This window comes from Haliotis cracherodii, unplaced genomic scaffold (assembly GCF_022045235.1).
Source record: "Haliotis cracherodii isolate W230 unplaced genomic scaffold, xgHalCrac1.p SCAF_36, whole genome shotgun sequence".
Lineage (NCBI taxonomy): Eukaryota > Metazoa > Mollusca > Gastropoda > Lepetellida > Haliotidae > Haliotis > Haliotis cracherodii.
In genome coordinates, this window is record NW_027266293.1 from 11,058 (window position 1) to 299,415 (window position 288,358).

General features: G+C 40.5%; 7 protein-coding genes, 1 long non-coding RNA gene and 1 pseudogene across 8 annotated transcripts; 5 read left to right on the forward strand and 4 right to left on the reverse strand.

Annotated features, from left to right (window-relative positions):
- Positions 1–547: 547 nt before the first annotated feature.
- On the reverse strand, positions 548–1,449 carry LOC139477862 (uncharacterized). Its single transcript, XR_011654158.1, has 3 exons — positions 1,392–1,449; positions 901–1,115; positions 548–692 (listed from the first exon to the last, which is right to left on the reverse strand). It is a non-coding gene; the product is annotated as an uncharacterized lncRNA (long non-coding RNA).
- Positions 1,450–10,121: 8,672 nt separating this feature from the next.
- LOC139477836 (arylsulfatase B-like) lies at positions 10,122–23,882 on the forward strand. The gene is made up of 14 exons (XM_071260254.1): positions 10,122–10,218; positions 11,495–11,606; positions 12,163–12,214; positions 14,287–14,390; positions 14,993–15,099; positions 15,533–15,597; positions 18,208–18,309; positions 18,863–18,926; positions 19,875–19,972; positions 20,739–20,875; positions 21,315–21,373; positions 21,664–21,787; positions 23,336–23,478; positions 23,651–23,882. The coding sequence occupies exons 1-14, from the start codon at positions 10,122–10,124 to the stop codon at positions 23,821–23,823; spliced, it is 1,437 nt and encodes a 478-aa protein (XP_071116355.1). The 3' UTR covers positions 23,824–23,882.
- An 11,884-nt stretch (positions 23,883–35,766) lies between these two features.
- Positions 35,767–54,464, reverse strand: LOC139477852 (ankyrin repeat domain-containing protein 17-like). The gene is made up of 4 exons (XM_071260286.1): positions 54,403–54,464; positions 54,048–54,119; positions 49,704–49,739; positions 35,767–43,840 (listed from the first exon to the last, which is right to left on the reverse strand). The coding sequence occupies exons 1-4, from the start codon at positions 54,431–54,433 to the stop codon at positions 37,503–37,505; spliced, it is 6,477 nt and encodes a 2,158-aa protein (XP_071116387.1). The 5' UTR covers positions 54,434–54,464; the 3' UTR covers positions 35,767–37,502.
- Positions 54,465–56,629: 2,165 nt separating this feature from the next.
- LOC139477803 (NAD kinase-like) lies at positions 56,630–80,492 on the forward strand (annotated as a pseudogene).
- Positions 80,493–100,489: 19,997 nt separating this feature from the next.
- On the reverse strand, positions 100,490–140,559 carry LOC139477804 (ankyrin repeat and KH domain-containing protein mask-like). The gene is given in 7 exon segments (XM_071260219.1): positions 100,490–101,328; positions 101,423–102,337; positions 102,536–102,850; positions 103,145–105,439; positions 105,500–105,502; positions 105,542–110,098; positions 140,214–140,559. Coding segments are annotated over 7 exon segments (9,270 nt in total).
- A 69,123-nt stretch (positions 140,560–209,682) lies between these two features.
- Positions 209,683–213,353, reverse strand: LOC139477856 (centromere protein S-like). Its single transcript, XM_071260291.1, has 4 exons — positions 213,255–213,353; positions 212,353–212,510; positions 210,950–211,016; positions 209,683–210,056 (listed from the first exon to the last, which is right to left on the reverse strand). Exons 1-4 carry the CDS (start codon positions 213,297–213,299, stop codon positions 209,913–209,915), a joined length of 414 nt encoding a protein of 137 aa, XP_071116392.1. The 5' UTR covers positions 213,300–213,353; the 3' UTR covers positions 209,683–209,912.
- A 1,338-nt stretch (positions 213,354–214,691) lies between these two features.
- On the forward strand, positions 214,692–251,105 carry LOC139477863 (mitofusin-2-like). The gene is made up of 18 exons (XM_071260294.1): positions 214,692–214,744; positions 215,633–215,919; positions 216,915–217,044; positions 217,937–218,099; positions 220,093–220,214; positions 221,393–221,501; positions 224,100–224,204; positions 226,268–226,421; positions 228,470–228,537; positions 229,733–229,854; positions 230,857–230,983; positions 232,075–232,179; positions 235,522–235,624; positions 240,151–240,371; positions 241,229–241,357; positions 242,258–242,454; positions 244,244–244,378; positions 245,807–251,105. The coding sequence occupies exons 2-18, from the start codon at positions 215,721–215,723 to the stop codon at positions 245,877–245,879; spliced, it is 2,262 nt and encodes a 753-aa protein (XP_071116395.1). The 5' UTR covers positions 214,692–214,744; positions 215,633–215,720; the 3' UTR covers positions 245,880–251,105.
- An 11,389-nt stretch (positions 251,106–262,494) lies between these two features.
- On the forward strand, positions 262,495–267,337 carry LOC139477805 (major facilitator superfamily domain-containing protein 4A-like). Its single transcript, XM_071260220.1, has 3 exons — positions 262,495–262,551; positions 264,695–264,980; positions 266,202–267,337. The coding sequence occupies exons 1-3, from the start codon at positions 262,495–262,497 to the stop codon at positions 267,335–267,337; spliced, it is 1,479 nt and encodes a 492-aa protein (XP_071116321.1).
- Positions 267,338–275,944: 8,607 nt separating this feature from the next.
- Positions 275,945–285,306, forward strand: LOC139477855 (indolethylamine N-methyltransferase-like). The gene is made up of 4 exons (XM_071260290.1): positions 275,945–276,067; positions 278,102–278,280; positions 282,400–282,604; positions 284,655–285,306. The coding sequence occupies exons 2-4, from the start codon at positions 278,127–278,129 to the stop codon at positions 285,091–285,093; spliced, it is 798 nt and encodes a 265-aa protein (XP_071116391.1). The 5' UTR covers positions 275,945–276,067; positions 278,102–278,126; the 3' UTR covers positions 285,094–285,306.
- Positions 285,307–288,358: the final 3,052 nt, after the last annotated feature.

The following is a 288,358-nucleotide window of genomic DNA, read 5'->3' on the forward strand; positions in this document are numbered from 1 at the left end:
TCCTCCAAAATGCCGTAGTGTTTAACTGCAGCTATAAAGCAACTTAGGATAGAGGTAGTAATCAGTCCAATTCTGCACAACGCCTGCTCTATGGCATGTCCCAACTACTTTCAACTGGTACGTGCGTCGGGTCTCCCAAATGTGCCACTGAGTCATATATATCTTGTATCAACCCACATACTTAGCAAGGATTCGTCGTCATTTGATGGTATTAACCTAATATGCACACCATTGTCGATATGCATTGAATTTATCATATGGACGCGGGAGGCGCTATCAAGATAGCAAATGTGTCAGTAGGCTTGTTTGTCTGTTGGTGTTTGTGAGAGAGAGAGAGAGAGAGAGAGAGAGAGAGAGAGAGAGAGAGAGAGAGAGAGAGAGAGAAGAGAGAGAGAGAGAGAGAGAGAGAGAGAGTCCATGATAAACCAGTGTGCATATGAATCATTCCTCATACCAATTTGGTAAGAGGTAAATGTATTGGCGGCCAGAGCATTCACACTTTAGCCCAGTGATCCCCGTACACAATAAAAGAGAAGATAATGTGTAATCAGATTTAACACTTTGGAGTGTATTTTTATTCAGAGGTCTGGTCAAACAAAATACAAGATCATCATGTTTTACATGAGTTGTTGTTTCCCCGTTGTCCAGCAGCAGTGGAATAAAAAACAAGGGCTTTCTCGTCACACATCTTTCTGAAATGAAGAATAGGCCAAAGTTATCAGGCATGTAATTTCTACTGAAATTTGCAGAGGACATTGCCTCCGAGATATATACTTTATGTTTACAGAAACGAGTATTCCCGAGGAAAGAGTACATCCTGTCAGGCGTTAATTGTTCTTTGGAAAACACAGTTAAGAACGTTTGCAACACAACCATTTTGAGATCTAACCGTCTACTTACCAGCTGCTATGTTTATCCATGGTGCCCCTTTCCTCCATGGCCGCCTCCATGTCCTTTGCCCCCGTGTCCGCCACCATGGCCTCCGTGTCCCTTGCCCCCATGGCCACCACCATGACCTTTGCCGCCATGACCCTTTCCACCTCCATGACCACCTCCATGACCATGACCACCACCATGACCCTTGGCCATGCTGGTTCCGAACACTGCAGCAAGAACTGTCAGAAAGAGAAAACACAATACATTATTTGCAACGCTGATAATGTGTACTGTTCAGGCTAGTTAAAAGCAATTATTAAGACGTAAACACAGTCACATCGCGTTAATAAAATGTTGACAGTTGAAGTAGATGGCATATCATATTTAGGTTTCCTACATAGATTGACAGTGACTGTCAAGTAACTTTTCTCACAAATGATCTGAACTTTCAGCCAGGCGATTATACAGCGTGACTAGTGTAGATTTACATTTAGGTACCAACGAGGTATGCTCACCTGCTACAAGGAGCACTGCGACTTTAAGAAAATGCATATTTGATGGTTCTGATGAATGCAAACCTCAGAAAACGTAAAGTTACCTTCTGCACGTTCTCTTTTATAGAGGTGTAACAGCATGTTCTGTGCATGCATGGGGATGCGGCGCACCTTTCCAAATCAGATTAATTAACCAGATGTTTAATTTCTACATCAACTGCACTTTTTTCAATTTGACTTTTACTCAAGCGTTTGAACTTTTGCATTAATCTCCCGCCACGATCTCCGCATGTCCTAATATAGATATGGCCCAGCTTTAAGGTGTTGTCTGTTAAGGAGAAACTACTTTGTGTCCTTTGTTCTAAGTAAGTTTGTTATTGTTATCGAATACATGCCACAGAGACAATTGAAATAGTTCTTGTACCGACAAAAGGTAAGAGGGTATGGTGAAGGCCAGTCTAATGGTAATTGATAAAGGGGGTTGAACTACATGTATGTGTAAAACGAAAACATTTAGCCGACAGCAAATCACCACATGCATCGCTTGCGGGATAATAATAGGCTTCCTTGGAGCTCTGCGGTGTGCTTGGTGTGTAGCTAAAACCACTGTGACATCACCACAAGCGTTACAAAGCAGTTTATGCAATAATATCATTATGATATAATTTTTCTACCATTTCCGCGATCGCGAGGTATATAAGTTCGTAAAAAACTGGCAGCCGTCAGTTTTTTCCTTTCGCTTACCAAAGAAGGACATTACGATACAATATGCAGTTCTCTAACTTCGCCGCACTTCTTGGCCTTGGTGAGTATTATCATTCTGTTGTCATGCTATGTCAGTTTAAATGGTATTAGCTGTCCGAAATAAAACTCTAGAGAGTAACATGTCCCATGCAATCTTTAAAATGGAGTTGTTTGTGTGTGATATGACAGTATTGTAACTCCAAATCCTATATTCCAACTGCGTAAAAGTGTTAATTTCACAGGAAAGTGTGTTGCTTCAAGTTTCAAGCAACACCCTCCTCAACATCTACTATATAAAGTGTAATGCTTTATAAATGGGCGTGTCTTTGTTTATTTTCCAGCTCTAGCAGCCGTTTTGGGTTTGGCTAGTGCTCACGGTCATGGTGGCCACGGACATGGTGGTCATGGACATGGTGGTCACAGACATGGAGGTCATGGACATGGACATGGTGGTCACGGTCATGGAGGACATGGTCATGGTCACGGAGGTCATGGTCACGGAGGTCATGGCCACGGAGGACACGGTCACCACGGATGAAGCTGCCGAGACGTTGGGGATTGATATCCTAAGTACACAGTCACATGAGAATCTGGATGCTGGGAATCCACTCTGTAGTCGATAACCTATTGTATTGATTGTGATTCGTGTATCATCATTGCCTCAAAGAATTAAAACAACGATCTGATAATTATGCTACTGTTTGTATTATTCATTCTCTTCTATATGGATGCTAGAATGACTACAGAACTAAAGCAATTGTACAAATAAAATAATACTTAGTGCATGTACATGACTGCCCAAGTGACAGACGTAGGTTTAAGTCTGACAGCAAGAGAGTATGGTCTGAGATATGATAAGACGACACATCCTTGTTTCGTGCATGCTATAAAATCCACTCCCCGAAACACCATGGCTCATGTCCTCCAAAATGCCGTAGTGTTTAACTGCAGCTATAAAGCAACTTAGGATAGAGGTAGTAATCAGTCCAATTCTGCACAACGCCTGCTCTATGGCATGTCCCAACTACTTATCAACTGGTACGTGCGTCGGGTCTCCCAAATGTGCCACTGAGTCATATATATCTTGTATCAACCCACATACTTAGCAAGGATTCGTCGTCATTTGATGGTATCAACCTAATATGCACACCATTGTCGATATGCATTGAATTTATCATATGGACGCGGGAGGCGCTATCAAGATAGCAAATGTGTCAGTAGGCTTGTTTGTCTGTTAGTGTTTGTGAGAGAGAGAGAGAGAGAGAGAGAGAGAGAGAGTCCATGATAAACCAGTGTGCATATGAATCATTCCTCATACTAATTTGGTAAGAGGTCAATGTATTGGCGGACAGAGCATTCACACTTTAGCCCAGTGATCCCCCGTACACAATAAAAGAGAAGATAATGTGTAATCAGATTTAACACTTTGGAGTGTATTTTTATTCAGAGGTCTTGTCAAACAAAATACAAGATCATCATGTTTTACATGAGTTGTTGTTTCCCCGTTGTCCAGCAGCAGTGGAATAAAAAACAAGGGCTTTCTCGTCACACATCTTTCTGAAATGAAGAATAGGCCAAAGTTATCAGGCATGTAATTTCTACTGAGAGAGAGAGAGTGTCTGGTCAAACAAAATGTAAGATCATCATGAGTTGTTTTTTTCCCCGATGGACAGCAGAAGAGGAATGTTGTATTTGTATCTGAGAGAGGAGTAAATGTAATTTTTAGTCCCTCAATTCAAAATATGCTGCATCGGCTCTTGATACATATTGAATGTGTGCAAGTCCGGTTCATGTTAACGTTCGCCCTTGATACATATTGTATGGGTGCAAATCTGGTTCGTGTTAACGTCCGCCCTTGATACATATTGTATCGGTGCAAGTCTGGTCCATGTTAACATCCGCCCTTGATACATATTGTATGGGTGCAAGTCTGGTTCGTGTTAACGTCCGCCCTTGATACATATTGTATGGGTGCAAGTCTGGTTCGGGTTAACGTCCACCCTTGATACATATTGTATGTACGCAAGTCTGGTCCATGTTAACATCCGCCCTTGATACATATTGTATGGGTGCAAGTCTGGTTCGTGTTAACGTCCGCCCTTGATACATATTGCATGGGTGCAAGTCTGGTTCGGGTTAACGTCCACCCTTGATACATATTGTATGTACGCAAGTCTGGTTCGTGTTAACGTCCGCCCTTGATACGTATTGTATGGATGCAAGACTGGTTCAGGTTAAAGACCACCCTTGATACCTATTGCTTGGGTGCAAGTGTGGTTCATGTTAACGTCCGCCCTTGATACATATTGTATGGGTGGAAGTCTGGTTAGGGTTAACGTCCACCCTTGATACATATTGTATGGATGCAAGTATGGTTAATGTTAACGTCCACCCTTGATACATATTGTATTGGTGCAAGTCTGGTTCATGTTAACGTCCGCCCTTGATACATACTGTATGGGTGCAAGTCTGGTTCATGTTAACGTCCGCCCTTGATACATATTGTATCGGTGCAAGTCTGGTTCATGTTAACGTCCACCCTTGATACATATTGTATGGGTGCAAGTCTGGTTTATGTTAACGTTCGCCCTTGATACATATTGTATGGGTGGAAGTCTGGTTTATGTTAACGGTCGCCCTTGATACATATTGTATGGGTTGAAGTCTGGTTCATGTTAACATCCGGTCTTGATACACATTGTATCGGTGCAAATCTGGTTCATGTTAACATCCGCCCTTGATACATATTGTATTGGTGCAAGTCTGGTTCATGTTAACATCCACCCTTGATACATATTGTATGGGTGCAAGTCTGGTTCGTGTTAACGTCCGCCCTTGATAGATATTGTATGGGTGGAAGTCTGGTCCATGTTAACGTCCGCCCTTAATACATATTGTATTGGTGCAAGTCTGGTTCGTGTTAACATCCGCCCTTGATACATATTGTATGGGTGCAAGTCTGGTTCATGTTAACGTCCCCATTGAGCTGTGATATTACATCATCCGCGTGCATGTGATATGTCTATTATGTGCTGTCGTCTTCCCTCAAGTGACAGCTTGATATCGAGTACAACAATGCATTAGGCAAATTATGTGATATGTACATGTATGACTAACTCTGTGCTCAAGGTGATACTGTTCTCCTTTAAGACCTCAACGCTGACATGTTAAAGGTTGTTACGGCATCACAAGATAAACATTTATCTAGATTAGTCAACACACGATGTTTATTGAATACAGTGGTAGAGTATACATTTAGAAGTTAAGACAAAATCAGTAAATCGCTAATAGATTATATTATCACACCATCTCATTTACAGGGTATGGAAGAATTATAATGTGTCTTTGGTACTACTAAACTTCTGATCAAATTGCATGTGTGACATTTAAAGAAAATCTAGAAGTGAGGAAACGTGGAGTACATGTAAATAACTCAATAAATCAATTCAGAACAGAAAACTTGGATAGAAATTTTGATTACAATAACTGATTTGCGAATGACCCCAGTGGTACATGATATGTTTGTTTGTTGTTTAACGCAGCACTAAGCAAAATGTTAGCTTTGTGACTGCGGCCTGTCAATAATCGAGTCTGGACCAGATAATCAGTGGCTGACATCATGAGCATCGATCCACTCTATCGGGATATAATGACATGCATCAACCAAGTCAGCGAACCTGACAACCCGATCCCGTTCCTCGCCTCTGATATTTATGTTTGCAAGGAAGAAATCACCTGATCCAGACAGGATTCATTTTGAGCATATTTTGAACGGTGCTGAACTGTTGCCTTATCATTTTAATACAATGATTAAGTGCCAGTAAATGTCATGACGTTTAAAGACAGGGAGCTATCATTTCAGTTTGTGAAGGAAAGACAGAAACATCAAATCCCAACAACAAAAAGAGGCATTACTTTTACATCTTTGTTTGAAAAGGTCATTCTGACTTGACAAATTTACATCCAGCAACATCAGTGCAGTTTCTGACAATCTTCAGTGTTGTTTTAGGAAACAGCACGGTGCTATAATTTCCTTGTATACAATAATAGATTGTGTTCAAACTTATGTCAATATAGGTTCTGAAGTTTATACTATAATTTGACAATGAGAAGACATTGGCCGCATATGGCACTCTGTTCTTTTTGTAAAATTGTATAACCTAGGCATTAAAGGTAAAATGTGGGCATTGTTATATCATTGTTCTACATCCATATTGTTCACAGATCTGATGAGATTGCGGTAATACCAGGTGTTAGTCAGGGAAGCGTTATCTCAGTTTGGCTGCTCTTAGTTCACGTTAATGTTCTTATTACTGACCTATGTCAAATATACACTGGTATATGTATTTATAATATCAAAATACCCTGTGTACTTTTAACTGATAACACCACTTTTATTAGTTACATCCCTACATTTACCATCTTCAAGCTGCATAAGGTACTGTTGGTACTGTTAGTGGGGCGGTCGGGTTGCCTAAAATGGTTAACGCGTTCGCTCGTCACGCCGAAGACCCGGTTCGATTCCCGACATGGGTACAATGTGTGAAGCGCATTTCTGGTGTCCCCCGCCGTGATATTGCTGGAATATTGCTAAAAGCCGCTTTAAACCATACTCACTCACTCATACAGAAATGGACATCGCGTCACTATGTGTACAAGCAATATACCTATGTAATATCAGTGTGTGATAAAGTATACCGGTGTTGACCTGCACAGACTTTGTGATGTTTCTTTGAAGCCTTGTTTTGAAGGATGGTGTGCCAATGCCAGACGAACTGAATTTCTTTAATATCTGTTCGTCTTAACAAAATGACTTACACCAACTGTCAAGTGTAAACACTTGGTCAAGAATGGCATTATCCACAAGTTGTTTATGATTGTGAGTCATCGCCTGTGTTATATGGTAAAGATATTGAACTTGTAGAACGCACTCAACGACATTTTGCAAGATTTTACCAAACGTTCTCCTAACTATTCAACAAGAGCTAACGTGGGTCCCTTAAGTATAAAAAGCTTATAGATAAGTGTAAATTAGAGCTTTTGGCACATCTCTGTAACAATAGTTATTCATCATTAAGTAAAACTATTTTCTGTATTGATATTTCTTTATTTTATCGTAACAAGATGTATCAAAATAGTGTTCGTGGAATGCTGTGATGAACAGCAGCTAAACGGTATGATTTAGGTTTGCCTAATACTGTGAATATGACATGATCAGAGCTTGATGTTTGTACATAGAGAATTTGTTCATAAATATATTATAAAAATGTAATAATGTAATCTCAACTCTTCGGTTCTCTGGAACAAATAAAGAAAGGCATTCGTTCATTCATTCACCTAGTATAGTCTTGTGCAGTCCCACTGGTGCCTTATGGAGACACCAATTCTTCCAAATGAATGCTATCATTTGGCCTTCGTCCTTTCTGGTCACCATGGCTGCCGCGATGTCTTTGGGATGCCGAACAGACTTAATACACTGACGTTGGCAGTTCGTTGGTTGGTAAGACTGCATACGGCTTTCATTTTAGTCATTACACCAAATGGCATTGCTGCACACGACAGTCGAACCCAATGATTCTCTCTGGACATTTATCAACTGCATTTAAGGCTATTGAATGGATAATAATATTTTCTCTTATATCTTAACTTTCATGCAAAGGATGGAGTGATTTTCGGAACTGAAATGTTGGAAACATTTCTGTTGATGGCCGGTCTATGTTGGCTGAACCGCGTCGATAATTTCTGTTGTGTCTCTCCAACGTTAAATCAATCCACAAAGGGTATATTCAGTGTCAGATATGGTGTTTTGAGTTTGACACGATAGGTCTTCAAAACGGTTTTGTGCTGTATGTTTTAGCTGTAAAGTTAGATTTGAATGCAGGATCAGTTATCAAAAGAGCTTAAGATTTGCAATTCTGTGTGCCACATGACTGGTTGGTTTGTTGTTTAACGCCGCACTCAGCAATATTCCACCTATATGACGGCGGTCTGTAAATAATCTAGTCTGGACCAGACAATCCAGTGATTAATATCATGAGCATCGATCCACGCAATTGGGATCAGTGACATGCATCAACCAAGTAAGCGACCGTGACCACCCGATCCCGTTAGTCCCCTTTTCGACAAGCATAGTCGCCTTTTACAGCAAGCATGGGTTGCTGAAGACCCATTCTACCCCGGAATCGTCACGGGTCGTGTGCCACATGAAGAAATACTGTATGGAGATGGGTCGAACGAAAAATGTCCCCCAACTTTACTGAAACGTTTAATGATATTTACTAATCGTGCACAAAACTCGAAAAGGCCTCGAAAGTGGTTTATACAACCTATCCAGTCTCTTGGGACAACCTTGCCTTTTATACATGCCCTTGCACGTGTATCTCAAGCAACAATTCTCCTGCCTGCTGTTGCGTCTTGAGATACAAACCGTTGGTTGCGTTTTTAATATATGACCCAACATGTTAGAAACCATATTGAGGCTGTGACACCATAATGGACATGAAACAAATGGTTGTTAATGACACCCGTGACATACTTAGAAAATATCTTTGTAAACGTACAAAACATAAAAGATATTAACTATACTTTTAGTAGAGATGTTTTGATGATTATGGACATGGCTTTTCTCGTTTCTATTTGCACCACTTGTTTTCGTCCTCTTGTGGCAGACCGCCTCCGTGGTCTAGTGGTAGAGCGTCCGACCGGAGAGCGGAAGGTCTGGGGTTCGATCCCCGGCCGCGTCATACCAAAAGACGATAAAAGATGGTACTTGTTGTTACCCTGTCTGGCGTTCAGCATTAAGGGGCTAAAACAAGGTCTGGTCGGCTCGGAGTCAGTGTACTGTGTCTGAGTGGGGGATTCATGTTAAACTGCGGCATGCTATCTCAGTGCGCTAGCACTATAAATCAGCATCAGTCCGGATTAGTACAATCAGCCACACACATACATACACGTGCATGCACGTCGCTATATAAGTACAATAATCTTGGACGCAACGTTAAACCCAATTTCACCTCACCTCACCTCACCTCTTGTGGCAGCCCCATGGTGAGTTCGTCCTCGGATGTTGAACAACCCTGGGTGTATTCATGACTGACTATTTTCTAAGCAAATTGAACGCTTACAGTCATCACTTTCAAAGCTGCAATCTGATCTTTTGATGTCTGATTTGTTCTTCAAATACACAAATCTATCAATGGGTCCACAATACTTTTAATACGTGATGTTATGTACAAGTACATAATTGGAATGGTACATCAACGGCCAGGTAGCATCTTCGAAGTACTAGTCAGCCATCCTGCTTGGTATTTACTGCCAGGCTGAGACATATCGTGTTGCGTTACCTCAATGGTCATCGTGCAATATCCCGTCCGTAATCCACAATGTTAAGCTTCAGTGGCCAAACGGCCATTCTCTTTCTTTGACTATGTCATTAATAAAAAGTGAAAACAATATCGGCGACAGGCTTTCGCCTTGTCTTACTCCCACAAATGACGAGAAGTAACTATTATCAGGATGTCTTACACGGGACATAACATCTGTATAAATAATGCGAAGAAGATCCAGAAATTGAGAAATTCCCAGAGAATACAGCTAGTGCCATAATGCTTGCCATAATCGGGGCGGTCGGGTAGCCTTGTGGTTAAAGCGTCGGCTCGTCATGCTGAAGACCCGGCTTCGTTTCCCCAGATGGGTACAATGTGTGAAGCCCTTTTCCCGGTGTCCCCTGCCTTGATATTGCTGGAATATTACTAAAGGCGTCGTAAAACCATACTCACTCACTCACTTGTGAATATGGGAAGGCTTTACTTACACCCCAGACATCGCATGTTACCAGACTCACACATGCAGTCCCAGCCTATAGTCTAGTTGCAACGTGAACGTCACATGCCTTAGACTTATCTCGCATATTCGATAAGTGGGTGAAGGCCACCTGATAAACACGATCAGCATATAAAAAGTTTTATCACGTTTTTTGATGTGAGGTCTGTTTCGAAGTGGAAAGTGATGGAGGAGGCGAACATCCTTGTGTTCCTCTTGGTTCTTGTGTCCTGTGCCGCAACACAACGCCCCAACATTGTCTTTATAGTTGCAGATGATTTAGGTGAGTGAGTGAGTGAGCTAGTTTAACGCATCAATCCTTGTCATATTTCATATTTAGGGTTAGTGAGTGAGTTAGTAAGTCAACCTTTTAAGTCGCATCGGCGATATCTCAGCCATACATTGACTCAAGAATACAAAATATGGTTTGCAAATACAACATAAGTTTAAATGATTTTATCTTTTGTTTAAGATAATTTTATCCAGAAACACATGGTTTCCGATATTCCTGTTTCTATTTTGTTTGTAAAGGGCGTGTGGATGTCTTGTCTTATTGATATGCTTATCATTAAGAGATTGATGTCATTGAAAATATAATCTGAACAATGAATAAATTAAAGAGTTGAATATTTATTTCAGTATGTTGACTGCTTTGTGTTGTTTTGGCGTCCAATGGATTGCATAGTCTTGGATATCCTGCATTGCTCTGTCTTAATATTTACTTTATTTACGAATTGGAAAACAAGTTTGTTTGTTTGTTGTTTAACGCCGCACTCGGCAATATTCCAGCTATATGACGGCGGTCTGCAAATAATCGAATCTGGACCAGACAATCCAGTGATTGTAATATGAGCATCGATCAACGCATTTGGGATCGATTACATGTATCAACCAAGTCAGCGAGACTGAGCACCCGATCCCGTTAGTCGCCTTTTACAACAAGCATAGTCGCCTTTTATGGCAAGTATGGGTTGCTGAAGACCTATTCTACCCCGGAATCTTCACGGGTAATTTTGCTACTAACTAACCCAAGTGGAGGTTTGTACAGATTGGAGAGTGTCTAGTGTAAGTATAATGGCTTCAATGGCGCCATTCCAGTTTTATGCCTGAATGAGGTTTTTTTCTCGGCAATGTGCAGATATACTGATACAGTTTAGTCACAGTGTAGGGAAGGTGCTTCTAAAGTGTGTCAAAAAGAACAATAGGAGATTTACCCAGAGGGCGTGAGCTTGCCACCCTGAAAGCAGGGATTCGATTCCCCACATGGGTACATTGTGGGAAGTCCATTTCTGGATTCCTCCGTCGGGATGTTGAGGGCATATTGAAAAGAGTAGCGTAAAACACATTTACTCACCATAGTATACAAACGATAAGGGTTTAAACTTAATAATAGGGGCAAACCAGCAGTTTAAATTATGTGTAGGGATCATGGAAAATCAATTACACCTGGTGTTCTCGAGACACTCATATCAGGTTTAAACGATGCGGTTTTAAAATGTCATATCTCAGTGTCAATACATACATGTATCTAAATGAATCGCAACTTTAATTGCAAAAAGGATGGAACGATGTTGGTTTCCGCAACCCGAACATGAAGACTCCAAACATCGACAAACTGGCTACAGAAGGGATCATCTTCGAGAGCGCCTATGTCCAGCCTTTCTGTAGCCCGTAAATACAATTTGTTTACCAACAATACCCACCACTGTAAACAGTCAAATCCATTCTGCTTCTCTGTACATATCACCATAATGTCACTAGTTGTTATTCGTATTTCAAGGGGGCACGGGTGGCCCAGTCGTCTAAAGCGCCACGATTCGCTGTGCAGAGTTGCGTCCCTTGGGCACGCCAGAAACCTATGATTGTGGGTTCGAATCCCGGTTCGCCCCGATTATGTTTCTAGGTTTGTCAGCACCATACCCGTGCTCGTGGGTTTCACCGAAGTGGTAAACGTCTGAGACCTGCATCACTCCGGGCTTTCCTCCCACATTAAGCTGACACGCCGTGATATAACTAGAAAACTGTTCAAAACGGCGTTAAACCAAACTCATATTTTCATATTTAGTTAATGATCTGCATAGGCTTTACAAGTATCATAATATGCTTATTCAAAGAAGAAATAAAACTGACTGTGGCTAGATCATGTTCCCCAAAGCTTGACAGATGATATCCATATTTGATATTTATTAAGCGTTATTTCCGTCTTCTTTCATCTATTGTGTTGTAGGTCTCGCACTGCCTTCATGAGCGGAATGTTTCCTTTCAAAGTCGGCATGCAAGTAAGTAGCTACCTTTATGGGTGGAATGTTTCCTTTCAAAGTCGGCATGCAAGTAAGTAGCTACCTTTATGGGTGGAATGTTTCCTTTCAAAGTCGGCATGCAAGTAAGTAGCTACCTTTATGGGTGGAATGTTTCCTTTCAAAGTCGGCATGCAAGTAAGTAGCTACCTTTATGGGTGGAATGTTTCCTTTCAAAGTCGGCATGCAAGTAAGCAGCTACCTTTATGGGTGGAATGTTTCCTTTCAAAGTCGGCATGCAAGTAAGTAGCTACCTTTATGGGTGGAATGTTTCCTTTCAAAGTCGGCATGCAAGTAAGTAGCTGCCTTTATGATAAACCATTTAGATGTTGGTACATGATATAAAACCAATAAAAATCCTTTTAAGTCATGTGTGCAATCGTGTGTCCTAAGAAGTTGTTAGTTATTTAATTGTAACGCCACTCTCGGCAATATTCGAGCTCTATGACTTCGGTCTGTGTATAGTCGCGTCTGGACCATACGAACAGTGATACTGTGAGGAACGATGACACGCAATCAACCAAGTAACCGAGCCAGACCCCAGTTGCTGGGAAACAAATTCTTACCAGATATCTTCACGGCGTTCTAATGACACAGAGTCATATCTGAGACACGTACCAAATGTCTTCAGCAACCAATGCTTGCCGTTAGAGGCGACTAACGATTTCGGGTGGTCAGACTCGCTGACTTAGTTGATGCATGTCATCGTATCAAATTGCATGGAACGATGCCCATGATGTCAATCAGTGGATTGTTTGGTCCAGACTCCATTATTTACAGACCGCCGTCATATAGATAGAATATTGCTGAGTGTTGCGTTAAACAACAATCAAACAAGACAAATGTCATTATATTTTACACAAATGTGCTGAGTGGTAGCCAAGTACAGTTGTTTTTAAATATACCGGTCATGTTAAAAATCGGACTCGTGAACAAATTGGTGTGTTAGTGGTGTGAATCAGGTGATGTAGTTCTTTCGTTCTCAAGGGACGATTCGGTGTCTCGGAGTGGTCTTTTGTTTAAATAATTGACCTCCGATGTTAAGGGTAAACTATTTCGTTTTAAGCCTATCCTATTGCATTGTGTAAATTCTGTTGGTCTAATGTAAACATTTAATTGAAGAAGCGAGAAAGATGGGTAAAGTCCGCAATGAAAGATTGTGTACATTTTGTATTTTTCCGAATATTGCTCTTGAATGGAAAGCCCGTTTTGCGATGACCTACGTAACGACCTTCTTCCAAAGTATCATGTTGTAGCTGCCAATAGTGTAAACAAAGTTGAAGCAATTAATGTTACAGTTAATATGTTATCAACCTCTTGGCCAAAATGATGTTTCTAGCCCTGAATATAACCGTGTCAACTCTTTCGTCAATATAGGATATATTGTATGGTCCGCCATTTGAAGATACTGTCACATGCACTGAATAATTGGCTCGTGCCCCCTTAACGGATATAAACACTATCTCATTCATTCTCACGGGATGATAGATACTACTTTTCAACCCAAATAATGTTGTAGAATATCATTGTCTTTTATGGATTTAGTATATGAGTGGGGTTCCACGCCGCTTTTGAACAGTATTCCAGTTATACACGAGTGGGGGCACGGGTGGCCCAGTCGTCTAAGGCGCCGCGATTCGCTGTGCAGAGTTACGTCCCTTGGGCACGCCAGAAACCTATGATTGTCGGTTCAAATCTCGGTTCGCCCCGATTATGTTTCTAGGTTTGTCAGCACCATACCCGTGCTCGTGGGTTTCAGCGAAGTGGTAAACGTCTGAGACCTGCATCACTTGGGGCTTTCCTCCCACATTAAGCTGACACGCCGCGATATAACTGGAATATTGTTAAAAGCGGCGTTAAACCCAACTCACTCACTATACATGAGTGTATCATAATGATGTGGAAGCAAATCCCGAAGTGATGCAAGTCTCGGATGTTGACCACTGCGTACCAGAAACCTATAATACCGGTGCCTTAGGCGACTGGGCCATCTGGGCCTCCATTTACGGATATTTCCAATAGTACTAAAAGAACATATGAATTTCAATTTCTAGCACCTAAATATTGCCGCCAACAGCTCTGCATGTGTGCCTCTCAACTACACCTTACTGCCACAGGAACTGAAGAAACTCGGCTATGCTACCCACATGGTTGGCAAGTACGTCCAGAGAAGCCTCAGCACCTTGAACACGACACAGCCTGCTCAGTGTTCAGGACGACCCGTGAAGATCCGGGGTAGAATAGGTCTTCAGCAACCCATGCTTGCCGTAAAAGGCGACCGTGCTTGTCGTAATGGGGGACTAACGTTAGGCTTGCTGACTTGGTCGATGCATGTCATTGTATCCCAATTGCGTAGATCGATGCTCATGAAAATCTCTGGATTGTCTGGTCCAGACTGGGGTGGTCGGGTAGACTAGGCGTTAAAGCGTCCGCTCGTCACGCCGAAGACCCGGGTTCGATTCCCGACATGGGTACAATATGTGAAGCCTATTTCTGGTGTCCCCAGCCGTGAATATTGCTTGAATATTGCCAAAGGTGGCGTATAACCATACTCATCCACTCACTCTGGTCCAGACGCCATGATTTACAGATCGCCGTACGCGTCTGAAATATTGCTGAGGGCGGCGTTAAACAACAAATAAACAAACAAACAAACAAAGATAAGTCAATAAATAAACCAACACTGATCACGGATGTTACGCGCTTCACCACACAGGGCAACACGTTCCAAACTTTTAAGCACTGTATGTCCTGTTCCAGATGGCATCTTGGTTTTTGCAAGTGGGAGTGCACACCAACGTACAGAGGGTTTGACACGTTCTTTGGCTACTACAACGCACAGGAGGACTACTACAACCACAGCTTAGGCAAGTTTATAACTACGTGCACTACAAAACCCATGTTATAATAGATTCCCCCCCAAAAAACGAAAACAAAACAAAACAAACAAACCCAAAAAAACCGAAACCTCTGCTTGTCCTAAGAGCGACATAATTGATCAAGTTTTGGCTCGATGACTTGGATGAAACCGAACCAGCCAACGCCGACAGCGTGGATTCCTGCTCATAATATCAATCACTGAATTGGCTGTTCGCGACTCGATTATTATTTTCAGGACATCGTCATAAAGCTTGAATATTGCTAACTGGTCGTTACACAGGAAAGATATAAAACGTAAACTATTAGGTTGATGATGAGATAATCATATTTATTTATCATAGGGCTCGATGTGCTGATTAAACATTTGAAAAAAAATATTTTCAGATCTATGATTTGTTATGTTCATTTGTTTGTTTACAGGGGGATATTTAGACTACAGAGACAACAAACTTCCTGCTTGGGACTACAAAGGAGAATATTCAGCTGTAACATATTTTTAATTTGTTGCAAACAATCCCATTACAAGACATAACCGTTTAATGTTAAGAAATGCCTAGCCCTGTACAATGCTCTTCAGTTACAGAAAATACCAAATAGCCTACAAAAACCTGGCTTATCCATGACTGAAAGGGTGGTCGGGTAGCCTAGTAGTTAAAGCGTTTGCTCGTCACGCCGATGACCCGGGTTCGATTCCCGACATGGGTACAATGTGTGAAGCCCATTTCTGGTGTCCCCCGCCGTGATATTGCTGGAATATTGCTAAAAGCAGCGTAAAACCATACTCACTCACTCATAACTGACAAACTGAAACACCAAACAAAGAATCGCGCAAGGGGGGTAACTCTTTACACCATCGACTCGAGTTCTATTATCAATCTACAAACACCAACACAAGTTTTGTCTTTAAATACAGATTGATTTATTTCAATTATTTCTACAGAAGGAACATTAATACCTCCCGGGTCTATCACCCGTGAATACATTGACCGCAATACCGCGCAGGAGTGACGCATGCCAATTTAACATAAGCTAATGCAATCAGGTCGTCCATATCTCATGGAAGGTCAAATCAACCCAACTCCGTGCATGAACTGCCATTACAGCAATGTGTAGGGCACACAGTCACAAGTCTGTGGGCATTCGTGACCAACTCGTGTCATTCCGGGACAAGCCGAATAGCGACTCGTGCCCCTCTCGTAGCCATTTTTGTGACCGGGTTCCGTCTTAGCGCAAACGGGCATACCTAAAACAATTGTCAACTCGTTGTGTAATGGTTCACATATATTTCCCCATATATTATATATATTTCAGATGAAATTTAAATCACATCGTGACATGCGGAATTATACAGCATGATTAAACCCATTTAACTGTGTCTTGGGTATATTTAAAATCAAAAATCATTTCTGAGGGATTCGTTGACGAAGAACTTGAAATCATACGCGCATTCTGATTGGTTTGTCGTATTTTTGGACATAACATTCGTCGATAGGGGAACGAGTCTTCTTGCAGGTTACGGAAAGGGGAGAGTGGTGACGAATGGTCTGTGGGACGTTGCACACATTTTCAATCGCTGAATTGAGCTTTCCTGTCAAGCTGACACGCTGTAACAAAACTGAAATACGTTTCAAAATGGCATTAAACACAATTCTACCGTGAATTTGGAATTTACTCGATTCTGATTGGTCAATCAGAGGCTATTAAATCACAATAAACCCCCTCTGATGGAAACAGCTGGTTTGACGACCGCACTCCACGCAAATCACAAATAATTCCCTGAATGCGCACATATCTCTTGCTTCTTTAACCGCAATATATATACTATGCTCGCACCGTGGGAAGTCTAGGTTAGGATAAATCCCAGTAACATGTGCCTGTTCTAAGAGGCCACTTAAAGGGTCGGATGCTCAGACTTAACTCATCCTCCCTTACAAACAGAACGTATTTTAGGAGAACTAGGTTCGTCGTACAATTTTTTCCCACTAAGGATCACCTGTGGGGAATCCGGGTAAGAATGGTCCCCAGTAACCTGTGCTGGACGTAAATATATTTTGTATTTTGTATTTTGTGGTGTAAGGCCATCAGCAATATTCCAGCCATATAACGACGGTCTGTGAAAAAGCAACCAGACAATCCAGTGATTGACATCATGAGCATCGATCTGCGAGATTTGGTTACGATGACATGATATCACCCAAGTCAGAGAGCCCCCCGTTAGTCGCTTATACAACAAGCATGGGTTACTGAAGACCAATTCGAACACGGACGCGACTTAGTGGATCGGGTAGGACTTGGTTGGTTGCATCTTATCGTGGCCCGGCGGCGTGATCATGGCTCATAATAGCAATAACTGGATAACTCGAGTGACTGATAGTGTACTGTACACGAATCTCCTGGACGTAAGTTTATTTTGTATTTTGTAGTTTGACGCTGAAATCAGCAATATTCCAGCTTTATAACGGCTCTTTAAATAATCGAGTATGACCAGACAATCCAGTGATTGACATCATGAGCATTAATCTACGCATTTGGGATACGATGACATGACATCAACCAAGTCAGCAAGCCTCCCGTTAGTCGTCTTTTACAAGCGTGGGTTGTAGAAGACCAGTTCTAACCCGGATGTCTAACCCGGGGTTGGTTGGTTGGTTTGTTGTTTAACGCTGCACTTAGCAATATTCCAGCTATATGACGGCGGTCTGTAAATAATCGAGTCTGGACCAGACATTCGAGTGATTGATATCATGAGCATCGATCCACGCAATTGGGATCGATGACATGTATCAACCAAGTCAGCGAGCTTGACCACCCGATCACGTTAGTCACCTTTTAGGACAAACATAGTCTCCTTTTACGGCAAGCGGGGTTGCTGAAGACCTATTCTACCCCGGAATCTTCACGGGTCTATCTCCACGGGGTCTGGTCGTAAGATGCGACTTAGTGGATCGGGTGGTGACATGGTTTGTTGCGTTTCATCGTACCCCGGCGGCGTGACCGTGGCTCATGATAACAATCACTTGATAAATCGAGTGACTGATAGTGTAATCTACTATTACAAGAAACAGATATCCGTCATTGCATGCCTGTGTTTTCAGTATACATTCGCACAGAAAGCTGTTGAGATCATCCACCAACACAACGTCTCCCAGCCTTTGTTTATGTACCTGCCCTATCAGAGCGTACACGATCCAATGGAGGTAGGGTCACCTTTGAATCTAAGGAACTGTGTGTGTTTGTTATAGAAAGAGACCGCCTCCGCCGTCTAGTGGTAGAGCGTCCGCCCGGAGAGCGGAAGGTCCGGGGTTCGATCCCCGACCGCGTCATACCAAAAGATGGTACTGTTGTTACCCTGTCTGGCACTCGGCATTAAGGGGCTAAAGCAAGGACTGGTCGGCTCGGAGTCAGTATACTGTGTCTGAGTGGGGTATTCATGTTAAACTGCGGCATGGCATCTCATTGAGCTAGCACTATAAATCGGCATCAGTCCGGACTGGTACAAGCAGCCGCACAATCACACACACGTACATGCACGTCGCTATATAAGTGCAATAATCTTGGACGTGACGTTAAACCCCATTTCACCTCACCTTCTTATAGAAAGAAACGAACATATTTTCATGTATGTAAGACAATTTCATTCAATGGTTCATTTCCGAAGGAAAGAAATGATTGCTATCTCCATCACTGAATATGACAGTTATTTGGATCATTAAGCACTTAGCCTCGTGACAACGTTCTCGTTCTATTTAGGTTCCCGTCGAGTACTTCAACATGTATCCTAGTGTGATGAACCAAGGTCGCAGGACATACTCAGGTATTTTTGTATTCTTTGAATTGTAGTTCCACATTCATACACCAGCATGACATCATGACGTAGGCAAACAGTTGCTGCAAGCTATATGTTCTACATTTCCATTTCTATGTCCTACATTTCGTTATTAGACTGTAATAGCGACCTTTCGGTATACAACCTTATACTGTTGTCAAGCAATACTGAATAATGAGTGAGTGTTATACTGTTATCAAGCAATACTGAATAATGAGTGAGTGAGTGAGTGAGTATGGTTTCACGCCATGGCAATATTCCAGCAATATCACGACAGGGGACACCAGACATGGGCTTCACACATTGTACCCATGGCGGGAATCGAACCCGAGTCTTCGGCGTGACGAGCGAACGCATTGGCCACTGTAGGCTACCAGACCGCCTTAACTGAATAATAAACTTGGTACAGAATAATATGTGGTAGGTGAAGGATCAACAGTAACAACAGTTATCAAATATGATGTGAACTAATAACAGGGGGCACGGATGGCCCAGTCATCTAAGGCGCCGCGATTCGCTGTGCAGAGTTGCGTCCCTTGGGGACGCCAGAAACCTATGATTGTGGGTTCGAACCACGGTTCGCCCCGATTATGTTTCTAGGTTTGTCAGCACCATACCCGTGCTCGTGGGTTTCAGCGAAGTAGTAAACGTCTGAGACCTGCATCACTTCGGTCTTTCCTCCCACATTAAACTGACACGCCGTGATATAACTGGAATACTGTTAAAAGCGGCGTTAAACCCAATTCACTCACTCACTCACTAATAACAACAGCGGGATAATATTGTAACAACATGATGGACAGAGAACACATATTGAGGAAGCCAATTAAACCAGCATGGCGTTCATTAAAAACATTACAATAATAATCTGTTATCAAATGTTATTTAGTACCTGAAGATGACATCATCGTTTGTAATGGTATGACCTCCCTCTAGGAATGGTGACGGCCCTTGACGATGCGGTTGGGAACGTGACAATGGCACTTAAAGAGAAGGGCCTGTTTGAAAACACACTCATTCTGTTTACGGCTGACGTAAGGAATGCCACCTTCCTTTGTGATTCGACCCGTGAGGATTCCGGGGTAGAACAGGTCTTCAGCAACCCATGCTTACCGTAAAAGGTGACTATGCTTGTCGTAAAAGGCGACTAACGGGAACGGGTGGTCAGGCTCGCTGATTTGGTTGATGCATGTCATCGATCCTAATTGGGTGGATCGATGCTCATGATATCGATCACTGGATTGTCTGGTCCAGACTCGATTATTTACAGACCGCCGTCATATAGCTGGAATATTGCTGAGTGCGGCGTTAAACAACAAACCAACTATCCTTTGTGATTCAACATTATAAATAAAGACAAAATAAATGGAAGAGAAAACCATTATAAATCTTAAGATAAGGACATAAACAGAGTTTTACGACGACGTAGGTTGGTCAGTCATTGATAATAATGAAGCCAATTTGAATATCTCAGGCACATTTTTCTCAGTAGCGAAGAGTGGGTTGGGAACAAAACTGACAAGGGAGTAACATATCTTATTCTTTCCCCTCCAAAATTACCAGTAAACACAACTGGGCACACATTGGACTCGGACTCATTGGTCAAACATGAATTACCCAGTCTCGTGGAATTTGGTAATAAAGATGACAGACGCAGGATTTGTAATGCAAGTGATGCGCCGATGCCCGACAAACATTTTTGTAGCCTAACAGGGGTCTTATATGTTATCGATTGGACAGAGGAATCTGATTTAGGAACACTGTTGCATGTTGTTATACCCCAATTATGTGTCACCCCAGAACGGCGGCCCTATAACAAGTTATGCCAACAACTGGCCTCTGAGAGGTGGCAAGCACACAATCTGGGAGGGGGGCACGAGGGGGACATCCTTCATGTATGGCATCGGCTTGAAAAAAACAAAGACAACTTATAATGGGTTTGTACATGTTTTATCTGATCATCATGAGTTCAAATGTTGGAAATTTGTCATTTGTTTTTAAGAGTGATTGAGTGAGTGAGTTGGGTTTAACGCCGCTTTTTACAGTATTCCAGTCATATAGCGGCGTGTCAGCTTAATGTGGGAGGAAAGCCCCAAGTGATGCAGGTCTCAGACGTTTACCACTTCGGTGAAACCCACGAGCACGGGTATGGTGCTGACAAACCTAGAAACATAATTCGGACGAACCGTGATTCGAACCCACAATCATAGGTTTCTGGCGTGCCCAAGGGACGCAACTCTGCACAGCGAATCTGTTTTGTAAGAAGTCTAACGGAGTGATTATGTTGATTTTAATGATTCCCTACTAGTTTTACCAGTTGACACTCAAAGATTTCTATGCCTAAACATATTAAAAAGAGCACCTGTGTAATTACAGAATGATGCATGCTGTAGACTGGAAGCCAACATTGGTGTCAGCAGGTGGAGGATCTCCTGGTAATAAAGATTGCCTGTTTGGAGAGTCTTACCCACCGATACATATCTAAAATTTCATTGACACCGAATAAGTATTAATACCAAATAATGCTCTTTGTGTTGGTTAAATATGTAACGAGAAAAAGTTAAAATATTCAAATCCGTCTTACCAATTGTAATATGACGTCTTATCTAGGTCAGGACGTCATTAAACAACTGAAATATTTTCATGACGATATCAAATGCCATAATACGGTTTCAGAATCAATGTCGAATAGTGAGACAACACATTACAACATTTTGTTTTCCAGAAATGTCAATTGACGGTATGAGTCACTGGGAATCCATCAGGAAAGGGCTTCCTTCGTCAAGGACCGAGTTTATCTACAATCTCGACAATACTGAACCAGCAATTGAGGGACATGCTGGAATCAGGTAACTGAGTTTGATGTTAGGTTACAGAAATAATATTTTCACGACCTGCCATATTTTGAATATACATATACTCTTAAAAAAAAGAAACGCAATACGAATATTTTTCGCCATAAAAGCAAACTTAGGGGACCAAGAGGTGCAAAATAAAAAGGTTTAATGTGTTATAGTGTCAGTGACAAATTTCCCGGATCAAAATGATCACAACAAGGACGTGCAAACGATAAGTCGTAAAACACGTACGATTCGTAAAAACGCACCCAGTGCATAAACAAAAGGGCCATGGAGCTGCACGTACTGTACGTGCAACAGTATGAACGGTACTAAAGTGCAGGGTTTATTGATTGCCTGGCATCTGCGTCAATCTAACAGTGACAGTTGAACAACATGCCAAGATTGACTCAAGTGCAAAGAAACAACGTCATTGGCCGCTTGCAGGCAGGGGGATCCCGATCAGCTATAGCCAGGGTTTTCAATGTAGCGCTCAGCACCACCACAAGACTATGGATCGGTTTCATAAGCATGGGTCAACACGTGATCGGCCAAGGTCTGGAGGACCAAAAGTAACCACCCCGCCCAAGATCACTACATCAAACTACGCCACCTACGTGAAGGACGACCACAGCCACCTCAACCGCATCCCAAATACCCGGACTGCGCAGTATATCCGACCAGAGACCATATAATAGATGGTCTCTGATCCGACCAGACCGTACGAAACCGTTTAAGATACACCAACGAAATTCTCCCACCACACGTCCTCCCAATGGCAGCCAACGGCAACGGTGTATTCCAGCAGGTCAATGCTCGACCGCATACATCACGGATCACAAGAGCCTATCTACACAACAACAACGTTGTTGGATGGACGGCTACGCCGACGTCAACCACAACCCCAGACGTTGCAGTAGTTTGCTTTTGCGTTGCAGGCCGAGTGGGCTACCATTCCCTAGGATGTGATTTGCATACTCGTCTCTTCCATGGACAGGAGATGTCCGCTATCTATTCAAGCGGGGGACATACGCTTTATTGATGGTAGCTGACATTCACCTTGGACGTTTCCTATGTACCGAAAACTGAGATGACTACAATCACCACACCATTTTGGCTCATTGCCTTGTACGGTTCCTCGAATAAATGTATTTTCCTACCTCACACAAATCTGGCTTTGCGTTTCATTTTTTGAAGAGTATAGTTGTTCGCTCTGCAATCAATTGGGTAAGGATTGGGTCTATCGGGAGCCAAAAACTTTCACAAGAAACTATCCAATATTTCTGGATACTGACCATTATTTGGTTACAAATAGTTCTAAACAGTGGTGGGACTTGATAGGAAGTGGTTATGCATGGAACCGACTCTTGTCTATTTTTTTCGACAGAATATGTTTAAAGATAGTGCTTTAAGATATACAGTTGTTTTTGTCAGTGAAAGGACACACAACACTATATTTTTTCAGAACATCCAGCATGTTCAGTGAACAGGTTTTTGTCTTTTTGTACCCCCAAACCAGAATATTTTATGGCCGACCCCTCTGGCGTTGTTTTTTCACAGGGTTGGAGACTACAAGTTGATAATGGGCTACCCAGGTGGACCCGATGGCTGGCCCGAGCCTATGAACAGAACAGAGAGGGATATTTATGTGACCACCATATATGTTGAAGGAGATAGTCCAGTTCATCTGTACAATATACGTGGTGGGTGAAGTACTGTATCTGCATATAATAAACCATACATATTTCTCATAAGACTTGTCAAAATATAGTTCTCATGAAACTTTGCTTAATTGATGTAGCAAATTAAGCATTCGTATGCATCCCATCCTGCACTTTCCGTCATATTTATTGAGCATATACTTCTCCGTCTCAGAGGATCCAACTGAGCATAACGACCTGGCACAGAAGATGCCGGACATTGTTGACAAACTAAAAGCCCGGATGGATGACTACCGGAAGCAGATGGTCCCCGCTGATCACCCTCCACCTGATCCTGCTGCTAACCCAAAGAATTTCGTGAACGCATGGACACCCGGATGGTGCTGAGCTTACATCTGGTCTCATCAGTAATTTTCAGTCATCCATTCCTATAATTTCAACGACTATATTGCCGTTGTTTCTGTTTCTGAGGGGGGCACGGGTGGCCCAGTCGTCTAGGGCGCCACGATTCGCTGTACAGTGTTGGGTCCCTTGGGCACGCAAGAAACCTATGATTGTGGGTTCGAATCCCGGTTCGCCCCAATTATGTTTGGAGGTTTGTCAGCACCTTACTCGTGCTCGTACAGAATAATATGTGGCAGGTGAAGGATCAACAGTAACAACAGTTATCAAATATGATGTGAACTAATAACAGGGGGCACGGATGGCCCAGTTGTCTAAGGCGCCGCGATTCGCTGTGCAGAGTGGCGCCCTTGGGGACGCCAGAAACCTATGATTGTGGGTTCGAATCTCGGTTCGCCCCGATTATGTTTCTAGGTTTGTCAGCACCATATCCATGCGTCACTATTCCTCCAACATTAAGCTGACTCGACGTGGTGTAATTGAAGTAATGTTCAAAGCGTCTTTAACCCACCTCACTCACTCTAGTATGTAATACGTCTACAGAAAGATAATTCAGGAGAGGAACACTTTCAAATAAAAGTCAGTATCAGGCCTCCGCCAAAGACTAAATAAATAATGAAATAGAACGAAAATACATTGTATTTATTTCCAATTCATATTTGCCATCCAACTAAGAATTCATGTCCTCATAAGCATTAGATAAGTACACGGTTAAAGACTTGGCATCGTGAATACAAGAACCCAAGTTGCGGCTTAAATAATAAACGCAGTTAATGTTCAATCACTGTAAACCAAAATGCGTTTAAGTTTCCTTTTATATTTTAGTTATTTAAATAATAAACGCAGTTAACGTTCAATCACTGTAAACCAAAATGCGCTTTAATTTCCTTTTATATTTTAGTTATTTAGACTGGGCCACCCGGGTACCACATAGATATAAAGCTGTCAAGCGTATTACATTAATATCACAGTAGGTAAAAAAAATCCATTTCTCAAGAGCATATATTTCTTACATACAAAAAAGACATGGCATTTATCCCCAACTACATGAAGGTCACATTCTGTGAGTGAGTTTGGTTTTACGCCGCTTTTAGCAATATTCCAGCAATATCACGGCGGGGGACACCAGAAATGGGCTTCACACATTGTACCCATGTCGGGATTCGAACCCGGGTCTTCGGCGAGACGAGCGAACGCTTTAACCGCTAGGCTACCCAACCGCCCTCGCATTCTGTAGATATAGATTGTGTATGAGGTAAATTTAACAATGACCTGTTACGGTTTAGAATGTTGACTCGAAAGTTGTGGAGATATATACGAAATTTCCACACTGCACTCTACCGCCTCCGTGGTCTAGTGGTAGAGCGTCCGACCGGAGAGTGGAAGGTCTCGGGTTCGATCCCCGGGAGCCTCATACCAAAAGACATTAAAATATGGTACTTGTTGTTACCCTGTCTGGTGCTCGGCATTAAGGGGCTAAAACAAGGACTGGTCGGCTCGGAGTCAGAATGCTGTGTCTGAGTGGGGTATTCATGTTAAACTGCGGCATGGTATCTCAGTGGGCTAGCACTATAAATCGGACTGATGCCGATTTATAGTGCTAGCCCACTGAGATACCACTGAGATACTGAGATACCAAACTCACTCACAGCACCAGACAGGTGCTCGGCATTAAGGGGCTTCATGTTAAACTGCGGCATGGTATCTCAGTGGGCTAGCACTATAAATCGGACTGATGCCGATTTATAGTGCTAGCCCACTGAGATACCACTGAGATACTGAGATACCAAACTCACTCACAGCACCAGACAGGTGCTCGGCATTAAGGGGCTAAAACAAGGACTGGTCGGCTCGGAGTCAGAATGCTGTGTCTGAGTGGGGTATTCATGTTAAACTGCGGCATGGTATCTCAGTGGGCTAGCACTATAAATCGGCATCAGTCCGGACTAGTACAAACAGCCACATACACACACGTGCATGCACGTCGCTATATGAGTGCAATAATCTTGGACGCAACGTTAAACCCCATTTCACCTCACCTCACCACATTGCACTAACTGTGGTACCATGTTTGGAAACAGGTATCTCTTAAACGTCTTCTTAATGCAGACAAATGTTCTTATTACCAACATCTTGGAATAACCACATATACGCAAAACCGGTATTAAATAACATTTGTCTCACATACGATGTCCATATTGGCGTTTCCATTCTCATTTATTAAAGCAGGCAATAATTTTGTACGGGGTATCGTTGGTTGGTTGGTTTGTCTTTTAACGCCGCACTCCGCAATATTCAAGCTATATAACGGCGGTCTGTAAATAATCGCGTCTGGACCAGACAATCCAGTGATTCATATCATCAGCATCGATCCACGCAATTAGCATCGACGACATGCGTCAACCATGTCAACGAGCCTGACCACCCGATCCCGTATTCGCAAAAGCCTAATCCGGTACTTAATATAAGTATATTCTGTTGCCAATATTCATAAACACATTGACACTTGCAACTTGATCCTCTTACATACCAATTTTTCCTAAATTAATAAATATCCACCATTATTAAACCCCAATCAATTTCGTGTTTCAGTGTTTCCAGCATAAAATCTGAATTGTCACATGATTGTCGTCAATAATGATAATAAACATGTAATTAATATTCAACACTTCCTCGGATACAAACTGCCATCACCGTAATGTTTTATAAGATCTAATGCTTCTGACTTTATCAAATACGATCTGCCTCCTTGATAAACACAATAAAATCTTTCCAAAACATTTTATCTATGATCATATATCGCACAAATGATAATACTTATTGCTAATACCATATTAAAAATGTACAAGAACATCATTAAAAAACAATGATTTATGAATATCACGATATCAAAAACCGGTTAAATGTACTAAGGAACAACATATGTGTGTTGTATGCTTCACCAGCTGATAAATTTATATGTGTGAAAGTTCAAAGAAATACCGAGACATTAAGCCCAGAGCCGACCGAATCTTTATCAATAATAATATGAACATTGTTACTCGCTGTTTTCCAATGAGTTTTATTTTTATCAGGCCATAGGTTTCCAATCACATAATCAGTCTTCCGTAATTTTGCTTGAAACATTTCTCTATGCCATCCACATGTCCAGCCACATAGGTAGTTTCTGTAACCCACGACTTCTAAATTAACCTGTAAATTATAGAGTAGTCAGCAGACATCTTTAACAAATACTAGTAGTTGTAAGACCAGTAGTAGCAAATGGGCAGATAACTCTTATTTCCCTTACCTAGCCATGTGCTTGGCATCTATATTTCTAGACTTGAGACTAAAGTAAGGCTTTCTAATCAGCAGCTGAGGTTGTTTACATTAAAAAACCTAAACCTTTGTGGCGTCAAAAGTGGAAATCCAAACTCCTTTATCCTAGAATGTCCTACACCATGATTGTCAGAGAATGTGGTGTTTATTGACTTTGAAACTGAATCAGTCCTCCAGAAATATCGATCACTCTAATTTTATTAAATAATATTTATTATATATGTACGCAAAAGATAACTCTATGTAAGTCCATTTCCCCCGCTGATATTTTTGTTATATTGCTATAAGCTTTGTAAAACCCAAATCACTTACTCTCGTAATAAACTCAATATGAATGCAAGACATTAATCATAAAGCAGGTTGCTCTAGTCACTGAATCTCTATGAAATGATGACATATGGTGTCTAATCTCTGTGTGGACCAGATCCACGGTCCATCATAAACTCCTCCTTTAGCATGCAATTAATAGCAACAATTATCATATTGATGTTCTATTTCAAGTGTAGTGACATGTACACAGGTTGTCTAATAGGACCCCTTTGTGGCCATTGGCCTGTCCGCACCATATCCGTGTTCACTGTAAACGTCCTGTGTCGTTTGAATGATTCTTCAACAGTAATCTCTGATAGACTAAGATACCGTTCAAAGCAGTGTTGAACCCGACTCACTCACTCGTTTACCCTTGCTGCCATTGTCATCTATCCAACTGTCAGTGTGAAGCTGAGTACACTGCCAATGTGTCATGTATAGGGAATGGTGTGTTCGTTATTACACAGCCTCATTGGTATGGGGATATTGTAGGGAAATGTATCCGTCAGGGTTACAACAGTACTGCAAGAGTTAACACTTGCGATTATATACCAAGTACCTTTACCTTCCAACATTGTGTCTGACGTTGCTGTCTGCCTGTTGTCCCGTGGATGGCAACATTTCTTCTCCAATTAATTCTTACCTGTCTAACTGTCCTGTAGAAATTATCAGTTATTCATTCATATTCACACTGATGTTTGTAATATATAAATGATGTTTTGAATTTGATTAATATATAATGTCAACACGAGCTTGTATTTTTATGAAATATTTTATTTATCAAGAGAAACAATAAAAGACTACACAATAACACACTCTTAGTTGTGATATTTGTGATCCTGACGTCAGTGAACATTACGTAGAGGCTGCAGAGACACAGCTGATTATGGGAGGGTTGGTTACCTTAGACTAAAAGCAACTAGGGAGGGTTCTGCTTCACAGGTAACAGCAGAAGTAATCCACTTCCCACCATATCCTGAATGTCCACAAATTGGGTGACAGCAAACTCAATTATCCAGTAATTATATGTCCATTCTGTATATACCTGCGTCTTCCTGCAAATCTTCCTTGACACTAAATGTCACATGAGAGGTATTTGGTCGAATGTCTAACTTGATCTGAGTCCCATTCAAATTGGTCTCAGGACGATCTTTTATCAGCAAATGGGTGCAGGGTATTTATCATTATAGAATGGAGATATAATACAGTGGATAAGTGACATTGGGGTAACAAAAGGTCCCCACTGAAACATGGCTGTAGAAATGCTTTGTCTAGTATGTCCAACCAGTACCACTTAGTACTAAGCCTATTAACTGTCCTAATAACATTTGGTAATCACGTCTGGTTTAATGACATCTCTTCTGGATTAAGAACAAAATACATGCTTAAAGCAGTATAACTTGGCAACAGCGTCCTTAATAACAAAGGTGTAAGGACTTCTATTTTAATTACATCTATTCTAGTTGGTTAAGACAACAACAGTAAAGTGCAACTAGGAAAATGACAAATCCATGTCTCCAGCTACCTTAATAAGAAAGTCATAAGTACTGGTTTAATTAAATCGTTTCCCTTTGGGGAATACAACAATCCAGTGCAATTAAAAAATTGAAACATACATGTACATGCCTCTAGCTACATTAATAAGAAAGTTATAAGATCTGGTTTAATTACATAACTTCCCTTTCAGGAAAACAAGAATCCAGTGCAACTAGAACTTTGAAACATACATGCCTCTAGCTACCTTAATAAGAAAGTTATAAGATCTGGTGTAATTATATCATTTCTATTTGGGGAACAAAGAATCAAGTACAACTAAAAAGCTGAAACATACATGCCTCTAGCTACCTTAATAAGAAAGTCATAAGCACTGGTGTAATTATATAATTTCCCCTTATTGGGGTGGTTAAATAGGAACTTAAGCCTGCTTGCTTTGTCACACAGATCTGGGAATGGGGAAAATGTTTAACACTATGGACAACTAACCTGTTGGATGTACAGGATGTATCACGTGGTTGAGCCTAAGAAAACAATTGCCGCTCTCTAGACAACCTGAACGAGTCTTGATTATTTCTAATACTTTATATATTTACATAATTCTGAATTCAAGTACAATCAAGCAAAAGCAAAAAACATAAGTTTCTACACAATGGTCATCTACCCATATATTCATGTATGAACTTCAGTTGTGAGTTGATACTTGTCTGGGTAGAGGGATAAACTTACATATTAAAATACTAATACTGATACTATTATTTTGCCAAGTATTTTACAAATGTAACATAACGAATGACACCCAATCTGATAACATTCAGATATGGTAAAAATGGCATTTTTGACTGCTTCCATGAAAGCCATATCAATAAATCTGATCACAATCCTGTGAGAATTTCCCTGAAACGCCAATTCTATGATCATATACACATTATTGCATTTGTTTTCTGTGTTATTTAATTTGTTTCCAATCGTTGGTCACATGTTACAGTAAAAAAGGAAAATAAACACACACATGAAAACAGACATTTATGAGTACATTCTACCTTCATAAATTTCATGAAATTTTAACAAATGGTTAAACAATCGTTTCCTTATCCTTCAAACATTGTTTCAGTGAAATATATGTTTTGTTTTGCTTTTGAGACTACAGTATTTCAATGAAAATGAATCATGCGGCATACCTTGGTACATTAACATGTGTACAGAACAGATATTGACCCTAATGAGGATGTGCATGTATTAGCTAATTTACTCCACCATTAGTAACGATACACAGCTATATGTCACATAAAGCCCAGAGTGTGATGTCAGTAACCAACACACATCTGTCTGTCAGACAAAGCCAAGTGCGTGACATCGGTAACATACACACACCTGCCTGTCAGACAAAGCCTAATGTGTGACATCAGTAACACACACACACCTGTCTGTCAGACAAAGCCTAGTGTGTGACATCAGTAACACACACACACCTGTCTGTCTGTCAGACAAAGCCTAGTGTGTGACATCAGTAACATACACACACGTCTGTCTGTCAGACAAAGCCTAGTGTGTGACATCAGTAACATACCCAAACCTGTCTGTCACACAAAGCCCAGTGTGTGACATCAGTAACATACATACACCTGTCTGTCAGACAAAGCCTAGTGTGTGACATCAGTAACATACCCAAACATGTCTGTCACACAAAGCCTAGTGTGTGACATCAGTAACAGACACACACCTGTCTGTCAGACAAAGCCCAGTGTGTGACATCAGTACAATACACACACCTGTCTGTCAGACAAAGCCTAATGTGTGACATCAGTAAAATACACACACCTGTCTGTCAGACAAAGCCTAGTGTGTGACATCAGTAACATACACACACCTGTCTGTCAGACAAAGCCTAGTGTGTGACATCAGTAACATACACACACCTGTCTGTCAGACAAAGCCTAATGTGTGACATCAGTAACATACATACACCTGTCTGTCAGACAAAGCCTAGTGTGTGACATCAGTAACATACACACACCTGTCTGTCGGACAAAGCCTAGTGTGTGACATCAGTAACATACACACACCTGTCTGTCAGACAAAGCCAAGTGTGTGACATCAGTAACATACACACACCTGTTTGTCAGACAAAGCCTAGTGTGTGACATCAGTAACATACACACACCTGTTTGTCAGACAAAGCCTAGTGTGTGACATCAGTAACATACACACACGTCTGTCTGTCAGACAAAGCCTAGTGTGTGACATCAGTAACATACCCAAACCTGTCTGTCACACAAAGCCCAGTGTGTGACATCAGTAACATACATACACCTGTCTGTCAGACAAAGCCTAGTGTGTGACATCAGTAACATACCCAAACATGTCTGTCACACAAAGCCTAGTGTGTGACATCAGTAACAGACACACACCTGTCTGTCAGACAAAGCCCAGTGTGTGACATCAGTAAAATACACACACCTGTCTGTCAGACAAAGCCTAATGTGTGACATCAGTAAAATACACACACCTGTCTGTCAGACAAAGCCTAATGTGTGACATCAGTAACGAACAAACACCTGTCTGTCAGACAAAGCCTAGTGTGTGACATCAGTAACATACACACACCTGTCTGTCAGACAAAGCCTAGTGTGTGACATCAGTAAAATACACACACCTGTCGGTCAGACAAAGCCTAGTGTGAGTCATCAGTAAAATACACACACCTGTCCGTCAGACAAAGCCTAGTGTGTGACATCAGTAACATACCCAAACCTGACTGTCACACAAAGCCTAGTGTGTGACATCAGTAACATGCACGCACCTGCCTGTCAGACAAAGCCTAGTGTGTGACATCAGTAACACACACACACCTGTCTGTCTGTCAGACAAAGCCTAGTGTGTGACATCAGTAACATACACACACGTCTGTCTGTCAGACAAAGCCTAGTGTGTGACATCAGTAACATACCCAAACCTGTCTGTCACACAAAGCCCAGTGTGTGACATCAGTAACATACATACACCTGTCTGTCAGACAAAGCCTAGTGTGTGACATCAGTAACATACACACACCTGTCTGTCAGACAAAGCCTAGTGTGTGACATCAGTAACATACACACACCTGTCTGTCAGACAAAGCCTAATGTGTGACATCAGTAACATACATACACCTGTCTGTCAGACAAAGCCTAGTGTGTGACATCAGTAACATACATACACCTGTCTGTCAGACAAAGCCTAGTGTGTGACATCAGTAACATACCCAAACCTGACTGTCACACAAAGCCTAGTGTGTGACATCAGTAACATGCACGCACCTGCCTGTCAGACAAAGCCTAGTGTGTGACATCAGTAACACACACACACCTGTCTGTCTGTCAGACAAAGCCTAGTGTGTGACATCAGTAACATACACACACGTCTGTCTGTCAGACAAAGCCTAGTGTGTGACATCAGTAACATACCCAAACCTGTCTGTCACACAAAGCCCAGTGTGTGACATCAGTAACATACATACACCTGTCTGTCAGACAAAGCCTAGTGTGTGACATCAGTAACATACACACACCTGTCTGTCAGACAAAGCCTAGTGTGTGACATCAGTAACATACACACACCTGTCTGTCAGACAAAGCCTAATGTGTGACATCAGTAACATACATACACCTGTCTGTCAGACAAAGCCTAGTGTGTGACATCAGTAACATACACACACCTGTCTGTCGGACAAAGCCTAGTGTGTGACATCAGTAACATACACACACCTGTCTGTCAGACAAAGCCAAGTGTGTGACATCAGTAACATACACACACCTGTTTGTCAGACAAAGCCTAGTGTGTGACATCAGTAACATACACACACCTGTTTGTCAGACAAAGCCTAGTGTGTGACATCAGTAACATACACACACCTGTCTGTCAGACAAAGCCTAGTGTGTGACATCAGTAAAATACACACACCTGTCTGTCAGACAAAGCCTAGTGTGTGACATCAGTAACATTCACACACCTGTCTGTCAGACAAAGCCTAATGTGTGACATCAGTAACGAACACACACCTGTCTGTCAGACAAAGCCTAGTGTGTGACATCAGTAACATTCACACACCTGTCTGTCAGACAAAGCCTAGTGTGTGACATCAGTAAAATACACACACCTGTCCGTCAGACAAAGCCTAGTGTGTGACATCAGTAACATACCCAAACCTGACTGTCACACAAAGCCTAGTGTGTGACATCAGTAACATGCACGCACCTGCCTGTCAGACAAAGCCTAGTGTGTGACATCAGTAACATACACACACCTGTCTGTCAGACAAAGCCTAGTGTGTGACATCAGTAACATACCCAAACCTGCCTGTCACACAAAGCCTAGTGTGTGACATCAGTAACATACACACACCTGTCTGTCAGACAAAGCCTAGTGTGTGACATCAGTAACATACACACACCTGTTTGTCAGACAAAGCCTAGTGTGTGACATCAGTAACATACACACACCTGTTTGTCAGACAAAGCCTAGTGTGTGACATCAGTAACATACACACACCTGTCTGTCAGACAAAGCCTAGTGTGTGACATCAGTAAAATACACACACCTGTCTGTCACACAAAGCCTAGTGTGTGACATCAGTAACATTCACACACCTGTCTGTCAGACAAAGCCTAATGTGTGACATCAGTAACGAACAAACACCTGTCTGTCAGACAAAGCCTAGTGTGTGACATCAGTAACATACACACACCTGTCTGTCAGACAAAGCCTAGTGTGTGACATCAGTAAAATACACACACCTGTCGGTCAGACAAAGCCTAGTGTGAGTCATCAGTAAAATACACACACCTGTCCGTCAGACAAAGCCTAGTGTGTGACATCAGTAACATACCCAAACCTGACTGTCACACAAAGCCTAGTGTGTGACATCAGTAACATGCACGCACCTGCCTGTCAGACAAAGCCTAGTGTGTGACATCAGTAACATACACACACCTGTCTGTCAGACAAAGCCTAGTGTGTGACATCAGTAACATACCCAAACCTGCCTGTCACACAAAGCCTAGTGTGTGACATCAGTAACATACCCAAACCTGTCTGTCACACAAAGCCTAGTGTGTGACATCAGTAACATACACACACATGCCTGTCACACAAAGCCTAGTGTGTGACATCAGTAACATACCCACAGATTGAATTCATTATTCAGTGCTATACAGGACGCAGGCTCTTTTTACAAAATGTACGACATATTTGTGGCCATCGTCACAATGATAAAATATGTGTTCTTTACTGGGATACAGATACTTAGCGATATTAATGATTATCTTTGTGTTAGTTGTAAATAAAAGAATATTAAACTAAAGGACAATTGGGTGTAGATGATATTTTGAAGGAATATAGAGATTGGCGAAGGTGGGTATATGAAGGGCACAATAGCAAGAAATGAAACCTGTCTTCTGTTAGGCCAAATTAACAAAGTTTGCAAAATCTTTCTTTAGGAGGGATGTTAAGTTTTCAACCAGTTTCTATTTCGCGCCAGTGTGCGCTGCACCAAACCTTGACAACCATGACCGGAATTTACTCACGGTTACACAATACAACTATTCTTCACTCTTCAACGTTAATTTAAAATGAGAATAGAAGGACATTTTTAGAGCTATTACATAAACTTCAGTGCCATATTTGTCTTTCAAACATTACAATAACCTCGCAGTAAATACCTGTACATTACCGGCTGATTGTGATAACCAACGTGACCGAATCCGAGAGAAAAAAACACATTGTTCTAATATTAGTAACCCGACTCTTCTTTCCTTGACTATCGTATAAATACAACATATCATAACTCATTTTAGGTAAGCGGATACCCCGCATACACATTAAACGTACCCAATATTTAAAAGCTCTCATCATTGCATTTATATGTAAAGGGAATCATGCCACATTCACCCAATACAGCGCTACTTGATGTACATTGATTAACATTCAATAACCATTTACACGCATATACATGAACTTTCTCAACTTCCATTTTTATGGAATGCCCATATTCTGACCCATACAGTAACATAAGTGATATCTTGGAGTCAAACAATTTGAAAGGAGATTTTGGAGAATAAAGCTATAAACAATTAATGCTTTTTAATAGGTTGATTAGTACCATTTTATCTTGAACTGCTATGTTGCTTAAGGCTTGTGTCCTGCTGCTAAAAAACAAACCTAAATGAGTATACGCTTGTGTGACTACCACAAGTTGTCCAATCAGATACCATTTTTCCCTCTTATTCAGCCGCCCACCTTTTGGAAAAACTACAACTTTAGTTTTCTCAATACTAACTGACATACTCCAGTCCACACGATAATTATCTAAGATCTTCTGTAATCCCCTATTAGTGCCTGAAATTAAAATCAAATCATCTGCAACGAGCAATAATAAAACGTGCATAATATCAGGATGTAACTGTACTCAAGACAACTGCTCCTGTTCTATTGTGTGTACAATTTCATTTGTAAATAATTGAAATGAGAAGGGGCTTAAAATGCAACTTTGTCTAACACCTAAATTACATTGAAATTGTTTTGACAACAGGTTATTACTTCTGACACATGACTTAACATAACCATAAATTGACTTTAACATTTTGGACATCTTAGAGCAGACACCATGCTTTTTCAAATACTTTCCAGAAATTAAAACGACGAAAAGAGTCCAACATGACTGTCACACAAAGCCCAGTGTGCAACGACATCAGTTACCGACACACACCTGTCTGTCATACAAAGCCCAGTGTGCAACGACATCAATAACCAACACACACCTGTCTGTCATACAAAGCCCAGTATGCAACGACATCAGTAACCAACACACACCTGTCTGTCACGCAAAGCCCAGTGTGCAACGACATCAGTTACCAACACACACCTGTCTGTCACGCAAAGCCCAGTGCGTGACATTAGTACCCAACACACACCTCTCTGTCACACAAAGCCCTGTGTCTACTGTCTGTAAACTTTGCAAAACGTTATACTTTTCAAAACAATGAGTGAATAATTTAAGCAGATAATAAAATGTATATTTATGTGACTGCCAAGTGAGGAATAATGTCTAGGCACTACAAACAGTGTCGAGTGTGTGATTACCACTTCAATTCATGGGGCATGCACAGAATAAATATCATTAATGTTAGCAATTAAAATGTACAAAGGTCATGACACTCAAATGTAGAGGCCAATACATTCTTGTTCCTCATCCTAATGAACGACACATATCTTCTTCATGATTTCATGACGTGTTTTACTGTAGTCCAAGACAAAAATACACGCTGACCCAACATACACGTCAATCATAACTTTGAATTGTTTCGTGTTTAATCCACGGAAACGGGAACTATCAATTTCTATGAAAATCAATAAAAGACAAGCTACATAAAATGCAAACACTCCAAATCTTGAACAGATACATCTCCAACCGTAGATTTGCATATACCGGTATATCCGAATGTCCTGTGGTTTATCATGTTAACACTATTGATAATAAGTTGTCTTTGTTCATTGCTGTATATGTAAAATTGTAATATTATCATAAATAGAAATTGAAAAGATTATATACAAAATTGGCATCTGATAGAAACAATAACCATGGTAAACCCCTTTCCAAAACTATACGAACAATCTGCCATAAACAGCCCATTCTACGATTCCGACTATATACCTTTAGCAGGTGCTTCTGAAACACTATCAAATAGTGGTAAGACCACATGTCGCTGCTATTTATCCTCTCACAGTGTTGCCAATATAGTATATACAGTTATGACAAGTGTTAATATATTTGATAACTCATTGGAGTCATAGACATGATATTATGATCTCACATGTTTTATCAATTTAGTCGTAAATGTTAAATTGTCTGATGCAGATTTCGTCAAGAAGGATTTTCCATATTGTGTTGATTGGTGTCAGTAAATTTCTCACTGTGCTGGTCACTGACAATTGTGATATGCCCGCTCTCATCGTGGGTAAGCCAAGCAATCATTGGAATGTGAGTAACTAGCATGAGTGGAGCTGTTGTCTGGGGAAGGGGAGGTTCAGCAGTTATCTCCCTTGCAGGCAGAGTAAAATGAGTGACTGGTGGACTCTTGACGGTTTCTGGGAAGAGCAACTTGCTCCATGTATTCATGCAGTCAGTGTATCATCAATTGTACTTGTTCTTGTCTTTGGTTAAACAATTTCATTTCCTATCTAGCATTTGCGTTCTGTCTCACTACTTCCACTCTCTACAGCCAAGTGTGAAACCGATTTCTGGTATCCTCGCCGTGATATTGCTGGAATATTGCTAAAAGCGGCGTAAAACAATACTCACTCCCTTAAAGCCAAGTGAACATCGACACCATGGTGAAGGAGCAGTTGCAGTATCTTACTATTTCCCCTTGATACTTTTCCTAGGAGTAGTGAAGTGAGGCCACCGTCGAGTTTTTTAGATATATTGGCAACATTTTCTAGGAGTAGTTTCACTGTCTCACTTCTTCTACCTATCTACTGCCAGGTGAAGAGGAGTAGCACCATCTTTATCTTGTGTAGAAAGCATCAGCCCCATTGTCTAGGAGTAATTTCATTATCTCACTACTTCCACTCCCTGCTGCCAGGTGTAGAGGAGTCCTACTGCCATTGTCTTGTGCAGATACATCAGCCCCCTTGTCTAGGAGTAGCTTCACTGTCTCACTACTTCTACTATTTACTGCCAGGTGTAGAGGAGTAGCACCATCTTTATCTTGTGTAGATACATCAGCCCCCTTGTCTAGGAGTAGCTTCACTGTCTCACTACTTCTACTATTTACTGCCAGGTGTAGAGGAGTAGCATCATCTTTATCTTGTGCAGATACATCAGCACCATTGTCTAGGAGTAGTTTCATTGTCTCACTAATTCCACTCCCTGCTGCCATGTGTAGAGGAGTCATACTGACATTGTCTTGTGCAGATACCACAGCTCCCCTGTCCAGGAGTAGCTTCACTGTCTGACTACTTCCAGTCTGTGCTGCCAGGTTTAGAGGAGTAGCACCATTTCTATCTTTTGTAGATACATCAGCCCCCTTGTCTAGGAGTAGTATCACTGCCTCACTACTTCCACTCTTTGCTGCCAGGTGTAGAGGAGTCCTACTGCCATTTTCTTGTGCAGATACATCAGCTCCCTTGTCTAGGAGTAGCTTCATTATCTCACTACTTCCACTCCCTGCTGCCAAGTGTAGAGGAGTCCAACTGCCATTGTCTCTTGTAGATACATCAGCCCCCTTGTCTAGGAGTAGCTTCACTGTCTCACTACTTCTACTATCTACTGCCAGGTGTAGAGGAGTAGCACCATCTTTATCTTGTGTAGATACATCAGCCCCCTTGTCTAGGAGTAGCTTCACTGTCTCACTACTTCTACTATCTACTGCCAGGTGTAGAGGAGTAGCACCATCTTTATCTTGTGTAGATACATCAGCCCCCTTGTCTAGGAGTAGTTTCACTGTCTCACTACTTCTACTATTTACTGCCAGGTGTAGAGGAGTAGCACCATCTTTATCTTGTGTAGATACATCAGCCCCTTTGTCTAGGAGTAGTTTCACTGTCTCACTACTTCTTCTATTTACTGCTAGGTGTAGAGGAGTAGCACCATCTTTATCTTGTGCAGATACATCAGCCCCCTTGTCTAGGAGTAGCTTCACTGTCTCACTACTTCTACTATTTACTGCCAGGTGTAGAGGAGTAGCACCATCTTTATCTTGTGTAAATACATCAGCCCGATTGTCTAGGAGTAGCTTCACTGTCTCACTACTTCTACTATTTACTGCTAGGTGTAGAGGAGTAGCATCATCTTTATCTTGTGCAGATATATCAGCCCCATTGTCTAGGAGTAGTTTCATTGTCTCACTACTTCCACTCCCTGCTGCCAGGTGTAGAGGAGTTCTACTGCCATTGTCTTGTGCAGATACACCAGCCCCCTTGTCTAGGAGTAGCTTCACTGTCTCACTACTGCTAATATTTACGGCAAGGTGTAGAGGAGTAACAGCATCTTTATCTTGAGTAGATACATCAGCCCCCTTGTCTAGGAGTAGTTTCACTGCCTCACTACTTCCACTCCCAGCTGCCAGGTGTAGAGGAGTCATACTGACATTGTCTTGTGCAGATACAACAGCTCCCCTGTCCAGGAGTAGCTTCACTGTCTCACTACTTCCAATCCGTGCTGCCAGGTGTAGAGGAGTAGCACCATTTCTATCTTTTGTAGATACATCAGCCCCCTTGTCTAAGAGTAGTTTCACTGCCTCAATTCTTCCACTCTTTGCAGCCAGGTGTAGAGGAGTAGCACCATCTTTATCTTGTGTAGATACATCAGCACCCTCGTCTAGGAGTAGTTTCACTGCCTCACTACTTCCAATCTGTGCTGCCAGGTGTAGAGGAGTATAACCATTTCTAGCTTTTGTAGATACATCAGCCCCCTTGTCTAGGAGTAGTTTCACTGTCTCACAACTTCTACTATTTACTGCCAGGTGTAGAGGTGTATCACCATTTCTAGCTTTTGTAGATACATCAGCCCCCTTGTCTAGGAGTAGTTTCACTGCCTCACTTCTTCCACTCTTTGCTGCCAGGTGTAGAGGAGTATCCCCATTTCTAGCTTTTGTAGATACATCTGCCCGCTTGTGTAGGAATAGTTTCACTGTCTTACTTCTTCCACTCTCTGCCGCCAGGTGTAGAGGAGTCCCACCACCATTGCCTTGTGCAGATACATCAGCAACCTTGTCTAGGAGTAGTTTCACTGTCTCACTACTTCCACTCTCTTCTGCAAGGTGTAGAGGACTAATACCATATTTATCTTGTGTAGATACATCAGCCCCCTTGTCTAGGAGTAGTTTCACTGTCTCACTACTTCCACTCTCTACTGCCAGGTGTAGAGGACTCCTACGATATTTATCTTGTGTAGATACATCAGCTCCCTTGTCTAGGAGTAGTTTCACTGTATCACTACTTCCACTCTTTGCTGCCAGGTGTAGAGGAGTCTTACGATATACATCTTGTGTAGATACATCAGCCCCCTTGTCAAGGAGTAGTTTCACTGTCTCACTTCTTCCACTCTCTGCTGCCAGGTGTAGAGGAGTCTTACTATCTCTACCTTTTGAAGATACATCAGCTCCCTTGTCTAGGAGTAGTTTCACTGTGTCACTACTTCCACTCTTTGCTGCCAGGTGTAGAGGAGTCATACTATCTCTACCTTTTGTAGATACATCAGCACCCTTGTCTAGGAGTAGTTTCACTGTCTCACTACTTCCACTCTTTGCTGCCAGGTGTAGAGGAGTCTTACCATATACAAATTGAGTAGATACATCGGCTCCCTTGTCTAGGAGTAGTTTCACTGCCTCACTACTTCCGCTCTTTGCTGCCAGGTGTAGAGGAGTCTTACCATATACAAATTGTGTAGATACATAAGCCCCCTTGTCTAGGAGTAGTTTCACTGTCTCACTTCTTCCACTCTCTGCTGCCAGGTGTAGAGGAGTCTTACTGTCTCTACCTTTTGTAGATACATCAGCACCCTTGTCTAGGAGTAGTTTCACTGTCTCACTACTTCCACTCTTTGCTGCCAGGTGTAGAGGAGTCTTACCATATACAGCTTGTGTAGATACATCAGCCCCCTTGTCAAGGAGTAGTTTCACTGTCTCACTACTTCCACTCTTTGCTGCCAGGTGTAGAGGAGTCATACTATCTCTACCTTTTGTAGATACATGAGCACCCTTGTCTAGGAGTAGTTTCACTGCCTCACTTCTTCCACTCTCTGCTGCCAGATGTAGAGGAGTGTTACTATCTCTACCTTTTGTAGATACATCAGCTCCCTTGTCTAGGAGTAGTTTCACTGTCTCACTACTTCCAAGCTTTGCTGCCAGGTGTAGAGGCGTCATACTATCTCTACATTTTGTAGATACATCAGCACCCTTGTCCAGGAGTAGTTTTACTGTCTCACTACTTCCACTTTCTGCTGCTAGGTGTAGAGGAGTCTTACCATATACAACTTGTGTAGATACATCAGCCCCCTTGTCTAGGAGTAGTTTCACTGTCTCACTACATCCAATTTCTGCTGCTAGGTGTAGAGGACTCTTACCATATTTATCTTGTGTAGATACATCAGCTCCCTTGTCTAGGAGTAGTTTCACTGTCTCTCTACTTCCACTCTTTGCTGCCAGGTGTAGAGGAGTCTTACCATATACAGCTTGTGTAGATACATCAGCCCCCTTGTCTAGGAGTAGTTTCACTGTCTCACTACTTCCACTCTTTGCTGCCAGGTGTAGAGGAGTCCTACGATATACATCTTGTGTAGATACATCAGCCCCCTTGTCTAGGAGTAGTTTCACTGTCTCACTTCTTCCACTCTCTGCTGCCAGGTGTAGAGGAGTCTTACTATCCCTACCTTTTGTAGATACATTAGCTCCCTTGTCTAGGAGTAGTTTCACTGTGTCACTACTTCCACTCTCTGCTGCCAGGTGTAGAGGAGTCTTACTATCTCTACCTTTTGTAGATACATCAGCACCATTGTCTAGGAGTAGTTTCACTGTCTCACTACTTCCACTCTTTGCTGCCAGGTGTAGAGGAGTCTTACCATATACAACTTGTGTAGATACATCAGCCCCCTTGTCTAGGAGTAGTTTCACTGCCTCACTACTTCCACGCTTTGCTGCCAGGTGTAGAGGAGTCCTACGATATACATCTTGTGTAGATACATAAGCCCCCTTGTCTAGGAGTAGTTTCACTGTCTCACTTCTTCCACTCTCTGCTGCCAGGTGTAGAGGAGTCTTACTATCTCTACCTTTTGTAGATACATCAGCCCCCTTGTCTAGGAGTAGTTTTACTGTCTCACTACATCCACTTTCTGCTGCTAGGTGTAAGGGAATACGTCCATATGCATTTACCCATTGTTTGCAAATTGGATCTAATGGAAGATATGGGACATTTTGTTCATCTAAGAACATTTTTGTGTAGTGAATGCTTTCTGTCTGAACTGCCAGATGTAGTAGTGTATTACCATCTACATCTGTGATACCTTGAAGAGGGCGGTTGGCAGGTATCAAAGCAATCAACATGTGTAAGATTTCACACATGGTGATGGGATCTTGACAAGTGTTTGGTAAACTGCATGACCACTTCCTGCTTGAAAACTTTAATATGTCCTGACACAATGACACAATATTCTTATCTCCTTTAATATGGTGTAGTATATATTCCACTAAGTACTTATTTCCCACTAACACAGTGACAAGGAGTACATCATACAGCTGAGGTATCTCTGTAGTATTCTGTGTCAGACGTTCCTTGATATCTTGATCAATTGCGGGTGAAACACACAGTGCTAGGAAACAATCATATGGAAGTGTCTTACACTTTTCTAGCAGCTCTCGCACTAGCTGGTTATCCTGGATATACAGAGCAGGTGCCAGCAGTTCGATTGCATCAACTTTGTGGCACACAGCAGACAGTATGTCATTCAGGAGTAACATCAACCCCTGTAAAATGACACCAGAGATAAGTGAAGTATAGTTGAAAAGGGTAAGTGACTTAAAATGACAATATCCATATGTCACAATAGAGGGAACGGAAACAGTGACATCTTTTGACTCATGTTTTTTCTGTATAACTTCAGTTAACAAGTTTTTTTCCCGCCATCTTTTAGTCAGAAGCTTCACAAATTCCTCATGACGCAGAGAAGGATGATCAAGTATGACACTGTAACTTTCTGACAGAAAATGATCTGTGATGCGGTCAGCTAACACATGGAAACTTTCTGGGGGTAGGATAACAACTGACTCATTCTTGTTCTTCTGCTGTGTGTGCATCAATTCCACCAGCATCTTTGGTGGGCAATGACTGATAGCAATTTCAGGTTCCTGTTTGGAAATACTGATAAATACAACCTCATGTATAGATTGATGCTGGAACTGGTAGCCCTTTCCTGTTTGAATTAAGTACACCCCAAGGAAATCCTCTATCTTTGACTTAATGCCCGCAGCTGTGATATCAAAATACTTGTTACAACATTCTTTTAGGTCTTCAGCCAAGGGCTTCAGTTTTGTTTTATATGTATCGAATTCCAGATGATCTGAGCTGAGGCAACCATCTTTCATCAAAATGAGAAGGAGCACAAGGTAACCCATGCAATCATTTTCACGCATTCTATCAATTTCCTCCAGGACGAATTCCAGGGTTTTTTCAAAAAACTTCAAACCCTTTGCCTGTGCCCCCTTGCTTGATCCAAAGAACGTACAACACTGGGGTAACCCGAGGACAGTCTGCATTCCAGCAATTTCATGACGTTCAAGCTCTGAAAGGCATTTATCTCCACATATCTTTTCTACCATTTCAAGTTTTTCTCCCCGTTTGAGATCATATTCTCCTTCATCTAGAACCATGCACTGAATAGTTTTCATGAGCTGGTACTTCCCTATTTTTTCCTCACACTGTGAACATATTTCAGGTCTGGAGGTAATGACAAGCCATACATGCCCTGATTCCACGTTCGACCAAATTCGGTCAAACAGCTGGACCCAGTTATCAACATGTGAGTCAACCAGATTACTTGATCCAAATATATCATCGATTAACACCACATACTTCTTCTGTCCAGCAACATTGTTCCTATCGTGGTTCTCGTGATTTACCTCAGAAATCAGATTCCAGTCATTCCATGATGAAAGCACGACTGGCTGCCGGCGTGTTTCTCTTGATATTCTTTCTAAAATCTTGCAACCAAGTGTTGATTTCCCAGAGCCTGATTTTCCTTTTATGAAGATAGATCCCTTCTGTTGTATTAGTATGTATGCAGACATCTCTGCTTTTGTAGATACATGCTTTCTTGAATCCTCCTGACTGATGAGATTCCTTGCATCACCTGCAGTAAAATGTCAGTGCCAGTATTCAAATAGTTTTTGTCTAATATTGAGAATGAAAGTAGTGAAACATATATGTAACAACTCTCACATTTCAGCCAAGTTTCTGCAACAAAGAATGACATTGAATAAATTATTTAAAAGTTGCAGCACACAACATTTGTAACTCATTAAGAAATATTTTGAAGCCTAACGCTGTATAATATCATTTTTTTGAGAAACAACAAAGTATCTAATTTGATCAAATTTGACCACATAATGGTGAGAAACATAAATTGTGGTGTAATATGCCTTTTCTGAGAAAAGTGGTACAAAAACAACAACACAATATGTCAACTCTCTCAGATATTAGATTTATCTCACACTAAGTATTTCTTCTTTGATCCTATTTGGAAACATGCTTGAACAATGTTTCCAGGTTCTAAAACAAAACATTCAATCGAACACAACCAAGCATCCGTATGGTTATGACCAACGACTTAGTCAGTTTCATGGTCATGCATGATCTGACCACATGTGACTACAACCAGGAGATACATGAGGAAAGACATCAACTCCTGAGCGGGAAAACACCCAAACAACTATTGCTACGATCGCTAACGAAACGGCATGATATTGGGGATACATGCCAAACGTCTTTAGACGTAAATAATTGTTCATAGATCGATCGCGCAGCTGTAACCTCACAGGCAAAAGAGCCAACGACTTTAAATCCACCCTGGGCCGTTATCGATTCATCAAACAGGTCGCACATCAACCCTACGTCACAAATATTCAAGGCAGATGTTAGCAGAATAAAGGTCTGGGACACCGTTCTCCTTTCAGTAAAGCCCGCACCTTGCGGCAAATTCGAAGTTGAAGTTATTCTTTCCGGGAAAACCTTAACAATACCAAAACACACAACACACAGCACCAAAACTAATATTGAAAGATTTAATATGCATATACATTCGTAAGCAAGAGGTCAGGATCAAGATCATGTGATGTCTCTATCTGCGCTGGTTTGGATGTGACAGTAACTGTTGTTACACCAAAACAGGATTGAACTTGTGGATACCCTCGACGTTAGTGACCGAAATGTTCCAGAGGTAATGTCAGGCAAAAGCTGTATCAGATTTCCAGAACCACCCTTCCATGAGGGTGTAACTGCTGTGTTAAGGCCATGGTGGAAGCAACCGCTCGACTCTCATGTGAGTTGGACATTTCCAGTGAAGGCAACCCGGCTAATGTATAGGCCTGGAGTTTGATGGAATGAAGCCAAAAAGAGATCATGGTACGGGACATTTCCTCAGCGGAATGAAGCGTCGCTTTGGGTCTCTCCATCCGCCTAGCTCTGGAACGTTTAAACTGCATCCTGGTGACATCCAAAGCATGTATCTTGCTAACGCAAGATGCAGTAGCAAAGATCAAGATGAAGACAGTATTCAGTGTGATCTGTTCAAACTCTTTGTCAGCGAGTGACGCATAATCACTCTATGTCAGACTTTCAAAGAGGCATAAATTGCCAGTTTGTAGGAGCCTAAGAGCGATTTGAGTTCCGCAACAGTGGTGATCAGGGAGTTGATAGCCGCAAGGTAGATGGTCAATGTGTAGCCCTTAAGCTTATGTGTAGATTGCAGGTGATGTAGATGATCATCGGTCTGTTGAGGTGAAACCTAGGTAGGAGTGGAAATGTCGCAAGTGTGACAATAGTTCTCAATGGCTGTCCACTTATGATCATAAAGGTGAGCTGCAGTAATTGTCGCTACCCACCTTTAGTAGCCTTTAGCAACAAGAGACTTCTGCTATGCGCTAGACACATGGATCCTTGCAAGGGACAGATGAATACACTGGGAGTGAGGTTGCAAAAGAAGGTCGTCAAGGAGCGGGAGATTATGGAATGGTCTGTTAATGAGCCTTAGAAAGCTGGGGAACCTGTTGCACTTTGTCTAACAGGGAGTGACCAAAGTCAGAGAAAAGTGACTGGTGGCTTCCACCTTCTGCAGCACCTGGTGAAGAACGCCTGTCCGTGGAAAGGCACAGACATTGAGTCCCATTCACGGTAATGACAACACATCGTGATACCAGGCTTGAGGATTGATGATGGGCGACACAAATCAGGAGAGCTGAACACTGAAGCAAGTGGCAAAGGCATCAATTTCCAGGGACAGATACAGTTTGCGATTAACTGGAACAGCACCAGGTGAAGTGACCACTTTGTTGGCGACGGTCTTTCGGTTTGGGACAGGGATTCGTAAATGACATGGGAGACCCCTAGAATTCGATGAGCCAGGACATAGATGTTGAGAGGGACAATGAGCTGCAAGAAGGCAACATAGACTTCATGGACCCCATTCTGTTTATGCAGTGTTGTCGGAATTTATCGTGAGTTGAGAGGAGCTCTGACCAATGTGACACTGCTAGATTGACCTCCTTGAATTCTATGTTGTTTGATGTGGAGGCAATGGTCCCCATCGGACCAACGTCCTGCTACTTGGAGATGGCGAAATGCGCTCCCCAAACCACGATTGAGGCCTCTACAAATAGATGAAAGGACGTGACAAAGAACTTCAGAGAGACATTGCTGCAGACGTTCGATTCAACTAACCACCATTGTAGATGTGGGTGGAGCTGGATCGGTAGTGTAATCTGGGTCTCACAGTCACCGGTCCTGATGAAGTGAGCAAGAAAGCACTGAAGCAAACACTGGTGCAACTGGCCTCGCAAATTGAGACCTTATGCTGACATCAGGAGGTGTAAGAGCTGTTCCAATCGTCAGAGCTGGAATTATTTTTTGAGTGCCAATGGAACAAACCATTGAATCTTTACCCAACAATTGTAAGTCGACCAACCACCCGAGCTGGTACAGAAGGCGATGCAAGAAGTCGAGTTGTTGAAGGAGTATGTGCCTGAATGCAGTTGTCAAGATAAAAGCTAAGATGAAGGAATTTTGTGACGGGCAGGGTGAGGCAGGTAAACAGCCTTCCATGGGAACGTCAACATAGGTATCATGTAGATGGAGGTAGACCAGGAAATCGCCGGGATGAATGAGTGCGAAAATTAGGCGAATCTTCCATATAGTTTGTGTTGAAAACCTCCATATTGAAGATTAACTGGTGCTTCAAGCTGTACTTTTTGGTCACGAGGAAGATGGATGAATAAAACCCTGGAGTCGGGGGAAGTGGGCTGAGACAATCTTTAGAAGTAACATACCTTTAGTGTTGATCAGGGTCGTTAGCTGCCTGACTGTATACACCCTCTGTAGAGGCTGGAATGTAGTTGTTAAGGAGATCAGAGGAGTTGATATCCCGTCTGGAGCAACTGTGTCATAAATGGGTCTGCGAGGATGATCCAGTTGTCCAAGAACAGCCCCAGTCTTCTGCCAACGGGAGTGTCTGAAATGGTTACTGCTGTAGGCTGAAGTAAGTAGTGCTGTATTGAAATAACAGTTGGAGCCTAACAGTTTAGGTCCAGTAAAGGAGATGGCGAATTAGTTCCCTGCTGCCCCCGATGTCCTCTTCCAACGCTGTGAAAGGCAAGCTGACCTGGCATGAACTGCGTGTAGCTGCAATACTCCTTCTCCCGATCCTCCATCAGACCTGTAAGTTGGTGTCTCTTCGGACTTCCTGTATGATACCCTGAAATCCGTAACTAAGAAGCTATGTGAAGACCACAGGAATTGGTACATCTTGGCCTTACACTGGTTATATACTGAGAAGTACCGCACCTCAAACGAAGGCATCCTCTCGTGAATGATGGGAGAGGGAGGTGGAAAGAACTTCTGTTGCAGAAAAAATAGTCGACATGAGTGGCAAAGTACAATGCACCCTTGTATCTAATGCAGAAGGTCATGATACTCCAAAACAAAGTGTGGAGACATCACTGTCAAATTCCGGGAAATTAACAATCGCCGACATGCCATGCGTATCAGCATCCTCAAGGGCGAAGCAAGGAACTTCTAGGCAAGCATGTAGTCAACGAAACGAGGAGAAAACTTTGTCAAGGTTTGCCAAAATGTCCAACAATACCAAACGTAGAGGGAGGGTGATATTGGAGCAATTGTATAAACGCACTGTGAAACCCTTAAGGCGATCAGCAGCCAAAGCAGTCTGACATAACTCCAAGTGTCTGTCTGTTGATCAGGGAGGTGAGCCAGAGCATCGCCATCGAATGCGAACCCTGATCCTGAGAGCGGGAGCTTCGATTCTGAGAGCGAGAGTGCGGATTTTGAGAGTGGGAGCGTCAATACAGCTTGTCGATCCCGCTTGTCCGTCTTAAAGCGATCCTTAGCAGGCTGATCAGCAGCATCCTGGTGTATAGTATTGTGATGATTTGCCGCACTGCCTTCCTGCCCAAGAACATGCAGAGGAGCAGAACGTATCGATTCAGTAAACAAACTAGAAGCAATATCACACTGATTTGAACAAAATTTGAAATACATCTTGAAAAATGATGTCCAACTGACGGCCATTTCATCCCCGTGAACAAATGCAGGTTTGTTATTGGTGGGAACGCGCATGTGAACTTCAATTTCATTGGTCCTGTGGTTTCTGAGAAGACCAATGCCAGACTAGCAGGGTATGAGATAAAGTCACTTGACGTTAAGTCAGGTGAGCTTAAAATTGAAAGAACCCCAAGCTTTAGCAAATATCACAACTTTTATGATAGACAAATTACAATAACAAAACCACCCTTAGTAAATGGAAAATGGCAATCTCTTTTTGATAATGATATTCAATGGAAAGAAGTTTATTCAAATTTCAGAAAATGTACTAAAGATACTAAATTGATTGACTTTCAGTTTAAGTTTATCCACAGAATAATTTACATCAAAAAGGAGTTATTAAGAATTAAACTAGTTGATAACGATATTTGCTCCTTTTGTGACTTAAATGGCGAAATCTTTATACATGTATATTGGGAATGTGAATATGATAAACACTTTTGGAGCAAACTGGAAACCTTTTTAAACCTTGACACAAATACTAGGATCTCACTTACCAAATGCTCAGTTATTTTTGGATTCAACAAAAATAAACTTTTACTCAATCATATTATAATATATTATATATATATATTATATATTATATATATATCAAGTATTAAGGGTGAGAAACCAATTTTTGATAATTTTAGGAAAATACTGAAGGAGACAGCGATGATTGAAAAATTCATTGCCACCAAAAACAATGGCCTATTACAATTTGAACGAAAATGGGGAAAAATCCTACACAAATTAATATAATAATCATGCCTTGTACAATAAGGCTATAGATCAGCTATGCCTCAAATAGCAATACTACCATAATAGTTTTAGTTATATCTGACTATCGATACAACTTTTCACGCTCTTCTTGAGGCATATCATGTGTGTGTGTGTGTGTGTGTGTGTGTGTGTGTGTGTGTGTGTGTGTGTGCGCGCGCGTGAAATGTACATCTATGTAACGTATTGTCACTACAATTGACTAAACCTACTGTGTAACCTCTGAACCTGATGTACAACTCTTCGAAAGGAATAAAAAATGTCAAAAAATTATTTTTTTAAATATCACAAATGCACATAAACAGTTACTTAGTTGGGAGGGAAGTATCTACAGAGACTGGATATATCATGAATCAAACGGATCACAAAATTTTATATCCTTTCTGATCTCATGGCTGTCTGGTCATGTTCAAAGTATCATATCTTTGCCGATTGTGGGTAATCTTTCCAGTTTAACTTTGGAAGCAGTTTCTTTTGTACGCCACAGTATCAATCAGTTTGTTACCACCAAGCATCCATTCAGTAGTGGTGGCTAATTCATTCCTAAAACTGTACCTGTAGTTCTTCCAATCAACTGAACTAACTTGGGTTTGCTTTCACAGATGAAACATTTCAGTACTTACTGACTAGGTTGTCCAGTTCCGAATTACTGCTGTTGTCTGCAACAAAAAGGTTGTACAATTTTATTATAATAAAAGCTCTACATTTTAGATAACCATTTGATGTATTTTGTTTACAGGATCAGTTGACATAACCAGTTTCAAGTGGATAAAGTCGGTCTCTGATGTGTATCTCATTTTAAAAATGTGATTTGTTGGTGGTATGTTCATGTACACCCAATAATCACGATATGGCTGAAATATTGCCGACGTGGCTTTAGATATTAACTCAATCACTCGTGTACAACCAATAGTAACTGAACCCATATTCTTATGGATCCTCAGAAATTGTCATCTAGAAATACATTACACAAAATAATGGTTTTCTTTATGAAAACTTAATGCAAATTTGATGTTTCATCCTGCTATCTAGTTTTAAAAATAAATATCCTGGAATGATAATAGGAGACAAGCCTACTGTGTTTTGTGATAGTCTTAACTGTAGATGGAGTACATCTTATATCAATTTTTAACCTAGTGCTTTAGCACAAGATTTTTTAATTACTGCCATGACAACAAGATCCCTTAAAAATTATACTCTTTATCAACGCCTAATTACATAGCTTAGTGTAATCCAGAAGAGGTCACATGCAGTGAAACACGTGAACAATATACGTTTAAATTCAAGACTAAGTACATAGTTGATTGCATGTCATCTTGTCCAAATCGATGCTCATGATGTTAATGGATTGATGGTCTGGCCTGTACTCTATATTTACAGGGGATACTTATACTTCCAGTTAGAAGATATTGGGAGGCTAGATGTACTGAAAACTCTTGGTATAAGCAGGGTATCTCCCTCTCCAAAACAGTCTTCAACAAGCTCTCAGAGTCAATTGAGAAGGCCAAGCATAATGATGTGGCAAAGAAGAATGTGAATGCGATTTTGTCTCTAACCATTTCCACTGCCGCTCTTCTCTGGAGCCGCCTCCTAAACCTGCGACCCCAAAGACGCCTAAACTGCCTGAAACAGCTCTAGTTTCTCCCTAAGTATGCCTGAACAACTTTTTTTCCAAGCAGAAGTCTTTATGAACGCAGACCTTATGAACATCAAATCATCTACTGAAAAGGGGTCTTCCCGACCACTGCGCGCCCTAAGCATAAGTCATCTACTGTTATGGGACCTTTTCGGCCTCCGCATGGACCCTGCATGGACCCTACTAGCTGTCAGTCAGACTCCAGCTCCACACGAGCTTCATGGAAGCAAACGGTTTCCGCCAAAGTTACCAGCTCTCATCACCAGCAACTCTAGCGGGGTTTATAGAAGACCAGCCTACCAGTTCAGATCCAGTTGGTAACAACATTCTATCACAGACTCCGGAAACTTTGACAATGATCCGCATGGAGATAACGTGGATCCCATGGATCATACAGATTACACCTCTCTCCTGGGGCTTGCCCAAGCCCCTACGGATTCTGAATCGGGTTTCATGTAGGAATGTTATTTACACTCAGACTATTCTCCTCAATGAGATTATGAGCCTGGTCATACCTTATCCGAACTTCTGGAAGAGCTTTATCACCTTATACCTGTTCTCCAATCTGGAAGAAGTTGGAAGAAGGGGAATTACAACAGATGCCTGATAGCAGTTTGCCACACCCGGACTCAGTCACAGTAAGTGCATCATATCCTCCAATGGCAAAGTTACGCACATTAGGTCATCAACCACGCCTCTGGTAACCTACAAAATTTGAGACATGACCATCACCTTCCCTTACTGTCATTGAAGAAGAGATCATATCAGACAGTCTGTACACCTAATACTAAGATAACTTTGACCATGGCATGGATAAAGGACTAAGCGTTATAAAAAAAAATACTCCATGGACATCGGACCATATATAAACTGGTTTGTGGCAGGAATTTGACATGTCATCCCACGACTTCAGGAGTCTTACAGGAAATCACCGGGGGCACGCCACAGACCATCAGGACCTAGTGAGACTCATACATAGTCTTCTGGATACCATAGTCCCCATGCTTAAGGACTTATTCTCCAACAATATTTGGATGTCATTTCGGCTAATACGGGTCAAGCATCAACAGGTACTTTTCTAGATTCGCACCAGTGCTGTCTCAGATCAGGCTAAGAGGATAGTTATGTCACAACCCATCAAGCTCTTTAATGACAAGCTAGGAAGGATCATCAAGGAAGTGCGTCAAGATACAATAGAGCGATTCCAGGTCTTCACTGTCAACCTGGCTGTGAAAGCTCATGCGTCGATATGTAAGTATATGAAGAAGATCAAAATCTGGCAGTTGGTTTGATCACAGATTATGACTCTAGAACCATCTCTACATTCGTTTTTTAATCAGTCTTCCAGTCTTCTAACTCCCAGTCTAACAGTCTAAAAACTCCCAGACATTCAGATGATCATTGATCTGAAGTTCCCCAAAAAATCATTTCTTGTTTCTCCTCACTTGTTCCAGATGGAATCGGTACAGAAGTTACGTTCGACCCTCAGAACGGGAGATAAGCGTCTTGTTATTGTTTTCTGATTAGCCAATCTCTATGTACACATCCTTCAGTCATCGAGAAAATATCTACGCTTCGCAGTAATGGAAGTCTTTTACGAGTTTAAGTCCTTCCCTTTGGGATTTCGATAGCACCTTTCGATTCACCAGAATAACGGCTCCCGTCATCAGCTTTGCCCCCATACAGCTAGTCTTTATTCATGGTTGTTTCCAGGACGATTTTCTGGCGGCGGATTAAGACAGATTTCAACTACATCAGAACCTGATCTTCTTGATTCAGCTAATGACTTCATCATCCATTCAACCAAATGAGAGATAAACACAGTGTATGACAGATTTCAACTTTCAGCGGGACATCTCACATTTCTTCAATATCTTCATCAAGAAAACAAATTTCGCCGTGGCACTATTGAATGGTACACACCTGCTCTACATTCTGTATTACAACATGATGGATTAACTATTGGAAATTATTCTATTCCGAACAGAGTCATGTGATCATTTCTCTTTGGAGGATGTTCGATCCCTCTGGATCCTTCCCAAATGGAACCTGTGAGTTGTATTATCATCCCCCCTTGTGGAACCTTATGAACCTCTCCGTAAAGCCACCTTACTTAAAACATCTCACATTTCTTCTTGTTCTAATGACTGGAGCATGATTATCATACTACTCTACTTTTACTATTTTAATATACCACTCTTTGACCTTTTATGTGTCAATCCAGGCTTCGATATAAGCTTGACCGGAGGTGACGACAGAACCGGACGTGACATCACAACAGGAAGGGTTAAAAGATTGGAAGTGATGTCATAACAGACCGAAATGACATCATAGACTGCAATATTAGGACGTCACGAAATAAATAACAGAAAAATGGCGTCATCAAATAGATAATGATGACACTAAAACCAGAAGTGACGTCACACTGGACGTTTGAATAGAAGGGAAGAGACGACAGAACTAGTAAAGACTGCTTGAACGATGGTCTTAAAACATCTCATGATGTCATAAATTTGAATTTCAACAAAAATAAAGTTATTACCTATTAGGATTTGAAATATCTAATAGATAATGGAATCACAGCAATCAATTAAACAGGGAGTTTACTGGAGGAAGAACCCGACTATGATCCCATTGGTATATTCTGGCAATCATGTAATAGAAACCAGTTATCCAGTGCTGGTACCGAGTCACTTTCTACCCCTTTGGATCCCCCTTCCAGTACCCTAATGATTGCTGCACCATGAGAACTCGCAAGGGAGATTGCCGTGAGAACTAGGCGCCATATCTATTGCCATAAGTGCCTTCTCGTCCACCCTATGCCTCCTAATGTATGCTCCCCATGATGGATGTCTTTGTCTTAAATTGGTGATGACGTTTAAAAAGTTAGCGCATATACCCTGTGGAAATATCATGAGCCATGGATTTAGCTAACCCACACTTCCAGGGAAAGGAGGTTCAAAACATCTGCAATTGATAAAAATCATAACTAACAGACTGGGTGCAACATAGGCCATAGCCTTAGAAAGTAATTTCTGTGGGTGAGTCCTACATGTCCGGCACGCACACAAAGACGCCTTCCAATTCCACAACTTAAACTCATCATCGTGTTCACTATCATCTTGTACCGCAACTGTAGGTGATACCTTGGGAGGCCTCCGAAATACTCCATGGCGTGTTAAAAGCCATTAGAGGCGCAGAAGTCATAGTAGGCACAATATGCGTTGAAGGCAAGACAGTTGTAGAGAGAACACTAGTTGTGCAAAATATATAATATTTTTATGCACTTGGTCTTAGTTAAAATATGAATCAGAAGTAGTGAGATACATACTTTTAGAGATGGTATTTCCCATACCATTATGTACCTCACCAGCGATAAACTGCTGCTTCACATTATCCCCTCCTGAAAGCAAACGAAAGAATCAACTCGTATCACCAATATATAACAGGTTTCTTCACATTATCATAACGTTCACAAACACCTTGAGTGTACATAATAATGGTAATGTAATTTGAAAAGAAAAGGCAGTAATCATTGGTAATTGAAGATATGTGTGAACATATAAATCTTAAGCAGGTAAATAAATACTGATTAAACAGATTCAGGTGAGGCAGCTACCAACAAGGTGGCTCTATCTTGAACAAAAGATACATTTTCACAAGTATGATGCTCAGGGGATGTTTACCTCTAATTTGGATTTCATCTGGTTCCCTCATGTTTTCTTCAGCATCCTTTAACCGAGGCACCAAATACTGAAACAGAAATCATTAAGAGAACTATATGAAACTTGGTTGTTGTTTCACTCATAAAGTTAATTAAATTTTGAACCAGAAAAAAACAGTTCTTGATAATACACCCCTCGCCGTCTGATTGTTCTGTTCTCACCTGGAATTGAACTATTTGAATTATGTAATATAACTTGAATTGTAGAGATCGTATCTGTTAACTTTACACTGGCCAATATTGGACACAACCAAGTGTATTAACCCATTTGACAGTTCCAATAACTGGCATATTTCCGAATAATAACATTGGTTATTTTGGCATTCCTGCCAAGTACAGTAGTTCCTGACTGATAACTGACAACCATGGGACCGTTCGTGGAGGTACATGTGCTTCGTGGTCGGAATTCGTTTCATGAAGATCTGGGGTAGAAGAGGTCTTCAGCAAACCATGCTTGCTTTCATCATATCCCAACTGCATGGATTGATGCTCATGATGTCAATCACTGGATTGTCTGGTCCAGATTTGATTGTTTCCATTGTAAATATTTTATAATTGTTTTAAACATTTTACAAAGTAAATAGATTTAATAATAATAAGCACTAGCTTGCAGCACTTAATAGTTTAAATTAAAATATTGCAATTGGTGTTTTAGTTGTATTAATATAGTTGTAAGAAACATGTCATTTTTATTTTTTTAATGAAAATGATAATTGGGTTTTAATGCAAAGTAGAAAACATGTGATTTAACTGTGTGATAAAAAAATAAAAGAGGGTTTGTTAAAATAATGAAGAGTTTGGATGAAGTGAATATTGTATACCAAAACAACTTCTTTAGCCCTGCAAGTACACAACATAAGGACTAAAAATACTATCACAAATACATAACGGCCATCTTAAAATGCACCAAAAATGTTTGTGAAACTTTTCTTTTTACAGTAAATTGTAAGAATGAAACACTTTTTTTTATCAATATTTTGTTGTTACTTTCTAGCGATGAGCAATGGTAATTTTACACTGTGTATGCACTTGTTGTATTATTGTTTATTTTTGCTCCATGAACCATGTACATTAATAGTGTTTCTAGGCTATGTAGGTTCCACTGTGCAGTATAGACACAAAAGATGAAACAGTACACACTTACTTCAAGACAAAAGGGGCCCAAAGACAGGATCAAATACACTAAATTTTGATGATCAACCGATGACATTGTGAATGACACTGACGAACATGCCTTTAAATGAACTTGATTTTTTTTCTAAGGGAAGAAAGGAACGGTGTTTTACACCACAGTGTCAACTATATAATTATCATAACATCGCATACTGTGAAATTAATCAATTTGGGCCAGGTGACCAGTGGTTGATAACACGAGGTAATATTGTGCTAATTGGTTTTTCTGGTTGTGATGCTTAAAAGGTCCAAGTTAAAATAAATTTGAGTTGAAAACATTAATATGTTCAACTTGATGATCATTCAGTGAACATAGATTAACACGACTATGTACAAAGATATTGAAGCAGAGCTGATGCAAACACAAGAAATGTTGATATTTCAACAAATACTTGATTTCATGCAAAACTTACTACAATTGCTATGACATTTTGTTTCTTTGATAAGCGTATGTTGCAGTCTCATCAAATTCGGATCTTTGGGCTTGCTACAGCTGTACAGAGTTTTTATAGAGATTATAGGGTATATATTTGGAGGTGGGTAGGTGATGAAGAATATTTTGTCTCACATATATTTTCAGTGGATGTAGATATATAAACTAGTGTGCGAGATCTGTTCTGGGGAAATATATAATGACAGAAGCAACCAAACATAATGCGCAACCCCTCTATTGGATGCAGTATTTTGGAAAATTATAAATTTTACAATAAAATGTTTATTTATATACTTATCCTGTCTCGAACTATGCAATTCTCATTCTTTTTTCGATCCTAAGTGAACCTAAGAAAAGGTTTCCAAGCTTCTAAAATACAATTCACACGAACACACCTAGCGTCACCATGTTCACCTCCATCAATCTGGTCATGCACGCTTTTCATGTCGGTCGAACAACATGCTCTGAACACATGATCTCTACAGCCAATTCATTCACTTTCTATAGCTTAATAGGCTAGAGGAATTGTAATGCAATCATTGTTTTTCAGTTAGGGCTTGAGAAAACAAGGAATTGGTCGCAGATGAAGTTGTCCTCTCCAGGTGAGTACCTGTGCTTGTCAGGGGACCGAGAAGTTGCTGCCATTAACGCCAATGGAACAATGAATCTTCATCCAATGATCCTGGGGCACGAACATCTTGCCTGTGTGCGTGTCGAACAGGGCCCCGATCAACTGAAGACGTTGAGTCGGATTTCTTTTGGAATTTTTGGCATTGACGAGCCATGAGAGTTGATGAAGAAGATGGTGCATGAATTTGAGATGTTGGAGAAATGCCTGGATCTTTGGTGACCTGAATGTTGTCGTCAATGTATGATTCGAAGACAATACCTCAAACGTGTCGGAATTTGAAGATGGGCTTGGTGAGACTGTTAAATAGCCTGGGCTGAAGAAATTCCAAATGGGAGCTCATTCCATTGGCAGTGGCAGCTGAGGAAAATGAACTGCAGTAAATGGCGGTGCTCCCAATAAATTGGGACATGTAAATACGCGTCCTGTACATCTTGACTGATCACAAATTTCAAGGACGAAGAATTGTAGGTTGTAACGCAATTCACGTCATCCAGAAGTGTGGAGGTATCTCTAGATACAGATATGGATATAGATATAATTTTCATGTTGTATGTTGTAGGAGGAGAATAAACCCAGGGACCACGGGAAGGTCTGGGGGCTGAAGAGTCAAGTCGTTCCAGAGAGGAGACGAGTCACTGGAGGTTGTATCTGCCAATTTTGGAGATTCGTTGCTACTTTTAGGCACGGAGAATGACACGTTATGACCGCTGGCTTTGCCATCTTGGAGACCATTTCAACAACCGCGAAATGAACTAGATCTGCTACTAATAACCTCCCAGAGGTCAAACTGATATTGAGTGAACGCAGCTTGTTTACAGTGCTCCCATTGTTGCTCTTTCAGCTGGTTATGTTGTAAACAGTCGAGACGTTGACCGAGGTAATTGGTGTAGGTTCTTTTAAAGGGACCGCTCCATGAGCAGTGTTGAAGGACAACGCGCTCTCATAGGGTAGTAATTGATCCTACATGATGAGCGAGAAGATCCACAAATGGCTGTAACCATGTACTTGTAAAAGACTGACAACATCTTGGATGCAAGCTTCCTTGGGAGAAGATGCGTGAGCCAAAAGTGAGGTAAATGCCTACGTCGCCGAGAGAACAGTGGGAGTGAGCGAAACATCAATGTTGCAGAAATGACAACAAAAGATGATAAGGCATCTTTGGTTGAAGTACACTTGGGAAGATGGAGTTAATCTGCAATCCAAATCATAGCCAGATCCACACTGTCAATACTGTGGGGTAGGCATGACGATCAATTAAATTATTGACTGGCACAGGAGAAGCTTCGATCTGTGGGGGTTTGTCGAACAATGTACGAACTTTATGTCACTCATTTGAGATGCGTTGATACATGTACTTAGAGGAGCAGCAATAGGTGGAGGTGTGGAGATCCGTAGGGGGTGCGTTGATCCGTAGGAGGTGCGTTGATCCTTTAGGTGTGTCAAATATTGGAATTTTGTCGATTCTTGGAAGTTTGCTGCTTCACGGAGTGAGATGGTCACCGAATCATGGATATTTGCAATACCTTAGAAGATCTTGGGAGGAGTCACAATCCTTTATCAGGCATGGCGAGTCTGAGAAGATCGCTGATCCTGTGATAGGCTAGCCTTAGATTGGCAATCCCTATTTTAAGTTTGTCAATCTTTTGACAATAGTCGAATTGAGCTGTGGAAGAAAGTTATCCACCGAATGCAGAAACTTCACAAGCTGATCCGTATTGGCGATCGTCGATTGTCATGAGAGCACTCGTGAAAATGAGACCTGTGTTAGTGATCGAGAGAAGAGTTTGCCCTCAGGTGAAAAACCAAAAGCTTGACATTATCAGCGGCAGTACACGCGGTCGACGAAGAAGAGGTAGGTCTACAGTAGGCTTCTTAGAAGCAAGAGCGACCACAGACGAGTGTGAAATGAAAACAGGCTCGGTCAAAACCAAAATCACCGAGATAACTTTCCTTACATCCGAACCTATAGGTTTGTGGGCAGTAGCTGACGAAGATAGACTGAATAGTCAAAACGGAAATGTATTCTATCAGAAAGCTATCAGATACACCGATGGATTCATCGACAGCTAATATGTGGGGTTATGTGATTGCACAATCATCGGAGATGTAGATAGTAGTAGAAGATAGCTAGCAAGCTTGGATGGATTGTGACGTCATGGATGAATTTTAATGATAGCAAATATTCTTCTACTGATAGTCTCGCCGACTTGATTTCTTCAAAGGCGTTTTCTTTGTTATTGTAGATTATTCAGCATATTTAGAGAGTCTGTCCTGCTGTCGACGCTGACATTTGTGACAGTGAATACTGAAGGATTCATTGAGCAAGCCAACGCACCTAGCACAGTGCGCAGATTTGCTGCAGTGCTGCATTGAGAGTATCAGGATGTCTTGGTAGAAAAAAGAAATAGAAAATAGCGTCCGCTAGAGTCCATAAACTGACTTACTGAGCCAACTGCTGGGAGCCTGGCTCTGGACAGGAGGAGCTGTAAGTTGTGACAGGGATTGATGACCTGCTGGGCTACAACCTGAGGGCCAAAACTGTGAACGCCTTCGATGTCTTCCAAGGACACGTCACTCAGGTAATGGCTTGTAAAGACCTTGTCTGATCTTCAAAAAACATCCTTCCATGATGGCTTTAATGGAGCAGTTAATGGATAACCATCATAGAGGCGACCGCCTTGATCTCATGAGGATTGTTTGCTCTCGGAGGATCAAGATGGGCGGTCTCATATGCCTGAAGGATGATGGCGCATAACCATAGGGATATGGCGTTGACCGGCTGACTTCAGTCATGGATGTCTTGGAGATGGGGATTAAAAGACGTGTCTGACCACCAAGCATAGTCTTGGAGCGACGGATGAAAACTAGCAATACGTGTACAGGCACACAATAAAAGTTCCTCCTGATATTTAACGCCAACAATTGAGGACAGAGGTGTGATGGTGAAGGACCAGTCAGACTGCCCAGGGAGTTGATTCTTGGCAATGGAGTCCATCACAGCCCGAGATGAACAGCTCCCTAAGTCCAATGTTCAAATTGGACACTGATAATGTTGAGCACATGAAGCTCGTTAACCATTGCTGCCATGGCCAAAGCCAAGAGCAAGATTGTCTTCTTGTTGAGGTTATAGAAGGAGGTTATAGAGAGGCTTGAATGGAGGGCCAAGCAGAATTCAAAGTACTATGTTCAGATCCTATGCGGACCCGTAGAGAGGCGTCTATGAACAGGTACGACGTTGATGTCAACTCTGTTAAGGCATCACGTTTGACTCTACCATCTACCGAAGAATACGCAGGGATCCTGACGTCTGATATATGGTACAAAGAACTGTTGGACCGCAGGTGTAGGCGCCCTCTGATCGTCAACCACAACCAGGTCGAACTGGTACCTCTAGTGCAGGATGTTTAAGATGACTACGTCCACAAGATGGCCAAATTCTGCCAGAGGAAACCGAGTCTCCCACCTACTGGAGGCCTGACAACTTATACGACTTGGGGTAGAAATGTTCCCAGTCATGCTTGTCTGAGGGTTCACTGTTTACCCTTCTTGTCTGAATTGAAGAACCATACCACAGCTGGATCTCCAAGTCACAGTGGCGGTAATTTCATCGAGGGCAGCTTTTAGGTTAGATTTTCACACGTGGTCAATCTGCCTCTGCTAGTTATCAACCAGTCTGGAGGTGATCCACACGATTAACTTTGGCCTCAGAGAAATTCTGGTCAATGGCCCTAGAAGAGGATGCAAAAGCCAACAATGGTTTCTGAGAACGCCTGATCTCCGTTTAGATGATGGCGTCATCCTCATCCAGGGAGGCGCCACTGATAATGTCAATAAAGGCACTATCACAGGTACCTGGGAGGTTATGCCAGGCATGGGCGTCTGTACAATACACAGTGCATGGGTAGGTGTTAGTGGCAGAGGATTGTCTGACGTCACTGGGATAGATGTAGATGTTTGCGAAGTAGTCAAAGGGTTCTCCTGCAAAAGGGATCTTTGAGTGGCGGACTTCTCCCTGGAATGTGGTAGAGTCAGGAAGCTCTTGCAAGAGACCTGCAGTTACAACGGGCAAGCATAAATCTGCCACTTAAACAGAAGTTGCAATGACCAAATGGTTTTGCATTTATAAAGGATAAAAGTTTTAATCCCAATAACGGGTAAAAAATACATTAAATAAGTGTGTAAAACACATTAGAAGCCAATTAGGGGCAAAAGGTTAGTAAATATATAGTGATTGCCAAGCCAAGGAAGCATACCAAACATTAACCTGACACAGCTTCGGTTTCTGACGAGAGTAAGCAGTAAATGTATTAAGGAATAATGCAGGATAAGTTAAAAAAATAATCTTTGTCATGACATTTGAAGCCTATTTTGCTTTGAATGCCTTTATCGTTCACTGTTTAACCAGGTCAACAGGCTTTACCAGCTCCTGAAACTGAAGCTCTTGAAATATCAGCTCCTGAAATACAAGCTCCTGAAATACAAGCTCCTGAAATAAAGTTCCTGAAATAGAAGCTCCTAAAATACAAGCTCCTGAAATACAAGCTCCTAAAATACAAGCTCCTGAAATACAAGCTCCTAAAACAGAAGCTCCTAAAATACATGCTTCTAAAATACAAGCTCCTAAAATAAAAGCTCCTAAAATACAAGCTCCTGAAATACAAGCTCCTGAAATACAAGCTACTGTCAAATCACCATCTGTAGATGTTCATAACTTCTTTGAGACTCCAGAGATGGATAAATTTCCATCTTCGCATCACAACAATAGTAGTGACTCCTCTTCACGTTCATGTGAAAGATCTCCTGTAGAACCACCATGAACCTTTCAAATCTAATTCAACAGAATTGCAGAGGGCGTAGGCACAAATTTAACGAACTGTAGTTGTTAACAACGGATATAAATTCATCAGCAATTTGTTTACAAGAAACCATAAAAATACAGCACCTTTACCCTTAAAAAGTGGTTAGATAACACCTACTAACATTTTTTTCTGGCAATGTACCATTATCTTGAACCATGTTAAAAGGTTTGATATAAATATGTATAAAGACACAAATGGTGTTTGAAATACAAATGTATACTAATTAATTATATTATCAAGACAAGCAGCTTTGGTATTTTTCAAATTCTGAGTACAGTTTATGATTTCACCTCGTGTGTCGTTCTCTGGGCTTAACATTTCGAATCAGGAAATAACTGTCTACCTTTTCAAATACTTGTTTATATAGTTGAGCTATGTTGACACTTGAGTCACTGAACACTGTTTGTGTGTGTGTGTGTGTGTGTGTGTGTGTGTGTGTGTGTGTGTGTGTGTGTGTGTGTGTGTGTGTGTGTGTGTGTGTGTGTGTGTGTACGATAACATGTTTATGCATAAACAACAGCAAATAATTGTTTTACCACATCTTTTATCATTAAGGGGCGGACTATCAAAAAACGTGTGTGTGTGTGTGTGTGTGTGTGTGTGTGTGTGTGTGTGTGTGTGTGTGTGTGTGAGTGATGGTGTTGTGTACTTCAATTTTTGGGGCTGAGGTGTTTTTTCTTCATTAAAGAGAGCTGAGATCTTTTCCAGTTACATTTTAAAGTATACCTATGTAAGGAATATTAAATGTTCTCACTATTCACGGAAACATCACACCTTGCGTGTATCACATCACACCTCACGGACTTCTGCGAAAACGAATTGGAGTTTTATGGGACCATGACGCCGTCAGCGAGGCGAATTACAGCAAAACCTCTAAGTAAATTTAAAACCCAAATTATTTTTCTTAAAAGAAGTTAAAGACGGTCCGATTCTTTTGTATGACTGTGGTCAATCTGTCTGGGCCGATGGGTATTGCAACATACGGTCTTATAATTGTTGGTTTTCTTTGGTGAGTAGTATATGATGCTACACTGCGAATGTCCGAAAATATTGTTTTAACACTTGATTTATGATCAGCATGTATTGTACCTCCTGTCCTTTACAAATCTCCATGCATATGTACTTGCTTATAGTAGTTTGATAAAAAGCACTGTGACAATTGTGTAATCACAGTTGATATGTGTACTTGGGTAATCCACATATATGTAGAGACACCTTAAACAGTGGTGCTAGCAATATGAAGTGCATTTCTATGATTATCTATACCATATGTTAAACTTGCTGCCATTCCTATATATTATATGTACATTTTAAGTATAAATTTATCAAATGTTTGTATGTGGGTGGACGTTAGTTGGTGCGCTTAGGATCATTTTCATATTACAGTTAAATACATAAATCTTTAGGCTCTGAAAATTGTAACAAGATAAATTAAAGTTGTTATTCTCAGACAGAAAATTAACTTCTGTTTCCACTTTGTTACGACAATAACATGTCCTGTGCTCTAAAGTGATGGGCGCTCTATTGTGCCGACCTGTCTTCACATGTAGGGCGAGGCTTACACAAAGTAATCTGAGAGATCTTTTCTGAGATTTACATACATAGGGCGTAACCTAAACCGGAAGTTGGTAGTTAGCAACTTCCTTTTTTCGCGCTGGAAAGTTAAAAGTTGTGATTTCACCCGAGCACATGGAATTTCATTTCGGCAAGTGTTTAGCACGTTTAATAAATGTTTTGAACTAAATCTAGGTTATATCATGCACCGAAGGCCTTCCGAGGCATAATCGTAAAAATACTTATATACAACACTCAATAATATGTTCAATATGTTTATGATTACTTTGATCTCATTTTGCACGAGAAAGCAAAGTTGCTTTTCAGTGTGAAAACCACATCGTTATTTCATACTAGTGCACTTTTGTGTAAAATGTAGCTTTATTATGCTATTGAAGGATTTGTATCAATGTATCACCTTTCTGTTATGTATATATTCCGAGATATTTAACAAAACAACTGTACGAGCAATTTGTATTGATATTACTGATAACAGTGAAATCTTTTCACATTTAGTGATTGTGAGTGAGTGAGTGAGTGAGTGAGTTGGGTTTAACGGCGCTTTTAACAGTATTCCAGTTATATCGCAGCGTGTCAGCTTCATGTGGGAGGAAAGCCCGAAGTGATGCAGGTCTGAGACGTTTACCACTTCTGTGAAACCCACGAGCACGGGTATGGTGCTGACAAACCTAGAAACATAATCTAGATGAACCGGGATTCGTAACATTTAGTGATAAGCCGTATTTAGACTTGTACGTCTACAGACACGATTCACACATTAAATCATGTATTTATTATCGCGTGTGCTTGAATCTACGGGGCCCCTTGTAAAATGACACACGTGACTTATTAATGGCCTTGATCACCATGGTTCTGAAGAAAAATGTTCCGTGAGTGAGGACCATGTGGTACGTCGGTGTAAGGCGACTTTGTTCACCACAAGGTTACTCTTCAGTAGGGAGTATTAGGCATGTTAGAAATAATCATGACATAGTAAACTACTATTGATGCATTAATGACGTTGCGTATCTAAATGTCTTGCGTATCTTCAGACACGATTCACAAATTAAAACATATATATATTGTACAAATGTGCTTATAGCTAAGGGACCCCTTATAAATTGACACACATAACTTATCAGTTGCCTCGATCAGCATGGTTCTAAGTGAGTGAGTCCGTGAGTGCGCGAGTGGCTTTGTTCACCACAAGGCTACTCATCAATAGTTGTTTGTTTGTTTGTTTGTTGTTTAACGCCGCACTCAGTGGTATTCCAGCTTTATGGCGGCGGTCTGTAAATAATCAAGTCTGGACCAGACAACTCATTATGTCAATCATGGGATACATGTACAAGATACCTCCCTTACTGAAGCACAATTTACACTGAGTGCGCTGCACTAACGAAAATGCAAACGCCGCTATTGTATGATATTACCATTTAAAATATTAATGACATTATTTGTATCTGCAAGAGCCGTTGCATGATGTTACCATCTAAATACTAAAGATATCATCACACATGCCACGTGTAACATCACTACTAGCTACAAGGGCCATTGCATGATGTCACCATCTAAACACTAAAGATATCATCACACATGCCACTTGTAACATCACTACTATCTACAAGGGCTATTGCATGATGTTACCATCTAAATACTAAAGATATCATCACACATGCCACTTGAAACATCACTACTATCTACAAGGGTTACTGCATGATGTTACCATCTAAATACTAAAGATATCATCACACATGCCACTTGAAACATCACTACTATCTACAAGGGCTGTCGCATGATGTTACCATCTAAATACAAAAGATATCATCACACATGCCACTTGTAACATCACTACTATCTACAAGGGCTACTGCATGATGTTACCATCTAAATACAAAAGATATCATCACACATGCCACTTGTAACATCACTACTATCTACAAGGGCTACTGCATGATGTTACCATCTAAATACAAAAGATATCATCACACATGCCACTCGTTACATCACTACTATCTACAAGGGCCATCGCATGATGTTACCATCTAAATACAAAAGATATCATCACACATGCCACTTGAAACATCACTACTATCTACAAGGGCTACTGCATGATGTTACCATCTAAATACTAAAGATATCATCACACATGCCACTCGTTACATCACTACTATCTACAAGGGCTACTGCATGATGTTACCATCTAAATACAAAAGATATCATCACACATGCCACTTGTTACATCACTACTATCTACAAGGGCTACTGCATGATGTTACCATCTAAATACAAAAGATATCATCACACATGCCAGACTCATCACTATTTTATCACGCGATAAGCTTCCCAATATGTCTGCTTTGTCATCCGTTAACTTCTAAGTGATGCCTATCAAACAATTGTGAAATGTACTGTGGAAATATTTGTTCAAAGGAAAATTGCTTTGTTTATGATAGTCATGAAAACCCCGTTATCTCGAACTTAGTGTGACCGTGTTGTAACTTCTAGATATTCGAACATTCGAGATAACGAGCATGAACATCCAAACAGATCAAGAAACAGTATTATATATGAAAAGAATCATACTTACTAATACGGTTGCATACACAATAAATTAGGAACATGAGACGTAAAAGCGATGACAAATTGAAATATATATCGTTGGCTTTGTTTAATAACAATAGTGTACATGTACCTTATCAGGCATATCAGCAATCACTATTTAGTCTATCACATGACAAAATCAATCAAGTGCCTCTCTTGTATCAAGCTTGGTAATTCAATTACTGGGTATAGTGAGAAGCATTCCATCAATCCGACTTTGATTTCCCCTTTATTTTAGCTGCATCATGTCTACTCACGATGGTTTATTTGTCAATAAAGATATCCCTTACAGTTGAATTAAAAATAAATACACTATTGGTTGAACAATTGGTTAAAATTGCATTGTGCTTTTACAGCGATGTTTGATGTGTGGGAAAACTGTTAATGTGGTAAATACCAACTTACAGACAAAGATACAAAATAGTAAAGTCAAGTTGGAACCGAATCAAAGGTTCGAGATAGCACTATGTGTTTTGATCTCGAAATCGAGATAAGCGGGCAAATCTATATGTATTTTATATCATGGGGCGGTCGGGGCCGGAGAATAGGTTGGAGATATCGGTACATTCGAGATATCAAGGTTCGGTTATAGATACGAAACTAGACGCATGGCAGGGATTCATATGGTTGGAGATAAGTATGAGGACGTGGTGTTTAACATATCTTTGAAATGATATGCTTGGTAGTCAGTGTTCGTTTGTTTGTTGTTTAACGCCGACGGTAAAGACACACTGCACAATACCCAAACACTGCGAGCATACCGAGAGACGTGTTTTTATGTGAGTAGTGTATGTCTGTATGCAAGTTTATGTTGGTTGGTTGTTTAACGCCGCATTTAGCAATATTCCATCTATATGACGGCTGTCTGTAAATAATCGAGTCTCGACCAGACAATCCAGTGACTGACATCATGAGCATCGATCAACGCAATTGGGATACGATGACATACATCAACCAAGTCAGCGAGCCTGACCACCCGATCTGGTTAATCGCCTTTTACGACAAGCATTGTCAACTTTTACGGCAAGCATGGGTTGCTGAAGACCTATTCTAACCCGGAGCTTCACAGGTCGCTTTGAACAGTATTTCAGTCATAATATTATGGTGTGTCAGCTTCATCTAAAGAAATCTCGGCAGGAATTCCTTGTACGATTCTGATAATGTCATAAGCATGTTAGGTTGTTTGTCCTGCAACAGTCCAGCTATATGGCGTCCCTCTGTGTACAGTAACTCCTTTTCCAGGAATCCTACCACCTAACACTATAATCTTTGTCGTGATATTTGAAACCTGTGTTGCTTTGAATGCCTGTATTGTTCACACGGGTGTGTAACCAGGTCAACAGGCTTGTCAAGGACGGGTGGATATGCACACGGAAGGATAATCGCAGCCCGATCTAAAGCTGTGTTAACTTCTAATACGAAAATAGGAATATATTCGTGAACGCAAACATGATAATAGAGACCCAGCCTCACTGATCAGCCGCTTTGATAAAACTGGAGCGATAAAACCTTCCGCTGGGAAAGCTTTCTGGGGTAATGGAATCCTGATGAAACATTTCACCATCTGGTATGACATTCAACACAGAATTATCAACTCGGACAGAATTATCAATGAATAAATATGGTGGAACTCCATGATATTTATAACTAAATTTAGGCTGAACATATGAAGTTAAGGTGAGATAAACTTCTACATTTAATGTTACTTTTAAGGAGAAATAATAAATTAAATCAAAGGAATTTGAAAGGAAAAGGTAACATAAAAAAACTCGTGTTTGCAATCTGTCACGGGATGTAAATCAATTTCCTGTGCATGAGAAGACTGATCGTGCATAATTACGCAGTCAACTACACACATTTGACAGAAAAAGAAAGTATGGAAGCCTATGAATATAACATGCTGCACATATTCATAAAAGATGGCTCTTATCCATGGGAGAGCTCAAGATTTGGAGGGAGATGGCATAAAGTTAGGGGAAGCCGCATTATTGATGATTCGAGAATGGAGCTAACTCCGCTTGCCTAATCGAAAGTTCGAGCTGGGCCAACATTCGAAACAAATCGGACTTGTTGCAGAGATTATGTTCTATGTAAACAGACCCGTATAATGAACTACTATTTTGTCTATTTAAAATGAGTATTGTGAGTATTAATTGTATTACAATGTGCAAACGTGAAGAAACTACAGCAGAACCCACTTCTACGAACCTCGCAAAACTAGGTCGTTGGGTCATTAATATTCATTAGTTATTCCTTTTATGGAACAAGTTCCCGGAAAAGTTTGAGGTCATAGGCGTGTATCATGTTCGATTCAAGGGTAGACATTATTTTCAGGTTTATATCATCACCGACATATTTTTCAAACTTCATTGACTTCGTGTACCTATCGTAGAGCTAACGTCACACTAAATAATTCATAAAGACATTGCTCATCAAAATAACACAATGACATTGCTTTTGAATTGGGGCTATGTGGATGGGGGTCGAATGTAGGTCTTGAAAATAAAGCCAAGGAAAAAGTGTATGTGGAAGAAAATATCAGGTATAACTTGCAACCGGAATATTTTTCCAGGACGGGACTATATGCTATTACATCAGAGACCATAAAGGCAATGATCCTCCGACACCACCCACCCTCCCCAACACACGCACACAAACTTGTAACAGTATAACAGAAAGAACAGCCTTACTTACCAGCGGTGACCAAACACACCAGTTGAAGCTCTAAATGCAGTGCATTGCGCCAGTTGCAGCCTGTATACTGTTGTCACCTGACCAGACTGGCTGAGCCCCTCTCATACGGTATATGATGCGTGTAATGTCTGTGCATTCCAACAGACAAAGAGAAAGAGAGAAAACACGTGACGTCCTACAGTCGACAGGCACAGGGAAGATATTCAATTTCCATAACAATGACACAAGACCTTAATCTCATATACGGGTCATAGCTTGGAATCTGTTTTCGAATCATATTGTGTTATTGCTCTGTATAAACTTTTCTATGTTGGCCGATGTAAACAAGCAAGAGAGATGTAGTTTCTTCATTGTATTCTCTATCAATTTTGTGTCTGAGGATTCAGATCACATTTTGATTCAATTAAGGGGGCGCATGCAGACGATATTGGTACCTAATGCGCCTTAATCACAAGTACTACTACAATAACTACTACTACTACCACTACTACTACTACTACTACTACTACTACTACTATTACTACTACTTCTATTTCTACAATGATGACTACAACGGGCAGGGGTTCCTTCGATAGACATTGGAAGACACTTTCAATGGAGAGATTTATGCAAAGTTTCAGCATTGCACAGGGAACTGTTAAGGAGAAACTGGCTGGAAAACCTGTGGACGGACCAAGGACAAACTTTTTGACGTTTGAGCCATATCTCTATGGCCATGGCAATGTCAAGAAATCAAGAGGCAGCTCAGCCCACCAAAGCAGGGATAATTTCGTGTGAGGCACGACATGACCCCATGGACCTCGTGACGTTTCACATTTGACTGGTGCTGGGTTTCTGCGTTTCGTTCTGGGCTCGCCAACAGGTTCGTGGTATCAAAACCAGTGAAATTATTAGGGTTTCAAAGCGATTATCTTTTCCTCTGGAGCTTCTTGTTGAAATAATTCAAGATGTTGAAAGAAAGACGCTAGGAAAGGTTGCAAGGAACCACTTGACGCCGTGTTTGCAGCTTTTTTTTTACTTCTTACTATTTAAAACAAATAGATTAGGACCATACCTAAATACTTTTGTTCACAGAGTAAATGGTAAATAAAAAATATAATATTTGAGGTATAACACATTCAGAACGATTTAACGATTTAACGATTTCAACAAACATGACATTGTGTATTAAATGCAAAGGTTGTCGTGTTTATTGAATCGATGTGTGTAAAATAACATTCCATCTGTGGAGGTTGGCAGGTAAGTATTAAATGTCCCTGATGGCATTAAACTTCTCGAATGTACAATCTATGGTTGTACAGTTTCCTCAAGACAATATAAAATAGCATATCACTTTTGACATATGTTATTCAAATCGTAATACCCTTGTAATACTGTAATGCCCTTGTAATAGTGTAATCTTCCTGTAATAGTGTAATGCTCCTGTAATAGTGTAATGCCACTGTAATAGTGTAATGCCCCTGTAATAGTGTAATGCCACTGTAATAGTGTAATGCTCCTGTAATAGTGTAATGCCACTGTAATAGTGTAATGCTCCTGTAATAGTGTAATGCCCCTCTAATAGTGTAATGTTCCTGTAATAGTGTAATGCCCCTGTAATAGTGTAATGCCCCTGTAATAGTGTAATACACTATAATACCCCTGTGGCATTACACTTTTAAAGGAGCATTACACTATTACAGGAGCATTACACTACTACAGGAGCATTACACTATTACAGGAAGATTACACTATTACAAGGGCATTTCACTATTACAAGGGCATTACACTATCACAAGGGCATTACACTATTACAGTGGCATTACACTATTACAGGAACATTACACTATTAGAGGGTTATTACACTATTACAGGAGCATTACACTATTACAGGGGCATTACACTATTACAGGGGCATTACACTATTACAGGAGCATTACACAACTACAATAAGCGTCTACCTATATGGCCTCAGTCTGTAAATTTGTAAATAGTCTGGACCAGCCTGTACAGCGACAAGGAAGTGACACCTGGTGCATGCTGGCCTTGATTGAGAGAGAGAGAGAGAGAGAGAGAGAGAGAGAGAGAGAGAGAGAGAGAGAGAGAGAGAGAGAGAGAGAGAGAGAGAGAGAGAGAGAGAGAGAGAGAGAGAGCCTGTCGCGCCGGATGCATTGATAAAACATGGATGATATGAGTGTACGGGTTAGTTCCCTTATTGTAACCGGGTTGTCTGAAACTACCACACTGGTGCAGTTTACCCTGCGAATGAGAGTTGGGACGCATGCTGCTTTAATCTGAGATATTGCATGATGTAACCATGTAACATATCAATGATATCATCACAGAGCGAGTTATAACATCAATTCCATTTACAAGAGCTATTGTATAATGTTACCATCTAAAATATTGATAACATCCCATATGCCAGTTGTGACACCACTACCATCTACAAGAGACATTTCATACTGTTATCACATAATATATTAATAATATCATCACAAATGATAACAGAAGAGTTATTGCATAATGTAACAATACAAATATTAATGATATCATCATACTTGTCAGTTGTAACCTTACTTTCTTCAACAAGAGCTATGGCATAATGTAACCATCTAAATATGAATGATATCATCATACTTGTCAGTTGTAACATTACTTTCTTGAACAAGAGCTATTGCATAATGTAACCATCTAAATATGAATGATATCATCATACTTGTCAGTTGTAACATTACTTTCTTCAACAAGAGCTATTGCATAAGGTATCCATCTAAATATTAATGATATCATCACATATGATATTTGTAACATCACTTACATATTGCATAATGTAAGCATCTTAAATATCAATGATATGATCACAAATGTCAGTTTTAACATCACATTTATCTACAAGAGCTATTGCATAATTTAACCATCTAAAATATTAAAGATATATATCCTCACAAATGTCAGTTGTAACATTACTTCCATCTACAAGAGCTCTGGCATAATGTAACCATCTACAATATCAATGATATCATCACACATGACAGTTGTAATATTCACTTTCTTCTACAAGAGCTATTGCAAACTGTAGCAATCTACATATTAATGATATCATAACACACATCAGTTGTAACATCAGTTTCTTCTACTAGATCTATTGCTAAATGTAACCATCGAAAATATCAATGATATCATCAAACGCCATTTGGGACATCACTCCTATCTACAAACGCTATTGATGTTTCCATATACATACTAAATATAGCATCACACATGCCAGATGTAACAGTATCTAGGGCCATCCGCATCACTATTCTATCACGTGACAAATTGCCCAACATGACAATAACAGTGGCCTAGCCGTCCAGATAACACTGTTTACGAAATTGTGAAATGCACTATGGAAATGTTTGTTTAAAGGCGAATTTCTTTTCTAATCATTAAACACCCCCCCACGAAGTATATGGAGTAATGTCAATTTTTGGACAATTCATTATTGGGAGTGAGTGGGAGGGCGAGTGTTTGTTTGTTTGTAAGTTTGTTGTGTAACGCCCCACTCAGCAATATTCCAGCTATATGACGGCGGTCTGTAAAGTAATCGAGTCTGGACCAGACAATCCAGTGATTGACATCATGAGCATCGACCCACGCAACTGGGATCGATGACATGCATCAACCAAGTCAGCAAGCCTGACCACCCGATCCCTTTTGTCGCCTTTTACGACAAGCATAGTCGCCTTTTACGACAAGTATGGGTTGCTGAAGACCGTTTCTATCCCAGATTTTTCACGTGTAGGAGGGCGAGTGAGTGAGTGAGTGAGTAGGTGGGCGGGTGTGCGAGTGAGTGAATGGGTTCGGGAGTGAAGTTTTGCCCAGCTTTGGTAATTTCCAGGAATATCATGTTAGGGACACAGTCAATTGGCTTCACGGATTTGAACATGTGGTGACTCGAACCCTGTTCTTCGGTGTTACAAGTGAGATTGTTACCCACATCGCCACTTCTCGTCAATAGGGGAAACACAGACATCAATACACCGAAACCTCAATATTGCGCTAAAGTAGAAACGTTCTGCAAAACATGTGAGAAGTAAGCAAGCAATCACTGGTGTATTGCGTTGCGTGTTTAAATGTCTTGCGTATAGTGAAGCGACAAGGTAGTAACAGCTGGTGCATGCTGGCCTAGAGCGATATGCGCAGTGTGTGTGAGAGAGGGGCCGTGCTCAAGTCAGATAAGTGACGGCGTGTTGGATGCAGTGATAAAACATAGGTAGTATGCACGTACGAGTTACCTCCCTTATTGAAAACCGTATGTCTTAAACAGCCCCATTGGTGCATAATTTACAGTGAGAAAATGGGTTGGGTCTGACGCTGATTTCATCTGTTAAATGATGTGTCAGCTTGACGCGTGAGGAAAGTCCGAAGTGATGCACGTCTCAAACGTTTACCTCTGTGTTGAAACCACAGGTACAGGATTGGCGCTGACAAAACAAATATGATTATCAGGACTAATCTGGACTTCGCCTGTAATCTTATCCCAGTATTGCCCTGATCAATTGTATGCGAGCACCATTAGGCTTATAAATTTCACGAAAGTGTTGAGGGTTGGGGATTTTTCCTCTTTGGAGCTGCTTACTAGATCGTAGCTGGATTCACGGATGGTTTGAATCGATTCCGAGTAAAGCCCTGATCAGTATCAGTAGTTTGTCTGCACCATATATAACTTAAATAATGCACGAAGATTTACCTTACTTTAGTAGTTGGCAGTGCTGTTTAAAGTATGTCAAGGGAAACAACATATGTATAAATTAACGCAGCAAACATAAAATGTCCAGAGAAGGGGGAGGTGAGGTGAAATGGGGATTATTGACTTATATAGCGATCTGAATTTTAATTATCTGGTTTGACGACATAACCCCAAGTGTTAGAGATTAAGCTCAGTTGAAAAGCTGACATTCACTTCAAGACATGAGGGTTTCCCGCCTTGTTAAGCTACAGAGCTGGATACTGATGTGAAGTTCTTTTGTCTAGACCACCAGTCTTGTGTAGTTGACAGTGAAGAGGACTTCTGCGGAACATTCTGAAGATTAGTTTTGTGTGGTTGCAGCCAAGCGGATTCCTAGGATAGGATTCTAGCATGCCTGTTGTCACAACTACTGTGACCCCTGGTCAATAGAGACACTTCATTGGCATTCAATAGCGCTTTCTCACGCATTGTGCTGCAACTCCCTCGTGCAACTGGAGAAGTGTTCAAAGTGGTGCTGAATATAAGGCACCACACCCCTCTCTATTTACATGGATTTCATTTTAGGGAACTTCAAATGCTTCAAACAGCAGTGGCAACGATCGTGAAGTTTAACATTTAACTCTTTCCCATCTTTTCTATGTTTATGCTGCTGTCTGTTACTGCAGTTCCCTGCTTCTGAAGCATTAGTCATGTATACATGCCATGTAGGACAAGTGATGTTGGTTGTGGGTGAGGATGATCTTACAGACAAGATCGACTTCATCGTGTGCCTCGGTGGTGATGGGACACTGATGTATGCTTCGTCTTTATTTCAGGTAAGTCAATGATGATGCAAGGATCACAGTAAACTATGCATGGGTCTCCTGGCACAAAGTTATGTTAGTGCTTTGATAATCATAAGTTCCATACGTTTGATATAGGCTCCAGGAAGTGTTAGTACTGCGATCGCTTTGTTGAAAGGGACCCTGGAATATTGATTTGTTTTTGGCACTTCTTAGCCCTGCCGACCACCTCCGTGGTCTTGTGGTAGAGCGTCCGCCCGGAGAGCGCAAGGTCCGGGGTTCGATCCCCGGCAGCGTCATACCAAAAAACGTTAAAATATGGTTCTTGTTGTTACCCTGTCTGGCGCTCGGCATTAAGGGGCTAAAACAAGGACTGGTCGGCTCGGAGTCAGTATACTGTGTCTGAGTTGGGTATTCATGTTAAACTGCGGCATGGTATCTCAGTGAGCTAGCACTATAAATCGGTATCAGTCCGGACTAGTACAAGCAGCCACACACACACATGCATGCACGTCGCTATATAAGTGCAATAATCTTGGACGCGACGTTAAACCCAATTTTTTAACTCACCTCTTAGCCCTGCCTGCTTGATTAATTTTTGCACTGTAAATGGTGTCCGAAATAACTGTGGCTGGTAACTTTCCTGTTGGGCTGCAGATAATTTTAAGACTTCTTGCATATTCCGTTCTATTATTACTCCTTGTAGATTCTTATGTAATTGTGTATATTATTTCAACTGAATTAAGATCATCACACACGATTTGTGTCTTATTTTTTTGGGCGATTTTTCATTATTTCTAATGTCTGAATGCAGGGGTTACCTGCCTGACTGTCTTGTTGGGTTTTAACATTATTTCAAACACTGACTGTAAAGAGTGGGGTGATTTCAAAGAGTGGGTTTGGAGCATTGAGAGCTTTGAGGAAGGTTGTATAGAGTGAGCTGTGCCCTCTAGTGAGCAGATGTCAGCATCTGTTTGTTTCGGGAGAAAGAGTTGATCCAAATGTGGAATACAACAGCAGTGCAAGGGAGATAACTCTTCAGTCCTTGTTGTCAAATCATAGGCCGATCTGAAGGGTGAATCCAAGAGATGTGAGGCGCTCTCTCTCCCTCCTCCCTTTTAGCTCACCTGCAGAAATGACTATTAAGCTATGGTTTTTAAAACCGTTCACAGAATTCCAACTGAACTTTAACCGTAGACACTATTGTTACTTCATTTGGAAAGCTATAGAGGTTTGTGGCTTTATTTTTCAAATGTCATATTTAATTCTCAGTTTATTTTTTCTTCCTGAAAATTGCGTACATCAAAGGGAAGACTTTGTAAATTTTCTTCCACATCATCATGATAATTGTCATGTTGAGGAATAATTACATTTGTTGTCTGTAAAGTACATGAAGACTTCATTGAAAGTGGACAGCAGATGTCACTGTAGATAGTTGGGCGGCCTGATTATGTCACGTTCGCTCATCATACCAAACGCCCGAGTTGGAATCCCCACATGGGTATAATGTGCAGACATTTCTTGTGTCCCTCATGATATTACTGGAATATTACTGAAATCGGCGTAAGACCACATCCACTCTCTACTGTGACGGCTTTCTGCTTTGGTTCCTTCAGTAAGATAACAGTCAAACCCATTTGAAACGTTGAGTTAAATTCATTTGAAAAAAGTAGATGTAGTTGTCAAGATTTAGGTGAACGTGGGCTTCAGGTAGGCTTGTCTGTTCCTTATGAGTTCTGTTTGTGGAAATTACCTCCCCTTGATCTAACCAGAAACATGTGTGACACCTGCTGATATGAAGTCGTACATGACGTGATTTAGTTGTCGAGTGCAGTGTGTTGAGTGTGGTTGTCTCCCCAGCAAAGTGTTCCTCCTGTGATGGCCTTCAACATGGGATCCCTCGGCTTCCTCACTCCATTCTACTTTTGTAACTTCCAGGAACAAGTCACCAGTGTTTTACAAGGTACGATAGATAGACATTGTTTCTGAGTGATAGGGAAAGAGGTCACCAGTGTTTTACAAGGTACGATATGTAGACATTGTTTCTGAGTGATAGGGAAAGCAGTCACCAGTGTTTTACAAGGTAATTAAGATATGTAGACATTGTTTCTGAGTGATAGGGAAAGCAGTCACCAGTGTTTTACAAGATAATTAAGATATGTAGACATAGTTTTTGAGTGATATGGAAACATTAACAAAAGTTTCTGAAATCTGACAGTACATATTGTTTTTAAGCATTCTCATATAACAAGGCAAGAAAGAAACTACTTACGTGTGAAGATGCACACAGTTAGCGCCAGTAATAAGCCATGGTGCATTTTCAGCTTACATCTAATTTTTATAAAAATTATGATCACAAGTTACTTTGTGTAGAATCAAAACGCAAAGAGTTTACTTATGATATTATTATTGTATTTATTAAGCAAATTCATATGAATTAGGTTTACATGTTTACAATTGAAAAGAAAATTAGTTTAATATTTGTTTGAACTTCCCTTTCATAACTGTTAACCACGTTAATGAAGAATAGAAAATGGCAGTAAAAACTGTGATATCTGACACATTAAGTTGACACACAGAGAATTTTAATATGGCAGAATGGTGGCCACTTTTGATTTAATTAATTAAACTACTAAGATCTTCTTCTCCAAAAACCTGACACCCTGAATCTTGGAGGTTTAGATGGGCAGGTTGTATTTCAGAGCAACTTGATTGTTTTTATGCTGGCAGCCATATTTGATTTCCATTCTCAGTCCTTCAGGAATCTTAACTCTTTCAACACCAGTCAACCACAAGCGTTTAGTGCTGTGACACCGAGTTTCCAGATACTCTGTGTGATGAAGCCAACATTTATCAAAGAAAATATCTGCTTGTAAAACATCTTCGCCACTACATGTACGTGTCATACACCATTTGAAAGGTCTAATTCTATTGTTTATTAACATGAAAGATATGTTTACCACATTGTTTAAATAATGCATTCACAACTTAATTGAGTGCATTGTAAAAGAAAATCGGTCAGCTAACACATTCATAACGTCCAGATTAAGGACCAAGGAAGCAAAATTTTGACGATTTTCGGCAAATAAAAGATCTCCTAAAATCCACTTACCTATTTCTTTTCAATTTTCATTGTTCACGTAATTGGAAAATTATTTTAAAAAGACTTATTAATAGTATATCTGTCATCACCCATTTCCCGATAACAGCTGCTTTTCGCTTTGTAACATGAAGAAATGCCTCCGTTTTCAAAGCATTGTATGTATACCACGTTCGTCGAAGACTGACATATGACACATCTCTAGAAAGCATGTTTTTTCATCTTCACGCCTGTAACATCGCCTGGAGACTTGCGATTTTATTGGATAAAAATTGGTTTCTAATGATGCTTTCTTTCCGAATTCTGCTACAATTTTCGTGATTGGTCAAATTTAAGCAGGTGACCTAAGGCAGCCAATTCCCGTGTGTGGTGAATTTCAGATTTTGACAAAAGATTTTTGTTAAATCGTGTTGTTCTGAAAGTATTAAGCAAGAAAACGCAATTTATGTTAAAAATATTGAGATTAGTAGATGTATCGTGCTTGGTTTTCATGCATATATTTTGGCAATAAACATCGTGTCCGAGTCGAGAAATTGAGGCGATTAAATCCGACATGTCATTTGACTTACATAATCACATAAAGAGATGGAAATAATAACTTAGCAGTAAGTTTGCCAACTTTTAGATATATTTTTGTTTATTTTATTTATTACTTTGTACACTATATTTAAAGATTTGCTTGAAACAACTTTATTTTTCTCTTTGATAACATTGCGGGAATAGTGAATAATTGGAATACGTATTTCAGACATTGTGAAATGTGATAGATTTAATAAATAAATGATATGACATGTAGATTAAAAAAATTATTTACAATTTTGACGTGACTACGGCTTGGCTGGTCTGGGGACTCGAGGCTTCCTGACAGGTGTACCGGCCTACGGTGTTGAAAGAGTTAATTTCAATATGGCAGCCATGTCACCATCTTTGTTTCAATAAAAATATTCTTCTCAAGTATTCTCCACCAAAACTTAGAGGCCTGACACTTGGAGGGTTAGATGTGATGTTTTTGTTGTTTCAGGGGATGCTTCCCTGCTGTTGCGATACCGCCTCAAATGTGTTGTATGTAATCAGGGTTCCGAGTGCTCCAGAATACCTCATGTAAAAAATATAGACAAGAAATGTGGGACCGCCCATATATAAGTAAGTACATGTACCTATTGCCATCTGACTGATAGTTAGTTCCATATGAGTTTAAATGATTATTTACAGGCCGCCATCATTTGGCTGCAATATTGCTGAGTGCGGTTTTCGACAACAAACAAACAAAAACAAATACAATGATACAGTGTTGATCATGATGTTTCCGTTTCAGGTGCTGAATGAAGTAGTGATAGACCGAGGGCCTTCCCAATACTTGTGCAATATAGACCTGTATAAAGACAGTCGACTTGTCACGTCAGTACGGGGGGACGGTGAGTGAGAATTATGATCATTATGACCATTATGACCACATTGACCATTGTTGACAGTTGGACTCTTTCAGAACCAATGACTTGACTGTTTGAATGTGTCCAAAACCAAACTCTGCACATCCTGTTTCAGGCTTGATCATCTCCACGCCGACGGGCAGCACTGCGTATGCGGTTGCGGCAGGGGCATCCATGAGCCACCCCAACGTCCCCTGCATCCTCATCACACCCATCTGCCCGCACTCACTCTCATGCAGGCCCGTTGTCGTCCCAGCCGGCGTGGAAATCAAAGTGAGTACAGTTATATGACTATAAGAAGGGGGATGGTCATCTGGAGGTATTGTGAAAATAGCCTGAAGTGAAGGTCTGGTTAGGGCTTTGTGAAAAAACCTTCGATATAGTCTGGTGAAGTCTTCTGTTGGTCTTCTGAAGTCTAGTGATGGTCTAGCGAAGGTTTTGTGGAGGTCTGGTGATGGTTTTGTGGAGGTCTGGTGATGGTTTTGTGAAGGTCTGGTAAAATGTAGTGATGGTCTGGGGAAGTCTAGTTATGACCAGTTGAAATCAACTGATTGTTTGGTGAGTCTAGTGATGGTCTTGTGAGGGCTTTGGGAAGGTCTAGGGATGGTCTTGTGAAGTCTAGTGATGGTCTGGTGAGGGTTTTGTGAAAGTCTGGTGAAGTCTAGTTATGGCCAGATGAAGTCTACTGATGGTTTGGTGAGTCTAGTGATGGTCTTGTGAGGGCTTTGTGAAGGTCTAGGGATGGTCTTGTGAAGTCTAGTGATGGTCTTGTGAAGTCAAGTGATGGTCTTGTGAAGTCTAGTGATGGTCTGGTGAGGGTTTTGTGAAAGTCTGAAGAAGTCTAATGATGGTCTTGTGAGGGCTTTGTGAAGGTCTAGTGATTGTCTTGTGATGGTTTGGTGAATGTCATAAGATTGTCCGCAGTTGCAGTCAATTGACCCAGTATTATGTCTGTGGTGAGGTCATACAATGGTCTTTTAAAGGTCCATATGAAGCTCTTGTGATGCTGATTGAGGCAGCATTATGTCTGTGGAGATGGGCACAAGTTCTTGGATCATATGCGTCGCTGCTGTCATAAGAAGAAACACATCACATCAACACCTTCAGATAAAGGGGGATAACTCCAGCCCAGATAGCTATACAGTGATGGGAATCGTAGGAAATTATCTCTCAAGGCTAGAAGTTTCTTATGACAAAATGTCTTCGAGAATGTTTCAATAGCGCACTGACATCGCACAAGGCTAACAGTGATCATTCATGTACATTCTCAACTCCGTAGGGAATATTCCTCTGTGTGGATTTAAGTTACCAACTTGTCCACTGCAACTTGTCGTAATAGGCGACTAAATGTATGGTGTGGTCAGGTTTTCGTGACTTGTTTTTAAGCTTTTTCATCAAACCCTAATGACATAATATCAATCACTGGATAGTCTGGTCCTGCCTTGATTATTACAGACCCCTGTCATAGAGCTGGAATATGGTAAAGAAACAAAACAAGTTGCAAATGTGAAAGTAAAACACAGAAATATCTTTATCTTCTTGTGAGTGTGAATCTCCACATGCCTGTGTAGCGTATGTTTGCTTGTTCAGATCATGGTGTCTCCGGATGTGCGGAACAATGCCTGGGTGTCCTTTGATGGCCGGAACAGACCGGAAATACAGCAAGGAGACACGTGAGTAGATGGTTAGATGTTGTCTATCGTAGGTTTCACTTAATGTTAAAGAATATGACCTGTAACATTTTGGAATGTTTAGTTGAAAGAACATTTATGAGTATTATCGACGAACTGTACCTCACTTCAAGGCTACGTATCACCACGGCGATGTACCCAGTTCCTTCAGTGTGTACACTGTATAACCACATATACTATAACTTACTGCCCCTCACTTCCAGGCTACGTATCACCACGACGATGTACTTGCTTCCCTCGGTGTGTGCCAAGGACCAAATAGACGATTCGTTTGATGGTCTTGCTGACTGCCTCCACTGGAACATACGGCGACAACAGGAGACGTTACCTTCATTACCGAGCACCACAAGTCTGGACTCCGTTATCTTGGACCCTGACAGCATCTGACCAAGGTGTTAGTGTGACAAGCCTACAAGTAAATTCTCGCAGGAAATATACGTCATAAATGTGCTTTTATAGACCCTGACTCACTGACCAGGACACCGTGAGATTGGTGTTGTGTCAACTGTGTTCACTGCTGAAGATCATCTGAACTACTAGTATATAACTGACCACGTCAAGTGCAAGGTCAAGGCTGTGCTTAACAAGACCTCATGATGAGACAACTTCAATGTACCCAGATTGTTAAATAGTTATTTGGATTTGGCAGGAGGTGAAGATGTGTGAGATCAAGACTATCTAGGTGTGCAGGTGTCTGTGTGCACATCTGTCTGAATGTCTGGTATCTAAGTGTCAAGATGTGCTGGTATCTAGGTGTGCAGGTGTCTGTGTGCACATCTGTCTGAATGTCTGGTATCTAAGTGTCAAGATGTGCTGGTATCTAGGTGTGCAGGTGTCTGTGTGCACATCTGTCTGAATGTCTGGTATCTAAGTGTCAACATGTGCTGGTAGCTAGGTGTCAAGATGCCCTGGTATTTGGTGTCTGGATGTTCCGGTACTCAGTGTCCTGTCCTCAAAAACTTGAGCTAGCTCATGTTTCCCTATAAGGAAAACAATCACACCTGTTTTTGATAGAGATAAAACTTTGTAATGGAATCATCTTTTATAATTCTATATGATCACATGACAGGTCTATGAGGAGGCAATATTGAGTTTTTTACACAGAATTGGAGTGCAATAACACTTGACCGGGAAGGTGAGAGGGACAACTGGGTCACATTGACCTTTTCCTTGGGCGCCGTTATCTGGTATATTAAATGTGTATACACAGCCTCATGCAAAGGGGGTGTTTCTGCTGTTGTATTAACACTGTGGTCAATTGGCATTTGTAAATATGTCAGATACGTAGTTTATAATACTTAAATTGTTTTAAATGTCTTAAAGAAGGTGAAGAAGGGAGATATCGTTATTCATTGTGTCTGTCTGGACAGAGTGATTTAGTTTATTTATCCTGTTAATTGTTCATACATCATTAATATATATGACAATAGCTTTGTGTTAGTTGATGTTTCGTAATTCTCTCGGTGAAGCAGTTTTGTTGTCATGGAAACAGATGATGTCATCCATTTCCGTCGACCATTTAACATTCCTGAAAACTGTCATATCTCAAATAGCAAGGCACATTAATAACTTATTTTACTTATAGAAAAAGACAGGATTGACATGGACTACAGCTGCTTTTATACATATACTGCATTGTTGCACCGCAGAAGTGGTTGCAATATAAGTAAGAGAAAAATTACCTGCCCAGTTTGGCAATGCTAACCGCGGTATATCACGATGTGTGTTGTACTGGTTATAAAATTGTATATGTGAATGAAGTTCACATGCTACTAGCATGAGTGAGTGAGTGAGTATGGTGTTACGCCGCTTTTAGCAATATTCCAGCAATATCACGGCGGGGGACACCGGAAATGGGTTTCACACATTGTACCCATGTCGGGAATCGAACCCGGTTTTTCGGCGTGACGAGCGAACGCTTTGACCACTGGGCTACCCGACCGCCCCGCTACTAGCATGATGTCATACAAGCACATCACAAGGTTACTACAAGTTTAGTACGATGTTTAGCAGAGATGTCACTTCAGAATCATACCGATGTTAGCACGATATAGACTAGTTTCGTACGAGTTGAGTAAGAGCTACTTACGAGCTTACCACGACATTAACACGATCTCTACGAGTTTATCACGATGTCAACACGACTAAACCGCAACCAGAATAAGACCGCATTTTGGAGCGCTGCGGTTGCGGCTACCATCTTTTCAAGTCAAGTCCAGTGCAGTGCAAGGACACCTTGCTGCAGGATCTGACACGAGAGACCACGACAGGGTTCTAGAACTTCCCTCTCGTGGACCCGCATAGAGAGTCCTCACCCTTCTCCCCGAGTCCTGAGGGACTGTGTCTGGCCCTGGACCTGTTCCTAGTTCTGTGTGGGTGTGGGTGTGCGTAATCTCCAAACTGGGGTGGGTGATGCAACCCACACACTCATCCCACCGTCACTATACCGTAGCGCACTTAGATAAGCTCGTATTCAACACTTGATTATCATAGTGAGCTCAAGATTCTTCGAGCTAACTCAAATTATGCACGTTTCCCGCTCGTATAAACATCATGTCATACTCGTGACAAGGACACAGTTTGCTCTTCCCCATGAAAATTTAAATGTGTTGTGCTCTCATGAATCGAATTCACTTTGTGTCTATCATGAAGACATTGTACTCACATGTCTATCATGAAAACGTCGTGTTTACGTCGGGTCACTTACAGCACGAGGTCGCTACGAGTGTGGTATGACATACACAAGCTTCCTTCGAACACTACCGAGGACAACACATATATAATACGAACAGGGCACGATGTCACATGATCCAACAATTTCTTATGGTGTATCACGAGCACATAAGGAGTAAAGTTTGAGTATATTACGAGCTAATGTATAATGATTGCTCACGCGAGCTTAACATCGTGAAATGTCAAAGCCTTAATCGCGAAAGTGGGCGGGTAGCAAACATGCAGTTTTAAATAGTTCTTTAAATGACAGGCGAGGAGTTACCTCCCTTCCAATATAAATCTACTGGTAGGTTAGAATTTGCAGGAAGAATAAGAAAATTATTTTTAATTGTTCACTTATGATTGTTTGTTGCAAAAGGACTTTGCAGGAAGAATAAGAAAATTATTTTTGATTGTTCACTTATGATTGTTTATCTATACAGCAAGTAATGAAAACCCTGGAAAACCACAAAGAAAGTATGTTCATGTTGCAGATTGAAAACCAAAACATGAGAGTAATTTATTGAATCACCTCCACATGGTGTCTCAACTGTGCACCTGTTGTTGATCATATATGTGTGTTGTATGCTTCACCAGCTGAGAAATTTATATGTGTTAAAGTTAAAAGAAATGCCGAGACATTAAGCCCAGAGCAGAATCTTCTTGCAATAATAATATGAACTTTGTGATTCGCTGATTTCCAACGAGGTTTCTAATCACATAATCATAGTCTTCCGGCATTCTGCTTGAAACATTTCTCTATGCCATCCATATGTACAGCCATATAGGTAGTTCTGTAACCCACAACTTCTAAATTAATTTGTAAAATATAAAGTATATCAGCAGACATCTTTAACAAATACTAGTAGTTGTAAGACAAGTAGTAGCAAATGGGCAGATAACTCCAATTTCCCATAGCTAGCCATGTGCTTTGCATCTGTATTTCTCGACTTGAGACCCAATCCTCCTGAAATATCAATCCCTATTATTTTGTAAATTAATATTTATGTATGCAAAAGATAACTCATCATGTAAGCCCATTTCCTCTGCCTTGATATTTTTGTTATATTGCTAAAATCTTGTAAAACCCAAATCACTTTCTCTCGTAATAAGCTCAATATGGATGCAAGACATTAATCATAAGGCAGATTTTTCTAGTCACTGGATTTATGTAATATCGTCATTGCATATCATGTTTCTGTGAAATGATGACATATAGTGTCTTCAAAAGTAGTCTCTAATATAACTAAGATATTGTTCAAAGCAGTGTTGAACCCGACTCACTCGTTCACCCTTGCTGCCATTGTCATCTATCCAACTGTCCGTGTGAAGCTGAGTACACTGCCAATGTGTCATGTTGAGGGAATGGTGTGTTCGATATTACACAGCCTCATTGGTATGGGGATATTGTAGGGAAATGCATCCGTCAGCGTTGCAAGAGTTAACACTTGCGATTATATACCCAGTACATTTACCTACCAACATTGTGTCTGACGTTGCTGTCTGCCTGTTGTCCCGTGGATGGCAACACTTCTTCTTCAATTAATTCTTACCTGTCCAACTGTCCTGTAGAAATGATCAGTTATTCATATTCATAATGATGTTTGTAATATATAAATGATGTTTTGACTTAATTAATATACAATGTCAACACGTGTTTGTATTTTTATGAAATATTTTATTTATCAACAGAAACAATAAAAGACTATACTATAACCAACTCTTAGTTGTGATATTTGTGATGCAAATTCAGTGAACATTACGTAGAGGCTACAGAGACACAGCTGATTATGAGAGGGCTGGTTATCTTACACTAAAAGTAACTGTGAAGGGTTCTGCTTTACAGGTAACAACAGAAGCAGGCCATTTCCTGAATGTCCACAAATTGGGGTGACAGCAAACTCGATTATCCAGTAATTATATCTCCATTCTTTATATACCTGCGTCTCCCTGCAAATCATCCTTGACACTAAATGTCACATGAGAGGTATTTGGTCGGATGTCTAACTTGATCTGAGTCCCCTTCAAATTGGTCTCAGGATGATCTTTTATCAGCAAATGGATGCAGGGTATTTATCATTACAGAATGAAGATATAATACAGTGGATAAGTGACAATGGAGTAACATAATGTCCCCATTAATACATAGCTGTAGAATTGCTTTGTCTAGTATGTCTAGTGCAGTACAACTTAGTCCTGAGCCCTTTGCTGACCTAATAACACGTGGTAAACATGTCTTGTTTAATGACATCTCTTCCGGATTGAAATACATGCTCAAAGCAGTACAACTTGGCAACAGCTTCCTTAATAACAGTGGCGGTCGGGTAGCCTAGTGGGTAAAGCATTCGCTTGGGTACAATGTGTGAAGCCCATTTCTGGTGTCCCCCGCTGTGATATTGCTGGAATATTGCTAAAAACGGCGTTAAACCATACTCACTCACTCACTCATTCCTTAATAACAAAGGTGTTAGGAGTTCTGTTTTAAGTACATGACTTTGATTTGAGGAAAACAACAATACAGTGCAACTAGAAAACTGACACGTCCATTCTTCCAGCTACCTTAATAAGAAAGTTATATGCACTGGTTTAAATATATCCTTTTGGGGGAAAAGAACCATTGAGTGTAACAAATTAATCTATGTCTACAGCTACATTAATAAGAAAATCATCAGAACTTGTTTGATTACATCACTTATTGTGGACGAAAAACAACAATACAGTTCGAGATGAAAACTGACACATCCATGTCTCCAGCTACCTTACTGAGACAGTCAAAAGCACTGGGTTAATTACATCCCTTTGATTTGAGGAAAGCAACAATACAGTGTAACTAAATAATTGACACATCCATGTCTTTGGCTACATTAATGAGACAGTCAAAAGCACCGGTTTAATTACATCACTTTGATTTGAGGAAAGCAACAATACAGTGTAACTAAATAATTGACACATCCATGTCTCTGGCTACATTAATGAAACAGTCATAAGCACTGGGTTAATAACATCACTTTGATTGGAGGAAAACAACAATACAGTGTAAATAAATAATTGACACATCCATGTCTCTGGCTACCTTGATAAGAAATGTATAAGCACTGGTTTAATTACATCAATTTGATTTGAGGAAAAACAACAATACAGTGTAACTAAATTATTGACACATCCATGTTTTTGGCTACATTAATGAGACAGTCAAAAGCACCGGTTTAATTACATCACTTTGATTTGAGAAAACATAAATACAGTGTAACTTAATGATTTTCCCACGTCCATGTCTCTGGCTACATTAATGAGACAGTCATAAGCACTGGTTTAATTACATCACTTTGATTTGAGGAAACATAAATACAGTGTAACTAGAAAACTGACACATCCATGTCTCTAGCTACATTAATAAGAAAGTTATATGCACTGGTGTAATTACATCACTTTGATTTGAGAAAACAACAATACAGTGTAACTAGAAAACTGACACATCCATGTCTCTAGCTTCATTGATAAGAAAGTTATATGCACTGGTTTAATTACATCACTTTGATTGGAGGAAAACAACAATACAGTGTAACTAGAAAACTGACACATCCATGTCTCTGGCTACGTTAATGAGACAGTCAAAAGCACTGGGTTAATTACATCACTTTGATTTGAGGAAAGAACAATACAGTGTAATTAAATAATTGACACATCCATGTCTCTGGCTACATTAATGAAACAGTCATAAGCACTGGGTTAATTACATCACTTTGATTTGAGGAAAGCAACAATACAGTGTAACTAAATAATTGACACATCCATGTCTCTGGCTACCTTAATGAAACAGTCATAAGCACTGGGTTAATTACATCACTTTGATTTGAGGAAAGCAACAATACAGTGTAACTAAATAATTGACACATCCATGTCTCTGGCTACCTTGATAAGAAATGTATAAGCACTTGTTTAATTACATCAATTTGATTTGAGGAAACAACAATACAGTGTAACTAAAAAATTGACACATCCATGCCTCTGGCTACATTAATGAAACAGTCATAAGCACCGGGTTAATTACATCACTTTGATTTGAGAAAACAACAATACAGTGTAACTAAATAATTGACACATCCATGTCTCTAGCTACGTTAATGAGACAGTCATAAGCACTGGTTTAATTACATCACTTTGATTTGAGGAAAGCAACAATACAGTGTAACTAAATAATTGACACATCCATGTCTCTGGCTACCTTGATAAGAAATGTATAAGCACTTGTTTAATTACATCAATTTGATTGGAGGAAACAATAATACAGTGTAACTAAATAATTGACACATCCATGTCTCTGGCTACATTAATGAAACAGTCATAAGCACTGGGTTAATTACATCACTTTGATTTGAGAAAACAACAATACAGTGTAAATAAATAATTGACACATCCATGTCTCTAGCTACGTTAATGAGACAGTCATAAGCACTGGTTTAATTACATCACTTTGATTTGAGGAAAGCAACAATACAGTGTAACTAAATAATTGACACATCCAAGTCTCTTGCTACCTTGATAAGAAATGTATAAGCACTTGTTTAATTACATCACTTTGATTTGAGGAAACAACAATACAGTGTAACTAATTAAATAATTGACACATCCATGTCTCTGGCTACCTTGATAAGAAATGTATAAGCACTGGTTTAATTACATCACTTTGATTTGAGGAAAAACAACAATACAGTGTAACTAAATTATTGACACATCCATGTTTTTGGCTACATTAATGAGACAGTCAAAAGCACCGGTTTAATTACATCACTTTGATTTGAGAAAACATAAATACAGTGTAACTTAATGATTTTCCCACGTCCATGTCTCTGGCTACATTAATGAGACAGTCATAAGCACTGGTTTAATTACATCACTTTGATTTGAGGAAACATAAATACAGTGTAACTAGAAAACTGACACATCCATGTCTCTAGCTACATTAATAAGAAAGTTATATGCACTGGTGTAATTACATCACTTTGATTTGAGAAAACAACAATACAGTGTAACTAGAAAACTGACACATCCATGTCTCTAGCTTCATTAATAAGAAAGTTATATGCACTGGTTTAATTACATCACTTTGATTGGAGGAAAACAACAATACAGTGTAACTAGAAAACTGACACATCCATGTCTCTGGCTACATTAATGAGACAGTCAAAAGCACTGGGTTAATTACATCACTTTGATTTGAGGAAAGAACAATACAGTGTAATTAAATAATTGACACATCCATGTCTCTGGCTACATTAATGAAACAGTCATAAGCACTGGGTTAATTACATCACTTTGATTTGAGGAAAGCAACAATACAGTGTAACTAAATAATTGACACATCCATGTCTCTGGCTACCTTAATGAAACAGTCATAAGCACTGGGTTAATTACATCACTTTGATTTGAGGAAAGCAACAATACAGTGTAACTAAATAATTGACACATCCATGTCTCTGGCTACCTTGATAAGAAATGTATAAGCACTTGTTTAATTACATCAATTTGATTGGAGGAAACAACAATACAGTGTTACTAAATAATTGACACATCCATGTCTCTGGCTACCTTGATAAGAAATGTATAAGCACTTGTTTAATTACATCAATTTGATTGGAGGAAACAACAATTCAGTGTAACTAAATAATTGACACATCCATGTCTCTGGCTACCTTGATAAGAAATGTATAAGCACTGGTTTAATTACATCACTTTGATTTGAGAAAACAACAATACAGTGTAAATAAATAATTGACACATCCATGTCTCTAGCTACGTTAATGAGACAGTCATAAGCACTGGTTTAATTACATCACTTTGATTTGAGGAAAGCAACAATACAGTGTAATTAAATAATTGACACATCCAAGTCTCTTGCTACCTTGATAAGAAATGTATAAGCACTTGTTTAATTACATCACTTTGATTTGAGGAAACAACAATACAGTGTAACTAAATAATTGACACGTCCATGTCAACTGGCTACATTAATGAGGCAGTTATAAGCACTGGGTTAATAACATCACTTTGATTGGAGGAAAACAACAATACAGTGTAAATAAATAATTGACACATCCATGTCTCTGGCTACCTTGATAAGAAATGTATAAGCACTGGTTTAATTACATCAATTTGATTTGAGGAAAAACAACAATACAGTGTAACTAAATTATTGACACATCCATGTTTTTGGCTACATTAATGAGACAGTCAAAAGCACCGGTTTAATTACATCACTTTGATTTGAGAAAACATAAATACAGTGTAACTTAATGATTTTCCCACGTCCATGTCTCTGGCTACATTAATGAGACAGTCATAAGCACTGGTTTAATTACATCACTTTGATTTGAGGAAACATAAATACAGTGTAACTAGAAAACTGACACATCCATGTCTCTAGCTACATTAATAAGAAAGTTATATGCACTGGTGTAATTACATCACTTTGATTTGAGAAAACAACAATACAGTGTAACTAGAAAACTGACACATCCATGTCTCTAGCTTCATTGATAAGAAAGTTATATGCACTGGTTTAATTACATCACTTTGATTGGAGGAAAACAACAATACAGTGTAACTAGAAAACTGACACATCCATGTCTCTGGCTACGTTAATGAGACAGTCAAAAGCACTGGGTTAATTACATCACTTTGATTTGAGGAAAGAACAATACAGTGTAATTAAATAATTGACACATCCATGTCTCTGGCTACATTAATGAAACAGTCATAAGCACTGGGTTAATTACATCACTTTGATTTGAGGAAAGCAACAATACAGTGTAACTAAATAATTGACACATCCATGTCTCTGGCTACCTTAATGAAACAGTCATAAGCACTGGGTTAATTACATCACTTTGATTTGAGGAAAGCAACAATACAGTGTAACTAAATAATTGACACATCCATGTCTCTGGCTACCTTGATAAGAAATGTATAAGCACTTGTTTAATTACATCAATTTGATTTGAGGAAACAACAATACAGTGTAACTAAAAAATTGACACATCCATGCCTCTGGCTACATTAATGAAACAGTCATAAGCACCGGGTTAATTACATCACTTTGATTTGAGAAAACAACAATACAGTGTAACTAAATAATTGACACATCCATGTCTCTAGCTACGTTAATGAGACAGTCATAAGCACTGGTTTAATTACATCACTTTGATTTGAGGAAAGCAACAATACAGTGTAACTAAATAATTGACACATCCATGTCTCTGGCTACCTTGATAAGAAATGTATAAGCACTTGTTTAATTACATCAATTTGATTGGAGGAAACAATAATACAGTGTAACTAAATAATTGACACATCCATGTCTCTGGCTACATTAATGAAACAGTCATAAGCACTGGGTTAATTACATCACTTTGATTTGAGAAAACAACAATACAGTGTAAATAAATAATTGACACATCCATGTCTCTAGCTACGTTAATGAGACAGTCATAAGCACTGGTTTAATTACATCACTTTGATTTGAGGAAAGCAACAATACAGTGTAACTAAATAATTGACACATCCAAGTCTCTTGCTACCTTGATAAGAAATGTATAAGCACTTGTTTAATTACATCACTTTGATTTGAGGAAACAACAATACAGTGTAACTAATTAAATAATTGACACATCCATGTCTCTGGCTACCTTGATAAGAAATGTATAAGCACTGGTTTAATTACATCACTTTGATTTGAGGAAAAACAACAATACAGTGTAACTAAATTATTGACACATCCATGTTTTTGGCTACATTAATGAGACAGTCAAAAGCACCGGTTTAATTACATCACTTTGATTTGAGAAAACATAAATACAGTGTAACTTAATGATTTTCCCACGTCCATGTCTCTGGCTACATTAATGAGACAGTCATAAGCACTGGTTTAATTACATCACTTTGATTTGAGGAAACATAAATACAGTGTAACTAGAAAACTGACACATCCATGTCTCTAGCTACATTAATAAGAAAGTTATATGCACTGGTGTAATTACATCACTTTGATTTGAGAAAACAACAATACAGTGTAACTAGAAAACTGACACATCCATGTCTCTAGCTTCATTAATAAGAAAGTTATATGCACTGGTTTAATTACATCACTTTGATTGGAGGAAAACAACAATACAGTGTAACTAGAAAACTGACACATCCATGTCTCTGGCTACATTAATGAGACAGTCAAAAGCACTGGGTTAATTACATCACTTTGATTTGAGGAAAGAACAATACAGTGTAATTAAATAATTGACACATCCATGTCTCTGGCTACATTAATGAAACAGTCATAAGCACTGGGTTAATTACATCACTTTGATTTGAGGAAAGCAACAATACAGTGTAACTAAATAATTGACACATCCATGTCTCTGGCTACCTTAATGAAACAGTCATAAGCACTGGGTTAATTACATCACTTTGATTTGAGGAAAGCAACAATACAGTGTAACTAAATAATTGACACATCCATGTCTCTGGCTACCTTGATAAGAAATGTATAAGCACTTGTTTAATTACATCAATTTGATTGGAGGAAACAACAATACAGTGTTACTAAATAATTGACACATCCATGTCTCTGGCTACCTTGATAAGAAATGTATAAGCACTTGTTTAATTACATCAATTTGATTGGAGGAAACAACAATTCAGTGTAACTAAATAATTGACACATCCATGTCTCTGGCTACCTTGATAAGAAATGTATAAGCACTGGTTTAATTACATCACTTTGATTTGAGAAAACAACAATACAGTGTAAATAAATAATTGACACATCCATGTCTCTAGCTACGTTAATGAGACAGTCATAAGCACTGGTTTAATTACATCACTTTGATTTGAGGTGAGTGAGTGAGTGAGTTAAGATTTTAAGTCACAGCGGCAATATTTCAGCCATATCGTGACTGTCAAAAGTTATATATAATAAATACACGTAAACCATAAAAACCTGTCAACAAGGGACAGTAAAATAACTAGACTTATCACAGATTAGTATTTAAAACTAGCAGGGAACCATAAAAATACATCACTAGACAGGACAATACATTATAAAATGGGCTATAGATCGCCAGCAACTGACGGTAGATCACCATACTGGGGACCATGGGGACTTACAGTACCTTTGCTACCTGCATGGACCCCAGCAGGATTTACATCATCCCTTCAGTTGTTGGCGACGATTAGGGAATTTAGCTGAATTTAAAAGAACATATATGCTACGATTAAAACTATGATAGGAATAACAGACTTCGAATGATATGGACTTACTATGCCCTCTCAGGGGGACAATAATTTTACAGTACTTTAACCCCCGTCAAGGGCACAGCCAATAACAATCTCAGTTCACAATTAGACACTATCAAATTAAGAAACAATTATGTACATCAAAATTTATTTATCAGTTCAATTTCTTTTAAAAATGCAATAATTAAATGAGGACTAATATTGTTAAAAAGATCCTTAAGCGATGATGATTTGAAATATTTATCCCTTGTGATGGAAAAATCAACACAGTCAAGCAGGACATGCTTGACTGTGATTCTCTCATCACAAGGGATGCAGAATGGAGGATCCTCATCTTTAAGTAGATGTTCATGAGTATATCGAGAATGACCAATACGACATCGTCTTAAGACAACCTCTTCAAATCTGGACTGACAACCCAAGTGAGTATAACCGATATTTGGTTTTATTGCATGTAATTTATTTATACCCACTTGGGTGTCCCACCTCCTCTGCATTAGATCTCTGATGTAAGATCTAATGACAGGTTTATAATCACTATAGGGTATAAGAAATGGTGTCACAGATTTGTTGAGTGCTGCCTTAGCAGCAGCATCAGCCATTGTGTTACCAACGATCCCAACATGGCTGGGTAACCAACAAAAGACGATGTCGTATTGGCCAGTTGCAAGATTATTGTGTAATTCAATTATGTCAAGTAAAACTGGATGCTGACACGACATATTTTTTATTGCTTGAAGACAGGACAATGAGTCTGAAAAAATGATAAATTCCTTATGTTTGGACTGACTATTGATATAGTTTAGAGCAGTTAATATGGCAGTTGATTCTGCTGTAAAAATTGAGGAGTCATCTGGTAACCTGGTTGATAAAGTTCTGGATCCAATGATGGTTGCGCTGGCAACAGCACCTCCATCCTTGGATCCATCTGTAAATATTGATTTGTAAGTGTTATATTCGCTTCTTAACTGATTATACTCTTGTTGATATTGTAGTTGGTTCGTGTCAGATTTCTTTAGTGTAGATAATGTAAGATCCACCTGTGGCTTTACCAATTGCCAAGGAGGAGAGGAAAACAGACGGAGAGGAGATATATTTTCAAGGTTAATGGCAGCAGCAGAAATAAAAGGTTTAATTCTTATTCCGAGAGGCGGAATAAGAGATGACTTTTTACTAAACAGGTCCTCATAAAGGGGATTAAATACACAGCTGTATGCGGGGTTTAACTCATTAGAATATAGCTTTGTGAGATACTGTAATGAAAGTTTAATACGGCGCTGTTGAAGAGATGGCTCATCGGCCTCAATGTACAAACTGTCAATAGGGGAGGTTCGGAAAGATCCAAGACAGAGTCTTAGACCTTGATGATGGATTGGATCTAAAAGTTTAAGATTGCTTTTACAGGCTCCACCATAGATGATGGAGCCATAATCGAGCTTAGAACGGACAAGGGATCTATATAAGTGAAGGAGGGTCGTTTGATCACCTCCCCACTTGGAATTTGAAACAACCTTTAATAAATCTAGTGCCTTCAGACATTTAGCTTTCAAATATTTAATATGTGGTAAAAACGTAAGGTGATGATCAAAAATTATTCCTAAAAATTTAGCTTCTTTTACAACTTTAATTGGAGTTCCAGCTAGATGTAATTCTGGGTCCTTATGTGGTTTATATTTTCGACAGAAATGGATACAATTAGTTTTAGATTTAGAAAACTTGAATCCGTTCTGCTCTGCCCAAACATTGATTTTATTTAGACAAAGTTGCAACTGTCTTTCTATCGTATGCATATTTTTACCTCGACATGATAGATTAAAGTCATCAACAAATAACGACCCATCAACAGAGTCATTTAAAACCTTAGCTAAACTATTTATCTTTATACTAAACAACGTTACTGATAAAATGCTACCTTGTGGGACACCTTGATCTTGATAGTAAAAATCAGACAAAGTGGATCCCACACGTACCTGGAAATTTCTATCTGTTAAAAACTGAGATATAAAAGAAGGCAAACGGCCTCTCAACCCCATCTCATGAAGATCTTTTAAAATTCCATGTTTCCAGGTTGTATCGTAGGCTTTTTCTAAGTCAAAAAAGATCGATACCGCATGTTGTTTATTTATTAGAGCATTTTTCACATATGTCTCTAATCTAACCAAATGGTCAATGGTACTTCTGTTTTTCCTAAAACCACATTGAATATTTGTTATAATATTATTTGTTTCTAAGTACCATATAAGTCTGTTGTTGACCATACGTTCCATTGTCTTGCAAACACAGCTAGTAAGAGATATTGGCCTATAATTTGTTGGATCAGTGTGATCACGACCAGGTTTTGGTATAGGAATTATGACAGCATTTCGCCACGATGAAGGGAAATCACCCGTTGTCCAGATATGATCAAATATAGTCAATAATGTCTCTAAACATGAATCAGGTAAATGTTTTAGTAACTGATAATGGATATTATCTGCACCAGTAGCAGTATCATGAGCTTGTCCTAATGCGGTATGCAGCTCATGAATAGAAAAGATTTCATTATAATCCTCACCATTATCACTGTTAAAATGAATTTCCTTTCTTTCTTGTTGATCTTTAAATTTCTGAAATTTGGGGGAATAATTTGATGAGGATGAATGTTTTGCTAAAGTTTCTCCTAATTTATTGGCTATATCACATTTATCAGTTACTAATGTGTCACCTTCTTTAAGATGGTGAACACTACATTTTGAGCCTTTACCTTTAATCCTTTGTATCATATTCCAAACTTTTGACATCGGTGTTCGGGAAGTTATTTTAGATACATAACTGCGCCAAGATTGGCGTTTATTTTGTTTGAAAGTACGACGAGCTTTTGCATTTAAAATTTTGAATTTATTTAGATTGTGGACAGTTGGGTGATGGCGGAAATATTTCTCTGCCTTTTTTCTAGCTTTCCTAGCTTGTTTACAATCGGTGTTAAACCATGGTTTTCGTATATGTGGAATTGTAGAGGACTTTGGTATACATTCTTCAGCAATTGCATTTAAAACGTCAGAAAAAGCCTGCACGGGATCATCAACATCACTAAAACATCCAGGTCTCAGTTTATTTGTGCATAATGTCTGAAATAAAGACCAGTTAGCTTTTGTAAAATTCCATCTCGTTGAAGGTGGAATATCAGATGGAATGATTGCTTTAATGATAGTTGGAAAATGGTCACTTCCACAAAGGTCATTGTGGACTGACCATTCAAATTCGTTGAGAAGGTTAGAATCAGTTATAGACACATCTAGAGAAGAGTAGGTTCCAGTTGCAGGATGTAGATAAGTGCTCGAATCATCATTAAATATGCATAGGTCATTATTGGAGATAAAATCTTCAATTATTTTACCTTTGGTGTTAGTGTGTGTATCACCCCAGAGTGGGTTGTGGCCATTCAGATCACCCATGATTACACAGGGCTTGGGGAGTTGATCATAGAGATCCTGAAGGTCAGACAACTGAAGAGCTGATGAAGGCGGAAGATACAAAGAGCACAGAGTAAAAGCAATGTTCAAGGTAAGTCGTACTGCAACGGCTTGGAGATTGGTGTTAAGAATAAGAGGGCTATGAATAACATCATTCCTAACAACAATTGATGATCCTCCAGTGGCCTTATCCCCAGGAGGAGAAAAAGAATGAAATGCCTGAAACTGACGTAAATCAAAATGATCCGTCCGTTTTAGATAAGTTTCTTGCAGGCAGAATGCTGATGGTTTGAAATCCTGGACTAACAGATGTAGTTCATTGAAGTTAGTCCTCAGTCCTCTACAATTCCACTGTATAATGTTATGGGAATAACCTATCTCTTAGGTGGATTTATGGGGGATCTACCCCGTACTTTCTTGGAGGGCGACAAGCTGTGTGCCCTGGGATGGATGTTTTCAGACACATCCATGTCTTCAAGGGATCCAAACTTATTAAATAGTTGGATCTGGTTAATTGACCCCTTAGAGGCTCTTCCACTTTGACATTGTTTTGAATGATCTGTTCTTTGTTTGATTTTGGTTTTGACAATTGGCATCACATTTGGTACAGATTGAGTTTGTTGAGCGGGCTGAGAAGAGAATTGTTCCTGAGACAGAGAAGATGACTTTGCATGAACTGGAGAGAGAACTGGTGTATTAGAATGGTAATCTGGAGTTTGAGTGGACTGTTCTTGTGAGTATACTTGGGGTGTTTCTGTGTGCACCCACGTCAAGTCTGTCTGGCAGTTTATTGTTGCAGTAGTTAATTTTGGGTTTGTTTGGGATGATGTTCTGGTGACATTTGCATAAGATTCTTGTAATTCTGGAGCCTGGACGAGTTGTTTTGCATCAGCAAAACTTATATTTCTGGTAAATTTGATTTTATTAATTTCCATTTGTTGTTTCCAGATAGGACAGATTTTGGAGAAGGAGGAATGATTCCCGGAACAGTTAGTGCATTTTTTAAAGTCGCTATCACAGTCATCAGTTGTATGTGTTTTCTCACCACAGTGGGCACAAGTGACAGACAACGTGCATGTGTTGACGCCATGACCATACTTTTGACATTTGAAACATCTTAAAGGATTGGGGATGTAGATGTCAACATTTATATTACAGTAACCTGCCTTTATTGATTTTGGAGCATTTGGAGATGAAAAGGAAAAGAGATATGTAGTAGTTGGTACAAGTTGTGAATCTTTACGGGTTGTGAACCGTTTGACATACAGAACACCTTGGTCTCTCATTTCAAATACTATTTCAGATTCAGTCATGTCTGTGAACAAGTGGTCTCTGTCTCTCACAATTCCCTTACTAGTGTTGAGCGTTCTGTGAGCGGTGACAACAACTGGAACGCCGACAAATGAAACAGTTGACAGAAGGTTCGTGGATTGTGATTTCTTACTACATTCTATTAGTATGGATCCTGATCTCAACCGTTTGATGTTTTTAACCTCGCCTGCAATACCATGAACTCCCTTAGAAATTGCAAAGGGGTTCAGCTTGAGAGGAGTCTTGTCAGTTGTCTCAATCACTAGAAATCGTGGCCAATATTCTATAGATTTTGAAGGACGTTGGTCATCATCAGTATCAAGTGGACGTTTTGTTTTTTTGGAGGGGGTTTCATAATCCATGTTGAGTTTTTTGTGTTTCATCATCCGAGCTCCCCACCCACCATGGAGTATCATAACGACAATGCTAAGAACAAGTGGATTTCCGACTTGCAGCACCAGGGATACAAGGATGACATACTCAAGCAGAAAAATCAAAAGATTAATTTTTCCACCAGATTGGCCCATGAGCCACCGCCTTCTGGGCATAGGACTCTAGGCAAATAACATACTTGAAATGCATATATTTGAGATACATATAATTGAGAAACATACATTTGAAATTGAATTGAGTCAACATTTATAACTAACAGGGCCAAACCTCAAGTTGAACATAATTCCAAAAATATCATGTGTGCAAATACAATTATCAATGCACAGGGCTCGGCATGACCAGCCGATTGATAGGACCGGGCCCATCCTACCACCCGTCTAGGCGAAGTAAGGGTCGAAGTAGTGTGTTGGGCAAAGGAACACAGTTCCCGGAACCAGTGCCCTCAACTACCAGACTCCCGTCCTCCGCCGACACAGGGACGCAACCCACGGCAAACAGGTTGCCCATTTTAGTCGCCTCATACGACCAGCAATGGGAGGCTGTGGAATTATTCTGCCCCGGTTCCACACGGGGGAAGAGCGATTAGCGTTACCCAGCACTCACCACGAGGAGGTTGCTCTTCACGAGTGCCTTTGATTTGAGGAAAGCAACAATACAGTGTAATTAAATAATTGACACATCCAAGTCTCTTGCTACCTTGATAAGAAATGTATAAGCACTTGTTTAATTACATCACTTTGATTTGAGGAAACAACAATACAGTGTAACTAAATAATTGACACGTCCATGTCAACTGGCTACATTAATGAGGCAGTTATAAGCACTGGTTTAATTACATCAACCCCCCTTACAGAGATAGTGGACAACTAAGTTGTTTTATTTACATCATTTACTCATTAGATGAACCATCATTACATCATTTCCCCTTATTTGGTAGATAAACAGGAACTTAAGCTTACGTGTTTTTTCACCCAGGTCGGGCATGGAGAAAAAATATAAGACTGTAGACAACTGAGGATGTATCAGATGAACCCACGTGGTTATGCCTAAGAAACCAATTGCCACTCTGAAGTAACGTAAATGTTTCTGGATTATTTCTAATACTGTACATATTTACAAAATTCCGAATTCAAGAATACGCAAGCAAAAAATAAAAAAAAATTAAACATAAGTATCTACACAATGGTCATTGCACCCATGTATGAACTCAATTTTTGCATTTATATTTTTCTGGTTTGAGGGATAAACTTATATTTTAACATCTTAGCAGAGATACAAATACAGCATTTTGCCAAATATATTAGAAATGTAACATTAAGAATTTGACCCAATCTGATGACATTCAGATATGGTAAAAATGGCATTTTCAACTGCTTCCATAAAAGCCATATAAATAAATCTGATCAGAATCCTGTGAGAAATTCCTTGACACGACAATGCAAGGATCATACACACATTACTGCATTTGTTTTCAGTGTCATTTAATTTGTTTACAATCGTTGGTCACATGTTTTAGTTAAAAACGACATAAACACACACATGAAAAATACAATATTGTTTTGTCGCATACAACCGACTACATTCTACCTTCTTAAACCTCTAGTGGTTAAACAAAGGGCAAAAGTGACATTTTCTATATGGTTGCTAAAGTGAAATAAACATTGAGTTTTCTGTCAGCATGTTTTAGGGCACCATTGCTAGGATCAACAAACCATAATCTAAACTATCAGTTGCCTATACTTCAAACATTGTTTCAGTGAAATGTGTTTTGCTTTGCTTGTTAGACTACAGTATTTACAATGGATATGACATGAATCATACGGGATACCTAGATACATTTACGTGTGTGTATACAACAGATATTGGCCCTAATTAGGGTGTGCATGTATTAGCTAATTAGAGAACTCCACCATTAGTAACCAATACACACCGGTCTGTCACATCAAGCCCAGAGTGTGACATCAATAACCAACACACACTTGTCTATCACACAAATCCCTGTATATGATATCAATAAGCAATAAACACCTGTCTTTCACAGGAAGCCCAGTGTGTGACATCAGTAACCATCACACGCCTGTCTGTCACACAAAGCCCAGTGTGCGATGGCATCAAGAACCATCACACACCTGTCTCTCACACAAAGCCCAGTGTGCGATGGCATCAAGAACCATCACACACCTGTCTCTCACACAAAGCCCAGTGTGTGATGGCATTAAGAACCATCACACAGCTGTCTCTCACACAAAGCCGAGAGTGTGACATCGGTAACCCACACACACCTGCCTAACCTCCAAAGCCCAGTGTGTGGTGACATCAGTGATCAACACACATCTGTCACTCACACAAAGCCCAGTGTATGACGACTTCAATAACCAACATACAGTCCAGTGTGTGAGGACGTCAGCAACCGAACAGTGAAGGTCCGGGTAAGAATAGGTCTTCAGCAACCCATGCTTTCCATAAGGCGCGACTAACGAGATGGAGTTGTCATGCACGCTGACATGGTTGATGCATGTCATCATATCTCAATTGCGTGGATCGATGCTCATGATGTCAATTACTAGATTGTTTGGTCCAGACTCGAGTAATTACAGACCGCCATCATATAGCTGGACTGTTGCTGATGTGGCGTTAAGCAACAAACCAACTGCAACTTAATATATTTGGTAAAACATGAGTAAATGTGAGTAAGGGGCAGATCTCATCAGAAATGATTTTCCACCTTGAATTTATACAACACACGATTTGTTTATTGTATGTTGCACGTTGTGGGTGTACCTCTTCCAATGAAAGGAGAGCTTACTAATCAGTATACCTTTCTCCTTGGCATGGTTAATAATCACATCTTCTGATAAACGAAATGATGTTACATTTGACATATGACAGGACAAACCGATGCACGTTCCCATTATCCTGAAACTGAATTGTTAGTAATTTACTTGTTGTGGTTGTCACTGACAACTGTAATATGCCAACTCTCATCGTCGGCGAACCATGTAATGTGAGTAGCAAGCAATTAACATTTGATTCTGCTTTTTTTCTTGTCTTCAAATTCATTTCCTATATAGGAATCGATTCTGTACCACTACTTCCAATCTCTGCTGCAAGGTGTACAGGAGTATCAACCTGAATGTGTTGACACAGTTGCACTATCTCACTATTTCCACTCTTTACTACCAGATGTAGAGGAGTATCACCATAGTTATTTTGTGTAGAAGCATCAGCCTACTTGTCTAGGAGTAGTTTCACTGTCTCACTGCTTCCACGCCATGCTGCCAGGTGTAGAGGAGTCTCACCATATCTATCCCGCATAGATACATCAGCCCCCTTGTCTAGGAAAAGTTTTACTGTCTCAACACTTCCACTTCCTGCTGCCAGGTGCAGAGGAGTCATACCATATCTATCACGCATAGAAACATCAGCCCCCTTGTCTAGGAGTAGTTTCACTGTCTCACCACTTCCACTTCCTGCTGCCAGGTAAAGAGGAGTCCTACCATATCTATCTCGCATAGATACATCAGCCCCCTTGCCTAGGAGTAGTTTCACTGTCTCACTGCTTCCACTCTCTGTTGCCAGGTGTAGAGGAGTCTTACCATCTTTATCTCGCATAGTTACATCAGCCCCCTTGTCTAGGAGTAGTTTCACTGTTTCACTTCTTCCACTCTCTGTTGCCAGGTGTAGAGGAGTCTTACCATCTTTATCTCGCATAGATACATCAGCCCCCTTGTCTAGGAGTAGTTTCACTGTCTCACTACTTCCACTCTCTGTTGCCATATGTAGAAGAGTCTTAATATCTTTATCTTGTGTAGATACATCAGCCCCCTTGTCTAGGAGTAGTTTTACTGTCTCACTACTTCCACTCTCTGCTGCAAGATGTAGAGGAGTCTTAACATCTGTATCTTGTGTAGATACATCAGCCCTCTTGTCTAGGAGTAGTTTCACTGTCGCACTACTTCCACTCCTTGCTGCCAGGTGTAGAGGAGTGTTACCATTTTTAGCTTTTGTAGATACATCAGCCCCCTTGTCTAGGAGTAGTTTCACTGTCTCACTACTTCCTCTTGTTGCTGCGAGGTGTAGAGGGGTTTTTACCATATGTATCGTGTGTAGATACAACAGCCCCCTTGTCTAGGAGTAGTTTTACTGTCTCACTACTTCCACTCGGTGCTGCCAGGTGTAGAGGAGTTGTACCATCTTTATCTTGTGCAGATACATCAGCCCCCTTGTCTAGGAGTAGTTTTACTGTCTCACTACTTCCACTCGGTGCTGCCAGATGTAGAGTAGTTGTACCATCGTTATCTTCTGTAGATACATCAGCCCCCTAGTCTAGGAGTAGTTTTACTGTCTCACGTATTCCACTCGGTGCTGCCAGATGTAGAGGAGTTGTACCATCGTTATCTTCTGTAGATACATCAGCCCCCTTGTCTAGGAGTAGTTTCACCGTCTCACTTATTCCAAATACTGCTGCCAGGTGAAGAGGAGTCTTACCATATCTATCTCGCATAGATACATCAGCCCCCTAGTATAGGAGTAGTTTCACTGTCTCACTTCTTCCACGCTCTGCTGCCAGATGTAGAGGAGTCTTACCATCTTTATCTTGTGCAGATACATTAGCCCCCTTGTCTAGGAGTAGTTGCACTGTCTCACTACTTCCTCTCGGTGCTGCCAGATGTAGAGGAGTCTTACCATCTTTATCTTGTGCAGATACATCAGCATCCTTGTCTAGGAGTAGTTTCACTGTCTCACTACTTCTTCTCGGTGCTGCCAGGTGTAGAGGAGTCATACCATATTTATCTTGTGCAGATACATCAGCATCCTTGTCTAGGAGTAGTTTCACTGTTTCACTACTTCCTCTCGGTGCTGCCAATAGTAGAGGAGTGTTACCATCTTTATCTTGTGTAGATACATCAGCATCCTTGTCTAGGAGTAGTTTCACTGTCTCACTAATTCCATTTCCTGCTGCCAGGTGAATCAGGTGAAGAGGAGTCCTTCCATATCTATCTCGCATAGATACATCAGCCCCCTTGTCTAGGAGTAGTTTCACTGTCTCACTACTTCCACTCTCTGCTGCAAGATGTAGAGGAGTCTTAACATCTGTATCTTGTGTAGATACATCAGCCCCCTTGTCTAGGAGTAGTCTCACTGTCTCACGAAATGCAATTCTTGCTGCCAGGAGACGAGGAGTCTTACTACATCTATATCGCATAGATACATCAGCCCCCTTGTCTTGGAGTAGTTTCACTGTCTCACTCTTTAAACTCTCTGTTGCCAGATGTAGAGGAGTCTTAGCATCTTTATCTTGTGTAGATACATCAGCACCCTTGTCTAGGAGTAGTTTCACTGTCTCACTACTTCCTCTAGGTGCTGCCAGGTGTAAAGGAGTCTTACCATCTTCATCTTGAGTAAAAACATCAGCCCCCTTGTCTAGGAGTAGTTTCATCGTCTCACTACATCCTCTTGGTGCTGCCAGTTGTAGAGGAGTCTTATCATCTTTATCTTGTGTAGATACATCAGCACCCTTGTCAAGGAGTAGTTTCACTGTTTCACTACTTCCTCTTGGTGCTGCCAGGTGTAGAGGAGTCTTACCATCTTCATCTTGTATAAAAACATCAGCCCCCTTGTCTAGGCGTAGTTTCACTGTCTCAAGACTTCCATGCAATGCTGCCAGGTGCAGAGGAGTCATACCATATCTATCTCGCATAGATACATCAGCCCCCTAGTATAGGAGTAGTTTCACTGTCTCAATACTTGCAATTCCTTCTGCCAGGTGTAGAGGAGTCTCACCATTTATATCTCGCATAGATACATCAGCCCCCTTGTCTAGGAGTAGTTTCACTGTCTCACTACTTCCTCTTGGTGCTGCCAGGTGTAGAGGAGTCCTACCCTTTTCATCTTGTGTAGATACATCAGCCCCCCTGTCTAGGAGTAGTTTCACTGTCTCACTACTTCCATTCTCTGCTGCCAGATGTAGAGGAGTCCTAACATCTTTATCTTGTGTAGATACATCAGCCCCCTTGTCTAAGAGTAGTTTCACTGTCTCACTACTTCCACTCCATGCTGCCAGATGTAGAGGAGTCCTTACATATTTATCTTGTGTAGATACATCAGCCCCCTTGTCTAGGAGTAGTTTCACTGTCTCACTACTTCCTCTCGATGCTGCCAGGTGTAGAGGAGTCTGACCATCTTTATCTTGTGTAGATACATCAGCCCCCTTGTCTAGGAGTAGTTTCACTGTCTCACTACTTCCACTCCATGCTGCCAGATGTAGAGGAGTCCTTACATATTTATCTTGTGTAGATACATCAGCCCCCTTGTCTAGGAGTAGTTTCACTGTCTCACTACTTCCTCTCGATGCTGCCAGGTGTAGAGGAGTCTGACCATCTTTATCTTGTGTAGATACATCAGCCCCCTTGTCTAGGAGTAGTTTCACTGTCTCACTACTTCCACTCCATGCTGCCAGATGTAGAGGAATCTTAATATCTTTATGTTGTGTAAATACATTAGCCCCCTTGTCTCGGAATAGTTTCACTGTCGCACTACTTACTCTCGATGCTGCCAGGTGTAGAGGAGTCTCGCCATCTTTATCTTGTGTAGATACATCAGCCCCCTTGTCTAGGAGTAGTTTCACTGTCTCACTACTTCCACTCTCTGCTGCCAGGTGTAGAGGAGTGTTACCATGTTTAGCTTGTGTAGATACATCAGCCCCCTCGTCTAGGAGTAGTTTCACTGTCTCACTACTTCCACTCGGTGCTGCCAGGTGTAGAGGAGTTGTACCATCTTTATCTTGTGCAGATACATCAGCACCCTTGTCTAGGAGTAGTTTCACTGTCTCACTACTTCCACTCGGTGCTGCCAGATGTAGAGGAGTTGTACCATCGTTATCTACTGTAGATACATCAGCCCCCTTGTCTAGGAGTAGTTTCACTGTCTCACGTATTCCAATTCCTGCTGCCAGGTGAAGAGGAGTCTTACCATATCTATCTCGCATAGATACATCAGCCCCCTTGTCTTGGAGTAGTTTCACTGTCTCACTTCTTCCACTCTCTGCTGCCAGATGTAGAGGAGTCTTACCATTTTTATCTTGTGCAGATACATCAGCCCCCTTGTCTAGGAGTAGTTGCACTGTCTCATTACTTCCTCTTTGTGCTGCCAGGTGTAGAGAAGTCTTACCATCTTTATCTTGTGCAGATACAATAGCCCCCTTGTCTAGGAGTAGTTTCACTGTCTCACTACTTCTTCTCGGTGCTGCCAGGTGTAGAGGAGTCATACCATATTTATCTTGTGCAGATACATTAGCCCCTTTGTCTAGGAGTAGTTTCACTGTCTCACTACTTCTTCTCGGTGCTGCCAGGTGTAGAGGAGTCATACCATATCTATTTTGTGCAGATACATCAGCCCCCTTGTCTAGGAGTAGTTTCACTGTCTCACTAATTCCATTTCCTTCTGCCAGGTGAATCAGGTGAAGAGGAGTCATACCATATCTATCTCGCATAGATACCTCAGCCCCCTTGTCTAGGAGTAGTTTCACTGTCTCACTACTTCCACTCTCTGCTGCCAGATGTAGAGGAGTCTTACCATCATTATCTTGAGTAGATACATCAGCATCTTTGTCTAGGAGTAGTTCCAGTGTCTCAGTAAATCCAATTCTTGCTGCCAGGTGTAGAGGAGTCTTACCATCTTTATCTTGTGTAGATACATCAGCACCCTTGTCTAGGAGTAGTCTCATTGTATCTCTACTTCCAAATACTGCTGCCAGGTGTAGGGGAGTCCTACGATCTTTATCTTGTGCAGATATATCAGCATCCTTGTCTAGGAGTAGTCTCACTGTCTCACGAAATGCAATTTTTGCTGCCAGGTGAAGAGGAGTCTTACCATATCTATCTGGCATAGATACAACAGCCCCCTTGTCTAGGAGTAGTTTCACTGTATCACTCATTAAACTCTCTGTTGCCAGATGTAGAGGAGTCTTACCATCTGTATCCTGTGTAGATACATCAGCACCCTTGTCTAGGAGTAGTTTCACTGTCTCACTACATCCTCTTTGTGCTGCCAGTTGTAGAGGAGTCTTACCATCTTTATCTTGTGTAGATACATCAGCACCCTTGTCTAGGAGTAGTTTCACTGTCTCACTACTTGCTCTAGGTGCTGCCAGGTGTAGAGGAGTCTTACCATTTTTATCTTGTGTAAAAACGTCAGCCCCCTTGTCTAGGAGTAGTTTCACTGTCTCAACACTTCCACTTTCTGCTGCCAGGTGCAGATGAGTCCTACCATATCTATCACGCATAGATACATCAGCCCCCTTGTCTAAGAGTAGTTTCATTGTCTCACTACTTCCACTTCCTGCTGCCAGATGTAGAGGAGTCTTACCACATCTATTTTGCATAGATACATCAGCCCCCTTGTCTAGGAGTAGTTTCACTGTCTCACTACTTCCTCTTTGTGCTGCCAGGTGTAGAGGAGTCTTACCATTTTTATCTTGTGCAGATACATTAGCCCCTTTGTCTAGGAGTAGTTTCACTGTCTCACTACTTCTTTTCGGTGCTACCAGGTGTAGAGGAGTCAAACCATCTTTATCTTGTGCAGATACATCAGCATCCTTGTCTAGGAGTAGTTGCACTGTCTCACTACTTATTCTCGGTGCTGCCAGGTGTAGAGGAGTCTTACCATCTTTATCTTGTGCAGATACATTAGCCCCTTTGTCTAGGAGTAGTTGCACTGTCTCACTACTTCCTCTCGGTGCTGCCAATAGTAGAGGAGTGTTACCATCTTTATCTTGTGTAGATACATCAGCCCCCTTGTCTAGGAGTAGTTTCACTGTCTCACTAATTCCATTTCCTGCTGCCAGGTGAATCAGGTGAAGAGGAGTCCTACCATATATATCTCGCATAGATACATCAGCCCCCTTGTCTAGGAGTAGTTTCACTGTCTCACTACTTCCACTCTCTGCTGCAAGATGTAGAGGAGTCTTAACATCTTTATCTTGTGTAGATACATCAGCCTTCTTGTCTAGGAGTAGTTTCACTGTCTCACTACTTCCACTCAATGCTGCCAGATGTAGAGGAGTCCTAACATCTTTATCTTGTGTAGATATATCAGCCCCTTTGTCTAGGAGTAGTTTCACTGTCGCGCTACTTCCACTCCTTGCTGCCAGGTGTAGAGGAGTGTTACCATTTTTAGCTTTTGTAGATACATCAGCCCCCTTGTCTAGGAGTAGTTGCACTGTCTCACTACTTCCTCTTGTTGCTGCCAGGTGTAGAGGGGTCTGACCATATGTATCGTGTGTAGATACAACAGCCCCCTTGTCTAGGAGTAGTTTTACTGTCTCACTACTTCTTCTCGGTGCTGCCAGGTGTAGAGGAGTTGTACCATGTTTATCTTGTGCAGATACATCAGCCCCCTTGTCTAGGAGTAGTTTTACTGTCTGACTACTTCCACTCGGTGCTGCCAGATGTAGAGGAGTTGTACCATCGTTACCTTCTGTAGATACATCAGCCCCCTTGTCTAGGAGTAGTTTTACTATCTCGAGTATTCCACTCTCTGCTGCCAGAAGAAGAGGAGTTGTACCATCGTTATCTTCTGTAGATACATCAGCCCCCTTCTCTAGGAGTAGTTTCACTGTCTCACTTATTCCAAATACTGCTGCCAGGTGAAGAGGAGTCTTACCATATCTATCTCGCATAGATACATCAGCCCCCTTGTCTAGGAGTAGTTTCACTGTCTCACTTCTTCCACGCTCTGCTGCCAGATGTAGAGGAGTCTTACCATTTTTAGCTTGTGTAGATACATCAGCCCCCTTGTCTAGGAGTAGTTTCACTGTCTCACTACTTCCTGTCGGTGCTGCCAATTGTAGAGGAGTCTTACCATCTTTATCTTGTGCAGATACATTAGCCCCCTTGTCTAGGAGTAGTTTCACTGTCTCATTACTTCCTCTTGTTGCTGCCAATTGTAGAGGAGTCTTACCATCTTTATCTTGTGCAGATACATCAGCACCCTTGTCTAGGAGTAGTTTCACTGTCTCACTACTTCCATTCTCTGCTGCCAGGTGTAGAGGAGTCTTACCATATCTATTTTGTGCAGATACATCAGCATCCTTGTCTAGGAGTAGTTTCACTGTCTCACTACTTCCTCTCGGTGCTGCCAATAGTAGAGGAGTCCTACCATCTTCATCTTGTGTAGATACATCAGCCCCCTTGTCTAGGAGTAGTTTCACTGTCTCACTACTTCCTCTCGGTGCTGCCAATAGTAGAGGAGTCCTACCATCTTTATCTCGCATAGATACATCAGCCCCCTTGTCTAGGAGTAGTTTCACTGTCTCACTACTTCCACTCTCTGCTGCAAGATGTAGAGGAGTCTTAACATCTTTATCTTGTGTAGATACATCAGCCCCCTTGTCTAGGAGTAGTTTCACTGTCTCACTAATTCCAATTCCTGCTGCCAGGTGAAGAGGAGTCTTACCATATCTATCTCGCATAGATACATCAGCCCCCTTGTCTAGGAGTAGTTTCACTGTCTCACTACTTCCTCTTGGTGCTGCCAGATGTAGAGGAGTGTCACCATTTGGATCTCGCATAGATACATCAGCCCCCTTGTCTAGGAGAAGTTTCACTGTCTCACTACTTCCACTCTCTGTTGCCAGGTGTAGAGGAGTCTTACCATCTTTATCTTGTGTAGATACATCAGCCCCCTTGTCTAGGAGTAGTTTCACTGTCTCACAACTTCCTCTTGGTGCTGCCAGGTGTAGAGGAGACTGATCATCTTTATCGAGTGTAGATACATCAGCCCCCTTGTCTAGGAGTAGCTTCACTGTCTCACTACTTCCACTCTCTGTCGCCAGGTGTAAGGGAGTACGTCCATTTGTATTCACCAATTGTAAGCAATTTGGATCTAATGGAAGGTGTGGGACATTTCGTTCGTCTAAGAACATTTTTGTCAAGTGAATATTTTCTGCCTGAACTGCCAGATGCAGGACTGTATTACCATCTACATCTGTGATACCTTGAAGAGGGCAGCTTGCAGGTATCAAAGCAATCAACATGTGTAAGATTTCAATCTTGGTTGTGGGATCTTGACAAGTGTTTGGTAAACTGCATGACCAATTCCTGCTTGACAACTTTAATATGTCCTGACACCATGACACAATATTCTTATCTTCTTTAATATGGTGTAGTATATATTCCACTAAGTACTTATTTCCAGCTGACACAGAGAAAAGTAGTGCATTGTACGGCTGTGGTATTTCTGTTATATTCTGTGTCAGACGTTCCTTGATATCTTGATCAATAGCTGGTGAAACACACAGTGCTAGGAAACAATCATATGGAATTGTCTTACACTTATCTAGCAGCTTTCGCACGAGCTGGTTATCCTGGATATAAAGAGCAGGTGCCAGCAATTCGATTGTTTCAACTTGATGGAACACATCAGACAGTATTTCATTCACGAGTAACGTCAACCTCTGTAAAATGACATCAGAGATAAGGGAAGTATAGTGGAAAAGGGTAAGTGACTTAAAATGACAATATCCATATATCACAGTAGAGGGAACGGAAACAGTGACATCTTTCGTCTCATGTTTTTTCTGTATAACTTCAGTTACCCTTTTTATGTCCCGCCATCTTTTAGTCAGAAACTTCACAAATTCCCCATGATGTAGAGAAGGATGATTAAGTATGACATTGTAACTTTCTGACAGAAGATGATCCGTGATGCGGTCAGCTAAAACTTGGAAACATTCTGGGGGTAGGATAACAACTGTCTCATTGTTGTTCATCTGCTGTGTGAGCATCAATTCCACCAACATCTTTGGTGGGCAATGACTCATAGCAATTTCAGGTTCCTGTTTGGAAATACTGATAAATACAACCTCATGTATCGATTGATGCTGGAACTGGTAGCCGTTTCTTGTTTTGACTAAGTAAATCCCAAGGAAATCCTCTATCTTTGACTTTATGCTTGCAGCTGTGATTTCTAAATGCTTGTGACAACATTCTTTTAGGTCTTCAGCCAAGGGCTTCAGTTCTGCTTTATATCTATTGAGTTTCAGATGATCTGAGCTGAGGCAGCCATCTTTCATCAAAATGAGAAGGAGCACAAGGTAACCCAAACTATCATTTTCATGCATTCTATTAATTTCCCTTAGGACGAATTCCCGGGGCTTTCTGAAGAACTCCACACCCTTTGCTTGTGCTTCCTTGCTTGATGCAAAGAACGTGCAACACTGGGGAAACCCGAGGACAGTCTGCATTCCAACAATTGTCCTACGTTGATAATGTGAAAAGCATTTATCTCCACATATCTTTTCTACCATTTGAAGTTTTTCTTCCCGTGTGAGATCATATTTTCCTTCATCTAGAACCATGGACTGAATAGTTTTCATGAGCTGGTACTTCCCTATTTTTTCTTTACACTGTGAGCATATTTCAGGTCTGGAGGTAATGACAACCCATACATGACCTGATTCCACGTTTGAACAAATTTGGTCAAACAACGTTACCCACTCATCCACTTGTGATGCAACCAGATTACTTGATCCAAATATATCATCGATTAACACCACATACCTAGTCTGTGCAACACTTTTGTTCCCTTCGAGGTTCTCGTGATTTACTTTAGTAATCAGATTCCATTCATCCCTTGATGAAAGCACGATTGGCAATCGGCTTGTTTTAGTTGATATTCTTCCTAAAATCTTTCGACCAAGTGTAGTTTTCCCTGAGCCTGACTTTCCTTTTATGAAGACAGATCCATATTGTTTTAGTACATTGTATGCAGACCTCTCAGCGTTTGTAGATACATGCTTGTTTGAATCGGACTGCTTGATAAGTTTCCTTGCATCACCTGCAAGTATATGTCAGTGTCAGTATTCAAATAGTTCTTGTCTAATATTGAGAATAAAAGTATTAAAACATGCATGTAACAACTCTCACATTTCTCCCAAGTTTCTAAATCTGCAACGATGAATATGATATTGAATACCGGTCTAGTACAACAAAGTTGAAAGACATAAAATTTCTAACTCAGCAAGAAAAACTTCCAAGCCTTTCTCTGTGTAATATCATATATTTGAGAAGCAATAAAGTACCTTATTTTAAATGGCGAGAAACATAAATATAAAGTATGTTTTTTGGTAATATATTTTTATCTATCTGAGAAAGGTGGTACATTGCATGCAAAGCATGTCACTTCCCTCAGTTTTGAAAAAGTATTGTTTGCTTTAAGAATTGACTTTCACAAGCTTCGACGTTCAGTTTGGCCCTCACTCTATGAAGGTTCAATTCTTATAATTATTCATATCACTATTTATTACCCCAAAGGGGGTAGACCTAGATCTACACACACTTATATATAGTAGGTGTGAGTTCATGTATACACTGACAGCCATACAACAACCTGCTGTAACGCAGAATAAACAGTTCCTTAAGACAACAGGTGAAATGAGCGTTTGTATGCTCAAATTGCTCTACTTTTGAAGTTTCTTCACAACAAATGTATTCAAATAATATTCTCATTAGATTAGATAGGTATGTAAAGAGCTACGTCATAATGACAGTTCCTCGTAATATATTTACATCAAGTACAAGACGTCAAAATGGCCAACACGATATTTCCGAAGTTATAAATAAACCTTTGGCTATTTCAAGTGTTAGGTATCGCTGATCAATTGGCCGATCATTCAAAAGGTATCAAATAGATACAAAAGTTAATTCATAGATCGTTGTAGACTGTCACTGTTGTAAAGACATGGATCAAGTAGATACACCAATAGCTGGGATGTGCTTTTCTTCGTTTTGTTCTCAAGAATGGGTTGTAGCAAGGATATCCTTGAACGGGCATGCAATCAAACTCTCTTACGTATTCTTCCAATATATGCTAAAATGTAATAGAGGTAGACTTTCGTAAGAATCATGCTTAGTTCAATATAAAAGGGTCCAAATGATGAGAAACAACGCTTCTGTATTTATTTGTGCAATGGAATTTCCCCGGGAATGTGGACGTATTCCATCAGTGTTGACGTCATTTCAAGAATGCAGTCTCGTGAAAAACGTGTGAACGTCAAAATGTGTCGTTCATGGACTTATGAACTTCAGTTTCGGGGTCATGTGACCGACCTCTCGTCCAATTGAAAAGGCGCACATCGTGTAAATTTCACATTAAAAAACATACATGTATAAGCTTTTTTTCTTAAGCTTTTGCAATCTGATCCACTGAAAGTTTTCTTTAATTATATTTGGTGAACTTGACTTTTCACCTTCAAGTGATTGCTTATTGTCTCGTGATTCTTATTGTTTCCATTCTCTTGGTTTAATGCTTTCAATAAAGATGTTGTTTCATATATTTGAAAACCTATTTTTTTTCAAAATAGCAAATTATATTTTTCGGGACTTTTTAACATTCCAGCATTATGATGGTGCAATAATTACTGCCGAGTTTCACAATATTTTGTGCAACCACTATTTGTTTTTGGTATCGTCCATGCACCGAATATAACATCCCAAATATTCAAACAAACTACTTATTTGATCATCATTTAAAGCAAAGTCACACTGATTTGAACACAATTTTATGTCAAACGTTAAATACATCTTGAAAAAGTCTGTTCAACTTAAGGCCATTTCATCCTTGAGAACGCATGCAGCTTAAATTATTGGTGGGAACGAGTATGTGAACTTGGATTTCGTTGGTTCATTGGTTTCTGAGACGACCAATGCCAGACAAGCAGTGCAAGATAAAGTCACTTGATGTTCAGTCAGGTGCTCGTAAAAGTGAAGAAATTACAAGCTTAAGCAAATTTCACACATCGACATAAGCAGTTTTACTTGGTTGGGAGGTAAGTATGTTCAGAGAGACATCGGTATGGTGTTAGTGACTGGATATAGTGAATCAAATTGATCACAAGATTTGACACCCTTTGAAGTTTCTGATCTGGTAATGCTCGAGGTATCACATCCTTACCGAGTGTGGGTAATTTGTCCATTTAAACTTAAGAAGCAGTCTATTTCATGCGCCTCTGTATCAATCAGTATGTAACCAGCAGGCGTCCATTATTCAGGATTAGCTAATTCATTCCTGAAATTGTACCTGTATATCTTCTAATCAACTGAATTACCTTGAGTTTGACATTGCTTTCACAGATGAAATATTTCAGTACTTACTGACTAGATTGTCCTGTTTGGGCTTACTGAAGTGGTCTGAAACAAAAAAGTAGTATTATTATATTCTAATAATTAAACAGATATGATCTACAGATTTGACAACCATTTCATGTAACTTTTACTGGTTCATTCGACATAACCAGTTTCAAATGGATAAAATCAGTCTCTGTGTCATACTTTTAAAAAGATCCTCATCAATTGTCATCTAGAACAGACAAGCAACATACTACAAAAAGCAATGGGATAATATTGGAATTTACTCAATTAAAAATATATGCAATGAAAAAGGATTGATGTCATTTGAAGAACTGACACTAAAAGATCCGATAAAGGTACAATATTAGACTATAGATATGTAATCTTCAATATACCAGAATCATGGGAAAAAAACAATCCAGAAAACAAAAAAATAATTTTACAAAATTTGTTAGAGGCGCTAGAAACGTTTATGATAAATTAATATCAAATGAAAATATTCTTAAAGTTTGTGATAAATGGCAATAAATTTTTCACTGTGATTTTAATTGTAAAACGATATTTACTGTTTATCGATGTAAACTGAAGGTTATAAAACTTTAAGATTTTCAGTACAGATTTCAACATGGAATTATCTACACAAAGAAGGAACTATTAACAATGAATCTTGTGGACAACAGTGTTTGTAGCTTTTGTAATGCTGTCAATGAGGACATCAGCCATTTCTTTTTTAGGAATGTAATGAAACTAAACAATTTTGGAATGATCTTGAACTTTGCCTTAATTATTATCTTTCACAATAAAATAAATTGACAAAATATCTTGTTTGGTTTGGTTCAAACTACTCTAATACTTTAATCAATCAAATAGTTTTATTGGGAAAAAGGCATATTCATCTAAGTGGAATTACAGGAACCCAACCGAAATAAGATAAACTTTTAATACTATTTATGTATATAATATATATTCAATAGAGAAATTTATTGCTATAAAAAGGATGACAAAAATAACTTTAACAAAAAAGGTCACCTTTATTCTCAGCATTTGATTCTTAGCTCTCTGTTGATACATGCCATGTTTGAGTCTGATTGTGTGTTGCAACCGTTTTGGGTTTGAAATAGGACAATGTTTGTTTCCAACCCTTTAATTTTTTAATGAGTGTATTGTGCCATTCTATGCTACCCAAATTATGTTTTTGACGGAATACTGTATTAATCTCCTACTCTCGAAACATTATAAAAAAAATTGTCATCTAGAAGCACATGTATACAATATAATGTTACTGTTTATGAAAACATAAGCCAAATTTAAAGTTTTTAGCAGGTTGGTTGGTGTTCTTAAAATGAGTATGCTGGAATTATAATAGGAGATAAACCTACTGTGTTTTGTGATAGTCTTAACTGTAAATGAAATACATCTTATACAGTGATTCTTCGATATACCGCTGTCATCGGGGTCCACGACCACGACCTTGCGTTCTAGGAAAGAGTGTTGTACAGATATTAATTGCTGATGTTGACATTACGTAATGATGGTAGTTAATACAAGAGTGGTGCAATTATTTCACAGTAGCAAACAAATGTGAGACCAAGGCTGTGATTGGTTAATATATATATGATGAAAGTGTCAAAGTTATGAAAAACCCGGACACAGCCTTGCTCTCTGTATGCACCTTATGTACATGCACATTACGTGTGTAACTATGTGGTTATTTGAGCAATTTATAAAAATCAAACAAACACGAACTTAGATTTGAGAGTTATAGTTTGTTCTGTTATCAGGAATATTATGCACAGAACAACATGTTACGTTGAAACACTTGAAAATGGCACCAGGGACCATTTAATATATCTATTATATGGTCTCTGGTGGCAGTTACGGCCAATCAACTGGTACGTGTACATGTAGTAATGAACTCATTTTATTTTACTGAAAAAGTCACTGGTTTTTGTTTGGTTTTGACTGTCCCGTTCCTCCGTTTGCAGTTATGAGAGTATACAGCGAACTTTCATCCGGAGTAACGGTACATCGAAGAGCGTTATGCCAAGGAATCATTGTATCAATTTGCAGCATTTTGCTTTAGGGCAAGATTTTTCAAATACATTTCAAACTTGCGTTCTGCCATGACAACAATATCACTTTATAATGTAACAATAGTACTCTTTTGTAACACATACGAGGGCTGGCTGAATAGTTCTAAGCCTAAGTGGGATATCCCAATCAGATTGAAACAAACCGTACCACCAACAAGTACAATCATTTAATGAATCATAGACATAAGAACTGCAACTGTGGTGTTATAATTGTCTTTGTACCAGACCATCTTGAGAACCTACCTATTGAAAACACCAGAAATGGACAAAACTGACTATAGGGTAGTCATCAAGTACCTGCAACTGAAAGGGCTAACTCCAACACAGATACATGCTGACATGGTCTCCACTTTAGGGGATGATGCCCCTTCCTTTTCCACTGTAAAGAAGTGGGCTGCGGAATTCAAGCGTGGCAGAGAGAGCCTTGACGATGACCACGTCCAGGAAGGCCTTCAAAAGCAACCATTCTGGAAAACATTACCCGGGTGCATGACATGGTGATGGCTGATCGACGATTGACCACTCGACATATTGCCAGTGTTGTGGGCATCTCCCATGACGGGGTTGAGCACATTATGACCAACGAGTTTGGAAGACAAAAGTTTCTGCAAGATGGGTGCCAAAGCTCTTGACAGCGGATCAGAAACGTGTCAGATTCCTGACGTCCCGAGACAATTTATGCCGTTTTGAAACAGATCCCGATGATTTTTTGGCCCGATTTGTAACCTTGGATGAGACCTGTGTTCGTCACTTTCAACCTGAAAGCAAAATTCAGTCTAAACAATGGAAGCATTCGGAATCACCAGCCCCCCAAAAAGCCAAGTCGGTTCCTTCTGCTGGGAAGGAAATGGCTTCAGTCTTTTGGGATTCCAAGGGTATTCTGCTGATTGACTATCTTCAAAAAGGCCAGACTTTCAATGGAAGATGTTATGCTGACCTACTGAGACAGTTGCGTGAAGCTATCAAACCTAAGCGAAGGGGAATGCTCACTAAAGGAGTCATGTCCCACCAAGACAATGTTCCTGTTCACAAATCGGTCGTTGCCATGTCAGCGATCCATGATTGTGGCTTCGAACTCATTGGCCATCCCCCTTATTCACTCGATTTCGCCACGTCAGACTTCCACCTGTTTCCCAAAATGAAAAAGTAACTAGCTGGTCTCCATTTTCCTAGTAATGATGACGTCATTTCCGCTGTGAATGACTTTTTTAGGGTGGCTGAAGAAAATTTGTTCTTGACCGGCATCCAGGCCTTGCAGCATCGCTGGCAAAAGTGTGTAAACCCGGAAGGGTACTATGTGGAGAAATAAATGAAACCCATCGACTTGGTACGGGTCTAACGGGTCACAGTTAGGCTTAGAACTTTTCAGCCTGCCCTCGTAGTTACCCATGGGTAAATAGGTCTCCTATCTTAAAATATTCCAGAAAGGTGTCATAAATATTACTCAAATTCAAGATTAATTACATAGTTGATGGTATGTCATTTTATCCAAATCGATGCTCATGGTGGTAATCGATGGATTGTCTGGCCATGGACCCCCGTCATATAGCTGGAATATTGCAGCCTTAAACAACACACAAACAAACAAACACACAAACAAACAACTACTTATATTCTTGATTGGTTCCAAATAATGTTTACAAAATAAATAAAATTCTTGGGAGGTATCATTACCTACCTCTACAATAGAGCAGCGGACAACCCTCCAAAAGAGGCTTATTTAAGAAAGTAACCCCTCCCCACAGTAGAACAAAGCACAGCCACATTTCTCTTTATAAGATGTCATTTATGCATCAGAAAGAGTTGGTTGTGATGATTTCCTTTGGTTGTAGCCATGTTTTTTGGTGGTAAAATGCACATTTGTGTGTAAAATAACAGGCTCTTAACAAGGCAGTTTGCATATTGCGATGCTCATTTTACAAACAGAAATCAGGAAACCTACAATAGAACAAATAAATAATTAGAAAAATTGTTTAAATCGAGTAATGGCCCAAAATGTATCAAAAACAGGTTAAAAAAACTCAATTTTCAAATTATTACAAAAATTTAGATAACGTAACATCCATATTGATAATCATGTCATTTGATATCTCAAAATCAGCTTGAATGCTTTCGAAGCTTATACAAAAATCTACAAGTGATGTAGGTATAATAATGTATGAAAATTTAGCAAATGTTATCCGACCCCTCATCCTGTTAAAAAATAAATAAATATATAACTGCATATTTAAAACATTACTATGACAACACTTACATTCCTGTGCACCAAATTGTTTTATTTGAACACATGGATCGTATCTAACATACACACAAAGAAAAAAGTTAATCACACCCCAATATATGTCATTATTGTTTGGTCCCAATATTTGTAACAGTCATGAAAGATATAATTACGGGAAGAATTATGTTTTCTCGAGACGATGTAATCAATCATGGATGTCGAAAGCTCACGTGCCATGCATGGTATGCCTGTGCAGCATGCTACCCTCGAGTATCTCTAAAAGCAGTATGTCCAAACGTTAAAATTGCTTTCTTAAGCTCGGTTTTAAACAGTTATTCCATGACATTGTGAGACCATGGCACGAAGGGGATTATCAAACGCCACATGATGGCAAATACTCGTCATGCATAATGCAGGAATGTCTTGTAATGCCATTGGTGGAAATTTGGGGTATTATCACAATGTCGTAAGCCGTTTAGTCGAGAAACAGGCTCAGACCGGTGATGTACAGGACCATCCCAGATCCGGAAGACTTCTTTGATGACACATCGCAAAGACAGGGTCCTTCTTCGTCTCAAACGCCGAGAACCCTTTTTAACAAGTACTCATCTGAAACAGCTGTGGCTGCCCAATCGTCGTTTCAGCACCAGAACCGTCAGGAACAGGCTGAAAGCAGCAGGACTGAGGGCTAGACGAGTCATAAAGCGTCCCTTATTGAGAGATCACCACAAAGCTGCTCGTTTAGCATGGTGTATTGCGCGACAGAACTGGAATCTGCGAACTTGGAGACGGATCCATTGTTCAGACGAAAGTCGCTTTCTGCTCCACGTAACTGATGGAAGATTTTGGTGGCACCGGAACACGGTCTACACCCCTCAGGAACATTAAACCAACTGCTGCATACGGCGGGGGCAAGGTAATGGTTTGGGGGATGTATCTCTCATAATTGCAGGTTGTATTTAGTCTCCATAAGGGGCAACTTAACAGGGGTTCAGTACATCCGGGACGTTTTGAGGACAGTCGTCAATCCTCATTTTGACAACCACCCTCTTGCTACTTGACCTCAGTACATGGATGACAATGCTAGGCCTCATCATTCGCATGCAGTCGCATGCAGATTACATGAGGGCCAATGCAATGAGCCAAGATTTGAACCCCCTTGAACATGTTTTGGATATTCTGGGGTGGCGCATACAGGCACGAGATCCTCCTGTATAAGAGTTATGCCAATTGGAAGCAGCATTGCATTGGAAGTGGTCATTGTTGACCCATCAACAGATCCAACGTCTGACTGGAGGCATGAGACGTAGGGTGGAATGCGTCATCCAGGCACGTGGCGGTTATACCCGCTACTGATCTGTTTCACATGTCATGTCAAGTAGAGACTTCCAGGAACATTTTCACATGAAACATCAAACGCAACTCGTTTACTCAATCCTGCAGCTCCATACCTGTTTTTAGGTATTGTCTAAGGTCAAAAGCAGTACCTGTGTTACCTGTGTTACCTACCAATATCTTCTTTATTTGTTGTCAAATGTTAATTTTTTTCTTTGTGTAAATATGAGCTTCAGAAATTTGATTTATCCAACAACATGGCCTCCCACGTGACCTCCAATACAGGAGAATGACAATATTTCGTCTTCACTAAGGAATGTATGAGAACTTTAAATGTCAAACTTTTGGTTTTGACCAGGAACATCCATCGTGTTATTGCCATATAAAAGATAAATTTGCCTATGTTATGTACTATAATTGCTGATCATAGTGACCTTCTTTGAAGTGTAAATGATAAGCACTTATATGCAAGTGCTTTAATATTGTCAGTAACTCATTGCAAATGTATTATTTTTCTCCAATACAGTAAGATATATTGAGTCACTGCCACCACTGCCACTGTCACTCAAGCCTTCGGGTTCATCATCATGTGCAAAGTTTTGGCAACCAGAGCAGGTGAAGCGTTCAGTACGTGGCAGTCCAGGCATGAGACAAGGACACTTTCTGGAGAAGACATATGATCTGTCACTGCAGATGAGATGAGTGATATATATGCAGCAATATTGTCATCTGAAACATCGAGTCCACACTGGTCACACAAACCTAAACAGCCATGAGAACGAATTCAAAAGAATCGTACAGGCCGCTGCCTTCACTGGCCTATAGTGGAGGACATTAACCAGGTCATTTTCCAATGTAAACACTACAACATACAACGCAACAAACTCATAGGCACACACATAACCACAATTCAGCAACTCCTCACTGGTAAAATAGATTGCATGAACACGAGAAACAAACTTTATACTCGGAGACTGTTACAAAGGGAATCCCAAATTCCAACAGACCTATCTCCCATCCCATTCAGAGGACAGATTACAGGTCAATTCCCAAGCCTGCCATTCAGGCCTCAATCTCATTAAATTCAGATCTTAGTTCTTGCTATGGCTAAACAAAGATCTGAGGACATCCCATTACAGGTCACGTCAGAACGACCCTTCATCCGACCAACCAAAGCGTCGCTTACCAGATCATGAAAGTGAGTGAGTGAGTTGGGTTTAACACTGCTTTTAACGTTATTCCAGTTATATCACGGCGTGTCAGCTTAATGTGGGAGGAAGCACGAAGTGATGCAGGTCTCAAGACGTTTACCACTTTGGTGAACCCCATGAGCACGGCTATGATGCTGACAAACCTACAAACATAATCGGGGCGAACTGGGAATCGAACCCACAATCACAGGTTTCTGGCGTGGCCAAAGGAAGCATCTCTGCACAGCAGATCCCGGCGCCTTAGACGACTTTGCCACCTGTGCCCCCGGATCATGAAAGTGACAGTCGGAAATTGATTTCTAATCATGCAACCTCGAAAACGTTAAAACAGGGTATTCCGAACAACAGTTACGGCCTGTACGACTGATTCCATCAAAATTATCGTCCATCTCTCGCTTTCCTTGGATAAACATTTGAATGTGGAGGCGTTGCACAGTACGTGGGAAGGACTGCCATACGATCTCAACCATATATTATACATTCCAGTTGTTCATTTTTCAAAAATTTAATCGAGGACTGTGTCAACATATGTTTCAAGCGTAGTCTGAAATGGAAGTCGCCAGTTAGAAACGAGTGACATAAAGCTCGAGAAAGCTGCTTTCTAATTGGCTAATATCGACTTCTTTTTAGTCATTTCAGTGGTCAGTCAAAGTTCGCGAAAGGTCATTCTGACGTGACCCGTCATGGGATGTCCTCAGATCTTTGTTTAGCCTTGGCGAGAACTAAGATTGGATTTTAACAAGATTGATTCAGACCTCGGACTCATGACAATGCAGGCAGTAAAGACCAAAGCTCTAAGGACACTTTCCCCAAGCCGCTCATTGTCACGCATGATGACGTCGACAGACAAAAACAAAGTGAACCTTTAAACAATGTAAAGAAATCAAGAAATGTTAGCTTCCACAATTAGTGGGGACAGTGTTTTGCTGGTGTCTATATACATAGAAACAAAAGCTATGTCAGAGCTAACGAACCATTTGACATTGTTGAAGATGCTATATGTGACTATGCCAAGAATCGTGATGTAACTATCACAAATGTGAGACTCATGAAACACTGTGACGCAATCCTACCTTCACAATTCAAATAACTGTCCCACAGCAATGTGTAGATATCATATTTGATGATGACTGCCTCGGGCCCGAAAATGTTAATTGTTGTGATTAGCTACCCAATAATATGTGGTACAATGACAAGGATGAACAGAAATAATGAAGATGAAAAATTGTTGACTTGCAACATATATGCTTGTTTTAATGTCAATCATTCGTATGACTACGTGGAATGTGCGTTGGGCATTGAATTGCTTTGATGAAATTCGCTCAAAACTTATGAGCTGTGACATTAAGGTTATTACCGAACACTGGCTAGACGACACACGTGAATATTAACTCTATGACTTGGATGATGCCTTTAACGTCTATGTTAAATGTCATCATGACCACTCATCTCAAAGAGGCACAGGGGGTATGGCCATATTCATTTGTAAAAGTACGTGTTCGAGTCCGTCAGCAATCAGTATACCTTCAAGCAAGCATATCATTGGGGCTAAACTCCTCAGTACTAAATGCCCTACGTATATATAATTGGTGATCGTCTTCCCTTATCTAACGTTTTAGATAGTGTGTCCATAGAAGAATTTAATAATGTACTGGAGATCTAGCATAGATGTTCTCATCAACGGGAAACAATTCTACAAGGTGATTTCAATGCAAATCGGCTTCATGGAATTATATTGAAACGCAGAGCGGAATATCTGCAAAGAGTGCTCACTGAACGGAATCTATTCTATGTCGTACCCCTTGACGATAATGCAAATTTTACCTTCACAAGCAAATGTAAAACTATGAGAAGTATGATAGATTATGTGCTCATTAATCTCCAACATGTTGGTAAGGCTGTTGATTATGCTTTAGATACTGGAGTTCAATACTCAATATCTGACCATTGTCCAATATTCCCATGTCTGAGTATTGATTCCCAGCCACGCCACCATGGCGGTGAACATCTTAACTGGCGTAAACCTAATTATGTCGACTGTATGTTATACGGATATGAAACTTAAAACGTTTAAGATGTGCTCAGTTTGACGAGATTCAGTACGCATTTCCTCATGGATACATTAAAAAATTATCACGGCTATATCCTGGAATCGTTACATGCTGCAGATAAACTAAGTATACCATCTTCAAAATTCCAGTCTAGTTTAAAACCATACTGGAAAAAAGATAATTCAAATCAGTTCCATCGTACAATGCGACAACGTCTTAATGAATTGGCCTATAATGGTAAATTCCATGATAAAGAGGATGCAAATTACACTGAGTATAAAAGAGCAAAACATATCTTTAGGAAGCAGCATCGTCATTCCAAACAAACCCAGACGCTTGTGTATAATGAAGAGTCCTGTAATACACAGGAAGGAGGTTGTAATCTGTTTTCCTAATATTTCAAGGATTTGTCAATGCCATATCAATTTTACTCAGATTTTACTGATGTGAATATTCGCATGGAACAGATTGAAAATGATTCGTGTAATGACCAAGGGAACATTGACGTTAGTTTAGTTAATGAACATATCAAATACTCTGGTAGATCTATTATTCATCACCTTGTTACATTCTATAATGAAATTGTCTCTCATGTGTATGTACCAAAAATGTTAAATGTTGGAAAGATTTTACCTATCCATAAAGGCCATGATAAATGTAAAGATGACCCCACTAACTACAGAGGTATTACCCTAACTCCTGCATTAAGTAAACTGTTCGAAAGACTCCTGTTGAATAGAATTGAAGAGTGGGCAAACAAATCTAAAGGCTTCCCCAAACCCTTTCAATTTGGATTTAGGAGAGGGGCTGGGGCAGAAACTGCCCTGTTAACATTAATGGAAAGCATACAGCTTATTATAACGAAACATAGTCTCTAGTTTATTGCGCTTTTCTCAACAATGAAAAAAGTCTGACTTAATGGTATTTTTTTCAAATTGTATAATTGTATAATAAATGGAAAATTATGGCGACTTTTACACCGATACATACCTCATGTGTAACCATTGGAGGATTTACCTTAAATGTGTTTCATGTTAAGCAAGGTGTTGGTCAAGGACGCGTTTTATCAGCATGGCTTTTTACTCTGTATATTAATGACTTGTTGTATTCACTTGATGATTCTGGGCGTGGCTTGTGTCTTCCATACACCCGGCATCCTATTAGCAGATGATACTACGTTGTTGAGCAGCTCCCCTGACAGACTGCAATCTCCACTAAATTATATATACACATATGCTAATAGATGGCATTTGAAATATAACGCAAGTAAAAGTGCATTTCTACTGTTTGGGAATATTTGCAAATGCGTCTGTCAACGTGTCTACATTGGTTCACGAATACTTCCTAAAAAGGAAAATGTAACTTATGCTGGATTGCTTTTAAAAACATCACAGAAAACCTGAGAACGTACCCATTTAATATGTTAAAAACTCAGAATGTCAGTCACTATAAATTATAATCATGGGCTATATTTAGGTGGTTTAAATCCTGTTCGGATGTTCGGATATGGGAAAGAGTGATATTACCATGTGGATTATTTGCTTGTAGTGTATGGGGTAAACTGTCACCAAAGGAATACGAAATCTTTGAAATTATTCAACGTTATTTTTGTAAAAAGATATAAGGGTTGTCTAAACGCACTCCTTCCGTCGTCACCAGAGATTGTCTTGGTTTAATTTCTATCCAGGCGTATATTCATCATTCGAGCACTCTGATTCCTTGGAAGACTATGTAATAGTGACATTAACTTTGCATTTAAAAGACTATTACAGCACAGACTGGTTTAGATAAATGTAAAATGTCCATTTATCACATGCTTTCACCAGTAAACAAGTATAAAGTGAATAATGATATAAACACCTGTACATCCTCTTCTCATTTCCCCAACAAACATACATGGGCGAGTCGAGTTAAAGAACATATAAGTATATGTGACCGTAACGTAATTTATTCAGAGCTTCACTCAAGAGAAAACCTAAAACGATACTCTCTTATATGATCAGCTAAGGTACACAGGCTATATGGTTACTAACAATTGAAAGGCCGGAACACTTCTATGATTTAGCATATTTATTATGTCTTAGCACCTACAGCATACAATCCAATGAAAGTTTATGCGGCACATTTCCTTTTGATATTATCAAACATGTGTTTATGTATTGTAAACAGACACAAGAACAAAGAAATATTCTTGTTTAGTCTATTATTGATTTACTAGATGTGACAACTTTTTCTAGTGTCTGGAACGATGATGACGATACCTTTCTGTCCTTTTTACTTGGCGGTTTGCCAACAGAAAGTACTATGGCAATTGAATCTACTACATTAAACCTACTAAGAAACATTATATGTATTTTCATCACTCGGAGGAAGTAAAGATGATCTATCTATCTATCATTACCACAATTCAGCAACTCCCCACTTGTTCCTCCAACTATTACAGGCAATTAGGCAATTATCTAATCAACACCAAATTAAACAGTATGATCTAAATGCCCTACCCATAAAAACAAACAAGCAAAAGCAACTAAAAAATCACACCACCACACCAATCCCTTCGGCTAATTTTCAGTCCCCTATTCCAAAATAACCCATTACTCTTAAGAATTCACTTATTTCCCTTTCTATCATTCACACCCGTCATGGGCATGTTTTCGGGCATACATTTGCAAATTTACATCGTTTTAAATACTTCCTTCATATGTTTCAAAGTATGCCCCGAGTGCGAAATCGGCAATACCGGAAGCGATCGTTAAATCTCCAACATCATCATCATCATCATCACCCTCCTTATGACTTTGTTAAATCGTTCATGATCGTCTCACTACTGGAGTGCTCATTGTCCAAACTCGGGTTTCGTCAGTAAATGGGTTCGGAGCTTTGTCGATGTGTATTCTGACTAAGTCCGGTTGTACTGAACTAAACGTAGTCACTAGGGTTTGTAATACTCTGTTTTGCTATTAATCCATGGATAGCCAACTTTCCAGTGATTTCTAAACTCTTACTTACTAGTGTTTCTAATGCCCAGTTTTTCTATCAATACGTGGATAACCAACCTTCCCGTGATTAACTAACTATTGAGGAACTTAAGTATCTACTGGTTCAGTCAAAGTGACAGGAACTTTAGTCTAAGTGACTCATTTTAGGGATAAGCTCTCGGGTTAATTGACTCAGGTGTTAATTGGTCGGAGCCGACATAATTGGCAGGCGACATACTGGTTCCATATCTTGTCAAAGTGTTGTGCCAGCTATCTCCCATTTTATAGCTGTAATATGTTTGGCTAAAACTTGTATGTATATTTGCGCTGATAGAAACGATTTGTGATCTGCATTAGCGCCGAGTGGATTTATTTGTAATTGTCAACCATTATATAATTAGTACTTAATAAAGCTGTGAACATGTTAGCACGTTTTCGTTATCACTTTATTCTTATTCTATGACACACCTGATCTTTAAAGCACAGCTCCGACATATCCCAGCAGAGAGGTATTTTATATTTTATTTTCACTATCTCATCACTAACTGATGTGTCCTTTGTAATGAAGAACAACTGAACATTTAGAACTTAAAATATATCCAAATATTGTTATTAACGATGCTCAGTATTCTAAGTTCTAAATCTACGAATGAAACGATTAGGTTTGACTTCTCAATTATGTCCGAAAATATAAAAACATGTTTGTGAAAATTGGCCCTAGTTAACATATGGGAAAGAAGTGCTGAAATACATACTGTGTGTGGTGATATTCCCCATACCACCCTCAACAAAAGCAGCCATAGTCTGATGATGCACATGATCCCCTCCTAAAAGCAAACATCAATTCATATCACCAAAATATAACATGTTTCTTTACATGATAAACACTTGGAATGTACATAATAAAGGTTATGTAATTTGAAAAAAAAACAAAACAGTAAGTGAATAAATATACAGGATCATAAATGTAAAAGCAATTATACAATACCCATGAAACAGATTCACATGAGGTTACGACCAAATGGGTGGTTCTCTGTGGTACAAAACATTTATAGTGCTGAGAGTATGTTTACCTTTTATATTTATGTTGTCTGGTACTGTGGTTCCATCATCCCCTCCTAAAAGCAAACAAAAACATCAATTCATATCACCAAAATACAACATGTTTCTTCACATTATGATGGCCTTCATAAACACTTGGAATGTACATAATAATGGTTATGTAATTTGAAAAGAAAAACAGTAAGTGAATAAATATACAGGATCATAAATGTAAAAGCAATTATACAATACCCATTAAACAGATTCACATGAGGTAACGACCAAATGGGTGGTTCTCTCTGGTACAAAACATTTATAGTGCTGAGAGTATGGTTACCTGTTATATTTATGTTGTGGATTATCATCCCCTCCTAAAAGCAAACAAAAAGGTTACCTGCCACTGTTCTGTTGTAGATTACTGTGGTTCCATCATGTTTTCGTTTTGTTGTCATCCTTCTTTCACCAATGTGTCACAACTAAAATACAAAATACTGAGTGAACTATTTGAAACTAAGGTTGTTTATTTGTTGTCTTACTCAGAACACAGCAATATTGTAAACACACAATAGTGTAAATGCAATCCAAGTTTTTGATATTATGCCCTAGTCCGTCTGACAATCAATCAACCAAGTCACCAGGGATGTCCTGTTGATCCATTTGGTCAGAAGACTTTTGGGAACCTTTTCTAACCTGGAATTGAACTACTCAAAAATATGAAATATTACTCGAATAGTGTAGATAATGAGTCTACCAGGGCTCGTTTTAGCTATATAACACATGCAGCTGTGCAACATTTGAAAAATGCAACCTAATATTAAATTATGTATACATGCACACAGTGCTCGTAAGAAGATAGCATCTTTTTGCGATAAAACCTTGAATTGTCCACACACCAGCGCTCTCAATACCTCTAAGCTATAGTTACCATACTACATCCCTAATCCATGTGTAATATATGTGTAGTTTGTTATGCTTACTTCTTGTGGACATGTGCACATGTTCCAAATACGTTTTACAACCATACGTCATTAATTAATGCAACACGTGCAACATTTCTAACACGTTAGTGGTGTTGCAATATCGCTACCGCAGCAAAATGATCTGGGGCGGTATTAACAAAGCTTCTAAGATACCACACCATTATGATGTTGTCGGTTGAATGTTATATCGCTAAGACGAGCGCCTCCAACTCCAGGTTGTTGATGTGCCATGTGCGCTTCATGTCGCACCACAGTCCTGAGGTCGCTGTTCCTCTACATGCGCACCCCAACCCTGAAGAGAGGCGAATACGAACAGGCGTGACGTTGGTGACACTTCTCGATTCAAAATTTGAAAACTGAACAAAAGAAAATTGTAGAATGTCTAATACTATAGTAATAGATGCCAGTACCTCTCGTGGCTTATGGAAAGTCTCTTCCACTGAAGCAAGAGAAAGACAATGATTTTGACGGAATCAGTCGTACAGCCCCTAACTGTCGTTTGTAATGCCTCGTGTTAAACTTTTCGAGGTTGCATGATCAGAAAAAAACTTTCAGACATTCACTTTCGCGATCTCGTAAGCAACGTTCTGTTTAGTCGGCTACAGGGTCGTTCCGACGTTACCTGTTACTGGCTGTAATAAAATGTCCTTAGACCAAAGTGTAGCTGTAGGGAGCGCTAACATCTGAATTTAATGATGTGTTGGTGTTGTTGCACCACCAACAACAACATTAACAAAATGGCCATGGAGTTGCAGGCACTGCATGTGCAGCAGCACTATGAATGGTATTAAAGTTCAGGGTTTTTGATTGCCTGACATCTGCGTCAATCGAACAGTGACAGTTCAAAAACATGCCAAGATAAACAGAATTGCAAAGAAACAACGTCACAGACCGCTTGCAGGCAGGGGAATTCCGATCAGATGTAGATAGGGTTTTCAATGTAGCGCCCAGCACCATCACTAGGCTATGGGATCGGTTTCGACAGCATGGGTCAACACGTGATCGGCCAAGTTCAGGACGACCAAGAGTAACCACCCCCGCCCATGATTGCTACATCCGACTGCTCCACCTACGTGAAAGGACGCCCATAGCCACCTCAGCCGCATCCAAACTACTGCACAGAATCTCCGACCAGACCGTACCAAACCATTTACAAGCAGCAGGTCTACGAGCAAGACGTCCTGTTCGACACATCATATATGAGTGGACAACATCGCCAACGACTGCATTGGTGTCAACACAGGGTATGGCCTCAACTGCGTTGGAGAGATGTCTAGTCAATAAAAAACCCGTCTCCACAGCTAAACTTATGGATTACCTATCACTTTGGACTTCATCTTAGTCAATAAGTCAGGCTAAAAAAAACCAAATATAAACTGTACAAATTCAAAATTGGTCTTCTGAATGGGGATTCAAAATTATTTTTTTTAAAAACCATTAGATTCTTATTAAGAAACAAATATATGCCAAATTATACACTCAAAATGCACTGACATAACGAAGGCATTACTTTCCAAAAAGGAATAAACTTCCTTGAAGCTACATTTGACCAACAGCTGACACGGACATCCCATATTTTTCAGTTGGTCAATGCATGTTAAAAAGATCTAAACCTCTTGAGGGCCATCGGTGGTACAGACTGGGATGCAGACAAACAAACCCTTTTGAACATATACCAAACACTTAAAAACGCGTCTGTGCCGCGCTCCGGTATTAAACACCATATCAATTACTAATTATAATAAACCAAGCTCCTTACAATATGAAACACTTAACTAGCCAAGGAGACCTGGTCCTACCAACACACACTGCTTCTACTACTATCAGGCTCCACCTCAAAACCACATAGAAGGCAACACATGAGCCTCAACTACTGGGCTAGGACCTAACATGACGATCGCGTGGTCATTATTTCATAAAGTTCATGTTTCATGTCAACTACATAATCTGACAAATAGGCAGGTGGTCATCTGTGCCTTGACGAAAACCGGACTTGGTGTCCGTCTTGCGAGCGTGACCGTGTTTCGGCAATAATGCTGTTTACAGGGCACAGCCCGAACTCTAAAATCCGCTCAATGACCGAGCTATAGCTCGACCTCTGTCTCGCTATACCGTTACTGTGGCTCACACCCCAGTGACTTTGGCCTCACGATCCAACACCCCTTTTCGGTCTTTGGAAAACTTACACGTCTTTACGATTCAACACCTAGGATTCACGCCAGGAATTTTCTGACATGGGCCCTTTAAGTGAAATTTAATATACCGTATATTCCCTTGGTTCACCCACACTTACATATAGCACAACATTAAAATTCCCCTTGTATTTGAAAATGTCGGCCTTTTATCAAATTTAGGGGCTAAAAGCACCCTTTTCGGTCTTAGGGAAACCAACCCGTCTTTACGATCCAACACCCCTTTTCGGTCCTTGGGTTAGCTTTGCTTTGGGCAAGGGTAAGCCATAAATTCTTACCTTTTCAAGCGTTAATCTGGTTAATTCGATTGGTCGGTCATGTTGACAGAAACAATGGCGGGTGTGCACTGTCCGACCCAGAGTTCCATGCGACCTGCTTAGTACCTCTGCCACAGGCCAGCGCCATGTGACATTCGTCACATCTTCCACAGTCCATTCAAGATATTGCATTTGTTTTTCAGCGATATGGTCACTTTTATGTGTAAGTTTGTATTGTCATGAAACTCACTGCTGCAGTTGTCAGGTTGTACTAGCATATTTATATAACTATACAAAACAATATGGATTACTTAAATACCAAATGCAAAAAATTAGTCCGTTAATGCGAGTTTGTTTACAAACAAGAAAAAGTCCCGTCACGTGATATTCAAATTAGCCTGTGGCAGCGGTGTTATTTATGAAGTCACCACTGCGCCGGAGTGTGACGGGTGTGGTTTCAAGAAAAGATGAATGGGAGAGCGGACCGTGACGTCACACGCATGCACAATTCATTGTTTACTTAATTACGCAGGCGCGTCAATGGTGTGCTTATGACCCGTTAAAGGAGCACTGATTGCACGTGAAAGTCCTCGTTTTCCAGTGGTAGCGCGTCGACCAATTAAAGCATTAATTAGCCAAGCGCGTTCGAGCCCCCACAGCACTAATTGGATCTGAAAAAGTGCGCCTGGGAAAGTGCACTACTCCCCGTGTTTCTCCGGGTATATCATTGTCATCGCTGTCAAAGTTCATAAATAGGCAAAGTACTTACAGACCATAAGAAGAAGACGAAGAAGTCCCCGGTTGCCATTCGATACCATTTAATGGCAGTCTATTATTTCATCATCATACAGGCATGGCAGGGCACTTTGTCAACACACGGACAGCACGTGGCTACATAAAAAGTATGAATCGGGTGCATGTAATTGTTGAACCGGCAAAGGAATGGCACAAACGAAATTACACCCCACGACATGTACACAGCATCGGCAATAGGCGAAAAGCCTTACTATTCCTATTATTACTGAACAGCATTCATTCAATTACCAATAACCAATAACAAACCCTATCTACAAAACAATAACAATAAAATATCATAACACAAGCACAACCACCCTTATAAAGTTCAAAACAGATATCACAAAAGTCATCTACCTAACACACCTCCTAAAACTACTCCACATCCATAACCTAAACAATATTCCACCTGCTGCACTATCAAATACATACATACATTACAAATCCCCACATAGATAGACATATCACTACACATCGCAATCCAAATTTACAATCACAGCAAAAAAACTACAATAGTACTCAATCACATAAATCAAAACATGATGATGTGTATATAAGTCAGTATCAAATAGTGATTATACTGGTGTTCGAGAAAATGTGAGCGTATCCTGCCCCACAGATGGTACCCGTCACAAACACATGCAAAGACAAGTCAATTATTCTGCTAAAAAAAAATGGGAGCATATGGTGCAAGTCAAAATAGGGACTGGCATCGGACATAATATTTGTCACTGATGCGTTAAATTTAGAAATGTCCTCTACATGTCTACCATATAATTCTTTGATAGCTTTACTGAGGTCTTGAATGTAAATCAACCTATTTTAATAACTACTTATTGCCATTTTTAAAATTTCACTCATTCTAATTTCGTTGATCGTTTGGCTTGTCAGTTATATTAATCAAATCAGGTCAAAAGTATAAAAAAACTTTCACATGATTTCAGACTTACTGAGCTCTATTAAAGCAAACTCTCTAAAACCCTGACTTAATCAATAATATTATACATCATCATTATAACATCAGATCTAAAACCAATAGGTAACACAATAACCTTACAATGGATTCCTTGAAATACAAACATTGGAATGGAAATGGAATTCTGCAGGCCTGGCAGTAATTCTACAAACATATCCCCAGCAATAAACTTCACTACGGGAAAACCCGACCTAAAAACACTAATGAAAAATAGTATCAAAATTCAAACTTTCCAAATTATTTTTCAAAACACTAGATCCACCTGAAGTAAATCCCTTTTAACAAAATCCTAGTATAAATGCACAAATGTTCAAATTTCACACTTTTAGATACAATAATTTCCAGAATTCTCCGTGGCACAACAAATTTAAGCTATACATTATACAAACAAAAGAGACACACTGATGGCAACTGCCCACAATGCAATTCAGCCAAGGATCTAAACCATGCATACTGGTGTCCCCTATAACATGCTCACCATCCCCGATTTTACCATTCTCTTCCTTTACATTTTAAAATGTTCTGCCCTTCTCTTAAGTCCAATATTCTTCCGCCAGTCTTCACATCAATAACAAATTTCATAAAAAATGTCAGTCTAAGAAATACACCCAAAACAAATTCACTTTCACTGTCAAATAACAACACTATTTCCTAAATATGATCGGATCTATCTATCTATTAATCTATCATTTCATTATTTATTTACCTATATCATTTCTCTAAGTGAATATTTACCTTATTACTACTATTTTCCATACATACTAAAAAGAATACAACTCCTCTACATCCATGTCAAGTACTCATTTAATATATTGTATATAATTAACAACTTCTCTGTAACTTATCATATGACTTACATGGGCACTACCTTAAGTTATAGTTTTTTGGACCAGGTGTGTTATATCTTTATTCACTATAATTATATATTATTCCTTGAAGCCACCTGTCCCCATGTATAAAATTGAAACTTTCTGAAGTGGACGTAAAGCACCCAAATGATGACGCTTGACAACGATGTGAGGACCTATACCGAAACGTTGCTATTACAGCGAAATAAAGATGTTGTTATCCATAAATTCTGTCCATTTTGTCATCCGTCAACTTCTAAGAAATCAAACAAAACATGACAGTCGTAATTCTGTAGGCAGCGGTGGGGCCCCTGTTTGTTCAAATGGCCAATAATGCTGGCGGCCTTGATAATATCGGGCGTTCTGGAATTACACAAAGTGTAGGAAATACTTTAAAAAACGGTGTTAAACTCAACTCACTATCCTTACCAACAACCGTTATGTGTTCAGTTAGTGCATATTGATGACGTTGACGGTGCGTGTCCAAACATTGCTAACACCTCCTCGATACATATTCCCTCGATTTCACTCGATACATAATTGTTTGTGCGTGTGTTTATATGCACGTGCGTTGCCGTTTTCCATTTGGCAGTGGTAAATGTTGACAATATTCCTGAAATCTCGCGATGTTGAGACTCATTAGTTTTGCTGTAATTGTTTATACAGTCCGTTTGACTCCAAATGAGAACGATGAATTGCAAAATAACTCGAAATCCAGAAAAGTGTATGAAACATCAATACGGTACTTGACCATGAATACCCTGTACCCAACAAAATCTGAATTTTGTTTAATTTAAGACCAATGACGGATGAAGTTCATTAAGAAACTATCATGTAATTTTGTATAGAAATGTGTACATGACACGTAGGGGGACAAACCGTGGAAGGAACAGCTCATCAACTTCACCACGGTATTTTTATACCGAGTTGTTTGGGGAACCTGTATGGCACATTTTTCTTCTATCTCCCGCTCACACAATAGCTCTCCAAAGCGAAACGCAAAATCGTCTACATCATCTTTATCAGCATCACGAGCATTACTTTCGGAAATTTCATTGATAAATGTGGACTGTGTAATAAAAAGGTCTTCCCCTTCCTCGGCCATTTTTCCAACACAAGTGAATGAAACCACGTGTACTTGACCGAGATATAACCTGCTCGTGCAGCAAATGCACGTGCGTTGCGTTTGTGCGATTGATTACCGCCGCGTAAACAGCGTTCATGAAAGCGAGACACACCAGTCATATGAGAATCATTGATATTCATTAACACGGTTCTAAGTTAATTTGACGGTTTATATATCAGAACCTTCTCGGTCTTGACGGGAAATGTAAGCCCTGGCAGTCTTCGCCCTCCCTAATTTCCCTTCTCCCAGGGCTTACTTTTCCCGTCAAGACCTCCAAGTCGGTTTTGATCCTTTACGACCAGACCGGTTAGGGCCACACGCGCTGTATACAAATGCGCCACGTCTGTGCAATCCAACACAAAAGGAGAACTAGAACATATCCTACTGGTGACAGGTAGAGATACAAACTCATGTTCTATAACAACAGCACTGGGTTTTACTCACATGAACGGCCCTGTACTGTTTTTTACTATATTTTAATAAATTTGTAAATACATCATACCAAATTTATATGATTATGACTGTTAGATGATCAGATGATACATGGCTGCTCTCCTGCGGTTTTATTGAATCTTTTAGCAGTTGTTACTGACTTGTTCTTTCTCTCTAATGTATTATGTAGTGTAACTAGTCGATTACAGCTTATTCTTGTTGTTTAAATCTATTATCATGAAGTACATTCAATAATAACTTCCTACTTAACCATTTAAACCCGAGTGATATTTGAGGCCAAAAAAATACCACCACTGGCAACCGAGATGCTCGAGATGTCCTAGTTAAATCATGATTACACAAAACGACATTCTAATACACTGTTCTTATCTACAGATCAGCTATGATTCCAGTTGAATTACCATGGAATGATATCAGCCACAACTAGTACTACAACAATAATTATAATTAGGGTGTCGACTTGTCACTTGAGTCAAGGTGGCAGTGCTTGGGAATTATACAATGTGAAACATGTATATAGAGAGTCGACTTGTCACATCAGTACAGGAGGCTGTAATTCGAAATTATACAATGTACACATGTATATAGAGAGTCGACTCTTCACATCAGTACAGGGGGCAGTGATTGGGAATTATACAATGTACTCCTGTAGAGGGTCGACTTGTCACATCAGTACAGGGGTCAGTGACTGGGAATTATACAATGTACACATGTATATAGAGAGTCGACTTGTCACATCAGTACAGGAGGCTGTACTTCGGAATTATACAATGCACTCCTGTAGAGAGTCGACGACTTGTCACATCAGTACAGTGGCAGTGATTGGGAATTATACAATGTACACATGTATATAGAGAGTCGACTTCTCACATCAGTACAGGGGGCAGTGATTGGGAATTATACAATGTACTCCTGTATATAGAGGGTGTTGACTTGTCACATCAGTACAGGGGGCGGTGATTTGGAATTATACAACACGATGGAATGTTTGGATCGTACCAGCAAACATTTCAACTGACTTCAATACTGTCATGCTTTGAACACGATCGCGCTACTTGACGGGGTTGACCTACGAATACAACAGTCGCCGAGGAGATGAATGTTGAAGGAGATGAATGGCAACTGACTGATTAGTTTACTTGGCTTTTCCCGATGAACGAACGAATCAGTGTCTCTTTGGAAAGATAGGTAAACGTTTCGCATTGCATAATTTGCATGCTTATTCCTAAAAGCAAAATTGTTATCAAAATCAAAATTTGTTTGTAGAAATGAAATGCATTAATATATTTTGTACATTTAATGGCAAAGTATCATCAATTAAACTTCTGCATTTGCATGTTCTAATAAGATAGTGTGAATGTCCTTAACTTTCCACCTTAACTTTATATAATATCCTTTACATGATGTTTTCATTTCAGGTTTGAACGTAATCTAAATCCAATGAATCCACCCAGAGGCGTTACACAGAGATTCCTGTCTGCTAGTCTATTTGATCGGACAAAATGTAAAAACGTCAAACCCATTTCAGCTCACTTACACAAAAGGCGAATTTCTTGTTAGCATTCAACACCCCATATGTAATAAATCACTTTGAACATATCACCTGAATAGTTTAAAGAGTCTGCAGATTTATTGTTACCAAAATATGTACTTCGCACTTATATTGGAACATGGATAGTTTCCCCGGTCAGTTGGTATCATAGTTCCGATACACAAACATGGCGTCTCAGATAACACTGACAATAACAGGGGCATTACACTGTAAAGTTTTACAGCAAATTATTCATGTTTATCTGTCTGATTTACTCATTTGCAAACTTTGTCTCCCTGTAAGTTGCGTGTGTTTTCTCTTTGATATTCATAGCAATTCATACGGCGGCCATTTTGTGAACTTTACAATGGCACTTCAGTGTAGGTGACAGGAGGTATAAAACTCACTACATTCCCTGCGTATCACTGTGGATCGACTTGACGAATGAGTCATGCTTTCCTCGGGAATAGCCACTTCTCCTGAAGATGTAATGTACCACAAACCTGTTCCTTTCATGCGGCTCAAAATGCTTAAACATGTCCAACTCTCTGAATACAAATACTTCTCGCAAAGTGTTTCCCATTGACTAAAATCCCATTAAAATAGATTCTTCCACAGGCCATTGCACACACGAACATCCCCTGTGTCGCTGTTTATCTAACACGTGTACACAGCAGTGTACTGATATCAGGGTGTCACACACCTTGGAGAGAGAGTGAGTGAGAGAGAGTGTGTGCGTGTGTGTGTGTGTGTGTGTGAGAGAGAGAGAGAGAGAGAGAGAGAGAGAGAGAGTGCGTGTGTGTGGGAGAGAGAGTGAGAAAGAGAGTTAGAGAGAAAGTGAGAGAGTGAGAGAGAGCGTGCGTGAGAGAGAGTGCGAGAGAGTGTGAGAGAGTGTGTCATAGAGAGAGAGAGTGAGAGAGAGAGAGAGTATGAGAGAGAGTGAGCGAGAGTCTGTGAGAGAGGGTGAGAGAGAGTGAGAGAGAGAGTTAGAGAAAGAGAGTGAGAGAGAGAGTGAGAGAGATAGTGTGAGAGAGAATGCGAGAGAGGGTGAGAGAGAGTGAGAGAGAGAGTTAGAGAAAGAGAGTGAGAGAGAGAGTTAGAGAGTAAAGTGAGAGAGTGAGAGAGAGCGTGCGTGAGAGAGAGTGCGAGAGAGTGTGAGAGAGTGTGTCATAGAGAGAGAGAGTGAGAGAGAGAGAGAGTATGAGAGAGAGTGAGCGAGAGTCTGTGAGAGAGGGTGAGAGAGAGTGAGAGAGAGAGTTAGAGAAAGAGAGTGAGAGAGAGAGTGAGAGAGATAGTGTGAGAGAGAATGCGAGAGAGTGTGAGAGAGTGAGAGAAAGAGAGTGTGTGTTAGAGAGAGTGTGTGAGAGAGAGAGAGTTAACCACGGTACGGTATGGTGCTGACAAAACACTTGCCCATGATCTTAGGATCCTTGAACGCATAAGAGGCGCAACTCTTCAAAGCGAATTGCGACGCCTAAGACCCCAAGCATGCTGTCTTTTTGTCCTGTAATATTATATGGTGTTAATCGATGACACAACGGAAAGAAAACATACATCTTTCCACATCTTATTTCAGTTGATGCCAAGTAAATTCATATTATTTTTGTTATCCAAACGGTTTCTTCTTTCGGGGGCATAGCAAATATAAGAAACTGTAATATCGCACACGGAAACTTGCTTGAGTGCGTGACATGGTGGCATAGGAAAACATTTAGAATTGACGTGTATCTCTCTCGGAGAAGACAAATGACACGTACCAAGAGTTTGTTACAGTTACAAAGAGACGAGCCGTTTTCAGTTATATGAATCCATGGAAATAAACCCGTGCCGTAATCAGAGCCAACATCTTTGTCCACTGCATTGAGGAACACCTGTTTAGGTAATGACTACTTCATTTATGTGGTTAATTGACAATGCTAATCCGACTTGACTGTTGCTTAGTATGTAGTAAAGTTCAAAAGGTGTTTTACATAGCATATGGAGAGCATCATTCTTCCAAAGATACACTTAGAGACCAGTCAACTGAGGATCCCACATTTCTGTTTTATTAACTATCTAACACCTGGAAGACTGTAGACACATTAGTCTTATTACTTATTCTCAATCATTTGTCACCACTCGCATGTTTCCGTTACCTACGCCAAGGCTCGTCCCCTCCTCGAAAGCAGCCATACGTCGAAACGGCACAAGCCTATTAGATGCGTGTCAGGATATGGGTACTTCGATCAATATAATCAATAGTTTTTAATTCATTTTGGCAAAATGCGTTTGTTTAAAAACTGTGGAAAAACTTGTATGTCGATTGTCAGATCAGGTGCGTTCGTTTGTATTCAGGAAACGCCCCACTTGACTACGACATCCGTTCATTGGAGTTATAACTAGACCTGGATTTCCAAAACGACATTCCGTGTAATATCCCTTGGTATACTACACCAAGAGTTGAAAAATGTATTAAAGTAATTAACTAATCACTGATTTCAAAACATATTATTCACGTACCTATTAAACTCTCATTATTTGACATTGTGTTGCGGACATTTTAGTCCCTTTGCGATATTTACGGATTTGATTGTGTAATGCTCCAGTAAAGATATAAAAAAAACTTAAGTAATTTTCAAACAGATTAATTAAATATATGGTGTACTGAATTATTATCATAATTTGTAAAAGACGACATTTAACAATAGAGATGGCTGAATTTTCTCAGGTCATTCAAATTTCTCATGATATTCATGAATCATAACAAAAGCACACAATTAAAGTCTATGTCTGCTTAGCTGAGTTTAGACACCTGTATCAAATGAAAACTTGTATTTAAAAAATATAATCTATAAATATTTCTTTTTCTCAGACATTGCTTTGGGATATAAAGTTAATGTATACCAGCTCGTCATGTTGTTTATGAAGTGATTTTGACTGAACTGTGCATGGAGTTGTTAGTCCAGGCAAAATATAACTCCACAATTCCAGCCTAGTTGGGCAAGGTTTAAATTGGACTTTTATGGGAAGATGCTACTTTGTACTCAGCTACGTGTCTTTACATTAGTTAATAAGACTGTAATTGTTCCTTTTTTCTTAACACAGTAATTTGAACATGCTGGGTACATTAAAGCTTGTTTGTTGTTTAACACCACACTGAGCATAATTCCATCTAAATGACGGCTGCTCGTACATAATCGAGACTTGGCCAGGCAAGTCAGCAGTCTGTGGCAAGACGTTTTCGGTCTAACAGCCCGAAAATGTCTCTTAACATTTTTTTTTTGATTAGCAGTCATTAACAAAAACAGAAAAACACAAGAAAACAAAAATCTTTACGGCCATTTGTCATGCCACGCCTTTCAAATGTGCAACGTGAACGTGCCATCGGCATGTTGCAGACGGGAACTTCCGTAGCTGAAGTCGCAAGGACGATGGGTTGTAGTCGACAGACTGTTTATGATTTTCAGACGCGTCTACAGCAAACGGGTACCACCGCTGATCGCCCTCGGCCAGGTCGACCACTTGTGACGACACATGCAGAGGATCGTCAGATTGTCTTACATAACCTCCGTAACCGATTTTTGACGGCTACATCAACCAGAAATGAACTGTTTATGGGTAGACTGAGTGTTCGAAACCTTCAAGCACGACGGCCATACTGTGGACCGATTCTGATTCAATTAAACAGACGTCAACGTCAATTGTTGGCACAGCAACACTTACGATGGACTCAGAGGAATTGGAATCAAGTCGTCTTCAGTGATGAATCCCGATTTAATCCTCGATTTGCTGATGGTTGGGCGAGGGTGTGGAGGCGCCGTCATGAACGTTACGCCCAGTGTTGTGTACAAGAAGTTGACAGATTTGGAGGCGGAAGTGTCATGGTGTGTGGTGCTTTCTGTGGTAATGCACGTTCCAGGCTTCTTGTCATCCTCAACGCTGCTGCTTACCGCGACCAGGTACTGACACCAGAACTTCTGCCTTTTATGGCAGCACATGGACCCGGTTTGATCTTCCAACATGACAATGCCAGACCCCACACAGCAATTTTTACAAGGAATTTCCTTCAGAATGCGGGAGTTAACGTCATGGAGTGGCCGTCAAGGTCTCCCGACCTCAATCCCATCGAACACGTCTGGGATGCTCTTGGCAGAAGTCTGCGCACTCTCCGGAATCAACCACAGAATTTGTAAGATCTTGGCACCATTTTGCAGCAACAATGGCGTCGTCTTCCCAATCATGTGTTCACAAGCATCACAAGGTCCATGCAGAGGCATTGTGTGGCAGTTGTCAACACACATGGTGGCCATACACGCTACTGAGCTTGTGTGCCATCAGATTCTTGTGCTTGGGACTTATGATTGAAACTGTTGATGTTATTACCGAATACCGTAGGTGCTTGGAACAAATTATGGTTACCACCGTTAATTAAAATCCTTCTTTGGACATTAATGATTGAAAATTACCTTCTCTGATACATTTGTCCGTTGTATATCATATATGGGATTACTTTTAAAAATGTGAAGTTTTTAATTTGACTCAGTATATTTAGAATTATTTCTCTACATCTCTAGACATGGCGGATATGGCATTCCTTCATAATTGTATTGTAATTAATTCATATAAAATATATGTACTATTTGTCAACACTGTCTAGAAAGGATAGATTCAGTCATATGATATAAACTACTTTTATAATTGTTTCAAGCAAGTTTGAAGAAGTTCGTGTGCGTTTCAGTACGCCAATATCGAAGCCGTCGAGCGGGACTTGAGTCTACAGTGGGCTCTTTCCGAAATGGGACGATTTGGTCACGAATGATTCTCAATGAATCGTTGCATTTGTGCTGTATGCTGTACGCATTACATGTGGGATCACATCAATTACATCCAGCTCATATGACGTTTATTCTTTACTAAATTACCCGGCAAAAGAAAGTTTTCACCGACTCCACTTGACCAAACACCAAAAACAACGGCATGTGTGGGATTTATGATGATTAATTTATAAACAGAAATCATTTTCAGTGAATTAGAATGAAAATGCATTGTAATGCCGATATTGCATTCTCCGCAATACACAAAGAAAGAGTCAAGGGGTCCAAATTAAAATTACACAAATCAGAGTTCATTGAAAAAGTGCATGAAGAGTCCATTAATGACACAGTAGTCCGGTAACACGTCATCAATAGCGAGTGTGACCACCCTGGGCATCCATGCAAGCCAACACACGCCTCCTCATTTACGTCGTCAGTCGGCGGATAACGTCAACAGGAAATCTGTTCCATAAGTCCAATAGAGTCTGTTCAAGTTCCTGTCGGTTCGCTGGAGGCGGTACATGTTGTCTCAGCTGACGATCAAGATGATCCCAGAGATGTTCAATGGGGTTCATGTCTGGAGAACAAGGTGCCCAGGGCAACACGTTGACGTTATCGTTGTTCTGGTAGTCCTGAACAATTCGGGCGGTGTGAGGCCTTGCATTGTCTTGTTGCAAAATTAATCCTCTTGGATGATGTTGAATAAATCCCTGTATCGCTGAGCATTCAGGTTTCCTCAGATGATAACCAGCCGTGTTGTAATCTGGCCACAAATGCCACCCCATACCATGACGCCTCCACCTCCAAACGGGTGAACTTCTCTAATGCAGTTTGGCGCCAGTCGCTCTCCCCTTCATCGAAAAACTAGAACTCTGCCATCGTTCCTGAACAGACAGAACCGACTTTCATCTCTCGCCCAGTCACATCGCTGCCACCGACGTACAGTTCGTGCCCATTGCAGTCTGCGTTGACGGTGTAGATGGGTGAAGGCCATTCCACGGAAGGGTCGGTAGGCTCGTATACCAGCCGTATGAAGTCGTCGAAGGACTGTTCGTCTGCTTATGGTATGCCCTAGTACTGTTGCCGCCGTTGACGTCGCCGTCACACATTATGTTTCGGAGGTGAATCTGACGGATGTAGCGGTCTTCGGCCGGTGTTGTCATTCTTGGTCTTCCCGATCTTGGCCGGTCTTGAGTCTGTCCTGTCTGTTGGTAGCGGATTATCAACTTGCTGATGGTGGTCTGGGAGCAGTTAAAGGTTCTGGCTATCCGACGTTGAGTAGTCCCCATATTGGCCATACCGATCGCTCTGTGTAAGTCTGGGCATATTCTTGGTGTTTTTTTGCTCACTGAATGCCTGCTCTGTCTAACGTCGGTATTTATGCCGCAATCATGCACGTGCATTTGGACCAATGTCTCAAAATCAGGTTTTGCACGTTTTCAACAATGCATGATTTGGAAAGCTGCGTTCGAAAATCTGCGTTGTGGTTGTGGTCATGTTGCATTTGGGCGAATGTTTTCTGCGGGGGTTCAAACCTGTACCAGCTTTTTGCTTTTTATACAATTCCTTTAAAGTGAAAACTTTCTTTTGGCCGGTAGTTTAGACACAGATGTATTATATTGCTAGATTTGATTACGTTGCTGTCGTTTTTTAAAATCCCCACCTAGATGTGCACGCATTCTAACAGTTCTGCCACGAGCAACGTTACACTGGATACATTCTATTATTTGATTTGTCTTCCTGAAAAACTGACACGGAGCATATATCGTTTGTCGTGCCTGATGTTTGCATGTCACCGTTTTTCCGTATTATAGTATTACGTAACAAGGACCTTCCATTTTCCATCTTTAACAAACAATTATTTGATATATATTCCTTAGAAAACCATAAAGTAGAGAAATTATTTTTCTCAACGTTATCCTCAGTGATTGCTGACGAATTCTATTATAAACTCAAATGTAAACATTTCTGAATTAAATATCTAAATATATCACATCTTTTTCTTAAATGTTTCTCTTTTACAAAAAAACTGTCCAAATAATTTGCAAATTTATGACTGTTGGAACTAAATGTAGACCGTAACTGCCATTGTGATCATGTTATTAGTTGTGTTGTAATTGTTATAAATATATGCTCTTCCGCCGTAGTAGGTGATTTGAGAATGAAGAATTGATAAGACTGTAATGTACGTCACCTGTGTATATGACTTCATTTGAAGTTGCATGCATAAGTTACATATTACAACAACAACAAAAGATATTGAGACTTTCTCTCCTTTCTTAATTAGTTTTATGATACTTCCCCAAAAGTCGAGAAAACGTCAGAATAATTGCCTTTGACAAGAATGGGTGAGCATGACTCTTGCTTTTCTTGATTAGAGTTTATACCTGGTTACCATTAGTATCGGACATTCTCACAAATGAAGACCTTGATTTTTACGTTTTGCGGAATGTAGAATGTGACAATTCTTCGTCACTTGTAAACAGTCACTTGTAACGATCAATTGATAAATTATCAAAGTTAAAAATAAGTAAAAGATTATCACCAGGCTGCCTACCTTTCAGAAGCTGTGGGCCCTGACTAAACTCTTCAGAACCCATTAAAAAACAGCAGCTTATTGTGATAAACTCATTTACACACAAATTCACGGTGTCACGAAATATATTCGCCCCCAGAATAAAATCTCCCCCCCCCCCCCCCCCCCCCCCCCCCCCCCCCCGGGCGAATTTATACCAGTACAGTTCCGCCCCTCTCGAAATAAACTCTCCTCCACCCTACGAAATAAAATCTCCCCCAAGAATATTTCCTCCCCCGGTCATTTTATTAATACTTGCCATGCAGTTCAATAGTTGCCAAACACTTCTGATAGAGACGATGTTGAGAATGTGGAGTGAAAAGGGCTTTGTTAAGACGTACGTTGTAATATAAAGGTAAATTGTAATACTTGCAGCAAATTGTAATAATTATGACGTAAATTGTAATGACAACGTAAATTGTAATAATCTCAACTTGCGGTAAAATGTAATACTTTTTACGTACATTGTAATAACCTTATAAGTTTAGTGTCAAAGGCGTTAAATGACTAGAACCTATCCTTGTCAGGGTTGGTACAGGGTTTATCGTACAATCGTCATTAAAAGTATGGGTGTGGGGGAGGATTGAGGTCGTTGTCGTACATTGTTGTATAATTACATGTATATATAAACGCATTGGAATTTCATTTCTATGGTTGTCCAGAAGAGGATTAATTACTAGAATGAACTTATTTGTTTTTATTTGACAAATACTCTGTGTATTTTGTACTTAATTGATATATCCTATTGACGATGTTCATCATAATTGTTCATATTTAACCTAATGGAATCATATTTCAATTGGTAAAGTAGGTAAAAATATATACAATGGAATAATTATAACGTAACAAACTTACAGAAATATATTGATGTGTAAATGTGGAAAGTCTTTATTATAATTTGCGTATTTCAATTTACGTCAAATATTATTACAATTTGCGTTGTTATCACAACTTGCTGCAAATATTACAATTTACCTTTTTATTACAATTTACATCGTAACAGGCTTCACTTTGAGCACTGTGTTTTCTTTAACTACCGCAATATGAGACAATAAAGTGGTATATAGGTAGATATAATACTAGTCGTTAGATATAAAGAATGTTTAGTAACTTTAGAAGTTCTAGGACACGTGTCGTGTCAGCCCTATGACATTCGCGATTGTCCACTTGCAGAAAACATCCTGGTTTAACATGAATTAGTAAAGGGTAATTAGGGATACCCAACACCTTAATTAATGAAAGACGAGTAGTCAAAACACTGTCATTTCCTGCCCAGGACATCACACCCCTACACCCTAAGGTCGGTGAGAAACATTCTCATCAAAGAAAACACACAGTCAAGACTGTAGATTCCCGTCGTCTAGCTACAAATCTTGTGATGTATTAAAGGTTGAAGAATTTTGAACTGAACTGTCCGAAAGTTTATATCTGAAATTTTGGAATTGGATACAGTGATTAAGTCTTATATCAATATGTAGACTCATAAATATTGGTTTTATGTTTCAACGGAGATATGATATTTTCTTATGAAATATCGCGTATTAGTGTAATTTGCATGCTTTACCATTCATTGTACCATTCTAAACCATGTGAATGTTGTAATATCAGTCAATCGGGTGGGCAAACAGCCCAATCCTCGCTCTATAAAGGACTATGTCAACCATTTTGCAAGTTGAAATGACCCCTGATACTCTATGAATACTTTATGACAGTTTATGGAGTCAAAATCAATGCTGATTATTCATAAACTTAATGCTTCGTACTATAGGTCTGTGGCCTCTTCAGTGCTGAATACAGATTGAACATACATCAGTCAATCAAAGATGATGGCAACTTTATACATCAGAGTTCTTGAGAATTAGTTCATCGACTGTGTGCACATGTAGACTCAAACTGGTATATTAAGAAAATGTATACAGACAACAACAACTGTATTAGAAACAACAAACTCTGTAGAGACTCTTGTCTCCCATCCTTTGTTTGGTATGATTATGTCTTGGATGGAAGGAACAGTTACAAAATAAAGGTACAGTTACAAAATAAAATATGCTGAAATATCAATTCATTATGACCATATTTCATAATCTATTTTTTAAAGTAACCCTCCTTATATCAAAGATAACTATTTAAAGAATATAGTACTTAAAGGCATTGCAACAAACCGAATAATCAGGGGGGAGACTTTATACTGAGGGGGTCGTGAAATATATCCGCCCGGGGGAGATTTTATTTCAGAACCGATTCCCCGGGGGAGAATCTGTACCGGTATAAAATCTCCGGGGTGAGAATTTGTATGGGGGAGAGCTTATACTGGGACACCAGCTACAAAAACCCATACAAGTTTCTAACAACGGGCACAAAAAAAAATCTACCAGCCTACTGGCAGGCGCTTATTTCAAATACTGTTAATAATACACCCTTTTTATCAATTAAATTCTGCTTTAAGGAACGTCTGTTTGTTATTTAACGCCACACTCGGCAATATTGCATCTATTTGACGGGGGTCTTTAAATAATCGAGTCTGGCAATTATGAACATCGAACTATGACATACAATCACCCACGTAAACGAGCCTGATCACCCAATCCCGATTGGGTTGCTGAAAATAATTTCTTACTCCGATCAAGGGTGGTTTAAGAAACTTTAGCGATCTCTCTCGCAAATATAACATAACTTTGCAAAGGAACCTTTTTAAAGTAAATCACACTCTTTAATAAAATTTGTACATTGAGATATTATTTGTATTATCCATTAGTTGAAAGTTAGACATACTTTGTCTGTAGAACGCACATTATGAAAGTATTCCCTGCATTTGCTAACCAATTATCAGTTACAGGGATCGTGTTTGGTTTTACACCGCTTTTAGCAATATTCCAGCAATATCTCGGCGGGGGACACCAGAAATGGGCTTCACACATTGCACCCATGTCGGGAAGTAAACCAGGTCTTCGGCGTAACTAGCGAAAGCTTTAACCACTAGGCTACCCGACTGCCCCCTAATCAGGTATCCCTATTGTGGTACTGTACATTACCTCATGATAACTATTTACATGGACAAAAATTGTACATTTCAGAAATAGGTAAAACCAATGTCGGGAAGGGGAAACCAGAAATTGGCTTCACACATTGTACCAATCTCGGGAATCTAATCTGGGTCTTCGGCGTAACTAGGGAACGCTTTAACCACAAGACTACCGGACTGTTCCCTTATCTGTTATCAATATTTTTGTAGTAATGTACATTACCTTTATGGGGTATCCTACGTTACAAAGATCAATATTTACATGGACAAAAATTGTACGTTTCAGAAATGGGTAAAACCAATGTAGAGAAGGGGAAAGACAAAACAGAAAGGAAGAAAGAAAGATAATTGGAGTCCTGTCTTGCAAAAGAAAAGAGGAGAATGTCTTTTTATGTCCCGAGCTCTGATTTGAGACAATAGTGAAAATGGGACACAATGGGAGCTTAGAGTTAAAAAGACGGCTGATGTTTAAGAAGAAAGACAGGCCGGCAAGTATATCACGTCCAGTGACACCCGTGGCTGTGACACAGTAGATCAAGCAGAGTCACCAAGAAATGAAGTCATGATTGTAAGAATGTTCTTCCAGTACTCTTGAGCTGTAAACGAGACGACGAATCAGAAGAGCAGTTGCTAAACACAGAACAATTTCACTACTGAAACTGACAAAAATCGTACACAAAATATCATTCATCAATTAAATGATACATAGAGATTACTACACGAGTGTCTGTCAGATACCATTGATCTTACAACGAGTTGTTTCAAAACGTATCTAAGTTGTAAGATCAATGGTATCTGACAGGCACGAGTGCTGTAATCTGTTTCTTACATACCCTAAAATCGCACCATTTAAGCATCGAAACGATGAATTTTGTCTATTCTCATGATTGCAGTAGCGCATTAATACATAAAACCACTGTCATAAGTGACATCCTATGTGCTGCTTACTTCTCATGAATAATGTGACCCTACACAAAAAGGTTTCCGGCATATTTGTGGATTATCAAGGCGATGATGAAAATGCAAACTAGACAAAAACAAAGAACACGCTGGGTGCCAAGGTGAAAGTTTACATCTCGAAGAAATTACCAAATATGTACAACAATGTTTACTTCCGTATGACATCACTACCGGTGACCGACTTTTACAAAATGGCGTGTTCACTGAGAACAGTACGTGGGATTTCCAGAGAAGAATTTTCTTTAATTGAGGGATCGTATACACATAAATGTTTCACGTAAGTTATCAGAAACATTCTGACAATCTGCGTACTGTTATTTGTTTACCATGTTTTCCAACGTAACAAAGAGAATGAGTCAGAAATGCACATAACTACCGTCATCGTTGTGCGTGATTTAGCGTCAGTCATGCGTCACACAGGACGGAAACTTTTACAGCTTCTGTTGAATTTACCACATCATTGTAATGTGTATTTGTGTATTTCCATAATTAGTGCAACGATACTCTTCCCATGAATAATCTTAAACGCGTGATCGAGCCAATGTATGCAACAATTAGACGAAAGTACCTATAAAAATGATACACAGTGTAAAATCTGAATTTTGCTTTGTTTACGTTTCAGCAAGTACAGTTTTCCGAGCACAGTTTTCGTTTCCATGCCTAGACTCTGATTTATTTCGTATGATTTCATCTAGACAATTTGCATGGGTGACAAAGACCATTTATCCATTGTTTCAAAAATGTATGAGGAATTCAGGGATGCATGTATAGCAGCTGAGTTTGAAATATACCTAATCGAATAGGCGTCTCATAACCGGCATTTTGTAAACACAATCCAATCCAATATGGCGGAACGTATTTTCCAAACATTCTAAACGATTCTCGGGTTATCAGCGTCGTTTCAGAATTATCATTAGTGATTTGATACAAGTGATCGCTAATATGCTATTTTTCTTCTTTAATTATTCGAGTAAATATCCGATATTTAGATTTCTAAACTCACAATAAATGTTTATATAACGCCGTGAATTGTGATTTGGCGAGGTTTACAATGTATTTAATATTCAGAAGTCACGTTCAGTAATTTTGAATTGCCTAAAATGACAGTAATTGATAAACAGAAGGGGGAATTCAAACCTGTGCACATGAAGTGTTTTAGTCTGCGTGATGTATTTTGAATTTTATTCTATTTCGAAGTGAGGGTTGAAGAGGAGGGACATATGTGTCGCTGTGGAATCCAGGGGGTTTACACTGTGAAAACCCCCCAATAATGTTGGCATAACAACAGATAATGTATCTGATAATAATACCAAACAAACTCACAGACGAGGACGAGTTTGTTTATTATTATTATTAATTACACGGTCCTGTTGTTCACGACAGACGTAGGTGAACATTCGACTGAAGCACGAGCAACTTATGAATGACTTAAACTCAGGAAAGTAGAGTTACTCTGCTTTGCTTACATTTTCATGACGTAGTATTAAAAAGGAAGTGTCTCTGAGATAAACCTCTTTCAGGCAAAGGTACAGTTACCCTTACCGATAAAGGGTGTAAGGGTCTATTGAAAGCAGCAACTGAACGACATGATAATGAGTTAACTTTCAGTTGACAAGAGATTCACATATGTCGTCGCTCATACCTAGAACGACCCGTGAAGATTCGGGTTAGAATAGGCCTACAGCAATCCATGCTTGCCGTAAAATGCGACTAAGGTTGTGGTAAAAGGCGACTAACGGGATCGGGTGGTCAGGCTCGCTGACTTGGTTGATACATGTCAGAGTATCCCAATTGCGTGGATCGATGCTCATGATGTCGATCCCTGAATTGTATGGTCCAGACTTGTTGTTTACAGACCGCCATCATATAGCGGGAATAATGCTGCGTAAAACAACAAATAAACAAACAAAAATATTCTAACCCGGGTCTCCATGTGTTGAAGATGCGGTTCACGACCATGTGGTGAATCAAACCCTGTTCGTCGGTGTTACGAGCGAATTTGTTAACCACAAGGCTACCCCACCGACACTTCTCATTAACAAAGAACACAGACATCAATACTCAATATTGCGCATTTTAGAATTAATCAAGGCCTACTAAACGACCACTGGTGTATTATGTTGTGTGTTTAGATATCTTGCCTATTGTGAAGCGACAAGGAAGTGAAACCTGGTGCATGCTGGCCTACATAGATACATGCAGTGACTGACAGAGCGAGAGAGAGGCCTTGCTCATACAGTCTGTTGATGAAACATAGCTGGTACACATGAACAAGATACCTTCCTTTTTGAAACTGGGTTGTCCTAAACTACAACACCGGTGCACACGTTACAGTGAATAAGTTGGTTGGGACTAACGCGGCTTTAAACTGAACTATTTCGGGTGTTACCATCTAACATATGTGATTTAAACATAGTATTATTCAATAAATGAACCTGGATTGGTAAATAAGTCACCTGACTTATGTTAATACCGCGCCAGTACAAAGTAACAGGAGGTAAATCATATTTATTAAATCTACATGCATTTTCTATCGTGGGGCGATCGGGACCGGAGAATAGGTTCGAGATATCGATACTTTCAAGGTAACGGGGTTCGAGATATCAAGGTTCGGTTATATATACGAAACTAGACGCATGGCAGGGATTCATATGGTTCTTGAAAACATACATAGTGGAGATAAGTATGATGACGTGGCGTTTAACATATCTTTGAAATTATATGCATTGAAAGTGAGTGAGTGAATTGGGTTTAACGCTGCTTTGAACAGTATTTAAGTCATATAATGAGTGTCAACTTCACCGAAAGAAATTTCTGCAGGAATCAGAGTCCGTAGTACGATTCTGATTACATAATGTCCATGTTAGGTTGTTTGTCCAGCAACAGTCTACCTGTATGACATCCTTCTGTGTACAGTAACTCCTTTCGTGGAATTCTGCCACCTAACAACATAATCTTTGTCGTGATATATGAAACCTGTTTTGCTTTGAATGCCTTTATTGTTCACACAGGTGCTTTAACCAGGTCAACAGGCTTGTCAAGGACCGGTGGTTATGCAAATGGAAATATAATATCAGCCCGATCTGAAGAAGTGTTAACTTCTAATACGAAAATAGGAATAAATTCGTGAACACAAACATGATAATAGGGACCCAGCCTCACTGATCGGCCGTTTTGATAAAACTGGAAATTGAACGCGTAGATGTAAGCGATGAAACCTTCCGCAGGGAAAGCTATCTGGGGTAATGGAATCCTGATGAAACATTCCACCATCTGGTATGATATTCAACACAGAATTATCAACTCGGACAAAATTATCAATGAAAATATGTTGTAATTCCAACAGCGATAAATAAGGACAGCTAAAAATATGTAAATGGTGGAACCCCATAATATTTATAATTAAATTTAGGCTACATAAATGAAGTTAAGATGAGATAAACATTTAGATTTAATGTTACTTTTCAGAAGAAATAGTAAATGAAATTAAATGAATTTGAAAGGAAAAGGTAACATAAAAATCACGTGTTTGCAATCTGTCACGTGATGTAAATCAATTTCCTGTGCATTAGAATCAAAATGAGAAGACTGACGCAGTCAACTACACCCATTTGACAAAAAAAAGAAAGTATGGAAGTCTGTGAACATAACATGCTGCACATATTCAAATATGATGGTGCTTATCCATTGAAGCGCGCAAGATTTGGATGACAATGGCATAAAGTTAGGCGAAACCGCATTATTGATGGTTCGAGAAGGGAGCTAACTCCGCTTGCCTAATTGAAAGCACATTTGCTCATAGTGTCAAAAAATCAAAGTTATTGGTACAGTCATCTTTTAACACAGGATATTCCAGAAATAACGCTGATAAAGTTAAGATAACTGTCAGTAGCTAGTTCGCTACCGTGAAATACGTCCGCACCAAATGCTGAAGTAACCATCAACAGTTGTTGCAGTGATTTTTCCCTTCTCATTTGTCATGCATGAAATAATGAAAGTTAAAAAAAGGGGTGTGTGTGTGTGTGGGGGGGGGGGGAGCAGATTATTTCGGCCACTTTTTTCATTCAAGGATCCAAAGGCTAAGGTCACCCACCCTAACTCAACTGAACACTAAGGATCGAAGAGGCATGGTAAATATGTATTTTCCGATACTAAATAACTATTCTTGAGACATATACAATGTATATATAGTTTTTATGATACTATTTTGTGTTGAACAAATTCTGCAATCGCATTATTCAAGGATTCTATGTGAAGGCTCCATCACTTCAACAGGTAGACAGGAGAGATCCTTATATGGAAAGTCACGTGGCCATACATGACGTCAGTTCTGACGCATCAAAACGACAAAAATGAATGTACCTGTACATGAACACGAGCTCAGTTCCCAAAGTAAGACTCTCGCCCCCTTACCAGAAGGCGGAAGGTTTCACTGTTTTTTAAGCTAAATGTTTTCACGTTTGTTTCATTTTTAATGATATTTTGCCTCTAAAATGCACCCAAACGTATTTAGGCATATATGAAGGAAGCTATGTATTTAGGGAAACCCCTTCAAACGGGGACCCAAGTGATGAAATCTATTTCAGAACACTTACAATGAAGAAATACATGCAATAACCACAGTCACGAAAGTGAGCAGTCTGTCCTGTCGTGCAGGGTCGGCGCGTCTGTAGCCAAAAAATAGCAGAAAGATCTAATTCAACAAAGGCCTACTTCAGACCGAATGTTCAGTGTAGATCCAGTCTGAATGGTAGTGCCAGTAGGCTCACTTCCACTAGCACATCATCAGGTTAATGTTGGAACATAACTACAAATCGGGATTGCCCTCCTGATTCATGCAATTAGTTAATAGCATTGTTCAAGTGTTACCGTGACTCAACTACTTTGTCAAATTACATGTAGAGAGAATCTGATGTCATTCTGAATATGTATTGCTGTTGGGGAGCCATCTTAAACCACCTGCTACACAAGTAAAGATTCACAGTAACAAACATCCTATTATCAATAAGGTTTGTTAAAAAATAAATCAGTTTAATTTATAAGCTGTCACACCTTGAATGAATGGGAGGTGTTATGTTGATTTCCAAGAAACTAAATTGAACCTAACATGCATTGCTTACATGGTTACATACGTTACTCATTGTGGCGAGTATACCGACCCACCACAATGTCAAAGCTAATCAACCACAGGTCAATCTTTGGTCCACCTTTACTATAACGTCAATAACCTCTTACAATACATGGTGTCTCTTTGGTTGACATAAATAATGCTCACATATAACTTTCCTGTACTGTCAATCGATGACAGGTTTTATTAAGTCTAAAGATATATTATTATTAATGTGAAACTTCTCGTCACAATATGACTGAAATGTTGTCGATGTGACATTAAATTTGAACTCGCTCATTCAAATGTTGATAATTATAATCAGTTCTTTATTTTACATGTGCATATGATCAATTCAAGTTGGACATGTCCATTTGATCAATTATTTATTTTACGTATTTATATACATACATTCTATATGACACAATATCAAACGGAGTCGAATGACATTGACATTTGCTTTATTAAGAATAATATCATTTGTATTCAGGACAGGTGCAAAAGGAGGGAAAGTACATCAGCTTACTGCTTTCTGTCCATTTCTCCTCTCTACCGAGATCCCTTCAGGTCAAATCAAATAAAAATTAAATTTTCAAATCAAATAAAAAAATTAATTAACAATCTAATTAAACTCCAATTTTACCTTGAAATTCAATACGCAACTATATTTTTCTTGTCTAAATTAGAACACATTCACGTACATTATGACTGAAAAGTGTTCACTTACATTAAACTGAATATCAAACCATTTTTGATGAGTGGTATCAAGATCTACTATTTTTCAGCTCTAAAACCTTGCAATGTAATTGCTGTCGCAGGCAAATTTCCAACATTCTGAAGTATGATTATTTTGTCCAAGAATCTTCAGGGACAATGTAGTTTTTTCTGATAAAATCCCAGCGACCCATGCTTTTCGTAAGAGGCGAGAAACTGTGCCGGGTGGTCAGGCTCACTGACTTGGTTTGATTCACTGCGTAGAAGGATGTAAATCACTGGATTGTCTAGTCAAGAATCGATTGTTTACAGACCACCGTCATTAAACTGCAATGTTGCTGAGTGCGATGTGAAACAATAATCAGTCAATCAATCTCTTACCAAATGATTTTCAGTTGAATGAAAAGGTTGTCGGGCTCGATCAATCGACATGTGCAACATATCATTCCATTTATGGAGGTTGGCAGGAAAGTAGTAGATGTCTCTGATAGCATTCAACTTCTCTTATCAATGGCTGTAGTTTCCTCAAGGATAACATATCATTTCCCTGTCATAACTTCCGGCTAACATGACTTTGCTCTCTTCATGAATCATATTTCCCCTGTTGTGTACATATGCATATGCATTTCTTTTAAGATCATGTGTTGTCAAGGCATTAGTACTTGTACTGAAATGACCTTATGTTCGAGAGAGTAGTCAGTGGTTCCGCATAGATGTAGTTGGGCAACGCAGATAAACACTATGGCCTAATGATCACGTCTAAATGTTGGAGATACATGACAATCGGTATTGGGAGAAAACGTGAGATAATCGACGTGCAAATTTTGAGAATATGCGGGAAAGACCAAATTTAACCTCCCCAGTTTATAAGATGGACTTGTCCAACATTGCACAGGTCGGATTCTTTTCAGGGCGTAATCAATATTTAAATACGGATACATATTTTTGAAGCTTGTGCATTTTAGTAACATCTTGAATAGAGTAGCGGCCAACCCTTAAAAAGACGCTTATGTAAGGAGGAACCTCTCCCCACAGTTGAACAAAGCACAACCACATTTTTCTTCACAAGATGTTATTTATGTGTCCAAAACAGGACATATATTCCACACTTTGGGGATATTGAACCCCTGACTATTGAGCTACACGTCATTAACGTTAGAGTTGAAACAGACAAAGACTTTGTTCCTTTGGCGACATAAATCACAAGTATGTTTTCGGCTAAGTATGGAAAAACGTTTTTCATAGCACAACACATTATTACGACCATAAATATTTTCTTCATATACCTCTATGTGTCTTGAGATTGAGTCCAGAGTATCATCTGATTGTTTATTTTGTGGGGGAGCAGCTATTTTGATCTTGTTGTGAACATGTTTTGTTTGTTTCTTTGTATATTCTATAAGGCTTACCCAAGAATAACCAGATCCAGTAATGAAAGTTGTATGTACATTTGTAGCTTTTTTAATACTATCTATTTTGCTTCTTAATGCAGCGCTCAGCCCTATTCTAGCTATATGACGGCGGTCTGTGTAAAAAATCCAGTCTGGACCAGACAATCAAGTGATTGATATCATGAGCACCAATCCACGCAATTGGGATACGATGACATGCATCAACCAAGTCAGCAAGCCTGACCACCCGATCCCTTGAGTTGCCTGTTACGACAAGCATAGCTGCCTTTTACGGCAAGCATGGGTTGCTGAATAACTAAATATGGCTCGCTAAATACAATGTGTATTCCTAATGCAGGATATTTACCATCCTCAAACACACACGCGCGGTTACCTCTTTATCATATAAAGTAATTCCTCAATTCTTTGCTTGAAAATCGCTTTCCATCTCTCACTAACATTACCGAAACATTGTGAGTTTTCCTGGAATGTGCTCATTAATATTTATTACGTCACAGGGTAAGTGATGTGTCAGTCGGACAGTGTCAGTAGCCAATATTGTTCCAACAGAAATCTGTTTCTTAAAAGTGGCGAACAAATATACACGCAAAATAACAATTATTTTTACTTCGGTCTGTCCGCTAGAGTAACTGCCCTTTGTCAAAGGGAAGCTACTCTAACCCTAGTCTGTGAAATGTTACGGCCACAGTCAGACGTTATTGACAGTCGACCTGTCCTGTCAAAACGTTAAGAAGTGCAATCAGATGTACACACAGCGAAAAACCGAAACAAGGTAACAATTCGAACATATTTCGGCCAAATCCAACTATATAAATTTGTGGAAAAGGTTCCAAGCACAGATATGCCTGCTGATCCCGCTTGGCTAGGCCTAGTGCCCTCGCAAACTTGTTTCGAAATTAATATCTTCAGAGTTGCCAAAACTTTTAAAATGCCTTAGCTACGTCACAGTTAGACACTGATTTTCAGCATATTAGACTGTTCTTTTGATAAAGACAGCAAATATCCCAGAGGTTTCTCCAGATTCCCGATAGTTAATTCTGACTTGATCCCCGAATGAAAAGGGCGACGCCAACCCCAACGGATATCGTTTTTATCCGTTGGCTTTATCCTGCCGAGAAATCTACCCATTATATGATAAAAATTTGTTTCCCTCCTGTCTTCATTATTTTCAATTCAAATGTTGAGATTTTACAAACATACCCACCTGGATTAATGGATTGTTTTGCATGGTTAATCATAGTATTATTTTCCATCAGTAAAGAATCAGCGATACTTACCAGCTGTGACCAAGCACTGCCAGAGTCCAGTACTAGCTCTAACTGCAGTAAGGCATTACACCAGTCGCTATCTTTATACTGTTATCCTTCAGATACAATATGTCACATGACAAGACCGGGTGAGTCCACCCCACATACTATACAAATACGTCATGTGTTCGTGCAACTCAACAGACAAAAGGCAGAAAACACGTGACGTCCTGCTGGAAACAGATAGAGAGAGGGAAGTCATTTTCAATAACAATGAAACTATGCTTTAAGGTCATGTACATGATCCACTGATCCTTGGTGAGTGAGTAAGTGAGTGTGTGAGTGAGTGAGTGAGACTTATGGTTAAGTATGTTGAGTTAACGCAATATCCTATTCATAGATAACACGATAAAGGAGAGCCAGTATATATTAGACAGTGGTTTGTGACTGAGCGTGTCCATCATTGCAAATGTGTGGAGAACTCTGACCACAAGTCAAAACCCGCCAGGACATCACAGGCCAGATATTGGACATTTGGACTTCACTCACGCAAGTGAACACAACATCTTATGATCGTATGAGGACCGGCGCATATAGAAAATCGAGACTCATAGGTCAAGACTCATAAGTGCAGATAATGCCGAATTATTTTAAGACAATTTGCTCTAATGCTCCTCAAAAGATCATCCGTTTAATGTCAGACTTGGCATTTGGCATGTTTTAGCAGCATCAGATGCCAGTCACGTTTTGTTCTTTGGGTCATGGCTCATGTAGTTGGGCACTCATATTAGATTGAAGGTTTTCCAAGTTCATATTGAACTATTTAGAGGGTGCCATTCTCCTCTGAAACTATAAGTCAAAATGCTCTACTTATAGAATACTAAACGAGCTCCCGTGTAGTACCAATTTTATGAAACGAGTGAATAGTTCTGGTATCTGACGAGCGAAAGCGAGTCAGATACCAGAACTATTCACTCGTTTCATAAAATTGGTACTACACGGGAGCGAGTTTAGTATTTTATTTATTACTCGTCATTTGTACCTACGTAAAAATCAGCTGATTGACTCCGTACGTCGCATCCCGAGTTCAAATCAGGTCATGCGTATGAATACAAAGTCATGAAAATAGTCATCGTCAAGTGCATCTATAATATCAAAATTTTAGCAATTCCAATGGAGAAAACAACCGAACGCTCTTTTTTTCCACAATAAATCTACTTTAATGAACTTCCTGCGAAACTTCGAAACTGCGGTAATGTTTCGAAAACAATAACAGAACAAGTTTAATCGTTCGTTGACAAGGCCAAGGTCACAACGTCACATGACCGCAGGCAGAGGGATTCCCCCGATGACAGTCTGTTTTCAAACTTTCTATCACTGGCGATTCATGTCTGATGACATGTCACTGCTATGGTTTAGAAAATTTACATTTATCACAGAATTGGTGATTGTACCGGCAAAGATAGAGCTGAGTGTGCGAGACTGGCTAGCTGTCACATTGAAAGTTTGGGATGGAGCAGAGACGGTCGACGGTTGGCAAGTCGGAACACAGAGCAGTGATTGTGAAGTGCAAGAATCACTAGGCCTGTCAATCAATGTACTGATGTGTTTGTGCTGCTCTTCAGAAATTTGTGAATAGTTATTGACACTCTGCACATTTCTATGGCCACTGATTTGCATTATCTGAGTAGGTGGAACATTATTCTCAGAAAGAGTTTGGACCAGATACTTTCGGGCGGAGTGATTCGTCAACCGTTTGGTAGATTCAAGTTTTGCATTCGCTGCCATGCGTTTCATTATGGACCCAAGCTTGTTGATGCCAACAGGTTGTCGCTTAAACCAAGGATGTGTCGGAGCGGGAGCAGTTTTAGAATTTGTTGCCAAGTAGAATGGCGCGTCATGGCCACTGAAACCATTTGGTCTAAGGTTAGCATAGCGCTTATACGCAAGGACGGGGCAGCGATTGTCACCTGTCGCCCAAGCTTTCGGCGTGACAGTCCGAACATCCCGGATGTTTACACCAGTGCGTGTTTTGGTTTGCCGCTCAGCAAACTGCAGGTACTCCATTCCATTTCCATCTTGATTCAACATCACGTCTCCCCAGTGCATATTTCTATGGGGAGTAACGCTACGAAGTCCAAAATGTGTCGTGTTGTGCCACCAAAGTGTATTCAAAATGGACTCGGGAGTTTCGAGACCTAATTCCCCGGATTTCCATAATGTGTCAATGTCGTTCTGACTTAATGACTGCGCACGCATAGGTAAGTTTCCGAGACCTTCTTGTTTTAGAATTTTTTGTTTGGTTTTCAGTACCTCCCTGACGTGTGTAAACTCTAAATCGTGCATAATTGATTTCCCGTAAAATTTTGTTTTGAGGTGCCTGTCTATACTGGCAATCATCCCCCTCAAACTTGTGGGCTCATAATCGGACCCGTCTCCCTTTTTGACGTTCATAAAGAATTTGCATAAAAGTTTACAAAGTTCATGGGCAGGAATGGCTTCTAGTTGTCTGAAGTCATTCTGCTCGTGCATGAATCTAGTGATGATTTTCATGTCATACGCAGTCTTCCTGGAAGTGTTGACATTCTGATTTGTTGCAATGAAATTCGCAATTTCGGAATCGTCACAGTAGGTTGGCAGAACAGGTATTTCATCCCCCTTTAGAGGCACAGGCACAATATCAAAAAAGTCATCTTTGAATAGATCATTAAGATCGAACAAACTGTTGTCATTATCAACAAAGGTGGGTGGGGGTAACATGGCCGAAACTGTCTCCGGAATTCGTTGCGTTCGATAGCGAGGTACCTGTTTCGTGGAACCATCATCCAGTTTAACGTTGAACATGCTGTATGTCCCTAAAGGTTGAACAACCGATAGCACCCGTCCCTTCAGCTGACCATCAATTTTGACACAATCGTTTACTTTTATAGCTTCGGTTGCCATTGTGATAGGATTATTCACTTGACGATAGATTCATCGTCTGCTATATGTACTTTAATTTTCATGTCGTTTATTATTTCTTATTAATAAATATTTTCTCATCCATATATTTAGAACATATTATTTTTTCGGTTTCATGATAATTCATCTGAAGAAAAAGTATTTGTAGTCACGCCCTGGTGAGAATCGGTACATTTTGACAGTAGCCATTTTGTTTGGTCATGTGATGTATCATGTGGCCGGCCAAAAATAGTTCCGTGTGCACGTGATGTTATTAAACAATGTGTAATACCGCTGTATGTTTATTAAACGGGTGATCTCTTCATGGATGAGTAATAAAAATGGTTTCTGTACATCCTACTTCATAACTTTTCACTGGTGACGTAATAAATGCCTCTCTAAGGCGTTCATATTGGATTTGATTTCTGATCTCTCTTAGCTTTATTTGTTTGTGTTGTCATGGAAACCAAATTTGACTTTGGAAGGACAGGGAATGATTACGGAGAACATCGCAAAACATTTTAGCTACATTTTAGCTCGTGGACGGACGACGGACAACCATTTTTGTAAGGTTGACGTATGAGCCATGTTACAATGCAACGAAATCAAGGAGCAGCTCAGCCCGCCAAATCAGGGACACCTTCTCGTGTGAACGGTCCAAACGGTCGAGTTCCAAACGGTCGAATTATTGGGGTCTTCTGGGCCTTCTTGTTGAAATAGACAATTTGTCTGCCAAAACTTTGGGAAAAGTTGTATGGAGCAATTTGTCACTATATTTACAGTTATTTACAGTTACAAGTTTTACATCTTGTATTTGTGCTATTTAAAACACATAACTAACTTCTTTTGTTTACAGAGTAACTGGTAAATAAATATATGCAAATTGTCTTAGGTTTAATGAATCCATATGTGAAATAAAACATTCCATTTAAGGAGATTAACAGGAAAGTACAAGCTATCCCTGATAGCATTCAACTTCTCTTATCTATGGCTGCACAGTTTCCTCAAGGAAATATAACATTATATCCCTCTCTTCTGGGTAAAATGACCGTGTTCTATTCATAAATCATATTTTTCCCGTTTGTACACAGATGTAAACTACCGGGCAAAAGAAAGTTTTCACTTCAAAAATAGTTGTATAAAAAGCAAAAAAGCTGGTACAGGTTTTAACCCCCGCAGAAAACATTCGCCCAAATGCAACATGACCACAACCACAACGCAGATTTTCGAACGCTGCTTTCCAAATCATGCATTGTTTAAAACGTGCAAAACGTGATTTTGAGACATTGGTCCAAATGCACGTGCGTGATTGTGGCATAAATACCGACGTTGGACAGAGCAGGCATTCAGTAAGCAAAAAAACACCAAGAATATGCCCAGACTTACACAAGCACAACGAGACAGAGTAATCGGTATGGCCAATATGGGGGCTACTCAACGTCAAATAGCCAGAACCTCCAACTGCTCCCAGACCACCATCAGCAAGTTGATAATCCGCTACCAACAGACAGGACAGACTCAAGACCGGCCAAGATCGGGAAGACCGAGAGTGACGACACTGGCCGACGACCGTTACATCCGCAGATTCACCTCCGAAACAGATGTGTGACGGCGACGTCCACGGCGGCAACAGCACTAGGGCATGCCATCAGCAGACGAACAGTCCTTCGACGACTTCGTACGGCTGGTATACGAGCCTACCGATCCTTCGGTGGAATGGCCTTGACCCACCTACACAATCAACGCAGACTCCAATGGGCACGAACTGTACGTCGGTGGCAGCGATGTGACTGGGCGAGAGTGCTCTTTACAGATGAAAGTCTGTTCTGTCTGTTCAGGAACGATGGCAGAGTTTGAGTTTTTCGACGAAGGGTAGAGCGACTGGCCCCAAACTGTATTAGAGAAGTTCACCCGTTTGGAGGTGGAGGCGTCATGGTATGGGATGGCATTTGTGGCCAGATTACAACACGGCTGGTTACATCCGAGGAAACCTGAATGCTCAGTGATACAGGGACGACGTGTTGAGACCTGTTGTGGTGCCCTTTATTCAACATCATCCAAGAGGATTAATTTTGCAACAAGACAATGCAAGGCCTCACACCACCCAAATTGTTCAAGACTACCTGAACAACGATAACGTCAACGTGTTGCCCTGGCTACCCTCTCTCCAGACATGAACCCCATTGAACATCTCTGGGATCACCTTGATCGTCAGCTGAGACAACATGTACCGCCTCCAGCGAACCGACAGGAACTTGAACAGACTCTATTGAAGTTATGGAACAGGATTCCTGTTGACGTTATCCGCCGACTGACGACGTCAATGAGGAGGCGTGTGTTGGCGCGCATGGATGCCCAGGGTGGTCACACTCGCTATTGATGATTTGTTACCTGACTACTGTGTCATTAATGGACTCTGCATGCACTTATTCAATGAACTCTGATTTGCCTAATTTTAAATTTGGAACCCTTGACTCTTTCTTTGTGTATTGAGAATGCAATATCGGCATTACAATGCATTTTTCATTCTAATTCATGGAAAACGATTTCTGTTTTTAAATTAATCATAAAAAATCTCACATATGCCTTTGTTTTTGGTGTTTCGTCAAGTGAAGTCGAAAAAAACTTTCTTTTGCCCGGTAGTTTACATTAGATCATGTATTGTCAAGGCACGCTACGAACATAAACGTCAATCCAAATACTGAAAATATATTTCTTTGACAAAACTTAGCCCAAGTTGGGATTCCAGTTTGGAATTAGTCTCTACCTGGGAGTGGTGGATCAGTCACTGGATTATCTGTTCCAGACTCGATTATCAATGGGTCACCGCCTTACACTAAAATGTTGCTAATAAACATAACTTCGGACACAAAAATGCATAAAAGGTAAATGTATTTGCCATGAAAATAGTTGGCCATTTGAGTTGAGGCAAGTTACTTATATTCTTTTTAAAATCAGAATTATTTATAAAAATCAGAATTATTTATAACATGTTAAGGTATTTTCAAGCAATAAATGCAAAGTTCATCCGTGTGTAATGGAATGCCAATAATAGAATGTCATTAAATTGGATAAAAAACAAACAAACATTGAAATAATTAAATATTGTTGAATCAATCACACAATGAAATAACATTAAATTAATATCATAAAATATCTTTGCCTTGTTGGAAAAGGGAATGTCACTGTAATGCTTTCATCTTTGTGATAACACGTTATTCCCTTCTACTTCTAACTGGGGAGTGCCTAGGGAAACAAGTTTGGATTGTGTTGATTTTAATGTATTAAAAGAACGTATCAGGATCTAAAGTAGGATGATATCGGACACGTAAACAACTCGAGAATCACGTGCTTTGGATATGAAGGATAAAATATTCAATTGTTGAATAATGTATTTATCTGATTTGATTTTTTTAATAAAAATGTGAAGGTGGTTATATGAAACAAATGATATGTAAGTATTAAATACAATGAAACTTCATCATCAACATAACTTTATCACATTATTTGTTCAAATGTTTAGCTTTAAATGTTCTTATCTATTTGTGAAAAAGCAATTTGAAAATCGGTTTTGGAGAACTTCCTCGTTCCCAATATATCCCACCCGTAAGGTTGTAGAAAAACCCGTCAATCAAGGCTTGCTATAGGACCAGCCAGTATTAATCGTGAAATGTTATCACGCCTTTCCATTGATTCGAACAAAAACATTTTTTTTTCAAAAATAGAGCTGATTTTCCTCATAAGCAATTGTTACTGCTATTTACTTCACCAGTGAATTTCTATTCATGTTATTTGTTCAAATGTCGAGCTTTAAATGTTCTCATCAGGTTGTGAAAAAGCAATTCAAAACCGGGCTTGGAGTACTTCCCCGTTCTCAAAATACCCAACACGTAAGGTTGTAGAATATTCTGTCAATCAGCCTTGATTGAGCTGATTTTCCTCATAAGCATTTATTACTGGTATTTATTTCCCCCAGTGAATTCTGTTGGTCGAACTTTATCATTGTATTGCAATGAAAAAGCTCAAATATTATTCTATTGTTGATATAGTATCCGCATATGGATATGGCATGTTGACGTGATGTTATCAGTGTTTAGGCGTGAGCTTGTATCTCTACTTTTGCATACACGAAAAAGGCCTCTGTCAGAAAATGTAAATTTTAAAAAGGTGTACTGGGTGTCTCTTGGCACGTTTTGATCTAAGCATACGTTGCATACATTGGTTATATCCGTTTGGTCAGTTTGTCACATTGATATTACTACGAACGCTCTTTTTTCATTTGTAACTATAACTGTGATTATTTATCTTGGTTTTGTGGGAGTATATAGTAGCCCATTGAGGAGGATGTTTGCTGATACACTACTTTAGGTTCTTTACATTACGAAATGACTACATGATCAAGAAATCGAGTCACACCAAATGAAATGTTTCACAAAATCGATTAAGTAAAAATGCCCCGAGTTATAACGTTATTCTGAGTCCGCGATAGAGATTAACCCTTAGGGATTCCGAATCACAACTGGTCACCAAAAACCTCTGCTGTTTGTAAAAGGCAACAAAATAGATCGAGCAGCTTGGCTATCGTCATCCCCGGACGTCACTGGACGTTCGTCAAAATATCAACCTCTGGTTTATGTATTCCAGACTAGACCATTTACATGCCACCGTCAAATAGCTGAAGTATTGATGGCCGAGGCCTTAAGCAATATTCATGCAATATAATAAAGATTTAATAACACTACATTCTTTTGAAGAGAGGGAAATTCTTTCACAACAAGTATTCTGGAAAATGTGCTGCATTCTTTGTGACCATGTTCATTACTCGACAGCAATAAACCAGCTGTCTATCGACCCATGACATAACACCATGTTACGATGGAAATAGAATTAATTTCATACAAGACAAATGGATTAGTGTTTGTTTGTCTACTACGTTTTCTGTTAAGAGCGGGCTGACAGAAACAATTTTGAAGATGTTTGAATGTGCACTGTATGAAACCTCATCTCACGCTTTCTGTGTCACTTCTCATAATCACGCCCTTCAGATTGATATGTAATTGCCAAATGTAACCACACCCTTGACATAAGTTTTTACTTGACAAATGATGATATGTTTCGTGACCCTCCCCCCAGAAACCACATGGTCCAGCACCCTTGTTAAAGAGTTCCACCTAACAATACACTATGACACTGTTAATGTGTCAAGGATGAATGAATAAATACATTAGCAATTTTCCAGTTCTTCAAAGTGACCATTTGTCATGAGGTTAACTGTATTGACATTGATAACAATTAGGATCCCAATAGCGATCGGATTATTTTAAATAAAATACTTGAAGAGATCAGCAGAATTATTGAAACGGTAACAACAATGATTCGGTGTCATTTGATTTTATCTGAGGTATAATTTCACTGATATTTAGCTTTCGAATGTCTCGTGGGAAGCGAGGTCTGAGTATGCTTTAGACGGTGTCACTATCACTTTCAATGACAACCCGGCGTCTTTTGACTTGAACCGGGCTTGGAGTGTTAACGAGATTAATCGTTATGTTTTCATCAGTAATGGTACCAGCAAATGTAGAGTTGACATCTCAGAAACATTTATAAATTGAGACCCATGACTGCGTTGTCTACTGGCGATTTGGACATTACTCGAGGGGCCACTCTGCAAGACGGGAGTTTCATATACAACTTTGGCTGTCAAAGTATGGGATTGAGTGTTTCGTGAAATAATGTTGAATATTTACTTGTGCTAGTCAGGATTAGCATGCTAGTAATTGTTCACAGAATGGATATTTTGTAACCAGTCATCTTCATTATTTGATTTGGCGGAACATTATTGTCATTCAACTTTTGCACAAGGTGTTAACGCAGTCCCAGTGAGTCGTTGTGATATTTTGTCACTGGCAGCATCTCACATGTTTTCCATGCGAGAGGAAAATTTGTGTTTCACAAAAAGATAGTGAATTAACCACCGATCGCAAGCCTTTAGGCATGCCTAAAGTGTCTGTGGAAAAGGGATCGTCATCACGACAGAAGTCGAACGGACGCATGGAGACATACAACTTATACACCAGCACAGGGCACCGAGAGGGATCAGCAACATTAGACCACATTTTTGCCCTTACGTCGCGACAATCACGAGTATTCTCACCAGACCTATTTATTTCTTGTCACATGGACAGTTCAAGGTATTCTTGATCGTCTCCCCCAACACATATTGTAGTGAGCATTGACACCTCTTAACCCGAAATGGCCAGTTTATTATGCTCACTAGATTATTGATTCCAATGGATCCGGACTGCCACAGGGACTGGATCTCTTCATCACTAATCGGGTCGGCTCTCCTTGGTATGTTGCCACGCTCTTTTTTCTATGGTTCAGTTTTCCTCCCCTTTAATGCCTCCCGTGATCGTAAATATGCTAAAGATGGAGTGAGGGAATAGTGTTACCCCTTCGTTTTAGTGATCTCTCGATGCTTCTCTGAAACCCCGTCAGACTGTTTGGTTCATAATTGTCGCCACTTGTTTTTGAAAACTAATGCAAAAACTTGCTTAGATGTGTGTCTGGATCGTTTGCGGGTATTTCATGCATTTGGCGAATTTCATTTTGGACTTTTAGAAAGTTATCAAACAGTTTCAAATCATACAAAGTTTTCTTGGTTGGTGTTTTGGTTTTGATTGTATAGGATCACGCGATCGATCATGCCATCCTCAAGAGCCACAATTCTACCTTAGCATCTTAAGGCTTAGTGGTCGTCCTCTGCTTTGCCGAGCTCGACGATAGTGTTTCGATGATGTAACGTTGGTAACAGGGAAATTTGGATAATCTGCCCTCATCACAGTCAAATTCAAATTCGGTACCATCAACCTGTAACTTGTAATATCTATTTGGCAACACTGATATCACCGTAACGCTCTCCCTTTGATCTATTAAAACAGTGTCTCCAACATCAAAGGCATCCATGTTGTTTGTAAAAACCTCCTCACGTGCACCGGCGAAAAATGTCCCACTTCCGGTGATCTAATTTACATATCCAATTTACATGCTTATGTCATTGGGGTATGACAAACATGTCTCTTATAGAGACGTTCAGTGAATAGCCCCTATATGATTAAGTTTAGAGAAGGTGTTGAGACATATGTGCTGACTGACCTGTAGAAGTTGTGATCAGGGTCTCCACATAATTGCAGAGAACATGCAAAAAGCTAGATAACAAAGCGCACCTAATCACTGGCTAAACCTGTGACCGACCCATTGACAATAGCCAAGAACGAAATGGCTGAACTACCCAAGCTATATACAGAACTAGCTTACCTGTGGATTAGTAGATTTGTGCAAGTGCTGAAGTTAACACAAGTATTTTGGAAAATAAATGTTAAATATTTAGAATAGCTTATTAATTTAATTCATGTTTGGTTACTATAATAATACTTTAAAATCTAACAATGTTCTATTTACAAGCATACTGCTACATTACTTTGACCTGGAATCATCGTTTACCATGGAAACCATGCATAAAAACACTTTACATAATAGGGATATTCAGGGCATTTACGCATGTCCAGCGTAACAGATAAAAGGGCGAACACGAAGCGTGTGATCCTGGTTTGTGTGTCCTTTAGATAGCATGGATCATTGGTGTATTGCGAATTGTGAAGCGACAATGTAGGGTGCATATGACCTAGATCGATATGCGCAGTGTGTGTGGGTGAGAGCGGCTGTGTTTGAACCAGGTAAGTGACGGCGTGTTGCGCCAGGTGCATTGATAAAACACAGGTTGTATGCATGTACGAGTTACCTCCCTTATTGTTTGTTTGTATTAAACTGCCACAGTAGGTGCGTTGGGTCTAACGCTGCATTCATCTATATCATGTCGTGTCAGCTTGATGTGTGGGGAAAGCTTTAAGTGATGCACGTGTCAAACGTTTACTACTTTGTTGAAATCTGCGGATAAAGGTGTGGTGCTGACAAAACAAGTATGATAATCAAGAAATATCTGATTTCGAGCAAAGGATCATAGGATCCTTGCACGCCTAAGGGACGCAACATGTCATCCTGTCATCTTCATCTTCTTTGGTGTTAATTAATGACACACATGAAGCGAACCCGGTTTCATGTTTCAGTTGATTATTTTTATTATCAAAACGTTTGGCATAAAAAACAACGCAACTTGTAGTACTGATTCGGAAAGAAAACAACTTTTGCTGTCGAAATATCAACACAACTAGTGTTATCAGATACATTTAACATATTTCGCCTTGATACAGTTGGAACAATGTTTCAAGTTTAAAATAGTTCCCCAACACAAACCTCCTCTGCAAGAGCATTCATACATCCATGTTTGATGTTGTAAAAAAATGAAACAAACAATAATTCGACAGTGATATGTTTAAGACGGGTTTGATATTTGATTACAGCATACTATCAATGAGTATCTCACAACAGGTGACGTGCACATGACGTCTCAAGGCACGGGGGGAATGAAACAGGTATTTTCATGATCAGTTTGATTTGGCTCACTGATATCAGACATTCTCACAAGCGAATAGGACCACAACAATCCCCATCGCACACTAAGATTCCGCCTCATCGATGTGTCTCGCAAGTACCGGTTATCCTGTGGTTTTGTTAATCGTAATCTGTCAGATCGTGCCCTGTCCCCTGTACTGACAGTCTGTCTGTAACGTTCAATCTCTGACGATGGTTGCATGTGTACAGTTGGAGCTTCTTGCAATCTGGGTGGGGTTGGCACCTATTTGCGGCACTCTCTCTTTGTTGTACAGTTACACGTGTCATATGTTTTGTACTTTTCATTATCTATAATGTTTTGGCAACGATTAATTGCATTTTAGATTATTTATGCGTGTGCATGTTAACAGATACCTGGGAAATGGTGTTCAGCGATTTTCCATTGCTACTCGAGAATCTTCCAAAGCGACGGGTTGTGTTTTTGACTGTAAGGCGGCGAATGTTCAGCAAGGAAACGTTTAGATAACGTTAGTAATTTTTTGATCAAATCCAATTTTGAAGTGTATGCTTTCTTTGGCCCAGTTGTGTACTATGGTAGTCCTATTAAAGATGCGACTAAGTGGATCGAGTGGTCAGGATCGGTGACTTGGTTGATTGTGTTTCACCGTACACTCATCTGACGTTGCCAATAATATCACTTGCTGGATTGTTTGGTCCAGTCTCGATTATTTTAAGGCCACAGTCATATACTGGAATATTGCTGAGTGTGGTGTTAAACAACAACAACAAACAGAAAATATTACATTCCTTCATGTCTTGCTCACTTCTCAGACTCCAAGATCTCCAACAGATAACAAGCAATAAGTTCTTGGTTGAACACCAGTTCGTGTTTTTTCAAAACAAATGTCTTGATGAAGGCCACCTGTCAACACTAAAAGGTAATGTGTTCATCTCTGCTACATATGTCTATTGACCGAGGACGTCTATCAACACCATAAGGTAATGTGTTCATATCTGCTACATGTGTCTATTGACCGAGGACGTCTATCAACACTATAAGGTAATGTGTTCATCTCTGCTACATGTGTCTATTGACTGAGGACGCCTATCAACACTATAAGGTAATGTGTTCATCTCTGCTACATGTGTCTATTGACCGAGGACGTCTAACAACAGTGTAAGGAAATGTGTTCATATCTGCTACATGTGTCTATTGACTGAGGAGGTTTATCAACACTATAAGGTAATGTGTTCATCTCTGCTACATGTGTGTCTATTGACTGAGGACACCTGTCAACACTATAAGGTAATGTGTCAATCTCTGCTACATGTGGCCATTGACTGAGGACATCTATCAACAGTGTAAGGTAATGTGTTCATCTCTGCTACATATGTCTATTGACCGAGGACGTCTATCAACACCATAAGGTAATGTGTTCATATCTGCTACATGTGTCTATTGACCGAGGACGTCTATCAACACTATAAGGTAATGTGTTCATCTCTGCTACATGTGTCTATTGACTGAGGACGTATATCAACACTATAAAGTAATGTGTTCATCTCTGCTACATGTGTCTATTGACTGAGGACGCCTATCAACATTATAAGGTAATGTGTTCATCTCTGCTACATGTGTCTATTGACCGATGACGTATATCAACACTATAAGGTAATGTGTTCATATCTGCTACATGTGTCTATTGACTGAGGAGGTTTATCAACACTATAAGGTAATGTGTTCATCTCTGCTACATGTGTGTCTATTGACTGAGGACACCTGTCAACACTATAAGGTAATGTGTCAATCTCTGCTACATGTGTCTCTTGACCGAGGACGCCTATCAACACTATAAGGTAATATGTTCATCTCTGCTACATGTGTTTTTTGACTGAGGACACCTGTCAACACTATAAGGTAATATCTTCATCTCTGCTAATTCTGTAGTTATTGACCGAGGACGTCCATCAACACTATAAGGTAATGTGTTCATCTCTGCTACATGTGTCTATTGGCCGAGGACGTATATCAACACTATAAAGTAATGTGTTCATATCTGCTACATGTGTCTATTGACTGAGGACGCCTATCAACGGTTTAAGGTAATGTGTTCATCTCTGCTAAATGTGTGGCTATTGACTAAGGAAGTCTATCAACATTATAAGGTAATGTGTTCATCTCTGCTACATGTGTCTATTGACCGATGACGTATATCAACACTATAAGGTAATGTGTTCATATCTGCTACATGTGTCTACTGACTGAGGACGCCTATCAACAGTTTAAGGTAATGTGTTCATCTCTGCCAAATGTGTGGCTATTGACTAAGGAAGTCTATCAACACTATAAGGTAATGTGTTCATCTCTGTTACATGTGTCTATTGACTAAGGAAGTCTATCAACGTCATAAGGTAATGTGTTCATATCTGCTACATGTGTCTATTGACTGAGGACGTCTATCAACAGTTTAAGGTAATGTGTACATCTCTGCTACATTTGTCTATTGACTGAGGACGCCTATCAACACTATAAGGTAATGTGTCAATCTCTGCTACATGTGGCCATTGACTGAGGACATCTATCAACAGTGTAAGGTAATGTGTTCATCTCTGCTACATGTGTCTATTGACTGAGGACGTCTATCAACTGTGTAAGGTAATGTGTTCATCTCTGCTACATGTGTGTCTATTGACTGAGGAGGTTTATCAACACTATAAGGTAATGTGTTCATATCTGCTACATGTGTCTCTTGACCGAGGACGCCTATCAACACTATAAGGTAATATGTTCATCTCTGCTACATGTGTTTTTTGACTGAGGACACCTGTCAACACTATAAGGTAATATCTTCATCTCTGCTAATTCTGTAGTTATTGACCGAGGACGTCCATCAACACTATAAGGTAATGTGTTCATCTCTGCTACATGTGTCTATTGGCCGAGGACGTATATCAACACTATAAAGTAATGTGTTCATATCTGCTACATGTGTCTATTGACTGAGGACGCCTATCAACGGTTTAAGGTAATGTGTTCATCTCTGCTAAATGTGTGGCTATTGACTAAGGAAGTCTATCAACATTATAAGGTAATGTGTTCATCTCTGCTACATGTGTCTATTGACCGATGACGTATATCAACACTATAAGGTAATGTGTTCATATCTGCTACATGTGTCTACTGACTGAGGACGCCTATCAACAGTTTAAGGTAATGTGTTCATCTCTGCCAAATGTGTGGCTATTGACTAAGGAAGTCTATCAACACTATAAGGTAATGTGTTCATCTCTGTTACATGTGTCTATTGACTAAGGAAGTCTATCAACGTCATAAGGTAATGTGTTCATATCTGCTACATGTGTCTATTGACTGAGGACGTCTATCAACAGTTTAAGGTAATGTGTACATCTCTGCTACATTTGTCTATTGACTGAGGACGCCTATCAACAGTGTAAGGTAATGTGTCTATCTATGCTGCATGGGTCTATTGACTGAGGACGTCTATCAACAGTTTAAGGTAATGTGTTCATCTCTGCTACATTTGTCTATTGACCGAGGACGCCTAACAACATCATAAGGTAATGTGTTCATATCTGCTACATGTGGCCATTGACTGAGGACGTCTATCAACAGTTTAAGGTAATGTGTACGTCTCTGCTACATTTGTCTATTGACTGAGGACGCCTATCAACAGTGTAAGGTAATGCGTCTATCTATGCTGCATGGGTCTATTGACTGAGGACGTCTATCAACAGTTTAAGGTAATGTGTTCATCTCTGCTACATGTGTCTATTGACAGAGGACGCCTAACAACACCATAAGGTAATGTGCTCATATCTGCTACAAGTGGCCATTGACTGAGGACGTCTATCAACAGTTTAAGGTAATGTGTTTATCTATGCTGCAAGGGTCTATTGACTGAGGACGTCTATCAACAGTTTAAGGCAATGTGTACATCTCTGCTAAATGTGTGTCTATTGACTGAGGACACCTGTAAACACTATAAGGTAATGTGTCTATCTCTGCTACATGTGGTCATTGACTGAGGACATCTATAAACAGTGTAAGGTAATGTGTTCATCTCTGCTACATGTGTCTATTGACTGAGGAGGTTTATCAACACTATAAGGTAATGTGTTCATATCTGCCACATGTGTCTCTTGACCGAGAACGCCTATCAACACTATAAGGTAATGTGTTCATCTCTGCTATATGTGTCTATTGGCCAAGGACGTATATCAACACTATAAGGTAATTTGTTCATATCTGCTACATGTGTCTTTTGGCCGAGGACGCCTCACAACACCATAAGTTAATGTGTTCATATGTGCTACATGTGGCCATTGACTGAGGACGTCTATCAACAGTGTAAGGTAATGTGTTCATCTCTGCTACATGTGTCTATTGACTGAGGACGCCTATCAACAGTGTAAGGTAATGTGTCTATCTCTGCTACATGGGTTTATTGACTGAGGACGCCTATCAACAGTGTAAGGTAATGTGTTCATCTCTGCTGTATGTGTGTCTATTGACTGAGGACGCCTATCAACAGTGTCAGAAAATGTGTTAATCTCTTCAAAGGATTTTTGTTAAATCGTGTTGTTCTAAAAGTTTTAAGCAAAAAATCGCGATATATGTTAAAGATATGGAGCATAGCTGATGTATTGTGCTAGGTTCTAATGCATATATTTTGGCATTCATCGTGTCCGAGTCGAGAAATTGAGGCGACGAAAGCCAAGATGTCATTTGACTTACATTATCGCACGAAAAGATTGAAATAATAACTTAGCAGTAAGTTTGACAACTTTTAGATATATTTTTGTTGATTTTATTTATTACTTTGTATACTATATTTAAAGATTTGCTTGAAACGACTATATTTTGCTCTTGTTCGATGTGAACCCGTTGATGTGAGCCCATTGTTGAAGAATTATATTTTCGATAACATTGCGGAAAATAGTGAATAATTCTTTAATCTATCAATAAAAATGATAAATTGGAATGGACTACGTATTTCAGACATTGTGAAATGTGATAGATTTAATAAACAAATGATATGACAGGTAGATTCAAACATTATATAACTTTGACTTGACTACGGCTTGGCCGGTCTGGGGACTCGAGGCTTCTTGGCAGGTGTACCGGCCTATGTTGTTGAAAGAGTTAATTTCATTATGGCAGCCATGTCGCCATCTTTGATTTTATAAAAATATTCTTCTTCAAAACATAGAAGCCTGACAATTGGAGGGTTAGATGTGATGTTTTTATTGTTTCAGGGGATGCTTCCCTGCTGTTGCGATACCGCCTCAAATGTGTTGTATGTAATCAGGGTTCCGAGTGCTCCAGAATACCTCATGTAAAAAAAGTAGATAAGAAATGTGGGACCGCCCATATATTAGTAAGTACATGTACCCATTGCCATCTGACTGATAGTTAGTTCCATATGAGTTTAGAGCCAGTTGGTTCTGATTGGCCGTTAATGATGCAGACCCCATAGTGATTCTGGGTTAGAAAATGTCTCAATAATCTGGTCAAAAGAGGTGACCAAATTGATTATCGTCATGGTACCCCAAAGACTTGTTGCTCACAAAATTGATCTCAGTAGATCAAGCAGAGTCACCAAGAAATGAAGTCATGATTGTAAGAATGTTCTTCCAGTACTCTTGAGCTGTAAACGAGACGACGAATCAGAAGAGCAGTTGCTAAACACAGAACAATTTCACTACTGAAACTGACAAAATCGTACACAAAATATCATTCATCAATTAAATGATACATAGAGATTACTACACGAGCGTCTGTCAGATACCATTGATCTTACAACGAGTTGTTTCAAAACGTATCTAAGTTGTAAGATCAATGGTATCTGACAGGCACGAGTGTAGTATTCTGTTTCTTACAAACCCTAAAATCGCACCTTTTAAGCATCGAAACGATGAATTTTGTCTATTCTCATGATTGCAGTAGCGCATTAATACATAAAACCACTGTCATAAGTGACGTCATCCTATGTGCTGCTTACTTCTCATAAATAATGTGACCCTACACAAAAAGGTTTCCGGCATATTTGTGGATTATCAAGGCGATGATGAAAATGCAAACTAGACAAAAACAAAGAACACGCTGGGTGTCAAGGTGAAAGTTTACACCTCGAAGAAATTACCAAATATGTACAACAATGTTTACTTCCGTATAACATCACTACCGGTGACCGACTTTTGCAAAATGGCGTGTTCACTGACAACCGTACGCGGGATTTCCAGAGAAGGATTTTCGTTGATTGAGGGATCGTATACACATAAATGTTTCACGTAAGTTATCAGAAACATTCTGACAATCTGCGTACTGTTATTTGTTTACCATGTTTTCCAACGTAACAAAGAGAATGAGTCAGAAATGCACATAACTACCGTCATCGTTGTGCGTGATTTAGCGTCAGTCATGGCGTCACACAGGATGGAAACTTTTACAGCTTCTGTTGAATTTACCACATCATTGTAATGTGTATTTGTGTATTTCCATAATAAGTGCAACGATACTCTTCCCATGAATAATCTTAAACGCGTGATCGAGCCAATGTATGCAACAATTAGACGAAAGTACCTATAAAAATGCTACACAGTGTAAAATCTGAATTTTGCTTTGTTTACATTTCAGCAAGTACAGTTTTCCGAGCACAGTTTTCGTTTCCATGCCTAGACTCTAATTTATTTCGCATGATTTCATCTAGACAATTTGCATGGGTGACAAAGACCATTTATCCATTGTTTCGAAAATTTATGAGGAATTCAGGGATGCATGTATAGCAGCTGAGTTTGAAATATACCTAATCGAATAGGCGTCTCATAACGGGCATTTTGTAAACACAATCCAATCCAATATGGCGGAACGTATTTTCCAAACATTCTAAACGGTTCTCGGCTTATCAGCGACATTTAAGAATTATCATTAGTGATTTGATACCCGTGATCGCTAATATGCTATTTTTCTTCTTTAATTATTCGAGAAAAATATCCGATATTTAGATTTCTAAACTCACAATAAATGTTTATATAACGCCGTGAATTGTGATTTGACGAGGTTTACAATGTATCTAATATTCAGAAGTCACGTTCAGTAATTTTGAATTGCCTAAAATGACAGTAAATGATAAACAGAAGGGGGAATTCAAAACTGTGCACATGAAGTGTTTTAGTCTGCGTGATGTATTTTGAATTTTATTCCATTTCGAAGTGAGATTGGAAGAGGAGGGACATATGTGTCGCTGTGGCATCCAGGGTGTTTACATTCTGACAAAACCCCAATAATGTTGGCATAACAACAGATAATGTATCTGATAATAATACCAAACAAACTCACAGACGAGGACGAGTTTGTTTATTATTATTATTAATTACACGGTCCTGTTGTTCACGACAGACGAAGGTGAGCATTCGACTGAAGCCTGAGCAACTTATGAATGACTTACACTCAGGAAAGTAGTCCGTCATCATCTGACCTAAAGTCATTACCATGGAGTGGCCAATCACGGGCTTGATATTCGATCTCACAGATATGTTCGATCTCAACGATATGTTTGATACCAGTTATCTCAAATGGTTTCTCACCCACAGGTGTGTAAGAAAAAACCTTCCAAAAGCATTAACTTAAAAGAACAATCAATTATCTGAAGAAAGTAACTTCACAAAATATTTTGACGTTTGTTTTGAATTTGGCTTCTTCGAAGAAAAGGTTTCTTTTTTCTGCCATTGAGAGTTACTCCGTTTTGTTTACATTTTCATGATGTAGTATTAAAAAGGAAGTGTCTCTGAGATTAACCACTTTCAGGCAAAGGTACAGTTACCCTGACCGAGAAAGGGTGTAAGGGTCTACTGAAAGCAGCAACTGAACGAGATGATAATGAGTTAACTTTCAGTTGACAAGAGGTTCACATATGTCGTCGCTCATACCTAGACCGACCCGTGAAGATCCGGGTTAGAATAGGTCTTAAGGAATCCATGCTTGCTGTAAAAGGCGACTATGCTTGTGGTAAAAGGCGACTATCGGGATCGGGTGGTCAGGCTCGCTGACTTGGTTGATACATGTCAGAGTATCCCAATTGCGTGGATCGATGCTCATGATGTCGATCCCTGAATTGTATGGTCCAGACTCGATTGTTTACAGACCACCATCATATAGCGGGAATAATGCTGCGTAAAACAACAAATAAACAAACAAAAATATTCCAACCCGGGTCTCCATGTGTTGAAGATGCGGTTCACGACCATGTGGTGAATCAAACCCTGTTCGTCGATGTTACGAGCGAATTTGATACCCACAAGGCTACCCCACCGACACTTCTCATTAACAAAGAACACAGACATCAATACTCAATATTGCGCATTTTAGAATTAATCAAGGCCTACTAAACGACCGCTGGTGTATTATGTTGTGTGTTTAGATATCTTGCCTATTGTGAAGCGACAAGGAAGTGAAACCTGGTGCATGTTGGCCTACATAGATACATGCAGTGCCTGACAGAGCGAGAGAGAAGCCGTGCTCATACAGTCTGTTGATGAAACATAGCTGGTACACATGAACAAGATACCTTCCTTTTTGAAACTGGGTTGTCTTAAACTACAACACCGGTGCACACGTTACAGTGAATAAGTTGGTTGGGACTAACGCTGCTTTAAACTGAACTATTGCGTGGTGTTACCATCTAACATATGTGATTTAAACATATCATTATTCAATAAATGAACCTGAATTGGTAAATAAGTCACCTGACGTTAAGACCGCGCCAGTACAAAGTAACAGGAGGTAAATCATATTTATTAAATCTATATGCATTTTCTATCGTGGGGCGATCGGGACCGGAGAATAGGTTCGAGATATCGATACTTTCAAGGTAACGGGGTTCGAGATATCAAGGTTCGGTTATATATACGAAACTAGACGCATGGCAGGGATTCATATGGTTGTTGAAAACATACACAGTGGAGATCAGTATGATGACGTGGCGTTTAACATATCTTTGAAATTATATGCATTGATAGTGAGTGAGTGAATTGGGTTCAACGCTGCTTTGAACAGTATTTAAGTCATATAATGAGTGTCAACTTCACCGAAAGAAATTTCTGCAGGAATCAGAGTCCGTTGTACGATTCTGATTACATAATGTCTATGTTAGGTTGTTTGTACAGCAACAGTCCAGCTATTTGACGTCCTTCTGTGTACAGTAACTCCTTTTCCTGGAATTCTACCACCTAACAACATAATCTTTGTCGTGATATTTGAAACCTGTTTTGCTTTGAATGCCTTTATTGTTCACACAGGTGCTTTAACCAGGTCAACAGGCTTGTCAAGGACCGGTGGTTATGCAAATGGAAATATAATATCAGCCCGATCTGAAGAAGTGTTAACTTCTACGACGAAAATAGGAATAAATTCGTGAACACAAACATGATAATAGGGACCCAGCCTCACTGATCGGCCGTTTTGATAAAACTGGAAATTGAACGCGTAGATGTAAGCGATGAAACCTTCCGCAGGGAAAGCTATCTGGGGTAATGGAATCCTGATGAAACATTCCACCATCTGGTATGATATTCAACACAGAATTATCAACTCGGACAAAATTATCAATGAAAATATGTTGTAATTCCAACAGTGATAAATAAGGACAGCTAAAAATATGTAAATGGTGGAACCCCATAATATTTATAATTAAATTTAGGCTACATAAATGAAGTTAAGATGAGATAAACATTTAGATTTAATGTTACTTTTCAGAAGAAATAGTAAATGAAATTAAATGAATTTGAAAGGAAAAGGTAACATAAAAATCACGTGTTTGCAATCTGTCACGTGATGTAAATCAATTTCCTGTGCATTAGAATCAAAATGAGAAGACTGACGCAGTCAACTACACCCATTTGACAAAAAAAAGAAAGTATGGAAGTCTGTGAACATAACACTTCAACAGGTAGACAGGACAGATCCTTATGTGGAAAGTCACGTGGCCATACATGACGTCAGTTCTGACGCATCAAAACGACAAAAATGAATATACTTGTACATGAACACGAGCTCAGTTCCCAACGTAAAACTCTCGCCCCCTTACTAGAAGGCGGAAGGTTTCACTGTTTATAAGCTAAACGTTTTCACGTTTGTTTCATTTTTAATGATATTTTGCCTCTAAAATGCACCTAAACGTATTTAGGCATATATGAAGGAAGCTATGTATTTAGGGAAACCCCTTCAAACGGGGACCCAAGTGATGAAATCTATTTCAGAACACTTACAATGAAGAAATACATGCAATAACCACAGTCACGAAAGTGAGCAGTCTGTCCTGTCGTGCAGGGTCGGCGCGTCTGTAGCCAAAAAATAGCAGAAAGATCTAATTCAACAAAGGCCTACTTCAGACCGAATGTTCAGTGTAGATCCAGTCTGAATGGTAGTGCCAGTAGGCTCACTTCCACTAGCACATCATCAGGTTAATGTTGGAACATAACTACAAATCGGGATTGCCCTCCTGTTTCATGCAATTAGTTAATAGCATTGTTCAAGTGTTACCGTGACTCAACTACTTTGTCAAATTATATGTAGAGAGAATCTGATGTCATTCTGAATATGTATTGCTGTTGGGGAGCCATCTTAAACCACCTGCTACACAAGTAAAGATTCACAGTAACAAACATCCTATTATCAATAAGGTTTGTTAAAAAATAAATCAGTTTAATTTATAAGCTGTCACACCTTGAATGAATGGGAGGTGTTATGTTGATTTCCAAGAAACTAAATTGAACCTAACATGCATTGCTTACATGGTTACATACGTTACTCATTGTGGCGAGTATACCGACCCACCACAATGTCAAAGCTAATCAATCACAGGTCAATCTTTGGTCCACCTTTACTATAACGTCAATAACCTCTTACAATACATGGTGTCTCTTTGGTTGACATAAATAATGCTCACATATAACTTTACTGTACTGTCAATCGATGACAGGTTTTATTAAGTCTAAAGATATATTATTATCAATGTGAAACTTCTCGTCACAATATGACTGAAATGTTGTCGATGTGACATTAAATTTGAACTCGCTCATTCAAATGTTGATAATTATAATCAGTTCTTTATTTTACATGTGCATATGATCAATTCAAGTTGGACATGTCCATTTGATCAATTATTTATTTTACGTGTTTATATACATACATTCTATATGACACAATATCAAACGGAGTCGAATGACATTGACATTTGCTTTATTAAGAATAATATCATTTGTATTCAGGACAGGTGCAAAAGGAGGGAAAGTACATCAGCTTACTGCTTTCTGTCCATTTCTCCTCTCTACAGAGATCCCTTCAGGTCAAATCAAATAAAAATTAAATTTTCAAATCAAATAAAAAAATTAATTTACAATCTAATTAAACTCCAATTTTACCTTGAAATTCAATACGCAACTATATTTTTCTTGTCTAAATTAGAACACATTCACGTACATTATGACTGAAAAGTGTTCACTTACATTAAACTGAATATCAAACCATTTTTGATGAGTGGTATCAAGATCTACTATTTTTCAGCTCTAAAACCTTGCAATGTAATTGCTGTCGCAGGCAAATTTCCAACATTCTGAAGTATGATTATTTTGTCCAAGAATCTTCAGGGACAATGTAGTTTTTTCTGATAAAATCCCAGCGACCCATGCTTTTCGTAAGAGGCGAGAAACGGTGCCGAGTGGTCAGGCTCACTGACTTGGTTTGATTCACTGCTTAGAACGATGTAAGTCACTGGATTGTCTAGCCCAGAATCGATTGTTCACAGACCACCGTCATTAAACTGCAATGTTGCTGAGTGCGATGTGAAACAATAATCAGTCAATCAATCTCTTACCAAATGATTTTCAGTTGAATGAAAAGGTTGTCGGGCTCGATCAATCGATCTGTGCAACATAGCATTCCATTTATGGAGGTCGGCAGGAAAGTAGTAGATGTCTCTGATAACATTCAACTTCTCAATGGCTGTAGTTTCCTAAAGGTAATATAACATATCATATCCCTGTCATAACTTCCGGCTAACATGACTTTGCTCTCTTCATGAATCATATTTCCCCTGTTGTGTACATATGCATTTCTTTTAAGATCATGTGTTGTCAAGGCATTAGTACTTGTACTGAAATGACCTTATGTTCGAGAGAGTAGTCAGTGGTTCCGCATAGATGTAGTTGGGCAACGCAGATAAACACTATGGCCTAATGATCACGTCCAAATGTTGGAGATACATGACAATCGGTATTGGGAGAAAACGTGAGATAATCGACGTGCAAATTTTGAGAATATGCGGGAAAGACCAAATTTAACCTCCCCAGTTTATAAGATGGACTTGTCCAACATTGCACAGGTCGGATTCTTTTCAGGGCGTAATCAATATTTAAATACGGATACATATTTTTGAAGCTTGTGCATTTTAGTAACATCTTGAATAGAGTAGCGGCCAACCCTTAAAAAGACGCTTATGTAAGGAGGAACCTCTCCCCACAGTTGAACAAAGCACAACCACATTTTTCTTCACAAGATGTTATTTATGTGTCCAAAACAGGACATATATTCCACACTTTGGGGATATTGAACCCCTCACTATTGAGCTACACGTCATTAACGTTAGAGTTGAAACAGACAAAGACTTTGTTCCTTTGGCGACATAAATCACAAGTATGTTTTCGGCTAAGTATGGAAAAACGTTTTTCATAGCACAACACATTATTACGACCATAAATATTTTCCTCATATACCTCTATGTGTCTTGAGATTGAGTCCAGAGTATCATCTCATTGTTTATTTTGTGGGGGAGCAGCTATTTTGATCTTGTTGTGCACATGTTTTGTTTGTTTCTTTGTATATTCTATAAGGCTTACCCAAGAATAACCAGATCCAGTAATGAAAGTTGTATGTACATTTGTAGCTTTTTTAATACTATCTATTTTGCTTCTTAATGCAGCGCTCAGCCCTATTCTAGCTATATGACGGCGGTCTGTGTAAAAAATCCAGTCTGGACCAGACAATCAAGTGATTGATATCATGAGCACCAATCCACGCAATTGGGATACGATGACATGCATCAACCAAGTCAGCAAGCCTGACCACCCGATCCCTTGAGTTGCCTGTTACGACAAGCATAGCTGCCTTTTACGGCAAGCATGGGTTGCTGAATAACTAAATATGGCTCGCTAAATACAATGTGTATTCCTAATGCAGGATATTTACCATCCTCAAACACACACGCGCGGTTACCTCTTTATCATATAAAGTAATTCCTCAATTCTTTGCTTGAAAATCGCTTTCCATCTCTCACTAACATTACCGAAACATTGTGAGTTTTCCTGGAATGTGCTCATTAATATTTATTACGTCACAGGGTAAGTGATGTGTCAGTCGGACAGTGTCAGTAGCCAATATTGTTCCAATAGAAATCTGTTTCTTAAAAGTGGCGAACAAATATACACGCAAAATAACAATTATTTTTACTTCGGTCTGTCCGCTAGAGTAACTGCCCTTTGTCAAAGGGAAGCTACTCTAACCCTAGTCTGTGAAATGTTACGGCCACAGTCAGACGTTATTGACAGTCGACCTGTCCTGTCAAAACGTTAAGAAGTGCAATCAGATGTACACACAGCGAAAAACCGAAACAAGGTAACAATTCGAACATATTTCGGCCAAATCCAACTATATAAATTTGTGGAAAAGGTTCCAAGCACAGATATGCCTGCTGATCCCGCTTGGCTAGGCCTAGTGCCCTCGCAAACTTGTTTCGAAATTAATATCTTCAGAGTTGCCAAAACTTTTAAAATGCCTTAGCTACGTCACAGTTAGACACTGATTTTCAGCATATTAGACTGTTCTTTTGATAAAGACAGCAAATATCCCAGAGGTTTCTCCAGATTCCCGATAGTTAATTCTGACTTGATCCCCGAATGAAAAGGGCGACGCCAACCCCAACGGATATCGTTTTTATCCGTTGGCTTTATCCTGCCGAGAAATCTACCCATTATATGATAAAAATTTGTTTCCCTCCTGTCTTCATTATTTTCAATTCAAATGTTGAGATTTTACAAACATACCCACCTGGATTAATGGATTGTTTTGCATGGTTAATCATAGTATTATTTTCCATCAGTAAAGAATCAGCGATACTTACCAGCTGTGACCAAGCACTGCCAGAGTCCAGTACTAGCTCTAACTGCAGTAAGGCATTACACCAGTCGCTATCTTTATACTGTTATCCTTCAGATACAATATGTCACATGACAAGACCGGGTGAGTCCACCCCACATACTATACAAATACGTCATGTGTTCGTGCAACTCAACAGACAAAAGGCAGAAAACACGTGACGTCCTGCTGGAAACAGATAGAGAGAGGGAAGTCATTTTCAATAACAATGAAACTATGCTTTAAGGTCATGTACATGATCCACTGATCCTTGGTGAGTGAGTAAGTGAGTGTGTGAGTGAGTGAGTGAGACTTATGGTTAAGTATGTTGAGTTAACGCAATATCCTATTCATAGATAACACGATAAAGGAGAGCCAGTATATATTAGACAGTGGTTTGTGACTGAGCGTGTCCATCATTGCAAATGTGTGGAGAATTCTGACCACAAGTCAAAACCCGCCAGGACATCACAGGCCAGATATTGGACATCTGGACTTCACTCACGCAAGTTAACACAACATCTTATGATCGTATGAGGACCGGCGCATATAGAAAATCGAGACTCATAGGTCAAGACTCATAAGTGCAGATAATGCCGAATTATTTTAAGACCACTTGCTCTAATGCTCCTCAAAAGATCATCCGTTTAATGTCAGACTTGGCATTTGGCATGTTTTAGCAGCATCAGATGCCAGTCACGTTTTGTTCTTTGGGTCATGGCTCATGTAGTTGGGCACTCATATTAGATTGAAGGTTTTCCAAGTTCATATTGAACTATTTAGAGGGTGTCATTCTCCTCTGAAACTATAAGTCAAAATGCTCTACTTATAGAATGCTCTGCAAATGGTTTCTGTACATCCTACTTCATAACTTTTCACTGGTGACGTAATAAATGCCTCTCTAAGGCGTTCATATTGGATTTGATTTCTGATCTCTCTTAGCTTTATTTGTTTGTGTTGTCATGGAAACCAAATTTGACTTTGGAAGGACAGGGAATGATTACGGAGAAAATCGCAAAACATTTTAGCTACATTTTAGCTCGTGGACGGACGACGGTCAACCATTTTTGTAAGGTTGACGTATGAGCCATGTTACAATGCAACGAAATCAAGGAGCAGCTCAGCCCGCCAAATCAGGGACACCTTCTCGTGTGAACGGTCCAAACGGTCGAGTTCCGAACGGTCGAATTATTGCGGTTCCAAAGCCATTATCTTTTCCTCTGGGCCTTCTTGTTGAAATAGACAATTTGTCTGCCAAAACTTTGGGAAAGGTTGTATGGAGCAATTTGTCACTATCTTTACAGTTATTTACAGTTACAAGTTTTACATCTTGTATTTTTGCTATTTAAAACACATATCTAACTTCTTTTGTTTACAGAGTAACTGGTAAATAGATATATGCAAATTGTCTTAGGTTTAATGAATCCATATGTGAAATAAAACATTCCATTTAAGGAGATTAACAGGAAAGTACAAGCTTTCCCTGATAGCATTCAACTTCTCTTATCTATGGCTGTACAGTTTCCTCAAGGAAATATAACATATTATATCCCTCTCTTCTGGGTAAAATGACCGTGTTCTATTCATAAATCACATTTTCCCCGTTTGTACACAGATGTAAACTACCGGGCAAAAGAAAGTTTTCACTTCTAAAAAGTTGTATAAAAAGCAAAAAAGCTGGTACAGGTTTGAATCCTGCAGAAAACATTCGCCCAAATGCAACATGACCACAACCAGAACGTAGATTTTCGAACGCTGCTCTCCAAATCATGGATTGTTGAAAACGTGCAAAACGTGATTTTGAGACATTGGTCCAAATGCACGTGCGTGATTGTGGCATAAATACCGACGTTGGACAGAGCAGGCATTCAGTAAGCAAAAAAACACCAAGAATATGCCCAGACTTACACAAGCACAACGAGACAGAGCGATCGGTATGGCCAATATGGGGGCTACTCAACGTCAAATAGCCAGAACCTTCAACTGCTCCCAGACCACCATCAGCAAGTTGATAATCCGCTACCAACAGACAGGACAGACTCAAGACCGGCCAAGATCGGGAAGACCGAGAGTGACAACACCGGCCAACGACCGCTACATCCGCAGATTCAACTCCGAAACAGATGTCTGACGGCGACGTCAACGGCGGCAACAGCACTAGGGCATGCCATCAGCAGACGAACAGTCCTTCGACGACTTCGTACGGCTGGTATACGAGCCTACCGACCCTTCCGTGGAATGGCCTTGACCCATCTACACCGTCAACGCAGACTGCAATGGGCACGAACTGTACGTCGGTGGCAGCGACGTGACTGGGCGAGAGTGCTCTTTACAGATGAAAGTCGGTTCTGTCTGTTCAGGAACGATGGCAGAGTTCGAGTTTTTCGACGGAGGGGAGAGCGTCTGGCCCCAAACTGCATTAGAGAAGTTCACCCGTTTGGACGTGGAGGCGTCATGGTATGGGATGGCATTTGTGGCCAGATTACAACACGGCTGGTTATCATCCGAGGAAACCTGAATGCTCAGCGATACAGGAATGAAGTGTTGAGACCTGTTGTGGTGCCCTTTATTCAACATCAGCCAAGAGGATTAATTTTGCAACAAGACAACGCAAGGCCTCACACCGTAGTCAACGTAGTGCCCTGGCCACCTTGTTCTCCAGACATGAACCCCATTGAACATCTCTGGGATCATCTTGATCGTCAGCTGAGACAACATGTACCGCCTCCAGCGAACCGACAGGAACCTGAACAGACTCTATTGAACTTATGGAACAGGATTCCTGTTGACGTTATCCGCCGACTGACGACGTCAATGAGGAGGCGTGTGTTGGCGTGCAGGGATGCCCAGGGTGGTCACACTCGCTATTGATGACGTGTTACCTGACTACTGTGTCATTAATGGACTCTACATGCACTTATTCAATGAACTCTGATTTGCGTAATTTTAAATTTGGAACCCTTGACTCTTTCTTGGTGAATTGCGGAGAATGCAATATCGGCATTACAATGCATTTTTCATTCTAATTCATGGAAAATGATTTCTGTTTATAAATTAATCATAAAAAATCTCACTTTGTCAAGTGAAGTCGGTAAAAACTTTCTTTTGCCCGGTAGTTTACATTAGATCATGTATTGTCAAGGCACGCTACGAACATATACGTCAATCTGAAGTTAGTTAGTCCAAGTTTCCAGTTTGGAATTAGTCTCTACTTGGGATTGGTGGATCAGTCACGGGATTATCTGTTCCAGACTCGATAATCAATGGGTCACCGCCTTACACTGAAATCTTGCTGATAAACATAACTTCGGACGCAAAAATGCATAAAAGGTAAATGTATTTGCCATGGAAATAGTTATATTCTTTTCAAAATAAGAATTATTTATAAAAGTCATCATCAATTATAACATGTTAAGGTATTTTCAAGCAATAAATCCAAAGTTAATCCGTGTGTAATGGAATGTCAATAATAGAAAGTCGTTAAGTTGGATAAAAAACAAACAAACATTGAAATAATGAAATATTCTTGAATCAATCACACAATGAAATAACATTAAATTAATATCATAAAATATATTTGCCTTGTTGGAAAAGGGAATGTCACTGTAATGCTTTCATCTTTGTGATAACACGTTATTCCCTTCTACTTCTAACTGGGGAGTGCCTAGGGAAACAAGTTTGGATTGTGTTGATTTTAATGTATTATAAGAACGTATCAGGATCTAAAGTAGGATGATATCGGACACGTAAACAACTCGAGAATCACGTGCTTTGGATATGAAGGATAAAATGTTCAATTGTTGAATAATGTATTTATCTGATTTGATTTTTTATATAAAAATGTGATGGTGGTTATATGAAACAAATGATATGTAAGTATTAAATCCAATCAAACTTCATCATCAACATAACTTTATCACATTATTTGTTCAAATGTTTAGCTTTAAATGTTCTTATCAATTTGTGAAAGAGCAATTTCAGAACCGGTTTTGGAGAACTTCCTCGTTCCCAATATATCCCACCCGTAAGGTTGTAGAAAAACCTGTCAATCAAGGCTTGCTATAGGACCAGCCAGTATTAATCGTGAAATGTTATCACACCTTTCCATTGATTCGAACAAAAACATTTTTTTTTCAAAAATAGAGCTGATTTTCCTCATAAGCAATTGTTACTGCTATTTACTTCCCCAATGAATTATGTTTGTTGAACGTTATCGTTCTATCACACTAAAAACCTCAAATATTGTTCTTTGGTTGATATATCATATTATTTGTTCAAATGTTGAGCTTTAAATGTTCTCATCAGGTTGTGAAAAAGCAATTTCAAAACCGGTCTTGGAGTACTTCCCCGTTCTCAAGATACCCAACACGTAAGGTTGTAGAATATTCTGTCAATCAGCCTTGATTAAAGGACCCGCCACTATTAATGATGAAATGTTATCACACCTTTATACAGGTTCGATGAAAGAATACTTTTTTCCAAAAATAGAGCTGATTCTCCTCATAATCATTTATTACTGGTATTTATTTCCCCCAGTGAATTCTGTTGGTCGAATTTTATCATTGTATTGCAATGAAATAGCTCAAATATTATTCTATTGTTGATATACTATCCGCATATGGATATGGCATGTTGACGTGACGTTATCAGTGTTTAGGCGTGAGCTTGTATCTCTACTTTTGCATACACGAAAAAGGCCACTGTAAGAAAATGTAAATTTTAAAAAAGTGTACTGGGTGTCTCTTGGCACGTTTTGATCTAAGCATACGTTGCATACATTGGTTATATCCGTTTGGTCAGTTTGTCACATTGATATTACTACGAACGCTCTTTTTTCATTTGTTACTATAACTGTGATTATTTATCTTGGTTTTGTGGGAGCATATAGTAGCCCATTGAGGAGGACGTTTGCTGATACACTACTTTAGGTTCTTTACATTGCGACATGATTACATGATCAAGAAATCGAGTCACACCAAATGAAATGTGTCACAAAATCGATTAAGTAATTATGCCCCGAGTTATAACGTTATTCTGAGTCCGCGATAGAGATTAACCCTTAGGGATTCCGAATCACAACTGGTCCCCAAAAACCTCTGCTGTTTGTAAAAGGCAACAAAATAGATCGATCAGCTTGGCTATCGTCACTGGACGTTCGTCAAAATATCAACCTCTGGTTTATGTATTCCAGACTAGACCATTTACATGCCACCGTCATATAGCTGAAGTATTGATGGCCGAGGCCTTAAGCAATATTCATGCAATATAATAAAGATTTAATAACACTACATTCTTTTGAAGAGAGAGGAATTCTTTCACGACAAGTATTCTGGAAAATGTGCTGCATTCTTTGTGACCATGTTCATTACTCGACAGCAATAAACCAGCTGTCTATCGACCCATGACATAACACCATGTTACGATGGTAACATAGAATTAATTTCCAAGACAAATGGATTAGTGTTTGTTTGTCGTCTACGTTTTCTGTTAAGAGAGGGCTGACAGAAACAATTTTGAAGATGTTTGAAGATGCACTGTATGAAACCTCATCTCACGCTTTCTTTGTCACTTCTGATAATCACGCCCTTCACATTGATATGTAATTGCCAAATGTAACCACACCCTTGACATAAGTTTTTACTTGACAAATGATGATATGTTTCTTGACCCTCCCCCCAGAAACCACATGGTCCAGCACCCTTGTTAAAGAGTTCCACCTAACAATACACTATGACACTGTTAATGTGTCAAGGATGAATGAATAAATACATTAGCAATTTTCCAGTTCTTCAAAGTGACCATTTGTCATGAGGTTAACTGTATTGACATTGATAACAATTAGGATCCCAATAGCGATCGCTATTACATCATTGTATGTAAGTAAATGTAAAGAATGGTTGTCCAATGTTCTTTTAATAAACAAAGGGTTATGCTCACAAACTTGTCGATTTAAAACTAAATCTATATGTCAATTCAGATGCTGATAATAAATATACATGAGTCTACAGACAAGATCTACATTCGTTTCGTATTATATTTATCTGTCGATCCCTTCTAGTGATACATGTTATTGTAAATGAATTATTGTAAATATATTTAAGAATTTGCACTTATTCTTATTAAGAATTTTATACTAAGTTTAAACTAGTTAAAAATCCCTTTTCACGTTGGGTGAGCGCGGTTCAAGGAAACTCAGGTTTATGACAACATATGATAATGGGAGAAGATACACTGAGGTTTTTTTTGTGGTAATATTGGAAATATCAATCGACTCTTAGTTAATCGGCATTTGCCGAGCCTTTGGTTAGGCTAATACCGATTAACAGGACGATGGAATAAATAAATGCATTAAAATTAGCATCAGGAACTTGTCGAAATCTTACATATTGTGATACATGTTTTCTGTTGCCAAGTGTGGTTACCATGAACCAGAATAAACAACCTGTTAACTCAGGGCATATTCTTTCGCTTGAGAAAAAATGTTCCTCGGATTATTTTAAATAAAATACTTGAAGAGATCAGCAGAATTATTGAAACGGTAACAATAACGATTCGGTGTCATTCGATTTTATCTGAGGTATAATTTCACTGATATTTAGCTTTCGAATCAAACAACGCTCTCGCTTGAAGAATGTCTCGTGGGAAGCGAGGTCTGAGTATGCTTTAGACGGTGTCACTGTCACTTTCAATGACAACCTGACGTCTTTTGACTTGAACCGGGCTTGGAGTGTTAACGAGATTAATCATTATGTTTTCATCAGTAATGGTGCCAGCAAATGTAGAGTTGACATCTCAGAAACATTTATAAATTGAGACCCATGACTGCGTTGTCTACTGGCGATTTGGACATTACTCGAGGGGCCGCTCTGCAAGACGGGAGTTTCATCAACAACTTTGGCTGTCAAAGTATGGGATTGAGTGTTTCGTGAAATAATGTTGAATATTTACTTGTGCTAGTCAGGATTAGCATGCTAGTAATTGTTCAAAGAATGGATATTTTGTAACCAGTCATCTTCATTATTTGATTTGGCGGAACATTATTGTCATTCAACTTTTGCACAAGGTGTTAACGCAGTCCCAGTGAGTCGTTGTGATATTTTGTCACTGGCGGCATCTCACATGTTTCCCATGCGAGAGGAAAATTTGTGTTTCACAAAAAGATAGTGAATTAACCACCGATCGTAAGGCTTTAGGCATGCCTAAAGTGTCTGTGGAAAAGGGATCGTCATCACGACAGAAGTCGAACGGACGCATGGAGACATACAACTTATACACCAGCACAGGGCACCGAGAGGGATCAGCAACATTAGACCACATGTTTGCCCTTACGTCGCGACCATCACGAGTATTCCCACCAGACCTATTTATTTCTTGTCGCATGGACAGTTCAAGGTATTCTTGATCGTCACCCCCCGACACATATTGTAGTGAGCATTGACACCTCTTAACCCGAAATGGCCAGTTTATTATGCTCACTAGATTATTGATTCCCACTAAGGTAATGTGTTCATCTCTGCTGCATGTGTCTATTGGCCGAGGACGTCTATCAACATCATAAGGTAATGTGTTCATCTCTGCTACATTTGTCTATTGGCCGAGGACGTCTATCAACACCATAAGGTAATGTGTTCAAATCTGCTACATGTGTCTATTGACTGAGGACGCCTATCAACACCATAAGGTAATGTGTTCATCTCTGCTACATGTGTATATTGACCGAGGACGTCTATCAACACCATAAGGTAATGTGTTCAAATCTGCTACATGTGTCTATTGACTGAGGACGCCTATCAACACCATAAGGTAATGTGTTCATCTCTGCTACATTTGTCTATTGGCCGAGGACGTCTATCAACACCATAAGGTAATGTGTTCATCTCTGCTAAATGTGTCTATTGGCCGAGGACGTATATCAACACCATAAGGTAATGTGTTCATCTCTGCTACATGTGTCTATTGGCCGAGGACGTCTATCAACAGTTTAAGGTAATGTGTTCATCTCTGCTAAATGTGTCTATTGACTGAGGACGCCTATCAACACTATAAGGTAATGTGTTCATCTCTGCTACATGGGTCTATTGACCGAGGACACCTGTCAACACTATAAGGTAATGTCTTCGATCATCTCTGCTAATTGTGTAGTTATTGACCGAGGATGTCTTTCAACACTATAAGGTAATGTGTTCATCTCTGCTACATGTGTCTATTGACCGAGGACGCCTAACAACACCATAAGGTAATGTGTTCATATGTGCTACAAGTGTCTATTGACTGAGGACGCCTATCAACAGTTTAAGGTAATGTGTTCATCTCTGCTAAATGTGTGGCTATTGACTAAGGAAGTCTATCAACACTATAAGGTAATGTGTTCATCTCTGCTACATGTGTCTATTGACTGAGGACGTCTATCAACACCATAAGGTAATGTGTTCATCTCTGCTACATGGGTCTATTGACTGAGGAATCCTATCAACAGTGTCAGGTAATGTGTTCATCTCTGCAAAAGATTTTTGTTAAATCGTGTTGTTCTGAAAATTTAAGCAAGAAATCGCGATATATGTTAAAGATATGGAGCTTAGTGGATGTATTGTGCTAGGTTTTCATGCATATATTTTGTCATTAAACATCGTGTCCGAGCCGAGAAATTGAGGCGACGAAAGCCGAGATGTCATTTGACTTACATTATCGCACGAAAAGATGGAAATAATAACTTAGCAGTAAGTTTGACAACTTTTAGATATATATTTGTTTTTTTTTATTTATTACTTTGTATACTATATTTAAAGATTTGCTTGAAACGACTATATTTTGCTCTTGTTCGATGTGAACCCGTTGATGTGAGCCCATTATTGAAGAATTATATTTTCGATAACATTGCGGAAAATAGTGAATAATTCTTTAATCTATCAATAAAAATGATAAATTGGAATGGACTACGTATTTCAGACATTGTGAAATGTGATAGATTTAGTAAACAAATGATATGACAGGTAGATTCAAACATTATATAATTTTGACTTGACTACGGCATGGCCGGTCTGGGGACTCGAGGATACTTGGCAGGTGTACCGGCCTATGGTGTTGAAAGAGTTAATGGCAGCCATGTCACCATCTTTGATTTAATAAAACTATTCTTCTCCAAACCTTAGAAGCCTGACACTTGGAGGGTTAGATGTGATGTTTTTATTGTTTCAGGGGATGCTTCCCTGCTGTTGCGATACCGCCTCAAATGTGTTGTATGTGATCAGGGTTCCGAGTGCTCCAGAATACCTCATGTAAAAAATATAGACAAGAAATGTGGGACCGCCCATATATTAGTAAGTACATGTACCTATTGCCATCTGACTGATAGTTAGTTCCATATGAGTTTAGAGCCAGTTGGTTCTGATTGGCCGTTAATGATGCAGACCCAATAGTGATTCTGGGTTAGAAAATGTCCCCATAGGCTGGTCTAAAGAGGTGACCAAATTAATTATCGTCATGGTACCCCAAAGACTTGTTGCTCACAAAATTGATCTCTGCTTTGGATGGCCTAGACATTGAGAATCTCATCCGAGTGTCTTTTGATATCAAGTATTAACAAGTGTTTTATTCTATCATTCTTCCAACCTTTTCAGTTTGAAGACAGTAATAAGCAGTGTCTTAAGTGTAAAAAGTAGCTTCTGTAGCAGAGCCATTAATGATGTCATTTGATTGTGACGTCATGGCAGCCAAATGATGGCGGCCTGTAAATAATCATTTATCAACCAGACTGGCTTTTTGTGTGAGATAAAGCAATATCTACATTGTAGATATCGCTGCAATGAAATTGCATCACAATGCTTTCAAGACCATTGTGACATCATTGGTTACCATGAGTGCAGTTTTCAACAACAAACAAACAAAAACAAACACAATGATACGGTATTGAAGGTGATGTTTCTGTTTCAGGTGCTGAATGAAGTAGTGATAGACCGAGGGCCATCCCCATACTTGTGCAATATAGACCTGTATATAGAGGGTCGACTTGTCACGTCAGTACAGGGGGACGGTGAGTGAGAATTATGATCATTATGACCACCTTGACCATTGTTGACAGTTGGACTCTTTCAGAAGCCATGGTTTGACTGTTTGAATGTGTCCAAAACCAAACTGTGCACATCCTGTTTCAGGCTTGATCATCTCCACGCCGACGGGCAGCACTGCGTATGCGGTGGCGGCAGGTGCATCCTTGGTCCATCCCAACGTCCCCTGCATCCTCATCACACCCATCTGCCCGCACTCACTCTCATTCAGGCCCGTTGTCGTCCCAGCCGGCGTGGAAATCAAAGTGAGTACAGTTATATGACTATTAGAAGGGTGATGGTCATCTGGAGGTATTGTGCAAATAGCCTGAAGTCTATGTGAAAGTCTGTTTAGGGCTTTGTGAAAGTCCTTGGATATAGTCTGGTGAAGTCTTCTGTTGGTCTTGTGAAGTCTTGTGATGGTCTGGCAAAGGTTTTATGGAGGTCTGGTGATGGTTTTGTGAAGGTCAAGTTCAAAAGAGAAAGTGTAAAAATGCGCTATAGCAACTTCTGATTTGATAGCTCTTCAAGCAGGATTATCAATAATGGGATGGGTGATGAGTTCATCTGCATGCCGAGTCTATACGTTGTGATTAACAATAATGCTCTTAGTCAATACATTTGTCAAAATTTATGACACGTATTACCTGTAGGAACATATTGTTTATAACAGTATAATTTACATGCTCGGTAATAGTGAGGGCGGGCATCATTGTGTGTTTCCATGCTTTGTTCATGTGAACAATTGATTTGTCCTTGCATGTGTTTGTGATGGGTGCCTCCTGTGTGGCAGGATATGCTCACCTTTTTGCGAACACCAGTTGTCTTGCCTGAACCACCTCGGATTTTTATCCCACATCAGTCTGATACACCGTGATAAGCTGAAATACTGTTCAAATTGGTGTTTAATTCGATCACCGTAGTGTGTTACTGCAACTGTCCACATTTTGTGTAGTGATGTTATGTAATATGTAAAATAAAGCATATTCAGTTATCCGATTGATTTGATTAGAATATACTTGCATAAGTGTATTTTATTAACGCCTCAAACCGTATTTGTTAAACACATATAATAACAGATCATATACACACATGGTGCCTTGACTTACTATTAGCTTTCATAAGCTATTCCGGAATAAAGTAGTTCCCCCAAAAGCGAGGAACATCTGTTTTAGTTTGTTTACAAGAAATGTATTCCAAAAATATCCCCATTAGATGAGAAGGTCTGTTAAGAACTACCTCAGTAGGTCAGTCACAATGACAGAACGTCAAATTGGCCGATCCTTGAACGGGCATGCAACCAAACTCTATGACTTATCCAAGAGTATGCTAAAATGATACGTTCAAAATTAGAGGGTCTCAATGATGAGAAACAACACTTCTGTATGAATTCGTACTTGGGAATTCCCACGGTTTTCCCCAGGAATGTGGAATCGTGTAAACTTCCCGTTACAAAATTAGTTTACTGTTATAACCAAATGAAACACAACCCATTATCCGATAGAGGTAACTGTGCATAGCGGAGAGGTATGTTATCTCAATAAATTTGGTAATAATAAACATGGTTCGGTTTGACTTCTTGGCGCGTGTCTGAATTCCATTAACATATTACATATCCTAAAACTGACTTATCAGCAAATCTCGATGCACTGCGCGTGGGAGATAATAGAGCAAGGCATGTCAGAAATACGAAACCTAATGCTTCCGAAAGGACGCCTTGGGCATCACGTGCGTCGGGGGACCAGCGCCATCTGATTGGCCGTTAACAGTTGTACAAGGCGGAGCAAAATGCATAGTTTTTCCGTCCATTTTAGGCTTGGAAAACTCGACCCTTTTCCGGACACTTTCTAGACGCTAACCAATTAATCAATTTTAATGAATTTTTTTGTCGTTTTTCCATCCATGACCATATACGGAGAAAAACGACGTTTTCGTGTTTGCAGTGTGTGACGCATGCCAGTTTGACACAGGCTAATGAAATCAGGTCGTCTGTATCTCACGGAAGGTCAAATAAACCTTACTCCGTGCATGAACTGCCATTAGAGCAATGTGAACGGCACACAGTCACAAGAGTTTTTGGGACATGTTACACACTCTCGAGCGAGAAACTTTCGGTTTTCGGTTTGTGCGATGTAAGTTGTGAGCTGATTCGTCAGTACGTGCCCTGGTTTCCCTGTCGCTGGAACAAGGACCGCGCTTTTTCGTTTGTTACAAATAGCGACTTCACTGCATAGTTGTCATATGTATTCGCGACTGATGGGGCCGCCTCCGTGATCTTGTGGTAGAGTGTCCGCCCGGAGAGCGGACGGTCCGGGGTTCGATCCCCGGCCGCGTCATACCATAAGACGTTAAAAGTTGGTACTTGTTGTTACCCTGTCTGGCGCTCGGCATTAAGGGGCTAAAACACGGACTGGACGGCTCGGAGTCAGTACACTGTGTACGTGCATGCACGTCGCTATGTAAGTGCAATAATCTTGGACGCAACGTTAAACCCAATTTCACCTCACCGCACCACGACTGATGGGGGAACGCTGTTAATACAAACCATAAAGAAGTGCATGTTTAAACATAAGGTGAAACTGGGAAAATTAGCTCGAGATAAAGTTCATAAGTAACAAAAATGCTCGATGAATTAGGTTTCCATGACGTCATCAAATATGGCGGGTTTCTATTCGATGATTTGATTTTGATGAAATGCCCGAATACATGGCATTAAGGAAGTATTTAGGAACTCAGTGAGACATTTTCTCAATTTCAATATTTCTAAAAGCTTTCTTCACAAATTAAACAAAAATACTGTGCAGAGGCATATTGAGTGGGTTAGGTGATTTTTATTGGGACTTGCTAATGTGACTAGGTCCAAAAGGCGGGCACGGGTGGCGCAGTCGTCTAAGGCGCCGTGATTCGCTGTACAGAGTTGCGTCCCTTGGGCACGCCAGAAACCTATGATTGTGGGTTCGAATCCCGGTTCGCCCCGATTATGTTTCGAGGTTTGTCAGCACCTTACTCGTGCTCGTGGGTTTCACCGAAGTGGTAAACGTCTGAGAACTGCATCACTTCGGGCTTTCCTCCCACATTAAGTTGAGACGCCGCGATATAACTGGAACACTGTTAAAAGCGACGTTAAACACAACACACTCACTCACTCACTCTCATTCCTCACTCACAATGTACCCATGCCTAGTGGTTAAAGCGTTCGCTCGTCATGCCGAAGACCCGGGTTCGATTCCCGACATGGGTACAATGTGTGAAGCCCCTTTCTGGCGTCCCCCGCCGTGATATTGCTGGAATATTGCTAAAAGCGGCGTAAAACTATACTCACTCACTCACTACAGTAGACCAAGGTATTGCTGACTTGGATGTGCTTTTGCTGGAGAGGTGAAAAACATACTTTTCTCAAATATCAGGCAAATTTAGCGCATGATGGCTCGTTGAAAAGTTCTCCAGATTCTAATACGTTTGATACCAAATCCGACACACCTATAATTGGTCGTTAGGGAAATACAACCGAGGCCTCTGTCAGGGTGCTACCCAAGCATGGGTTGATGATACAGTGCAAGTAACTTACACATGCATGTATTATTCAGAACTGTTTAAGTGTTGTTAATGTAATTCAACCTTAGATGCAACTGTAGCGTAAAACGAAATTAGCTTTGCTGTCAATTATATAAAATAGCACCATAGATGTCAGCAAACTATTCTTGTTTAATAACTTGTTAAATACAAGTTTTTAAAATAATTTTCCTCCTTCAGGACAAATACTTTAGTTGCTTACACAAGGTCATAATAAATATAACATGGTCGATAGTTATTTCTACTCTATTACAGAGACTGCTTAAATAACTAAAATATGAAAGGAAACCAAGACGCATTTTGTGTTACAGTGATTGAACATTAACTGCGTTTATTATTTATTGGGCAACTTTGGTTGTGGTATTCACGAGGCTAAGTCTTGTACCGTGTCTTTAGCTAATGTTTATGAGGACATGAATTCTTGGTTGGATGGCAAATATGAATTGGAAATTAATATAATGTATTCTCGTTCTATTTCATTATTTATTTAGTCTTTGACGGAGGCCTGATTCTGACTTTTATTTGAAAATGTTCCTCTCCTTAATTATCGTTCTGCAGACGTATTACATACTTGAGTGAGTGAGGTGGGTTTAAATAGAGAATCTCACCCTCGTGTCTTTTGATATCAAATATATCAACACGAGTTGATAAAAGTGGGAAAACTCCGAGACTTGCCGAGGATTTTTTCCCACTTTTATCAACGAGTGTTGATATATTTGATATCAAAAGACACGAGGGTGAGATTTTATTTATCATCCAACATCATTCTTCCTACTTTTTCAGTTTGTAGAAAGTTATAAGCAGTGTCTTAAGTGTAAAAAGTACTAACAGCTTCAGTAGCGGAGCCATTAGTGATGTCATTTGATTGTGACGTCATAGTAACAATGATGTCACAATGGTCTGCAAAGCATTGTGATGAAATTTCATTGCAGCGATATCTACGGTATAGATATCGCTTGATCTCACCCAAGCGATATCTCCAGTGGGAGCCAGTTTTGGATGATAAAGACGCTTTGAACATTACTTCAATTACACCACGTCGAATCAGCTTAATGTTTGAGGAATAGTGACGCATGGATATGGCGTTGGAACACCAAGATAATCCTAGTTATGTCCTAGCAATCAGCAAATCGCCATGCAGTCTATACACCTTGTCCAATCAATCAATCAATCAAGTTTATTTTGTGGTACACATGGATATAGCGCAGTAGTAAGATAAATTACACTTTAGGTCAAGTATCCAGAAAGTTACATCTTTGACGATATTATTTCAAATAATTTACATAAATATAAAATTATCAAGCGTATTACATTGACATTTGCTGCTTGATCCTGTTACATACCAAATTTTCCTAAATTAATATATATCCACCATTATTAAACACCAATCAATTTCGTGTTTCAGTGTTTCCCACCATAAAATCGGAATTGTCACGTAATTGTCGCAAATCATAATTATAAACATGTAACATTCAACATTTCCTCGGATACAAAATGCCATCACCGTAATCGTTTTAAAAACCTCATGCTTCAGACTTTATCATTAACGATCTATCTCCTTGATAATCCCAATAACAGCTTTCCAAAACATTTTGTCAGCCGTCACATATCGCACAAATAATAAAACTTAATGCTAATACCATATTAAAAATGTACGAGAACATCATTAAAAAACAATGATTTATTAATATCACGATATCAAACACCGGGTAAATGCACTAAGGAACAACATATTTCCTGTTTAGACGTACATTTGTGCTTCTGTACACATGATTGACGTGTAATATGTTTACCTTATCAGTGATCTATTCATCATTCAAGTTACAAACGTTTCTAATTTTTCATTACTTTGTTGTTTGTTTGTTGTTTAACGCCGCACTCAGCAATATGACAGGTTATATGACGGCGGTATGTAAATAATCGAGTCTGGACCAGACAATCCAGTGATTGACATCATGAGCATCGATCCACTCACTGATATCGTCGGTATCGTATGATGGACTCTGATTTCTTTTGATTATGGTAATTGATACATAATATGCACATTGTCAGTAGATGGTTAGTATGATTTATTGTGCCTCATTAAATGCGCTGAGGTCTTGGAACGCATCACACAATTTTAAAAATATTTGTTTGAAAGCATCACAAGTTTGATTAGCGATGGGACTCCACTGCATAATTGCTTTCCAAAAAGAAGGTTATAATGAAAAATGAATAAACTGACGGCCAAACGAAACGTTACCAACGATATTTCTAGGATAAAATTTGGCCAACACAATTTGAAACAGCAATAACAATTGTATTGTAGAAATTCATCATTCAGAACAGTAAAATGCGAATTTACTAATTCAACAACAAAGTCCTTGACCTCCAACAGGGACATTTCTTGACAAGGGTTACAACTTTAAGGTGACGACGGGCCAGACCGTTCAATACGGTATATGACCTCCATGAGCGGCAATGCATCTTCGAATGCGGCGTCGAACTGAGTAGACAAGAATCCTCACATCGACTGCAGGTATCCGATTCCATTCCTCACGGAGGGCAACGATCAACGCTTGTCTCGTGAAGGGAGGGTGTTGACGTTTCCGAAGACGACGCCCAAGCTGGTCCCAGAGATGTTCTATGAATGACAGATCTGGTGATCGTGCTGGCCACGGCAGGACGGCTTTATAGGGTGTGGCGTTAATTTGTTGGAACATCGTCCGTTGTTGACGCTGAATGACAGGAAGAACCACTGGCCGTAAGATATTGTCAATGTAGCGTTGTGCTGTCAGATTGCCTTCGATGATGACAAGTTCCGTCTTCTCGTCCCCGCAAATGCCGCCCCAGACCATCACATTTCCGCCCCCGTAAGGTTCCACCTCCTGGACACAACAAGGAGCCGTACGTTCACCACGTCGTCGATAAACTCGCGTCTGCCCGTCATGTTTGAAGAGTTGGAACCTGCGGTTCTGCCACTCGGTCGGAGACGTGCGACCAGTCTGGTAATGGTCATCTTGGAGCAGTTCATGTTAATGGCAACCGCTCTCTGTGTCGCTCCCATCTGCAGAATACATATGGCTCTCTCCCTCTTGGACAGCGGTCAGTCTTGGCATGTTCGTTGGTGTTAATCATCGCAACCAATGATAGGGAACAGATATGTGCGTAATTTATACCCGGAAATTGCAGGAAAATTTGGGAAAGAATGTTTTAAAAATTGCTGAAAAACACCAATATCTCCCAAAATCCGTAAATTTGGTTTGTTGTTTAACGCCGCACTCAGCTATATCCCAGCTATATGACAGCTGTCTGTAAATAAACGAGTCTGGGCCAGACAATCCAGTGATTGATATCATGAGCATCGATTCACGCAATTTGGATCGATGACATGCATCAACCAAGTCTGCGAGCCTGACCACCCAATCCAGTTAGTCCACACTCACGACAAACATATTCTCCTTTTACAGAAAGCATGGGTTGCTGAAGACCTATTCTACCCGGGTCTTGACAAATATCTCAAGGTTAAACACTGAAACATGCCCCAGTTCACAATCCTGTGCTAAACTGTGAAGATTGTGTGAGCACCCAAGTTCTGCAACATTATTCACAAAATTGGCAAGCTAAGTTTAACCAAGAATTCGGTACGTCCAGAACCAACTTGTGAAATCTGACACTTCCTTTTTATCTATCGGGGGCACGGGTTGCCCAGTCGCCGAAATCCAACTCACTCACTCATTCACTTTTTATCAATCGTCTTTGATACAGGCAAAATTGACGATTTGCTGCTGGCGAATGTACGCCAGTTTTCTTCTGGCACATGTACATCTGACGAAGGAAATAACTTTCACTGTTCGGCACTCTTAGAATAATTGTTTCTACTGCAATACCGATCTTATGTGGTGCTGGTTTAATACAAGTACTGTATAAGTCGCAGGGACTGACCTCCAGATCCCCATTGTAATACACTCTAATAAAAAGAATGATAGCAACATGTACTCTGTGTTGTTGGTTTTGTTGTTTTACGCTGCCCTGTGCAACATTCATGCCATACACGGCGGCATTATGTACTCTGTGTCTCTGTTTGTTGTCGAACGCCACACCCTAGGAAGCTATATACGGCGGCATTATGTACTCTGTGTCTCTGTTTGTTGTCGAACGCCACACCCTAGGAAGCTATATACGGCGGCATTATGTACTCTGTGTCTCTGTTTGTTGTCGAACGCCACACCCTAGGAAGCTAAATACGGCGGCATTATGTACTCTGTGTCTTCAACAAGGAAGTCTCTCGCAATGTGGGCACGGGCTTTTTCATGCTGAAACTCGTGGTTGCGGCGACGTGCCAAATGAGGTATGGCGTGTGGTCTCAAGAATTGAACAATGCTGTGACACCATTGCCTCTCCCTGGACCGATGTTCTGTAAGATCACAGGGCCGACCCTCTGTGCAAGACCAATTTCACCTTTCACCATGATGCTCGGACCCCACGAGTCTATCTTAACAACACAAGCATCCGAAAAATGTTCTTCGCCAGACTCGTGGAACAACACTCGTCAACGGTGTCCGCACTAATGTGTCGCTAGTGTGTTCCCATGGTCTGTCGAGCAGTTTCCGCGGCAGTAACAAAGCGATCTTGAAGATGCTGTCGCACAATCTGACGATCCTGACGTCGGGTGGTGATCCATTGTCTTCCACTACGTGGTCGGTCATCTGTAGTGTTGGTGATCTGGTACCGTTGCTGGAGCCTGTATATGGTCCTTACGTGGACTTGAAATGCATTGGCTACTTGCCGGGGGGTTTGTCCAGCGTGCAATCGTCCAAGGGATTGGTGTCGCTGATTTCTTGTCAGTCTTAGTATGTGGTAGCAATTCAATAAAGAATGAAAGTTATCCGATCTGGGTGGATTTGTATAGGGCAAGAAATGGGGGAATGCATGTGCATTTCAATTTTCACGGAACTAGCGTGCATCGGGTTACCATGGCCGTTGCCGTGATGCGTTTGGGCGATGGGTTTTATTGTCATCTGCTTGTTTTTTTTATCATCACATTTCATTTTTCCGGGCAAGGTAATGTTAAATTTTAGAAACTTTGACAAAAGTTACCCAGATATTTAAATAACAACTTTTCATGCAATGTTACTTGGGGAGACGTTTCTTTTGCGGTTCAGTATAGATACGGCGTTAAAGAATGTTGTCAATTAAACAGCATGTTTTCCATGTTCCCCAAGTTCTAAGCATCTTACGCGGTATGCAAGTATGCAAACCATTCTGTTATCAATCGTCAGTGGTATTCAACTGCAAAAAAAATCATATAAAAAATTATTTAATGTGTAATTGTCTTTTTACAAAGACATCACTACAGACACGATGGTTTTACTCTTAAATGACGAGAAACCATACTAGATCAATATTTTGACTCACGTGACGATGTAGAATTAATTAACAAACCGGAATGTTCAGACTTATCCGTGCATCTGTCCATGTGGAAGCCACGGGTGCCTCTGAAGATGTTTCTTCCATTCCTAGTGCCTCTGTTCCTTGCAAGTGTTTCCTGCATACAAACATTGAACCATCCTATTGGTATCAACTTGTGCAAAGTCAAGTGCATGGAAAGAGGCTCCTGTCAGGCTGTTACATACGACATTAAAACTCTGACATGCCGACAGCTGACTAGTTCCTTGGAACGACAGGAGACGGAGGGATACATTATGTTTCGAAAAGGAAAAGATCGGATGGTATGTTATAGTTGTTTATTTTAAAATAGTTGTGTTTCTATGCTTGCAATGAGAAATGCTTATGGTGCTATATTCAATGTAAGATTCCATATACTACTTAGTGACCCTTGAATATCCGGGGATGAGTAGGTCTTCAGCAACCCATGCTTGACATAAAAGGGGACTATGCTTGTCGGAAGAGGCGGCTAACGGGATCGGGTGGTCAGGCTCGCTGACTTGGTTGATGCATGTCATCGTATCCCAATTGCGTCGACCGATGCTCAGGATGTCAATCACTGGATTGTTTGGTCCAGTTTATCGAGAAACCGCCGTCATATAGCTGGAGTATTGGTGAATGCGGTGTTAAACGACTAACAAACAAACTATAGTATTTAGTAAAAGTTATATCAGGATAATTATATTCATTTGTAGGTTAGTAAGTAATGCTGCAAAAACATTTGAATTGTGTGGTTATGACTGAAATAAAACAACGCCTTTATACTATTTGACTGAATAGCCTTCATCAGGTACTTGCTCAACGAAGGCCTGCGTTTCCACCAACCGATGTCCCGAAAATCGTCGGGGTCGTGCGGTCTGTGTCCATGGTAATACATGTTGGAATATAACGAATTAAATGTCGGATATTTAAAGAGTGATCGTTGTGAATCATAAAATGATTACATTGATAATGACAACTTTACATTGTTAACAAGTCATTTATAAATTCATTATAAAATCATTGGTATTTAGATATTTGGGCTTGAAATTACATTTTTCAACTTGAGATTTATGTGTAGCATTTCATAATGTATATTAATTTGTATTGAGATAAGATGACATAAACTAATCCTTTACACGCTTTCTGTACATTTGTTATTGGCGTGGCATTAGTGCTTTAACTTACTGGAAGTGATCCGTGCAATATGAAATGTTCACAATGTCCTGGCTCACGAAAGGCGACTATGCTTATCGTAAAAGGCGACTGCTTGTCGTAAAAGGCGACTAACGGGATCGGGTGGTCAGGCTCGCTGACTTGGTTGATGCATGTCATCTATGCCAGTTGCGTGGAGCCATGCTCATGATTTCAATCACTGGATTGTCTGGTCCAGACTCGATTATTTACAGACCGATGTCATATTGCTGTAATATTGCTGAGTTCGGCGTTAAACAACAAACCAACCAACAACCAATCACGCTGTTCTGATCACGAATAATATTTCCCCCAAATCAACGCACACACTCAGAAACGAGAGGAGATTCCAACTTTAGTGTGAATGTATTAATATCTCAAAGTTCAAATTATAAAATCCGAAAATTAAATGTGATACAACCACTCAAATTGAAAATATCGACTTCGTCTTCCAAGCATATTGTTAAATAATTGCCATTATACACAGATTACGATAACCCCGGCCCGGCATCCAAGGCAGCTACTGTCTCTCCAGGTAGGACAAAACCTCCATCTGTTTTACGTTCTACAGTTTGATAATTCAGGAGCTGGTAAAAAAATTGTTTGTTATTTCGTGGATAGTACTGTCGGCGCTATAAACCAATCCTAAACTTGGCATCAGGATCCAGTAAATATGATAATATCGCCTAGCAAGAACTACTTTCAAGCTTCATAGAACGATGCAATGCCCTTTTTCTCAATACACTAACATTCCTAAATGCTAAGATAGGGTTTCCTAGTATGTCGCCGAGATGTTGTAGACAAACATGGCTACACATCGTTTAGCACTATTTGATTAATTGGGCGACTAACATATTGTGTTCATACTCAGTTACTTAATGTTTCTTCATTTAGTGAAAGTATGTATTTAACGTCTTCATTTTTGCTCATGATGTCAATCACTGGATTGTGTGGTCCAGACTCGATTATTTACAGACCGCCGTCATATAGCTGGAATATTACTGAGTGCGGCGTTAAACAACAAACCAACCAACTTCATTATTTTTAGAATTACATTGCATGATAAAGAGATGTGTTTCCGTTTTGTAAATATTTTTTTTAAATTTCTAGTATACAGGACCAATGAAGATTCCGGGGTAGAATAGGTCTTCCGCAACCCATGCTTGCCGTAAAAGGTGACTATGCTTGTCGTAAAAGGCGACTAACGGGATCGCTGACTTGGTTGATGCATGTCATCGATACCAATTACGTGGATCGATGCTCATGATATCAATCACTGATTTGTCTGGCCCAGCCTCGATTATTTACAGACCGCCGTCATATAGCTGGAATATTGCTGAGTGCGGCGTCAAACAACAAACCATCCAAATCTAGTATACAGTATGATATTTACGTAACGGAAACACACCCGGCTAATAATGTCTTGTCTCTTTGTTCTGAAGTTAGCTATTTATCATGTGAAGTCTTTGAAGGACAAGTAGAAGTGATACACATAAGGAAGAGAATTTATGGATTTCATCTTCTTTATTAAAACAATATTTCGGGGTATATAGTTTTACTTACTCCATCATTAGCCTGAACACCTATTTGCCTGTTACAGAACATAACAGAACAACACTACATGTATTTCTCTAAGGCCGGGTGTATCGGCATATGAGGTACCAACAGTATTTTACACTGCGGTGGACAGAGATTAACCGGGAGTTTTACAATTTTCATTATAATTTTAATAAATTTACATAGTTTCTTTTGGACAGATATCTTATGGCAGTTAAATTACTGCTTGAGTTGTAACATATTCGGTCTTCTTGAATAGTGTCTTGTGGTGTTCCTGTCCCTTTGTTCATTGAAATATTTACATTTGAAAATATAGTGGAATTCATCTCCAAATTCAAAACTATCACACAACATAAACGTTCGTTCAACGGAGTTGTATTCCATCTTCCGGTTTCTGTTGGCAGGCGGGGACAAGATGTCCTAAAGAATAGCAATTTTATAGGATAAGTGGGGAGGAATGTTTCTTAAATTTATTGGTGATTTTATAAACACGACATGAGGAGCATTTACTAGAATTTGAAATATTCGCTTTCCAAAATTGTTAATATGTATCAGACAGAGTTTCAGAGACATATGATTTCAACCAGGAGGATGATATAAAACTCTGTGATCTCCAAACGTTTGAAATACCTGATTTCATCCAAAATAGTTTTAATAAAGAAAAACATTGATAAGTCTGTTCATTTACAATTGAGACTCTATACAAGACTGAATACGAAAAATGAATACAAACGATAGTTGCCTACATTTTTCTGACATAACACTCTTAACTTAACACCTTGACAAAGTGGGGTTCTACCGGGTTCCCAACGGAGCATTGTTAAAGGTGTGCTTTTCTTTACCGGTAATTATTTTCTGAGAAAATGTACGCGCACCTCATCGTTTACAATGATCATAACTCCATATTTCACAACAATACAATAGTATTGGTTTTACCATAGCGTCAAACAGATAGGGCTGGCATTTGGAGTGAGTGAGTTGTGTTTTACGCCGCTTTTAACAGCCATATCACGACGTGTCAGCTAAATGTGGAAGGAAAGCCCGAAGTGATGCAGGTCTCAGACGTTTACCACTTCGGTGAAACCCAAGAGCACGGGTATGGTGCTGACAAACCTAGAAACATAATCGGGGCGAACTGGGATTCGAACCCGCAATCATAAGTTTCTGGCGTGCCCAAGGGACGCAACTCTGCACAGCGAATCGCAGCGCCTTAGACGACTGGGCCACCCGTATCCCCGCCGGCATTTGGAAGAGAGAGTGTTAACGTGCCTTACATAAGACAAAATACATTGCTTTCGTTTCTTGGTTACACAGAGTTTTAACAGATTTAGAAAAAATATTTAGAAATAAGTACCCAGATATTTTTTATACATACACACGATCCAAATACTTTTCAGTCAAAATTAATTGCCTTCTTTTGACAATTTTAGCACCCCCGATAATAAGGACCTTCGTGTATATAATCCACAATTTACAATAAAACAATTAAGTGATTTTTGTAGGTCATCACGTTTCAGGGCAAAAGAGCTGTGTCGTCGGCATACAGGAGTAAAATATAAACCGACCGCCTCCGTGGTCTAGTGGTAGAGCGTCCGCCCGGAGAGCGGAAGGTCCGGGATTCGAACCCAGCCGTGTCATACCAAAAGACGTTAAAAGATGGTACTTGTTGTTACCCTGTCTGACGCTCGGCATTAAGGGGCTAAAACAAGGACTGGTCGGCTCGGAGTCAGAATACTGTGTCTGAGTGGGGTATTCATGTTAAACTGCGACATGGTATCTCAGTGAGCTAGCACTATACATCGGCATCAGTCCGGACTAGTACAAGCAGCCGCACACGTACATGCACGTCGCTATATAAGTGTAATAATCTTGGACGCGACGATAAACCCCATTTCACCTCACCTCCAGAAATAATCGCGTGCTCATATCCCAGATTCGTCCGAATTATGCTTCTTAGTATGACGGTGCGGTGGGGGTAGCCTAGTGGTTAAAGCTTTCGCTCGTCACGCCAAGAACCCGGCTTCAATTCCCCACATGGGTACAGTGTATGAAGCCCATGTCTGGAGTCCCCCACCGTGATATTGCTGGAGTAGTGCTAAAAGCGGTGTAAAACTATATTCACTCACTCTAGGTGTGACAGTATCATATCCTGCGCGTGACTTAATCAAAGTGATACACGTCAAATTGGGCATGGAATAACTAAAGAAATGTTGAAGCGTTGATAACCACACTCACTCACCAAGATCGAGGTCTCAGACGTTTACCACTTCGGTGAAACTCACGAGCACGGGTATGGTGCTGACAAACCTAGAAACATAATCGGGGCGAACCGGGATTCGAACCCACAATCATAGGTTTCTGGCGTGCCCAAGGGACGCAACTCTGCACAGCGAATCGCGGCGCCTTAGACGACTGGGCCCCCCATTCGATCAGTAAATAAAGATCTGGAAAGACAGTTACACCAGCACAAAAGGCTACATTGGCAAAATATACTCACTGTCCATGTTTGCTGTTTTTATGCAATCCAACATAAGGTTTTGTTTGTTTGTTTGTTTAACGTCGCACTCAGCAATATTCCAGCTATATGATGGCGGTCTGTAAATAATCAAGTCTGGACCAGACAATCCAGTGATTGACATCATGAGCATAAGGTGAGGTGAAATGGGGTTTAATGTTGCGTCCAAGATTATTGCCCTTATCGACGAGCATGTACTTGTGTGTGTTTGTGTGGCTGCTTGTATTAGTCCGGGCTTTTTAGCCACAGTTTAACATGAATACCCCACCCAGACACAGTATACTGACTCCGAACCGGACCAGTCCTTGTTTTAGCTATAACTAGACCACGCTGGCGGTCTAACCCAACATAACTTGGGTATGGCGATTTATCCATATTATGCAAGTACACAGGTTGTCTGGAGCTTTGAATAGTGTTCTCACCTCAGCATAGAAAACAGAACAAGACATCACTTCATATTCATATGACACTGTTTACTTCTAGGTTACTTCATAACCAATGTACATCCATAGAGGCAAAAAATACACCTTTAAACAAGAAGGCAAATGCACGCCTTAGGCAACCTAAATACTCAAGTAAAGGTGCCGGAGATGGCAGCATATCTAGTGATGGTAGCCTTGGCAATATTACAGGTGAGGTGAGGTGAAATGGGCACGTCCAAGATTACTGCACTTATATAGCGACGTACATGTACGTGTGCAGTGGTGTGTGTTTGTGTGGCAGCTTGTACTTGTCCGGACTGATGCCGATGTATAGTGCTAGCTCACTGAGATACCATGTCGCAGTTTAACATGAATACCCCACTCAGACACAGTATACTGACTCCGAGCCGACCAGTCCTTGTTTTAGCCCCTTAATGCCGAGCGCCAGATTAACAATAAGTACCATCTTTTAACGTCTTTAGGTATGACGCGGCCGGGGATCGAACCCTGCACCTTCCACTCTCTGGGCAGACGCTCTACCATTAGACCACGGAGGCGGTCGGCAATATTACATAAAAAGTGTGAAGAATTAGAGAAAGATATATACATATATATTATATAAGGAGTGCAAAGGAATTATAGAAAAGCGGGTGTTGCATTGAATCAGCAATCTGGAACCTTACAGAAAAGTACACTTATGTCATGAATTACTATTATAATTCATTCACAATACCATACACTTTTTCAGAATAAACATTCGCATGACGATATCCTGACAGAACAGAACACAAGAGAGGACATTAACATTAATACAGGATCAAGCTGAATTAAGAAATTCATATGATAAAGTGTAAATGTTGATGACCAAAAGTTAGTGAGTATAGTATAAAGCCACTTTCAGCAATGTTCCAGCAATATCTCGGTGGGAGGACACCAGAAATGGGCTTCACACATTGTACCCATGTGTAGGAATCGAACTCGGGTCTTCCAGTGACGAGCAAAGCCCTCAACAACTAGGTTACTCCCCCACCCCAGATGACCAATGAAACAGCTTAGGTGTGGTTTGGTTAGGTTTGTTGGTTAAGGCAATATTCCAGCTATATGACAGCGGTCAGTAAAAAAATCGAGTCTGGACCAGATAATCCAGTGATTAATATCATGAGCATCGATCCATGCAATTGGGATCGATGACATGCATCAACCAAGTCAGCGAGTCTGACCACCCGATCCCGTTAGTCGCCTCTTACGACAAGCATAGTTGCCTTTTAAGGCAAGCATGGGTTGCTGAAGATCTATTCTACCCTGGATCTTCACAGGTCGAAACAGCTTAGGAAATAATATGTATCCATACAGACTGAAGCATATTGTGTATCATACCATTGACATTAATATCTCTGTACACCTGTGCATCAATGAGCTATCTAAACTGATACACATTTCAACATTCCTGGGGATGGCTGTACATATTTATTGTGTGTTATCTCATCGACGAAAGCTACAATGAAGCCATTATTAATAATAGTGTCGGTTCAGATAAAACCCAGCCTTGTTGGCAACACACTGGCAAGATTAACCCTTCACCACCTTGCATGATTACAGCAATCACTGTGATTGTTGTTTAAAGACACACTCAGCAATATTCCAGCTATATAACTACAGCCATATCAGACCAACCATACGAACAACAATCCATTCCATCAGTGCAAGAGACTGGCAAGATTAACCCTTTCACCACCTTGCAAGATTACAGCAGTCACTGTGATTGTTGTTTAAAGACACACTCAGCAATATTCCAGCTATATAACTACAGCCATATCAGACCAACCATACGAACAACAATCCATTCCATCAGTGCAAGAGACTGGCAAGATTATCCCTTCACCACCTTGCATGATTACAGCAGTCACTGTGATTGTTGTTTAAAGACACACTCAGCAATATTCCAGCTATATAACTACAGCCATATCAGACCAACCATACGAACAACAATCCATTCCATCAGTGCAAGAGACTGGCAAGATTAACCCTTTCACCACCTTGCAAGATTACAGCAGTCACTGTGATTGTTGTTTAAAGACACACTCAGCAATATTCCAGCTATATAACTACAGCCATATCAGACCAACCATACGAACAACAATCCATTCCATCAGTGCAAGAGACTGGCAAGATTAACCCTTTCACCACCTTGCATGATTACAGCAGTCACTGTGATTGTTGTTTAAAGACACACTCAGCAATATTCCAGCTATATAACTACAGCCATATCAGACCAACCATACGAACAACAATCCATTCCATCAGTGCAAGAGACTGGCAAGATTAACCCTTTCACCACCTTGCATGATTACAGCAGTCACTGTGATTGTTGTTTAAAGACACACTCAGCAATATTCCAGCTATATAACTACAGCCATATCAGACCAACCATACGAACAACAATCCATTCCATCAGTGCAAGAGACTGGCAAGATTAACCCTTTCACCACCTTGCAAGATTACAGCAGTCACTGTGATTGTTGTTTAAAGACACACTCAGCAATATTCCAGCTATATAACTACAGCCATATCAGACCAACCATACGAACAACAATCCATTCCATCAGTGCAAGAGACTGGCAAGATTAACCCTTTCACCACCTTGCAAGATTACAGCAGTCACTGTGATTGTTGTTTAAAGACACACTCAGCAATATTCCAGCTATATAACTACAGCCATATCAGACCAACCATACGAACAACAATCCATTCCATCAGTGCAAGAGACTGGCAAGATTAACCCTTTCACCACCTTGCAAGATTACAGCAGTCACTGTGATTGTTGTTTAAAGACACACTCAGCAATATTCCAGCTATATAACTACAGCCATATCAGACCAACCATACGAACAACAATCCATTCCATCAGTGCAAGAGACTGGCAAGATTAACCCTTTCACCACCTTGCAAGATTACAGCAGTCACTGTGATTGTTGTTTAAAGACACACTCAGCAATATTCCAGCTATATAACTACAGCCATATCAGACCAACCATACGAACAACAATCCATTCCATCAGTGCAAGAGACTGGCAAGATTAACCCTTTCACCACCTTGCATGATTACAGCAGTCACTGTGATTGTTGTTTAAAGACACACTCAGCAATATTCCAGCTATATAACTACAGCCATATCAGACCAACCATACGAACAACAATCCATTCCATCAGTGCAAGAGACTGGCAAGATTAACCCTTTCACCACCTTGCATGATTACAGCAGTCACTGTGATTGTTGTTTAAAGACACACTCAGCAATATTCCAGCTATATAACTACGGCATGTACATAATAAAGTCTGCATCAGACCAACCATACGAACAACAATCCATTCCATCAGTGCAAGAGACTGGCAAGATTAACCCTTTCACCACCTTGCATGATTACAGCAGTCACTGTGATTGTTGTTTAAAGACACACTCAGCAATATTCCAGCTATATAACTACGGCATGTACATAATAAAGTCTGCATCAGACCAACCATACGAACAACAATCCATTCCATCAGTGCAAGAGACTGGCAAGATTAACCCTTTCACCACCTTGTATGATTACAGCAGTCACTGTGATTGTTGTTTAAAGACACACTCAGCAATATTCCAGCTATATAACTACGGCCTGTACATAATAAAGTCTGCATCAGACCAACCATACGAACAACAATCCATTCCATCAGTGCAAGACGACACACATTAAACCAAGGCACTGAATCTGTTCATTATACACACACCAGAATCCTCTGGAAGCATAAATTATGACCCAAGGTTATAATAAGCATCATGGCTCAACATGCTCAAAACGAGATGGGGCTGTGTGGCTGGTAGGATAAACCAAATCCAAGTTGCACCACTTTCCTTGACTGCAAGCTCATGATGTGTGATGTTTGTCACTCGAGCAGTCTATGATTACGGAGTTTCACCCACAGGACTGCAACTTACAATTTCTAGATGTACAATGGGTCTCTTTAAGCAGTGAGTGAGTGAGTGAGTTGGGTTTAACAGTATTCCAGTTATATCACGGCGTGTCAGCTTAATGTGGGAGGAAAGCCCGAAGTGATGCAGGTCTCAGACGTTTACCACTTCGGTGAAACCCACGAGCATGGGTATGGTGCTGACAAACCTAGAAACATAATCGGGGCGAACGGGGATTCGAACCCACAATCATAGGTTTCTGGCGTGCCCAAGGGACGCAACTCTGCACAGCGAATAGCGGCGCCTTTGAGCAGTGAACAGATGCTCAAGATGTCAATTACTGGATTATCTGGTCCAGACTTAATTATTTACAGACTGGCATCATATAGCTGGAATACTGCGGCATTAAACAACAATCCAACAAAATCCAACTCACTGGCATTCTCAACAGCTCTGCATATCTGCTTTACCAGACTGATACATTGGTTTCATAACATAGGCGGGTCCAGGTGAGGGTCCAGGGAGTACGGTCACCCCACCCCAAACTTTGAAAATCAATTGTAGTGTGTTGTAGACAGTAAAACTGACAGATTGAGAGACAATTTTGATATTTAGGACCCCTCCTTGTTAAAAATGCAGGATCCACCCTTGTATTATACCTTCAACACACTGGCTTTCTTGTCAGTCCTAGAAATCAGCATTTTCATCAGACATGTGTATTGTGTGTTATCAGTACTACACAATCACTTATGCATATTCATAAATATTCGATTCTAGTGGCCACGAATAACGAATTTAATTCATGAATGGATATGGTTCGATTCACCGAAAATGCAAGTGAATCGTAACAGCCCAAGTTCTGTCCAGTCCAACACATCGCCGTTATCACTAATGTCAGTCCAACACATCGCTGTTATCACTAATGTCAGTCCAACACATCGCTGTTATCACTAATGTCAGTCCAACACATCGGTGTTATCACTAATGTCAGTCCAACACATCGCTGTTATCTCTAATGTCAGTCCAACACATCGCTGTTATCACTAATGTCAGTCCAACACATCTGTTATCACTAATGTCAGTCCAACACATCGCTGTTATCACTAATGTCAGTCAAACGCATCGCTGTTATCACTAATGTCAGTCCAACGCATCGCTGTTATCACTAATGTCAGTCCAACACATCGCTGTTATCACTAATGTCAGTCCAACACATCGCTGTTATCACTAATATCAGTCCAACACATGGCTGTTATCACTAATGTCAGTCCAACATATCGCTGTTATCACTAATGTCAGTCCTACACATTGGTGTTTGCATTATCCTATACATTGGAATTCTCATCAGTCTCATAGTTAGATTCTGCTGCCGCCGCAGACTTCTTCTTGTTCAGCCTGGCTCCCTTCTTCTTGCTGGGCTCCTCCTTGCTTGCTGTGAGCTGTCTGTGGAGGGAGTGGATATGTTCCAGCTGTGGACAACACACACCCACCTCAACACTTGATGGTTAAACTGAGAGTCATAAACAACCCTGCCCAACTATAGGTCTAACTGAGTTATAGTTCGTTGTTTGTTTTTTAAGGCCGCACTCAGCAATATTCCAGCTATATGACAGCGGTCTGTAAATAATCGAGTCTGGACCAGACAATCCTGTGACTGACATCATGAACATCGATACAAGCAATCGGGATACGATGACATGCATCAACCAAGCCAGCGAGTCTGACCACCCGATCCTGTTAGTCGCCTCTTACGACAAGCATAGTCACATTTTACAGCAAGCATTGGTTGCTAAGACCTATTCTACCCTGGATCTAACTAGGTTATAAATCACCTTGTCCAACTATAGGTCTTAACTGGGTTATAAACGACCCTACCTAACTATAGGTCTTAACAAGGGTTATAAAGCACCCTATCCAACTATAGGTCTTAACTGGGTTATAAAGCACCCTACGCAACTATAGGTCTTAACTGGGTTATAAAGCACCCTATCCAACTATAGGTCTTAACTAGGTTATAAAGCACCCTATGCAACTATAGGTCTTAACTGGGTTATAAAGCACCCTATCCAACTATAGGTCTTAACAAGGGTTATAAAGCACCCTATCCAACTATAGGTCTTAACTAGGTTATAAAGCACCCTACGCAACTATAGGTCTTAACTGGGTTATAAAGCACCCTGTCCAACTATAGGTCTTAACTGGGTTATAAAGCACCCTACGCAACTATAGTCTTATCTAAGAGCCATAAAGGACATGTAAAGGACATATCACATTAGACCGTATTCTAATAAATATGTGGCATGGGTCTTACTCTATTTTTGCATATGTGGTGGTATGACAATAACCTTGTGTAGAAACGTACCAGTTTGGGACTTTTCCTCACAAGCAGCTTCACATCTTCCGGCAACACTGTGCTGCGCTTGGCATGCCTGGAACAATAACATCGGTAATAGCAGCCAGAGGTGAGGTGAGGTGAGGTGAGGCAAGTTTCTACTTGTCCTAATGATACCTTAAACTAATGGGCAGTTTGGCAAGGACTATAGGACTAGTGCCAATTTCTAATGCTGGTTCAACCTCGCTTTGGACTGAGTATGAATCACAGCATGGCGTGTCAGGTTGATGTAGCAGGAAAGCCTGATGCAGGTTTAAGTTGTCTACACCTTGGTGAAACCCCTGAGCCTGTGCAACGTGCTGACAAACCTGAAAATGTAACCAGGGCGAATCTAGGATTCTAACCCACAATCATCTGTTTGTTTGTTATTTAACGCCACACTCAGCAATATTTCAGCTATATGCCGGCAGTCTGAAAATAATTGAGTCTTGAACAGACAATCCAGTGATTGTCATCATGAGCATCGATCCATGCAATTGGGATCTCTGACATGCATCTACCAAGTCAGCGAGCCTGACCACCCGATCCCGTTAGTCGCCTCTTATGCAAAGCATAGTCGCCTTTAATGGCAAGAATGGTATGCTGAAGACCTATTCTACCCCGGATCTTCATGGGTTCACAATCATATGACCATTAGTTTCTGGCATGCCTAAGGAATTCCACTCTGCACAGTGAGTTAGGCCGTCGTAGCTAAAATAGGGCTCCTCCATTCACAGCTCCCAGGGCAGTATACAACCTAAGCTGCCTGTGAGTCGCTGGAAGGTTCGTAGTCGCATTACCATCTGATCCTACCGGGTACCCATTCACTGCTGGATGAACAGGGGCATACCTGAAGTCCCTTGACTGAGACACCACTGGTAACATGAGCTTGGGTGTGGGGCAGAACCAAAGCTTCAGAAACTCTCTGGAGTCCAGCTGCTGAACACGGTCACCCATCCAACTCCTCTCCGCAGTCAACGCTGCTGAACTTTGTTTGTTTGTTTGTTTGTTGTTTAACACCGCACTCAGCAATATTCCAGCTATATGACAGCGGTCTGTAAATAATCGAGACTGAACCAGAGCATCCATCCACGCAATTGGGTTACGATGGCATGCATCAACCATTTCAGCGAGCCTGACCACACGATCCCGTTAGTCGCCTCTTATGACAAGCATAGTTACCTCTTACGTCAAGCAAATGTTGCTGAAGACCTACTCTACCCCAGATCTTCACGGGTCGCTGAACTTTGTCGGATTTGTGACTTTGCTCTACACTCGGGACCATGTGCCACCACAACAGAGATATTAATCATGATAAAGCTGCTGATCAGCACTTGCTAACATTCTTATCAAGCGTCTCGGCAAACCAGTGAATGTATCCTGTTTGTTCCCACCTTGCAAACATCTCCAGATCATGAGAGTAGGTCTCAAACTGTCTCCATGTTGTCTCTGCAATACAGGCCATCACCTGCTTGTTGACGGAGACATTCAGGTCATCCCCAACATCCCGACATATCCTAACCACAGTGTAATGCACTGCCGCCTTCAGCCTCTGAAACAACAGCAGGAAGTAACAGAGAATCTCACCACAGTGTAACATTAATTCTTTGGCAAAACATCATCAACTTTGTATGACAATAAAGGCATTCATGCATCTGTATTATTATCATGATCATAAATAATGCAATACAGTAAACCAGCTAGGTTAGGCTAGCCGTCTGGCATCGCCTAACAGAGATCACTACTCCCCCAGCTCTTCACCATTTCAACTAAGGTGAGTAAGTGAGTGAGTGAGTATGGTTTTACGCCGCTTTTAGCAATATTCCAGCAATATCACGGCAGGGGACACCAGAAATGGGCTTCAAACATTGTACCCATGTCAGGAATAGAACCCGTGTCTTCGACGTGACGATGGAACGCTTTAACCACTAGGCTACCCGACCGTCCCTCAGCTAAGGTGAGTATCTTTTTTAAGAATGCACAGTTGTAACAGCACTGGCAATTTCAGGCTTACAAATAAAGTATACAGATTGTCTCAATTCACCTATATTACATGATCAGTGTACCAAGACATGATTAAATTGATTATTCTATATTGGCCTTTAGGCCTATATCTATTCCCAAAAAGAAATATAAAGTTAATAACTTTTGTAATAACCCGACCTCATAAGGTTTTACAAGACTAGGTTAGCATTACATACTCACTGTCAAAAATATAAAACAAACGTCCACATTAGTGGATGAGAAAATTCTACCTACAAGTTTACCCAAAACTGCTCGTAATTCTTTGCTGTACCTGTTCATAGCTGAGGTCATCCACATTTTCATCTCGGACATTCATTTTCGCGAAAAATAATCAAACTAACTTCTCTCAGCTTGTCACGTCAATCAAAAGTGCCCGCCATTAGTTTAGATGGTCTGTACGAAAATGTGGACGTGATTTAATGCCGAATTAAGATTCCCCTGTGATGATAAATTATTCTACAAATCCACGATTGTTTGTCAGAATGTGAGTTTCGAATGATATAAAACAGGGGAGATGCACGCCATTAATCTGAGGTGTGCCGTCGTGTGTAGGCTCTATCAGCTGTGCTAGAACTACCATACTAGAGGATGCGAACGTAAAATCTGCACAGTTTCTTTTGGAGCCAACCCGTGCAGATCCGGGGTAGATTGGTTTGTTGTTTAACGCCGCAGTCAGCAATATTCCAGCTATATGACGGCGGTCTGTAAATAATTGAGCCTGGACCAGACTATCCAGTGATTAATATCATGTGCATCGATCCACGCAATTGGGATACGATGACATGAATCAACCAAGTCAGCGAGTCAGACCTCCTGATTCCGTTAGTCGCCTTTTACGACAAACATAGTCGCCCTTTACGGCAAGCATTGGTTGCTGAAGACGGTGACCTATTCTACCCCGGAATCTTCAGATCCGGGGTAGAATAGGTCTTCAGAAAAAAGGCGACTACGCTTGCTCATGATGTCAATCAGTGGATTGTCTGGTCCAGACTCGATTATTCACAGACCGCCGTCATGTAGCTGTAGTACGTATTGCTGAGTGCGGACAAACAAAAACAAAAAAACCAAACTTTTGGAGCCACTTATGTTTGAACTGAAGTGTTCACGTGCACTCTACCTAATAATATTAAATGATAACAAGCGTTTCTCTTTCACTGAAAAACTCAATTTAGTAACAATCGCATGGCATTCGTTTCAAATTATATTTAAATTATGATTTATATAATAAAAAGTTATAAGTTACAATTCATATGAGATGATAAACACGATTGTGAAACCGGAGCGAAATTAAAAGTCTAAACGGATTCTGATTATGGTGGAGTGAAAAAGTAAACTATAAGAGCAATAAACTTCAACTGTAACACAATCTCCCAAGATCAGTCATAACACTTGAAACAATACGTACATTAAAAAAATGTATTATGTACAGTTACCAAAGTAGTATGTTATAATGACTAGCATGACGAGCCAATTTCCAGTTAAAATTATATAATTTGCAAAAAAAATATTTGTCCACTTTCACCGAGTTCATTTTGACTTAATTGGGACCATTTTGACTGTCTTATATTCGAGAGCATTAACCCGAAAACAACACTGCTGTTATCATCAGTAGCATGTCCATTAGCGTGATTCGGCGGAGCCGGTGCTTCAGTCACCACTAGGCTCCTTATTGTTCGTTTCTTTTCCGAGTCCACTTTTCGAAACATTACATCAGTCTCGCGTGTACTTTCGAGAGTTCATTACATCATGGATGCTTACAAGGTATCTACAGCATGTGTTTTGTATCAAATTGAGGATTTCCATGTTTATTCACAGTGATTTGGCAACGAGGGACATAGGCCATGGACACACTCTCAGTCCATCACATCTGTGACAGCCTTTGCTTGAAATGCATTCCACAACAATCTAGGAATAACCGCATGTCCTTTACGGCTAGTGAATGTCATTCTCCGAATCAGATCCGTGTTGGAGGTTTAAAGGGATTGCGTTTTAAACGTTAAAGAATCATACCTAAGTTAAGACCTGTGTATCACGATTATCATTAAAGTAATATAGTCTTACCGTTAACTGTTGATATCGATTTTGTGTCATGAATGATTGTTTAGGCCTAGTCACGATTTGTGTTTCTGACTCCGCGAAAGCCGGAACCACACATCACATCAGGACCATTCTTACAGATTAATTTATCATAGCATGTTGTGAGGATTTGTAAGTTTCTATGTATGGTATCGGCTGATTCTGAGGGGCCGAATCTGATATTAAACAGTTGTGTAACCATGGTGACCCCATTGGTCTGACTGCCGCATTGTCTCTCTTCTTCTAATGTTTTGTTTTGCTTGTTGTTTAACGCCGCACTCAGAAATATTCCAGCTATGTGAATGTGGTCTGTAAATAATGGAGTCTGGACCAGACAATCCACTGATTGACATCATGACCATCGATCCACGCAATTGGGATACGATGACATGCATCAACCAATTCAGCAAGCTCACTTTTGCCCTTGTTATGTTTATACCTCCATAAGCACAAACACTATTGAAGTCTAATCGTAATTAAGCTCAACTTACTCACTGAGTCACTCATGACTCAGTGTCATGTACTCAATAGGTAATATTTTAGTTTTTTCATTGTTGTCTTTTGCTTTCACAGGTTGAAACCTGACAAACCATTGTAAACTGACCACAGAGATACTTTGGATGCTAGCTATAACTGCGTCAATGGTTTCCGGAGAGTAGAAATGTCTGGAGTAGTACGTAGAATGGAAGAAGTCGATCAGAGGGGGCAGGGGGACATTGGGGGGAGTGCTAGGAACATGGGAAACGGAGGACACAACCAGCGCTCACATTTACAGTTCTTTGGTCAAGCCAAGAAACAGATCAATGACATCTTCAAAGAGATTGGAGAATATGTTCAAGAGACCAACAAGTTTGTTGATGGTAAGACAGTTACTGACTACGTTTAAGACAATTAATGGTAATCATTGGCTTAATAAGATTGAGGAAGATTTGAAATATGTATGTTAGCTTCAGTCATGTTAAGCCCAGTATTGTGCTGATTATAATGATATCAAGATCCACTGGTAATGATTAAGGGTGAATCAATACACTGAACCTTCTTCTTTGATAGGCATTTGGAAGTTGGAGTATTTATAAATCTTATCCTTACTTAATACACGGAAACTCTGCTGCACTGCGATACTCTGCTGTCGATACGATACACAGGACGTGTGGACCTATATCTTGACTACACAAAACACATATTTCTAACTTACGTTACAAAAGAATAATTCTGTCTAAATAGGGATACCAAGGAGCTGAAAAAGCCAACAGTGTCCTATAAATCAGCTGTTAAGGAAAATATTGGTTTCCCTGTTTGTTTTTGTGATTGACTGGAAACAGTTAAGAAGTTCCAGCCTGTTATCTGAAATGAACAAGCATTTCAGTTCACGATGGTCTTTGTGTTTTAATTTATTGAATATAAAGTTATGTACCATATCGAAGTGTTTCCAACAATTGACAGTTAATATCAATCCTAGTATTGTTAGTAGAATTGTTCATAGTCTGTTCACTTGAAGTTAATTATTTTATCTAAGTCATTACATGACACTGGAAAATGTGCATACATGCGGCTTTTGCTATGACAAGCGTAATGATGTGTTCATTAAGGGTTGAAATAGGATGGTACCAGCAGAATTGAATTGAACATGCTAAATATCCTGGGCATGGTGGTCGGGTATCCTGGGGGAGGCCGTCGGGTAGCCTAGGGGTTAAAGCGTTCACACGTCCACCGAAGACCTGGATTCGATTCCCGACATGGGTACAATGTGTGAAGCCCATTTCTGGTGTCCCCCGCCGGGATATTGCTGGAATATTGCTAAAAGCAGTGTAAAATCACTCACTCACCAAATATCCTGAATTTTTGACATTTTCAGAGATGGGTACCAGCTCACAAGAGATTCTGCCAGCAGATGTTAGTGCAAAGGTCAAGGGCTATAAGGACAAAGTTCAAGGCATCCGGGAAGTCATCCAGAGGAAACACATGAAAGTTGCCTTTTTTGGAAGGTGGGTGGTGTTCCCTCTGCAGCATGTCTAAAGTGCCATGCGACCTCCTCCGTGGTCTAATGGTAGAGTGTCCGCCTGGAGAGCGGAAGGTCCGGGGTTCGATCCCCGACCGCGTCATACCAAAAGACGTTAAAAGATGGTACTTGTTGTTACCCTGCCTGGCGCTCGGCATTAAGGGGCTAAAACAAGGACTGGTTGACTTGGAGTCAGTATACTGTGTCTGAGTGGGGTATTCATGTTAAACTGTGGCATGGTATCTCAGTGAGCTAGCACTATAAATCGGCATCTGTCCGGCCTAGTACAAGCAGCCACACACACACACGTGCATGCACATCGCTATATAAGTTCAATAATCTTGGACGCGACGTTAAACCCCATTTCGCCTCAGCTCACCTTGGGTGTCTCATATTGTATACGGGTGAGACTGGGTCACTGATGCGTAGTGTGAAAGCTTTGGTTTTTGGTGTGGTTTGTTGTTTAACGCCGCACTCAGCAATATTCAAGCTATATGACGGCGGTCTGTAAATATTCGAGTCTGGACCAGACAATCCAGTGATTAATATCATGAGCATCGATCCACGGAATTAGGATCAATGAGATGCATCAACCTAGTCAGCGAGCCTGACCACCCGATCCCGTTAGTCACCTTTTATGACAAGCATAGACACCTTTTATGGCAAGCATGGGTTGCTGAAGACCTATTCTACCCCGGAATCTTCTAGGTCTATGAAAGGAGGGACTGCTGGTAGTTGATTGTTCGCAATATCTTCCACCCTGTAATATCTTCCTATGTCTACACCCTGTCTGGTTTGTTTTCTGATACAAGTTTCTTTTGCTGATGAATATACCTAACCAAGATGAGGTATGAAATCATTCTGGGTTTTGTCTGCAGAACGTCCAATGGGAAGAGCACCGTCATCAACGCCATGTTGCGAGACAAGATTATGCCGAGCGGCATCGGCCACACCACACACTGCTTCATCCAGGTGGAAGGGTCCGACTCCACGGAAGCCTGTCTCCTCACTGAGGAGTCCGACCAGCCCAAGAACCTCGGGGTAAGGCTCATCACAAGGAACAACTCTTGGCTCACACAATAACATTGTTCGATAAGAGCAGGGATTCAAACACATTATCACTGATTACGATAAATCTGGAAAGTTTTGCGGCAAAATTTCTGCGATTGGCTGGAAAAAGCCTTAACTTAACTGCATCTGGAAAGTTTTGCGACACCCTGTTAAGATTACCACATATCAAAGCTATGTTTTCAGGTGTTATATCTGATAAGTTGGAAGCGGCATGTTGAAATGTTAGCACAGTGTCAGTCAGTGATTTTAGATGCGTGTTTTGTTGTAGTTGACAAGAGGGGTAGTGGTAACATGTTTTTCTAACAGAAAAACTGGCTGGCGTATGTCTGAACTACTCAGTGAATTCAGAGCTCCAGATAAGCTGCATATCTGCATAAAATATGAATCAGAAATGCAGAAATACGCAGTAAAATAAAATCCAAGCATATCAAATATGCAACGAATATTACAGATACGCTACAAAAATAAAACTTGTGCGTATCATCAAAATATTGTGAAGTAACCCTGCGTATTCGATTAGCAAATCAGCAACTTATTTTGAAATTATAAACGGGCATTCAGTCAACCTTGCCAAACTCCACGATGACAGTAACATCATGATCATTTGCCATCACACTTTCTTGTGGAAGTATCGTGGTATTTTTTAGTCCTATAAAGCTCTTGAACCCACACGACACCAATTTGCAGGGACTAGATGAATAGTGTTTTTAAATATTTAACTTAAATACCACATGTGTAAAAACTAGTGGGTAACAGAAATTTGAATACCCAGATAGAATAACTGATACCCAATGATTTTAAAATGCATGGGTAAAATACCCACAACACCAAAAGCTTATCTGGAGCTCTGGAATTCGACGAGATGTGGCAGGTTTGTGAACTTAGGCTAGTTAGACTGTTGACACTAGGTGACAATGTATAATTAGGGAAACACAGGATGTGAGGGATTATTTCCTTAATCATGTACTGGCAGTTTTGACAATGTGTGTAAGTGGATTCAAGAAATATGCTTCCTTACGTATTTTGTTTTTTGTTGATCTACAAACGAAACTACGTAATTAACTATTCGAGTTTGTGTCCCTTGTAGTTTTCGCACTACTTCCTGCCTGCAAAACTTTCCAGATTTACAGTATGTAGTCCTAAAAACATTGTTGTCTCTTTGGTTGGTAAAGTTCATGTGTTTATCCCTAGCAAGACAAACCCCTAAATTAAAAGAACAATCTTTCATTACATCATGCTAATAGACAGCTTAGATTGTATTCTCCTCTAGAGAGTGAATGCAAAAGCTGTTGATGGAGGTAGTATTGTAAGTGTCATGGTCATCAATCTCATTAAAATCAGATCTTAGTTCTCGCTATCACTGAACAAAGATCTGAGGACATCCCCTTACGGGTCACGTCAGAACGACCTTTCATCCAACCAATCAGAACGTTGTTTACCAGATCATGAAAGTGACAGACGGAATGTGTTTTCTAATCATGCATCCTTGAAATATTTAACAGATGGTATTCCGAACGACAGTTACAGGTTTTATGACGATATCCATACAATCTAGGCCATATAAGCCATTCCAGAATGTTCTTTTTAACAGTTTTAATTTTATTAATCGAGAATACGTCAAAATATGTTTTGAACCGTAGTCGCCAGTTTGAAACTAGCGTCGTAGAGCTCGAGGAAGCTGCCTTCTGATTGGCTAATGTCGATTTCTTGTCAGTCATTTCATTGTGGTCAAGTTCGCGAAAGGTCGTTCTGACATGACCCGTAATGGGATTTCCTCAGATCTTTGTTTAGCGGTAGCAAAAACTAAGATCTTATTTCAATGCATATGTTGTTAGTACAAAACTAACGCTCCATGGTGACTCAGGATAGAATATCATTGAATAGTACTCTTGGTTTTGTCATGTTTACCTCTATGTGTATTTGCTCTTCTGTGCCAGCCTGATATCGGTGTGATTCCTTGCAGTCAATCAAACAGTTGGCCCACAACCTGAGCGATCAGAGACTCAAGTCTAACTCTCTCATCCGGATCTTGTGGCCCAAGGACAAGTGTCGGCTACTAAGGGAGGATGTCGTGTTTGTAGACAGGTAAGTCAGAACTATCAGTTAGAATTGAAAAGACTCCGTGCTGTTAGGGGTGAAACGATACAGCAAGGTCACGATACGATACATAGGTCACGATACGTATCGCGATAAGCATGTTTACATCAAATCACATGAAAACTTCTTGACTCTAAATATTTCAGAGCAGGTTCCAAAGGAAAAGCTAGCAATAGAATCATGTTTGTAGCATCTATTTAGTAAGTTAATTCCAACACATTTTGCAATATTTGACTTACGAAAGCATTGGGGTGTTGGTGGGGGTCAGTGAACAAGTAGTAAGTTAGCAACTTGTATCAATACAGAATTAACGTATCATGTATTGCATCGTTGAATGTAAACTCACGATGCACTGGTGCACGGTTGAATCTTTTCATCCGTATATGCTCAGCATTGCTGGCCATAAAGATTCTAATATTGAGGATTGGATGGTCACAGTTTGGGTATTGTCTGGTTTTATGTCATTATACCCTGGTGGCATGGGGCGTTGATGTTGCTATCAATCACATATTTACCTGGAACAGACACCATTGTTTGCAGGGTGGAATATTTCTGACTGCAGTGTCAATTTACATTCACGCATTGTCATTGTAGACAGTGAGCAAGCATTGACTCTAGGGCTCTATTTAATTACCCACATGGGTACAATGTTTGAAGCCCATTTCTGGGGTCCCCTGCCTAAGAATTTGCTGGCAAATTGCTAAAAGCATCATAAAACTACTCGCTCATGTTCTTTTTGGACATTATGTGATTTGATGGTTATGGGTCTTCCGGGATCAAGTTAGTGCTGTTTGTGGTTGTGTTGGGTGGTTGGTTTGTTGTTTAACACCACACTCAGCAATATTCCAGCTATATGACGATGGTCTCTAAATATTTGAGTCTGGACCAGACAATCCACTGATTGATATCATGAGCATCGATCCACGCAATTGGGATACGATGACATGCATCAACCAAGTCAGCGAGCCTGACCACCCTATCCCGTTAGTCGCCTTTTACGGCAAGCATAGTGGCCTTTTACGGCAAGCATGGTCGCCTTTTACGGCAAGCATGGGTTGCTGAGGATCTATTCTATCCCGGATCTTCACGGGTCTGACATTCATTCCTGGGAGATATTTTTAAATAAAAATTTTACCATCACACATTGATGCCCTTGTTTATTTCAGCCCCGGCATTGACGTAGACCCTGACCTTGACTCTTGGATCGACCAGTTCTGTCTGGATGCTGACGTGTTTGTCCTGGTGGCCAATGCAGAGTCGACACTGATGCAGACAGTGAGTACACAACGCAGGCACAGGGTGTCATCATCCGATGTATCAATGCATTGAGTTGACACTATAGGGCTGGGACGGGTAACTTGGGTACCGGGGTCAGGTGGGTACTGAGTAGGACCCGGGTACCCACAGGACTAACCGGACCCGTGATTGTTTAATGACCAAAATTATCTAGAACTCTATGGTTACACAACAAGTCACTAATGTTCGCATTTCTTTTTAACTATGCACACATTCCTTCTGATTTTTTTTATGGTTGAATAAAGATATAACTTAATTAAACTTCATGTTCAGTGTATGAATGACCAGATTGTTTAATACATGTATGACTGGAAGGTAATTTCTGAATAATATCTGAAAAACTATTGGACCTACTCCAGTCAAAGTTGGTATGAGATTATCAACTCTTTCAACACCGCAGGCCGGTTATCCGGCCAAGAAGCATCGAGTCCCCAGACACCGCAGGCCGGTTATCCGGCCAAGCCGTAGTCACGTCAAAATAGTATATATTTTTATGGACCTACCTGTAATGTCATTCATTTATTAAATCTATCACATTTCACAATGTCTGAAATACATATTCCATTTCAATTTAACATTTTTTATCGTTAAATTAAAAAATTATTCACTATTTCTCGCAATGTTATTGAAAATAAAATTCTCGGACACACATTTCGACAACGGGTCCACATCGAACACGTCAAAGAGGAAAATAAAGACGTTTTAAACAAATCTTTAAATATATTATACAAAGTAATAAATAAAATCAACAAAAATATATCTAAAAGTAATCAAACTTACATCTAAGTTATTAGAGAATTCTCGGCTCGGACGCGATGTTTAATGCAAAAATATATGCATGAAAAATCTTTGTCACAGCTCGTAACCTAGCACGATACATTCACGAAGTTCCATATTTTTAATATATATCGTGATTTCCTGCTCAAAACGTTCAGAATAACACGATTTAACAAAATTCTTTCGCAAACTTATTTATCGAACACGACCTTGGTATCACAGCTGTAATTTGATTGGCTGCCTTAGGTCACGTGTTCAAAATTGACCAATCACGAAACTTGTAGCAGATTTCAGCAAGAAAGCGTCATTAGAAACCAATTTTAATCCAATGAAATCGCTTGTTATAACTACGAAAAAAACCAGTCGATGTTACGAGCATGTAGATGAAGGAATAAGCTTTCCAGCGATGTGTCATATGCCATTCTTCGACGAACGTGTTATTCATACGAAACCTCAAAAACGGGGGTATTTCTTCATTTTACTGAGCGGACAGTCGCTGTTATCGGGATATAGGTGATGGCAGATACTATTTACAATTTGTTTTATAATGATTTTCCAATTACGTAAACAATGAAAATAAAACAGAAATAGGTACGTGGATATTATGAAATCATATATTTGCCGAAAATCGTCAAGTTTTCACTTCCTTGGTCCTTAATCTGGATGTTAACATTGTGTTAGCGTACATTTTTTATTTACAACGAATTTAATTAAGTTGTACATGCATTATTTTAAATAATGTTAAAAACATAACTTTCATATTTATAAACCATAGGATCAGACCTTTCAAATGGTGTATAACATGTAGTAGCAAATATATTTTACAAGCAGGTATTTTCTTTGATAAATGTTGGCTTCATCTATCACACAAGAGTCTCTGGGAACTCGGTGTCCAAGCAGTAAACACTTCTGGTTGACTGGTGTTGAAAGAGTTAAACAGTCATACATAACTGGATATTACATTTTAAGACAATCGGTGCATGAATAACAAATCTGTCTATTCAGGTATCACTATATTTCATCAACAACCAGACCTGTTCGTCACGGGCGGAATAAGCATTCATTGTAACAGCCATCTGCATAATGCAACCCTGCGTCACAGGGCCATATGACACAGTTGAACCAATAAACTTAACTCAAACGGGAGCACGGGAATCACGCACGTTTAGACGCCCAACGCTAACACCGTTAGCACACTCACAACAACCAGTAGTCATGCTTCTTAGCTGGTCCACATGGAGAATTTCATGCAAAATATTTGCAAACTAAGTAATGCGATACATACTTAATTATTGAGATATGCATCATGAGGTGAGGTAGGCGTCACATCACCCTGGGGCTCAATAGGGTTTTTATCTGACAGTGTGACAATTAAGTTTTTAAGCCCCTTAAAGAGGTTCAAAATATAATCAAACCACAGATTTCTTGTCGAGGGAAGGATGCCTTTTCTTTCTGATCAAAGATATTAATCCACTGTGCCATTGGTTCTCTAATACAAGGAGTTTCAAAGTCATGGGGGGGCGGTCGGGTAGCCTAGTTGTTAAAGCGTTCACTCGTCATACCGAGGACCCCGGTTCGATTACAGACATGGGTACAATGTGTGAAGCCCATTTCTGGTGTCCACCGACGTGATATAGCTGGAATATTGCTAAAAGCGGCGTAAAACCGTACTCACTCACACACTCACTCATTCACTCATGAACTCACTCATGAACTCACTCATGAACTCACTCACTCATGAAATGTTGTCCAGATCTGTGTACACCCTCATAACCACATGTCGACCTGTGTGTCTTGCAGGAGAAGAACTTCTTCCACAAAGTGAGCTCTCGTCTTTCGAAGCCCAACATCTTTGTGCTACAGAACCGCTGGGATGTGTCGGCCATGGAGGAGGATGTGGAGGATGTAAGTACGGAATGTTAGGGAGGTCGGGCACGGTGGCCATCTTGTTTCTTGAATGAAGCTAATCAAAATTCTTCACATTTCAGCTTCATTAACAGATGTAACAAGAAGATACATGCTTATGAAGAATGTCTTAATAAAACATTAGGCCTATTCTTGTGTTTTGTTCTTTTTGCTATTTCACCATGAATAGAACATTATTCAAGTAATGCAGCTTCTTTAAATTACTGGTGTATGACAAAAATGGCTGCTTTTTACATTTCTTAAAATAGACATATCTCAAAGGTTTTTGACAGAAATACAAAAGGAAAAGTATTTTTTATACACTTTTACATAAACTAAAAGTAGCTATATAAACCTGTATAAGGTAGTGTATGTACAAAACTAGTCTGACCTCCCTAAGAATATTCACATCACATGGATGTAGCCAATAGATGCAGCTTGATTTACTGCTGTGATTTTACCCCAATTCAGTATATGGAGAACTTTACTTGTTTGGAATACTGTGTTATATGATTAAATTGTTTGTTATAATTTGACTAATCAACTTACACTTACCCTGATTTTATTGAATATTGGGATACATTTTCAACCTCTTGTCTTTGTTCAGGGAAGCCTCTTGACTGCAAACATTAACTTGTGATAGTGACATCCTCTCAAAAGGCTTAAGGGGGCACGGGTGGCCCAGTCGTCTAAGGCGCCGCGATTCGCTGTGCAGAGTTGCGTCCCTTGGGCACGCCAGAAACCTATGATTGTGGGTTCGAATCCCGGTTCGCCCCAATAATGTTTCTAGGTTTGTCAGCACCATACCCATGCTCGTGGGTTTCACCGAAGTGGTAAACGTCTGAGACCTGCATCACTTCAGGATTTCCTCCCACATTAAGCTGATAGCCGTGATATAACTGGAATATTGTTAAAACGGCATTAAACCAAATTCACTCACTCACTCACTCCACTACAATATCAGATACCGTATTTTGACCCCTTCTGATTGATGAATGTACACAAGACTTATTTATTTGCGTATAATACGCACTCGTGTGTTATATGCACCCTTAATTATTGTCAATTAAATTCTGTAAAAATATATTTGTCGTGCATAAACATTTCAGGCTGTCAGCATAAACCACGAAATTTATCTTTCAACTCTGTTTTTTTTTCACCAAAATTATATTCTAATAAGAACCCCCTATTTCTAATTTTGAGAGCACCCAGGGGGCTTATTACGGTACTAATACGGTACTATTCATATGACATCACTTACAAACAATTGGTCTCCTTATCAAATATTGAGTGGTATATAAATGTGCTGGCCAGTGTTAGCAGGATCAGGAAATGGCCTGAAATGCTCACTCATCATGACATTTAGTAATAGGATATTCTGTCCCTGCCCATGTAAAACCTAATACAGCATCAGGCTTGTTAAAAATACAATACAAACCATCGATTGTTGCCCATACTAGCAAGCATTGGTTTACTTGGCCCAGTGTTGATTATAACTTCTGCCACGAAGTAGAAGTGGGATTAGGAATGGGTGCCGTCCGTCCGTCCTTCTGCAATGTTTCCTTTCCAGAGTAGAACCAGAAAACCATGAGAGATATCTTCATCAAACTTGGCACTTACATAAATCTAGTAATGAACTGGTGCCTTTTGATAGTTTGGGATCTTTGAAAAATAAAATATTTTACGAGTTTCCATGGCAACGACTTTGACTTTAACTGAAAATGGTAGTGCTCCTATCCTGGGCAGAACTTAAAAAATGTTCAATATTTCTTCACCAACCTCGGCACATAGATAGGTCTAGTGGTAATCTGGTGCCTTTTTATTGTGTTGGATTTTTTAAAAATGTATTTTTCGAGTTTCCATAGCAACAACTTTGACTTAGACTGAAAACGGCGGGTAGGGCGCGTTTCCGGAGCAGATCTTGAAAAAGTTCAATATTTCATGCCTTGCACATAACCAGACCAGACATATCATATTAGGGGGAGAATTCATGCTTGTTTTTGGCCTGTCACATTTCTGACTGGTGTGATACATCATTCACTGACCACCTGCCTCTGTTGCAGGTGAGGAAGCAGCACATGGAGAGGAACATTGAGTTCTTTGTGGATGAGCTGAAGGTGGTGGACAAGAAGACAGCCGAGGACCGAGTGTTCTTCGTGTCAGCGCGTGAGGCCCTAGCCTCAAGGCTGCACCAGGACAAGGGAACACCCACCCCAAGTGAGCTGTTGAGAGTAGCCACTACACTGAAACCCTGTTAATCCATAACCCCCCCCTTCTAGAAGACTGATGGGATCAGTAGCTTCTGGTGTAACAGGGTTTCACTGTACTTGGTGAAAAACTTAACTTTCTTTTTAAGCAATCACTGATGGAAAGAGACCTGTGAAGATCCGGGATAGAATAGGTCTTCAGCAACCCATGCTTGCAGTAAAAGGCGACTATGCTTGTCGTAAGAAACGACTAATGAGATCGGATGATCAGGCTCGCTGACTTGGTTGATGCATGTCATCATATCCAATTGCATGGATTGATGCTCATGACGTCAATCACTGGATTGTCTGGTCCAAACTCCATTATTTACAGACCGCCGTCACATGGCTGGAATATTGCTGAGTGCGGCGTTAAACAACAAAACAACCAACTGATGGAAAGAAAATTGCATTAAGATAACAACAGTAATATTATCCTTTAAAGTCCAATGTGTTTGTGTCTCCATTCCATTTGAAAAAGTACCAAGGACCCATTTAGCACCATGGCTTCATTTTGAACTGGGGGGCACGGGTGGCCCAGTCGTCTAAACCTGTGATTGTGGGTTCAAATCCCGGTTCGCCCCGATTATGTTTCTAGGTTTGTCAGCACCATACCCGTGCTCGTGGGTTTCACCGAAGTGGTTAACGTCTGAGACCTGCATCACTTCGGGCTTTCCTCCCACATAAAGCTGACACGCCACGATATAACTGGAATACTGTTAAAAGCGGCGTAAAACCCAACTCACTCACCCATTTTGAACTATAGTCATAAGACATGCCGCTAAAATAGCTATCCAGTCGGAATACACCCATGACAAAGTTAGTGATAATATTATGGAAATTGGGACATCACTTTGAACTGTGGTGGTGAATGAGTCGAGGTGATTATCCTTATGGCATTGAGAGATGAACACATAATCAAGGACTCTAATATATATTCTCTGACATTCGATCAAATATGATCTGAAAATAGTAACTTTGGTAATTTCAGCTTTTCAGTATGCAAGATGAATGATTATTGCAGAGTTGCCATTTAGGAATAAAATTGGTGGCAAAGTAGTCAATGTAGTCACATGAAACACATGTTTTAAGGTGATAGCTATACATTAATTCGGGAGTAGTGCACTTTACCGGGCGCACTTTTTCACATCCAATTAGCGCTGTGGGGGCTCGAACGCGCTTTGCCAGCTCACCGGCTTGGCAAATTGGGTGTTGGATCGTGAAGCGAGAGTCTCCGGAGCGTGAGGCACGGTAACGGTACAGCGAGACAGCGGTAGCACTATAGCGCGGTAATTGTGTGGATTGTAGAGCTGGAGCTGCGCCCGGTAAACTGCATTGTTGCCATTCATTCTTTTCTTCACCTTCGTTAGTACTAAACAATGCTAAAGGGATGTGTATGCACTACCTTCTTCCATCATCTGTGAATACATACAGACAATTTGTGGTGCTATTGCTATTTCTAACCAACAAGATCCAGCTGGAGCTCTGTCCAATGAGGGCTTAGTTTACATTGCCAAGGGGCGATGGGGTAGCCTAGTGGTTAACATGGTTAATGCATTCACGCCGAAGAGCCAGGTTCAATTCCCAACATGGGCACAATGTGTGAAGCCCATTTCTGGTGTCCCCCGCCGTGATATTTCTGGAATATTGCTAAAAGCGGCGGAAAACCAAACTCACTCGCTCACTACATCGCACAAACGGGAAGATTTGTGCAACATTCAGTCGTTCAGTCATCTGTTCTCATGTAGCAATGGCAGAGTTCTGCATGGAGTAGGGCTCAGTTGAACAACCTTATTTCTTCAGGTGACAAAAACGAGACACGCATCACTCAGGTCAGTACCATGCTGCACGTCAGCCGTGTGTTACCACTGGTGATGAAGGAACATAGTGCATACAGAACCTGTATGACAATGTTTTCTCAACCAAAGCATCTTTCAATGTTATCTTTGTGGTTTATGTAAAAAGATGAAGTGCAAGAAACTTGGAAGGATGAATCCAGCCATTATTTCCTTATTGCAGGTGGTGTATTGCAGGATGGGTTTCAAATACGACTTTTCGAATTTGCCAATTTTGAGAACCAATTTGAGGTATGTGCATGCAACTGCAAGAAATTTATTTCTGTGTATCTCCTTTTTTGAGACCTCAGTAGGGATTGCACATAAGAATCAGTGTTTGAAATAAGTGCCCACCTGTAAGCCCATGGCAGGTAGACCTCGTGTTTGGCCCATAATTTCAGATTTGTATAGGTCCATGCAGATAACTTGCTTGTGTCTGGTTAATTTGTCTTTTTTTTACCCCACCCCCTGATAACTCTAAACTCGTGTCTGAGGTATGTTGACACCCCCTGCCTCCACGTTTGAGGGACGGTCCGGTAGCCGAGTGGTTAAAGCGTTCGCTTGTCACGCCGACGACCCGGGTTCGATTCCCGACATGGGTACAATGTGTGAAGCCCATTTCTGGTGTCCCCCGCCGTGATATTGCTGGAATATTGCTAAAAGCGGCGTAAAACCATACTCACTCACTGTCCAGGTTTGAACTTGAAACAGATGCAGTAATCATCTGGTCTCTGTCAGTCCGTCCATCTGTATTTTGTAACTTTGTAACTTGAAATCCGTGAAAGATTTTTCATCCAAACTTGGTACATGTATGAGGCAGGGGCCGCAGTGGTGCCTTGTACTGTTGTGGGGCCCTGGGGGAAGGGGGATGGGGAAGAGTGGATTTGTTATCTTCTGACGACTCTTGTTTAAATGAGGGCCTGAAGAGTTTAGTCAGGGCTTGTAGCTTCAGTGTCAGTGGATTAGAATTGGTCCACTTTGCTTCTTGTGCGAGGCGACTTATTGGATTAGGAGAACAGACTCTGTGATATGGTTGATAGCGTGTCAATGTACTCCGTTGGTGTGGTTCGTTGCTCATAATATCAGTCACTGGTTTGTCTGGTCCTGGTTATTTACACATTACATATCGTTTAGCTGGAATATTGGCGAGTGCAGCAATCAACAACAAACAAAACAAATTTTGTTTTGAAGCTATTTGTTATCATCCATGTGCTTCCCATGTATCCCCTCGGTTTAGAGGCATCAGTTTGCTGTTCCTGAATTTGTTAGTTAGGGGTTTCTCTCTCTCGAGATTGGTCCTGATTTTGATCCTTGGTCTGAACACAAAACCTGTGTTCCTGGGTTTCATGAATGAAAAATTGAGTCACTTTTGGCTTTCTTGATACAGCTTAATGTTGATGGCTGAAATACTGTTGGTGTTAAACCCATCTCACTTCCTCTACTTCAGCAATGCATCTCCAAGTCTGCCGTGAAGACCAAGTTCGAGCAGCACACCGAGAGGGGCAAGTCCATCACATCAGATGTCCGGGGAATCATGGAGCAAGCATATAACACAAGTCTACAGCTGAAGTAAGTCACCCATGGACAATACTTGCACTACACTAGCACAACACTAGCAGAACACTAGCACAACACTAGCACAACACTAAGACTCACAATACCATCCAGAGAGGCTGTAACACAAGTCTACAGCTGAAGTAAGTCACCCATGGACAATACTTGCACTACACTAGCACAACACTAGCACAACACTAAGACTCACAATACCATCCAGAGAGGCTGTAACACAAGTCTCCAGCTGAAGTATGTCACACATGGACAATACTTGCACAACACTAACACAACACTAACACAACACTTAGCCTCACAATTCCATCCAGAGGAATGTCTGGAGTGACAGCCTGCAGGCATGGATGTAGTTAGGGTGACAGTGGATGGTGAGACATGGATGTGGTTAGGGTGTCAGTGGATGGTGAGACGTGAATGTAGTTAGGGTGACAGTAGATGGTGAGACATGGATGTAGTAAGGGTGACAGTGGATGGTGAGACATGGATGTAGTTAGGGTGACAGTGGATGGTGAGACATGGATGTAGTTAGGGTGACAGTGGATGGTGAGACATGGATGTAGTTAGGGTGACAGTAGATGGTGAGACGTGAATGTAGTTAGAGTGACAGTGGATGGTGAGACATGGATATAGTTAGAGTGACAGTAGATGGTGAGACATGGATGTAGTAAGGGTGACAGTGGATGGTGAGACATGGATGTAGTTAGGGTGTCAGTGGATGGTGAGACGTGAATGTAGTTAGGGTGACAGTAGATGGTGAGACATGGATGTAGTTAGGGTGTCAGTGGATGGTGAGACATGGATGTAGTTAGGGTGTCAGTGGATGGTGAGACATGGATGTAGTTAGGGTGACAGCGGATGGTGAGACATGGATGTAGTAAGGGTGACAGTGGATGGTGAGACATGGATGTAGTTAGGGTGACAGTGGATGGTGAGACATGGATGTAGTTAGGGTGACAGTGGATGGTGGAACTGTGGTCAGCATGATGGTTCCTCTGTGTCCAGGACTGACCAGGAAGCGTCGCGGCAGGAGCGAGGGGATGAGCTGGAGTACCTGGTGAAGCAGCTGAACCTGCTGACCAGTGAGGTGAAGGACAAGATCAAGGCCATGGTAGAAGAGGTGGAGAGGAAGGTGAGGGTCCTGCAGTACTTGTGGTCGCTACCCGGGGGGTTAGAATAGGCCCCACCCCGTTTGGTTAGAATAGGTCCCATCTCGGTCGTGTTGAATGGGATGCTACCCCGTGGGGTTAGAATAGGCCCCCCCCTGTTGGCTTAGAATTATTCCCACCTCGGTCGGGTTGAATGGGCCGCTACCCCGATGGGTTGGACTAGGTCCCACTTCAGTAGGGTTGAATGGGCCGCTACCACGTGGGGTTGGAATATGTCCCACCTCAGTAGGGTTGAATGGACTGCTACCCACCCCAGTAGGGATGACTTGGCCGCTACCATGTGAGGTTGGAATAGGTCCCACCTCGGTCGGGTTGAATGGGCCGCTACCCCGATGGGTTGGACTAGGTCCCACTTCAGTAGGGTTGAATGGGCCACTACCACTTGGGGTTGGAATATGTCCCACTTCGGTAGGGTTGAATGGGCTGCTACCCACCCCAGTAGGGTTGACTTGGCCGCTTCCATGTGAGGTTGGAATAGGTCCCACCTCGGTCTGGTTGAATGGGCCGCTACCCCGATGGGTTGGACTAGGTCCCACCTCAGTAGGGTTGAATTGGCTGCTACCACGTGGGGTTGGAATATGTCCCACCTCAGTAGGGTTGAATGGGCTGCTACCAACCCCAGTAGGGTTGACTTGGCGGCTACCATGTGAGGTTGGAATAGGACAGAAGTACTGTTTAAAAAAAATACTTGTTGACTCTCAAGATTTGGTCCCCAGCGCTCCATTGCTTATTTTAATCTTTAATCTCATTTTAATCTAATCTTTTATCATTGCATCTTAATTTGTTCAGGTTGTCAGGCTTGGCTGGTCGTGTGTTATCATACCCTGGTGGCGAGGGAGTTTGCTCAGAATAATATTAATACCAACCACTGATTTGTCTGCCACAGATTCCATTATATACAGGCCTCCTTAATAAAGAAGTTATACCGCTGAGTTGGCATAAACAACAATCAATCAGTGAAAGTTTTTGAAACATTTTTCTTTGGAACTGAAACCTGCAACCATCATTTTCAATGTATGTTGTCCAACCAAATAACTCTCCTCCTCGTTCACAGGTTGGCACGGCGTTGAGTGATGAGATCCGGCGACTGTCGCTCCTGGTGGAGGAGTACGACCACCCCTTCCACCCCGACAACGTCACGCTCAAGCACTACAAGAAGGTGAGTGAATCAGTCATACACACAGGAGTGTTCCCACCCAAACTGGGAGTGCTCAGGTTCTCCCTGCAGCTGTAACTGTGGCCATAATAAATTAATTATTAAATTTGGATCCCTGACTACGAAACACCCCTACCTGTGACGAAAAAATTCACTGTGTTTTTTTCCTTCTTTACTTGGTGAAATACACCATTTACTCAGTCCTTCCAAACATTAATGATTCATGATAATCACATCTGTCAACACCTAATGTCCACAGATAGCGACAATTTGTTTTAAAAAAATGAAAAATATAATGCCGTGGCACATATCTTTTAACTAATTTGGATCAAATCTAATAGTCAATTTGTTGTGGCCTAATGGTATCTGATAATCATGATACTACTCAACTGTTCATAAGGATATGTAGATATGTCTATTCTATATTAATATATACTTGATATATTATAGAATCAGTTTTATGGATGATGGCTAGACAAACAAATATCCCCATCAGAAGTGGAGTGGTATGGTAGAAGCACAACAACCCACATATTGCATGTTCGTAAATGCCATGCAGCATGCATGCTGTCATCTTCCCGAGGCAAGAAAGTTAACTGACTATAAACTTCCAGTTTCCACCCTTGCCGAACTAGGCTGGTATTATGGAGTTAGATTTTGGCTGGACTAACGAGTCTATGCATTGTCAAATTAAAACTGCGTAATGAAATCTAAATCCGGTTCGTAAACTGTCCTGAGATTTCGGTCGATTGCAGGATTTGTAAAGCATGTGCACGCCAACTTGGTGTCAGCAGATTTTTTCCAGATCATTTCATGTTTTTTATCAAGGTGCTCAAGTGATTTGGTGCTCTTCGCGATGTAAGATCCGTTTTATCACAATATAGATCTTGATTATCGATTGTTTGAAGCAAATGCAACTGTTACCAGGGGTGAAATCTGATTGGTCAATAGGAGAGCCATAGAAGGGACATAACTCGTAATAGCCACTGGTGGCGCTACGATTGAGCCCAGGAATTCCAGTCTAGTTTGGCAAGGGTGGAAACTGGACTTTTAAAGTCAGTTAATTCTTTTGCCTTGGGAAGATGACATGCTGTAGTTTTGGAGGGAGAAGGAGAACACCAAGTTCTCGCCTCGTTACCTTTGTATTTTGAAGTTCGATATGACCAGTGTCTGCATTTGGCATCCAAGACATCGTGTTAGGTTATTGTGTGACTACTTCATGTCAGTTCCTTCATTGAAACAGTTGTTTCAAAATTCTTATAATATTTCTTCTTGATTTATGTTTTGAAAACTCAGCTTCAGCCTCATCCAGTAATATGCTTTGTTGTTTTAACTAGGTAACCATGGTAACACTCGTCAATGATCTAAGACCTGATTTTCATTGTTTTGGAATTGGGAATTTAAAGCAATTTTCTCCCAAGACTTCCTGATAAATATTGACCCTTTTGAAAGCTGAGATAAATGATACTGTCACCACCATTTTGTTTGTAGAGCTAGACCCATGTGACGGAGAAGGTAATTCCTTCTTTTCAGTTTTAATCAGATTTTGCATTGGAAGTTTTTTGGAGGACTGAGTTTGGTAATGGTATTAAAAAAGTACTAATGTTTATTGACATTTTTGTATTAGATATTCAGGAAACATTAGAAGATGTCATGTGAAGTGACAACTTTTTAATCATGTTTTGTTGAGGAGACCTGTTTGATTCTATGTTTCACATCTAAACGGGTTATTGACAGACCTTTAAACTAAATAATGGACAAGAAACAGTTTGAAACAAATTGATGTTAGTTCCAACTTTGCTTTGCAAGGATCTCCACACTTATGTTGAGGCGTCACTGTGTCGCAACATGGTCGGGCGATGCACGTCGTCCATCTTGAGGCGCATGGACAACACCGAGGTGTGGATGACAGGTAAGAGAGGTCGGTGTCGTCGTCATGTGACCTCATCATGTGACTTGCGGAGTGCAGTGAGCTCTTAGCGGGAATGCACTGACCCTGCGGTTTGCGACACTTCATGTCAATTTTCATTGTTTCAGATTTATTTTCTCCTCGAAGCTTGCATGCTTGGTGTTACATGTCTTAATTTCATCATCACGCTTTACTCTTTTTTTTCAGTGCTGGTTCACCATTATGTGTCATTATGTGGTTTTACACAGTTGCCATGGCAACCGAATCATCATGCTCATCTTTTATTTTTGAATTAATCCGCCATTCCTAATTTCCATGCTGTAATGCCTCAGAGTGAACTTATCACTTGATTGATCAGATTAACGAGAGCTTCGTACTAAACTAGCAGTGTCGTGTATCTTGCAAGCTTATAGTGTGCAGTATGGAAACGTTATTGAAACCTTCGGGGATTTAGCTAGATCTGCTTAGAGGCCAGAATTTGTCTGCAGGAAATATTTGTAAACATTACCAAATTCACTGAAATTGGAACTAAATGTTTCCCAGTTAATGCTGATGTTTTATCTCGTATTTCCAATTTTTATTGGCCAAGTTTAATTTCACGATCTGTTGGTTTCCCTGAATTTGCAGAAGGGATAGATCTACGATGTAATTTTTTTCTGCGGAAGACAAAAACGTTTTTATTGCAAATGTGTGGATTGTGTATGCGCTGGTGACGTGCTTCATTCCCATTCGCTTTATAGAAGGGATGTATAAATTAGCCTCAGGAGAGGTTATATGTGTGGTAAATCTCTGTATAAGTATAGTATAGTTCTACACTGGCCAGGGGTATGGGTCTAACTTATGTCAAATCACTGCTTGCCTAGATGAGCATGATGGTTCTACATGGTCTCATCTTCTAGTTGCCATACTCTCCCATAGTAATCCACATTGGAGTCACAAACAGGCTTCTGTTTCATGTTCTCATCTGAGTGTCCGTGTATTAAGTCATTTTCAAAAGCAACTGACCAGAAATGGTTTCAAGGGCTTCTTCAACATTACCAAAACAAAGAAGGTTTTTTTCTAGATAAAACAAGATATGGGAACACAATAGTAGCTTCTTGAAACAGTCTTCTAATTCTGGCTTTTTTGACAAAAAAATTTTTTTTTGAAACATTAACTGGGACCTCTTTGCAAAACAGTCATCGTAACATCTATGATACACATAGATTGTCGTGTGGAACCATTCCCTGAGTTGCTTTGAATTAAAAAGTGAAGCCCATTTCTAATGTCCATCGTTATTGTTGCTGAATACTTACTTCCCTACTCACTCACTCACTCAGAACGTAACATGGAACATGTGACAGCGTGATTGTTGACTCCCCCGCCCCCCCTATCGCCCCCCCCTCTCTCCCCCCCCATTGTATCACGTGACTTGTACATATGGTTTCCTACATCAGGAGTTGCATGCACATGTAGAGGAGGGGTTGGGACGTAACCTGCAGGCACGCTGCTCGGCCGCTTTGTTGCAAGGCGTGGAAACTGCTGGAACGGAGATGACAGGTAAAGGGAGACAACTCTGACAACTGACACGAGATACTGCAGTCTTTTCATTCACAGTGTTGCAAGTTGCATGAACACGATCAGCTTTGTCTGATGTTGGTAAAAGATCCTGTAGGACTAGATTATTTTTATAAATACACGTATGTTGCACTACCCTCAGTTTCTGTCGGACTCGTGAAGATTCCGGGGTACAATAGGTCTTAGCAACCCATGTTTCCCGTAAAAGGCAACCATGCTTGTCGTGAAAGGCGACTAACGGGATCGGGTGGTCAGGCTCGCTGACTTGGTTGATGCATGTCATCGATCCCAATTGCATGGATCGATGCTCATGATATTCATCACTGGATAGTTTAATTTTCTTCCTTAACGGGGGCACGGGTGGGGCACGGGGTGCCCGAGTTGGGTCCCTTGGGCACGCCAGAAACCTATGATTGTAGGTTCGAATCCCGGTTCACCCCGATTATGTTTCTAGGTTTGTCAGCACCATACCTGTGCTTGTGGGTTTCACCGAAGTGGTAAACATCTGAGACCTGCATCACTTCGGGCTTTCCTCCCACATTAAGCTGACACGCCGTGATATAACATAAATACTGTTAAAAGCGGCGTAAAACCCAACTCACTCACTCACTCAGGATTGGGCAATCCTAGTTTATGTGGTTTATGTAGGCATAAGGTATGATATTTTTTGGCTGGTATGCAGCATGTGAAAATTCAAGATTCAGATCAAGAAGTATGATGTTTAGTGATGTTTGTTTTCTAATGCCGCACTCGGATATATGCAGGCTACATGACAGCATTCTGTAAATAATGGAGTCTGGACTGGACAAACCAGTGATTGACATCATGAGCATCGATCCACGCATTTGGAATTGATGCAATCAACCAAGTTACAGAGCCTGACCACCTGATTCATTTCATTCTCGTGACCAGCGTACATTGCTGGTGACCTATTTCCTTACCCTCAATTCCCACTGGGTTTGGACGAGTGTGTCCAGGGAACCTTTGACCCTTGGGTCAGTTGGTTTAGGAACAGGAAAGATTTTGCGTCAATAAAGGCAACAGCCGAATTGCCTTGAAGTGGTAGTTTTATGTGGGGTCAGGTCTAAGTCTCTGATTGCTCTGATGTGAAGAAAGATGGTTAATGACAGTAATGAGAATATTTAGCAAGCCACAACAGTGGTCAAGCTACCGATGTAGGCCTAGGCTGGGAATCCGGGGTGATAAGTGATCTTCACATGAAAGCTGGTCTTGATGTAATGTCAGATGAAATGTGAGATGAGACGAGCCCGCTCCATTTATGTAGTCTAGCCAGGTTCCAACCATTTCCACACAGTCACTTGAACATCACAGAATATTCCCCAAGTGTACAGATAATTCGAGCATCTAAATATAATAGCTTCCTCACCACTGCTTACATTAAATAGAGCCCATTAAATAGAACCACATTCCTGGCAACTTATCATTGTCCAAATACAATGCAATGAACTTTTACTGAATCTCAACAGAAACAGTTACAATCATTGTTTAAAATTAAATTTCACTGTGATATAGCAACAGTAAAAGAGTTTTTTTGATGAATGGAAAGTTTCACTGCATCACATTGAACTAATTGCATGGACTTTGAACATTACACTTGCATGGTAGACTGTTTGTGAAGTGGTGGAGAGACAGCCAGTGTATGACAGCATGTGATTAATACTGAAATATACCCAGTCATCATTACGGATTGTAGACTTTGCTGTCTGCTTAAACTGCTTGATATCTAACCACATATGGGCTAGCACAAGTGTCCTGGATGTGCATTATTCACTGCGGTAGGGTTCATTTTTATGTGATTACTGCTTTTCATCAGTGAAAAATGATATATGAAAAGAAAAAGGCTACCAGGGGTAATGCTGCAGAATCTGCTAGGGCACAGGGCGCTTGGTTAATTGTTGTCTGACGCCCATCCAGCACCCACTTGCACAAAGTGATCTTAGCGCTAAGATGATCGTAACTCCCATACTTTAACATTGGCTTACAATAGTCTTAGCGCTAAGATTGTTCTGTTCTGTGCAAGTGGGTCCAGGTTGTCTGCTGGTCAATATGTAACCATTTTAGCTGCCATTTTGCACTCACTCACTCACTCATTTACTGACAGTAACGGGAGCTAAGGTGATAATAATAACTCACTCTCACGCAGGCACACATTTACACACACACCAAATGTACGCACGCACACACAATTATATTCACAACTCCCTGGTTGTCTCGCGACTATGCTTGTCGTAAGAGGCGACTCACGGGATGGGGTGGTCAGGCTCGCTGACTTGGTTGATGCATGTCATCGATCCCAATTGTGTGGATCGATGCTCATGATGTCAATCACTGGATTGTCTGGTCCAGACTCGATTTTTTACAGACCGCTGTCGTATAGCTGCAATATTGCTGAGTGCGGTGTTAAACAACAAACAAACAAACAAACAAACAAACAAACAAACAAACCCTGGTTGTCTAATGCTGTGTCAACTCATCAGAACCGTTTGTGTGTCTAAGGCTGCTGCTTCTGCCAGGTAAACATTGTCAACACCACACAAGCTTGTACACTCTCCATTCCTCAAGCACAGCGACTGTGCAGTGTAATAGTAATGCATGTCTATTAAAGCCATGTTTAACTCACAAATGTAGAATGAGCCCACATCCGTTCAAAATTTTGCCTGAACCCATGAAAATCTGTTTTAGAATAGGTCTTCAGCAACCCATGCTTGCTGTTACAGGCGACTATGTTGTCGTAAGAGGCGTCTAACGGGATCGGGTGGTCAGGCTTGCTGACTTGGTTGATGCATGTCATCGTATCCCAAATGCATGGATCAATGTTCATGATGTCAATCACTGGATTGTTTGATCCTGACTTGATTATTTACAGACTGCCGTCATATAGCTGGAATATTGCTGAGTGATACTTCAAACAAATCAAACAAATCAAACAAATAAACCAACCAACCAACCACTGCCTGAGTTGAATCAGTGTGTGAAGCTGAGGCTACAAGGCGGTCGGTCACACCTGTTGCACAATAAATGCTGGTGATGTTATCTGAGCCCTCGTTCATCTCCCTGGAACCAGGCTGTGTCCTGATTCATTGGTTAATTAAAGCGACTGTCTGCACTGCACAGCAGCTGTTTGTATTGATGGGGGATGAGGTGTTACAAACCTGTGAGGTATTAACGATGTGCACATCATCACTTCGCCAGTTTCCAGCTCTGCTTTTGGTCTGTGGTATTCAGTGGCCTTGTCTTTTCACGTCATGTTGTATTTTTGCATGTTAGTATATTCTTAGAACTTTATAGTTTTTTGTTATGTGTAGACAGTATTTTTCTTTTGTGAGTAATAATATGCTTTTTTTATTAGCCTTTCCAAAAATATTGCCAAGTAAGCTTGATTGAATTACGTCTTCATTCACAGCTGTAGTCTAGGCAAATGTTTCCTTACAAGCTTGGTGTCCCTTCTTGAAACAACTCAATCTTCAGTAGTTAATAATAATAATAATAATAATAATAATAATAATAATAAATGGATATTTGTAATGCACTAGAAACAATCAAAGTGCTAACATCATAATTACCCTGGTCAATTGATCAGTTTGCACACAACTTTATTTCTCCCTGGGGAGTATGTAGTACAATAGGATGCAGGGGTTCTTGAGCGAATCAGCTTTATAAAACATTGTAATTTTTTTCTTAACAGAACACATCTTTGAATGGCATTTAAAAGTGATGCACATAAGGAAGCAAATTAATGGATGTCAACTTCTTTGTTATGAGGAACCCAAGTTTTCGAATTATATATTTACTCCTTCATTGGGAGTGATGAAGTAGAAAGTATATCCTCCATAAAAAAGTATAAAGAAGTTGACATCCATTTCTTCCTTAAAAGGGGGCACGGGTGGCCTATGATTGTGGGTTCGAATCCCGGTTCGACCCGATTATTTTTCTAGGTATGTCAGCACCATACGTGTGCTCGTGGGTTTCACCGAAGTGGTAAACGTCTGAGACCTGCATCATTTTGGGCTTTCCTCCCACATTAAGCTGACATGCCGTGACTGGAATACTGTTTAAAGCAGCGTTAATCCCAACTCACTCACTTATTCTAGGATGTTATGCATAGACTGTTAAATTTTTTCACATGCATTATTATATTAGCAGATTTATAGGAAGTGAAATGAAAATATCTGTTGCATCCTTTGGCTCATCTTCGTCATTACCATAGAACAGTTTTCATTAAATGCATCAAGGTTCACAGGTTCAGACAACCAGAATCACCCTTATTTTTACCAGTGATGTTTACTCTTTTTCAATCTTTTTATTATCTAAAATCATTAAAATCAAAGCGATTTTTATTTCAAAAGGTAAAGCATTGTGCAATATTTATGCTACAAAATAATATGAAAAAAGATGTTAACCATCCTCTTTTGGAACCAATTAATTAACAGTTATATCATGAATCATTATCATTGTCATCAAGTTGCTTTGTTTCTGTTGACTTGTAGACCGACTGTCAGAAATTCTCCCAGAAGAGACAAGACAAGTCCTGTATAATCTCATTCCAAAGAGAGATTTTGAGATTGCTTATAGACTTGACTGTCGCAACCTTTGTGCTGACTTTAAAGAGGACATAGAGTTCAAGTTCTCCCTCGGACCGACCAGCCTCATTCAGAGGCTCCTGGGAGGTAAAAGTGCTAGGTCAGCTCTAATGGGGACAGCTGGCAGTGTAAGTGGATTTATGGAGTTTATTCATTCCTAGTTGTCTTTGAGGAAACTGCAACATTTGTTTACTCTGAGATGCATTCTCAAGCTTCATAGAAAGTTGTTGTGAGACAATTGGAGACATTGTGTAGGGTTGGGTGTGTGGAATAAGTTTTGTGGTTAATGTATTTGCTCATCATGCACAAGGTCCAGGTTAAAATTCTATGGGTACAATATGTACCATATATAAAAGCCCATTTCTGGACCCGTGAAGATCCGGGGTAGAATATGTCTTCAGCAATCCATGCTTGCCGTAAAGGGCGACTATGCTTGTCGTAGAGGCGACTAACATTATCGGGTGGTCTGGTTAGCTGACTTGGTTGATGCATGTCATCGATCCCAATTGCGTGGATGGATGCACATGATATCAATCACTGGATTGTCTGGTCCAAACTCGATTATTTACAGACCGCCGTCATATAGCTGTAATATTGCTGAGTGTGGCGTTAAACAACAAAACAACCCCAACAGTGATATTGGTGGAATATTGCTAAACGTGGCATAATCCCACTCTCACACACCACAGAATATGACATTTCATTGTTTGAATGATATCCTTGCAGAAATGATGGACCTGAGAATCTAGGTGTTATTGCATCACTTTGTTAAGCATTTGAAAAAGAGTTGACATGAAATGTACTAACTGCCTTTCCTGCATTGCAACAGTTTATGTCAAAGTCGTACCTATTATTTTACTTGGACAGGAAATTGATCGTTAATTTGTGAAAGATGTTTGACCAACATGAAAATGTCTGTTAGAACGTGAATGAATATGTTGTTAGAATTGTTCAAACCATTTTCTTATTTCTCTGACCACCACAGTTGGGACGGACACCAAATTCTAACCAAGCAGACCGATCCCAGCAAGATGAGATGCTGGCGTCATTACTTACCACATTTGTGTCGTTGTCGTCGCGGACGACATTGGGAGCTGTTGCTGTAGCAGGAGTGGTGAGTCTTGTGTTCCAGGGAGGTAGTGTAGCAATGAGTAGTGCCCTCACTCATACTACACACACCACACCCACCCCACACACCCACCCCACACACCCCACCCACCCCCAACCCCCACACACACTGAGCAGGAGTGGTGAGTCTTGTGTTCCAGGGAGAAAGTGTAGCAATGAGTAGTGCCCTCACTCATACTACACACACCATCCCAATTGTGTGGATCGATGCTCATGACGTTAATCACTGGATTGCCTGGTCCATAATCAATTACTTACAGAAAGCCGTTATATAGCTGGAGGGGGCACAGGTGGCCCAGTCGTCTAAGACGCCGTGATTCGCTGTGCAGAGTTGCGTCCCTTGGGCACGCCAGCAACCTATGATTGTGGGTTCGAATCCCGGTTCGCCCCAGTTATGTTTCTAGGTTTGTCAGCACCATACGCATGCTCGTGGGTTTCACCGAAGTGGTAAACGTCTGAGACCTGCATCACTTCGGGCTTTCCTCCCACATTAAGCTGACACGCCGTGATATAACTGGAATACTGTTAAAAAGCGGCGCTAAACCCAACTCACTCACTCACTCACAGCTGGAATATTGTTGAATGTGGCGTTAAAAAGCAAACAAATAAAACAAACACTTTTGCTATATTTTTGCAGTGATGTTAATTGAAACTAAATATTCGAATCGTAAACGTAAATGGCAGGGGTTTATTGAGTCCGAGTATTCTGTGACACAAACATTTACACTGTTTTTGTAGGGATTTCCCAGTGCTATTTGGTTGCACTCAAAGAAGAGGTAAATGCAGGAAGAAATTGTTTTTTGATGGGACAGGCTATATATAGCTTCATATTTTTAAAATTTTGCATCATAGGAATATGCACTGAGATGCTATACTTGTGTGTCAGTTGACGAAGGCCGCTGGGTGGCGTGTGATCGCCGTGTCGGCGGCGCTGTACGGCCTGCTGTACCTGTACGAGAGACTCACCTGGACGAGCAAGGCCAAGGAGAGGGCCTTCAAGCAGCAGTATGTGGAGTACGCCAGCAGCAAGCTGAAACTCATTGTGGATCTCACCAGCTCCAACTGTAGCCACCAGGTTCAGCAGTGAGTAGTCTTGTCTCCTCAACCCATTGTTGCACTTCAGTAAGTAGACTTTATCACCTCAACCTATTTTTCCAAATTAGTAAGTAGTCTTTATCTCAACCAATGAGTGAACAGGGGCGGTCGGATAGTGGTTAAAGCCTTCACTCGTCACACTGAAAACCCTGGTTTGATTCCCGACATGGGTACAATGTGTGAAGCCCATTTCTGGTGTCCCCCACCGTGATATTGCTGGAATATTGCTAAAAGCGGCGTAAATAAAACTCACTCACTCACTCACTTTGAGTGAATAGTATTTGTGTCGTTCCACTGTTCCTCTCAAGTGAGTTGTCTTTTCTCCTGTTGGCACTGTGAGGTTGCTCTAGGTGTTGGACAGCTTCACCCGAACCCAACAGTCCCCAACAGTAGTGTGTGGCTGCACGTGGAATCATAGAGTGTGACGCGTGATCCAATTTCGATTGTAATCAGTCTCGTTATTGTCCTTGTCAAGTAAATGTCTTGTGTTCGTACCTCTGTGTTGTATGTTAAATGGACCCGATGACCTTTCAGCGCAACGTGCTGATAATATGCCTGTAGCATGTCTACAGTGTATTTTCTTAACTCTTCCGCAAAAAAACATTTGAAAGGTTTCTGAAAGATGCTCAAAATGTTAGTTTTCATTTAACGAAAAATTATCAAATGAACAATAAGAGATCTGTCCTTGGATTCAAAACAATAACATCCTAATTATGTTATGTGTAGGGATAATTATGACCTACCTCTGTATCTTATTGATAAGTGTCTGGACATGTAAATAGTAGATTTGTAACGATTCACCGATACCTACGATATCATCGATACTTAGGTATGCACAATACTTGAATCGTCAGTTTGTGGGATCACGATACCCTATTAATAGAACACGAACTAATAGAACTACCTCCCAAAATGGCGGAAGTAGCATTGCGCCACCTGTAAGCATGGAAGAACACAAGGACGTGGTAGCTGAGGATGTGCACACTAACTGTTACATTTAATAACCATCTCTTCATTTATGACTGTTTTGTTGTGGTTTTCTTTGTTAAAGTTATTGAGAGGGGCGGTCGGGTAGCCTAGTGGTTAAAGTGTTCGCTCGTCACGCCGAAGACCCGGGTTCGATTCCCGACATGGGTACAATGTGTGAAGCCCATTTCTGGTGTCCCCGGCCGTGATATTGCTGGAATATTGCTAAAAGCGGCGTAAAACCAAACTCACTCACTCACTAAAGTTATTGAGATAATAAATAAATATATGTATGAAGAAAGAGGTTTTAGAACTGTATTTCAGTGATTTCATCATTTCATACTACATCGCGGGAAATAGTGAATAATTTTTTAATTAATAGATAAAAAATGATAAATTGAAATGGAATACATATTTCAGACATTGTGAAAAGTGACAGATTTAATAAATGAATGATATTACAGGTAGATCTAGGTCCATAAAAATATATACTATTTTGACGTGACGTGAGATAAACACATATTGATGATTTGAGATTTGCCGAGCGCGCTCCCCCGCCTCGGCCTCGGTTAAACGGCTCATCGTCTATAACGCCCACCATTTATTTGGACCCCATTGGTAGCGTTGTAGCGAGGGACCACTGTATTTGACTAGGTGTATCATGATACCAGTAGTATCGTCAGACTGTATCGTGATACGAATCGTATCGCAAGATACCAGGTGATACTCAACGGTAGTAAATAGCCTATAGTAAATAGCCAATAGATCCCGGACCTGTGTGTGTTGTTACTGTAGTGCACATGTGTTGCAGGGAGCTGTCCTCTACCTTTGCGCGCCTGTGTCACCAGGCAGACAGCTCCAAGAAACAGCTGCAGGAGGATCTGAAGCAGCTGGACGTCACCATCTCACAGCTGAAGGACATCTCGGGCAAGTCCAAATCTCTGAGGTGAGTGTTGACTTTGTAGGATAGGAAACCCTCAGCCCCTAGACCGTAGGATGGAATAGCGTGACCATATCTCAGCCCAAGGGCATTTCTAGCATTTCTAGCAAGTCAAAGTCTTTAAGGTAACTCTGGTGACCATCTCACAGCTGAAGGACATCCCAGGCAAGTCCAAATCTCTGAGGTGAGTGTTGACTTTGTAGGATAGGAAACCCTCAGCCCCTAGACCGTAGGATGGAATAGCATGACCATATCTCAGCCCAAGGGCATTTCTAGCAAGTCAAAGTCTTTAAGGTAACTCTGGTGACCATCTCACAGCTGAAGGACATCTCGGGCAAGTCCAAATCTCTGAGGTGAGTGTTGACATTGTAGGATAGGAAACCCTCAGCCCCTAGACCGTAGGATGGAATAGCATGACCATATCTCAGCCCAAGGGCATTTTTAGCATTTCTAGCAAGTCAAGGGGTGGTGGGGTTGTCTAGGAGTTAAAGTGTTAGCTCGTCACGCCGAAGACCCAGTTCGAATCCCCACATGGGTGCACTGTGTGAAGCTAATTTTCTGGCGTCCCCTGGATGTGATATTGCTGGAATATTGCTAATGTGGCGTAAAACCATGCTCACTCACTCTAGCAAGTCAAAGTCTTTGAGGTAACTCTGGTGACCATCTCACAGCTGAGGGCCTGGAAAGTCCAAATCTAGATATTGTAGGATAGGAAAACCTAAGCCTTTAGTTTACAGTTGAAGGACCACCTCACAACTTTCTATCAATGAAATATATTTGTGATGCATAAATGTCATGCCATATTTCCATCATTCGATCATAAATTAGCCCCTACAAATTAACTTGTATCATTTGCTTGCCCAGAGAAGGATAAGCTACAAAGCCTGAAATTCTGGTGGTTCTCAAGATACATTTAGCATTGGACAAACTGACCTGGGCCGGTGCGCTAGTGCCGCTGTGCATCCCTCCTGTCATGTAGGGCTTTGACGATACACCAACTGTGCGATCTGATACGTATCACAATACCTTGTTCACGATCCGATACGTATCTTGATACATGTATGTGCTCTTATCTGTGGTGCATCAGCCATCTTATTCATAGACAGAAGAGTATGTACCTGGCACTATGACGATTTACAGTTGGCAGTGTCAAGTATGACACAATGGATGAAAATATTTACTTTTTCACTACCAACTAATTTTCACTACTAAGTAGTGTTTGGTGTAACAGCCGTAAAAGTAAACATTTAAGGTATGAATCGATATTTTCTACTTAGTGTGCAACTGTGGTCGATACTTGTATCGGGAAGTTAAATGTCACGATCCACCGATGCATCAGTGTATTGTCCCAGCACTACTGTCATAGCAGATAATATTGTCAATGATAGTAAGATCTTAACAAATCTCCTCTCATTTTATATTTTTCATTCTCAGGAACAAGGCTGACTGGTTGGACGGAGAACTGAACACATTTGTTGAAAATTTCCTGAAACAATCTAGTGTATGATAAAAAGAAATCTAACCTGCTGAACACTTGACAGTCAAGATACTGATACCCAGCTCTCGAGGACCAACATGGAGTAGCTGGCTCTCTGAACACTGGACAGTACAACTGAGGGTGTGGTCAACTCAAGCTGGTGTCAGTACAACTCTGAAAGTTGTATAAATCTCGAAGACTTTTCAGCCAATGGAAGCTGATCACTGGAAAGCTGATGGTTTTCTTTGAGCCTCTTACAACCCCCAGAATCTTGTACCTTTTACATTTATACATCTGGTACAAATACAAGCTGCTGGAGCAGACACAAGTACAATCCTTAATCCTGGACAAGTACAACAAGTACAATATGTACAACAAGTACAAGTAATAGGACACTGTCCTGTGTTTGTTGTCGGCACAGCTGGACGTTCAAACTGTGGATGGGCAGACATGAGCTGATACACAAGGACCCACACAGGGGCACAATTAGCTAGGGGGCGGTCGGGTAGCCTAGTGGTTCGCTCGTCACGCCGAAGACCCAGGTTCGATTCCCGACATGGGTACAATGTGTGAAGCCGATTTCTGGTGTCCCCCTGCCGTGATATTGCTGGAATATTGCTAAAAGCAGCGTAAAACCATACTCAATCAAAAAAAATGATAAGCTAGGACCACCATGACACATTTGTCAGTGAAAATGATATCAAATTCAGGATCATGATGTGCAAGATAACACCCAGATTGTGAAGTAGAAATAGATGCATTACTTAATTAATTATTTCGTATCAAACTATCTGAAGGAAAGCAGTTATTCAAAATTAGCTATTATGAGTTTCAGTGAAACCTTCTTAATCTGGACATAAAAACTTCCAGATTAACAATTTTTTGTTGCGTGTAATATTCTTATTATGTTATGTAGACATTTACAGAAGTACTCTGAATGCAGGGTCCTGTTCCACAAAGCGATCGTAGCGCTACGACTGTCGTAAGCCTATGCTAAAGAATGGGAGTTACAATCATCTTAGCGCTACGATCGCTTTGTGGAACAGGGCCCTGGATTGCTTGTCTAACAGACTGTGAAATTATGAGTATATTTGTATGACTGGATATGAATATGTGACAGTCAGGCTTACAGATGATGAAGGCAGACCAATTGCTGAACCTAACTTGTGTCACACAAAAGAATTTTGTTCATTTTCATTCTATGATGATCCAATGTTAATGCATCCGTAATGTGATGATTGGAAAAGAATATATTGACACTTGGATGCTGATTCTAGGCATCGTGTAATATTGTCTATGAAAGTAAGGGTTTAACGCCCCTTTAAACAGTATTCCAGTTATATCACGGTGTGTCAGCTTAATGCGGAGGAAAGCCCAAAGTGATGCAGGTCTTAGACGTTTACCACTTCGGTTAAACCCACGAGCACTGGTATGGTGCTGACAAACCTAGAAACATAATCGGTGCATACCTGGATTCGAACCTACAATCATGTTTCTGGCGTGCCCAAGGGACGCAACTCTGCAGAGCAAATTGTGGCGCCTTAGACGACTGGGCCACCCATGCCCCCTCATGTAATAAGACATCCAATGAAATCCAAACTAAGTGCCCTTGGCAGGTAGGTTGGAAATGTTTTTGGTTAAAATATGAATTTTTTTGGAGTTCTTTTGTTCTTATTTTCAGATACTGTAAACTTGATCCTCTTCCTTGTTTTTGGTCCTTTTGTCAGTCGACCAAGCCGTCACACTGGTTATAACCATAGTTACATGAAATAGGATTTTTTTAATTCTGACATGTGAATATTTACTGTCAATTTAAGCAGGATTTTGCAGGATTGTCGGCCTCTGAGCGTCTAGATAAACTCGCTTTGCATGTTAAGTTCACCCTTGAATGCTTTCTGTATCTATTATTGCTGAGACTGACAAGTTGATTGTTGTGCTGTGACTATTGTTAAGCTGGGAGTTCCCATAGTGGCATTGCTAGGATAGCTTTGTGCGGCTGGGAAATGATCTTGATGCTGACATTGACACAGGTGATAATGGCGAAAGTGTTGAGGAGTGAAGGGCGGAAGTGTGTGTTTTTGGAAAGAGATTTTCTTAATGACAAAATGGGTTGCAACAAATATGCTGGTCCACTGGGCCTATGACAGGTAACAATGGTCAGGACCAGTCCTTTATTCCGACGTCCTAGAAATTATTAATATCGCTAAATATCTGTATCACAGTAAAGAAGAGAGAACACGTATTTTATCATTGTGACTGTTGCCATAAGTATGCCATACATTTCGTACAAAGGGCATGTGGCCTTTACTAGTGTACTGAAAAAAGAATTCAAGAATTCAAATGATTAGAAGCAGTAGAAGGTTATGTTAAATCATGCCTGGCGTCATATTTTGTTGCCTTGAAAAGAATAAAAAGACAAGTGTATTAGATATTTGTGATAATAAGTTGTTAAGAAAAAATGAAACTGTTTAAAGATTGATGTTTTAAGTTGTCTAACAAGCATTCTAAGGGACCAGTGTTATTGTCTGTAACTAGCCTGTTGCCCTCCGGAACAAATTGACATTTGTTGAATGTGCAAGACCTTCGACTTGAAGATGTCTTGAACATCTTGAGGCTCTAATCTGTCTGGACTCAATAACTAAAGCACTGTGTAGTGTTATAAAGATACAGTGATCCCTCACTACAACGCTACCTTCGGGTCCAAATAATTGATGAGCGTTTTGGATGATCAGCAGTTTCTCGAGTCGTAGGTGGTAGATGACCAACAAAACAGTACATGCTCTGCCTACCTCTGTACTGTAGTGTTATAAATATACTGTAATGTTATAAAGATTCTGTAATGTTATAAAGGTACTGTAGTGTTATAAAGATACTGTAGTGTTATAAAGATACTGTAATGTTGTGAAGGTACTGTAGTGTTATAAAGGTACTGTAGTGTTATAAAGGTACTGTAGTGTTATAAAGATACTGTAATGTTATAAAGATACTGTAGCGTTATAAAGATACTGTAATGTTATAAAGGTACTGTAATGTTATAAAGATACTGTAGTGTTATAAAGGTACTGTAGTGTTATAAAGGTACTGTATTGTTATGAAGGTACTGCTCTTCAGGTGTCTGTGTATCACAGGGGGATGTATCTAAGCTTTGTGTTTATCATGATACATGTAGTATACAGTAGTACCATGCCTGGCCTGTATCATTACAAGCCCTGTGTAAAACCGGGGTTGTTCCAGCCAAAGTAATCAGAAACCATATAGCTGTTGGTTACCTGAAGAGAGAGCACCACATGATGTGAAACAAGTGAAATATAGAAACAATTGACCGTACGCACCTACCAAGAATTGACATACTTCTAGGCCCACAATTGAGGTTATAGACAAAATGACCATGAATTCGTTTATTAAAGTTGATGATTTGCCTGGAATCTATATAAGTTTTTCTGTTGAGTAGATCTTAATGCCATGTGTGAAAGTACTAAGCTAATTTCCTGTTTCAGCAAGAGTTTTCAGTCACGAAAAAAGTCCTCTTTTTTTTACGTAATTTATCAGTATGTCTTATTGCCTGAGACTATCATGTCATTTGTTGCATCTTGGAACACATGCATATGCACACACACATATCTATAAGCTGTTAAACAACTGACATAGACATCTAGGAGACGTTGAACGCACACGCATGCACATACATCTAGGAGCTGTTAAACGCACATGCACATCTAGAAGTTAATCATTCGCGCAGTCATGCACACACATCTGTTAAACAACAAACACACACACATCTAGAAGCCACTAAGAAACACACATATATGAAAGCCATTAAACAAACAGTACACACACATACAAGTGTTGTTCAACACACAAACACATCTAAGAGCCAGAGCAAAGTTCAATGGACATCCATGATATGTGAAGTTTCAAGTGCCAGTGCAATGAGATTCTATATATACCGTATTCGACGAAATAAGCGTCCCGCTCTAATAAGCGCCGACGGTGATATTTGCTAATAGATGTATATTGGCTAGTGAACAATCCCAATTAGCACCCCTTCTGATTGATTAATGTACACAAGACTTATTTATTTGTGTATAATACGCACTAATGTGTTATATGCACCCTTAATTATGGGCAATTAAATTCTTGAAAATATATCTGTCATGACTTTTCTTTTGTATCATTTCAGGCTGTCAGCATAAACCATGAAATTTACAGTCTTTCAACTCTGTTTTTTTTTTTCTCGCCAAAATTATATTCTAATAAGAGCCCCCTATTTCTAATTTTGAGAGCGACCTGGGTGCTTATTACATCTAATACGGTACATGTATTGTGTACACTGGTAGTGGTGGCTGTTCAACACACACTAGTCAGAGATACCCTTAACATGTTAAAGGCAGTGTAGATATATGGTAACAGTACTGACACAGGTCATCTGTGTTGAGAGTGACAGGTTGAAATAGGTATTCCATTCTCAGTGAGAAAGTTGGCATGATTTACGTTAGATTGCTGTCCCTGAAGGACACCTCGCACAGGTTCGAGACAAACGGCATGTGTGAAGTGTATTTGAGCTTAGCTTTAGTTTATGATTGAACTTGTTTCAAAGTTGTATTGTAGAAGTGTCACGCTAAACTGAAATCTCAATACTTTGATGAACAACAGCAGCATAATACAAACCTTGGTTTTCTGTCATATATATGCAGTATGTTTATACCATGTACGAATGAAATGAGATCAGTTATTTTGTATTTTCCTACAGAAGTAATATTATCAAATTTGCCATGATGAAATAAGATGGATTTCTTTATAATCTCTTTATGACTGATGAAATTTATTTTGTAGATTCATATCGTATTTGAACTGCCTTGCCCCTTTGTTGTTGGTTTTGTAGATTTGAGTTGTGAATTTATTTATTGTTATTTTATGTTGTAAATATAACAGAATTGTTTGATTTATTGTCATATGTGGTGCTGCTTGTTTAGTTGTTAAGAACGTGCTTGAGTAATGATCAAGAAGAACACTGCAATTTAACGACTTTACTGTTATATTATTAAAATATTATTGAATACTTTCAAAGCTGAGAATGAAAGCGGTGAAGAATGGTATTGACTTGTTTGTGGTATTGATAAGATCCTACAAGCTGGATTCAATGGTGCTGTTTTCCTTATAATATGTGGATACAACTTGACCAAAAGAGTCAGATGGATGTACTGCCAGGAAGTTTACTTGTCCAACAAGATAGACACAATTTTATGGATAACAACTTCTTTAATACTGTAAAAAGCGACGTTTCAGTATAGATCCTTATACCGTTGTCAAGCAAGACAACAGTATAAGGATCTATACCGAAACGTCGCATTTTACAGTATTAAAGAAGTTGTTATCCATAAAATTGTGTCTATCTTGTCATCAGTCACGTTCTAAGTAATGCCTATCAAACAATTTACCTGTCCAGCAGTCGACATGTATGGCTTGCAGTCACCATCATGTAGTTGCTGCCGTTGTGTAGTTGCCACCAACGTGTAGTTGCCACCATCGTGTAGTTGCCTCCATCGTGTGCAGCTGAGATGTGAGTGTATCAACCTGCCCTAGTCCTGCATAGCTTTATTGTCTGGCAAAGTCTGGTGATGTCTACATTTCCTTTGACATACTGGTGTAGGTCGGCCTCAGCCGTAGCTGATTGCACAGGCTTCTGTGATGTCATGATTTCCAGACTTCATAGACCCCATTGACCATGCAGAGGCCTTGACATCCCTTGTTGGTTTGGTATTTGAAATATTTTTTGTTTTATTACCATGCCTCCTAGAGGATTGATCAAATAATCATTTTGTGTCTGTAAGGTAATATATTTACGCTTAGATTAGGGAAACAGGAAACTGTATGATTTCAAGAGCAATTGGATTCAAAGGTCAAGACTTTGATGACTCTAGGCAGGATATATAATATTTCATATTGTTAATTGTACCAGTGTATAAATGCTATGTGGATATTTCTACCATGTATGAATTACAGAGGAATTAATTTGTTTCTGTGGTAAGTCCATCTGAAGATGTAAATACGTAGGCAGGTCTTTCTTGTAACTTGGATGGCAACTGGATATGATAGGTATATGAATTGCACCTGATCCATTTGTAGGATCCTGGGTAGTACTGTGATGAGGATGCGTACCTTTCTCAAATGATATGCAGAAATGAATTGTAAAAATGTCAACCCAAAATAAATTGATAAATCACCTTGGTGTTATTTGTGATGTCATCATTTGTCCATAAGACAGGTTAGAATAGTGCAGATTCTGGAAAACAGATTCTGCCCACAGGGATGTGGATAGAATGGCACTGTTTGTTTGTTGTTTAACGCCACACTCAGCAATATTCCAGCTATATGACGACAGTCTTTAAATAATCGAGTCTGGGCCAGACAATCCAGTGATTGAGATCATGAGCATTGATCCACACAACTAGAATACAATGTTACACACCAACCAAGTCATCAAGCTTGACCACCTGTAGCTCGCAGCGTAAATATTGACTCCTCAATGCCCCAAACGTTAGCGTTAGCCTTTACTTCACATATGTGCAATAAACTGGTTCTGAAGTTGTCAGGGGCACAGGTGGCCCAGTCGTCTAAGGCACCGCGATTCGCTGTGCAGAGTTGCATCTGTTAGGCACGTCAGAAACCTATGATTGTGGGTTCGAATCCCAGTTTGCCCCGATTATGTTTCTAGGTTTGTCAGCACCATACCGTGCTCGTGGGTTTCACCGAAGTGGTAAACGCTTGAGACCTGCATCACTTTTGGCTTTCCTCCCACATTAAGCTGACACGCCATGTTATAACTTGAATACTGTTAAAAGTGGCTTTAAACCCAAATCACTAAACAACAAACCTACTCACTCGTAACTTGGTTGCAATTTGATTCAAGAATCGCTTCATTTTGAAATCACCAAGACCGTTTATACCTCGTGTGTTATGATGTGTTGTTAATGGTTTAAATCTAATTCATAAAAAACTTAAAACTTTTAATAATTGGAAACTTTTAATATTTGAGTTTGAAAGCTCAAGAAGTGTAGAGTAGACTATATTATATACTAGGAAACGATAACTTTCGCACGTGAAAGAAGGAAATATTATCGTTTTTGCAGAACAATCATTAATAATATCTAGATTAAATTAAAGAGAAAGTTACGAAAATATGAATTACTTACGATTAAAGTTTTGTTCAATGTATACACTGTTCATGTGCTTAAACATATGAACAAATGCATTTAACCATGACCACTAGAAAACAGACATCCTCGTTTCACTCACACAGTTACTGCATAGGTAGGCCAGGCCGTGGGACTGCCCTTTTCCTGTCAATGGGAAGGATGAATAACACAGTTACTGCATAGGTAGGCCAGGCAGCTGGACTGCCCTTTTCCTGTCAATGGGAAGGATGAATAACACAGTTACTGCATAGGTAGGCCAAGCAGCTGGACTGCCCTTTTCCTGTGTATGGGAAGGATGAATAACACAGTTACTGCATAGGTAGGCCAGGCAGCTGGACTGCCCTTTAACTGTGTATGGGAAGGATGAATAACACAGTTACTGCATAGGTAGGCCAGGCAGCTGGACTACCCTTTTCCTGTGTATGGGAAGGATGAATAACAGTTACTGCATAGGTAGGCCAGGCAGCTAGACTACCCTTTTCCTGTGTATGGGAAGGATGAATAACACAGTTACTGCATAGGTAGGCCAGGCAGCTGGACTGCCCTTTACCTGTGTATGGGAAGGATGAATAACACAGTTACTGCATAGGTAGGCCAGGCAGCTGGACTACCCTTTTCCTGGGTATGGGAAGGATGAATAACAGTTACTGCATAGGTAGGCCAGGCAGCTAGACTACCCTTTTCCTGTGTATTGGAAAGATGAATAACACAGTTACTGCATAGGTAGGCCAGGCAGCTGGACTGCCCTTTTCCTGTGTATGGGAAGGATGAATAACACAGTTACTGCATAGGTAGGCCAGGCAGCTGGACTACCCTTTTCCTGTCAATGGGAAGGATGAATAACAGTAACTGCATAGGTAGGCCAGGCAGCTGGACTACCCTTTTCCTGTGCATTGGAAAGATGAATAACACAGTTACTGCATAGGTAGGCCAAGCAGCTGGCCTGCCCTTTTCCTGTCAATGGGAAGGATGAATAACACAGTTACTGCATAGGTAGGCCAGGCAGCTGGACTGCCCTTTTCCTGTCAATGGGAAGGATGAATAACACAGTTACTGCATAGGTAGGCCAAGCAGCTGGACTGCCCTTTTCCTGTGTATGGGAAGGATGAATAACACAGTTACTGCATAGGTAGGCCAGGCAGCTGGACTGCCCTTTACCTGTGTATGGGAAGGATGAATAACACAGTTACTGCATAGGTAGGCCAGGCAGCTGGACTACCCTTTTCCTGTGTATGGGAAGGATGAATAACAGTTACTGCATAGGTAGGCCAAGCAGCTGGCCTGCCCTTTTCCTGTGTATGGGAAGGATGAATAACACAGTTACTGCATAGGTAGGCCAGGCAGCTGGACTACCCTTTTCCTGGGTATGGGAAGGATGAATAACAGTTACTGCATAGGTAGGCCAGGCAGCTGGACTACCCTTTTCCTGTGTATTGGAAAGATGAATAACACAGTTACTGCATAGGTAGGCCAGGCAGCTGGACTGCCCTTTTCCTGTGTATGGGAAGGATGAATAACACAGTTACTGCATAGGTAGGCCAGGCAGCTGGACTACCCTTTTCCTGTCAATGGGAAGGATGAATAACAGTAACTGCATAGGTAGGCCAGGCAGCTGGACTACCCTTTTCCTGTACATTGGAAAGATGAATAACACAGTTACTGCATAGGTAAGCCAGGCAGCTGGACTGCCCTTTTCCTGTGTATGGGAAGGATGAATAACACAGTTACTGCATAGGTTAGCCAGGCTGTGGGACTGCCCTTTTCCTGTGTATGGGAAGGATGAATAACACAGTTACTGCATAGGTAAGCCAGGCAGCTGGACTACCCTTTTCCTGTGTATGGGAAGGATGAATAACACAGTTACTGCATAGGTAGGCCAGGCAGCTGGACTACCCTTTCCTGTGTATGGGAAGGATGAATAACAGTTACTGCATAGGTAGGCCAGGCAGCTGGACTATCCTTTTCCAGTGTATTGGAAAGATGAATAACACAGTTACTGCATAGGTAAGCCAGGCTGTGGGATCACTAACCGGATCGGGTAGTCAGGCTCGCTGACTTAGTTGATGTATGTCACCGTATCCTAATTGCGTGGATCGATGCTCATGATGTCAATCACTGGATTTTCTGGTCCAGACCCGATTTTTTACAGACCGCCGTCATATAGCTGGGATACTGCTGAGTGCGGCTTAAACAACAGACACACTTGTGTTATCGATTGGTATATGTTACTAACATCTGCTTGGGCCAGGTGAACTAAGCTACAAGACACGATTGACTTCTCGGGTGGAATAAATTTGTTTGATCGCATACGTACGAATAGATAGTGTATCTAGTGATAATGACTGTGTCAGGATGCATCAGTGGTGTGAACCCTTGGATGTCTAGATTGTGCACTGAATCGGGCGCCGCTGGGCACAGCTGTCACTCTACTAGGGCGCAATATGTGCAATAAAGGCAATAATAATGACTGACATGTTATTGCCTATTTGAAACAAGTTCAACATTAATAAAAAAAGAACAAACTTAACACACATGCATGCTTTTTTATGACAACAGGTTACGCTAAACTATGTATGGAAGTGAATCTTCGCGATTTGCTGAGCGAAGTTCAATTGATTTTTGAGAACGTAAATCCAAGATGTCAATGCCAGAGAAAAATATGTAAGCTTTTTGCAATTGTTCTTTTTGGCTCCGGTCGGCCGAATCCGTATTTCGAAAAATCGAAAACGTGTGACACTGCATCAATCAGTGAAATATAACTAACCCTTGATGGTTGGACAAGTTGGAGGTGCAACACCACTCGTATCACACTCCACAGTGATTTGGGCCTAGACTGTGATCACACTTGACCACCCATGGGAGCAGAACAATAACCACCCGGACAATTTCCGCCTTGGACAATTGTCACCTTGGACAATGACCACCCGCCCCATTCCCACCTTGGAAAATTACCACCCGGATAAATCGCACCAAGGACAATTGCCACCTTGGAAAGTTACCACCCGATGATAATTCCTACCTAGGACAATCACTACCCCCCCTATTCCCACCTTGGAAAATTACCACCCGGATAAATCGCACCTAGGACAATCACCACCCGCCCCATTCCCACCTTGGAAAATTACCACCCGGATAAATCGCACCAAGGACAATTGCCACCTTGGAAAGTTACCACCCGATGATAATTCCTACCTAGGACAATCACTACCCGCCCTATTCCCACCTTTGAAAATTACCACTCGGATAAATCGCACCTAAGACACTTGCCACTTTGGACAATTGCCACCTTGGACAATTACCACCCGGATAATTCCTACCAAGGACAATCAACACCCGCCCCATTCCCATCTTGGAAAATTACCACCCGGATAAATCGCACCTAGGACAATTGCCACCTTGGAAAATTACCACCCGGATAATTCCTACCTAGGACAATCACCACCCGCCCCATTCCTACCTTGGAAAATTACCACCCGAACAAATCGCACCAAGGACAATTGCCACCTTGGAAAATTACCACCCGGATAATTCCTACCTAGGACAATCACCGACCGCCCCATTCCCACCTTGGAAAATTACCACCCGGATAAATCGCACCTAGGACATTTGCCACTTTGGACAATTGCCACCTTGGACAATTACCACCCGGATAATTCCTACCAAGGACAATCAACACCCGCCCCATTCCCATCTTGGAAAATTACCACCCTGATAAATCGCACCTAGGACAATTACCACCTTGGAAAATTACCACCCGGATAATTCCTACCTAGGACAATCACCACCCGCCCCATTCCTACCTTGGAAAATTACCACCCGAACAAATCGCACCAAGGACAATTGCCACCTTGGAAAATTACCACCCGGATAATTCCTACCTAGGACAATCACCGACCGCCCCATTCCCACCTTGGAAAATTACCACCCGGATAAATCGCACCTAGGACAATTGCCACTTTGGACAATTGCCACCTTGGACAATTACCACCCGGATAATTCCTACCAAGGACAATCACCACCCGCCCCATTCCCATCTTGGAAAAGTACCACCCTGATAAATCGCACCTAAGACAGTTGCCACTTTGGACAATTGACTCTCGGGACAATTCCCTCCTAGGACAATTACTCCCCGCACAATTCCCACCTAGGACAATTACCACCCATAAAGATATACTACATTAACATGTTTATGATTCCTTTATTCAGTTAAGTATACAAAAACGTAACAACGGGGTACATTGTGGTTTAAACTTCAACTGTCTCAAGTACAGTGAGTGAGTTGGGTTTAACGCCGCTTTTAACAGTATTCCAGTAATATTACGGCGTGTCAGCTTAATGTGGGAGGAAAGCCCGAAGTGATGCAGGCCTCAGACGTTTACCGCTTCGGTGAAACCCACGAGCACGGGTATGGTGTTGACAAACCTAGAAACATAATCGGGGCTAACCGGGATTCGAATCCACAATCATAGGTTTCTGGCGTGCCGAAGGGACGCAACTCTGCACAGCGAATCACGGCGCCTTAGACGACTGGGCCACCCGTGCCCCTTTCTCAATTACAACACATATTACACACAAGTTCAAAGTCTGCAGTTGTGAGGCAGAGCTCAGGTAGTTCAGTACTAACTTATAATTCTCTTCTCCTAGTCTTGCTTCAATCTACCATCAACGGATCAAACAGTTTCCGAAATTAAATCCTCTCTAACAGTAACGCTATCACAACATATATGTCAACAATAGTTGGTTCCTAACCAATGTTATTTTAGGGGGCACGAGTGGCCCAGTCGTCTAAGGCGCCGCGATTCGCTGTGCAGTGTTGCGTCCCTTTGGCACGCCAGAAACCTATGATTGTGGGTCCGAATCCCGGTTCGCCCCGATTATGTTTTTAGGTTTGTCAGCACCACACCCGTGCTCGTGGGTTTCACCGAAGTGGTAAACGTCTGAGACCTGCATCACTTCGGGCTTTCCTCCCGCATTAAGCTGACACGCCGCGATATAACTGGAATACATGGAAACTGCTTACATCTTTTTTCAAGAAGACGTGTTTGTTTATATCCCGTACAATAGTAAGATACCTTTCATTTAATAAAATAAATAGTTTTGGGTGGGAATAGTCCTACCAGTTGTAGTACATTGACTGAGTCGCTTCAGAAACCCATGCTTGTCTTAAAAGGCGACTATGCTTGTCGTGAGAGGCGACCAACTGGATCGGGTGGTCAGGCTAGCTGACTTGGTTGATGCATGTCATCGTATCCCAATTGCGTTGATCGATGCTCATGATGTCAATCACTGGATTGTCTGGTCCAGACTCGATTATTTACAGACCGCCGTTATGTAGCTGGAATATTGCTGAGTGCGGCGTAAAACAACAAACCAGAACCATTGAACATGTCTGGGACAAGTGGGGACGACGCATTCGCGGTACACATCCTCCACCTACAAACCTGCAGCAGTTCGTCGGATTCCTTCAGCACAAATGGCAGGTAATGCTTCAGGCAAGATGACAGACACGTGTCAGGTCAATGACCAATTATTGACCGTGTGAAATGACATGTGACTTTTCAAAATGACCCCTCACTTTCCGGTCAATATACGGTATTACTCGATTTGTTTACTGGTTTTCTGGTCAGAAAGATTCATCCATTAAATGCTACTGTATTTGAAATTACCCATTGTGTTCTGGTTGTGTTTGTAGTCATTGAGATATGATGGAAATATTGGGGAAAGATGAATAACACAGTTACTGCATAGGTAGGCCAGGCAGCTGGACTGCCCTTTTCCTGTGTATTGGAAGGATGAAAAACACAGTTACTGCATAGGTAGGCCAGGCAGCTGGACTACCATTTTCCTGTGTATTGGAAAGATGAATAACACAGTTACTGCATAGGTAGGCCAGGCAGCTGGACTGTCCTTTTCCTGTGTATGGGAAGGATGAAAAACACAGTTACTGCATAGGTAGGCCAGGCAGCTGGACTGCCCTTTTCCTGTGTATTGGAAGGATGAAAAACACAGTTACTGCATAGGTAGGCCAGGCAGCTGGACTGCCCTTTTCCTGTGTATTGGAAGGATGAAAAACACAGTTACTGCATAGGTAGGCCAGGCAGCTGGACTGCCCTTTTCCTGTGTATTGGAAGGATGAATAACACAGTTACTGCATAGGTAGGCCAGGCAGCTAGACTGCCCTTTTCCTGTGTATGGGAAGGATGAATAACACAGTTACTGCATAGGTAGGCCAGGCAGCTAGACTACCCTTTTCCTGTGTATGGGAAGGATGAATAACACAGTTACTGCATAGGTAGGCCAGGCAGCTGGACTGTCCTTTTCCTGTGTATGGGAAGGATGAAAAACACAGTTACTGCATAGGTAGGCCAGGCAGCTGGACTACCATTTTCCTGTGTATTGGAAAGATGAATAACACAGTTACTGCATAGGTAGGCCAGGCAGCTGGACTGCCCTTTTCCTGTCAATGGGAAGGATGAAAAACACAGTTACTGCATAGGTAGGCCAGGCAGCTAGACTACCCTTTTCCTGTGTATTGGAAGGATGAATAACACAGTTACTGCATAGGTAGGCCAGGCAGCTAGACTACCCTTTTCCTGTGTATGGGAAGGATGAATAACACAGTTACTGCATAGGTAGGCCAGGCTGCGGGACTGCCCTTTTCCTGTGTATGGGAAGGATGAATAACACAGTTACTGCATAGGTAAGCCAGGCTGTGGGATCACTAACCGGATCGGGTAGTCAGGCTCGCTGACTTAGTTAATGTATGTCACCGTATCCTAATTGCGTGGATCGATGCTCATGATGTCAATCACTGGATTGTCTGGTCCAGACTCGATTATTTACAGACCGCCGCCATATAGCTGGGAAACTGCTGAGTGCGGCGTTAAACGACAGGCAAACTTGTAGTCATTGAGATATGATGGAAATATTGGGTGTTACCATACTTGTTTGAAGTAGTATATAAGAACGTTACTTTTGTAAAAAACTGTCGGAAATCATTTGGAAATAGCTGAAATATTTTATTACGTCCGAGAAAAACACAACATGAAAAAGTCACATACCTTTCCGATTAGCTTGTGATAATAGTGTGAAAATAAGAGTCATAGGCTTGGATTCGAACCGATAACAAGCGGATCCCATCACGACTAGGGGACGCAACTCTGATCAGTGAATTGTGTGGCTTTACCTCATGTCATCTGTCTGGCAGTCAGAAATATTCCAGCTGTGTATAGCTCTAAATACAAGTATTCATTAATTTCGGATACGCTTGGAGAAAAGAGTCCTTGGAGCAAGTCCTGGGGCTTCGTCCTTAATTTCCTTCGCCTCGGTTCCCTTTGAGTCATGTTCTATCCCACACATAAACAGGTGTAGCATCATATGCATCAGGTTCTTATTCTACATTAAGTTCATAATTACAATGTAGATGAGCGACACTGGTGATTGATATGTTTTAATATTTAATATGCTCATGTTCCCATTAGTCTTGCCAACAACGTCTGGTCACATTGAGGAATATTCGCAGACCCGTAGGATTGTCTGTCAGATCAGTAGTGAACACCATCTGGACAAATCAGTGGTCTTGTGAACATCCTCTTGCAGACCAGTGGTCAGTAGCCTTGATTATACCTTTGGTCACACCCGTCACGTGGCTAACATCCCCTGTCAGATCTGTAACCTTCTGAGCAGTCTCTGCAGTGTACGAATTAGTTTTCAAAGTTTACTGGCCAGAAGGCGTGTTCACAAAAAAAAAAAGCAAACCGTCATCATATTTCACTCGCCCTACTGAATGGGCTACAGTCTCGAAATTTTGTAACGATTCGTTGAAGTCAATACGTATTGGCTGGCATTTTCAAAAAGACAATCGGGGGATGTTTACTCGCCTAATTTAAAAGTCACTGGCATCAAGCCTGCGGGCAGGCAGCTATTTCCAACACTTCGTCACCGGACGAACTGCCTCACATTCGTCGCATCGTGTCCGCAAAGGTGGGACGTTCAACAACACAACGCCGGTGAGAACTTATCTATTTAATATAATGTTTGTTTACGTATGTGTTACTTTCTACATAGACAGACCGGTGAAGATCCGGGGTAGAATAGGTCTTCAGCAACCCATGCTTGCCGTAAAAGGCGTCTATGCTTGTCTAGGAGGCGACTAACGGGATCGGGTGGTCAGGTTCGCTGACTTTGCTGATGCATGTCATCGATCCCAATTGCGTGGATCGATGCTCGTGACTGTCTGGATTGTCTGGTCCAGACTCGATTATTTACAGACCGCCGTCATATAGCTGGAATATTACTGAGTGCGACGTTAAACAACCAACCAACCTACATAGCCAATTGGTGCCTCTATGATTAAACTTAAGGTCGGATGGTTACAACCCATTACGCATTGTCAAAAAATAAGTAGCAATGAAGTGGGTCTCTTTTGTATTTTGACACTGCACATTCCTACATAAGACCCTTCAAAATGCATTTCAGAGACGATTACATATGATAAAGTAATCCCCAGTATACAGGACTGTATGTATTCAAAAGGAAACTATTAAATACTCAATAGACATCAAACCAAATGGTGACAATAACAATTATTAGACACAGTATAACATGTGACATATTTGCTAATCAGGTGAATTCTACATAGCTCTCAACTTTATTTGTATGGAAAATTATATTTGATTGGATTATTCAATGAAGTATGTTTGTATTTTATGGAATTGATGGTTGCGAAATTTCATTGAAATGTTTCCGAAGGTGAACCGCATGTGTTTATGAATCACTATTATATAGTGATGACACCAGGTGTTCACGAAAAGTGGGCTGTTTCCGAAAGTGAACCGCATGTGTTTATGAATCACTATTATATAGTGATGACACCATGTGTCCACGAAAAGTGGGCTGTTTCCGAAAGTGAACCGCATGTGTTTATGAATCACTATTATATAGTGATGACACCATGTGTCCACGAAAAGTGGGCTGTTTCCGAAAGTGAACCGCATGTGTTTATGAATCACTATTATATAGTGATGACACCAGGTGTTCACGAAAAGTGGGCTGTTTCCGAAAGTGAACCGCATGTGTTTATGAATCACTATTGTATAGTGATGACACCAGGTGTTCACGAAAAGTGGGCTGTTTCCGAAAGTGAACCGCATGTGTTTATGAATCACTATTATATAGTGATGACACCAGGTGTCCACGAAAAGTGAGCGTACCCTGCTCACCTATGGCACCTATCACAAACACATGCAAAGGCAAGTTAATTGTTCACCTGAATACACAGGAACATATGGTACTAGTCAATTAAGGTAATAATTTTGTCCCTGATACGTAACATTTCTAGCTGGAATACTGCTGAGTGCGGCGTTAAACAACAAAAGAAAAAGATATGTTCGCCTTTAAACTAGGTGCTACATGTTGTATTTCAGAATCACGAGCGAGCCCTCAAAACTATGGAAGACAGGAAATACTTTGAAATGTTTGTCTTATTCTCCTTCACAATCTCTGTGGTAAGTATACGTCAATATACAGCATCCTTCACAGTGCCTGGGATCAGATTACATTCATGTGCTATTAAAATAACTGAAGTTGATATGCACAAATAGATCTACTTCGGATTAATCATGAAATACGATTGCATATGGAATTTCCATATTGATAGTACTGTTAGAAAAATAAGCCATGATTATGGTGAATTGTCTACGTAGTCTCAAATAGCGCCGGTCACGTATATCGCTAGATATCAAGAACAAGTCTGTCTTTGATTATTGCTCCCATATTTGGGTTAACTGTATGATAGAACAAGTAATGACACATGGGAATTTACAGCTAGACGCATTAAGGACGAACTGCGGAGCAACAAGAGGTACAAGTCATGATAATTTGTATGCTGAGACATATTTCCTACCACTAGTTCAAATACGACAGAATTCAGAAATATCTATTTTCTATAAAATGACCAAGCGCTACACGCCTGGATATCTTTCTTCCCTAATACCCTGAAACGATCTGCTAACAGTAGCTTGAGAAGATTGAGAAAAAGTCAAAATATACAGGCAATGAGATGTAGGACAAATTATTATACTAAATTGTTTTTACCAGATACTATTAAGCGCTGGAATCATTTGTCCGAAGATGGTATTAATGAACAAACTGTTGGTGAATTTAAGAGATTATTAAAACAGAATAAAATTAACAATTTGTACATTGATCAAAATTTTGGAAGTTGATTTTGGCAGATTGTTCATTCTCGCCTCAGACTCGGATGTAGTGATCTAAATATGGTTTTAATCCCGTGCTATATCTTTCATTATCAGCATTGTAAGTGTACGTTAATAAACATAGGATGAATATGAGTGTGAATTGCATTCTCATTGGTTAAAAAATGGTGTTAAATGGGATTGTGATTTCCAAATTGAAACACTGAGGTAAATCCAGAAATAGTTATGTGCAGAACCAAATTGTGAAATCGGTAATTGACCACACAAGATCCATAAATGATCAATAAATTATTTTTGAAACACATAGTTTTAGGTTTAAAATAAGTAAGACACTATAATGGGTACAGGGAGGTAGCAGCCCCTAGAATTAATGGTAGTGCGCTGACGAATATTCAGAATATTGTCACTTTTGATTGACAAGAAAAAGCTCATCAGAGTGTGGGAATCTGTGTTCTCTGCATCAGATATCATTCATGTTATCAAACAATGCATATTTTACTGATAAAAGTTCATTATTTACATAAGTCGCTCCGAGTAAAAGCCGGGCCTCGCGCTCTGTTTGACGAGGGAGAGAACTCCATCGTATCGCGGTACAGAGAAAAGTATGGAGGTCCGAATTGGACAAAAAGAGGACATAATTTTACCAACCACTTGGTATGATCATGCCAGACATCAGTGATTTGTCCAGACAAGTGCAAAGACAGCACAAGTAAAATTCTAAATGTGTTATCAGCAATAGGTATTCAATGCATATTTACCGAAAAGTAAGAGAAAAATATTTTTACAAGTCAACATCAAAATATCAGAAATGATATTTTAAGATTGTTTAAAAAAAAATGGATGACAATAATTTGTCACAAAATGGAAAAATGTTAAAAGTCAACAATAAATATATAAAAAGCACTCCTAGTATGCCCAAAGTATGTATTTATCTGTTGGTTACTAGTGAAGAACGTATTTCTAAGTTTGGCATTATGGCCCTTATGATCTCCCAATAGATTCTGGGCACAGAGCGGGAAAAAATGTGCGCACTACGTAACTTCCGTTACCTCATTAGTCGCCATGAATATGCAGATGTTCTAGTTCAGGTCGATAGAGAAAGTTTACTTGGGGAACTGCGGGTTATATCGTTGGCCATTGATAGATGGGGGTAAGGCAATATTACAACAGATGCCAGAAATAGGTATCAACGGATTATTAACTCCTTACTTACAGCAGACGGAACATTCCGAGGAAATTGAAATTGTTTACGAAGTGAGCACTTCCTGGTTACTGATTTGCATTAATAGACGGCCTCTAAGAGGCGTGTCCCGCGTGAACTACCGGGAATCACAAATGCCGCGATGCGATGAATGCCGCGGTACCATGGGGTCCGAGTATAATTATAGGATGTATTGAACCCACGTTATCGTATGTATGCTTACTCCCACAGGGCATGTCTCTGGCTAGTATCGGGTCTGTTCTGCCGGACCTGCTGTGTCTGTGGGATGTCACCCTTCACACAGCCAGCATCTTGTTCCTGGTCATCGGCGCAGGTACAGTGTCAGGGATAGCTGTTTCCAGTTCCCTGATAGAAAAGCTTCCTGCCTTTATAGTTCTGGTGATCATCAGCGTTGCACGTGTGGTGACCATGTTCCTGTTCCCTTACGCTGGGAGTGTAGCCTTTGCTGGACCAATCGTCTTCTTACATGGCGCTGCACTTGGCCTCTCTGCTGTCGGTAAGTCTGTGTCCGAAAGATGAAGTCAGTGCACAATCTAGACCGTTATTATGAGGAATGTTGATCTCTTTGCTTTGCGTGGATCGATGCTCATGGTGTCAGTCACTGGATTGTCTGGTCCAGACTCGATTATTTACAGACCGCCGTCATATAGCTGGAATATTGCTGAGTGCGGCGTAAAACAGCAAACAAACAAACAAACAAACAAACACATCTCTTGGCTACTTCTTAACAGTTCGTTGTACACAAATCTTATCATGTAACTATCCCTTTTTTAAAGTTTACTCTTGCTGTGATATGAATACATATATATATTAAAATACCATACCTTGTAGTCACTGTGAAAGTGTTCAAGTTTCTCGTGTTCATTAGCTACATGTTTTACTCGGGGGTAAAATTAAAGTGTCCTATTCTCTTATGCATAGTTTTTTCATATATTTTCTTATTCATATGTTAGTGCTAATCAACTATGCAATATGATTTTCCCTTTCGATAATAAAGTCTGATCTGATCTGATCTGATCTGATCTCATCTGATCTCATCTGATCTCATCTGATCTGATCTCATCTCATCTCATCTCATCTCATCTCATCTCATCTCATCTCATCTCATCTCATCTCATCTCATCTCATCTCATCTGCTGGAATATTGCTAAAAGCGGCGTTAAACCCAACTCACTCACTCACACAAATTAGGATGATACCAGGTGTTCGCAAAAAAGTGGCACCCTATACAAACACGGGCAAAAGCATGTCAGTTGTTCACCTGAACAAATAAGGGATATCAAAATCATCAGACATCACTTTGGCGCTGAGTCGTCAAATTTCGACATGTCCCCCACGTGTCTTCCATAACCATTTTTGGAAACCTTGCCCTTGAATGTTCCAACCTTGATCAAGCAACTATTGAGCAAGAACCTTATGACGCTTTTTGAAAGCTCCTTGGGAAGAGCATGCTCGATTGTACTTCAACAGTTGTGAAATGTAGACACCAAAGGCTGCAGCGTCTGGAATGTTGCGTTACAATTCTCGTTCGTCATCTGATAGCTTGTGGTTCTGTGTATTTCATTGCCCAGGACTCCCAGTGGGTGTGTTCCTGTATAAAGTAAGTAATAATACCCACTATTGCGAGTATAGTAGTGCATGACCTGTGTTGAACTACAATGCATACAGCGTACAGTAGCAATAATAGTTGTATTTGTTTCTTTCTTTCCATATTCAGGATCTCTCCACACGACAAAACTCCTATGGCCACAGAGTGCAGGCGCAATCTATTTAGTTCAAAGTGGAGGTGCGTTTGGGGCTACTCTCAGTCCTCTCATTGAAAAGCCATTCCTCAGTGATGGACTATTTACTGTCATGATGCGAGACATATCTCAGTTACAAGTCAGTAAAGCAATGGACGGAGAGGTAACTAGCTATGGCGGCATAAATAAAACATTTGAAAGATCAAGTCCTGTGACAACTGACACACCAGAGGGTTCACTGAAAATGACATATGTCGAGAACATGACAAACACTTCCATTACAATTGTGTTCCAGAACATGAACTTGATGGATTACCTTAATGGATCTCTATCAGAAGCTTCTTTTATCAAGATGGAAATGCCTATCAATACCTGTGACAACTTTATAACATATCTTGAATATCCATTTTCAATATTTGGTTTGTATGCAATAGCAGTGACAGTAGGACTGATCATATGTTACAGGCGAGGACTGAACAGCCTTGATGACCACACTAGCGCTTATACATCAATAGACAGAGACACAAATGTTTCACTAAGTTGCACTGAAAAGATTTTTATCTCCCTGATGTTCCTCCTTAGTATGCTATGTTTGGCCTTAATGGGCTGCGTAAGCAACCTACTGGTAAAGTTTGGAATCGAAAGTGACCTTGACGCCGACCTTAGCACCATGTCAAATATGGCCTCAGTATCTTGGCTCTTCTATAGTATAGGTAGGATTATACCTGTCTTGATGCCAGACAGAGTACGCACCTTTCGGATATTGGTTGTTTCCATCACCGGAATGACAGCAGGCGTGACAATATTGTTTCTCTGTCCATATTATGGTATTATTCCTCTTTGGATCAGTATGACTTTACTTGGTTTTTTCACAGGTCCTCAGTTTAGCTGCATTTTTACATGGACGGGAGAGTATGTATGTCTCTCATCCAAGATTATTGCTATATTATCCATGGGGGCAACTGTCGGCTTTCATCTTCTCCCCACTGTCACTGGATTAGTCCACGACTACTTCGGCACCAATAGTTTCATTTATTCAATAGCTGGGATCAGTGTCACGTACACCATTTTGTTTATATCAATCACACTCGTTTCACGATATTTACGTTGATGGACGACTTACCGAGGAGTTTATTGTCTCTTCTTATTGGTGCTATCCTGGTGCTCAACTCTGGTGTAGTAGTAAGGTACGGGGGGTTTGGGGGTGGGGGGGTGGGGTGGTGGTGGTGGTGGTGTAGTAAGGTACGGGGGGGGGGGAGGTTGGGGGTGGTGGTGTGGTGGCGGTGTAGTAAGGTACGGGGGGTGTGTGTGTGTGGGGGGGGGGGGGGTATGTAATTATCAGCATTGTCGTTTATAACTGTTATAAACACAAAAGACAAAAAAGCACCCCGCAAAAAATTAAATCGAAATATGCCTATTCGCAACAACTGAAAATTTCGTGATGAATATATCAATATCTTCCGTTGATATGATAGGACAGTACAATGGCAACTCTGACGTCACATCGCAGATGGCCATGCAGCACGCCACCCATGCTTTTTAAAAAAAAATGCAGTGCCTGTACACCGCAGTTGAGGGTATGTGACGTCACCGTCTTGCATTACTGAAGCATTATCTGTGAACATGGTACGAAGAAGGTTATCAGAGGCGCGTATTACAGGAATGCATTCGAAAGACATGACCCACAAAAGCATAGGGCGTCATCTTTGGCATTTTAATACCGTAATCAGCAGACTGGAACGAAAACACAGGCAAGCCTATGCTGTTCGGGATCTCCTACGGTCCGGAGGTGAGGTGAGGTGAGGTGAAATTGGTTTTAACGTCGCGTCCAACATTATTGCACTTATATAGCGACGTGCATGCACGTGTGTGTGTGTTTGTGTGGCTGCTTGTACTAGTCCGGACTGATGCCGATTTATAGTGCAAGCCCACTGAGATACCATGCCGCAGTTTAACATGAATACCTCACTCAGACACAGAATACTGACTCCGAGCCGATCAGTCCTTGTTTTAGCCCTTTAATGCCAAGCACCAGACAGGGTAAGAACAAGTACCATCTTTTAACGTCTTTTGGTATGACGCGGCCGGGGATCGAACCCCGGACCTTCCGCTCTCCGGGCGGACGCTCTACCACTAAGCCACGGAGGCGGTCCCCACGGCCAGGAAGACCTCGCGTGACGTCAAGGCGTGAGGACATGGCCCTGCTTCGTCTTGTACGTCGTCAACCATTTCCAGCATCTGCTGTTCTGAAGAGCCAATGGTTACCCAATAGACGGATGTCCACCAGAACAGAGAGGAATCGACTGACACCGGCAGGAATGGTCCAGAAGGGTGATCATGCGACCCTTCCATGCCGGTTATCATCGGAGAATTTGTTTAGCATGGTGTCTGGCAAGGAGGGCTTGGAATCTGAGGACATGGCGAAGAGCCCATTGTTCCGAAAAGAGAAGATTCCTGCTCTATGTCACGGATGGCCGATTGTGGGTTATGATGCATAAAGTACTGTCTATACACCCAGGGACATGAGACCTACGACCCCGCTCGGTAATGGTTTCGAGTTGCCTGTCACACGATTATAAGATGGATCTTGTCACCATCCAAGGCAACCTCAATAGTGATGGGTACATTCGTAACATCCTGCACCCAGCTGTTGTGCAGCATTTCGACAACCACTCACTCGCCACCCGGGCGCCCTCTGTACAAGGATGACAATGATAGGCCACATCATTCCCGCGGAGTAACAACTTTTCTCCTGACCTGAACCCGCTGGAGCATATGTGGGACATCTTTGGGCGTAGAGTTCTAGCACTGGACCCAGGGGTACTGGTTCTGGCCCAGTTGGAGGTAGCTCTTCGCCCCCGATACGTTACGATATTTGTCCGCACCATACCATTGATTTGAGACCATTTGATGTTAATAATCAAGTATGGACCAGACAATCCAGTGATTGACATCATTAGCATCGATCCACGCAAATTGAAATGCATTTTGGAGGGTCTTATGTACATGTAGGAATGCGCAGTGTCAAAATAAAAAAGAGACCAACTTCATTGCTAGTGAATGTTTGACAATGCGCCATGGTTTGTAACCATCCGACCTTAAGTTTAATTATAAAGGCACCGGTTGGCTATGAAGGTTGGTTGGTTTGTTGTTTAACGCCGCACTCAGCAGTATTCCAGCTATATGACGGTGGTCTGTAAATAATCAAGTATGGACCAGACAATCCAGTAATTGACATCATGAGCATCGATCCACGCAATTGGGATCGATGACATGCATCAACCAAGTCAGCGAGCCTGACCACCCGATCCCGTTAGTCGCCTCTTACGACAAGCATAGTCGCCTGTTACGACAAGCATGGGTTACTGAAGACCTAGTCTACCCCGGATCTTCACCATTGAATGTAACAATATTCAAACTATATATGGTTAATAGCAGGGTGTGGCCAAAAGTACACTCGAATTATTCTTCGAATCAGCAAAGAACAATGCTCGCAAGAGATTATATAATATAACATAACTCAGGAAAATATGACCCTGTGCTTGATAACGCACTGAAAACTTTATCAATGTGCCAATGCAATGAACACATTTCAGATTTCACCTGCAGAATGCTATTGCAACTTAACGTTTGTGACATATCTGTGCTTGCAATTTGACAATGTGAATGCAAATCATGGCCAAGATTGAAGATCATATAATTATGTCGCAAGTGAGGCAAAGGGGGCAGTTTCAGGTTTCGAGTAATGGTGATGTGTTTTCCCAAGCCGTAAGTGATATTACAGAACCATAAGTGCATACAGGTTCGTATTTCAGGTGACCGCCTCCGTGGTCTAGTGGTAGAGCGTCCGCCCGGAGAGCGGAAGGTCCGGGGTTCGATCCCCTGCCGCGTCATACCAAAAGACGTTAAAAGATGGTACTTGTTCTTACCCTGTCTGGCGCTCGGCATTAGGGGGCTAAAACAAGGACTGGTCGGCTCGGAGTCAGTATACTGTGTCTGAGTGGGGTATTCATGTTATACTGCGCCATGGTATCTCAGTGGGCTAGCACTATTAATCGGCATCAGTCCGGACTAGTACAAGCAGCAACACACACACACGTGCATGCACGTCGCTATATAAGTGCAATAATGTTGGACGCAACGTGAAACCCTATTTCAAACTCACCCGTATTTCGGGTAGTTATTGCCATTGACTATGACTATGGTACTCTTCTCCATTAGTATTGTTTCTTAATTCAATTGATCAATGCAAATTACTTTCTTATTAAAGTAAAGAGAGTCGTTGGACCCTTACGTTCTACAGTCCTTCCTCGTGTAGGCCAGTTAATAAACTCAGAGTATATCTGCATGTATGTGGTTGTTTCTGTATGTATTGAAAATGTTTCCTTACTTAACTGCTTTACTTCAGGGTGTTGTAAATACATATAACGTTCTTATAGACATTCAAGAGCATGCTGTATTTGACAATTATTTTGTCGTAGTTAATTCTGATTTATTCTGAAAATATCTACATTATAGTATTGTGTTTCTTATTTCATTTCAAAATACCCAAGTAGTCTTTTGGTGAGCATGTACCAGTAAAGCCATCGTCTTGCGTTGGGTTCAGCTCATGAGGTCTATGCACTGTAATATAGGGCGGCCAGGTATACCTTTGTAGTTTAATCAAAATATGTGTTTCCTGATTGCAATGTTCTACTTATGAAGTCCCTTGTTTTCACAACTGAACCTGTTTTCCACATTTTACTCTGCACTGGAACGGAGATCCTATAAACATTGCTGCTGCCACACCTTTGACCCCTTTTCATTGCCTTTGTACAATTGTAAACCTCATCCTGTGTGTTTCTATATAATTTGATGATTGTTCATTGCTGTTGTGTGTTGTTTTTTACTGATTTCTCAATTTCGTTCTGAACGTACCTATTTCTGTTCTTGGAGGCACGGGTGGCCCAGTCGTCTCAGGCGCCCCGATTCGCTGTGCAGAAATTGCCTCCCTTGGGCTCGCCAGAAACCTTTAATTGTGGTTTCGAATCCCGGTTCGCCCCGATTATGTTTCTAGGTTTGTCAGCACCATACCCGTGCTCGTGGGTTTCACCGAAGTTGTAAACGTCTGAGACCTGCATCACTTCTGGCTTTCCTCCCACATTAAGCTGACACGCCGTGATATAACTGGAATACTGTTACTGGACACTGTTTCTTTGGCTGGAAAACCCAAGACCATGTTGCTGACTGGTGAAAAGTTCATTGTTATTTTTGTAAGATTAAGGTTTGGTACCCCCAAACAAGATTTGGCTGTCAGATTTAGTTGTCACATTTCAACTCTTTGTTGTATTTTGTGCTAGGATCTCTGTCCATATGACCTTTGTGAGACCAGGTTGATAACCACACTGACTGACCTATGAATCAACAAGAGTCATTCTGGACAGCACTGAATTCAAAAATCAAATCCCATCTGCCTTATGTTTTATTCTCATTACAAAACTAGCCGCCCACTCAAAGGCTCCATGTATAGCCCCTCATGGTGCTGTGGAATTTGTATCATGTTTGGTTACAGGTGTAATTTCTGTCCTGTATTCTGAGCCAACCAGGTGATGGTGTGATGGCTAACAAAGGCTTTACTATTGCTACTACTTTGCACGAAAGGGCTGTTGATCTCAATATTCTCCCTTACATATATAAATGTGGTCAGTTTTGTAGATGAGAGAAAGGCCCTAGCATCCTTGAGAATTCGCTAGAGGTTGAACAGGCGAGTTAAACAAGATCATTTATTTGACTATGCAGTATCTATTGCCATCAATCAGCTGTGGAGAGTTGCTTGTGTAGCCTCTGGTTTCCAAGGCGCATTCATTAAGTTGTGCTAAAATTTCCCTGCTAGATTATATACAGAGTACCCCTCAGAGATAAAAGTTCCACAAATATTTTATTACACATGCACATACATGTACATGTTCTCATACTGATGCCCACAACACTGGCTCTGTCTGACAGCACACCATCAGCTTGCTGTAGAAACCCTCCCTTCAGAATCGTTTGACAGAAAAATCTGAAAATATATTGAAGTTATGAAGACATACATGCAGATGTCGATTTATGAGTGCATAATGATAAGTCTTCTACTATTAAACAATAGAAAACATTAACAATAAAACAGTTGCCCAGAATTATTGTCACAGTTTAATGCAACTTTCCTAAACATTGATTTAAATTAATTTGACTTATTTAAAATGTATACGATAATATTTCTTTCATTTAGTATTGGAACTTAGTTCTTACCTCTAAGTTATGTTGGATTCATTCTGCAACATAGATTGATAGCACATGGCAATCATTCCACAATGGAAACTGGAAATATGATAATCACCATGTACATATAAAATAGCATAACACACACACACACACACACACACACACACATATATATATATATAGCATAGGACTACGGTAGTCTGATATGTCAATTATAGCGGATAGACTTCAGATATATCTATTATATTCATTGAACTATGAAATAATTTGTCTTTTCTGAAAGGCTTGTGCTTGATAATGGTTTCTACAAAAACAATTTCCACAAAAAAACATTTGCATTCGTGACCATGGCAATGTACATAATATTTTATATATAGACTAACCTTAATAAAATTATTTACGTATAGACTACCATAATATCCGCCAAAACACTCAAAATAAATGAAATATGATACAGGGTTTACACATTTGAAGGACTGAATATGATTCATTATGTCTGTCTTAGCCAATTCATGTTACGCGCATCTAAATCAGTTTGAATGAGGCCTATCATAACAACAGCATATGACATATCAAGGTGCCTGCTCTATTATCACGAACCCATACAGAGGATACATGCCTCGATATACGCTCTATTATCACACACTCATACAAAAGATACATGCCTCGATATACGCTATATTATCACACACTCATACAGAAGATACATGCCTCGATATACGCTCTATGATCACACACTCATACAGAAGATACATGTCTGGATATACGCGCTATGATCAGACACTCATACAGACGATACATGCCTGGATATACGCTCTATGATCAGACACTCATACAGGAGATACATGCCTGGATATACGCTCTGTGATCACACACTCATACAGTAGATACATGCCTCGAAATACGCTCTATTATCACACACTCATACAGAAGTTACATGCCTGGATATAGGCTCTATTATCACACACTCATACAGAAGATACATGCCTAGATATACGCTCTATTATCACACACTCCTACAGAAGATACATGTCTGGATACACGCTCTATGATCACACACTCATACAGAAGGTACATGCCTGGATATACGCTCTATGATCACACACTCATACAGAAGATAAATGTCTGGACATACGCTCTATTATCACACACACCTACAGAAGACACTTGCCTGGATATACGCTCTATTATCACACACTCACACAGAAGATACATGCCTAGATATACGCTCTATTATCACACACTCCTACAGAAGATACATGTCTGGATATACGCTCTATGATCACACACTCATACAGAAGGTACATGCCTGGATATACGCTCTATGATCACCCACTAATACAGAGCCCGCATGCCTCGATATACGCTCTATTATCACACACTCATACAGAAGATACGTGCCTGGATACACGCTCTATGATCACACACTCACAAAGAGGCTGAATTTCTTCATGTATCAATTGTTTCATTATAGAGTATAAATAAAATCTACAACATATTTAATTCGCATGCAAAGTTATGACATACTGTTGGTCATTCCTTTCTCCGTGAACCGCCTCCGTGGTCCAGTGGTAGAGCGTCTGCCCGGAGAGCGAAAGGTCCGGGTTTCGATCCCCTGCCGCGTCATTCCAAAAGAAGTTGAAAGAAGGTACTTGTTGTTACCAGTCTGGCGCTCGGCATTAAAGGGCTAAAACAAGGACAGGCCCGCTAGCTCTTTAAAATTGGCATCAGTTCGGACTAGTTCAAGCAGCCACACACACACGTGCATGCACGTCGCTACATAAGCGCATAATCTTGGACGCGACGTTAAACTCCATTTCACCTCACCTCACCTCCTTTCCCCATGTGCTCATAAAGACAAGACAAGTGTAAGTTGCCAAGTCATCAGGGTTATTGGTGTGTCCTGACGATAAATTACCCTTTGAAACTGATGAGGAATTATCCCACTTGTCGAGCGCCGTTCAAGTCTCAGTGTGCGCTACGACAGCTGGTAACTGTAAGACTGTAAGTCTTCGTGCTTACATCGTCATTCAAACACAGTTCTTAACTGCTGACTACTTTAACTCTATAAATGATTATAATGAATGTTATTTCAGAAACGCAACTTCGTTTTGAAACTAAGGTATCTGTCAGTACATGGCAGACATTCGGGAACAACTGAGGATACAGTAACTGGCATAACGAATCTAAGACGTGTGAACTGGCTTCATGTGTTATATTTGTCAACTTTGAGTGACTGAGTGAGTGTGTGAGTTGGGTTAAACGTCGCTATTAATAATATTTCAATTATATCATGTCATGTCAGCTTGATGTGGGAAGAAGGCCCAAAGTGATGCAGGTTTTAAACGTTTACCATCTCGATGAAGACCCGTGAAGATCCTGAGTAGAATAGGTCTTCAGCAACCCATGCTTGTCGTAAAAGGTGAATATGCTTGTCGTAGAAAAGGCAACTAACGGGATCGGGTGGTCAGGCTAGCTGACTTGGTTGATGCATGTCAACGATCCCAATTGCGTGGGTAGATGCTCATGATGTCAATCACTGGATTGTCTGATCCAGACTCGATTATTTACAGACCGCCGTCATATAGCTGGAATATTGCTGAGTGCGGCGTTAAACAACAAACAAACAAACAAACAAACAAACCTGGATGAAACCCACGCCCACGGGTAGGTGCTGACACACCTGGGATGAGAATCAGGTCGCACCTGGGATTCGAACCCACTTCACGACACGCATAAGGGTCCCAAATCCGCACGAGGGAGGAGACTTCATTATTATATCATGACACAGGTCGTTTAGTCATCAAACCTTTGACCCTTATCATAATCGACGATTTGTGGTATTTGACGTACTGTGAATTAACTGTCGAGAGTGAATGTCACAACATCTTACTCAAGGTGTATCATTAATGGCATGCAATTGTTGGCATTTACAATCTTCAATTAACGTTCGGTTTGTACAGTACATATGCTGTCGTCAGTTATGGTATTAACCATCACAGGAGTCCATTCTTGGACTATACATTTATACTTTAACAACAGTCGTATTTAACTCAGCCTTTAATGCAAAAAATAATATAGCGTGTTATCTCAACGTATCGTATTTGAAGTACAATAAAAGTAAACAGGCATATGTACTGAAAAAATAAACAAGTAGACTCAGTGTTTGTGTAAGGTTTCACTTCAACGGATGACCAAAATGAAAACGTATTTGAATCGATATTGTAAATAATATCCGTCCTGCAATTATAAAACATTATTAAAAACGACACCAAAAAAATAATTAAAATAATGCATTGGACAGAGAAGCGAAAACTATCAGCAACATTAATTTAATGAGCAAGAAATGTTCAATTTGAATTGACTATATTTGGGGGTCCTATTTCTAACCATCCCACCGTCCAATGATCTGCTGTTCCTCCTCATATACCTTCCTGGCCAGCTGATGGTCGGGGGTTTGGGAATGAATGCCACATGTATTGTGAATTGCGCTAATTGTGACTCAAATGACAATATTAGTTAATCAATATTTATTTTTCAACCTATAAATGTCGCCATGTCGTGCATGCGTTACTCGAATTCAGATCGGACCAAACAGGTAAGTGGAATGCCAAGCGGTAGAACCTGTAGAAGGATCCTTATCGATAACTTTTGCTGAAATGTTTTTTCGTGTCTAATTAGAAATATATCAATAACATATTTATTAATGTCGAGAAATGAAATTATCTTAAATCATGATGTCTTGATCAAAAGATTGCATGTATGTTTACCTGTAGATTCCGGTCCCACAAAAGACAAACTTTAGGAAACACTTCATGGCTCGAACCATGGAGCATTTGTCGCTTAACGTGGTGACCATTGATATGCTTACATCTCGATCTTCACAGCTCAGGACAATTTGACAAACTATAAAGCATATGTTTCCTGAAAACAATAAGTCAAATGCTGGACGACCTCCTAGATAACATCTACACTCGAATCGCGTTGTCTCCAACTCGGATGTCTCGCATCTAATTACAGTATATCATGGTATCACCAGTTGATGCTTAAAGATAGATCCATGTATGCTACGTGTATCTGTTTCTTGTTTTTATTCTATGAATGTTATTTACATTAAATACTCGGTGTTGTACTTTTCATTTTGTTGAAAAGATCAAACCAAATGTGTCGAACCCTTGATAAGTCGAATTATTTAACGGTCGACACAACGGGTTTCGACTGTAAGTGAAATTTAGGGATAGGATATTTAGGCAAGAAGTAGGTGACCCGTTGGGCAACTATTGTCCCCCCCCCCCCCCCCCCCCATTTCCAAATTTGACGCATCACTGACCAAAATAATGATGTGCGATGCAATTCCATATATTGACTTGTACCATATGTTTCCGTGTTTGTTTGTTTGTTGTTTAACGCCGCACTCAGCAATATTCAAGCTAAATGGCGGCGGTCTGTAAATAATCGAGTCTGGACCAGACAATCCAGTGATTGATATCATGAGCATCGATCCACGCAATTGGGATCGATGACATGCTTCAACCAAGTCTGCGAGCCTGACCACCCGATCCCGTTAGTCGGCTTTTACGAGAAGCATTGTCGCCTTTTACGGCAAGCATGGGTTGCTGAAGACCTATTCTACCCCGGATCTTCACGGGTCCCGTGCTTGTTGCAGGAAAATAATTGACCTGAATTTGCACCGGTGAGGGCGGTGGGATATGATCATTGATCACTATGATCACTACCAGATAGTGATTCAAGAACAACTGTTCATGATACAGTCAAAGTCGTACAATCGAGATATTTCTTATGAATACGGAAAATGTTTTGTCGCTTTTACTAATATCAGCAATTTATATTGTGACAAATACACCAGCCCCTAGATTTGTAACGCGTTTAGTAAGAAATTTGTAAGTATCTGAAGCCACATTTGTAGTAAAGACAAGTGCCCGAAAAGCTTGTGAGTGTATAGATGAGATGGGTCATGACCCATGACCATAAAATATAGGTATATGCTTATCAACCGCAATGTCTTGCTGTTTACGTGCGTTCTGGTATAACTGAAAATGACCTAGGTCAATAATTTGACGATTGACATTATCTATTACATTCCTAAATTAGTTTAATTAGTCACTATTACTGTTCTAATAATCTCATACTTCTTTTTATATGTAAGAAAATCGAAAGTTTAGTATAATAAAATATATATAGGAAATAATACTCAATAATAAATTATTTATGAAATATATAAAATAATTTCGGTATATTATACATGTGCGTGTGTGTGGGGTGTGTGGGTGTGGTGTGTGTGTGGGTGTGTGTGTGTGGTGTGTGTGGGGGTGTGTCTGGGTGTGTGTGTGTGGGGTGGGGTGGGGGTGTGTGAGTGTGTGTGTGTGGGTGTGTGTGGGTGTGTGTGGGGTGTGTGTGGGTGTGTGTGTGTGTGTGTGTGGGGGGGGGGGGGGTGAGTGCTTGCGAAGGCGATTGGTGTAACTCAGTAAATAACACTGCGTTATGAAACCAAATACATTGTATTGACTTACTTCAACAGTTCCTACGAAACAAATTCAGATTAAATGGGTGTGTAAAGATTTTGTACATCACAAATCTCAACGAGTCATACCGAATTGTCTTATTCTTTCAGTTTCCAACAACTTAAATAACCAACGATGACGGATAAAGGACTGCAATACACTGAAGACTACACTGCAGATTTTGACCCCCAATCTTACCTGGAAATCTTTGAAGAACCAAACCCCAACACAACCCGTGGGTTACAAACGTCATTAAACTTGACCGCCTTCCACCACGCTTACGCCTCAGGTAAGACCGCTAGTTTGTGGCCATATGCATTTTCAAATTCGTGTCAGATTATTTAAACAGCGAATAATGCAATGACTGAATAAATTCATTTGTGTTATTGTTAAGTCCCTGGCGGTTAAGACATGTGTCTGCTCTTAAACTGTGGTGTACTCCTTTCCAATCTATTTGTTTCCGGTAACAAATCCGGTTCTAACCTTATTTCTTTTGCCACACTACAAAAATAATACAAAAGTTACCGTTCCTTAAGAATACGCAACTTAATATATAACAACTTCAGGTTCATTGTGCAGTAAACTACGGTTATAACAAACACGCTTACAACGAACTAACGGATATAACGAACTAACTTTTTAGTCCCGACTATGTGCTGTTGTTATGCTGTATATATGCTTATAACGAATTACGGTTATAACGAACTAAAATTAGTAGTCCTTTTTAGTTCGTTATAACCGCAGTTTACTGTATTTAGCGACGTTTCGATGTAGATGTTTACACCGTTATCAAGGTGGAGTGGCTACAACCTAGGGTTATTCGCACGAAGGCGACTTTGTATCGGGTGTCACAACGTAGTACACTAATGGCAGTAGCCTTCCTGCGAATTTCTCCCCTGTCCAGTTTACGAAAACAATCACAGGTGCATGTGTTGTCGCTGTGCGGGTCGTAGGGTACGTAGGGTACGTAGGGTACGTAGGGTCGTATCAATTTTGTTCCAGGTGTTATTTAAATCCCGTTGTTTTATTCAATACAGTAATGATATGTTACAAGGAAGATATACAACGCAGTTGTTCACTAGGTTGGTGTTTGTTGGTAATCAGAAGGAAATTCTCCCCGGAGTGTTCCCTGACAAGATTGGTTTGTTTGATGTTTTACGCCACACTCAGCAATATTCTAGCTATATGACTGCGGTCTGTAAATAATCGAATCTGGACAAGACAATCCAGTGATTGACGTCATGCGCATCGATCCACGCAAATGGGATACGATGACATGCATCAACCAAGTCAGGCAGCCTGACCACCCGATCCCGTTAGTCGCCTTTTACGGCAAGCAAAGTAGACTTTTACGGCAAGCATGGGTTGCTGAAGACCTATTCTACCCCGGATCTTCACGGTACCCCTGACAAGAGACAGGTGTGACTAAGTCTAGTCGATAGGCTGGTCTAATCCGGAACAGGATGTGGAATGTTGGCATCGCTGCTATCTGGTTACTCACCCTCTCTGGGAGATGACACTTCTTCATCGTAACAGGGATGGCATCGGTTTCAGAGATGTAGAAGCCTTCAACGTTAATGACCTTGACGTCTCTTGCACCTGTCATACAACTATAGCAATATGTTATTTGTTCCAAACATGTTTTTTTGTGTAATGTTCAATAGCAATATGATATTTGTTTTAAACATGTGTTTTGGTGTAATGGTCTTCTGTATATCAATTACCAATACATTTTATTAAAACAAATTAAATTAACACCACATATATGTGCGTGTATATCAAGTGAACTATACCATGTGTGTAAAATTATATTTACCTTTATATTGACAAGCACAGGTGGATGGGTATAGTATGCTCACTCTTGCGTCAGGATGTCGTTGGCGGTTCTGGGGGTTCATTTGAAATCTTTGGTAGTGCATCTCCAAGCAACAACCTCTTCTGCCTTCTATTGTCGAGTCTATACACATACAACCACCATCACACAAATATCTGCCACCTCGGGACGTGGGAAGAAAGTTGTAGTCTGACTGTGCGTTTGCCATCTAAATGTGATGAGGTGGTGAGGTGAAATGGGGTTTAACGTCGCGTCCGAGATTATTGCACTTATATAGCGACGTGCATGCACGTGTGTGTGTGTGTGCATGTGGCTGCTTGTACTCGTCCGGACTGATGCCGATTTACAGTGCTAGCTCACTGAGATACCATGCCGCAGTTTAACATGAATACCCCACTCAGATACAGTATACTGACTCCGAGCCGACCAGTCCTTGTTTTAGCCCCTTAATGCCAAGCGCCAGACAGGGTAACAACAAGTACCACCTTTTAACGTCTTTTGGTATGACGCGGTCGGGGATCGAACCCTTAATGTGAATATTTTCGTAAATTATATGTGTAGCACATGCTTGAATGCCCATTAATAACGGAATGGTGAGTGCAGTGAATACTGCTGTTGTGTATTTTGGTGTTAAAAGTATTGTGTGACTTGTACAGGGAAACAGAATGTAAAGACGTCTACTTAGTTATACTAGATGAAGTGGATGTGAACAAATGCGTGGGGGACTTTAGATAAGCATAGAGTTAGTGAGTGAGGTTTTACTTATATTCCTTCCATACCAGACCGCCTCCATGGTCAAGAGGTAGAGCGTCCACCCGGAGAGCCGCGTCATACCAAAAGACGTTAAAAGATGGTACTTCTTGTTACCCTGTCTGGCGCTCGGCATTAAGGGGCTAAAACAAGGACTGGTCGGCTCGGAGTCAGTATACTGTGTCCGACTGGGGTATTCATGTTAAACTGCGGCATGGTATCTTAGTGAGCTAGCACTATAAATCGGCATCAGTCCGGACTAGTACAAGCACACACACACACACACACACACACACACACACACACACACACACACACACACACACACACACACACACACACACACACACACACGTCGCTATATAAGCGCAATAATCTTGGACGCGACGTTAAACCCAATTTCACCTCACCTTCCATACCATAGCGATGAACAGCGGGATTTGGTGTCACATATTGTAACCATGTGAGAAATCGAACCAAACTCTTTGGCGTAACTAGTGAACGCTCTAGCACTGTGCTGCTAACACAACTTCAGAAACATTCACATCAAGAAGGGCGTGCAAAGGCAGTATGTCTTTATAGTGCGAGATGTTATTGAGAAGTAATCAGGATAATATTGTTTTCAGTTATTGAAAATCTATATCTAAATATCACTTTTGAACATGTTTTTTTTACAACAAGAGATGGTAACAATGTTATATTAAAACATATATAAAACACTGGTACAAAAGTAACCCAGCCGTCCCCTAGCCATGCCAGAAAACTATGAGCATGGGCTCGCTCTGGTAATCTTCCTAGCTTCGACAGTACCATGCAACCACTGGTGGGGTTCACCAAAGGAGCAAACGCCTTAGATCTTCATCTCGTTCATCCCTTAAACCTCTCTTATACAGAAATACTGCTCAAAGCGGCGCGAAACCAAACTCACTCTACATAAGATGAGAAAAAGTTGAATGTTGGAAATAATCTGCCCTTTATTTTGACAGGTTGAAATATGAACTGTGTTCACATATCTACCGTTCACTCGTCCTTTTTCCTTCACCAGTGTAAGGATGTGTTCTTTGCATGTGTTTATGATGGGTGACACCGACGGGAAGGGTACGCTCACCTTTTCGCGAACACTTGGTATCTACATTAACAAATGCGCATGATAGCGTCGGAATTGTACAATCGACTCTGCTGTTAGCAGAGATGGAAAGGGTTCTGTCGCTTTTACTTCCAACTGTTAAATCAAACTGGTCCATCATTAGACGACGTGTGTAGACATGTACGTGCATGAATAGACATGAATATCAACTATCATAATTTGAACCGTATGGGTTCGAATCCCAGTTTGCTCTAATTATGTTTCTTGGTTTGTCAGCTCCATACTCGTGGTCATTGGATTCAGCAAAGTGGTAAACGACAAAGGCATCTCTTCCTCCGGAACCCAGCTGACACACCGCGATATAACTGATATACTGCTAAAATACATGTTGTTAAATGGAATGTAGTCACGAGCAGTGCAATATGACCTCAGAAATATAGCTTATATATGCTTGTTGTAAAATGCGACTAACGGGATCGGGTGGTCAGGCTCGTTGACTTGTTCGATGTATGTCATCGTATCCCAATTGTGTTGATCGATGCTCATGATGTCAGTCACTGGAATGTCCGGTCAAGACTCGATTATTTACAGACCGCCGTCATATAGCTGGAATATTGCTGTGTGCGGCGTTAAACAACAAACAAACAAACAAAAAAACAAAGCTCATAGTAATGCTGGCCTCGGGGAGAAAAAGGTCCAACTACCTATTCTAATACGTGTGTTATCTCCCTTTGCAGGTATCATCAAAGGGAAGACGCTCTTGGACATCGGCACAGGTCCATCAATACTCAGCCTCATCAGTGCAGCACAACACTGTGACAACATCTTCCTGTCGGAATTCTGCCCGAGAAACAGGGAACTCCTAAAGCAGTGGCACCATGGGTCTTTGAAATCCCATTTTGATAAAAGCATTGAATTTGTACTCAAACTTGAAGGGAAAAGGCAAGTCAAGTTTGATTAATATGAAAGCGGATGCATTGATTTCACATGTATGCCTTAATTACTAAATCATATTAATGAGGGGGCACGGGTGGCCCAGTCGACTAAGGCGCCGCGATTCGCTGTGCAGAGTTGCAGAGTTGGGCACGCCAGAAACCTATGATTGTGGGTTCGAATCCCGGTTCGCCCCAGTTATGTTTCTAGCTTTGTCAGCACCATACCCGTGTTCGTGGGTTTAACCGAAGTGGTAAACGTCCGAGACCTGCATCACTTCGGGCTTTCCTCCCAAATTAAGCTGACACGCCGTGATATAACTGGACACTGTTAAAAGCGGCGTTGGGAACTCACTCACTCATATTTAGGACATTAAAAATAATTATATATATATTACAATAACAATATTTTGAAAAGTAGGTTCCATGAAACCGTCAGAAGATAATGATAGATTCAATATGGAGGTGAGCTTGAGAAATTCAGAAGAAACAGTAAACGCAGAAAATCGTCATAGTCATTTACAGAAGTTATATTTGTAAGCATGGTAAAGAAGGCTCCATGGTTCTCGTGACACATCAGTCTGCAAATGTTGACAGAAGTAATATCAGGCACCAATGTTTTTAATAGGATGTTTGTTGTTAGACATATTTTACAGTAGGATCAAGGTGCGATGTAGATTATTGGCTGTTTTTTCGAACAAAACCTTTCATTATTGATTCCAGGCTGAAGTGTGTTAAAAAATGTGTAAAAGTTGCCGTAGTTCCATTTTTGTGGACGCCTCGGTGGCTGAGCGGGTTAGAGCCAATGACGAGAAGCGAACTTGTAGAACTGTTTTCCATAATATGTTTTCCCTTAATAACATCAAAGAAAAAACAACTTAAACCAAGGACTTGATCAGTGTCAAATATTACAAATTCATCCTTCTTGACACATCATTTAATGCTGTTATGCAAAAGTTGAAAATGAAATATACTTCCATTCATATGGTGAGGTGAGGTGAGCTGAAATTGGGTTTAACGTTGTGTCCAAGATTATTGAACTTATATTGCACTTGTGTGTGTGTGTGTGCTGCTTGTACTAGTCCGGACTGATGCCGATTTATAGTGCTAGCCCACTGGGATACCATGCCGCAGTTTACCATGAATACCCCACTCAGACACAGTATACTGTCTCCGAGCCGACAAGTCCTTGTTTTAGCCCCTTAATGCCGAGCGCCAGACAGGGTAAGAACAAGTACCATCTTTCAACAGTCTTTTGGTATGACGCGGCCGGGGATCGAACCCCGGACCTTCCGCTCTCCGGGCGGACGCTCTACCACTAGACCACGGAGGCGGTCCCCCATTCATATGGACATTTCTGATGACCTCGGATGGATTTCGAAAGGTCTACCAAAATTATATCTATGCAGAAATACCGAAAGAGAATACATCGTCCTTGCGTCATGCTGTTCATGCTAGGGGTATTCTGTTATTTGTTTTGTGTTTTCGACATTAAAATAACATATAATGGGGACAATTTACTGTGTGCGTTACACATTTTTCTATGTCCATGTTAAAGGTAAAGGTAACTCAGCTTCCTTGGATAGGGGTGGGAGATGTCTATGTATTCAGTTTGTGTCTTGTATTATATATTCAAGTGACAACAACATTACTTGCAGACATGTCCATCAACATACATGCAGAGTAGACCGATCCGCATTCAGCAATATTCCAGCTATATGACGGCGGTCTGTAAATAATCGAGTCTGGACAGGACAATCCAGTGATTTATATCATGAACATCGATCCACGCAATCGATGACATGCATCAACCAAGTCAGCGAGCCTGACCACCCGATCCTGTTAGTCGCCTTTTACGACAAGGAGGTGGCTGCTGAAGACCTATTCTACCCCTGAATCTTCACGGGTCTCTAACAACTGGTATCTCCACTATATTATAATTATGCATAAACACATGCTTATGATATAGGAGGGATCTTACAATGGACTCAGCCTTTAGCTATTGATTTTGGAAAGGTTTTGTAGCTTTTGTTTAAATATGACACTTTTCCTATTAACAGTGAGATTGATGTTCCTGAGAGAGCGACAAGCATTAGAGACAAGATTTTGGGGATTCTACACTGTGACATCAGGAACGAGAACCCCTTTACGCCAAACTTCCTTTCCTCTGTCGACATCATCACATCATCTTTCTGCCTTGAGACAGTTGCGACAGACCTGGCCTCTTATGAAGGATGCGCAAGGAATGTGGTCGGCAAGCTGAAACCTGGTGGTTGCCTTGTCGTGGTCGGATCTTTGGGAGGAACGTACTACACGGTTGGAGAAAAGACGTTCAGATGTTTTGGGATGTCGAGTGATGAATTGAAATCAGCATGGCAGAAGGTTGGGATTGAGATAATATCCTGGTACGCAGTTACACGACCCGAAATCGAGCCTGAGTTTACAGATATTGACGGCTGCTTTTGCATGGTTGGGAAAAAGGTTCCAGAAACATTGTGAAGTTTGCCTCGTCTTTTACATGTACAGTAGGATCAAGAAATATGTATATGTCATGATTAGTGCTTTGTCCATCCCAATGGCTTTAAATTTAAATCTCTGCTTAATTCCTCAGACTGAGTTACCTTGCAACAATTGTCACTGTTTATTTATCATACAATGATGTTTAGTAAAAAATGACTCATTCTGAAATAATTTCTACATGTATATCTGTGGCCTCTTCAGTACAAAAATAAAGACTGATGAATTGATGTGACGCTTGGCTAGTTTCAAGGAGCACTAGGCTCGGGCTTCTTTCCCGCTGTCTGTCACTGGCCGCTGCGGCGAGTTGATTGGCTGGCTAATGCGACTGCGTGTGACAAGAGACTGGGTAACCGTCTGTAAAGACAGCCGAAATAACAATTGTGGTAATATATACACAGTCGACTACGAAACATCTTAGTCGTGAAGCATTAGTTACATTGCTGCTGCTGTACCGTTAAACTAGACACGGGAAGATTCCGGGGTAGAATAGGTCTTCAGCAACCAATGCTTGCCGTAAAAGGTGAATATGCTTGTCGTAAAAGGCGACTAACGGGATCGGGTGGTCAGGCTCGCTGACTTAGTTGATGCATGTCATCGATCCCAACTGCGTGGATCGATGCTCATGATATTAATCACTGGATTGTCTTGTCCAGACTGGATTATTTACAGACCGCCGTCATATAGCTGTAATATTGCTGAGTGCGGCGTTAAACAACAAACAAACAAACCAACCGTTAAACTATTCTCAACAATCGATTCTTCACTTACAACATCATACTAATGGTCTCAATATGCATACAACACAGTCTGACTCTATATTATCACGGGCTCTATGTTATCGCGGTATAATACAATCCGTGCGCCGTTAACCAACCAACCAACCAACCAACCATGCAACTATCACCATATGCCTAATAGCTGAAAAAGACATAAGTTTCGTCGTGCAACACTCACTGCATAAAAAGGTCGACATCGTCAGTGCTACATAAGCATATGCGGGGTTTCTGAATACCAAATTAGAGAGAAGCACTAAAGTTTAGCAAGAGCCTGTTTATAATGTGATATATTAATAAAACTTCAATAACATTCATAATCTAATTAAGATTTGAACAATGCATAGAACGTCATACACTTGCCATTTCTTACGGGTGAATGCCTGACGGGAACAATCCTGAGGTGAGGTGAGGTGAAATGGGGTTTAACGTCGCGTCCAAGATTATGGCACGTATATAGCGACGTGCATGTACGTGTGTGTGTTTGTGTGGCCGATTTATAGTGCTAGCTCACTGAGATAGCATGCCGCAGTTTAACATGAATATCCCACTCAGATACAGTATACTGACTCCGAGCCGACCAGTCCTTGTTTTAGCCCCTTAATGCCGAGCGCCAGACAGGGTAACAAGAAGTACCATCTTTTAACGTCTTTTGGTATGACGCGGCCGGGGATCGAACCTCGGACCTTTCGCTCTCCGGGCGGAAGCTCTACCACTAGGCCACGGAGGTGGTGGAACAATCCTGAACTCATATGTTAGATAAACTTATAAACGTAAAACTTATCGCCTACATCCTGAGCTATCCACACAGTTCAAGTATCATAACTAAACAGATGTTTAACATGTGTTACCATACAAAATATCAACAGTCCGTAAATATCATATATTGGGAACAAAAATGGTGTACTGCGAGTCTTTTCTCCTTGTGATATATCACCATGCCATTATGAGAATAACCAAAGGTGTATCTTCATTCACTAAAGTAACTTTATAACCCGCTCACGAATACAATTCCTGGCCAAAGCCTCCATTTATATATAGTCTAGTGCGAACTTATTTGCCGCCATGTTTGTTTACGTAAGTCCTCCCACCATTCGTCACCACTCGCCCCTTTCCGTAACCGGCTTGTCCCGGAATAACACGAGTTGGTCAACAATGTCCTCCAACATCAACAATGGGTGAGTGAGTATGATTTTACGCCGCTTTTAGCACTTTTCCAGCAATATCACGGCGGGGGGACACCAGAAATGGGCTTCACATATTGTACCCATGTCGGGAATCGAACACGGGTCTTCGGCGTGACGAGCGAACGCTTTAACCACTAGGCTACCCGACCGCCCCCCACATCAAGAAACATTAATCTAAACGTTTTAGGACGTAAAGCAATATTTGCCCAGCGAGTATGGAGCTCATCCAAATTAGTTCCTGGACCTCATTTGCATATATATGGGATCACGGTATTGTGCGTATTGGGTTGGTTTTTCGCAGCGACAACAATGTATGCTACATAATACATAATAAATATAGTTAGCGCGGGCAGTATGAGTTATTATTAAAAGAACATTCATGCACAAATAAGTATGTTCATTATCAAGACACACATGCATGACAGAACAGAAATATAATTTTATTACAGGTTTTTAATATTTATGACACACAGATGTTGTTTCTCTGTTCTTTATGGGCTACGCCAGACACACCGTTTATGGAAAATAAGCAAAATTGTTTCATATAAAAAAATATTGCCTTTTCAAAATCCTGATAACAATATCGGTTCGCATATGATGATGATTTAATAAGCATATTCATTACTTGTTTGCTCACCAAAGAATGACCATGATCACGTGATAATGGCTGCCCTTAGACGCGTCAGTAGTGTGAACTGTAGGAGATCAGGGATTCTGCGGCGGGCCAGACAGCTACAACTTTTCCAGGTAGCAATATATCAATGTACTTTATAGTTTCGCCACAACCGTGAACGTATACGTTCGTTTGCGGGAGTGGTCGCTAACCCACGGACCTGACCGTGGTCTGGTTCCAGCGAGTGCTCAGATTACATGGGCAATACTTCTCGTGCACCATTTGTCACAGCCTTGCAGCCCCTCGTCTGGAAACATGGGTAGTCTGACTGGCATTGTACGTGTCATTCGTGTGTTAAGCATGGCACGTTTGGCTGGTGTCACTCGTCGTGTGGGTTGGCGATGGCATTGTCACATTAAAGATACGACCCGTTAAGATTCCGGGTTAAAATAGGTCTTCAGCAACCCATGCTTGCCGTAAAAGGTGAATATGCTTGTCGTAAAAGGCGACCAACGGGATCGGGTGGTCAGGCACGCTGACTTGGTTGATGCATGTCATCGATCCCAATTGCGTGGATCGATGCTCATGATATCAATCACTGGATTGTCTGGTCCAAACTCGATTATTAACAGACCGCCGTCATGTAGCTGGAATATTGCTTAGTGCGGCGT

Excerpts from the sequence above, each read along its gene's own strand:
- LOC139477855 (XM_071260290.1), top strand. The coding sequence starts at position 278,127 with ATGACGGATAAAGGACTGCAATACACTGAAGACTACACTGCAGATTTT. Across the intron at positions 278,281-282,399 it reads CCACCACGCTTACGCCTCAG|GTATCATCAAAGGGAAGACG; the intron begins GTAAGACCGCTA and ends CTCCCTTTGCAG. Across the intron at positions 282,605-284,654 it reads CTCAAACTTGAAGGGAAAAG|TGAGATTGATGTTCCTGAGA; the intron begins GCAAGTCAAGTT and ends TCCTATTAACAG.
- LOC139477805 (XM_071260220.1), top strand. The coding sequence starts at position 262,495 with ATGGAAGACAGGAAATACTTTGAAATGTTTGTCTTATTCTCCTTCACA. Across the intron at positions 262,552-264,694 it reads TCTCCTTCACAATCTCTGTG|GGCATGTCTCTGGCTAGTAT; the intron begins GTAAGTATACGT and ends TTACTCCCACAG. Across the intron at positions 264,981-266,201 it reads ACTTGGCCTCTCTGCTGTCG|GATCTCTCCACACGACAAAA; the intron begins GTAAGTCTGTGT and ends TTCCATATTCAG.
- LOC139477856 (XM_071260291.1), bottom strand. The coding sequence starts at position 213,299 with ATGAATGTCCGAGATGAAAATGTGGATGACCTCAGCTATGAACAG. Across the intron at positions 212,511-213,254 it reads ATGACCTCAGCTATGAACAG|AGGCTGAAGGCGGCAGTGCA; the intron begins GTACAGCAAAGA and ends CTGTTGTTTCAG. Across the intron at positions 211,017-212,352 it reads GATCTGGAGATGTTTGCAAG|GCATGCCAAGCGCAGCACAG; the intron begins GTGGGAACAAAC and ends TTATTGTTCCAG.
- LOC139477836 (XM_071260254.1), top strand. The coding sequence starts at position 10,122 with ATGGAGGAGGCGAACATCCTTGTGTTCCTCTTGGTTCTTGTGTCCTGT. Across the intron at positions 10,219-11,494 it reads TATAGTTGCAGATGATTTAG|GATGGAACGATGTTGGTTTC; the intron begins GTGAGTGAGTGA and ends AATTGCAAAAAG. Across the intron at positions 19,973-20,738 it reads TCATTCTGTTTACGGCTGAC|AACGGCGGCCCTATAACAAG; the intron begins GTAAGGAATGCC and ends GTGTCACCCCAG.
- LOC139477863 (XM_071260294.1), top strand. The coding sequence starts at position 215,721 with ATGTCTGGAGTAGTACGTAGAATGGAAGAAGTCGATCAGAGGGGGCAG. Across the intron at positions 215,920-216,914 it reads GACCAACAAGTTTGTTGATG|AGATGGGTACCAGCTCACAA; the intron begins GTAAGACAGTTA and ends TGACATTTTCAG. Across the intron at positions 229,855-230,856 it reads AACACAAGTCTACAGCTGAA|GACTGACCAGGAAGCGTCGC; the intron begins GTAAGTCACCCA and ends CTCTGTGTCCAG.
- LOC139477852 (XM_071260286.1), bottom strand. The coding sequence starts at position 54,433 with ATGAGGGAACCAGATGAAATCCAAATTAGAG. Across the intron at positions 49,740-54,047 it reads GGGAAATACCATCTCTAAAA|ACAACAGCAGTAATTCGGAA; the intron begins GTATGTATCTCA and ends TTTTTGTTGCAG. Across the intron at positions 43,841-49,703 it reads GGAACTGGACAACCTAGTCA|GTGATGCAAGGAATCTCATC; the intron begins GTAAGTACTGAA and ends ATTTTACTGCAG.